This window comes from Clinocottus analis, unplaced genomic scaffold (assembly GCF_023055335.1).
Source record: "Clinocottus analis isolate CAN_PGR_092001 unplaced genomic scaffold, fCliAna1.0.p SCAF_14, whole genome shotgun sequence".
NCBI lineage: Eukaryota > Metazoa > Chordata > Actinopteri > Perciformes > Cottidae > Clinocottus > Clinocottus analis.
This window is the reverse complement of record NW_027175865.1, coordinates 7,370,791-7,608,666: the sequence shown is the minus strand read 5'-3', so window position 1 is coordinate 7,608,666 and position 237,876 is coordinate 7,370,791. Positions and strand designations below refer to the sequence as shown.

Genomic DNA, 237,876 nt, shown 5'->3' with positions numbered 1-237,876 from the left:
TAAATAATAACAGGAACAGGGGGTAACAGATGTATACATAAGTAAGAAATAAGTATAAACATATATATACACATACATGCAAGCAAGCGAAATGGATACATACATATATATATATACACATATCCGCACACATATACATACACACATACATACATATCTACATGTGCATATATACACACATACATACATATACACATACACACACACATACATACACATACATATACATATATACAAACAGAGAAAGTGACTCTCACAGAGACATCGGTTCCATCCAGGTGCGACTGAGCTCGTTGCAGCAGGTAGATGATGGCGTCATCCACTCCCACATGGGGCTGGTAAGCAAATTGCAGAGGGTCCAGCGACGATTTCCCCTGTGGCCTGAGGTGGGCCAAGACCAGCCTCTCCAGCACCTTCATCACGTGGGAAGTGAGGGCAACTGGTCGGTAGTCTTTGAGGCCAGATGGCATCGACTTCTTTGGGACAGGGACCAGGCACGACGTCTTCCACAGCACCGGGACTTCCTCCTGCCTCAGGCTCAGGTTGAAGAGGAGCTGCAGGACACCAGACAGCTGGGTGGCGCAGGTCTTTAGGACCCTGGGGTTGATGCCATCAAGACAGCTGAGTTTCCTCAGCTGTCTTCTCACCTGGTCAGTCCTCACAGAGGGGGGGGGGGGGTGGAGGAGCCCATTGATGTTGAGGGCTTAGTGATTGTGCAGCTCAGCAGGGGGGCAGAGAGGGAGGTGTTGGGGGGGCGGGAGGGGGAGGGTCGAATGGGGGAGACGGAGACGGAGGAGGGCTGTGAACTGAACCAATTGAAGAAACAGTTCAGCTCGTTGGCCCTCTCCAGGGAGCCTCCTGGCTGTCTCCCTCCAACCTTGAAGCCGGTGATTTGCTTCATCCCAGTCCACACCTCCCTCCTGTTGTTATTCTGGAGTTTGGCCTCCAGCTTCCTCCTGTAGGAGTCCTTGCCCTCCCTGAGCTTCACCTTCAGGTTGCGCTGGACTCTTCTGAGCTCATCCCTGTCTCCAGACCTTAAAGCATTCTTGCTTTCATTCAGTGAGAAAGCAAGAAAACAATTACACAAACACACGATTATGAATGTATTTGTGATAAACAATAAAACTAAACTAACTATGTGTATAATTCAATTTAGTTTATTTTGTATAGCCCAAAATCACAAATACAAAATTTGCCTCGGAGGGCTTTACAATCTGTATACATGACATCCCTGTCCCTGAACCTCACATCGGATCAGGAAAAACTCTCCCCAAATAAAGATAGTGAAACCCTTTCACAGGGAAAAGGGGAAGAAACCTGAGGGAGAGCAACAGAGGAGGATCCCTCTCCCAGGATGGACAGAAGCAATAGATGTCATGTGTACAGAATGAGCAACGTAACAGAGTTGCAGCACATTACATGAATATGACAAAAACATTCATATAACGAGCGGTAGGCATGGATAAGCAACTCATACGCGTATAATCAACGTATTTGTGAAACGTCAATCACAGACATAATCAGGGATTCGACATTGGACAGACAACATGGATCCAGACTCAGCCTCATCTGAGCTCTCGGATATGAGCCACCTTTGGCCCCGTTTAAAAAACATGTTTGATTTCAAAGGCCCCAAGAAGGACACGTGGAGGCTTCAATGCCTTCCCGGTCTGTGCTAATGTCCCTGACTTTTTGAAAATTAAAATCTATATTTTATTTGGTTGCTTATAATTATTAGTGACTTATGTAGAGGCATATGTATTACCAGTAGCTATATCTGCATTCTTTAACAAAATGGTACAGCCCTTGACATTGAGAGACAACCCATTGCGTGAGTACTTTTACTTTTAATACTTAAAGTAAATTTAAAAGTAAGTACTTTTTACTTTTACTTAAGTAGGATTGTTGATGTAGCACTTTTACTTTAATTTTCCTGGGTACTTGTACTTTTACTTTAGTACTACACTTCAGTACTTCCTCCACTACTGGAAACACCACACAACTTGGTAGTGTTTTATTGTAATGTAACAAAATAGTTGATTAAAAAAATGATAACTAGAAACATGACTCAGACTGAAGAGCTCATCCAGTTTAATTATTTCATTCAAGCTTCTAGAACTGCAGTAAAATAAAACATATTGACGACTGAGGTTGCAGTTTAACACCAGAGAGATAATTGGCTGGTTCGTTCGAGCTGCTTCTCGCCTGGAATCCAGACGAGAAGCCGCTCTAACAAACCAACCAATTACAAGGGAGCCACAGAAAAAAACCACTGCCTGTTAGTTCCGATCTGTTTCTTATTTCATTACTTTTTATCTCATAATAATGACTTTTTATCTCATTATTTGAACTATTATCTCATAAGCATGACTTTTTATTTGTTTAGGTGCGGATGGAGCTGCGCCCCGGGCACCTCACAGGACAGCCCACTGCTCCTCAACCAAGAATGGGTCAAAATGCAGGGAAAGGATGACTTTCTTATGTCATAATTTCGGCTTTCTTATCTCATACATAATTATAAAAAAACTTTTCTTTCTCATCTGTTTTGAGATAAAAAAGAAACTTACCAGATGCAGTCCCAAAAAAAGCAAGCAAAATGTACAAATTCAAAAAACCAATGTGTACACAAAACCCCAGTGCGGCTCTGTAAAACAGGTTTAACCTCTCCACACACGAACAGCAAGCGCCAGACAACCTGTTGACTAAAAGAGGGAGAACGAACTAAATACACAAAAAATGAATTCTGTGCCAAACTGATCAGGTAAAAAGGGGCGTGGAATAGACAGAGAGGAGGAGTGAAGGAGGGAGACAAAACAGTTCTGGGGTTGGATCGTAGGATGTATTTCAAGATCATAGCAAAATACATTCATAAAATGAAGCAGAAAGAGAAAAATACATTATTGAGAAGAAACGGTTCCCAAGTCCTCACTCACAAGGTTTTCCATAACAAGGCCTACTACTCTCTCATTTTTATTTTTCTGTCATCTCTCTTCTTATTTTATTGGCAACCCCACCTAAATCAGTGAAAAATCCTTCTTTGATTTAAGGGAATTAAGCAGCAGAAGAAGTACATACAGAAGAATATTAAAAGGAGTAAATGAAGTTGAAGTGAATTCAAACTGGTATTCAAACAGTTCTAAATGAAGACCAGTAATGTAAAACATCTTATGGATTCCAGCATTGACCCAATGTGGAAAAGGTTTTAGATAATATATGTGTTTGTTATAAAAGTGTGCAGTACTTTGTGCTCAGCAGAAGATGGGAAGAAATAGACACAAAATATAGCCTCGGTGTGCAGCCTGTTGCTGGATAAGCTTTTGATGAAAAATGTACTTAAAACTTAATTATTTACGCTTAATCAGTTACCGGTTCACTGTTATATTCTCATTAAACTGTCTCTGTTTAATCTTACACACAAACTCAGCATGTCTCCTGATAGCGGTGAGACTGGGGAATCGGTATGTTTCTATCTGAAAGATGGTGCAGTTCCTTTGTTATCATATGACCATTTCTTGCAAACCACTTTATGGGGCGGGAAAAGGTTCACAATTAGGCCGAAGATGTCATGAGGGTTTCTGTTAGTGGGTCATGATGTGTATTTAATAGCTTGTTCTTTGAGAGATCTTTCAGCAGTCTTGAATATGCAATTTGCCTGTCACGTTGTACTTTTGAATCTGCTCCTTCTTCAAAGAATAAATGTTCCTGATTGATAATTTTACCAGCAGGTGTCGAGTAAATCTTTCTAACAGCCTTACTATAAAAAGAATGTAAGAAAGGATTAAGTGTAGTTTATTACTTGAATACAAACTGGCAGTTTACTAACTTAATGCCAAAGTATGTGCAGATAGCATGGATTCAAGCATCAACTTAACATGGAATAGGTATACAATTATGTCAGACTTGTTCATTATGAAAGGTAGGACTAATAACACAAATATATTTTTCCCAATGATGTATGCAAACTGTAACAATGAGAGAAGTTTGAGGTCTGAACTTTGAGGTAACTGTCATTCAAGTTGACAGTTGTAAAACTACAATTACACATTAATATATCATAGGGTTAAGGTTAAGTCAGATTTTAACGAGTAAGAGTTTGTGTATGTACTTGATCTTGCATTCGGAAAATACTTTTGAATACAAACAGATGAGGGATCGTCACTGTAGTCATTTTGGTTTGACTTCATTGGGAATAACTTGACCATTCAGTACAGCCAACGCATTGTCTACCACCTTGAGCACTATCTTCCTTATTGTAGTGGTAGTGTTGGTGCCAATGTGGGGCGTGATCAGCACATTAGGAAGGCCAAGGAGAGGATGATCCCTGCACAGGAGGAAGAAGAATGACTTGTTAGGAGCCAGCAAAGAGTTTAACAGTAAAGGAAGCAGACTGTAACATTTAGAGATGTTATGAATTGTGACTCTGGTTAAAGAGTTTGCCGAGACCTTGGTAAGGGTTCAGGGTGAGTCACGTCTAATGCTGCTGCACGAATTGTTCCAGCCCGCAAAGCGTCGATTAAAGCATCCTGGTCCACCACCAAACCTGAGGAACAAAAAGTCAACAATTTGTTCAAACATTAGTGTTTCAGAATAACTTTACAGTAACTTTTGTCATTCTTTAACCAAGTAAAGTCTAGGAAATACATGATTCTCACCTCTGCTGATGTTCACCAGAGTTGCTGTTGGTTTCATGAGGGACAGCTCTCTGTGACTGATCAGGCCTGTGGTCTCAGGGGTCAGGTTGACCGCCAGCATGACAAAGTCAGACTCTTTCAGCAGGTCGTCCATGTTCTCCCGGTAATTCGCACCAACTGCCTCCTCATCTTCAACACTCCTGAACAGCACAAAGAAAAGATGAAGCTGATGATTGTCTCTTTGATGTGTTGCTTTAACACATCTGGGATAGTAGCGAGAACTGAAGTAGACAAAGCTTTTTTGGTTCATATTTGGATTGACTTGATATCATATCTATTATATGTTGTAATTGTCACTCATCATTTATCAGTATGTATGTCTTTTGGCTATGCAACAGTTATTGGTTCAGGAACTAGGTCTGTATTTGATATGAATTAGTCTGAAAATGCAGCAACTAAGATTTCACTAAGGAATTTCAAAATGAACCAATCTAACCATTACATCATAATTTTACCTCCTGTTCCGGTTGTGATACAGGATTTTCATGTCAAATCCTTTGCCTCTTTGAGCAATTTTGCTGCCAATTTGTCCCATTCCAATAATCCCCAGAGTCGACCCTGTGACTTCAACTCCCATCAGGTTTAATGGTATACAGGTAAGGTTGGGGTCTACAACTATTTGGTGACCTACAGAAAAACAGGACATATCTTCAATTAGATGGTTCATTTCATCAGCAAAGACACATTGAGGCACATTCTGTATCTTGCTCAAAAACACTCCGAGATGCAAACTATGAGACCAGGGAATCGAACCGCTACCCTTGCAGTCGCAGGACAACCAATCTTCCCAAAGTATGTTATAGATTAAAGTTTCTGTAAAACTTCCCTGTAAAGCTATAAGTCTTATGTAATTGTAAAAATTCAGTTAACCTTTGAAAGTTCGAGGATACATGCTGTCACACATATTTGTTTTCAGCCCTTGGAGAAAATGTATGATTTTGGTCTATAAAAGTAAAATTGGCTCACCTTCAACGATTCTGCGTGCCGATGCCAGGAGCAGACCCATCGCGATGTCTGCAGTGGCGTCACTCACTACACCTGGCGTGTTGGTGACCTTCACTCCCAGACTGCTGATGTACGGCAAATCCAGGTGGTCAATGCCCGCACCTCCGTTGGCGACGACCTTCAGCGAGGGAAGCAAACTGAGCAGCGAAGGCTCTGCTTTAGGGAGCGCATCCCAGATCAACATGGCCTGGATCTTTGGCCCGTGCACCAGAGGGTTTTTAAGGAAGTCTTTGTGACAGATGATATGGAAGTGTTGTTCCAGTATGTCAGCGACCTCTTTAATGTAACCTCGTTCGCCCACCTCAGAGATCAGAGCCCATGGTTTGTGGTCTTCCATTACCTGGAGTTAAAACACAGTTTGACAAGCCCTTACACACATCTCACAGACTCTCAGGGGCCAAACGTCTTTAGTATATTTTTAGCATTGTATGCATTAAAACACATTACAGGAAATATGCTTATTTGCCAGTGCAATAATATTCTTCTACGAGCAAGGAGTGTCATAAACGCAATGATATTTTTTCAATGTTTTTTTGTTATTGTACAGTGTTGTCTATCTGTGACACCAAATATAGCTGAAGCTACGTTTGGTTGGAGATCAATATTAAGAGCCTCAGAAAGTGTATTAAAGATCGGAGACCAGTATGATGTCAGAGCAGGGCATGACCAGAACATATGAGTTAAGTTGGCTGGGGTGTGCTGGCATCTGTTGCAACTAGCATCCAAATTGGGGTATATTTTAGCTAATTTTGCTTTTGAAAAGTGAGCTCGATGCAGAACTTTAAATTGGATGATGCCGAGTTAAGAGCTGTCATTCAATCTTTGCAGAGCACAGTTCCACATGTCTTCTTCTATGTTACCCCTAGCTCACCTTACCAGTCCGCCTTTATCTTTGCCACGGTAATATTTTTAAGAGATGATATACAGTCATGTATTCTTGAAATTAGCCGCTTTGAGTCAGATGGAAGTTCAAGCATATCATCTAAACCTGGCACTGAAAAGATGTTTATCCTGTTTATGTACATATCCTTAAATCTGACGATGCCTTTTCTTCGCCAGAGAGAGAATGTAACATCCAATCTAGCTGGATGTTTAAATGTTTAAAACCGACGTTCCGTCCGAATTGAAACCATATTTTGAGGGTCTTAATGACGATTGGGTTGCTTGTGAAATGTGATATAAGGACTGGGAGACTGGAAGTGACCAGGGCTGTAAGAGATGTTAAACTGCAGGAACTAGCTTCATAATGACACCAGCTCGTATCTGGAGCATGCAGCCAATAGGTAATTTTTTGGACATTTGTTGCCCAATAGTAGAAGCAAAGATTAGGAAGAGCAAGCCCTCCCTGTAGTTTAGGCCTCTGTAAGAGCTCCATACGTATTCTAGGGCTCTTGCCATTCCATGTAAATGATGTGAAGGCTTTATCAATACATTTAAAATAAGGTTTAGGAAGGTAGAGTGGAAGACATTGAAACAGGTAAAGAAATTTGGGGAGCACATTCATCTTTATGCAATTTACTTTCCCTGCTAAGGATAGGTGAATCGTTTTCCATTTTTTAAGATCCAATTTAACTTTCTCGAGTAGAGCAGAGCAGTTTTCTTTATAAAGGTTCTGCATGTCTCTTGTGATGTGAATGCCCAGGTAATTAAAACCATTTCTTGACATTTTAAATGGCAATACGTCATCCTGAATTTGAAGCGCCAAGTTGTGAACAGGGTAGCATTCACTTTTACTAAAATTCAGTTTATACCCAGAGAATTTGCCAAATCTTAACAAAGTGTGGGTGATGTGAGGTAAACTTAGAACAGGGTCTGATACGTACAGTAATAAATCATCAGCATATAAAGATAGTTTGTACTCCTCCTCTCCCCTAACAATTCCACTCATTGATGTTAATGCCTTAAGTGTGATAGATAGGGGCTCTAAGCCAAAGCAAATAGCAGCGGGCTGATGGGAAAAAGGTAAACATAAAGACACGTGATAAAACGTCAGTTAGTCCCTGAGGGTTTAGGGTGGAGATTAGGATTAGGTCCCAGTCTCTTTGAGGTGCTATGGTGGCAGAGAGGGAACAATTTTCAAGCCAAATTAAAAGGCAGGACGCAAGAAAGCATTGTGTGTGATTGTTCAGGTGCGTTTATCTATACGATTAGTATTCCAGAAAAATATTTAGTATGTCAAATGCAGTAGGCAAAAAATTCCAGGATGTTCTACATCCAGTCACATTTCGCTGTATGCAAACCAGCATGATTTTTTTGACCCAATATTCTGATCCCCTGTGCTGCACATCCCTTGAGGTCATTTAAAAACACAACTATGCGGAAGTGAGTCCTCTCTAAATATGTGGCTCATGTGATACAGTGTCCGTCCTGTAATCACAATGTTCGATCCCTGTCCTCCTCACGTCGTTTTCATTTTAAAACACATATATTTTGCTACGTTATTTGCTCAGTCTCACGTGTGTTGCTTTGCTCTCCTCTTGAACCAGGAAGCACTTTTATAAGAAGTTGAGGACTTCAAAATAAGAGCTTACCCCCTCAACAGTATTAATGCTCTTACTCTTTCTACTATTTATTCAACTACTATGTAAAATAAGAACAATACTACTCATGATACTTTATAATATGAGTAGTTTTCAGTGTTTTATAAGAATCCAGGCCGTAGATACTTTTTCTCACTATTTAATTCAACAAACTTTGTTATATTTGTTGACATTCTCTTTACATTCCAACATCTGTTGTCTACTGTTGGCTGTTTACGTCTGTAAACTACTATCACACTCATTGTGACATGATGCAAGTGGTACTCACCATGACGGGTAAACCAATCATGTTGTATTTGGTTGCACTTAACTGAGGAAGCTGCCTTAACTAATTAAAATAACCAAGACATTTTGATTTTTTCCATATAAGTAAGCAGTATACTAAGCTATCCCTCCTGTCCCATAACGCTGTAATGTTACATTCCTAATTCCTCTGCGCAATGATTATATGATTATAAGGCCTGTGATCTTAAGCCTTGCACCCAACCTTTTCTTTATACTCTCGCCAAAGTTGCTTTTCTTCATATCCCCCAAAACACTCACACTGTAAATTGCAAATTGGACAATAGGCCTACCTTTTTGCGTTGCAGTTGGTGTAAAGATCTGTGCATGCTTGTCACTTTAAGAAGCCGGTTTGATTGTCTTGGACCCCACAGTCTGCTCACACACTGGATGTAGCAGAGACTTTGCATTTTGATCGTAATGGTCAATATATATGTGACCTGGTGATATTCCAAACACAACACCCAGAGTAAACTGGAGCAGGAGACTACTGTATCAAATATATAGGTTATTGATGGATGGCGTAAACTATAAGTTGAATACATAAATCAAAAGTGCACGAAGAAGAAAGTAAATCATGTGGGTCTGAACTGCAGTGTCGGGGAGGTGATTGTAGCTGTCATAACAATTTTCCAACCACTCAGCTTGGCAGCTGTCTATATTCTTTATTCAACAATTGCACAAGTACAATTTAAAAACGTGTCAATAAGAGACTGCAAACTTACTTCAAACTAACATGCCAGGGTTGCCGAAGGAGTGATGTTCGCTTGCCGCTGTCCTGGCACTTGACTAACTCCTGCCACAGACTTGCCACTGCCAGTGATCACACTTGCTGTCTCTTTAAAATGTACCTGTTCACAGTGACACAATAATAAAAAATGGCTTTTTAGCTTTTATTGTAGTTTTGTTTGTTAGGAGGACCTGTTATCTGTTATATGTGCATATAACATTAAAAATATCTTGAATCTTTCGAAGGCTGCCTGTGACCTGCCTAACCACAGATAATTTGATTATGTTGCACAAAAAAATATGAGCCCAGCAGAGATTATCAGTAAAATTGGATGAAATATATTGAAGAGGTATTCATTAAAATAATCAAGATATTCAGAATAAAACAGAGAGAAGTAAAGTTTTGACTTTGATTATTGACAATTATATGTATGTGTCATATATTTAAAAATGTACATGCAGTTAAAGTCCACAGGTCAAATTGCAATGATTAACTTGTATGTCAACTCAACAATCCAGAATGAGTGCTGGGAAAGAAAATGCATAAAGTTGTCTAAATAAATTTTTTTTTTTACCTGCAAGTGAAATGTTTTAAATCCCAAAACTAATAGAAACATACTTTTTGTTTGTTGAGTACTCACCTTCAATTGGAGCTTGAGGGTTTCTTCCTTAAGCCTATTTGTTCTTGACTCACATTGAGTTCAAGCAGCGCTCGGGAGTTCAGTAGAAGATTAAACAGATACAACTTGAGATTTTTACCCAATAGCAAAGAGCGGTGAGAAGGGAAGGGATAATTAACATAGTGACGGTAAGGCAGAAGCTTATGCAATACAAGACCCCACAGTCCATTCCAAACCACTCATAAAGCTACAGATCCTGATACAGAAGAAAGCATGCTTGTACTTGTCAGTTCTCCTCCTGTGAAGTAACATAATTTATTGATAAATGATTCTGTAATTGAATTAATCAATCCACGGGTTCAATGAAGCAGCTCTGAGTCCACGGTCTATGTACATGCAAATTATAATATGAATGATAATAAATTACAATAACAGATTATAGATGTTCCTGAGTGCGACATTCTGGCCTTTCTTTGGTAAATAGAAAACACACACTTGAAATGGTTAACAGACCTGTTTGTAGTCAGCGGTTGGGGTGGAGCTCACACTTGTTTTTCCGTCAGCTTCCTTTTTATGCTTGCTAGCTGCTGAAGAGCTTGTTCTGGTCCTGGGGCTCGTCTTCATTTGGGAACTAGCTGAGGTCAGAGCATAGACCCCTGATGTCAGAGCATGGACCCCTGAGGTCAGAGCATGGACCCCTGAGGTCAGAGCATGGACCCCTGAGGTCAGAGCATAGCACCTTGGGGTCAGAACATCGAACCCTAAGGTTAGAGCATAGAACCCTGAGATCAGAGAACCCTGAGGTCATAGCATAGCTCATGACGTCTCACCTGCTATAGCACTAGACAGCTAATTACAAACAAACTTGTCAGAAAAATGCACATTAATTTTGTTGTTAATTAAGGATTCATAAGGGCAGGCACTGATGTTTGAGAATAAGCAGCATATTTGTTAAGGTCATTGCAGCTGAGTATCATGAAACATATTTACAGTAAACTTGTTCTAATTTTTATATTTTTTTTCTCATTTATTTTAGAAGGTGATCAGCCGTTTTGTTTTTTCAACAATCAGAAATGGGCCAACAAAAGGTTGAGATTGAGAACCCCTGCTCTAACCTACAACAGACTACAAATGTAAATTGTTCCTGTACCCACCAGATGGCAGTATTACATCAATGTGTGTGTTTGAAAACAACCTGTCTGCTTCTTTTGTGTGGGATGGACGACCCCAAACCACCGTGAGTTTTTCTTTTCTTTTAACAGTAGCATATCAATAGAAAAAGCAGACAACAGCAAGACTGAGTAAGACATTGGTTACTCACCTTTTTGGATCATAATTTATATATTGAGACCATTTAAAGTGATGAAATATGCGCAGGCCATACCTTATGAGTGAGTTCATATAAAGTTTCATCAGAGGGGTTTTTACTGTTCTGAAGAGATAAATACATCTAATCTGACTTATTTCACAGGATCAAAGTTAAGAAAAATAAACATACTTTTGTGCAATAATAAAATCTCTCTCTCTCTCTATGTAGTATCTTTCTCCTGAGACATAACCTAAGCCCAAATTGAAAATATGTGTTTTCTTTAATAAGTGGATAGTAGAAAACTTTCCCTTTCAAGTTGAAATCATCAGAGTTCCTCACCGCCGGCTCGATCACTTACTTGTCTGTCTCCTGTGACATATTTCGCTTCCTCTACGATCCTTCCTTGGGAAACTGGACTTTTATGTCAGAGCAGGTAATAAAAGCAGTGAGTTGCAAGAAGTTGGGCTCCAGGTAAGTCAACTCTTTTTTTCACCCCAATCAAATACTTTGTAAATATAAGCAGATAAGAGACCCTACTCGGTGACTGGGGCCCATATCGAGCTTTTAAAATGCACCTGCACCCTAGATTTGTCAAATGTTGGTAATAAGGAGTTGTGATGATGTAATTAGCTTTCATCAGTGAATGTCATTGAGTGTATACCTGTTTTAACTGTTGTGTAATCTCCCCTTCTGAATTGAAATCTGCTCCTCTTCCCCTCCTCTCGTCCCTGAAACTCCTCCTCCTCCTCCTGACTGCCTCTTCACACCTGCTCCACCCCTGTGTGTCTGTTGCTCTTCCTGTTATCTCCCTCTTCTTGTAATTGTGGTATTGCTGTAATGCTTTCTCCCATCCCCTCTGATGCCTTGTCTTTGTCTCTCCTTCATACATCTTCTTTCTTGGATCTAGACTGGCCAGGAGCCATATGGCCCGTTCAGATCTCCAGACAAGCTGCGGTTTGATCCAACAGCAGGTGGCCTTTCAGCAAAGTGCTGACTCCGGTGGTACACAGCACTTAAATACATGCTTCCTCACACAGCATGTTGAATATTGTTGACAATGCTCTTCTTTCCGTGTCTCATCGGGAGGTCAAAAGGCAGGTTTTTGTATCTCCATGGCAACGATGGTCGTGGCATCATGTTTTGGGGTTATCCCTCTATTCATCTGTCCCTTTTCTTGAATGCCATAACGCCTGGAGGACAATTCTATAAAGCTGTCTTCCAAATTGTATACTTTTTCTTTTCACTTTTAGTACATTTACTGCAACTGCTTTTACGTAGTACGTACTGTTGCATGCGGTATGCATTGAATTGGGACATACTGCTTCCTTATAACATGGCATTTTGTACTGCAACCTTCTTGCTCATATATCTGCTGCGCAGAGGATTGCGGGTCAGAATAGCTTGAAAAGCATGCTGGCTTGCATAATGCAAAATGCCACCGGATAAAGAAGACCATAGTATATGCATCTGACATACTTTGTATTGGGACATACTAAATATATTTCTGGTATACTAAATTGTTTGGTAGTACGGGTATTGGAACACACAGCAAATTTGTTTAGGGAACACAATCATATATTTGGCCATAAGTCAAGAATTCCTAAGCTAATTAGGACAATTTTGCACAAATATCTAGTTTGGTATAATGATGAAGTGATGACATTTTGGACAAACATGCATTTAAATTGCAACATGACCGTATGGTGGACACATACATCCGAGAGGCGGTATGTATTTTAAGCACAATACATCACACAAATGATCAAGTTCAAAGCCTTTTATATTATGACTCAGCAGGAGTGAACTTGTTGTGTTGAGTGTCATGGTCTCATGTTGGGGGACAGGTGAGGATTTATACCTGTGGTGTCACAGCTGCCAGGGTAGAGCACAGAGAAGACCTGCTGACGTGAGTCCAGCCTCATCCTGACTCAGCTTATTGGCGCAGCATCGCTCTTTGAAGTCAAGGTGTAGTTGTTTTTCACTCCGAGTCTTCTGTGTTGATAAAAATAAAACTCCAAAACAATGCACATGACTTTGTTGAATTTATGAAGGATGTTTGTGCTGTTGTGTCATATCTGCTTTCTTGTATCCAGCAAAGGTGAATTGCAATGAAACAAGGCTGAAAAAAATATCTATATATAGCTCTTTTCAACTGTAACTCCAGAGACAAACAAATAGAAGTGATCTGTAAAGAGTCAGAAATTATGTAAATTATGTATATAATATTGACCAGAGAATTAGTTGATGTAATGGTTCATTAAATGGCCTTGGTTTGGGTGTTTGTATTTATCATTTCAGAAATGTGATTTAAATTGAATTTCACCCACTTTGTGAGGCGTCCTTTTGTTCAACAGTCCTGTGTATTTTACAGGGGTCCTGTTTTTTTACTAACATTTTAAAAACTAATTGATTAGTTGATTTAAAGGACTGTTCTGTAGTACAGAGTTTCTTCACAAAGAATCACACAAAAGCACCTCTTAATGTTTTGGTTTACCAGAGATGTGCTCCTAAGTTTCTTGGAAATAAATCAATTCCCATGAAAAACTAAAGAAATAGCCGACTAAAGGAATCGTAGTAGACAAAAAACAATCGATTAGTCAAGTAATCAACTAAGAGGGGGCAGTCCTAGTCATCAATAGCTGACAGCTAATATGTTTTCAGACCCCTCAACACCTCTTCCTCGTGGGAGAGGTGTTGAGATATTTCACTTCAGTAAAAGTAACAATACAAGAATAGATATATAATAATCAGTATTATCAGCAACACAGGGGTTTATCCTCTGGGGATGTTACTGGACAAGTTCAGAGGATTTCCCCTCCTGCAGGTGCTGTTTTCTTGCAGATGTACAACAGAGAATGCAGACCTGTGTCTCTCTGTTCTGAAGAAGCTCAACACGCAGCTCTCATGATGTCCTGGTTGACAACCAATTCACCTGATAGGTAATCCAGTCAGCCTGAGCATAAGTCCGCTGCTCATGACGCACTGGTCGACTAGAGCCGTCCTAGTTTGCTGACTGCTGAGGTTCAGCTGCTCATCTCTGATGTCCAGCCACATATGCTTTGTCTTTTGATATGGGGTACAGTTTCCACTAAACATAACCACTCCTCTCGCAGATCGTAATACCACATATTGCTCAGTAATTTTTCAGAGTAAGAAAAAAATGAAAAATGAAAACTGTAACAGAACCAGTAACAAAGAAATTACGATGCAGTCTTCTTCTTTTTTTGTGGAGGACTTGTGTAAATTGCAGAGATCTTTCTTCAATAAGCTCACTGTCCTCGGTCAAGGCATGGCTGCCATAGAGGTAAGCTTAACTCCACTCCTCAGTGGGTTCAAAGCGGCACAACGTTAGCTCTGTGTGGTTAGATAACAGATAATCACTGAGGAGTTTGGTCCTCTACTGTGCATCTCAGTAACTTCTCCATCCAGCACCAGCTACTTAACCTTGTCTCTAAAGCCACTGTTACCTAATGACAGAGCCTGTGTAGAGCCATGGGCTGGCTGATTTAGAAGGTGGCTCTTGAGTTCAAAGCCTCTTGGGGTTTGAGCTGTAGCAGACCAGGCCTCACTGGTGCATGTGTGCAAGTGTCCATATGCGTGCATGCGCATGCGTGTGTGTGTGTGTGTGTGTGTGTGTGTGTGTGTGTGTGTGTGTGTGTGTGTGTGTGTGTATATATGGATGAGTGCAGAGTTGGGGATAGCTTTCCAGTCAGATCAATGTTATGCAAACCTTTTAGTCAAAGGTTGCAGTGCTAGCTCCACAGTACTCAGGAACTCTCCCTCAGGGTCAAACTCAATCATCATTCCTCACTTCTGTTAAGAGTGAATGACAATGTTGTCTGCTGCTTAAAGTCATTGACAAAGAATCAGTGCATTACAATGTCAAAAGATGATGCATGCTTGTGTCTTGAATGATTTCAGACATGATTACTTCAGTGTTATGTTTCATTGTTTAATTTAGCAAATCATATATCTGTCAGTGAGGTCAGGAGTTTGCTGAGTCAGCAGACAGGAGGACTTCTCAGTGTACTTTATAAGGCCATCTAGAAAATGCTCCCTGGAACACAATGCTGAATAAGCCCTGTGGCTTTGACTTCCACTAATCATCTTAGGCAAAGCGTGGCTCCCAATGTGCATGCAAGGGAACACCTGTTCTGGGCCACAGCAAATGCCTGGTGGTTATCGTCACCATAATCTCTCTCATCATTATCATGCAATATAGTCAGTAATACATAACCTCATTATCTTTTCGCTGCAACAGAATATCAATAAGAGGTAATATAAGGGAATGCAAACAAATGTAAACAAAAAAAAAAGTCTAATAAAGTCAAGTACTTAGCTTCATAATTTGAATCCCTGCAAAGGGTTTTGTTGCAAATCTACCTCATTAGGGAAAAGAAGCAGGACGGAAAAAAATACACATGCAAACAAAGGTTAAAAAACGATTAAAAAAAAAATTAAAAACACGTTGGCAGGTGTACTGCACAAAACAGCAGCACAAACAACCAATAATGTATTGAACTTAACCTCTGTTTTAAGATATTAAAATATGTGTTATGCTGTTTAAGGGTGTTTTTTAAAATTGTTTTTACTTCACAGCATCAAGTACTGCAAAATAAAATTAAATAAAAGATAATTCTTTGTTCATCCTCGACACGAAACGGAGCATATAGAAATGAGGAGATGTACACCAATAAGGAAAATGTAATTAAAACTATAAAGAGATACCAAATAAATACAGAGTAATGTATGTAGAGAAAAAGAAAACTATATACAACAATAAATAGAAATATGGAAGTTAAATACAATTAATTGTGCGGTAATAGTTACTATATGGCCAAATATAAAACGGTTTCACTGAATACAGTTATTTAGGAAATATAATGAAGCATGCCCACTTCAATAAGCTTCCAGTCTTGAATTCTACATAACTAATATTACTTATGTTGTTATTATAACATATATAATACAATATCATAATTTAATAAAACTTAATCGCCGTCCAGGTGCCGGGTTCTCGTTATCACGACAATGCGGCCTCCCATTGGCCGCCGCTGGATCACGTGACGAGCGGTGTTGACGTCACCGCTGGGCGAAGCGCAGTCTGAGCCGCAGAACGAGCCCGCTGTTGCTTTAGACTGAGAGCAGCCCGGAAACTACAGCTCCTGAGCGGCTCCTGCTACTTGTTGCCCCCCGTGTCTCTGAAACTCTGTCCCGTCCGCTCCGGTGACGCGAGGTAATGGACGAATAGAGACTTTTAACAGGCCCTCCTCCACAGGAACTTAAAAGCGAGGTAAATTGTCGCTCGTGTTGTGTCCGTCCCTCCCCTCCCTCCACAGTTTGTTCTCTTCCTGTTACTTTTTGCTCTCCTTTTTATTTGTTTTGCTTGCAGCTCAGTGGAGATGCGTTTCCAGGTCGAAGCTGTTAGTTTGCAGCTCATACTAACACGTGTATTCGTCTGTATTTAATATAACGGGAGTAATAGTTGTTACTTTTACAGCATTACAAGATGCAAGCAGCGGATAAAGCTTTGCCCAGGTTTCTAATCGAATGAGGATGCTTCCTCTCTCCTAAGTGAACACTCAGAGGTGCTTGTTGTCTTCATACACTCTCCATATTTAATTGTGGATTGAGTGAGGAGGGCATGAAGTGAAAAAGGAGTCCTCCTGCAGCTACACAGGGCTGAGTGAGGAAGGGTATCTCATTTCAACGAATACAGAGTCAGTCAGTGGATGAAGTAGGAGAGAGGAGGGAGCATTATTAGACACTTGGTCCAAGGATAAAGTGATGCTTTATCCTTGGCAGATATCTTCTCATTGTATGGCCAGAGTGACGTAGTAGTGAACTGTATGTTTTAATGTGAATGAGCTTACAGTCTTAAGCGCTTCATCATTACATGTCAAAGAAGATCAATGATCCATCCGTCCATTGGTTTTGATAAGCTGTCTATCTATTAAAGTAATGTATTAAGCTAAAATATCAGACATTTGCAGGTTCTAACTTCCTAAATGTGAGGAGTTTTTTTTTGTAGCTAATTTGTATTTTTAGTAAATAAATACAACAACATGTTTTTACAGGGAATCCTTTTTATATATGAAAATAGGGATCAAATAAGGTGTCTTTATTTAGCTTAGCCCAGGGGAGGTATTCAAATGCTTGTACTCCAACCGAACATCAGTTACAAGATGTGTTCTTGTTTTACAATTCAAAAATGTTTTTAGAGGATAGAATAACAATTTGCTATATTATTTTCTGTCATTCTCATGAGCCCAAGAAGAGTTTTCATATTGCTAGCTTGATATTTAACAGTCCCTTGACCAAAGATAACGTCAATATAAAACAAATAGGGCTGAAGCAATTCAGCAACAAATAGGTGTGAAGTCTCGAGACAAATTCTTCTTTGTGTCATATATCAAGTAGAAATGTCAAACATGCATGTGTTCTCTAATGTGAGAATTACATTTTAGGCTGTATAGACTAAATAATGAAACCAAAAAACAATTTACAAATCAATCAATAATTAAAATAGTCATTAGCTACAACCCAACATTGACTTCATTTATCAGTGGATCATATTGGGTTCAGGTTTCCATGAGACAGTCAAGCAGCTAAAGTAAGATTAAGGTCTCAAGTCAAGATTGCTGCCTTTTAAAAATGTCTTGTAGAATTAAAAGGCCCTGTGCGAATTTCCTTTTTTTAATAGCTTATAGTAAATTAATGCCGCTGGTTTGGTTTTGATGTGGGATGTAAACAAGAACCTGTCGTGGCTGAATTTCCTTTTGCGGCCTCTGGGATCCGAGCGGACGATGATGTGAAAAGACACGAGTGGACACAGACGAAGAAAACTGACTCTGAAATGACAACTTGGTTAGTTGTCTCTGAAGTACGATGGCTTCCGAGTGCTGAATGTGTTTTTAGCAGGAAGCAAAGTGAAACACTCCGGTCCAGCTCCTCTTCTCACCTTCACACAGCAAGGAAGTTTAAAGACCTGCGGAGGTGCTGACACGAAGGTGGAGTCGAGATAATAGCCCCCTTAGTGTCAAAAGCAGAACCCTCCAAACATTTCAAGATGCTGAACTCTTACAAACATACACTAAATTGAAACAGATGTTCTATTTTTGCGTGCGTGGGTTTGTTTTTTTGGGCCAGACTGACCACACTGGCAGCTTTCTCTCTAGTTATGCTCGTCTGTGCAGAAGTCAGTGCACATTTGAATATATTTCAACCTTTTCCTTTTTTAAAGCAGATGGGGAGAGTGATTGGGAGAAAGCGAGGATGAGTGGAGGATTAAACTCAAGGAGAAAGAGAGAGCATCAAAATGCTAAAACAAAGAAATTCTGGCCTGTCACACACATAGTGTTTTGGAGAGAAAGCCACATTTCACACATGCTGTGCAGCAGATATCACTGGCAGAGGGGTGGGAGTTGTTTAGTCATTGGACAGATTGACATTTCCATCTCTGTAGCCTTTGTCTTTACAACAGGCGGTTTTAGAGAGAGGCACATTTAGATATTCAGTGCAAAGTAAACAGCACTCTCCTCGTGCAATCAGGGACAATTTGCTGCCTGTGCGCGCGTGTGTCTGTATGTTTATCCAATCCTGAGTCTGTTGCAGCTCTGCCTGCCTTCTCGCAGATTCTGTCAGTGACACTTTTTATTATCTTGTTCTCATTCGCTCCCTCATAATGGCTTCTCTGTCATGATTGTGGTTTTCTGCGGCATCTTGACGCACGAAGCTCTCCGGCTGACATGACAATGGGAGCTCATGTGTGCTGCATTATGATGAAGTCGCTGCCTGGTTTCTCAAAGGATGGATGGGATTCAGAGAAGTTGAGAAATGGTTTCAGGAATCATCAAGCAAATAAAACGGTTTTCGGATTGTGCTTTAATTCACGTGAATCACATTTTAAGTCTTCTGTTGAATAAGAAGTTTAATATGCAGGCAATTAAACTCAATTTGACCAATATTTGAGTCATAGTGACAGTTGTGTTGGAGAATTTACCAAAAAATCACATTCCATCGATGTCCATTGAAAAGACAGATGGAGACCGTTATGACGTATTATCATAAACACAAACATTAAGGAAGTGTAAGAGTAAGTTGTGTCTGTTTTTAAAAAGTTTGTGTTCTAAGCCTGGTTTGACCGTAAGACTCAGTTTGATGTGAAACTGTCTTATGTTTGCATGTAGTGGCTGCAACTAGCCATTATTAAAATTATCTGATGATTATTTCTTTAAATCATTGTTTAGTCTTATTTTGAAGTTGAGCGTATTAAAATGTATTTTGTTCCACTATCGTTTCCAAAACCCAAAGCTATTTAATCTACTATCATTTATGACAAAGAAAAGCAGCAATTGCTCACATTACAGAAGCATGGAGGCAGAGAAATTGGATTGAACAATGATTGACAAGATACATCAAATCTTAAAGTAGTTAATTTGCGTCAGTCAATGAATCCACATAATGTTTCAGCTCTAAACTGGGTGATGTTCATGTCACAAGACGGTTGGCATCAAAATCCTCTTACTTTCACTTTTAGTTGTTGCAGTCGTTTACTCGTATCTGTTTTTCTGAATCTCTTTTACATTAAGTGTTGGTGGCAGCTGCTCTGCTGAAGAGGTTAGTTTCTTCAGACAGACTCTGGCAGAGATTGGACCAGCAGTAGATCAGCCGTGACCTTACACTAAATAACACAGGAGATAGAGTTGCCCGCAGATATTCAAGGAGCCACGAAAGCACGCCACACTGAACAGCGCTCATCACGATACTTGTAACATGAGTGCGGGTGCTCCCAAAGCTATGCTGAGCTGGAGCAGGGTTTGATGGTATGAAATGTTCTGCTGATCAGACATGGGATTGCAAAATGGACTGCAGCAAGACAACAGCCAAAGAGATAGATGTGTGGTTGTATCGAGGTGTTGAGGAGAGCTGCAAAGCAGCGTTTTTAGATCGCATACAACTGTCACAAGTTGGAAACCAAAAAGCCGGTCACTTCGTAGTTTATGGGCCAAACTTCCGAGAGCAATGGCTAAAGCGTACTAAACCTTTTATGTTTTTATTGTACTGTATCATACTGTCCAATCTGTTGTGCTCAACCATAGATTTTAGTTTCATTTGGTTTGTTAGTAACTGCTCTGATGTGACAATCAAGTGCTCAAATGTTAAGTTTGAGGTTAAAAGAGTGCTCTTGAGTTGACCCTTTGATGGGCTGCTTAATCTCAGTAGTGTTGCTAGAAAGATTACAACGATGTCAGTTTTTATCCACCTGCACTCTACATATCTACACTTTATTAAAAACCCATGTTTATCTTTGGCAGAGCATCCAGTCACAGTTGTGACATCAGCCAACTGCACAGAGAAGTTACATAAGTTTACATAAGAATAGTACTCTCTTTTGTGCATCAACTAAAAGGCAAAAACTAAATGACCTAAAGATTTGTTATTTTAATGGTGAATGAGTAATTTCTCATCGAAAAAGTGCTGGACACAGAAATGTGAGTTTGTGATGTTTTCTTTTAATGCTGCCATAAACCAGTTGTTGGACTCCGTTATTCAAACACTCATCGCTGAGCTCTTGCAGAAACAGATGATGCAAAACCGATTCCTCGCTTGAATAGCAGAGAAGAAAGAGAGCTGTTGTAATATTGCCCTCCTCAAAATCATGTGTCTGCGTGTGGTGTTGCCTGAAATCAAAAGTGCACTCGAGTCTGACCGGAGCCCCTTCCTCTCTGGCTTGTTCCAATTTGTTCTCAGTTTTTAAAGATATCATTACAGCTGAGATGAAAATAAATTATTTATTTATTTTTTTTAAATCTCTGGGTGAATATCAGATTGCAGGTCAAATAATTGCTTGCTTGTGAGGAAGAGAATGACTGAGCTCAGCACTGCAGATGGATCGTATTACATTATGAATGTATCATTCATAAACTCATTGTCTGTCATCGGGTCTCTTTCAGTCACTGCGTTGGCCTCCCCCTAGCTTTATTTCTGCTGTCTCTGTTCTGGGATTATCTGTGGGACATTTAGGTTAAGATTTACCTGAAGGATATAAATGGAGACTTCTGCTTGTTACGTAAGAAGGCAACAAGATGTTCTAGGATGAATGTCGTGTCGAGGGCCTTTGACTCGAGCAGCAACAGTTGAGCAGTGGCAAAGCTTTAGCTGCATGTAAATAGTTCATAGATACACATTGATTTACTCGCAACTAACAAAGTCAATTCATTTTGGGGGTATTTTTTATAATAAATAAATAATTCTAGAAGGAATTAATTATAAAAGTTTCTATCAGTTGAGAGATACATATTGACTCAATTTCAGCTCCATTTTAAAATTGAAATCAGAAAACATTTCCAACTAATATATTCTATTTAAGCAAACACTGATTCATTGAGCAATTTAGCCTTTGTTTTTAATTGATAAAATGGTTAAAGCATGTTTATATTCCCCAAACTGAGGTGTCGAACGAATCCTGTATTGGTATCGAGGCTCAGATATCATATTATTGAAAAAAACGAAGAAAATATTACGTATCTCTGACAGTTTGCTTTAATGCTTTTGTCTTCAGTTGCAAACCACTCATATTGAAAACATATTAAAGCTGAATTGAGTAGTTGATTAAAGTTGAAAATGTGCGGTATCATGGTACATTTGATATCTTTGGACTGTTGGTTGTTCAAAACAAGACCTTTTGATACCCAAATCCTATTTCATGGAAATGAAAGCGAAATGTTTTCCTGATGTGTTGCTGAATATGATGCAGCATCGTTGCAGTTGAATGTGTCTCAAAATCCTGCCGGTGGATCTTTTCCTCTGCTAAACGTCTCAAACACTGAACAACATGTTTGTCCTGTCGCTGTTATTAGAAACTGAAAGCGGCAGCCGGTCTTCTGCTGGATTATACCACCTGCCTGATCTCAGGCCTGGTCTCGTCTCAGACGCACTCGCGATGTTAAACAAGGGCCTGGTGCTCACTCCCTCGGCGTTAGCTCAAGAGGTGGTAGAGACTTGGCTCAACCACGTGACTTGTCCACTTGTCAAAGCCTCTCTTATGTAACAATGCCATCAAAGGTCTGCCAGTAGCAGCAGGTAAGAGTCTTAACGGTTAACTGTAGGCAGTGATCTCTGGGTGCCAGAAATAGCTGAGTTCTTAGGGATGACTAGTTGAGATGTTCAGTGAGGGTCTGAGCTCTCGTCACAAGATTTCTTCTTTTTAGAAACAGAACCTTCAGCCCGGCGAAATGAAGAGCGATGGGCTGCAGTGTTGGCACACGACAACTTCTATTTCTACCCTCACTGAACAGATTGAGCAATACCTGCATGGCTGTGTGGACAGTGAGAGGAAATGAAAACCCACGGGGAGTGACATGCAAACTTCACGTAGACGCTACACCCGGCCGTGTAGTCTGAAAAACGAGCCACACATTTTCAAAACGAGTAAAATAGTGTGCTAGTAGTAATCAGAGCACGCAGCGTGAGATCCAAACCAGTTCATAACACACAATAAAGCAGCAACTAATTACAATTGTTATCAATTAATTATATTTTCAGAAAATAGTAAAAAAAAAAGAAAAAAAAAGGAATTATAATGCATTATCGTCAAGCCAGTAAGTCTAACACTAATTAACCTTCCCTCCCTGATGCCGGGTAATGGGGAGAGAAACATTTCTGGTTGTTTGAATAGTGAAATAAGTCTCTATGATTAGAACCGCAGCTAAAAGCAAACAAATAAATGAGCTGTTGGTCTGCACAGAAAGTGTTATTAATTCCTACTGTGAATCAAAAACTAAGGTAATATGTGTTGTTTTTGTTGGACAACCTGCTGATACAAACAAGAGGGAATGTATGCTAATCATGACAATGCTGCCTCAATAATAATAGACGCTCTATAATCCATTAAAAACATTAAAATGCAAATTGCAGAGAATGTGGCAGTCCCCATCATCGCATGAAACAAAGGGTGCGTGTGAGAGAGTGGGTGAGTGTGAGAGTGGGTTTAGGGTGAACTGAACTGGATTTAAGTCACTGCTTTTTAATGCATTTACATTTTTGGTCCAAGACATAAGACCTTAATTTGGTTGTGATTTGGCTTTCTTAAAAACACAACATAACACTGTGAGCTCATAAGCTTTTTGATAAACTATAGTTTGCTGCAGAATTGTTGATTGTTGTCTTCTAAAGGCAAAATATAAATATTCTCTTTATATTGTGTTATTTTCATGTGCAAAGTTTAAGCGTAGTAGTTATTTATTGTTTTTTTAATTGTTTTGTATCGATGTGAAGGACATATTTCTCTTCTACGACAACCAAGTTAAGGTTGAAGTTGAAGACAAACGTAGCTTTCCTTATGTAACCTGGTTTCAAATTGGTATTTTCACTCTTTGCTGCTACATTACAGCTTCTATCATGGTCACATTGGCAGTAATTCAGCTGCTTTTCACATCTTCTTCCCAGGGAAAGACATTTGTCCTGACTTCTGCCCATGTTGAAATAGCCGTCCAGTCATAGTATGCCTGCACCCACACACACCTGTTGGGAATATTTCAATGGTAGATATATTTAGGCTGCAGCTAACGATTGTTTTAGTATAACTTTTACCTGGAAATTATATTTTAATCTTTTGATATATAAAACATGACGATACAGTGAAACATGTAATTAGATATCTTGTTTATTATAATAAAAAATGTAGAAAAAGCAGCGAATTCTCACATTTGAGAAACTGGTACCACCAAATGTTTCGTACATTTGCTTGAAAATGGATGATTAATAGAACAATCGTTAAAATAGTTACTGTATTAGCTGACACTTTTGGGTTTAATTTGATATAGTACACAGTCCCCATGTTGCTCCTCTCCAGTGTGGACTGTTTGCTTCTTTCTCATTTTAAAGGCAGACACATTTACAGTCTAACTATCAGCAGTTCAACCGCCGCTGTGTAGCCGCTGATGTGTTTTGTTCCAGTAGTGATGAGTATGTAAACAGGTGTTAATCTCCTTTTCGCGCTGCTCCAGCATTCATGCTGGCATTGAAGTGAACTCATTAGAGATGGCTGCCACCCAGCTCAAGCCCATTGTTTACTCAGAGTTAATTCAAGGATTATAGCGGGCTGTTTATGAAACATGAAAGTGTGAAACAATCGGAAAAGACGTCCGAGTCCTTGAATTAGCAGTTAACAAAACTACTGCCCTTATCACTGAATTAATTTGTGTGGAACAGTGTTTCCAAGATCCTTTATTTCCTGTTGAGTTTTTCACTGAAGCGGCTCATTTAATTTATGCTCAGTTATTTGTTATTGGCAAGAAGAGCATGTTCCCACTGAGGCAACCATTTTCCAGGAAAGTAAACATAAAGGCAGCTCTTTTTCAATCAGTCTGACTAATTAATGGATCGACTAAGAGAGAGAACTTAAAACAATCGGAACTTAAATCGTCTAACTTTGCATACAGTGATATTAGTAAGCAGCAAAATCTAATGGGTTAGGCCTTATGGCTTTTAGGCTATGAATCGTTAATTTAGCTAATTTATTTCTTTACATTTATGAACTATGCCTTTTTTTATATTTTAGATCTGGAGTCTTTTAACAATGTAAGAAAAACAACGGACATTGACTGGAAACACAGAGGTGACCGATCTATATTTCCTTTCCTGGAACAAACTACCTGTACAGTAATTTGCTTTGGTCTGACCTGACATTGCTGATGTTATCTGTCATTATCCTCAGCTAAGCTTAGAACAGCTTCCCTCTTTTCTTTAGCCTGGAGAGCTCAGCTAGCGGTCTGACCGGGTAAAATGCTAAGCACATTAGCCGCAGGGCTGCGTCTTCTCTTGAGTTTTAAGGCTCTCTGATGAAAACTACACTCCTCTGAATTAGTCGCTGCAGAGAGTGAAGAGACACGTCACCGACTGGGTTGGCTACACAGCTAGTGTGCATGTTTATGATGCACTTAAAAAGCATAAAACAAGTCAAATTGTCCTGAAGGTGAACTAGATATATATTTTCTGCAGGTTATACTTCTTAAGCCACATCAAACTCCAAACTTGTTCAATAAACTATCTCGAGTGTTAATACAGAGGATGTGTGTGTGTGTTGATGCATCAGTATCGTGGTTTCTGCAGGAAATGGAAGGTGCATCTGCAGAGATGCACTCAAACATACACTGACATGAATTGGGGTTGTCACTAGTGACTGTGCAAGCAAGTGTGGGTGTAGTTGTGCATCTGTGGTGGTTGTGCACCATGATAACATTAGGCGGCCTCCTGTTGCAGGTGCATGGGAGCTTGAGCGTGGCTCAGCATGTGCATAAGACCACACACTCAACGTAATCTCCCTGCTTTCCTATTATCTAGTCAAGTATCTATGGCAGGTTTTTTTGTGAACGTTTATTTGCATTTGTTTATGAAATGGCCACAAAAGATAAGTGCAGTGAAGATGATAGACACCAAACTGCCAATAACACTACCGCCTTGAAAAACGACTGAATGAAAGCAAAACGTACAACTTTGTGACGGTGAAGCTAACACAAAGAGACAAGAAGAAAACACACAAATTATAATCTACAGTTTGTATCAAATACTATAGGTGCTCTAACGCATTTTCCATTTATATTTACCCTTTGTCGGGTTAAAAGGAGTCACTTTGACATTCCCAAACCCCCGATATGATTTCCCACAGAAAATGGTTAAGCAGCATCTCATCTTGTAAGAAATTTATTTGGTAGATGATGACCAACCTCGTTTTTAGCATCAAAAGAGGCAGATATTTCCATCAGAAACTGGTAGAGACCAAAACCAAAGCTGCAAAAAGCGAGCAATTATTGATTATAAGTGATCAAATGTCACTGTTACAGCTTGTTCCATTGCCTCCAAGTTGACAAAAAGTCAGTTATTGCAGTTTTTAAACTGTATTTTGGGTGTCTTATGAGTCAATTATTGCATTTTGTATTGGTTCTGCATGTCACTGTCTTGCCTCCCCCTCCTGTTTCAAAAAAGCTCAAGGTCAATTCAGATTATTTCTTACATCATCAATCTCTTTCTTCTTCACTGTCAACAGTCTAAATCACCGCTGCCCTCGCATCACCTACAGCCTCAACAGAAACTGCGACCATGGGCAAACAAAACAGCAAGCTCCGTCCCGACGTCATGCAGGACCTGATGGAGAACACAGACTTTACCGAGCATGAGATCATGGAGTGGTACAAGGGCTTCTTGCGGGACTGCCCCAGCGGTGCGCTCTCCATGGACGAGTTCAAGAAGATCTACGCCAACTTCTTCCCTTACGGAGATGCCTCCAAGTTCGCAGAGCATGTCTTCCGCACCTTCGACGCCAACGGAGATGGGACTATCGACTTCAGGGAGTTCATCATTGCCCTGAGTGTGACCTCTCGTGGTCGGCTGGACCAGAAGCTGAAGTGGGCCTTCAGTATGTACGACCTGGATGGGAATGGATACATTAGCAAGGCGGAGATGCTGGAGATTGTATCGGTGAGTTTACTGTTGTGGTCTAAGCTGATTTTTGTTTTGTTCTGTCTCTCAACTTTGTGCTAAGCTTGATGTAGCCCTCCGTGGTCCTATAACTACTTCTGCAGTGAAGCAACGTTTTGCTCAGCAGCTGCTGCATCATATATCCGTCTGCCTCTGTGTTCTGCGCCATTTGACGGCCTACAGCAGGAAAGCCAGCCGCTGTGTAATTTTAGAAACCAGCAGTTCCTCTCTGGCCCTCAGACGTCTCTAAATAAGACGTGACTGTGGTGTATTTATGGAGGGGAGCGGTCCTCCTGTGATCCTCATATTGACTATGTGCTACATCCAGCAGCTGTGCGGTTCTCGGAAGAGCGGTCCTCCAAATGGGCTTCTCAGCAGGTCCAGTGTTGCTTTACAACAAATAGTCTCACACAAGCTCTTCGTCTTATTGGATAAATGGTTCAGACACACACACACATACACACTCGCAATATTTTATATAGCACTTTTCTGAATACTCAGACGCTTTACATAGGAGTCATTCACCCATTGATGAGAGGAGCTACTATACAAGGTGCCACATCAGGACTATCTAACATTCATACACCGAAGGCGCAATTACAGGAGCAATTTACGGTTAAATTTCTTGCTCAAGGACACATCGACAGGGCCTAGTGGCGACGGGGGTCGAACCGCCTATCCTCTGATTTAAAGAACAATTCAATTTACAAGCTACACGTGATCATATGCAAGAAGCTGTAACGCGGCTTTTTTGCTTTTGTGCAAAAATAACCCCAAATGCAAATGTTTTGCTGATCGTGGAATTTAAGTTTCTGTGACCCTCCTATTGTAGCACTTTAGTGACTTAACTTACCAAACAACCGTTTCTACATTAAGCTTCTTTATTGTGTTTATGATGTCTTCCTCTCTGTTCCCTCTGTATTCAGGCTATTTACAAGATGGTGTCCTCTGTAATGAAGATGCCTGAGGATGAGTCCACACCTGAGAAACGCACAGACAAGATATTCAAACAGATGGACACGAATCGAGATGGTGAGCCTTCCTCAGACCGCCTCTGACTCTGATCAAGTGTTTTGGGCTTTCACAGCAGCTTCTTTAACACCTATAACCGAATCTGATTTAAACATTTTACGTTCAAGGAAAATTTGAAAAGTGATCCATCACAGATTATTCTGTTTGCTATTTTGGTTTCAACAGTTTTCCCTCAGCTGTATTTAGATAATAAAATAGCCCGATCAGAGCCTCGAACCTGCCGAGCATTTATGACGGAGCCCAAATTTCTTCTGGTCTCTGTGGATAAAGTTACATTAATCATCATAACTCTTTTACTTGAGTTTAATCACAGAGCTTTGACTGAATAACAATATGAATGGGAACCCAGTTTTAACCTTGTTGTGTTGAACTTGCATTACATTTTGTTTTGTTGGTCATACGTTATCAGTCCCTGCAGGTCGAGCCTCCTGAATTCATCATCAATTGTGCTGCTCGCAGGAGAAAATGGGCCGACATCATGGAATATAGCTAACGTTTAGTAAAACAATGATCAAATTCTGTAAACACACTCTGGCAGTCCAAATGTAAGCCTTTTAAAGTCAGGAAATTAACTAATAACATTCTATGTTGCTCGAAATATAATTGGAAAAAAAAACTCAAATAATTTTGATAATAACACGGCACATCACCTTGGGGAAGGTATCTGCTCTTTGTTTGCATAACAAATAAACAAGACAATTTCTTACTCTCTCTTTCTCTTTCTCTTTCCTAGGCAAACTGTCCCTTGAGGAGTTTGTTGAGGGAGCGAGGAACGATCCCTCCATCGTCCGGCTGCTTCAGTGTGATCCCAGCGGTGCTGGGCAGTAGAAAACTGGACGTTTTCCTATTTTATCAGTCTTATATTTTTAACACCCAGCTGACCCACCTGCGATCGTTGACATTTGATCACTCGAGCTGTAGAGGCACACACACACACACACACACACACACACACACACACACACACACACACACACACACACATACACGTACACACACAGACACACACCTCTAGTCAACATGCTGCAAATACCAAAGCCTGCTACATGTATAATCTTTGAGCGGCCACATGCACGTACTGTACATGTGCCTCTATGCCGGGTCACAAGCTGCAGACAACAAAGATCTCATACACGGTACAATATATCACTCAATGGACTCAAATCCCATCAAAGACTTGTTAAACACTGAATCAAATGTGTCATCTCTGTCCGAGAAGACAGTCAGCGAGGACAATCCAACAGATTCCTGAGGTACATTGAGCCGAACCCAAGTCTGCCGTTTTGTTCTTTTTTGAGTCTTTTATTTGTTTTTGTTTTTTGAAAGTGTAATTTCTTATTTAAAGGCAATCATGCTAATTTTGTTCTCTTCTAACTGATTTGGGTTGTTGAGTGATGATTCTCACAAAGTATTTTAATCTAACTCCGCGCTAACGCTGAAATAAAATGAAGTATGTGAGTCTGGGACGACAAATGTTCACAGCTCACGGTACGGCTTATGAAGACAGGCGATTCGATAGTTTTTAGCCATAGAAGAATTTTAGAAAAGATGATATTTATATTTTGGAGAAATGTTACATAAAACTAAACCTGAAGAAGGCAAATATTTTGACGAGATAAGAACCATCTGTTCTTTTGAAAGTGACTTTTTATGCCAAGTTCTATGTACACTTCACATACAATAAACACATACTTCACATAAACACACACACACTCCATATCCAGTAAACACACACACAGACACTTCACATACAGTAAACACACACATCTTCACTTACCTGAGGAATACATGAACTTGACATAATCATATGAATCGAGCTGTGCTTGTCTCTCCTCAACTCTGGCTCAACAAGTGTGGGAGCAAAAGAAAAGTTAGATGTATATGAATATATAGTATGTTACTTGCATATTTGTTTACTCTGTGATCACATTGTGGCGATTTTCAGAAATGGATAAAATTCACAAAAATTCTCATTGGAATCATAAACATTTTCTTTTCTTTTACTATATGAAAGAAGATTGTACAGTATATTCATTCATATTTATGATAGAGATGTTATAAAGGATAGGACTACACATGTTGTTATGCATTCATTTTGAATATCCACAGCAGTAGTAATGAAAAACCTCTTATTACTACTACAGTTAATGGAGCTTCTTATTTCTGTTTTGAAAAGACAAACAGCTACAGATCTGAGTTTGATGTCAGCCTCTACTGCAATCATATTTCCCAGAAAGACCGCTAACATTGGCAGTCAATAGGTGTTTCCTGCGTAAACGGTGTGTAAACAGTCTAAATGGTGTACGGGTCGTTAAAGTGCAACAAGTAGCATCTGCAAATGTCAAGTTTTGTGTAATTGTGACTTTACATCTCTTGAATGTGCACCACATTTGAAATACAAATATAATTGTAGACAATTCGAGCACTGTGTCGATGGAGATAACAGATATATTAACTAACCACTAACAGTACACTGTTACACTAGCGACTCACCGCAGCAGCCACCAAATCTTACTGTGTTTTTGTACGATTTACTGATGGCTCTTTACTGCTTCCACTCTGCTTCATGTTCGCATGCCTCTACCTGCCGGCCTGAAAGCAACACGAGGTGCAGTAGTCTCCAGGAGCGGATGAATAATGACTTTGGGTGAAAACAAATAGTTGTGATACATTTCAAGTCGGTGATCAGGTACATCAGTCCCACATTTCACTTCAATAGCATCTTGTAGTCAAGTGCCAAATATAGATTAATTAAATAAAATAAATACAGTATTGTATCCATTTGTACTGTACAGTTGTTGAACAAAGAACATTGTTGTTGTATCATTTTGTAGATTTTGTATTGCATTATGTGTTCTATGTAGTAGAATATCCATTTTGTTATTACAATAAATACAAAATGGTGAAAATGGCTTATTGTCCTTCTCAATTATTTTTAACATGATGTACAGTGTAATAAAGACAATCAGCAATGACAACTGTGTGACTTGATTCGAATGATGGGCATGTTGGTATGGCTTTTGGACCATTTAGGTCGGGACTGCCAGATTTGGATGGATTGATATGATACATATTTGTAACAATAGCTACTATGAAACCAGGCTAAACCTAGCAAAGCTACAGGCTGGACTGATAAAGCAAGAGAGCTCACACTAAAGCTAGCTGGAGAGATAGCCACCCTGCTTAAGCTAAATTAACTTTGCTCTTTTTCTAATTTAAAGTCCAATTCGATGAATCGTAATAATTTAGTTTGACGACCCACATAGCCGATGAGACGTAAGGAAGAAAAGAAACAAGCTAATTTGGCTCAAAAGTAAGTCATTTATGCCAGCATAGCAGAGAACAACAGTAACTCAGTGGAATTCATGTGATTTGGTGAAGTAAACACAAAATGAAAGCATTACAACCTCTATTTGTTAAAGTGTGACTGCCAGCTTGAAAACATCAACTCTCTTTTTTGGCATCTTAAATGTTTCAATATATTTACTTACCATGAGTGACATTACCTCAGGGACAGTTACTTAAGACATGTTTCAATCAAAAATGACAATATATGTGGAAACTTTTATTCATTTTTCGATACAGCCAAGCACATGAGGCCAAGTGCCATATTTTAAAATCATTACCATCTTATGTTAAATCCTACGAAGAAAAACTTTGGCTATTTGTTGACATGTTAGTCGTAGGAACATGCCTGAAAAATATAGAAACCATTTAAAAACGTGCGTGCTCTTAGAGAGATGGGGACTTTAAACAGTCAATGAAATGTAAAGTACTTGAAATCCTGGGATAAATTGCTTAAGAAATGCAAAACATTGTCATTAATAAATATTAACACAACTAACAAAAACAAAGGCTGGCATGCAAAGAAGCTAAGTTAATTAGGACCAACTAATTCCAGCTACATACAGTACATCAGGCATTTTGTGTTATTTGGCAAAAACACACGACAGAAAAGTAGTAACTTTTTATACATGTTAAAAACATTCAGCAAAAGTGTAGGGCACTGATCCGTACACCATCATTTCACATCACAGCATAGGGGATGACTACAACTATAGGAAGTAAATATGACCAGTTCATAAGAATTTCTGTTATGTCTTCTTTTTATTGGGGCCGTCGTCCTCGGGCACAGAAAAAAACGACCTGCTTCATGAAGTCCTTAAGGGCCTGCACAGTGTCAGAGAGGGGCGAGGGCTGTCGACGTTGACCTCAGAGCGTCTGACCAACGCCACCAATGGACTCCAATACTGTCAGTCAGCTTATCAGCCAATCAATAGCAGCCTCGTACATTTCATCTAACCAGCAGTCACAGCGTCTCTTTGGTCTCAACCTGCAGTCCTTAGAGTCGGCTGACGAGCGGTCAGATCTCCGTCAGAATGACCTTGTAGGCGTCCGCGTAGCTCTCGATGTTGAGGACGAAGGTGTCTTCGTTGGAGTAATGTTCGATGATGTTATCGTCCATGTTCACCAGGATCCTAACACAAAGGACACTAAAGGTACATTTCATATCCTCGACATAAGGCTCCAAATAGGCCTCAAATCGGAATTGTTTTGCTCACTCACCCTTTTTTACTTTTCTTGTACACGTTGGCTATCCTCTCTGTGGCCACGCCGTACTTCTCTGATATCTACGATTGACGGATTAAAGCAGTTTGTAAACAGGTGCTGTGCAGCAAATACATTGTGCCTTTGAGCTCACTCGGCGCCACTCACAGCATCCATCAGGCCTCTTAGCGTGGGAGACTTCAGCATCAGAGCGTCAAACACCTCGTCCGTCTCCTTTCTTACGTACAACAGCACTGCAGAGACAAGGAAGAATACACCTTCAACTGTCAGCTACAGTAGGTTATACAATCCATACATCTGTGTTTGAAGCAAATATGAGGCAACAATGTGAATATTAGCCTCTGGTTTCACAGACTGTCAGGCTCTTCAAAGTGGAAATAGACTAATTTATCTTATTATTATGGAATACTTATTGATTGCACAATGTAATGGCTGTAATATAATGACACCATCTGTGTTTAGACCGGCAGCTTTATAAGCTTTGCTTTCACGATGCAATTCTGTCTGCCACCAGATACGATCTGGGGAAATAAAGGTTCAATTTATGGCCCAAAGGAAGTGTGTCAATCATTGCACAACCAGAACAGGGAGATAAAACTCCTTTTCCCGGTAGTCATCAGTAGCTATCTCCAGTAACCAAAGAGTATCTATTTAAGTTCTTTGCAGGTTACGGTGGAAGTGTGTCCCGTGTCGTTGGTAAGTGCTAAAACGTTAAATAGTTGTCTTTTTCCAATTTAAATTGATTAGTCATCTATGGATATATATGGCCAAAATTAATAACAAATACAATCAAATGTTACCAGACTACAAAGTAATGTCTTAACTTTTGAATGATGACAACAACACAATAACCATTCAAAGATACATTCATACATACATACATACATACATACATACATACATACATACATACATACATACATACATACCTACATACCTACATACCTACATACATACATACATACATACATACATACATACATACATACATACATACATACATACATACATACATACCTACATACATACATACATACATACATACATACATACATACATACATTCATACATACATACATACATACATACACACATACATACATTCATACATACCTACATACATACATACATACATACATACATACATACATACATACATACATTCATACATACATACATACATTCATACATACATACATAAATACATACTTGCATTGCTGTATTCGTTTGACATGTATCGGTGGTTAAAAGGAAATAAAAGGAAGACAGAAGAGGAAGCAACCATCTCGTACCTTTCTTGTGTGTCTCCTCTTTGATCTGTTTGTGAGGCGACGGACACAGATCTTCATCTGACCGTCTGAACATCCTCTTCACCAGCACACTCCTAGTGAAAGCACACAAAATGCTTAAGTGTCAGGTGCTATAAACATATGCATTGTGTTTGCATTTGTGGTGACAAACACTTCCTCTGCATGTGTCTGGTCGGTAAGTGTACCTGCTTTCATTTGCGTACTTTATATTTGTGTGATGTAAATTAAAATGCTAATTCAAAATGCACACTTACCCTTCTCTCTCGATCTCCTCTGTGTTGAAGGTAAACACCTGAAAATTAAAAGTGATGCATTTCAGTTTTATGCACAAATAAAAACATAAAGTAGAATATTTAATTATACTGATACATTCTTTTAAGACATTCATTTATGAGAAAAAAAATAAGTCTTTTTGTGATCTGTTACTTCCCTCAATAACTTTTGTTATGGATGCAATTAAAGTCAGAGATAATTTATTGTCATTTCCATTCAGTGTCGAGTTTGATGAGTTATATAATTTAAGTTTAACCTGAAATATTCACCCTAATAAATTAATCCATTGTTCAAGAGAAACCATAATCACAATCTGGGTTATTTTATGATGCCACAAATACAACTTCAAAACATACAGACATACAGATTTACTTAGACAAACGCATTCTGCCGGTAGGAACACAGGGACACAGAACACAATATAAATAACACACACTGTGTATAAATACTCAATGCAGTTTTTTTTTAACATATTTCCTTGTTTCCTCTCTCCTCGCGTGGTTTCCGTGCGCCTCTGCGTGCAGCCCTGGTGGCAGCCACTAAGAAGCAAGGAACGACGCAAGTGAGGGCTGCACCCATGTGGTTTGATGTCAGAAAGCACCAACAGGAGACAGGATTTAACATCACCTGTTGCAAAACAGTTTCTAGTCCATGCTTCAAAGATATTGAGGTAAAGCGCATGCATTACGGTGGTGATTTTGATCTTTTTATTCAGCACATTGTTGTTGAAAAAGAAAGAGCTTTGATAAATGAAGTCTGTGTGTGATGCCAATCATTCAACCTTTTCTCTAATATTTCTGTTAAATATTTGTGAGTTTTACCTTTTCAGGCATCACACAATTATTCAAATAAAACCATCTGGGGAAGTTTCTTATACAAGTTAAATATTCTCTCTGAAATGTAGTCGAGTGGAGGTGGTGATAAAAGTTTTGATCTGAAGCTGAAATGCAGCCATTAGGTCATGCAGAAACTCAGCTGTGACTCCAATTTGACTTTCCAGCAGAAAAACTCAACTGATGGGACACAGGTTCTGTCATTTGTGTGCACAGAGAAGCGGCGGGATTGTCTACCTGTCCGGCCCTCTGCAGGTTTCCAAAGTGGACGTCGGGGATGAAGAGTACGGGCTGAGCCTCCAAGTCACCCATGGTCTTGAAGTAAGTGGTGTCGGTCTTCTTGGGAGAAGTTATCACGCCTACACTTCCATCTTTACCTGAACAAGAAGAAAAGAAGAAAATTGAGAAAAGAGACAATAGATTTGTATTTAATTGCTTTTAACAATGTTCACACACAACATGAGGTCACAATTATTAGGATAAAAGCAGAAGATGGCAACGTATTCACCTTAATTTCATGTTATCAAGAGGGCGTGTCAAACCTTCACTCCTCATTTTTATGAATCTATAATTTTGTGATTTTTCATGCATCTCAAACCTTTTGACTTCTTGCGAAACAGTTTTCTCTCCTCATCCCTTATTTTCCTCTCTGCCCCCTGAGAAAAACAACAGACAACACACATATTGAACATATCAGTTTGAGAAAATGAACCCAGCCTGATTTAAACACACTCTGACATAATGAGCAGTCATATCGTTTCTGCATTACATGGTGTGCGTTTGTGTGTGTGTGTGTGTGTGTGTGTGTGTGTGTGTGTGTGTGTGTGTGTGTGTGTGTGTGTGTGTGTGTGTGTGTCTCTGGAGGCTCACTGTGCAGGTGAGACCACTAGAGGGAGGACTGATGTCATGCTTTCGCACCTCACTCCACCTCATGCAGTCAAACACACTGTCTGACTCTTTTCATAATTTACACTCCAGCAGTCTCACTTGTTGGTAAAGATCCCAACAGCAGTAAGCAGCTAACTTACATTAGAGACACTATGTAATGCTGCATTCAGGTGGAATCAGGTCAATAACATCAGGTGATGCTGGCAGAGAATATTGGCAACAATATAAGTTCAAATACTTAAACTTTTAGCTTTTGTCCGTGATGGATTTTACCACCGGATGTTACCTAGTTCCTTCACACAAGAATACAGTTTAAGTTTGCCTTTAAATATTAACAGAAATCTTAGAACGACTATGTGCACTAGAACATGGTATCATTTATATAATAAAGCTTAATGTGGGAGCAAATCTACAGAAATTTGCTAAATGCAGCTGGAGTTCAACTTCTTATGTAATTTATTTAGTCCTCCTTTCAATTACGTCTTTTATTTGACATGTTAGTACACTGAATATCTTTTAGTTTTTCACTGGTGGTTGAATAAAACAAGTAATTTCAATACACCGCCTTGGGATACTTCATGAAAAATGATCTAGAATTCTTCTTCATTCAGTCGTAACTCTCGCTACACAGGTTGCTTGAACACAAACAGCGCTGACTGAAAGGTAACCAGCCAATTATTGGTGAAATTAAGACATCCTGATAGCTGTTGAAGAGGAAGTGTTTTCTCACCTTGTCACAGAAGACCTTGATCTGTGAGAAAGCCCGGTGCAGCGGCTTGTTGCTGCGGTTGTTGTAGCTGTACGTGTCGATCTGGATCATCAGAGGAAGACCCTTCACCCCCTTCTGAGAGGAAAAGTCTGTACTCAGACAGTTGACTGTGATGAAGATCTGCCAGAGTTCACAAAGGAGGGAGAAGGAAGAGGCTTTTACTTATTTCAATTTAAACTTACAATAAATGAAGAATGAATAATGTGTTTTCATTTACACAATGTAACCCACCAAAACATCCACAACGACACAAAATGTTGACAAGTGGAAATAGGATCTGGCCATTGAACGGCATAGTAGCCCTGAAAACTATGTTTTCTATGTGGATATTTTTTAATTTTTTGTGAGTTGGCGCTCCCATTCAGAGACTCTACAGTCTGTACATCAAAAACTTTTGTTTTTGCCAAAGACACATTTGAAATGTCTACGTTGAGGGCCAGAGTGTTTCAGGAGAGACACGGTGGCTGCTGGGACTTTCAAATGTATTTGTTTTTTGACACAAACAAAATTCCTTTTACCTTGTTTTGCACCAGACGTATCAGATATCTTAAAATCCCTTTAGATAGACATCAAAACTGCATGTAACTGCATGGTTTCATAGCACACCGGTTAGTGAGAAGCTGTGACATAACTGTTGTATTTATGCATTTATTTTGTGGATTATCTGCAATTTTCTAAGTATTTAGATGCCATTATATCCTGTTTACAAACATGTATCCGGATGAAGGCCTTGTGACTGAAAGCCTGACTTTGTCAATACATAAATAAGCAGTTGAGGCATGCGCATTAAACTACCTGGGCATTACACCTGTTCCTGCGCTGCAACAAATATATATATATTCACGCTCAACGAGTCACACGGACTGAGAGACAGAGATGGAGAGAAGCAGAGAGAGAGAGTCAATATTGGCTCAGAGAAGTGTGCTTGGATTTCCACCATAGCAACGTCTTTGTTCACAGACTGCTATTACAATGGACGAGCCACACATACACACACACACACACACACACACACACACACACACACACACACTCACAGAGTCGATCACATTCACACAGAAATGAGGGCAAAACAAACAACAGAGGGTGGGGACCGGGATTCATGTGTATTGGCCCTCGGGGACCTCTGGAGTTAAACAGTGACGGAGCTCCACTTAAGGAGTGGCTTCAAAGGAGCGAGCTTCACAAAGACAAAGAAGGCAAACAGGGAAAAAGTACTGGCCATCAGCTCGGCCGACAGCAGGAAACATACCAACATGCAGGCACAAAGGAACCTCTTGAGGCTTTTAATTCTGCTGTTAAAACCAAATGAGGATGATTTAATTCATCGTTTTTTTAAGTGAGCTCTAAGGCGTGTGTGGTGTCTGAAGTCGGGACGCTTGCATCACAGCAATTTCTCAAGCGAGTGCATTTGTTTGCCAACACCTGAATCAGCACCAAAAAAACCTGTCTCGCTGCTTTTTTCTCTTTCATCGACAACACGCCTCCAGCTAGTGTAAATATAGAAGACCGGTTTCTCTCGAAATTACAGAGACATTTACGTCAAGCAAAACAACTGTAATATTTGGTTTTTTTTTATACCTTGGCCTCTTCATTCACGTCCCAGGTGAAAGAGATGGCGTTGTAGGCGATTTCTTCAATGTTGCCGATTGTGTTGAAGCTCTCCTTGTAATCAGCTGTGAGGACAAACAGAGGGATGCTTTATTTAAAACAACCTTTCAAACAGAACTTCTTCAAATTGAATTTAGCTCATATCTGCTGTTTAAAAAACCTAACCAAACATCATATCTACCCTGAAGAAACCTCCGCACACAGCATTAATTGGTCAATAAATGACAAAAGTATAGGTAGCTATTGTTTTCTAAGATAAGCAATCAAATGGCACGCTTCTATTTTACAAGATAAAACCTTATCTGCTTACGCAAACAAACTCAAATGCTTCAAAGGCCGCGGGAGGACACACAGGAGGCTATCTGGCTGTGAGAGCCTTATTAAAAGCTGGCTATTGTTAACCTGTGAGACCATACTAGAGGTACTACAAATGTGAAGCGTTGAGTACGCTGTTATTCTGTGGAAGAAGTTCATATGAATGAAAAAATGAAGCTAGAATAATTAAGTCTTAAGTAGGAACAAACAAGATTGGATCTGGCAGGAAAGTGGGGAAGCACCTGTGATTGGGTTTAAAAAACAATATAATCTATCTATATGAGAGACGCTGATAGGAGGATTCGGGCAGAAAGTCTTTGGAGAAGCGGCTCATCCTGCAACATTTCTGCTGGTCACCTCGCAGAGCATCCCCCTCTGCTTCAGTGACCCCCGACCTCCTCCATCATCCTAATAACCGTCGTCACAGAGACACACTGGTCATTTAGCAGGTGCACAAAGCAGCCAAGCAGGCGGCAACATGCCTATCTTCCAACATGCCCCGTTAAATAACCTCATTCAAATGATCCCTTCTGTGACGCGGCCCAGGGGCATGATGACCCTCCCCCTTCCCCTGCTCCCCCACCTCCACCGCTATTCAAATCAGCTCTCTGGACAGCTTCAGGTTACAGGCGGGTGGAGCGGTCTGTCATTTGACCTACTGAGCTGTTGTAGACTCCCCACTTTGATGCACAATCATGCACTAAACAATATTAAATTATAATAATTAGACCTGAGATGACTCGTTAATTGAGCGATTTCTATTTTGTAAAAGAAAAGTAATTGGCAGTTTTGATAGTTGATTTAAATATCCCCTCTGTAGGACTTATTAAAATGCCAAATGTTTGTATTGACATTAAACTGATTATCTTTATGGTTTGGACGGAAAGTACATATGTCAAAGATTCATCAATAATGAAAATAATTATTATTTGAAGTGGCTTCTCAGCCTCCTTGTTTGCAATCTGATTTTTGGGGAACTATTTGTACAGTGTGTGCATTTAAATAAGCAGATCGTTATCTGTGTGGACACAGACATGTGTCAGTGTGACAGAGAAGTACTTCAGCCCTGTGGCTCAAGCTTTAGATGCACATTTTTTTATTTATAGCTCATACACACACAGAGAAATACAGACTTATTATGCTGGCAAATGCCAAACAGGATGGCAAAGGGAATCGTGCTGAAAAATAAAAAACACTTCCTCTTAACAGGATCTACTGGTAACTTAAAAATTCTTTTCATCTTTGAATAATGACACCTGAATGCTTTTTAGCTGCAAAACAACTATCAGTAAATGTATTGCATTTATTGGGGAATCAAAATAATGTGGTACAATTTTTAGAACAACGGTTCTCAACCAAGGAATAGTTTGCCAATTTGGGAAATTTGGGATTAGTTGTTTGCTTTTTTGCTGAGTGGTAAATGGGAAATTTGAAACCACTCTCATGTCTGTACGATAATCTTAGATTGGCGTAAATACTGGAAATGAAACAGCTAATTTGACTCCTACGATAGCTGAAATCTGGCTAGCAGCAACTCCAAAGCTCACAAAATAACAAGTTGTATCTAAATTGTACTAAAAACATAATGTAAAAATGGTTATATTAAATACATAAATATTTCTTTGATTGTGTGAGAGAGGGCAAGGCTAGCAGTTTCCCCTTTCCAATCTTTTCCAATCTTTATGCTATGCTAAGCTAACCGGCTGCTGGCTGTAGCGTCATATCTAACGGAGAGATATGAGAGTGGTATCAATCTTCTCATCTCACTCTTGACAAGAAAGTAAATGTTTGTTTTCTGAAATATTCAACTATTCTCTTTTCCACATAGTAATGCCTGAATGATTTTTTTCCTGCTCAGTATTTTTTCCTGCTCAGTATTTATTCAGTAAAAGAAAAATGTCTTCAAAACTTGCTACAGCTACATTTAGTCTTTTCCTTATTCCCTACAATGATAATCATCTCACAACTGCTTAAATCTATCCTGTGGCTCCCATGTTGCTGGTAGATATAAAGATGCGTGTGAATTGTAGGCTGATTACGATTTGCCTTGGTTCACGTAAATACAGGAATTAAGACGAAGATCTAAATTGGGCAAGAATTACCTTCAACAGACCAAAACCTGCAAAGGTAACACTGCGGCGAGCATTCCTCTCCCTGTCCCAACAAGCTGTGTGTGTGTGTGTGTGTGTGTGTGTGTTTGTGTATCTTCCATCCACTCCACACATACCTCTCAGTCTCTGCCTGGTTAGCAGGCCCACGCTTGTCAAAATGCAAAATGCCTACAAGCTTCTCTCACACACACTCATTCAACATGGCATGAACATGCTCGGTTCTAATTCAACTGCAAAAATGTCTGCAGGCAAATGGTCAAAGGTTGTAAGATACAATATGAGGCTTCAGATAACAAACGTACACTTGTGGGAAATGCTGCCAGAGAGAAGAAATGTGTCACGAGTTTTGGATTACCAAGTTTTTCCCAAACTATTGTTTTGCTCAATCTCTCAAGCAATGTCGAGAAGATTAGAAGATTTATGTTGCGAGTCTCAGAGATTCAGGTGTGTGTGTGTGTGTGTGTGTGTGTGTGTGTGTGTGTGTGTGTGTGTGTGTGTGTGTGTGTGTGTGTGTGTGTGTAGGGCAGCCCAGTCTCCTGTCTGATGGAGGATGATGGTGGACAGCTGAACAGCTTGAGGCAGACATTTGGGTGGGGGCTTGTTTGCTCTCGGTTCTGTCATGCCTTGTTTATTAGCTAAGTGCATTCCAGCTTTTGCAATAACATAAATCTGTCATTGTCTTTCAGTTTGTGTGTATTGATTCATTCAAGAAGTTGCTGTTATTCCCGTATAAACACAGAGAAAGAAGTAAGTCTTACCGATGTCTAAGACTCTCTGTTTGGCCGTGTGCTGCCGGGAGTGCCAGTACTTCCAGTACTTCAGCTGCTCGTCTCGATTCTTGTCTTCACTGAACACCACCATGATCACACTCTGAGAGGGAACAATGTTTTAGATGATTCGACTGAAACAGTGCCTGCGTTTGGGGTGTTAACCTCACGTGTATATATTTAAGGAAGTCCAATATTCTCAAGGATAACCTGAAGGATAACCTGACTCTTTAGCTGCTAAATGCTCCACAATGTTCAGCAGATCGTGTTTTGCCTGTCTGCTGTGTGGTGAAAAAAAGCTGCCTACTTACTACAAGCTAAGTTGTAGTCCTTAAATCCCAGACTATGAAAGATGCTCAAATGCTTTGTCGAGCTGAGTTGCCTCTCACATTAGAAGTAAGTATTTAACCCGTTGTTGTGACAAACAAGCACCACGGACATATGTAGATTTGAATTACAAAAGAAAAATGTATCTTTGTGTTTTGCGTGGTGAATATTGATTCAAATAAGAGGGATGACTTGATATTTTTTTTAAAAGCCTCACCCGAACTTTGCTGATAGGGTGACGGAGGCGTTTGTTGGCACTCAGCTCGTTGAGCGTCACCGCGTAGAACTGGCCTTTGTTCAGGTAGGTCATCGGCCCCTCACCCTGCTTCTGGCGCAGAGAGCGAGTGGCGTCCAGCGTGTACTGGAAGCTGTCACTGCAAACACGCACACAGACACACACACACACACACACACGTAAAGTTTAATATGTGATTAAAATACAACAAGGTGGAATGGAGTTTGGGGTTTAATATTTGTATATTCACACAGTTCCAGATAATTTAGTTGTTGTTGTATTCTGAGAGACTTACACTCCCTCCTGGTGAAATAAGAAGTCATCCGTAGCCAGAGAGGAAGGTGTGTTGTACTTCTGTTGAGAACGCTTAAAACATAAAGAAAGAGGAAATTATTTGGGCAGAATGGCAAGTTAATTTACGCTGAGAGGAACTGGTAAACAATGCTGTAAATTTACAAAGAAAACTGTATTGCTGCAATGAAAAATCTGAATTTCAGGCAAACGTAACACATTCAACAACCACTTTTAGTTTATTGTACACTTAAAGATACTTCGGACTCTCAGTGAATCATATTTAAACATCTATATTTCTTCACGTATCATTACACAACAACTCCACCGCTGCATCTTCTCTCTAAGATCTTCAGCACATGACACTTTGTCTTCTGGTGCTGCAATGTTTTTCTGTTTCTTGGGCCTTGCTATATTTTCCAAAGTGTATTTCAACAACACCCTGTGTGTACCTGGTACTTCTTTCAGCTGTAATTAGATATAATACTAATAGAATAAGAGCAAAACAGTGTAAACCTACTACCTATTAAATTATCTTGTTTCTGAGGTCTCTACGGAAGCATCAAAATGGACTTTTGCTAAAATATCTACTTGTGATCTCACATATGAGATTTTCAGTTTGACTGTCATCTGCAGGAATATAAGAAAATACAACAGCAACTGATTCGACAGATATGTCCAACAGTTATACAGCTTCAGAGCAGTTGTACCCAACATTTTAGGCTTTCGCCCCATTAAAATGTACAATTGCCTCCTTGGGACCCCGTGATGTGGGTTACACTTGTCTACGAGTCTTCTGGTCAGCTGCGATAATGAGTGGAATCGTTTTGAAAGGCTCAACCAGTTCAGTCTCAAGTATATAAAAAGAGTTGTAATTAGAGAAAACTCAGAACAATAAACGTTATTTTGTTTTGATGAAATATGTTTGGAATTCTCCATTTCAAACGAATAACCCCACCAGGTGAGAAACCTCCATTCTCGTGGTGAGTTCTCCTTTCCTGCAATAGCAGCGTCTGTCTCTCACCCCGTCTCTCTCCTCTTCATACGGGCTGTCCGGCGGACTCCGCTGGTCTTCTTTCACATACGAGCTGTGACTGACGGTGGTCACCTCGTACGGACTCTGTTCGTAGATCACCCTGGACTGCTCTTCTCCCTCCACCCTGTAGTGGAGCCCCGCCCCCGCCATGAAGACGGGCGCGTACGCCTCGGCCTTCACCGCCGCCGCCGGCGACCCTCCATCCCCTGACCCGTCGGTCAAGCTGCTGAAGTGCTCCCGTTTGTTCTCCTGGTGCTCCGTGTTCAGCGACAGGTTGACAGGAACAGATTTAAGGACTTGAACGCGGTTGTCCACCGTCTCCGCCTCGCTGTGGCTGTTGGGGTTGCTCGCCAATGCCGACCTAAACAAAAACATCGATGAGACACCACGTTGGCCGTATTTCTGCACGTCTCACCTTTTCTGAATGGCTGGACAGTATTTGGAATTGTGCGCTTTGTTAGGCGATGAAAACCGCTGAGCACAGCAATGTGAACAGCTGGGGAAGGAAAACGTTTGGTGAGCTACTTCTTGAGGCAAATAAATGCTGTCAACATGTTTGTTTTTAGGCTTAAAGGATACTCACAGTGCGTTTCAGTGAGTAACACCTTACGTAAACACAACAACAGAAAAGTAACGACGCATCCTCACTCTTCTATCCAGATGTCACACATTACTGGTAACCGTCTGTTAGCAACTACATGTTTAGCATTTTTGCATTTCTGTCTGTACATGTGCAACCTTAAAGAAAGAAGAAAAGAAGAAATGATACTTTATTAATCCCCTTTGGGGAAATTCTTCTCTGCATTCGACCCATCCTTGACTAAGGAGCAGTGGGCTGCCCTGTGAAGCACTGGAAGACCCAAAGTCACTGACCTCTTATGTTGTTCCTCTGGAATTTCAACGACTTTGGGAACTGGCAGAAGCCTCTTTTCTTTAGGCACCTGGATGGAAAAAAAAGAAAGGATGTGTCATCAGAATGTGTTGGATGAGTGACCTGTGTCTCTGCCATTTGTCATGTTGTCTGTTTACTTCAGGCCTCTTCACCAGGTATTGTTATTATCAGTGTTTCTAAAATTGTGGTTTAATAATAATAATCAGTATGCTGGGAATTCCTTTGCTGGACGTCCACTGATCAATATCGCGCTTGGAGCATATTAACTTGTCCTTTCACCTGTCAGTTCCATTTGGAAATGTTTACAAATCTAAAATAATATGCTCTGAAATGATTAAATAATATAAGATAAGCACTTTTTTATTTTCCTTTATCCTGTAGCTTTTTCTCCAAAGGATGAAACATATCATCAGCTGAATAATTTGAGTTGTAAAAACTTGATACAGTCCTCAAGGTTTTCTGTACAATACACTACATGCACATATTTTAAGCATCCAGACTTTCTTATTCAATAAAATCTGAGAAGTAAAAATGAAGCTGTAGAAATGTTGCTTCATTGAATACCCCTTTCCTTCCCTCTGACCACCTGACCACCACTCCAAAACCCCAAATATATTTTTTTTTATCACACAAAACGTAGAAAAGCATCAAACCCTCCCTGCAGACCTTGTAGTAGTCGTAGAGCAGGCCTAGGGCGTTGGCGCTGTCCTCGTCTCCGTTGATGCTCATCATGGCCTTGGTGGCGGCGGTCAGCGGGTTCTCCAGGTACGACCTCCATGCCTCGTCCTCGCTGGTGTAGGCCCGTCGCACTGCAGGGTAGGAGCTCTCGTTGGGGACCACCACGACCAGACGCTTACTGGGAGACATGCATAAACATGCTAATTCCAGTGGATGTGGATTGGATACATTAATCTGCTGGTTTTAGCCTCACATAATAATGCCAACATGTGCTTTTATTTATCTTAACAAAAGGATAATCTGTCCATTTTCAATATCAAATAAATACAAAAAAATGAATAGATTAACTGATAGTGAAAAGTTCACACTACAGCCCTTTTCATGCTTGTCTTGTGTGTTTACGTGGGTATGTCTCTCCACTCTGAAGGCCCACTTAAGTCGAGATCACAGAGCAGTTAAACACGCAGTGTTGTCACAACATCTCTGAACTTTTGAGGGAATGTGTCGACTTGCACTTGTTGCACTATGAACGATATCAGTATGTCACACCTTCTGAAAGAGTCTTGGGAGTAGTCGTTTCTGTTCATTCATCATTCAGTTTGCTCAAATCAAACCAGGAAATATGAATCAGGGAATATTCTTAGCAGTGAAATTAACATACGTGTTGGATGCGCATTTTCAACACGACATAAGTCATTTGTATGATTACTGTATGATTTATCTAATAAAACAAGCCCATGTATCCCACCTCTGATCTGTGACGCTAACTAACCTTTAGGGGCAGGGGGGAATGTAATGGTGGGAAAAAGGCAGTTAGATGTTAGATTTTTTTATATTGACATACAGACTTCTCCAGGGCAACCCACATCTGCAGGTAGAAAGCATATGTAGGTATAAAAAAAAAAAGGCCAAAGACAGAAAGGGATGTTTATGATTTAAACAACTCTACTTTGGTGGATCTGACTAAATATTACCACTGTGGATCATAATAGTGGCTGATGCAGGACGCATGAAACTGTAGTTACACTAAGAGATAGAGACAGTTAGTTGCTTTGAATACATCGTAATCGTAATAATAATAATAATAATAATAATAATAATAATAATAATAATAATAGATCACAAACATCCTGATTTGAACTATTCAAGTGACAATAGTATGATTTATAAACGTAAACTATTAATATTACAGTTATTATCATTCATAACTGTAAATAAAAGTAAAGCTATATTATTGAGGCAAACAAAAGCTATATCAGAACCTCTGCAACTTTTGGAGACCTCTGTCAGCCAAGGCCTCCACTGCTATTTCTGACTTTTAAGAAGATTTTGAGAATGTAGCTGAGTAGAAAATATTCTATTTAAAGTCCCCCGAAAGTTTAAGACTTTTATGGTTATCGTAGAAATAGCTTAAGCACAAAGGTTATCCTTCTTTAATAAAAATTAAAGTCCCATGGTGTTACAAAACAACCTGGTAGGCCCAATCTGTCCTCCCGCAGACCCAGCACCGCGCACTGGAGACGTAACGTGAAAAACGCAACGCAAAGCAGACGCAGCGCTAAAACTCGTATTTTCAGTAAAAGACGTCCAAGTGTTGAGACAATACAGACTTGACACTTTAAGGGGTTTGTCGTCTATCAGTCAAAAATGGCGAATTCAGCTCTAATGAAATCCACAGCGCCAAGTTTATTGGTTTCTTCCAAAGAATATAGCTAAATATTTGACAAAGATACCCAAAAGTAATACAACTACAAAGTGGCAGTCTCTTTCTCCTGAGACATAACCTAAGCCCGAATTTGAAAATATGTGTTTTCGTTAATAAGCGGATAGTAGAAAACTTTCCCCTTCAAGTTGATATCATCAGAGTTCCTCACCGCCGGCTCGATCACTTACTTGTCTGTCTCCTGTGACATATTTCGCTTCCTCTACGATCCTTCCTTGTGAAACTGGACTTTCAAGTCGGAGCAGGTAATAGAATGAGTGAGTTGCCAGAAGTTGGGCTACAGGTAAGTCGACTTTTTTCGCCCCGCTTCTTCACCCCCCTCCCTCCCTTCCCTCACCCTCTCTCTCTCTCTCTCTCTCTCTCTCGCTCTCTCTCTCTCTCTCTCTCCTCACTTCTCACCTCCGCTCCACCTGGCAGGTGAAGCCGCTTTTGTCCCCAAGCAGCCAGTCGCGCTTCTTGTCTCATGTTCAATTTGCACGCAGATTATGACAAAAGTCCACACATCGTGCCATGCATTATGATATTTGCCCTGTCTTGCTTTAATGTCAGCGGGTCAACTTTGGCTGGAATTCTTTCACTGTAAGAAAAATAATTGAAGGCGAGTCGGACGCTGATTGGCTGCTGCAGAATGAACTGGGCTGCGATTGGCCGATGGGTCAGAGAGGCGGGCAGAGACCCACCTCACCTGCAAACAAACAAAAAGACGGCTTTGAAGGCACCATGATGTGAGAGAGCGTATATACTCACAATATTACCAAGGAGTAACACGTTGCATGCACTAGTTTGCCAATAGATGGGATATTTTTTCCGGTTAAACGTTGTTGGCTATTTGGAAGAACGCTAGTATTAGTATCTGACTGTCACTCACACATCACAAGTTTTATTTCAGTCCCAACGTCACTGATTTGACCTTTCATAGCGACGTGTCTGTGTCTCAGGTAATCTCAGAGCAGACAGAAGGCAGGGAGGAGTCATAGCCTGACACAATGCTATTGTCCCTTAATGAAGGCTTTGTATGAGAGGTATCCTATATGTGGGATTAACCTGCCAGAACAAACAATGTGTGCGTGTGTGTGTGTGCGTGTGTGTGCGCGCGCGTGTGTGTGTGTGTGTGTGTGTAGGAGGGGGGGCTACTGACTCATTGACCCTAAATACTCCTCTGCTGTTGATTTAATTATTGTTTTACAACAATACATTATTTTATTTATCCGAGTGAAAATTGTATTGTTACAACAGTTAAATCCCACATAAAACACAAATCAAACTTAATAACGACACTTTTATGAGTGTCGTTATTTAGTTTGATTAATGACATAATGAAAATTGTGAAAATAAAACACACACAAAAATCTCAATTAGAATAAGAACCTAGACTAAACACTTGATCACAAAATATGGAGTGCTTATAAATGCTGTACATTATTAATAGTTCAAGTCTGGTAGATAATGTACAATGTCTCATATTGATATGGAAAGTATTAATTATGCATATGATCTATACTTTTTCATCATTATATTATTTAAATACAGATGCATTTTTAGTGGTGGAAAGTAATAAGTACATTCATTGTGTATTGTGCTTAGTATATATTTGAGGTACTTTTCTTGAATATTTATTTTTTTGTGTTGCTTTCTACTCCACTACACTTTAGAGGCAAATATTTTTTAATTCTACTAGATTTGTTTTACAGCTGCAGATAATTTCCAGATTAAAATTTTGCAGTAACATTTTTAGAGATTAAGATTTGATTGTAAACAGATTCAAGCAGTTTGAAAGCAAGTCTACTACTTGTGATGGAGTGTTTTTTTATGGTAGTACTTGTAAGAAGCCACATGCTCTGGTACTCTGCCTCTGGTCTATTCAGTTACATTTTAGAGGGAAACAATTCCCTGTTTGGTCCACAACATTTCAGTCTGTGTAAGATCTCAGAACTTCTTTCACATAATACAGAACGGATAAACTTTCTCATATAGGTTTTCAGAAATGGTTGGGATGCAACTGACTAACTGGTTTGATCTCCTTTGAAGGCGTTTGCATGACCAAAAGCAACATTTTGCTTATGAATGCCTTCAGGCGATCTCACAGGGAAATCTAATAATTACCTTTCAGATTCAGTTAAACCGTCAGTGGAGTTGTGTGTGTGCATGTGGTGTGTGTGTGTGTGTGTGTGTGTGTGTGTGTGTGTGTGTGTGTGTGTGTGTGTGTGTGTGTGTGTGTGTGTGTGCGTGTGTGTGTTTGCATGTATGTGAAGGGCGAGCTTGTGTTTGCGTGTGCTGTGGATGATCATTGCTTTCCTCCCTTGTCTAATTTGTTTTACAGAGCACCTGGGCCTTTGCTGCGCTCTGTATGTGTTTGAATGGAACGGCTAGATAAATACAGGCTGAGTCCTTTTCTTTAAACAACACAGTGTAGACGGAGATGAACTACAGAATGACAACATAGGAGAGACAAAAAACATTTAAAACAGACGAGAAATATGATGACTAGTTGATGCATCCCACACATATGTATATCTAACTTTATCAACAGCTTTACTTTGGTGGATTACTGAACGGGCTGTGAGCATCGACCCAGTGAGCACTTGGGTGTATACATTATATATTTTATACAAGTCCTGTCCTGTTTACTTTCCTGTACAGGTGTTTTGTTTCAGTCTTTAAATCTTCTGTTTGTTACTTAAAGCCTGATTTGAAACTCAGTGTTCCACTGTTACATGTTATTTGTCAGGAAACCCAATAAATATACAAAACACCAACAACAAAATGACGAATAAGAGACAAAAAATTACCACAAAGAGACACAGAAGGACTACAAAGAAGCGCAAACCACTATAAAAAGAATCACAATGACTATAAATAGTGGCAAAACAATTACAAAGGAGTCCGTTGTCTCAAAATCTGTTCACATGAATCATGAACAGAAATCTAACTAAGAAGTATTGAGAGAAGTTTTGCTTGACTTAATCAAGATAATGGTTGTGCGTTGCGTTTCTCCGATCTGCAGCGTGCCCTTCAGGACTCCCTGCGGCTGGAATGTCTGCCATGTACGACATCTGGAATAGTGTGAAGGCTACTTAATGTACAAGCTGCCACAAGCAGGCATGAGCAAGACAGAAAAGTCATGGGCCAAGAGCCGCAAATACCTTCCTCTCTGCGTGTGTGTGTGTGTCTGTGTGTGTGTGTGTGTGTGTGTGTGTGTGTGTGTGTGTGTGTGTGTGTGTGTGTGTGTGTGATTCCCACTCTGTGAGAGAGGTGAAAGGTGTATCCTACATACCTGGAGTTTTTTTGCAGGGAGAAGCAGCTTGTCTGGACTTGGCCAGGATTAGGCGTCAGAGTCTACCTGTTTGAGCACAGAGACTCACAGCTGAGACAGACGGAGAGCTGTAGGGGGGGGGGGGGGGGTGTCGCCCTTGGACAACAGCGAGGAGAACATGGTGGGATGGAGGAAGAGGAGGATCACATGGCGAGGAAGGTGAGATGCACATTTAGGCACATTTAATCAGGTTCAATTAGTTAATTTCTTTAAATACATTTCAGAGCAGTCATATTGCACTCATCCCAAAGGGTCCCAAACAACATATGAGAGGTAATAAGAGGGGTAATAAAGAAATATATCTTAATTTGACACAAAGTTACTACTTTAGGCCTCTAAGAATTCTTCATCTGCAAAGATCTGAGAAGAAAAAATATCTGTTTTTGGTTTATCTGCTCATAACTCAAGAGGGGAAACAAATGCATCTAATAGAATGATTAATAGTTGAGTTGAATATGACTGACATAAGTATGTGTTTTTCAGCCCATGCTGAAATATGTATGTATGTATGGTTCAAACCTATTCTTCTCAGCACTAGCAACCATGTACTGTCTCATAAATCATAAATGCCAATTTCTACCACCATTAGGTCTGGTTTGAACTTATCCGCTTGTGTACAGCCCGACTGGTCTGGCAACATTGTGGCTTGTCACGGTGGTGCGGCGGCAGCAGCGGACTGTGGCAAAACCTGTTGGTTTGGAAAATAAAGAGAAAGCATGACGGAGGGAGCAGGGAGAGGAAGTTGCCGATGGGGAAGATGAAATCCAATTTCCTCTTCGCTCAACAGCCTCCAGAGATATAAGGAGGTCACACTGCCTCCCTGATAGACCCTGTTTCTCCCTCTTCTTGAAAGCCAGCTGACCCTGGTTATGTATGTGGTTGTGCAGTGAGAAACATAAACCAACGACTGAAGGAGATAACTTACAACAAAAGAATCCTTCAAAAAACAACTTGGCTGAGCCGAAAGACAACCACAAAACCCTTCTGGCGGGAGGAAGGGACCAAAATGGGGGGAAAAATCTCAGGCTGTCTGCGGCAAACCCCTGCTTATTCATACACACAATGGACAGCCATATACAATTCTCCTTCACTATTGAGAAGCTGACACCTGGAAGATTTGCTTTCACACAGGCCCTGAGGCTGGACAACCTCACCCCAAACCTAAGCTAGCAAGTCCCTGCACAACAACATCCAGTGGGGGGAAACTCATTTTCCCCTCCCTTTTTTCTTTTTACTTTTTGCCTCCTTCTGAAAGCATAATCACATCCTTCTCTCGTGAGAGATATCCCCCACCAGTCTTCACAAAAGATTGAAAGGATTGTCTCTCTTCTCTTAGGATGAAGGGGGGTGCAAGGCAAGGCTGCAGACTTTTCTCACAATGATACAATTTCTACAGGAGAGTCTTAACACCTCACTGTCTGGAAGATTTCCACCAGGAATGAGTGATAAAATGACACAAATATTTACTTTTTTAATAAAGAAAAATACATTAAAGCGACTACATTTTTTATTTTCTTTATTGGGCCTGCATGTGAGTCTTTGATTCCATCATGTGAAAGCTGGAGTTACAGTCTATTTACATATTAGCTGCATCCAGTCAAATACAGAGCAAAGGTAAATAGCTCCATTGTTCCTAAAACCAAAGTCACAGATAGAAAAGATTAACTATCTGATGCAGCCCCCATTTTGGTCTGTACACGTTGTGCTACATCTCCTCATACAAATATACATTTATCAATGCTGTTCAATTGTCAAGATTTTACTGGGCAATGCCTGCAGTAACTATTGTATTTGTTTGAGATTTTTAGAATGATAATTAAGCTAATCAAACAATAGACAACATTACTCGACTTGTCAGTATTGGTGTTAAAGCGTGTGTATACAAGTCGTGGATGCTGGTGGCACAGCAACTAATTTATGTCACACAATACACCTTTATACGCTGTTAACATACGGACCTGCCCCCTTGTGTTTCTCTGGGGTAACAGCACTTGCTAATCGCTTATGTTTTGAAATTGCAAAGAGTTTGGGTCCAGTGTACACGATAAACCAATAGATTGGAGGTGTTTAGCTCAGTAATAAAAACTAACAGTATCACGGAATGTGGTGCAGAAGGTTAAACAATTAGCAAATACTATGACAAACAAAGCGATATTGAGATCAAACACTGAACACATACAGATCTGTACTGCACTTTTCTCCATAAAACAACAAAAAAAATGTTTTTTTTCCTCTTTCTCAAATTTTCTTCTCATTGCAAGCCCAAAGAATTAGGTTGGGAATGGGTCTGCTATCTCCAAACTCTTCCAAACAACCAATGTAACATTACCAGGTGTCTGTCGCAAGTGCATTTCATGCAAATTATCATGCAATAATGAGGGCAAAAGTAGTAGCAGTGGATAAACCATAACTTTATCATGACACATTTAATTAAAATCATCTTATATATATTCTCTAAATTTCAGTTTATGTGGATATGTACCAAACAAACTCTGCCACGTGGGGGCAACATTGCCATCTGCGTCCGCACTGCCTACTTTCCCGGTGCATTCATGGGCCCTCTTATAATCGAAGACGTATCCCGAAGGAATTCCGTAGTTACTACTATGGGTTGATTACATTATTTCCTACAGTTGGAAAAAGCTCCATATCACAGCTGTAATACTGATATAATGCTGTTTTGAATTCTGACGCCATGTAAACTGGCTCATAACTCGGAATTTATTTGAATATGCCCTTTTTCATAATAAATGCATAATTTACGAGGGTCCTTAAATGCAACAGTAGTCTTCAGCAGTCTGGGAACTGATCAGCTGTCACACTTTTGTGTGTGTGCACCTATCAACCAACACGTATTGTTATTTTTAAGAGGTAAGAACTGTTGTTCTTTTAAACATTAGAAGCTGTAATATATCACTGATAATTTTCCTGGTTAACATCAACCACAAGCCGAAGGAGCTATTTAGTTTACGCTTAGTCGGCTGGCTAACGATACCGCTCAGGCTAGCATGTCGGCTAACGTTACAGATCGATTAATACAAACTGGCGTCATCTCGACCACACTGAGCCAGGTGCGTTGAGGTTAGCTAACTTTACCGGGTTGTCTCAATATTAGTCATTACATCGTATTCCTCAAGCTCCACGCACCCATTAAAACTGTTTTAAAATCGGCTAGGTAAGCTATGGTGTTGCCAAAATGTCCATACTGAGTGCTTGTCAGATTGTTCCCAAGCTTACCAACACGACGAGTTATCAATGAATGTATTGCTGACTAACAGCACACTATTTATAGGCTTTACTGCTAAGCAAGGGTCGATTACCAACTAACGAACTCGGCAATTACCCCACGTCTTGAGAGTATTTATGGGCCTGGACGTCCCAAATGTCATCCTCTCAATCACTTTGTACTACTAAAGTCAATTTACTGTTGGGGCCCATACCTAATTTTAACTTATTTTGTCCCTTTTGATTTGTGTTCTAGCCCCACAAATAGTATGTTTGTGTTCATAAGGGACATCATTGTCGTTATGGCCCTGCTCACATGCTTTACCTTCATCCACGTGAACATATCAGTCTTTTGGAAAGAGCCGCCCATGGAATCCAGATTTAAAATGCCTGTGAGGACGAGAACTTGTTTCCTTCACTGGTCCCACACTCTCAAAAATGTCAAGTAGCACAATCTGTCAAACCTGTCCTGCTTCAAGAAAAATATGTTGTCTTTCCTGATTAAAACCTGGAACCAGGTTTATATTTCAGTATTATCCAAATGACGTCCTGGTATTTTCCACTGTACGGTTTCCAGTTCCCGTTTATCTAAAGCTTTACCTTGTTCACTTTGTCTGACCCATTTGCTTGCTTTTTACAGTAGCTGCTTAAAAGAAAGGTGTTGGATTGGCCCTGCAAAAGACTGATAATATGGACAATACTGAGAGAATTGCCTGTCTTGCAGACAACAATTTGTGATGGACTCTCACCCATGCTTTATCTTTGCTATCACAGTAAACATGGTTTTATGCCATCCTTCTCTTTGGGCACTGTACACTAAAATAACTATTAATAGTATTTTCCTCACTGACTTGTTTATGGTAGATGTGTACCAACCAACAACAATTAAAAAGAAATGAGTTATTTCCACAACACTGATGTGTATCAGTAAACATTAAGTCAATTGTCCTTCCTTCGTCCCCTTTAGGCTTTGCCAGAATGGCTCGCGGGCATCAAAAGCTTCAGTCTCAGCAGAAAAACGCCAAGAAACAGGCGGAGATGAAAAAGGCCAAGGGTCATGATCAAAAAACGGCAGCCAAGGCAGCGCTAGTGTTTAGCTGCGCTGTGTGCCGGGTAAGTGTGATGTCCCAACTGTGACACCCCAAAAGCCACAACCGATGGGAAAAATAACTTTATTTTCCATTTAAATAGTTCATTCTGCTGGCGTTTGGTCACTTTTTTTAGATTTATATATTATCCTTGGATCACAAGAAGCTATATTTCCCAAAGAATAGGCCTCTACCATTTCCCTAAATTATAACATAATATTTGTTGGATGTATTATCCTTTCCTGCAGTCCCAGATGCCCGACCCAAAAACGTTCAAGCAACACTTCGAGAGCAAGCACCCGAAATCCCCTCTGCCTCCTGAGTTAGAGGGAGTGGAGGCATAAACGGTCACCCTGGATACAAACCGATTTCCTGCCCTGCACCAACTCTGCACTTGTCTCAGTCTGACAGCAATGTATGATTTCATGTAATTAACATGAAGCAGTAATCTTCATTTACATTACATTTAGACTTTAACAGGCCAGGTTGCCTTTGACACAAAGCTTCCTCTTTTCGCTTGTGTTTTAAATACATGCAAAACTAAACTTAAATCCTCGTTTTAATTGCAGGGCCACTGAAGACCTGTATGATTCAGGAACAATCCCAGTGGTGAATGATGATTTCTCTCCATTATGTGTATATCTTGCTGCTAACTCTCGTACCTCTCTAGCTGAACCTTTTGATGGGTAAATAACCATTTATGGAAAACCTGACACATGAGGTAAATGTATACGTCATCCTTAAACAAAGCATGGATTTTGCTTAAGTGGAGAATTTAGATTTTATATTTGTTGCAATCAAGACGATGACTAAAACATGTGTACTTTGACTATTAGATCAAAAAGGATGCTGTGACTTTTTTTTCATATTAGTGTTAAATATGGAATTATTCCACAGTGCTGTCTGCCATAGAATATTGCAATCTTTCATCTGGATAGTAATTTTCTTTTGGGTCACAAAAATGTGAAATGTTTCACCATTTCCATTACATAGGGAGTTATGTAAGTGAATAAACTTTAACAAGAGTGTGTCTGCAACATGTGTACGCTTGGAAAATTAATGCTTCAGTGATGTATTATAGCATTTTATTAAATTCTACTTTGTTGTATATCTTTGTTTCTCTACAAAGTGTTTCTTTTCATAAAATTACAACTTTTCTGCCTGAGGGTTTGTTAGGATGCATTTTTTCACTGCATTAGTGGACTAACATTTGGCTTTTCGCTGCTCTGCTTACATTTAGTTTGTCAACTGTCACTTGTAAAAGTTCAATAATTAATGAATATAGATGAATATTGATTTACACACTATTGTATTAATCAGTCAGAAGACTCAGACAGTAATTAGCAGCTGACTTGGATGTCATCCCAGGTGTCTGTTACTGACCGCTAATCTATGTATTTTTTAAAATCTTCAACTACTTTTTTTTATCTTAAATTGGACCTTGTGGTATGTCCTCGTCAGATTATGAAACAATTATATTTAAACTATTATGTGGACTACGGACACTATCAGATTGCAATACTTCATAGTTTAGTAAATTATGAATGAATGGACAATACTGTATTAACTTATTGAAGCTGATGCACGCTCTGACTCTTTTTAAAGATAAATGTGCACACTCATATATAGTTTAAGTGCATAAAATATCTACGTCCACTGGATTGAAATGGAGGCTCTGCCTTTTATTTACCTGTTTCCATAGTGAATTGTTGAATCATAGCTCAATTGATGGCTTTTATCATTCACTGTGTGCAAGCTTAACCCAGTGGGGAAAATGGAGCCCAGTTTCCTGTCTCAGGTTAGTCAACTCAGAGTTCAGGGTTTGACTCAGAGTTTGTTAAACCTGCTTTCTCATACAGGCCCTGGTATCAGCTGGACAAAGCACAATTTGATATTATCAGAAACAGTTTGGAAAAGGAAAATAAACAGCTCAAACTTAATAAATGGTCAAATCAAAGCGTCTTACATACAGGTGAATGAGAATATTATCGAAAAGTTCATTAATTTGAATAAAGTGAAACATATATTATATGGATTAATTACACAGGGTGATCTATATTTCAAGGGTTTATTTTTAATTTAGATGATTATGGCTTAGAGCGGATGAAAAACCCAAATTCCGTATCATAGAAAATGTGAACATTACATAAGACCAATTAAAACAAGGATTTTTAATACAAAAATGTATCCATGTACTGTATACAGTATTAATACATGGTCGGAGCTCCTTTTGTATCAATTACTGCCTTTGTGCGAGGTTACACATGGGAAACAAGACATTGACATGAACAAGAATACCAATCTAACGTGCATTGTCACAAAACAAATATATCAGATGTACCCGCTCAGCATCAGCCAAACTTCAGACAACAGGAAACGACTCAAACTGTTGCACTGTGTGTCTAATTAACAAAAACAATGAATCCTGTCTGAAACCATAAGTCACTCGACCAGCTGAAAATTATGTTGACTCTTTTTTGTCACAAAAAAAACATTAATTTCCTGAGGTCGCTTTTCTCCAGCTGTGACAGATGCGTCACTTTAGCTTAGTTCAGTGACTGAAGACAACAAAATGACCAAAGCACTGCATTCACTGGTGTTACCAGTTTGCCTTCAGTATCAATAATAAAAAAAAAAATCACAAAAGGGTTTTGTTTTCTGAGTATTCAGTAAACTAGAAAAATTAAGTCAGTGCTATGCTGCCTGTGTGTGTGTGCGTGTGTGTGTGTGTGTGTGTGTTTTTTTAAAATAGTTTGAGCAGCTAGACTTAATGAGTCATAGCCCACATTATTCCTCTGTCTCCCCACACACAACCAAACCTCCTCCTTTTCCATCTGTAAACTTGTGAAATAAAAAAACATGGTCTAAAACAGACAGACACACATACAAACACACATCAGCTAGAGTTCCTTTGTCTGTTTTGGCCCCTCTGTTTGGATTCAAGCAGATGGACTGACAGAAAAATGAAGACTTGATAGACATAAAAGTAATGAATTAGATTCATTAGTTAAAGGAATTAATTGGATTTCCATCGACTATACTGTAGATCATCTATTTCCAGAATTGTAGATCAGCTTGAAGAAATGAAAGCATGCTGCTTACAGATTGCCCTCACTCTGGTAAGCAGTGATAAGGACACACTTTATGTGATAGTATAGGTTCATAATGATCTCATTATGAACAGTGCATTTTTTCTGGAAAAAAACAACAACTCAGGGTTCTGAGACATACACATGTAGTAGAAATCCTTTGCAATATGCTGGCTTTTATCCAAACAACTCAAAACACCCAGACGTTAATTAACCGTTGGTTTAAACCTGATTATCTTTTTATACCTTAGATAGCTAAGCATGTATAGTTATGTGTTTAAATCTTGTCATTTTCTTCATTTTGTTTCTGGGGGTTGACCTTCCAAGCCCACTGTTTTTATTTTTCCTGAGGAGAACATTTCGGTATATGTTGCATCTGCCTCAACTATATAAGCTGTGATGTGTGAAGAAGTTAGAAAATAGTATTTATTTATTTTTATTTCTATGTTTTTTTTTGTATTTTGTAAGCCAATTGCAGGGACATGTCTCATGTGTGATACCAGATAGACTGATTAATGGCCAGTACATCAACTTGAAAAACAGGAATGGTTGGGGCGAGGCAATGCACTTCAGCATAAGATACAGTGTATTCATAGTAAAGCCTGTTTAAGCTCTTTGTCTAATGACAGCTTCCCTCAGTTTCAGCAGACACAATAAACATTCAATGTTTCTTTCTGAGACCCTGGCACAAGATACTGTTATCTGTCCCTGTTTTTAGACAAATATTGATATCTTCTACCAATTGAACTGGAAAAATTCGAACTCTTGTCGTCATTGCCTCGATAGAGTGTATTAACTAATGAGTCTTTACGGGCGTTTTTTTTGTTCTTTTTAACACATTCATACAATAAAACCAGTAAGAAAAAAAAATCATTTCAGATGTAGACAATAACCAAATAACAAGGGATATTGAAACAACTTCATAGAAACATGAAGACTGCGTTCCAAATGTATTGTTTACTTAATGTAATATCAAAAACTATATACTTGAAACGTTAGAGAAAAACACTAAAACTGTCCCGTTACCATGGCTTTAATTTTGCCTCTAAATATTGTTGCCCTAGCAACACAAGTCTGACGTCATCCGTCCCGACTCGACCCTGCTGCTGTTTCTTTGATTGGAGGGAAACCCCGTGGATGAGCGGGAGAGATCATCAGCTGTGCTGCCGGGTATCAGGAGCTACATCGTCCAACGACACTCACAGGTTAGTTCACATTTACAGTGATGATCGATGGTATTTTCGATGGAAAATCGTTACATTTGCTTCTTGTGCTGTGGGGAATCTTTGAATCCGGCTCGTATCGGTGCAACTGGGGCTGTAAGAGGAAACCAGTGATGCACTGCAGCTCAGTCATTGTTCGGCGCTTATCGTACTGAATGGGAAGCGTTACTTCACTTTAGCCCAGCTATTTCTTTTACACCCTGTGTCGAGAAGGCAGCGTTTGGGTGTAATGTCGCTGCATTCGCGTTTGTGAATGAAGCTGCCGAAAATGAACGCTTAATGCTCATAAAACCAACAGCTCTTGGTTGTTTTCCGGCGAGCGAAAAAGGGCGTTCACTTTGGACTGAACTAAGCTAACGCTAGCCTCCTTTAATTTAAACTGAGTCGGCGGTGCCATAATTGGTGCGTATCCATCCTTGTGCAGCGTTGTAAATCATGTATCGCTCTGCACAATGAAAATATTATGAGCAGATCATATAGGTCGGCCTGTGGCCAAGCCGCACACAGTACGAGCTCGGTGGGCAGGTGTGTGTGTGTGTGTGTGTGTGAGTGAGAGAGAGCCCGCGCGTGCGCATTTGTGACGTGAAACTGGGTGGCCGACATTCCTCTGAAGAATGCAGGTGTCTGCTTATTAGCAAATCTGACTCACTCGTCGTGAGTTTTTTTTTGAACCGCTGGTCTCATAGGTTTGGTGGTATTGCGTTTGTCCGAGCACCCAGTAAGTGAAGCAATCGTCGTCACATTAATGTCTAGTTTACGCAATGCAACAATACTGCAGCGATCCTGGCATGAACAAGCAACTTGTAATATTTCTTGGCTAAGAAGTAGCATACTTAGGAAAAAAAAGAAGCTAAAAAAGCTAAAGGTGCACTGGTTTCAGCGTCAGTAATGTGAGTGTCCTGCTTTTGTGTGTCATACAGAATGTTAACAAAATATGTTGGGGTTTTGGCCTCTTGGTCGGAAAACATGTAATTTCAAGAGGTCAGTTAAAATAGCATGTCTAGGAAATTGAATTCATTCTCTAAATTGCGAATTTTATTTTTCAGTATATTCACTTGCCTTGATTTAACATTTCCAGGCATAAACAATTAATCTAGAGAACTTCAAACTAAATAAAGCAACTAAAGAAAGGGATTGATAATGATAAGGATTGTTTGATGCAACCTTAATGGAACTTTTTGTTTTCAATATTGTGGCACTACTATGACCAAACTTCATGTGGAGTGTTGATTTATCATAATATTTGGTCAATTTCTATCGTGTAAAATCTCAGTACAAATAACCTTTTTCTTCTGTGCTGTTTCTAATAACTAAGATGCAAAGTCAATTTAATCACCAGTATGAATCAAGTCTGTGCCAGACTGAGTGCATATGAGCCAAACTGGTTGAAAACTAAAAAGCTGGTGTGCACACACCAAAGGCACAATTACTATTGAACAAAAATCCAAGCGATCATGGAAAATCATTTGATAAATAATGTGACACATGAACTTTTCCCCATGTAATCTAGTTAAATTGTCAAATGATTTGCTTATTGTGGACCGATTGCTGTTTTTTGTATGTTCACATGCATACTAGAAACCTGTTTTTTTCTCAGGAATGGGGTTACACAAGGAAGGACAATGTATGTGCACTGTAGTCCTCTTTTATTCAAGTTAAACTATCCCTCCCCCTTCCCCACCATGTTGCTCCTCTCTTTCTCTCCTTGTTCCTGCCCTCCCCCAACACTCTCTCCTATGTCTTCTTAATCCTTCTCCTGTCCCCTCTTGTTTTGTCCTTCCCGACCCCCCCCTCCCTCCACCTCTTCTACTCTGTCCTTCCTTCCTCAGCCCACACAGGAGCCATGGCAGAAACAACAAAGGAGGAGCAGATACAGAAAGCCAGACTGGCCGAGCAGGCTGAGCGCTATGATGACATGGCCGCAGCTATGAAGGCTGTCACGGAGGGGGACGCGGTACTTTCCAATGAGGAGCGCAACCTCCTCTCTGTTGCCTACAAGAACGTGGTTGGGGCTAGGAGGTCCTCATGGAGGGTGGTGTCCAGCATGCAGCTTAAGTCTGACGACGCCGTGAAGGGTGAAATGGCCAAAGAATACAAGGAGAAGATCGAAAAGGAGCTGAGGTTAATCTGCAAAGAAGTACTGGTAAGAAGTAGACAGTAAATGCTTTTCTCAAAGAAAGAATTCAAGTGCCATAAAGGAGATGGCTGTTTCCTAATGCGAACTGAAAGAATACAACCTGACGTAATCTGGGCAAGCAAGTATTTAAAAGGAGTACTGCATTGGGTTATTAAAATGTCAAGGATTCCTATGTGAGAATAAACAGTGCAAACTATATTGCAGTACAGCAGTGTATACCAATTACGTAGTGAGACTAAGAAGACATTCTAATTTGCAAGTTTGCAACTACCTAAACCACCTAACAATATATTTTTAAAGAGGTGCTGCGCGCACAAACATGTTTTTTAAGCGATTAACTAAATGATATGACGCGCATTAAAAACGTTATGAAAATATTATTTTCATGGGTTTAAAATGGCTCAACACGCCATGTACTGCCTTAAATCAACCCTGCACCTCACATGGCCAATGTTGACAGGTTGGGACTTATCTAGGTCTTTAAATGTTACTTTACCACTCTGACACGTTTATTTAAATGAATGAGCAGCATCTTAAAGTTAAGTACCCAATTATTAGTGTCATTTATGTGAGGTACAGTGTAAACCTTCAGTTAACGGGGAGAGCTACCAGAAACATGGTCGGTAGTGCAGTGTGTTCTGGATATGTCATATTTGGGGAGAAACGTGTGGGAATGTCTGGTACAGTGTTATGTCTTAGCATGCTGAAGCATTCCCAATATGACTGAGACAAGTTTAAACTTCATGTTTTAAATCATCCTACCATGTTGGCCAGAGATGGGAGGCTTCCTGCTCATACAGATGTTTGAATTTCAAACATTAGTATTCACATCATCAGTGTCACTATTGAATTTAAAAGCACAACTCCTGAGTGAGTTCCTGCATTATTTTTCACTTTTTAGAGAATTAACATAGATAAGGTCATAATAGAACATGTCTCAACAGATAATGCGATGAAAGACCAAAAAATTATGATGAAGGAATGTAGAAAATGAGCAGACAAAAACAGTGAGGTGGAGGTCATCCTTTTTTTTTTTTTTTTACAACTTTGCTTAATATTTCTTTTCTTAAAAGGTTCAGCCTGCACATTTTTAACACTTCTTCAAATACTGTTGTAAAGATTATTAGCTGACGTGTTACTGCTTGTGCAGTTGTGTGTTGAGTTTCAGTTGTGTCCGCATTTCCTCACTAACAATGCTCGGCATCATTTGCAGCTTCTGCTCGACAACCATCTCATTAAAAAAGCTGAGACTCCTGACAGCAAAGTATTTTACATGAAGATGAAAGGAGACTACTTCCGCTACCTGGCTGAGGTTGCTTCTGAAGCCACTAAGCAGGGTAAGTAAAGGAGACCTTTTGAGTCTCGTAACAATTAGTCATTTTGGAGTTTTGTTTTTGTCGTCATGCAAAAATATTAGTCTCTCAATTCTGTGTGTGTGTGTGTGATCCAGCATTGTTTCTATGGCAATGGGATTTTGCTGATCGTTGTAGGATGAGAGGATTGTGTTCTGATTAATTGTCCTTAAACTGTTCTTTTAGATGAGGCAATGCTCGCTTCAGGTGTTTGTGGCCAGAATACTGATACCCTCTCCATCCTTGATAAACAACTGTCAGCTGAAATGCAGGGGATCACTGCTGCCGAGTTGTCATGGCAACATTAGCAGCACCAGGGTGTTGGCTGCAACAGGTTGCAGATGGCGTATTTAGAGTTTCTTCATTGTTTTTATTTTCTTCTCCATTTCAGATTGTTTTTATGCGCCATATAGTGGCTGCTTTTCCTTATGCTTGCTTGTCTCCTCTTGTCCTGCCTGTGGGATATGTGAACAGGGAAGGCAATGCGCTTTCAAGAAAAGGAGTAATCTTTACCTTAGACACAAACTCACAGTTGGTTTAGAGGCCTGCTTTTACTTTGTCTATGTTATGAAAACTATCCTGCATTCACACACAGCTTTTGTGTCTTTCAATGTATAAACATGGATGTATGTATGTATTTATACACATATGTATTATAGTTTATTTCCAAAACGAAATTTTACTGAAAAGTGGTTGAACGCATCATAATGTAATTCAATGCTCCCTCTGTAGCATTAGCTGTATGCTCTTGTAAGGCCTAAGTTAGCCACCGGCTGCTCGTGTCTACTACCAAACACCTGCGCACTTCGAGCACTGACTTTCAGTGCTTAGGGCGCCACACTGACAACCAGCAGAATTCAGTGCGCTGAAACTACCCGGATGTCGCACTGCAAACGGTCAAAAAATGCTGTGTATAACGATGGACACTACTCGCACTAAACGGGCGCCATCTTGGCTACGTAGCGGAAGAGGAGGAGCCCTTTCCGATAGCTTTTCATTAATTTATATCCTCCTGCCGCGATTGTGGAGGTGTCGCACTTTCCACATGGGCTAAAGAAAAGGGTGCATAAGGGACAAAAATAGAGCAAGAAGTGCATTTAGTTTGTCAGGTTTAGTTTCGCGGGTATCGCGAGCAGATTTGCGGACGTCACTTCCGGCTTAATTTCGCGGGTGCCGCAAACAGATTTGCGTCAGTCACTTCCGCCAATTGGTTAACGTAAGTGTTCCATTTGATACAGCGCTTATCAGCGACAGAGTGCATGTTAGTGCACTGTGTTGGAGTGCACTGTATTGCAGTGTACTTCGTAAAGTGTTCGGTAGTTGACACGGCCTCTTCTGCGGATTTGTTGTTCACAATGTTGCATCGTCAGTGTTTAACCCCAGGAGTGCAGTACTGGTTTCCACATGTGCAGTAAAGGATTCCTTGTAAAGGATATGATAAATTATATAACGTGATATCAGATTGGTGCATAGTACTCATTGATACCTGATGCAGCATTTTAGACAGAGGGCTTTCCAACACTAGTATTGGGAATCTGATATTCTTTATTTTTGAGGAAAATAATCATATTGTCGCATTTCTTTCTCTATTTTTTTCTCTCAAATGATTAACTATTAAAGTAACTGTTAACTGCAGCCCTACTGCGTTGCCTGTGAGCACAAGCAAGGCTGGGATATAGTGTTTATAAAAGTAAAGCTGTATGCAGGCTGTTTCATTTAGGCTTTTGCTTCCTTTCATGATGTGTAAATATTGTAACTGGTGGTTGTAATTGCCATTAAAAAAAGTCTGAAATGTAAAAACATGTATCATTGTACACACAGTGCACAGAGAAGTGTACTTTTTGCATATGAGGAATCTGCTTCTTTATTGGTCTGTCTTTTTATGTGCAGACATCATCAACAGTTCACAAAGCTCCTACCAGGAGGCCTTGGAAATCAGCAAAGACATGCCAGCCACGCATCCCATCCGCCTAGGCCTCGCTCTTAACTTCTCCGTCTTCTACTACGAGATCGTGAACTCACCTGAAAAGGCCTGTAACCTGGCCAAGACGGTACGAACCGAACCATTTTCGTTTGGTTTACCATTGTGTTTACATGTGTTTTGTCCTAAAAAGATGAGTTCTAGATATGGGAAAAGTACAATATTATAACGTACTATAGATAACATTGGTCAGTAAGTCAATAAAAATTGAGTTTCCTTGAGTGAATATGTTCATTCTGCTGTTGTGACTGAGACTCCTGCTCCAGTCACTGTACCCTCCAGTCAGGGATGGGCATACTTTGAACAGGCCTTAAGATATAGTATTACTTTTACATAGAAATACCACAATCATTTTCAATTCTAGTTACTTAAAACATTAGAGATGGCTCGGTATAAGTGTCCAAGTAATGTAAAGGACTTTGGACGTAAGGGGTTCATTCGGTGAAAAGCCTTTTTTTGACTTTTTTGTCTGACTGTAAACAATGAAGCTACTGAAGTGCTGATTTGGTTATCTTTTGGATTGAGCCAGGCATGCTGTTTCTAGTCAATATGCGAGGCTAATCGACTGTTGTAGGTAGCTTTTATATTTAACATACACCCATTGAAGTCTCGGCAAGATGGCTATTGAGTGTATTTCCTAAAATGTCGAGCTATTTCTTGAATGGATACAACGTACTGTAAATTGGTCCTTCAAATGTTACTACGTTTTCATGTATTGTATAGTCTTTTTAATTGGAGTTCTTGACACTCGTTTGATACCTTGACAATTAAAACCCCTGCTCCAACATTATTATTTATTTTGGAATCTTAATTTTTGCACAGTATTTATTTTTAATCCATCTCATGTCTGTGAATGTACAATCCATGTCAAAGACTCGCACACTAGTTTTTGGAAGCGCTGATATCCGTCTGTCTTTTCCAGGCTTTTGATGATGCCATTACCATGCTGGACACACTCAACCACGAGTCCTACAAAGATAGCACCTTGATCATGCAACTGCTCCGTGACAATCTGACCGTGAGTATCGTGTCATGTCCCCTGTATGTCAGCTATGACTTTCTGCTGTCCCACATTTATGTACTAAACACGGGTAAGTGAACCGCTGTCCCTTCCACTGGGGATTCCCTATTTGTTTCCACTAATCCCAGTATCCCTGACTGTTTCAGCTGTGGATGTCAGACGCTCAGGGTGACTGTGAGGGAGAGGAGACGGAGCAGGAGCCGGAGGCGGAACAAGAAAAGGAGCAGGAGCCGCCGCAGGAGCCGGAGCCGGAAGCTGAGAAGAAATGAACTTCGACGAAAAAAAACAAGAAAAACACACATTTTTTACCTCTCACCAGCCTAAGTTGTGTGTGTGTGTGGTTGTGTGTGCACATACATGCACAGATATGTATGTTTACACTCCACTCACAATGTGTAAAGTACAGTATGTGTGTGTGTATGAATTGTATGAGCACCTCCACAGAGAAAAGAATGGAATAGATCTGTCTTTGTTTCTTTTGAACATTACTCATTGTGTCGACCAGTGGATTTTTTTTGTTTCTTGTCCATGATTTAGTCCAGATGAAATCCCTCCTTTTTAGATCCAAACCAGCCCCATGTTCTTGAACCTTATTCACTGTCGCTAACTGCTGCTGTTGCTGGAAAACTCAAACAAAAAAAAACTCTGTAATTTTGATAATTTATGTTTTTACTTTAACTGGACATCTACAATCTTTGTGACGCTTGAGTCTACAAAATCCTTGTAGCACGTAAACTGTAAAAAATGTAATTTTAAGAAATGGTCACAGTGGTCTAAATTCACTAAACTGTAGGCCTCATCACAACTGGCAGAATCAACCTTGGTAAAGATCTATTACCATATTGCTTGTACCCATCCTGCCCCGTCAATGTCCAGTGGAGCAGGTAGTGTTTTTATGGATGGTACATGTGTCATGGCTCAGTGGGTTCTGTGTGCATTTGGGCAAAGAAAATATTTTATTTTTTTTGTATGAATGGCCACTTTCAGAAACTGGTAGAACTTGGGTTGATCGTTTTGTTGAGAGGATTACATTCCATTTAACTGACATCTTTTCACTCTTGGTGAAATGTTTAGACTATAATTTCCTGCAATTTTCCACAACACATGACAAGGTATAGACGGCCTAAGATAAAGTGAACAACTTGACAAAATGGCTCGAAACTGTAACTTTTGATATTTTATCTTTTCAGCAGTGCAGAGGATACTTTTGCCATGTGCTTTTATGTGGCTTTCTACTCTTTTCTATTCAGGTGTTTTGTATTTTCTTTTTCTGTATTGTATTCCCTTTTGACTCCTGGAATGTATGTGGTTCTCATTAGTATGGTATGAGGGTTAGCCGAGCTTTGAAACTGGCAGGTTTTGCTTAGGATTTAGCTTGAACCAGGTGGTTTACAGTAACATTTACCTTTCATGAAAGTACATTGTGAGAATTCTAACTGAAACAATGCTAAATGTAAACCAATCATCAAAGTAACTTGGTAGAGAGCTATGTTATGACCATTTAGTAGTCACAGAGTAGTGCCAGTTTCTTCTAATTACAGTATCTTGATTTTAAAAGATGGGATGCAGGATTCAGAACACTTGAGTACGTTATTTGGTTATGTGCTTTTCATGTAAGTGGAATTAAAACATTAAACTCAAGTGTGCTGTGCTCAATTTGTTTGCTCGCTGTACATGATATTTTTACAACGTATTAATGCAGATGAGAAGTTGTGTCAGGCATTTGTTGGACACCAGCTCAGTTTGCTATGTTTTTCCAGCTGCTCATATGGAGATGTCCTCACAGTGATCGGAGAATCTACCCATGTTCAACCTAAGAAATGGCTGCTAGTGGCAGTCAAACACACAGCAAGAGCACCTTTCATTGAACAGCTGCCTGTTCATAGCTAAACCTTTGTTACCTCTAAATTTTACAGTTTCAACAGCAAAATACTTGTGGCACTTTGCTTTGCTTTCAGACCGTGACATGATAAAATACTCTTCATGCAAAAATATTTTCATTACCTCCATTATTTATGAAGTAAAAATTAAAATCAGTATATCATCTTTAAAGAGGCTGCCATGTTTCAGTTTAGTTTTGGATAGAAACTAGTGTTTCAACGAGAACACTGCCATCTACAGATCTGAATGGTTTAGGTTTGTGGTGCATTTAGATGTGTCATTTGATTCCAGACACAAACCTAGAAAAGATTAGTCTAACCATACTAAGACTACATCTTAAGAACAAATCAAAATCACATTAGAGGTGACGAGATGCAAAGTCTCTTGATTTGATACTTGCATAGATGTCAAACTAATCTGTCGTTACAGCATATAAGAACACGGATGTGAATATCTATTCATGAACGGTAGTGAGCGATCACATCCTACAACTTCAAGAGACCATTATACCATAGAGTGATATCTGTTTTGCCCTGATCAATGGCCTTTAAAGACAAGCATTAATCTAATGAAGTGTTTCACTCAGCACCTGATAAGGCCCTTAAAATATGCTGTGTGAAGGATGAACAACACAATCCTTTTTTAGAAGAAAAAAAAATACATTTACAGCGTAAAGGGTTTGTATTTAATGCATTCCTGCTTATCACATTCGCTAAATGGCCGTGTCACACGAGGAGCATCGTGCGTTGTGCGCAGTAAAGCCGCATGCCTCCGGCGTGACAAGCCCATGGCATTCCAAGCAGCGGGGATGGCTGTGAGATGAGCCGAAGCACTGCGGAGGAATTCACGTCGACCCCCACGCAGTGTCACCAAACAGTCGACACTTGTGGTCAACCCAATAAGTCGGTTTCCGTCTTTAACTATACGTTTTTACATGATTTCATCATCATGCGTACAGTTGTGGTTAACGCCCCTTTCGACGACCGAAGGATGATTGGTCCGTTGCGGTGACGCGTCCGCTGGTATAAAAACTCAACTTCCCCCCCTTGCGTACCTACCCTCAACCCCGCCTGTTAGTGCTGTGTGAGTGCGTGTGTGCTCCTGAGCTCGCTCGGCACACATTCTATAAAAAATAAAAATACAAAAAAAACTCAAAACATTAAAAAAACAAAAAATCTTTTTTTTTCTTCTTCTTTTTGTAACAACGGTGAAGCTGGAGTAGACATCCGAGGACTGGACGGTAACGTAAAGAAGGATCTGCCTGAAAAAAACGAACGGCATTTTTTTTTTCAGTCGACGTGTTACTGTTTCAAAGCCGAAGCTAAGTAACGCTAATTTGCTTTTATCCGCTTGTGTCAAATTTTAACGACCGTTTTAATCTCATTAGAAGTCGACATTGTGCCATTTTTAATATATCTTATCGTATACGTTTTACTCCGAATCCACCAACTGAAAACGGTTGTTCACGGTGTACCACGAGTATTCTTCCCCGAACTGGCGCCGTGCCGCTCCTAACCGCTAGACCACCAAAGCCTTCGTACTACCGAAAACTTTTTTCCGTTAAGAAAAGAAGGCTTCTTCCGAGATCTTTACTAGCCTCCTTTGACCAGCGATAATGAATCCTAGTGCTCCCAGTTACCCCATGGCTTCCCTGTACGTGGGGGATCTGCATCAAGATGTGACCGAGGCCATGCTGTACGAGAAATTCAGCCCAGCCGGAGCTATCCTATCGATCCGGGTCTGTAGGGACATGATTACCCGGCGTTCCCTTGGGTACGCTTATGTCAACTTCCAACAGCCAGCGGACGGTAAGCCATGTATTTATTCACCGATTAAAATGTTCAAAAAACGTCTGTTTCTAAAAAGACTGTTGAGTGAAAGCTAGCCTCTTTCTACTACACGTGACTGCGGCCGACATGTTGTCGGCAGGGTCTCCTCAGTTGAACCTCCCAGCAGCAGTGGCGTAGCGGAAAAGCTCCACGTCCGCCCTGCCCACCCGGCACTCGGTGCCTCTTTATCTGTGGTCTGTCAGGACAACACCCCAACTGTTCTCCCTGAAGAGCTGACACGGCATTTTGATTGAATCTCTCCAGAATGTTGCCTATTAGCTTTGTTGTAATCTGAACATCCGTCATTATATGCAGTGAACGCAAATAGTATACCTGTTTTACGCAAATAGTATACCTGTTTTACACAAAATGTCAGCCTTGAATACCCAAAATGTCAGGCTTGAATTTTGAAGCCAAATATCAACACAAAACGTGTTCTACATTCCCTTGATGAGAGAGCTCAGGTCAGCATTTCCCTTCTTATTTTCTTATTTATTTATTTTTATATATATATATATATATATATATATATATATATATATATATATATATATATATATTCAAACTGAAAACAAATTGATAAAATGATCATATTGTTAAATGTAGCGCTAAATAATACAGTTAATGTAAGATTTTCCTCCTCTCCCCATTTTTTTATGGGTAGAACTGCCACTATTTAGATAAAACATTTTAAATATATGTTCTACTGGTCTGAGTTGGCCAGCTCCCAGAGATTGGTACTGCAGTTTTGCTGTAGTAAATTACCATTCAGTTATATTACTTTTTCTTTTTCCATGCAAACCGTAAACACTAGAAACACATCTAAGGATTTGCATGTAGTAAATAATCTAACCCCTGCTCCTGTGCTCTTTCCCTCAGCCGAGCGTGCACTGGACACCATGAACTTTGATGTGATCAAGGGGCGGCCTCTGCGCATCATGTGGTCGCAGCGTGATCCATCACTGAGAAAGAGCGGTGTGGGAAACATCTTCATTAAGAATCTTGACAAATCCATCGACAACAAAGCTCTATACGACACCTTCTCTGCATTTGGCAACATCCTGTCTTGCAAGGTAAAAGGGTAGTTTCCCACTAATCCAACCCTAATACGTTTCCTTTTAACGTATTGACGAAAGCGTTCAATGCGCACACAGGCATATCAGAATTGTTTTCTGAAAGATTTCCACCCATACTACTGACTATTCACAAACACTGGGCATGCAGGTGCTTGGTTACAGAAAATAAAAAGGGAGTATTATAGTACACTTTATTAACAAAAGGTTGTGCCCAATATTTAAGATCTTCCTCTATAATCCTCGTCGATAGACACATTTGGTGGGTAAAACTCTGCAGGTCTTGCTTGATCTATCTTAAAATCACATCAAAATTACTTTAAAATGAACACTTACAAATCAAAGTTTATTTGATTATGGGTCGATAAATTTGGTCAACGCGCATCTCTCACTCACTAGACACATTGCACGCCATTTGCTCCAATAACTGCTTGCTTCTTCTCCATATCAGCAGTAGTAACATTCTAAAATACAGAATCGAACTGCATAACATCTGTTAGTATAGGCAACAATATCAGCAGCGGCTGCAATACGTTCAGAATTGACCACGGGTAGTCAATCAATAATCAAAGCTTTTGTTTGATTTCTTTCGGCATCGTAACAAATCAGGGAAGGGCACGTCATAACTGTTAAGATATAATCAAGTAGCAAACATGGATGTCTAGGCCATCGCTTTCAAAGGTCCCAGAGTTTTTCAAACTAAACTCCTTCGTTTTTATGATCTAAAACTCCGGAGTAGTGTGGACCCGAGGTGGAAAAGTAGCGAAAGCGATGTTTCAAAACAGAAATGTAGTCGTGTGAATGTAGCCACAGTTTCCTGTTGTATCTAACCTGAATCGGGGATTGTCAACCATCATTGTTGTAGTGTAGCATTGTGAGTGCAGGCATGTCATTTGCATGTGTGAGCTTCGTTAATGTCCTCTGATATTTTGCACTGGAAACATTCCTGGTGTGAAATTGTCCCCCAACAGTTTGTGTTTGTTGCCCTGTACCCTTAACTCAAACTGTCAGTCTCTTAGTATCAGAAATATTAACTGTCCATCGTTTCTCAGAACAGCTCGGCAGCAAATTATATTCATTGGCAATAAGAGGGTTGTTTTGTGAAACGATAGAAAGTCAGTGTCCGAACGGAGGCAAATAAGACGGTTTTAGCTTTAATGTGCTGCATGAGTGTGGCTTTAAAGCAGCATGTGTTTCTTTCCCTAAGGTGGTTTGTGACGAGAATGGCTCTAAAGGCTACGGCTTTGTGCATTTTGAGACTCAGGAGGCAGCCGAGCGAGCCATTGAAAAAATGAATGGCATGCTGCTCAATGACCGAAAAGTGTAAGTGGTTTAACTTGTTTCAAACTGTGGTTCAAACTAATATGTATGTTTCAAATAATTATGGGAAATGGGAAAATACTTTTTGTTCAATTAATATGGCACGTAGTCCGATTGAAGACTGCACAATGATGTTTGAGCACTTTCAGAATTTTCTGCGAGAAAAAAGAATGTATGATTAGCATGCACATATTATGTGATGTGTGTAATAATAAGATGGATGAACTTACACATTCTGCTTTTCAGTAACGATGAGCAAAAATGTTATTATTCCTAGAATTAACATGGTAAATTTCCATTTCAATGCAGATTCGTGGGTCGCTTCAAATCTCGTAAAGAGCGCGAGGCTGAGCTGGGTGCCCGCGCCAAAGAGTTCACGAATGTCTATGTCAAAAACTTTGGTGAAGACATGGATGAAGAGAAGCTGAGGGAAGTCTTCAGTAAATATGGTCAGTCAGGGTGTCCAATTTATTAAAAACCCCCCAAAAAACAACAATGAAATTACTAATTCTGCTCCTATTCATAGATGTACAATGGTTTGATCATCTGCATTAACAAAATATTGGGCAGAATATAGTTACTAAAGTTAATGTCTCTGTTTAGGAAACTCAATGAGTATCCGTGTGATGTCAGATGACAGTGGAAAGTCTCGAGGCTTCGGGTTTGTCAGCTTTGAAAGGCACGAGGATGCCCAGAAGGTAAGAGTTGTACCAACCATCTGGAGATGTCCACCATTCCTGTCTCAGAGTTGACATAATTTCATGTTTGCTACAGGCAGTCGATGAGCTCAACGGGAAGGAGTTAAACGGCAAGCTCATCTATGTTGGCCGTGCCCAGAAGAAGGTGGAGCGACAGACGGAACTCAAGCGCAAATTTGAGCAAATGAAACAAGACCGCATGACTCGCTACCAGGTCCTCTTTTCAATTTAACGTAACTTCTTGAGCCGAAGTAAAGCATCCTAGTTTGATAGTTGCTTCTAATCAAACCCTTCAGTCATATCGTCGGGTCAAGCAAGTTATAAGACTGCAGCTTTTGTCAAATTCAGTGCTCCCTCCTTAATAGGTTGCACTGGCCAAAATGGCTGCTACAGTAACTCTGTAGTTCATGGGCCCCAAATTTCTTCACCATGATCTCTGGGGATAAATATGTATTACAGACAAATACACTAAATAAATAGTAACTGGTGTTTTTTCAGTACTTAAATATTGGAATCATTTTGACCCAATATGTTTGTTTTTTTCTCAAATAAATCATCAAATTTACCATTAGTTTTATCAAATTTTAGGGTGTCAACTTGTATGTGAAGAACCTTGATGATGGGATTGATGATGAACGTCTGCGAAAGGAGTTCACACCATTCGGCACCATAACCAGTGCCAAGGTAAGACATCAACTGTTTTCTTGGCTTTTGTAATTTAAAGATGGCTTTGAAACTGCTTTCATTAACCAGTGCCCTGATTCACTCATAATTTCCATTTGACTCTCACTTCCAGGTCATGATGGAAGGGGGTCGCAGCAAAGGTTTTGGTTTTGTCTGCTTCTCGTCCCCAGAGGAGGCCACAAAGGCGGTGACGGAAATGAATGGACGCATCGTAGCAACCAAGCCATTGTATGTGGCTCTGGCCCAGCGGAAAGAGGAGCGTCAAGCCCACCTCACCAACCAGTACATGCAGCGCATGGCCACTGTGCGTGCAGTGCCAAACCCAGTCATCAATCCCTACCAACCAGCCCCGCCCTCAGGCTACTTCATGGCAGCCATACCTCAGGCCCAGAACCGTGCTGCTTACTACCAAGCTGCTGGGCAGATGGCCCAGCTTCGCCCGAGCCCACGCTGGGCTACCCAAGGTGTCCGGCCACAACGTGAGTATTAAGCCTTTTTTAAGTTGTCCTTTGAACTTTGTGTACATTTACTGTAAGTTTAAAGCGCAAAAGATGCACTTAAACACAAACTACTCGGTTTTTGTGCATTTATAGACTTCCAGAACATGCCAGGTGCTATGCGTCCCTCAGCACCACGCCCTCAGACCTTCGGCGCCATGCGGCCGGCCTCCCAGGTGCCCCGAATGATGTCCGCCCAGCGTCTCGGTCAGTCGCCTATACTCGATCAATAGTTCAACTCCACATCAAATACAGTTAAATTTTATGTCTGCTATTTTTGTATTTGTGACATGTTTCTGTCCCTTGTTCTTGCAACAGCTCAGCCCATGGGCCCCCGACCAACCTCCGCAGCTGCTGCTGCTCCTGTGCGTGGAGTCCCTCAGTACAAATACGCCACAGGAGTCCGCAATCCCCAGCAGCACATACCTGCTCAGCCACAAGTCCCCATGCAACAGGTAAACATTTATTTTGTTAGGCCAACTACTACTGACCTATTCTGTGCTCCCTGTGCGGACAAACATTACGTTTTAATGTGCAGTTAACATTTTCCGTCTGACTTGTGTCCCTTTCCCACAGCCCGCTGTCCATGTTCAGGGACAGGAGCCTCTGACAGCCTCCATGCTGGCAGCCGCTCAACCACAGGAACAGAAGCAGATGCTGGGTAAGTTTCAGCAACAGCTCTTAATGACCACATACCTCGTTCAATTGATGTAACACTCATCCCCCACCTTTCGCTGGACCCAGTATCTGAAAGTCTTTTTTGTTTCTCCTCAAAATGTGCTACTCTATCCCCAGCTAATAAAACCACACCTTCACTTCACCGCCTGTGCTGTCTACTGTATTGTTGTAGCCCATGTGCTAACATGGTGTTGTATCATTCTGTATTGACTCCTCTGTATCTTTCACTCTCTAGGTGAACGTCTTTTCCCACTGATCCAGAACATGCACCCAAGCCTAACAGGGAAGATCACTGGTATGTTGCTGGAAATTGACAACTCAGAGCTGCTCCACATGCTGGAGTCCCCAGAGTCTCTCCGCTCGAAGGTAACGAATTTTAATTGACAACTTTTTTAGGTTATTTCTTTGAAGAGCTCACCAATACTTAATATAAAAGGACAGGGATGTTCACAGACTACTTTCTGTTAATATAAATATCCCTGGAAATATTTACACCAAAGGATGTGTGATGTTACTAACATTCAACAACTTAATTTTTGCAGGTGGATGAGGCGGTGGCTGTGCTTCAAGCCCACCAGGCAAAGGAGACCTCCCAGAAGACTGTGACAAATTCAGCTGGTGTCCCGAGTGTCTGAACCCAAGGTATGACTACAGTTTCCAGAGCCCCTTTTAATCCGGAATGGACGTGTCGACGGGAGATTATGGCTTCACGTGACACGGCCACATAATTAATCATACTGGTTGTGTATTTAATGATTCTAAATTAGGGATTACCCTGCTCTCAACATGACAGAGCATGATGTTGCAGAGCAGCACCCAGTGGGGCCCACACACTGCGACTAGCATGCCCGTGTGGCTGCCCCGGCTTTGCAAACAAAGCACAAAGGAACTGGGATTACAATACCCTCACATTCTCTGCTCAGTTTGACATCACTTCACTATTTCTTTACTTGGCAACGAGCAATTAGTAGTTTGCTTCTATTTCAATGCTCTGAATTTTGAATATAGTACCTTAACAGTTGGTCGTAAACTGTCAGCACCATGAACATGTACAGTAGTATTTAGTATCACTGATTTGTGTTTTTGTGTTTTCACAGGAGCGGGGAACCTTGATGCTAGCTAGCTTCACCGTTGGAAAAAATGAAAATGCATAAAACAAAGAAAAAGAAGTCAAATGATATATAAAAAAATTACCAATGGAAACAAGTCTCCAGCCAGGCCTCTAATGAACAGAAACACCAGGCCTGGTTTGCTGAGTTAAAAATAGAAAATACACAAAAAAGAGAAAATTTAAATAAAAAAATGACCAGTTCATAAGAGGTTTTAGAGAAGAATTCTGTGGCGAAATAAGATTAAAAGCATTCCTTTTCTGCTATTCTTTTCCCTTTTTAAAATTTTTGGCTGCTGCAGCCTGTTATTGTGAAATGTCCCACGACCTTTGCTTGCTTGAATAAACCTTTTAAAGTCGCCTGTGTGTCTGTTGGCTATTTGAAATTACGAATGGTGGCAATAAGCCTGTTCCGATGACTTGATCGTGGTTAGTGTCTCCAATTGTGTTGGCCAAACCAAACTGATTTAGAAATCCAATGATAATGTGGCCAAAAATGAACACCCATCATACACAAATGAAATTTCCACAGTGAAGTTGTTTCAAATTTTATTTGCGCTTTAGGACAGATGATGATGTCTGCAATCTCTGAAACATCTTTGACTTTAATACTTTGTCCTGCACTTTCAGCCAAGAGTGGTGTAGTGGCACATTTCTATCTTTTGGAAAGACGGTGTTTAGTTTCCAATGGCCATGGTCTTATCTGTCAGCTTCTTCAAGATGGCCTCCATCTGCTGCTGGAAGCTGTCGATCTGGGGCTGGAGCTGAGCCTGCACGTTGGCAGTCAACGGCTTGATCTGCTCCTCGACGTTGGTGGCAACCGTCTTCAGCTGCTCCTGAATCTGAGCGACCAGAGGCTCCAGCTGGGCTTTCTTGTCCTCCACGAAGGCCCTGTAGGGGAGAATACAATTAATTAATATAACAATCTAAAATGCACCTGTTTTTTGTGAATGAAAGTTTATACTTTCACAAACAGGGAAAAAAGAGTTAAGTGCTTATTTTATTTCCTGTGTTTAAATTCTGGTATTGATTTTTAAAACAGTGGTTGAGGAAATATTCAAGTCATTTACCTCAGGTATGATCTTGGATGTGAAGTCATGAGAAAAAATGTGACTGTGTAGAGACAGAGGTGTCCCGGCTTCACTGTACTCACTGAGCCTGGTTTGCCAGGTCCTGGTTGCGGATGATCTCAGTCATGTCCTGAATCAACTTGGTCTTCATTTCCTCAAAATACTGACCGAGCCTTTCAAGATCGGCAGCATCTTGTGCAAAGCTTCCTGTAGGTTTCCAAGGATGAAGATAAAGAAAAGTCAATACTTAAGTATGTTGTTCACTGCTATAATAAACAAAATACTTGCACTCTTCTTATTTGGAGAATATAAAGTGCATGTGATGGTCATACCTTGTGCCAGAGCAAGGAGAACAATGGTTGCAATGAGGGAGAATTTCATGGCTGCTGAGTGGAGGAGACCTACAAAAGCAAACATTTATGATTGACGATGATATAACCTGATACTGACCTATGACCTATACAGGTCCTATGATGCTGACCTGTGCTGCATGTTCCTCTGTCTCATTGCTGCTTGGTTGCAATATAATCATACCTGTGCTGACTGAAAAGCGCCATCCTTTTTTTTTTTTTTACCCTGATATGCTTGAATTTGTGTTCTAAGAGACTGTTGATTGTTGTTTGTCTCGTCTAACGTCTCATGCCTAATGTTGCACCTTCCGCCAAGGTAAATTCCTCGTTTGTGAGAACATTCCTGGTAATAAAAGGTTTCTGATTCTGATTTGACCTTCCTGACAATTTTTCATTGTGAAATCCAAAATGAGCCGTTAGGTTGGTTCATACAGTTGTTTTTCACAAGTTGAGTAGAAAGGTCACTTGTCGTTCGATCAGATGTCTCACTGATGAAAGTTTTCCAGTTTTCTAGGATTGCCAGCCTGACCTTTCCGCCATGAGGTAATAAAATAAATATTTATAGCCACCGTGTGCTTGTCCAAACCTCAACACACATTGACTTGTAAACTTTATCAGGCTTATCAGAGACTGTAGCTCCGGTAAAAAGCTGAAAGGAACTTTGACTTTGAAATCATTTATCACAGTTAAGTTTTCCCAAGTCACAAAATGAACATCTATATTGTATTGTACTTTTAATCAAGAGATAGACCAACCATCATCAACCAGACGATGGCATATTTTCTCATCTTTAGAATTAATTATTATTATTATTTTATGATTTACTAATAGCATAAAATAAGTAACTAATAACTCCCATTATTTTAGTGTTAATCAGATCACCTCAGTGTGTATATTCGTAGGGTCATTTATTTATTCTTTTAAACTTTCATTAAAATTAAGGAAAATCAATTAAAAAAAAAAATTGGTGTGACAAATATCCTTTTTGGACCTTAATATAAATAGATCAATGTATATTGCTGCGTTGGAGCCTCATGTGTATATATGTTGCAGATGATTAAAAGAAATTAGGAAAAAATTATTTTGTGTCTTAAGAAGATTTTTTCTTTTTTTTTATTAAAAAGAAGATCAAAAATGTAAGATCAAAAATATACTGAGAAGGATTGTGCCAGAATTTAACATGAATGTATAACGTTAAAAATGTAAACATGTTAAACATGATTGAGAAACGCCAACACCTTCAACAGCAAATCCTCCCTTTACCAATATCTAACATTAATTCACTAATTAAATCTATAAGCAATAAAGGAGTGCATTTTACCCTCATAAAGTTGCAATTTATTAATTTTAGGAACAATTTGTAGCCTTACGCTCCCTGAGAGTTATTGTCTCATTGTTTCAGAGACATATTTAGACTCACCTGTACGGCAGGAGAAGTTGGCCCGGGTGGTGCTTTCCTGTCGGACTCTCACACTTCTTATAGTCCCGCATGCTGACGCAGCCGTGACATAATATGAATCTGATTAGACATAAATAGAAACAAAACATTCCTGGATGTTTGTACCGGAAAGGGTATCACAGCACTGAAACTCGCGGACTTAATCTGCCACCTGGACAAACTAAACCAAAGTCCAACAGTCCCTCTGCTGACTTCCCAACATGAGTACATCTTATCATCTTGATTAAATAAAAGCTTAAATGACAGTGAAACGAGGCCAGAACTTTGATAATGACACAAGAGCGTCAACAGATATAACAGAGAAGATAATTGACAGAATGTCTTGTCTTATTAAGACTTTTTATTGTACTGCTATGGCTGTTACATACTTCATATGTTTTGCTTTAATTTTAATTTTGGGTATTTTTTCAAAAAGTGCTTTTATGTTGAGTACTTTGTAACTTGTTTAGAAAAGTGTCCTATAACTAAAGTGTATTATGATTATGAATATTGTTAAAATTGTGATCTGTTTGATTGTTTGGTTTATTGATTAATTCATTCAGTGATGTGAGCTCTGTTGTTGTATCGTTGAATTCTGTGTGTTTGAATAAAAGTCAATCTAGATGTAGCAAACTAGGCTAGGATGCAGTGGTCCATGTGGTGTCGCCAACACAGTGAAATCAGACATTAGATACAGATGTAAGTTAATTAATTGTATGTTTTATGTCATGGGAATCTATGATCACTCCCATTAAAACAATAACCAAAAATCTTTTCATCTTTATTACCACCAGCAGGGAGACGTTAGTGTTTTTAGTCAAGTGTTTAAGCAGCTTTTGGATGAATTACCATGGAATTTGTTGAAACATTCAGAACAATCACCTATATCATGAATATTATAATTATTATTATACATTTCAATTATTCTACAATTATGTGTAAAACTAAGGATATTCCCATCAGTTGTGCATTGTGTTAGTTAGCACAGTACAATGCTAAACTAAACTAAGTGAACATGGTTAACATTATACCTGCTAAAACATCATCATGTTAGCATGCTGTTATTAGCATTTAACTCAAGACTTAGAGGATTATTTTTTACACACTTACTATAAACTTGACATCTTGAACTTTATTTGTGAAGATGTATTAATACGTATTTAATTATGGAATTCACTCTTAATCAAGAGTTTTAAAATACATTTAAAACCTTTCCTTTTTTACTTCATGTAATGGACCACAGGACTGAAAAATCTTCTTGAAAACAAAGAATTGCAATGTTACAAACAACAACAAAGTGGTCTTTAAAAATGTTTAAGTCTGCAAGTATGACACTCATACATGTGGATGTAACCCTTCTACCTTTGCTTTACATCCATCAGGGTGTTCCATCGTTATGGCCGTTGTAAAGTCATCAATACTCAGTCAAACTCCTCCTCAGTCATAAACAATTCAAGACCTAGGGAAATGGAAATACAGGGGAAATATGTGAGAGGTGAACATAAACAGCACAAGATGGTTATTAAAACTTGAACGAGAATCCGACGAGTCTCTTTTCATCCGGTGGGAAAGCCCTGCACTGGAGTTTCAAAGTCAGACTGTAAAAGTTTTGATCCAAACCAGATGTGGGAATGTATTCTCACTGTCCTGAGTCTATTCACCACTGGCCTGGACTCTCCTAGTGGAAACAGCTTGTACACGTCTTTCAACACTGAAAAAAAAAGAGGAGCTGTTACGCAAGACATGCAAGGATAACACGGACATGAGTACTACACAATTACATTGCAGCAGGAGAACACAATGAAGTATTGTTTGTAAAAAACATTGTAATGTTTTGACTGGTAGAAATGGAGTTAAATGAACTAGAGTACATACTTCATAGAGTGTTAGTCATTTATTTTGTAACAGCGTATCATACTCATAAACTGATCAAATTATTTTATTCTGTAAAGTAACTACAGCTTTCAGATACAAACCCTGTCACCTAAAAATGACATCCATACAGATTGAAGGTAAGGAGAGGCACAGAGGTAGAAGATATACTCACATTATTTGCTGAGGTATAATACCTGAATGTAACATTCTGTACAGCTTAAAGTCCTTTATTCAAACACCTTCATAGGTAAAAGTCCAGGCGTGTTACAGGCAAAATGTATATTTAAGAAAAAGAAAAGGTACTATTTCTTAAAAACAAAAAGTCTTCAAAGGTTCACAAGATAAATGTCATAATGAGTCATGAGATGATTGAAGAGGCCGGAACATGGAAAGTAAAACATATTATGTAACACAAATGTATTCTTACTTCTTGAAAATTATTGGAGTGTTTGACTTCTTTTGGCTTCAAACTGTTATTTAACTGAAACCATCTGAGAGGTTTAAAGGGGGAAATGTGTTTTGGGTGGAACTGCTCACAACTCACAGACATTTGAAAATGCTTTAACGCGTAAAATCTGAATCTGAATCCCAACTAGAACCTTCAGCTGCCAAATAAATCTAGGGAATTAAAAAGTACTATAAGTGTCCCTCTGAAATGTAGTGGAGTAAAAGTATAAAGCATACAAGGGAAAATATTATGTAAAAAATGCATTGCAGTTTATTACAATGAACACAACATGTTTAGGCTGACTATTTATCAACAGCGAGAGAAGCAAAAGATAACAAGAAGTGGGTAAAGGTAAGTCAAACTGAGCATTAGAAACTGACTGGAGACTAACATTAGTGATCAAATGTCACTGAGCTGCAGAGCTGAGGTTAATAGCTGATGTCATGAAATGAGAGCACGCCCTCCAGTGAGACAAACACTCATTACAACTCTGATAAATGACTGTTGTGCGTGTACTCAAATATTTAAACAGGCCGCATCTCCAATGTTAGATGCTTGTGGGATTTCCACACTCTCTCAGTCCACTGAGAAAATGAGTTAATGTCGATTCATATTTGAAAAAAAAAAAAAATAAGATCCTCCTCCACACTCCTGTGGCCTCAAACCAGACCACAGAAAGAATGAAAATGTACACAAGCCCCAGAAAGTCAGAAAAAAAACATTTCGAAAACTCAAGAGGATGTCCCATTTCCTCTTCGAGTCTGTGGTGGTCCACTAACTCAACGTTTAACCAAGTTACTTTACACTTTTATTTCATTGTTCAAAGAAGGATCCCCATTGTTTTCAACCTCTTATTGAATAAATTGAGTTACTCGGCTTCCCAGTTTTAATCCCATGCTCCGGGCTGCAGAGCTGAAGCCTTCACTAAGTCTCCTCTGCTGGAGAACAGCGAGGCTCAGATTTCTTGGCTTGATATTTCTTTGACTTTCCACTGCTGCATTCAGGTTCGATAGAAAATGTCGTAATTATGATAACAACATGCACACAACTTGAACAAACCATAGAGACACAAAATAAGTCATCAAAATATAATATTTAGGAGTTTGCTTTGTATTAAACCATTACACAGCAGCATCTGTTTTCCTTCTATGCAACGAGACCATTTGGAGGGGAATTGGAGGAGTAAAACTGAGTCAAATATTGACATCCTAGTTTAATGAGATTAACAAGCATCCATCAAAAATTGCTGGTAAGTAGCTGTAAACTGTAATATTCTGCCGTGTAGTGTTCTCTTCCACATCTTCCATCACTTACTGACTTCCTAATATATAATATTATGTCATCCTAATGTTTGTAAATGCTGGTGCATGTTAAAGAAGACACACACTGTGATGTAATTCAAGCCAACACAACCAAGTTGAAGTAACATTTTTCTGTAAGGTGTAAGCCAACCTGATAAAATAGAAAACCAGTGGCAAAGTCAAGGTTACAATTGTCTTTCGTAAGCACATTTATTCATTTTATGTAGTGACACAAAAGCTTCACAATGTTTACAGCACATGAGCCACTAGACACTTAATTTCTGAATGTGGATGAAAAACCAAGCACACATTTGGTATATAATGCAATAATTACATGCAAAAATACATTGATGGTTCATGAACTCAGAGTTTGTGGAGAACGAGTGACCCCTGAAGGCATCAGTTGACTGACAACCCCGCAGTCTAATCCAGAGAGTGAGGATGCACAGCAGCGGTGATATGTGTCGAATGAACATCGGCTAAGTACTTCTTTCGACTGTGATTGACAAAACCCTGCTAACACTTTGTTCATCAAGCCCTTGAAGACCATTTTTTCCACACCGAACCCTTCGGGTTGATCGGCACAAATTAAATCCAGACCAGGACTTCGCAGACGCTACGTCGGGACAATGGAATTCAACGTGATGCCGGACAGCATCCGCCCGCAGCGGCTGCAGCCGGGCATCGGGTTTGGGTCCGGACCGACCGGGACTCTGCGCTCCTCTCTCCGGCCCGGGGTGACGGTCCCCATCGCGCCGCTGTTGCCCTCCCCGGCCTCTCTGGCCGCCTCGTCCGGGCCTCCTCCCCCGCTGCCCCCGCTGCAGCTCCACAGTCTGTACGGCGGCATCGGAGCCGGGCTAGGGCCGGGAGCCAGCGGGCACTGCAACCCGGGGAACCCGGCGGTGCTGAAGGAGGCGGTGGAGGCGGTGGTCCGCAGCTTCGCAAAACACACGCAGGGCTACGGCAGAGGTAACGTCCAGTGGCGACAATGCTCCGTTTAATAACGTCAAGATAACGGAGATACAGGGGATACAAGGGTAACCTGTGACATATTGTTCTGCAAAGAGTTGTGAAGAGCAGAAAGCTACTTTCAGCTGCGCCATTCTTTTGGAAGTGAATTAGCAACATAAAAGAAACATGCTAACGTTCCCTGTACCCTACATGTTTGGCTACACTGTGTGTGTGTGTGTGTGTGTGTATATATATATATATATATATATATATATATATATATATATATATATATATATATATATATATATATATATATATATATATATATACAGACTATGTTGTTTTACCGTAAACTTTTCATCTGGTGCATTGGCACAATAATTCTTTTCCCTTTGATATTTACACATGCATAGTAGCATTAAAGGATTATCTACCACAGACCATGGGGATTACATTTACGAACAATACGCTTTTAGACTATTAACTTGTTTTTACATAGTACTTCTCCGGTCCTGTAGTGTAATTGTATATCACACCACTTAATTTCAGGAGCAAAGATGTAGTTTTTAATCAAAGTGTGTTATATTTGTTCCTATTCTCCTGAATATTCCTCTTTGTAGATATTATCAGATGGATGTCATTTGCACACCTAATGCTAACTTTTTAGAGAAAAAAGGATGAATTACTGATCTATATATTCATGATTAAAGTTTACACATTTGTTTATCATGACAGCACTTTGGACAGAACTATGCATACAACTAGCATTACACCAAATGCTGTTGAGCCAAAACAAGTGTTCTTGTCCGCTAATAGGATTTATTTCTAAAAGATTGTCCCTCTGTGCTCCCGACTAACAGCTTCCCATTTAGGCTACTTAACACCGCAAACATTGGCAGCACCATAAAAGCTGCTTATATTTTTGATCTTAATGTAGCTCCAATTTTGTGATTTGTTCCTGGGTAGAAAATGTGTTTGGCATCTCATCTATACAGAAAAGCATGTGTCATATTTGGGCATTCAGCACTATTATTTTGCCAACATTGTATTGTAATCTCCACATCCCAAGACTATAAATACAAGTAAAGTCATTCTGTCAGTTATGATTCATTTTGTTATAATTTAATGTCATACCATGTTATACATTTAATAATCTTACTTTATTTTTTACTTTTCCCTGTGATACATTTGTAAATCATGTGCTGATTGATTCCAGGCCACGGCCACATTGTGGGTTTGAGTGCAGGCCATTGCCACATGTGTTCTTCCGCTATCTCCTGATATTTCCTGTCTTTCTATTTTATCCCTTTCCTGGACCATTTCAATGCTCAAAAATAACTTGGTCTGAGTGTGGGATGTTGAACCTGCTTTAGGTGGCCCTTGATTTAGGAAAACTACTTTACATAAAGTTAAATGCATTTTCTGGACATGCCATGACATCATGTATGTCACACCAGCAGAAATTCACTGTTGGAAGGATAATTTATGTAAACAACAGAGTACTCAATGGATTCATATATATTTGTGGTGTATTTAATATTGCAGTAAGCAACAATGTAATTTTATTGTTGTATTCAATAGCACACAAGATATGTCTTTTCTTGGCTTAAAACAAAAGAACTTTATAGAGTTTATAGTGAACAATTTTAACAATTAGAGCAATAACATTGCAGTTTAGGAACTTACATATCTGATGTCACATGAAAGAAAGAATAACTAACTTTCTGGCATGAGCATGTAAAGTGTAGTGTTGAGGGAGTGTTTCTTTAAGCAGCTCCTATGAGGTGCGGCAGTTTGTCTTCTGAGCAGCCATCTAAATATTTTCAGGAAAAACCTCTGACATCCTTGAGATGACCTTCATCCCACCCTTTTCTATCTTTGTGTTCAGAGGAAGTTTCCGAGCACAATCGGGGACTAATGCAACGTTAGAGTTCGTTGATATACCACACTGTGACCAGCCTTCTTTTTGTTGTCTGTGTGCCCTCCAGTAAATGTGGTGGAAGCCTTACAGGAGTTTTGGCAGATGAAGCTGACCAGAGGGGCCGACCTGCGTAATGGAGCTCTGGTTGTTTATGAAATGGTCCCATCCAGCAGCCCTCCATATGTTTGCTATGTCAGTCTTCCGGGGGGCAGCTGCTTTGGTAGTTTCCAGGTACCTCCTCTGCATCTTTTTAGCATGATTGTGATAAGATCAAACACAGAGATGGAGTTTTGTTTAAATTATTATTGTGTGTTGGAGAGACCCTTGAAAAACTAGAGCCATGATTAGACATTCCAAAATAGTTTTAACTGCAACATAACAAATATGGGTGCACAACCTAAAAACAGCAAGTCACGGTCTATGGACACTGTCGCTAACGCAATACCTCCACATAAACAAATGGCTTTATCTTTTCTGATTCTATCTGACCACTAATGCATGTTTTCTTCACTGTTTGACAGTTCTGTCCCACCAAGGCAGAGGCAAGACGCAGCGCCGCTAAGATTGCTCTGATGAACTCAGTTTTTAATGAACATCCCTCTCGACGAATCACCGACGACTTCATTGAGAAGAGCGTCAGTGAGGCCTTGGCGTCCTTCAATGTAAGTTACATAGGGGTTGTGTGTTTGGGGTTGTTTGTTGTGGGTCATTTGCAGAATAGAAGATACCTGATACCAATAATTGATGCTTTGAAGGTTACTTTAGTATCAATTGCTTCCTAAAATATTTTGCAAAGGTGGCTTCTCATTATTTTATTCAACAACTAGCCCCTACCAAAATGTTTTATCCTGTATACAACACACATTTTAGAGATCTTCTCTTCATTATTCATTATTTTATCTTGATTATATTTACCCCAAGAATCTTGTCAACTGACATTAACTAGCATTTCTTTCCAGGGAAACAGAGAAGAGGCTGATAATCCCAACACAGGAATTGGGGCTTTTCGCTTCATGCTTGAGTCCAACAAAGGAAAATCCATGCTGGAGTTTCAGGTGCGTGAAATTCTGTGTCGTGTGAAGTATCATTTCATGCTCCTGAGACGCACTCGAGTCGAGTGAAAATGTGTTCATAGAAAGATGAACACAAAGATAGAGACCAGATAATGTTTTAGAGAGTTTTCTAGTTTGTATGCCTTGAGCACACCAAGAGCTAGCTACTCCACTGGGGTAATGGAGTAGTTTCAGCCAACATGTGACATGTTTCTCTTTCACTAAAAGCATGGAGCTTGAAGCCAGAACATGTTAACCCTATGTATAAATGGAAATATGGAAACCGAAAGAAGCATGCTTGGTTTGTAAAATGGAGCTGTTACGTATTGAGTGTCCTGAAGCGAGCATAGTTCTAATTCCTGCTGGCTTGGCTGTGTTTGTTTCAGGAGTTGATGACTGTGTTCCAGCTGCTGCACTGGAACGGGAGTCTCAAAGCCATGAGAGAACGACAGTGTTCCCGACAGGTACTGTCAGTCACTTCACTGATGGGTTCATTTATCCATGTGCAGTCGTAGCTTTCATTGCTCTTCATTAAGTTTCCTAAACAAACAAACTCTGTGGCAAATCTTTCCCTACAGGGCTTGACTTGTGCACACAGATTAAAGTTTTTTTTTGGGGGCATTGCTAGAGAGCAGAGAGGAGCTGGCAAAAAGATTGATTAAAGAAAAAAAATCTCTACGTGCGTTGAAGCTTATACTCTTGTTGCACAGGTGACAGCAAGTTCAAATTGTTATACCTCCAGGCTATCTGCCGATATCGAGTAGAGATCCAATACCAGGGCTCTCTTTCCATCACTTTATCACTGTGTGACATTCAGTGGGATCAATTTGATGTAAGGTAACATGAGGCCAAGGATTGCTGTGCTGCTAAAAACTGAGTTGGCAGCTGGAACACTTAACTTTTGAATGAGTTGACAACACCACTTAGCGTTCGCTCTCTTATTTAAATTGCAGGAAGTGCTCGCTCACTATTCTCACCGGGCTCTGGATGATGACATGCGCACTCAGATGGCCGCCGACTGGGTGAACCGAGAACAGAGTGTAGCCAGCACTGTTGCGCTGGAGGTGGCGTCGACGGAGCGAGAACTGGAGGATGCCAGGCTGGCGGGCAGAGAGCTGCGTTTTTACAAAGAGAAGAAAGACATCCTGATGTTAGCTGTGGGCCAACTCAATGCCGCCAACACTGCCACGCTGCCCTCACACTAAACCTGCTGTCCATTATGGAAAAACGCCTTCACACTCCGTAGGATTCCTGGTAACAGTATCGATCCCTTCATAGATATAAAGGCGCTTCGACTGAATCTTGTGTTTTTTATCTGAGGACCAGGTAATCAGGCCTCGACTTACAGTATGCACATCCGTCCATAAGACCAACACATGCTGCTGTAGGCGTTACCTCTATGTGCCTAGTGATTACAGGATAACAGTGCTTTTTTGTATAACCTGTAAACTTGGTTTATATGTTTTTCCATATTTCATACTGCTTATTTACTCAAAGTAGACCTACAGAAACACGTGGCCGGCCTTTCATCGGTGAATGTACGGGACATAAGTTAATATGACCCGTCAAATACAAAAACACTTTTGATTGATGTTAAGCGTCGAAGGTTGTTCCTTTCGTGTTTTGGGTTTGTTTACTTGTGTATCGTATTTTGGACTCTGGCAAGTAAAGGAGGTAGAATGTATGGGTCTAAAAACCTCAATGACAAGTACTTGGGGTCTATTAATAATCCAAATATTTCTAAAATGTCACCACGAAAACAGTAACATGTACAACGGGATATAGGATCCCCCCCTTATAGCCCTTTCTTCATGGGAACACAAACTCTGCGTGTTGTAATGAGAATACAGTGTAAATATGTAGAAATTGCATTCTCAAATAACACCAGAAATTCAAGTAAGCATTGAAAACATTGTTATTTGCTTATTTAATAATTTGTGGGTACTTTGCTTAAATGTCAGCAGGTGACTGACAGCAGCTCAGGTTTTTTGAAAGATCAGATATTGAACCATCACTATGATTTCTTCTTTTTGAAGGCATTTGACTATTGGCATTGTACGCTCGGTGACCATGACACAAGCTGGATGTATATTTTCAGTGTGCTTTCAACTAAAGGATTTGCAAAGTCATGCTGTGGAACATTTAGAGTTAGACGATAGTCTTGTGATACAAGTTGTGTTGGTCATGTGCTTCATTTAGAAGAGTTCAAAAAGTTGTTGCTTCGGAGACTAAAATGGAGGTCGGGATCTCAGCAGATACAAAGAACAGAGAGGGATTGGGGGTAAAATGTGCAGGCCAAAAAAAGAAGTTGAGGAATCTTTTGTTTTAAACAAGCTGACTCTTCACGTGTGAGTCATTGTGGTTGATACAAAACACTACCAGCACTTGTGGTTTACGTTTTATTTTTTTTTACTTATGGAAAGGAGAATCAGTTTGTTAGCAGGGCTGGTGTATATCCACAGGCTAAACACAATGTATGTAACTCGCACTTATCACCTTTTAAAATGTTTTTATGTTGAAGGACCTGATTTCGTTTATACTATAAATGTGATATCTTTATATTTCTCTATACATCTAAAATGTTTTGAATACATTATACGGATGAAGGCATTTCAGTAAGTAGCCTTTTGAGGACCCCATGGAAGTGGGAGTATAATTGGCTGAGTGGAAATGTGGGCTCTGAGTTATGCAAGTTAAACAGCAGGAGGGCTCACGCTCACCGCTGAATGCTGGCTTGTCGACAGAAGAATCTAATTTAGTTCAATTTGGGGAGACAGCAAATAAATAACAAGGCAGCAGAAATGGAGAATGATTAAAGCCAGATCCAATTTTATTATTGTATTGCTGGGTCATTGTGCCTTCATGAAATGTGTTGCATTGCAACAGTTAAGACTCAAAACTTAAAAGAATAATTCATTAAATGAGGTCTTTACAAGATGTTCTACTCTGCATTACAATGTTTTTTTGCAATTTCATGTAAAGTTAAAATGATGGATTACACATTATATTACTGTTACATCAAAGTTACTTTGAAAGAATAGTTGGACATTTGGGGAAATTTACTTATTACATTTTTGGCAGAGAGATTGATGCCGTTCTCATAGCCGTGCTTTACATATAACGCGCCGGCCAGCGCGCTTATCTTAGCATAAAGGTAGGATGTTTTCACCTAACGCTCGACCATAAAGTTAGGAAGCATTTTTTCCCCAAAATGTGAAATTATTCCTTAAATATGTTATATGACGTTAGATTATGAAGGATTTATTCAACCTTACAACCTTTTGGTATACATTTGTAATCATATATATTGTTTGTTTGGTACTCAGCTTGCAAAAAAATGTCTGCAGCACAAAATGTTTTTGTAACTTTGTCTTCTTGGAAAAGAACATGCAGCTCTAAGTAAATATTGAGGGATTAAAATAGACTTTAAATTGATAATTGAACAATTTGACCTCACAATTCTGCATCTTCAACCCTTTTATGTCAATTTTTCACTTTGATCTACATCTTCTATAAAAATGTAATCTGCAGATACGTTTTCTAACCACATCAGGGATTTTATCGTCCCACAAACCAATTTAGTTAGATTTGAAAAGTTCAAGTACAATTATGGGGCTGGAGATCTTGAATTGTGTGGTGTTTTTTTTTTGTTAATGTTTTTTTCTGCATTTTGCTCCTATGTTAGATGTTTATTATGTGTGATTTTATTTTTTAATTGTTTTACCACAGGCCAATAATCTCTGAGTTATCTTCCTACAAATGCCTTTGACCTTTTTTTGTGATCATTATAAATGAAGGCAATTCTATGCTATCCCTTTTATTAAAAAGACCTTGGGCTTTTCATCTTTTGGCTTTCCTGCATGTTATTTGATTTGTGTTTTTATAAGTTTCATATACAGTATTGTTTTATAACAGTGTTTCTGAAGGACCTTATTGTATGTATTTTATATGAACATTTTGTATTCCATGTTTATACTTTTGTTAGATTTATATAATGTAATAAAATGGTTCATACAAATGTTTATCAATTGGTCATATCACTTATTTTACTGCGTAGTGCACACCTACCACCAAGTAACTCCAGATAATTGTTTGTCTTGGTTCATTCGTATAAGTGTAATTTACACTCATGAAAAATATATTTTACACAAACATTAAAATTACACATGTTACATATTGTACACAAACTGAAATTGTGCTGCAAAACATATTTCAATTTGAGCTGTGTTGTAAAAGACAATGCAAGCTTTATGAATAATATTAAAGTTCATGAGTTCCTGGTTCCTTTTTTAAGTATTCTGTCTCGTGTGTGATGTTAATAGAGTCCATGTGTGTGGGTACTGTTAGCCTTTGTTGTGGATATTCAATTAAAAATAACAAAGAATATTTGGTTTGATGTAAAAGTTGCTCACTTCTTTAACCAAAGAGAGCACAGCCAATATCACATTATATCACAACCAAACACTTGAATTGTGTTGTCACTTTCTTTTTTAGGTTATTCAGTTAATAATAAGATTCCTAAAACGATTTCAGAAATATGTTAAAATTATTTATTTAAAATGTATTATTTCCGCATCCGGCACGCGCACCGGAAGAGGCGGGGCCCCAGTAAAGGACGCTCGTCTGGCGTTGTTCATTCAACATGGCAGCGGGACCAATTTCAGAGAGAAACCAAGGTAAAGACGTCATTGTTAACGCGTTTTCACCCTTTCTTTAAAGTAATTAATGAATCTGCTTGTGCACTGCACGTCAAAGTGTTCACATGGTTTTGCAGACCGGTTTAACTTATAGTTTGTGGTAAACAAACGGTCGATCACATGGAGATGTGCTCACTTGTTAGCTTGGTTTGCCGCTAATTGCACCATTCATTTAAGTTTTACTTAACTTAACTTTGGTATGCTATATTCTACTCCCTTGCTGCATTAGAGCCAATGTGCAGCCTTGGCTTCTGATTAATTAAAAGTATGGTCGCTGAGCTGTGAGCATATTAAAAGTTACCTCCTGTTGGCTAACAGCTAAAGTTAGCTTAGCAACCTTGCGTTAACCATGAGCAGCTAAAGAAATGATTACACTTTGTTTTCCTTGGGAAGTCGGTAAAGGTGCTTTGACACAGTGTTTGATCAGCAAGACATATGGTCTATTGAAGTTATTATTATTAGTGCTATAATAGTAATAATAGGTAGCGTGGGTTTGATCATTCATTATTGTTTACATCAGTTAAAACTCTCAATAAAAGATAAGACAGCGTTATTATTTAGCTTTAAAAACTATGAAAATTAAGTAATACGGTTACTAATTCTACATCATTATCTTGGTATTTCATAAGATTCATGTCCCCGTGCTGCATTCTCAAAGGGGTTTTCAACTACACTGAATGATTGACTGAAAATCCACAAAATGTCCTTTTAACGATTGCTCTTACAGGCTGAATGAGTTTCTTTGTGGAAAATGTCTTTCCTTTCATTTGTAATATTGTACAATAAAGTTGAATAGTGTGTGTATTGAAGGAGTTCACTTCCTCATTAACTCAAATGTGAGCAAGAAGGACATATCTTCATCACCCGTTACCACTACAAATCACCATTTTATGTTACATTTAGTTTAATCTGGGCATATAAAATAGTTTCTATATCAAGTTTAATTCAAATTTATATTTATTTTTTTCAGATGCCACTGTGTATGTTGGCGGTTTAGATGAGAAAGTGTCGGAGCCTTTACTATGGGAGCTTTTCCTGCAGGCTGGTCCTGTGGTCAACACGCACATGCCCAAAGACAGAGTCACTGGTCAACACCAAGGTCAGTATCATGGCTAATATTCTGTAAAACTGGGATTGTCAAGATAGTCATTGTCAGTCAAGAAAAACAACCCAAAACCTTTTGGCCTCCGATCCATTTTAATTTGCAATTTTTCCTTTCCCTTTCAGGTTATGGCTTTGTCGAGTTCCTTAGTGAAGAAGATGCCGACTATGCCATCAAAATCATGAATATGATAAAGCTCTATGGCAAACCCATTCGAGTTAATAAGGCCTCTGCGCACAACAAAAACCTGGATGTGGGTGCAAACATCTTCATTGGTAATCTGGATCCAGAGATTGATGAGAAACTGCTATATGACACATTCAGTGCCTTTGGCGTGATCCTCCAGACGCCAAAGATCATGCGAGACCCAGACACCGGCAACTCCAAGGGTTATGCTTTTATCAATTTTGCCAGTTTTGACGCATCAGATGCGGCAATTGAGGCCATGAATGGTCAATACCTCTGTAACAGGCCGATCACAGTGTCCTACGCCTTCAAGAAAGACTCCAAAGGAGAGCGACATGGCTCTGCTGCAGAGCGCCTCCTGGCTGCACAGAACCCTCTTTCACAGGCTGACAGGCCACATCAGCTCTTTGCAGATGCTCCACCACCTCAGAGCGCGCCGACGCCGGTTCTAACTGCAATGGGGAGTGGGATGCCCATGCCAGGTATGACCAAAAATCTGTGGCTAAACATATCGTGTGTTCTCTTTTCAATAGTTCATCATTTAACACTTTTGCAGTGCAATGCAGAACATTTTCAACCAATTTTCATCCGCCGATGAGGAAGTATCCCATTAGTTATAATGCAAAAGATGATAAGTTCATGTCATAACATAATGTCGTATGGTGCATAACTGTAATGCTTGATATACGAGAATTAGCGATTGTATGATTGGTTTTGCGCCTGAATTATTTCTTGAATGTGCAGATTTGTCTATTATACTTCTGTACATTTTTTGACATTGCTTTTTCTTGGGTGTTAGCCTGTCATACTTCATATACAACAGATGCCTCTAATTAATTGTGATGAATTGAGTAGTTGATAGTAGTAGGTCTCATTACGGGCGACAATATGGAAGTAAAACTTTGCAGTTGTGTTTCACCGACTGATGCTTCTTCTATGAGTAGGTGATAAGGAAATCAATTAGATTTAATCTTGTGTGATGTCTGTAACTAAAAGTGAACATAACAGCTGACAAGTGAGCTCCTTTCATGAGATACTAATGACATTGAAAAACATGGCCAAATTGACTATAGTATTTCACCAATTAATTGTGTATGAGAAGAATAGGAAATGAATTGGAAATTAAACCTTTTTTTCCTGTGCAGGCATGCCACCTCCAGGTTTCCCTAATATTCCTCCTCCTGGATCAATGCCTCCATCAATGCCCCCATCAATGTCCATGTCTAATGCGGGCGTACAACAGGGAGGCGGCGGTGGGCCTCCACCCGGACATCCACCATTTCCTGGCAACATGCATCCAGGTAATAGTGGTTAAAGATTCAAATGTTTCCACGGTGGCTGCAGGTGGAACGTTATGCAAAAATATACTGACATGTAATAGATCCATGTGTCCTGAAATACTGTAATGTAACACCCAAAACTCTTCAAAAACTAGGAAAGAAGTTTTTTGCTGGAGCATGCCTGTAGACTTTATTGTTTCTGTTACACAGGTATGCCTCAGATGCCCATGCCCCCTCCTGGTCCTCCTGGCATGGTGCCTCCACCGCCTGCTCCCCCAGGATCAAATCAATCACGGGCACCACTTCCACCTGGCATGCCCCCGCCCCCGCCTATGGGCATGCCGCCCAGAGCACCGTACGGACCTCCCATGGGTAAGCACCCTGGCGTCTCCTTGAATATTTGTTGTGAAATAAAAGTGTCTTCATCTTAAAAACATCAACTCTGTAATTTGTTGAGAAATGAAACGCTGATAACCATACTTTTACATATTTGCTATGCAGCAAAATAGACGTTTTGTAGTATTGACACATATCCATGTTGCCAGGCGTACAAAAAAAATTCACTGGACCCCTCGGAGTAAAATCATTAAAACGGGAACATTTATTCGTTGCAAGGAAGGAGCAGAGTCAGAAGTACAACATGATAGACAAATTGCATATCCAAGACGGCTCCAAGATCTCTCAAAGAACCACCTCTTAAATACACAACATGACACACTAACAGAAACCCTCATGACGTCTTCGGCCTAATCGTGAACCTTTCCCCTTGTCCCATAGAGCGGTTTGCAAGAAATGGTCATATGATAACAAAGGAACTGCACGTTCTTTCAGACAGAAACATACAGATTCCCCAGTCTCACCGCTATCAGGAGACATGTTGAGTTTGTGTGTAAGATTAAACAGACAGTTTATTGAGAAGTCTGGATATAACAGTGAAACAGTAACTGATTAAGCTTAAATAAATTTTGTTTCCAACAGTTGTCCTTGAACAAAAGATGTGTAAAGAATACTGTTGCCATATATCTACTTCAAATACTTAAAAGATGTAATGGTTAACTATCATGAGAGAAACATTTGAAGATTGGGCGAGACAGAATATTCACTGCATCATATGTCATTCCCCAAAATGGACTTTTTCCAGTTTGACACAGATTAGATTCAGTAATTTATTAAATACATCTCACACTGACGTCAAGTTAACTTATAAGATAATTTATTAGCACCCTTTTAATTTTGAGTTTCAGCATGATCTGGAGGTGGGTCGCCAAATTGAATTGAGGACTTTCACAAGCTACACTAGTGGATGGAAATATTTCAGGATAGGAATGAGAATATCATATGAAACGAGTATGTGATGCCACACAAAACCGTGTATTTTTCAGATAGAGGCAAAAGGGCGGAATATAGAATATATTAATATTGAATATTATTAGATTATATTCAACGTTATTGTCTTTACACATGTACAAGTACTGAGCAACGAAATGCAGTTTAGCATCTAACCAGGAGTGAAATAGTATAAAGACCGAATATTATGTTATTATTATTAACTGTTTTTTGGTATAATTTCCTCCTCTTTTTTTGTCAGTTTGACTGCTGCATGCCTGCAAGTGCAAAGTGGTTAAAAAAACGAAATTCAGCCAGCGTTGGCAGATCAGTTTAAAGGTCAAGATGTATCATGTCCTGACCCTCTTGCTTCCTCTGTTTCTCAGGTCACCCTGGGCCTCCGGGTATGAGAGGACCTCCTCCCATGCCTCCACCTGGCTACGGTGGTGGTCTTCCTCCTCGTCCTCCTTTTGGCTTTCAGAGAGGACCTCCGATGCCTCCAAGGCCCCCTGGTGTCCCACCACGCGTTCCTATGAGAGCACCAATGCCACCATAATCCGTCTCGAGCTGCGGAAACGGGCTGTCATTTCTTTTTTTTTAAAACATCATATGATCTACTCAAGTTTTGTAATAGTGACAATAATTTAACCCCATTTGTATTTTTTTCTGGTCATTGTACAGATGAAGACCTTCGCCGAATAAAGTTTTTAGTACAAGTTTCTCACCCGCTAATATTACTTCTTCTGATTTGCGTGTTTCTTATGAATCCCATGATTATAGATCCTTTTCACCACAGATATTTTGACATGTCACAAAAGGGAAAGTAAAGGTGTGATTAACATTGTTAAAAGATGCCAATACATTCCAACATTTTTTGTCTAGCAAACGGGAGTTTGGTCTGATTGTGACAAATTGAATGGGAAGAAGTTGTCCTTTTTATATTTTGAGTACCAAATGATATGTAAAGTAGTTATGTACTCAATTAGATACTACATAAAAAAAAATGTTGCTTTTACGTTATTTCATGTTACATATTCAATATATGTACAGTATAACACTGACATGAGCCATGCTGCATAATGTGTACTTTCTTACTGTACCCTGTTCATTTATATGAATGCAGGATTGTTTGAGTGTTTTTAAATTGTGCATATTACTTTTCATACTGGCTTTTTGCACAAAGGCGACAGGCCCGTCCAATATAATATATCTAGGAATCTGTGCTACCCAAAACAAAATCAAGGATTTTCTCACTCACATGGTCTAACAAAGCCTGTTGTTAGTGACAGTGAGTATACAAAGTATACAAAGTATACACAGTATACAAAGTATGTAGTTCAGTTTCAGAATACTTCAGATGTTCAACTAGTCTCTATTAGGTAGCTATTTGAGACTTTTCATTTGCCAGTATTTAAACAGAAGTTCTCCTTCGGAGTGCACTTCTACACACCGGATGTGTGTGGCAGATACAAACAACTAGACTACTATGTCTTACAACCACAGAGACGTTTTATTTGAATGGCACATGTGACTACAACACACTGTCTGTGCTGAGAGCCCGTTTATTCTCAGCCGGGCTTGATGCAGTATAATAAGGGCTGAGAAAAATGGCAAGTGGTTGGCATGGCAACAGGAGTCAGGTGCGCTTGCACGTGTGTGTTGTCTGTGCACACAATTTGATATTCATGTATACAGACAATCATCTGTTTGAAAAAAAAAAAAACAGGTGTAAGAAAATAAGGCGCATGCGTGCTACGGTTGCCTATAACATGTAGAGCGAGCATTAACGATGCTCAGTGTTTCCTGACACGGTATGCACAAACAATACATACGACGAGGAAAAGGGCTCATTTGAACGGGCTTCAATGGGGAAATGAGAAAATGTGCGCAGAGTGTGTGCAGTTATGCGCCAAAATGCCTCAAGATACAAATGCGTTAATGTGCTCGTGCGCTCGTGAGGGTTTGCATGGGGGGAGGGGACCCCTGCACATCACCGTGTGCGTGTGTGCGTGTGCGTGTGTGTGAATGGAGTGGGCTTCTCTCCTCCTAACCGCACAGCATCATCACTCGGTTCACACCAACAGCCTCGTACGCATCATCATCATCTTCTTCCTCCTCCTCCTCCTCCTCACCATCTCCGGGTTGAAGAGGCACCACATCGCTGGAATTAAGGTGAGTTTGAATACAACGTTCTTCGTTTTCCAGCTTCGTGTACATATGTGTATCTTTGCGTGGAGACATCTTGAGTGAGACGGGCGTGTTTTCCAACCGTTCGCTCCTCGGCAATTAAGATGGATTTTGTGAATCGAGTCGATGGCCTATAATCTAATCCAAATCGTGACAAGCTTCTGGCAGTGCGATTTCTGAGAATTAGCACAGATGTCGGGATGCCAGCGAGCGGACAATCGGCTGCTAGTTGTGACAGATGTATGTTTTAATCCGGCCGTATTTGTGGGCTGTGTAAATTGGCCTGTTAGCGACATGGCCTTTTTTCTTCTTCTTCCTTAACATCAATGCTTTTAATGCTTTTGACTGAACACATAATTAATCACTGTTGAATTCACATTCTTACTCCCCCTTTCAGACAATTATGCTCCAAAAAAAAAAATTAAACTAAATCAGCCTCAATATGATAACCCTTTTAAAAATCAGCCCGCATGAGATATATTAGGAGAATGGTCGGTGTTATTTCTGTGGCGTTAGATGTTATCTTCAGGTGTCCAGATAAATCCAAACGCCACTTGATATTCAGATGTAAATCCCCCAGTGCTAATAAGCTTGCTTGGTCTTGCAAAAGAAATAGTAAACTGATGCAGATTGATTTTTGAATGAAGTAAAATTTTTTGAAGGAAATAAAGACAGAAAAAAATGAAAGGGTTGCTCACACCAGAGAGCAGTGTAATATCCATCTTCCTCATCCTCATCCTCATCCTAGTCTTCACTGACAGGACTGTGTGTTGTAGGCTGCAGGGGCCTAGATGCTGTCAACTTGACAACATAGACGAAAGGAGAAAAGTGGGTTTAAAGCCTTTGTTTGAGTTTGACATAGGACCTTCTTTACATTAGTTTCTGTATGAAAAGACATCAAAATGGAAATTATTTAGTGCATGTGTATTACTTGTTGCACTAAGGATTCAGTAGTGTGTGTAGCTGTCTGTCTGTCTGTCTGTCTGTCTGCTTTATCCTATACCCTTCCATCCATCCATCCATCCATCCATCCATCCATCCATCCATCCATCCATCTAATAGTCGTTAAGCACATTATTGAGTTTGTTGAGGTTAATTTAAATTACACTTCTACAGAGATTGATTATTTTACAATCATTTAATCCTTTGAAACGCTATGAACGTGCCTTGCTTTCTATATTGTGCAACTACTCTCCTGACTACGGGCCTGTAAGTGCTTGCATCCGGGGCCTTATTAGGTTAGTGTCCGACGGTTTAGCCTGGCTGACCAGGCCTGTGGGGTCCCTTTGATCTCTGCCAGTAAATCTGCTCATCATGCTGACAGTGAAGGATCTGTGATGATGTTTGAATCCAATTTAACATAAACAAATCAATATTAATCATCAATATATTGTGCATTGGCCAGGATAGGGATGCCGGTAAAGGTATAGTGTATATCATTATGAATATAAAACCACAACAACGAGGTGAACCATATCTTCTCTCATGTTTTTTTTTACAGCACTTTTTGTCTTTGTACCACAAAACAAACAATAATTTAATTTCACGTTGTGATAAACAAAGGCATTTGATGAACATCTAGCCTGCAAAACTCCCAGCTGCAGCTGTCACTGCGGACATGGATTTCATGTACTCCATATTTGTTTATGTTAATTTGGACCTTTCATCAACCTGCAGAGCAGTTTGTCCTTCTCTAATTGCATGTGGTGTGTTTTAAAGGCTCATGCTCATATTTCTAGGCGGAAAGTTATTTTAGTTTCCACTGTTTTTACTCCAAAAACATTTCAAATATATATCAATATAATAGGATTTAATATTTCATAATGTTTTGCTGCTAGGGAGTGGAGGAGGCGTTGAAGTAGCATTCATACTGTGAAGATACAATTTACAGAACATTAAAAATGAAAGAAATGAGAAACAAATTTAATACCAGAAAATTTCACAGGTTCCTTTTAGTGGCTGACCCCTGAACTCAGCATTTAGGAAACCCTGCCTCTGGCCCTGTTATACCTGGCAGATGTTTAAAGCCCTGTCAGCCCATTATTACCTGTCAGCCCTTGTTTCTGAAACAGGGGTCAAAGGGAGCGTAGCAGTGATGTCTCTCATTCTGCCTGTTGTTTCACTGCACTGCTAAATCAAAGGGACATTTTGTTTTTTCGCAAGGCGACGACCCAGCATCCTAATAAAACAGCATATGTGGGAATCACGAGTGAACGACACGAGTCAGTGCCTTTTTCTAAAGGAGATGTGGTGCTGCAGCAAACTGTTACAGTGGACATCAGTTTTCCGGCTTCTTTTTCTCAATTTCAAGCCTCATTTATTTTGGCACACAGCTCCTCTGCAGTCTTTTTGAATTAAGAAACGTGTGCGACGTACTTCTTCAATATTGTTCATGCATTTGTTTTCATTTAAATTATTTGAAAACATTGCATTTTAGTGCAGGATTTTGTGATCAGTCTTTAAAGGAATTAATGACGTGGTGATGATATGTATTATGGGAGGGCCTCATAAACAGTGATCTGTAAGGCCTTCTCTGATCCTTTGGAGTATTATATCAGTCACATTACAGTTGAGTCATGGTCACGTATACTATGGCTCTGCACCATGAAATTCTGCACCAAGAAACATCCATTCAAAATGCCATTCCAGGTCTTGATGTCTCGCCCTGTAATTACTTCTCAGGCTTGTCTGTGACTCAGCAGTGCACACATGCTGGGCAGATATGGAAATGCAACAGGTAAATTCTGGAAAGACGGCATTAAAGGCTTGGTTAAGGTGGTCTATGAAAAAAGTAGAATGATTGATTTAAAAAAAAAAAAAGGCGCATCTCCAACATAGAAACAGTACACCCGAAAGAGACACAAAACGACTACAAGCAAGAGATTTGGCCAATGCCTCATTTTTGTAGTATTGTCTTTGTGGTAGCCTTGTGTCTCCCTTTGGGTTTCTTTGTAGTCATTTTGTGTCTCTTAGCTCAAAATGGCTCCTCGTGGTTGCTGTTTTGCCTCTATTTGTTGTCACTTCAATTTAATTTTGTGTCACTTTGGGGTCATTTTGCGCACCCTTGCAGTAATTCTGTGTCTCTGTTTATTGACTTTTGTAAGAAAGAAATTGAATTTCATCAGTCAGACAGAAGCACAGGTCTGGAGGCCTAAGGGCTCAGGGTCCATTCAGGAATCCATCCAATGTAATGAGTCACCAGAAATGGGCACTGGTGCTTTTGAAGCCCATCTATTAAATGCCACTCTCCACTCCATGCAGAAATTAAAGTTATATAAGCTTGACCATTTCTCCATTTTCTCCACAGACATAAGACGAGCCTGTTGTCAGTCGAGTGACCACTCTTCAGCTCGTGAGGTGTACCCCTGAACATACTAAGGCTTCAGGTGGCCGCTCCATCTTTGAACACAACTGCATCTTCTGAACCTCTTTAAAATGGAGGACGGCTACCAAAACCGGACTGCCTTCATAAAAGGCGCCAAAGACATTGCCAAAGAAGTCAAACGGCAAGCATCTAAGAAGGTCGGCCGTTCAGTGGATCGGGTGACCGATGAGTACAGCAAGCGCTCCTACAACCGGTTTGAAGAGGATGATGATGATTACGCCCCTCAGGGGAGCCAGGACGGAGGCTATTACCGTGGAGACAGCCAGGCGGCCAACGACGATGAGGGCGGCCACAGTGACTCCACAGAGGGCCACGATGAAGATGATGAGATCTACGAGGGCGAGTACCAAGGAATTCCCCGGGCTGAGTCAGGCAAGGGCAGCCTAGCTGGAGGTCCGGGCTCGGTGACGGCCGGCGCTCAGCAGTTCACGGATGTCGGAGCGTCCGAGGCTGAGAGGAGGAAGGACCAGGAAGAGCTGGCTCAACAGTACGAGACCATTTTACAAGAGTGTGGCCATGGAAGGTTCCAGTGGGGCCTGTACTTTGTGCTGGGGCTGGCTCTCATGGCAGACGGCGTTGAGATCTTCGTGGTCGGGTTTGTCCTGCCAAGCGCTGAGAAGGACATGTGCCTGTCTGAACCGAACAAAAGCATGCTAGGTAAGATGCTTTTACAGTTTCTCCTTCTGTTGCGAGGTTCTGGTTTGGCTGTCACAATGTGTTTTCTGTTGCTGAAAGGATGAGGCTTTCTATTGACGTTTTTCTCACAGTCAACAAATCTCCAAAACCAATCTACAAACACGTATTGGCTGTGCTCTGGCTGTATATTTGCGACTGGTTTTCAAAGGTTTATGTCTTCTGGGGCTGAGAGACAAACTAACATATTGTTGGTTTTGGTGTTTTCATGAGATTTGTTGACCATAGAAAAGTAGTTTTCTGCTTGAGAGTCCAGCTGTCAGAGCAGAGTAAACATGAAGCTGAAAAGCCAATAATCTAACAGTAGGAGTTAAAAAAAAAAGGCCGGCAAGAGTTACTTTTGTTGCTGCAATAGTTTAACTTCCCTTGCTCTCTCCACAGGTCTCATTGTGTATTTTGGGATGATGGTTGGGGCTTTCCTCTGGGGGGCTTTGGCTGACCGGATAGGCCGTCGACAGTCTCTTCTCATCTCTCTCTCCATCAATAGTATCTTCTCCTTCTTCTCCTCCTTCGTTCAGGGCTACAGCACTTTTCTGTTTTGCCGACTCCTCTCAGGTGTTGGGTAAGTTGAAAACGGTGGTAATTTTTTTTCTCCCTTTTTAAAAAAAAATTCTGATCTGATTTGCTTCACTGTAGCATATGTTTCACTTTACAGGAAGTAAATGTCTACAGTTACAATGCAATTCCTCTATAGAGGAATGATTTAAGTATAGTCTATTCTTTCTACAGTTTAAAAGCTCATTTCTAACCAACAGAGGGACATTATGATTAGAAAACTTGTAATACATCAGAATATCAAATAGTACATGAGTACATTTAGCTCTTGGATTTTAGTACAAAATGCTTTTAATCTGTCAACCTCAGCTCTGTGTGCTCAAACTCTTAAACACAAGGACTCATTAGGTTTGTGATCTTTACAGGATTGGTGGCTCGATCCCCATCGTGTTTTCCTACTATTCTGAATTTCTGTCCCAAGAGAAGCGTGGCGAGCACCTCAGTTGGCTTTGCATGTTCTGGATGATTGGGGGAATATATGCATCTGCCATGGCGTGGGCTATAATCCCACATTATGGTAAGTAAAGTTTAGTAATTCTGCACTGTCCAAGCTAACTGATCGTCTTCATTTTGACACTTTAGTTCAACATTTCGGGGGAATAATAATACAGTCTTCCGACATGAGAATGTATCAATATTCTAATTCAACTCTCCCCCGGGAAGAGAATTGCACATTTCCCAAAATGAAGATGATTTCTGTATATTAAATATTTTTGCAGCAAAGCCAGTGTTCAGCGCTGAAGAAAAGTGCCCTGTGACCTCTGACTCCCCCTGAGGGAGGAAAAATATGAACATGGTCCATACAGTGTCACATCAAATTAAATACATTCCAGCCTGTGCGCTCTAAAGATTGATTGTCTGACCTTATCCGATACAGTTGTGACTCACATTTTTAAGGAAAAGCGAAAGCATATAAGGTGTGAGCTCATTTCTTTGTTTTGGTTGTTTTCGTCTTCTCAGGATGGAGTTTCCAGATGGGCTCGGCGTATCAGTTCCATAGCTGGCGTGTGTTTGTGCTGGTGTGCGCTTTTCCCTCTGTTGCCGCCATCGCTGCCCTCAGCGCCATGCCAGAGAGCCCACGCTTCTACTTAGAGGTTAGCAGATGTGCTCGTTGACAACAGTCTGACTGTGCCTCTCGTGTATGAGTCATTACAAATATGGAATATGTTGAGTGAAGAGTTTGAGTGAAGGAGAATGAATATTTACCAATATCATAGAGCGGTATGACGTTGACTTTTCTTTCAAACAGAATGGAAAACATGACGAAGGCTGGATGATTCTCAAGCAAGTTCACGACACTAACATGCGAGCAAAGGGACACCCCGAGAAGGTGTTTTCTGTGAGTATCTGTGACAAAATATTGTTTTTTTAAATCAGAGAGAGAGAGATATTTGGAATTACATGCAAAAATGGTCACTGCCTTTTTTTTGGAGTTGTCAAACTTCTGCAGTCAATGCAGCTTGAACTATTTTGACCTGGATAACAGGTGTAAGACTTCTTCAAACTAACAATTAGCTGAAAGGTGAGGCAAAGAAATCATGAAGAATTAGATTTTCATCCAAAATCTAAACAGGTCAGGTGTCAGGTGCATAGAAATAGTTTCCTTTTTACTCTGAAATTGTCACCGGTTTTATAAATAAGGTCTTCCTCTGTGATTTTCAGGAAGTCTTTTCAGAAATGCCAAATACAACCAAAACGTATTTCTTGAAATCCAGCTGAAGGGCTTGCTTGCATCTCTTTTATCCAAGGTCACCACAATTAAGACGGTGAAGCAGATGGATGAGTTGGTGGACATTGGCACCGATACTCCAGTCTGGCAACGCTACAGGATGAAGATTATCAGCCTCTCCCAACAGGTGAGTGAAGGAGATTTGATGTGATGCAGGCAGCTGTGGACCAAAACTGTGACTGAGTTTTAAAAGCATGAAATAAAACATCATTGCGATCTAATCTGAGATCACTGCTTATTTAAATACATATTCTTACAGTTATTGGACCACAGTATGAGGCTGTGGTCTTGTACAACGTGGGGCTTGCTGTAAATCGAATTTAGAGAAACAAAGTAAAACATTATTAAAACACATTTTATGTTTGTATTTCACAATTTAAGCTTGTGTTTTTTGTTTTTCATCATGTTGCGCGTTGTTGTAGCACCACGGCTCCAGGCAGAAACTTAATTTAAATTTGCATTCAGCCTACGTTCTGCCGCTCGCCTACACCCTCCATCTTCTTCTGACTCTGCTTCTGCACAACTAGCTGCTATGATAGTCCTCTCTTTTGATGTGGAAGATGTAATTTTAAGTGGAATTCAAGGACGATCCATGCAAAGATTGGTGGAAGGAGGAAATATTTGGGGAAACCAGCCATGTTGCATTCAAGTTTAACCTCCTGTTCATAAACTGAATTGCATTTTACTGCCCAGAATGACCGCTGGAGTCGTTAAATTGCAACTTGTGTCAAAATAACATAATTTCATCAGACAACTTAACTGAGAATAATCTTATGAGAAGTTTAAATCTGGTGTCAATCACTGTTTTCTTGTTCACACGTTGCAGATACGGAATAACATTGTTGCCTGCTTCAGCCCAGAATATAAACGGACGACTTTCATGCTCATGGCCGTTTGGTTCACCATGTCTTTCAGGTAAACTAGAGACTCATAAACCCTTTGCTATGTGGGGAATCTCGTTCACGTTTGGGGCATATTTCATCTTCCCTGACTCTCAAAACGTTGCAGCTACTACGGTCTGACGGTGTGGTTCCCAGACATGATCAAGTACATCCAGAAGCAGGAATATGAATCACGCACAAAGACCTTCACCAAGGAGCGAGTGGAGCACGTCACTTTTAACTTCACGCTGGAAAACCAAGTGCATCTCCAAGGACACTACTTCAATGACAAGTAAGTGTTTTGGGAGGTGAGGTAGTTTTACATTTCACCTCGACAGAGCAACGCTGAAAACCTGTGACCTGTTTCCCAGGTTCCTGAACCTGAAGATGAAGTCCATGGTGTTTGAGGACTCAGTGTTTGAGGAGTGCTACTTTGAGGACATCACCTCCATACACACCATCTTTAGAAACTGCACCTTCATTGCAAGTTTGTTCTACAACACAGGTAAATATGACCAGAAATCCTTTTGGTGTGTTCAGTATTGACATGCACAGTGGCCTATTGGTTTCTTGTTTCGTAATAGAGTCATTTGACACATTCTAAGTGTAAAGATATTGATAATTGCTGCTTAAAAGTGATGTAAAACACTTTCAGTAAAATGTTCTGAAGGATCTTTATAGACCACTTTTATTACACAGTTGCTTCAGGAAAAAACACTTATCATTTTAGAATAAATGTGGATTTTAAGTAGTTTTATTGCAGCCTGACGTAAAAACATAGAAAAGATAAAACACAGATGTTCGGCAGGACTGCAACCATGGTCATTTTCGGCTGCTAGTATCCCTGGGTTACGCTGCAGAGGACTGTTGCCCTAGCAACATAAACAAATCCAGACAGCAGAGTGATGCAATCAGCTGTGAAACAGCTGCATGATTACGAACACACAGATGTGAGGATGCGTTTGGTGGATAATCGGAACCGACGCTTCACATGCCAACTTGCTTTTCTTTCTTTCTTTGGCCTCTCTTTTTCAATGTGTCTCTCAGTCATGATAGCTCACTATATGTGGAGGGTTTTGTATATCAGTGTGTTACTGTACACAACAATGAACACGCGAGTGAAGGTTTGCTTTGGATCAATGTGTCAGTTTCTGCATGAGAAAACAGAGAAGCTCTGGAAACCCAACATAAACCGCGGCAGCAGCTTCTCCAGCAGCAGCGTCTCCTCATCCCCGAAGCCAACGATACTTTCTTTAATGGATGCTGTTGTCAAAAACATGAATTACATTTAGAAAACAGAGACATACACATTAAACTGTAAAAGCGAGGAGAACAAAAGTAGGATTAAAAAAAAATCTATCACCAGTGGTTACCATACAGTTTCATTCATGTAATTTAATTTCTTATGTATTCATACATTGAAGAGCACTAACACCTCTCTCTCTCTCTCTCTCTCTCTCTCTCTCTCTCTCTCTCTCTCTCTCTCTCTCTCTCTCTCTCTCTCATCAGATTTGTTCAAATACAGGTTTGTCAACTGTAAATTGCTCAACAGCACGTTCCTCCACAACAAGGAGGGCTGCATGCTGGACTTCAGCGACGACTTCAACAATGCCTACATGATATACTTTGTCAACTTCCTCGGCACGTTGGCGGTGTTGCCTGGCAACATCGTGTCGGCTCTATTAATGGACAAAATTGGGCGTTTGAGGATGCTGGGTAAGTGAAACCAATCACTGCAGATAATCCACTTATGGCCATTAAGGCTATGTAAGTCTGATTCCTCTGTCTCTCTGATCAGCGGGATCCAGCGTCATCTCTTGTGTCAGCTGTTTTTTCCTGATGTTCGGCAACAGTGAGTCAGGGATGATCGCCCTGTTGTGCCTGTTTGGTGGCATCAGCATCGCCTCGTGGAACGCCCTGGATGTGTTAACAGTGGAGCTTTACCCCTCGGATAAAAGGTAACGTGAGTTGCACCGACTCATTGCGGTTTGTCAGATGTTGATTCTCTCTTGAATTGATGAACTTGCGTGGTGTGAGAGGTGCAACTGTTGCTGTTGACGTGATGTGTCCTTTAAAAAGTTTCATGCCGGAACATGTCACCAGATTTGTAAGCATTTTGCAACTAAATGTACCAAAAGGATCAGCATAGACGCCATTCTTTTGTTATTGTTTGCTTTTTTTTTTTACTCAGGAGGGTACTTTTTTTATGCTGACTTTGACTTTGATTAGCTTTGGAAGCGCTGTAGGTGGATTTTATTACATTTGGACACAACCAGGCAAGTTGTTTCCCTCTGTAACCAGGCTTTGTGCTAAGCTAAGCTAACTGGCTCCAGCTACACATTTAACCAGACATCAAGTGGCATCAGTCTTATCATTTTAAATTACGACAAACAAGAGTGTTTGGCCAAAAGGTTGAACAAAAGTGTCAAAGGAAGAAATATATTGTAATAAAATTTAATTGGAACCAAGTCCATTTCATGTTTTATTGATCTCTGATTTATTTATGTAAAGCTAGAAACAAACCATTCATGACTCTGGTTGGATTATTATTTTCAAAAACATGTGTTTTAGTAAGGGCAGAACCAACATAATACATTAGGTTGGATGCCATTAGATTCTGCTTCACAGGAACACCTCTCATCTGAAGGCAAGTGCTGCGGATAGGAAGTCAGCCAGACGAGCTTCACGTTTACTGCTTGGAGAAGAATTCTTTGCTCTTTACGACAGCGATGGATGATGGTGTTGCTAGCGGGTTTCCGGCCAGAAGGGCCGAACGTGTTGTGGAGTCTGAAAGCGGAAATTACTTTACATTAAATGTTTTCAGGGAAAAAGAAAATGTACTGTTCAAATACAGTTGTCTAGCATACTGAGGCTGTGAACTTATGATCAGTACATTTAAAACTCCTCTTTGTGTCACTTGCTGAAACTTTTTTCCCCCTCTTGTTTTCAGGACCACAGCGTTTGGCTTCCTGAATGCCCTCTGTAAGCTAGCGGCCGTCCTGGGCATCAGCATTTTCCAGTCATTTGTCGGCATCACCAAGGCTGTGCCCATCATATTTGCTGCTGGCGCTCTGGCTGCAGGTAGCTTCCTTGCGACCAAGTTGCCTGAAACACGAGGCCAAGTGTTGCAGTAAATAAAATGAACAGAGAGGGGCAGCAGAGCGCAGCTGGAGTGTGTGTGTGTTTGACAACTAAGAGTCCGAACATCCCTGAGCTTCAGCGTTGCCCGTTACACACCAACAGAGCAGACTGCCATCCCCATTGTAAGCACAGAATCCTTTGAAATGTGGATTGCATCATTCAGAGTCCATACAGTGATTTAAGAAAAGAGCACACAGGCGTAGAAATAAATACTTGTGTCGCGATAACACAACTACGTCTGAACTTTCAGCTGCCCTGTCAGGTCCTAAAAACATATTTGTGTAGGTGTAACATGCACAAGGTGGTAAAGTAAAACGTGTGGGGTGCATATTTCTGGGGAGTTTTCTCTAACCGGCCCACACATCTACAACAATTGAGAAGACAGATATTGCAAATGAAGAGATGAGACTGCAGAATAAGCCATTTATGGGGGACGGTGAGAATATTTAGTCAATGTGGTTGGTTTTCAAATGTGAATGCAGTGGTTTTCTTTCTCGTCTGGCCTCAGTAAGTAACTCAGTAACTGGCTTCATTAACTGTCTTTCAGTGCTGCTTTTTCATCTGCTGCTTGTACAGTTACCTTTGCATTTCCACTCAGGCGGATGTCTCAGCGTTGGCAAAAAGCTTTTCTTTGAGAAAGATCTCCCAATGAATTTCAGGGTTAATACATATTTTCTCTAAGATTGGCCGTGAACCCTTGACCACCGGCTACTACTGAAGCCAGACCTGTTTCTACCAAATAATACGACAACATTCCAGTGAAGCTTGATTTACCCAGAAACAGATAATGCAATACATCCTTGGTCCTGCATGACTCCAGTCTACTCCTCAAAACACAAATCGGTGACGATGCATTTCACAGGATTCTCTCTTGTAAATAGGAATAGTTTGATCCAGCTCCTCCGTGTTCAGTGTTAAACTAATGTTTCCTCTCGCAGTTGTCGATCCATAAAGCTGCGGCAGTGTGATGTCTGCAACACAGGGACAGATTTTGGTCAAGTGCGTAATGTGAGGGCATATACTGTTGTGTAATATTTGCCTAACTAGTTGTGTGAGTGTGCATGTGTGTCTTTGTTACGTGAGACAAGAGAAAGTGTCAATTTCATGCAGAATCAGCGTAGCCACCTCGACCACATCTTACTGATCCAACAGCAGAATGTACGGAACAACGATCACACATTCATTTTAAAATAGTTCTCCAGCTCAGGTCTGTTGAAATGTTTCGGCCACGTTTCCAGATGGTATTATGTTTTAGCCCCACGCTACCAAATTATTGTCCATGCAGGATGGTTTTCTGATATTTCTGATTAATCCATCTTTTATGCACAGCTGTGTTAATTAGTCTTAATTTAAAAACAAGTCATTTGATTCAGTGTGAAAAGTTAATTTTTGATATTATAAACAGGAGTTTTGCAAAATAAGTTATTTTTGAACAGCTTGCAACCACATCTCTTTCTCAGCAGTTGGCTTTGTGTTCATAGAGAGTGAAAGCCCAGGAAAAAGGCAATTAAGTTGACCATGACAATATTTTTTATGTTATTTGTTTATCAATGTCACTTGGTTAAGTTTTTTTTTTTTCCTGTTTGGTCTAAAAACATACACCCAATGCGGCGTCCTTTCTTAAAATGGGGTAAATGCCCCTTAAAAGTCATGATGTAACTTCATTATACTCATAAGCACAAATTTAATGACACTAAAAGAATAATCATTAAAAAATAAAAAATAGTCCTAATGATCAGGCAGTGCTGCACAGAGGGAAAACAGATTGAAATCACTTGACTAATTTCATTTTAAGGGCTCCTGTTCCTGTCATTCTTTTGTGCATCTGTTTGTGTCAGACAAAGTGAAACGTTATCTCTCACCGTGTACCTGTGCGATCCTGCTTAAACTAAAAGTACACAAGACAACTGCCGATTTTGACTTTGATCTAAAATTGGATGCAATCACTTTAACAGAAAGCTACCATTATTTTTTACATATCACTACTTTGGTATAATTTCTCCAAAGGTGTGTGCATCAATATGTGTGCTGACAATCAGTGAGTGGGTGCTGCTGCTGCCCAGTAGAGTTTGTCGTTTGACCAAACGACATCCTTCGGATTACGTGCATGTGTCCATGTGTGAGATTGAGACTTTAGAAGAATATTTTGACATTTTGATAAGTACGCTTATTTACTTTTTTGCAACGAGTCAAATGAGAAGATTGATACCACTCTCATGTCGGTGCGTTAAGTATGTTGAAACCAGGAGGTGGTTAGATTAGCTTAGCATAAAGACTGGAAATGAAGGGATCGCTAGCCTGGCTCTCTTCAAAAGGCAACACCATTGTTGTTTTGTACAGATTAAATACAAATGTATATTAGTGACCTTTGTTGTTTTTAGTAGGGGAATGTGTTACCTTTGGATTAAGCCAGGCAAACAGTTTCCTTGTTTCCAGTCTGTATGCTAAGCTAACCTTCCTGTTTAGCACACCGGCATGAACGCAGTATGAATTTGATCTTGATAAAGGCCACAAGCCAAAACGTATTGGTCTAAACAATAAAGTTGTTCTATATTACAAGTGCTGCTGGAGTTTTGACCTCTTCAGTTTAACTTTCACAAAAAAAGCAAATGAGAACATTTCTCAAAATGTTGAACTTTTCCTTTAATGATGTCCAATCTCGATTGCATTCTGAGGATCAAATCTTTCTTTTGCGTATTTAATGACAAATGTGTTCTGTTTTGTTCATGTTGGAGAGACTGTGTGTGTGTGTGTGTGTGTGTGTGTGTGTGTGTGTGTGTGTGTGTTGACTAAATATTCTGTCACATATTTTTCTACTTTTTTCTGTTGCGATGTTTTCATCCCTGTGATGAATACAGCTCAGTTGGGGACCACGGAAAATATATTTACACTAAGAGAAGAAAATATATGCAGTGTATAATACAATGTGCTGTTCTTCATAATAGACTCGGGTGCTCTTTTGCTGATACAATTCAGTCTTTAAAACAAAATCCCATCCAAGATGGCCAGTCTCAGATTGTTCCATTTAGAAATACGGAAAAAAAGGATCACATCTTAATTTTGCAAAGACAACTTTGCACTCTAATCCTTCTGTATTCAACCAATCGTGACGCATGTTTGTATTGTGTTGTCTGACTACTTGGACGTCCTGTTTGCCAGCTGTTTTTGTCTAAAGCAAGAACTAGTGTTTTCATTGTTGTATGATGACAGATGTGTTGCTTGCAATGATTGTTCTTGATCAAAGTGGGGTTAAAATTGGTGACACTTGAGTTTGTTTTCTGAAAGTAAGCTAGTGGTGACTGTGTTCCTTGTTTACCCTGGACCAGGTAAATATAAATATAAGAGGTGGTAATTGTGCAATTATCTTGTCAGTGGTACAAGAAATGGCCGGAAAATGGCAATATAGGGAGGAATGTGCATAAATGAAGTACAAAAAGTACAATTTAACAAACTTGTATGTCCATGTTAGTCTGTTTTAAAAGAGGGAAGAGAGTTTCCCCAATTCTAAGGAAACAGGAAGTTAGTGTTCAAACCAAAGGGACCACAGTTTGTTATATCATCAAAAGAGCCCCCTCTTATCAAATTGAAGCTCCTGTCCAAAATGTAAGTTTACTATTCAATGTCCCTGTGTAGAAATTTGCATTCTATATCTATAAACTATCTGAAGGGTCACTGGTTTGAGTTTTATCCATAATGATGGCAGTGATACAGGATGTTAGCAAACACCAGCCTGAAGACTTCCCTTACGGTGGCAGTCTGACTGAGGACTTCATGGCATTATTTCTGTCTCAACTCTAAGAGCACATGGATCAGTTCTGAATAGTGAAAACAAATCTGCAAAGAACTGCAAGAAACCTTTCCCTACAGTTTTGACTGAAGGAATTTATGTTTGCCTTTTTCTTTTGTTTGACTCTGACCTGTTTAAAGAAAAGTACTCTAAATGTGAGTTAAATCTAAAAAGAAAAAAAAACAAATCTATGTACTTTGTGTAGAAACTAGTTGTTTGTACGTGCAAGTTTGGAATTTGTGGAACAAAAGAAGGAAAGCAATTCCCAAAAAAGTTAAATATGACAAAAAAAATCTATTGTGTGTTGTGTGTTTTGTAATTGAGGACTGAAAATCTTAGTAAATTCAGTATTTATTACTTCTGGTTATTGAGAGAGTCTGAAAAGGTGCTGTATTTATTTTATGTGAGAGTTGTTCATTATGCTGGGATTTGCACTTGTGCCAGTTATATGAAGCAAATGATAAATTATGGAAATAAAACTTAAGAAAACTAATGTCATGGTTTGCATTACACAGCATGAAGTCAACTTGCCTTCGATTTAGTTTCTTCAAAGCCAAGTGTCAAGAGAACTAACTTTGCAACAGTATACAAGCGTATAGAATAGATTATGCTTTGAATCAAGGGGTTATTGCAACTATTAGGTTTACGGCTTCAAATTAGTTGCACGGAAATTCCTTTGAGCAGGCTAAAGTTGAATATTTGTTTAGGTACAAATAAAGTCAAACATGCAGCTGGACATGCTTGCAGTTTCCCCTTTGTGAGGCATGTCACTCACAGGTTTATGATACACCAACAAAAAAAAGGTTATAAAAAAAAAAAGTAGCTAGTTGCAGTCAAATTGTACAAAAAGCCACCAGTAGCAAAGTTTAATATATATAGTCCCAACTACTGGTGAGAAATGTAGATCACATGATGGGGAAACAAGCATAGAGAGCGATGCCACACTGGTTGAATCTGTTGCGAGCCATCTTGACGTAGCCTTGGTCCCCGTATTTTACACCCCAACTACAGTGAAAGAAAATGAAAGTCATTAAACTTATCAATTAATAAGTTACTTGAGAAACCTTGACAGACAATCACTCGTAATCCAAAATTGACAATTTAAAAAAAAAAAAAAAAAAAAAAAAAAAAAAAAAAAAAATCCAGCACCTGTTTTTGATCAGCCAGTAGTCGTGCTGTCTCTCAGTGCCGTAGCCCACAGCCAGCACGCCATGGTTCACATTGTGGGTGCAGGTGTGGTCCCTGTACACACCTGTAGAACCACATACACACTTTGTAAAAACATTAAACTTGTGCATCATTAAAAAAAAAAAAAAAAAAACAACTATAAAATAAAGAGAAGAAAAGTATGAAGAAACCGCTCACCATGACGGTAGAAGACAAACTTCGGCCTGGACGCATCAATAGCTAAAGCAATGGGGCCCACGCTCGCCAGAGCTTCCCTCAATGCAATCTCGTCCCCCTCCGGTAAGAAGACGTAGCCCGAGCAGTTAGCAGCCCGGTGGCGCAAGTTATATTTGCATTGACCAGGCTGAGACAATAGGGATTTGCAGGGAGAGTTAAGTCAAGGTTTAACCACAGTAAACCGGAAATGTTAACACGCGCCTTTTTTTTTTTAGCTCACCAAGCCAATGTAGGGGTAGTCTGCATCAGAATCTATGCCTTGGTTTTTCATGACATACTGAAAGGCGTTTGACATGAAGCCACCGTTGCACCCGCTGTTGCCACATTTCACAGAACAATCCACCAGGTTTTGAGGACTGAGGGATAACAGGACACCTGTAGACTTCTTGAGTTGCCCTTCCAGAGCACCAACTGCACTGAAGGCCCAACAAGAGCCACAAGAACCCTAGAAGATGGAAGAGGTGCACATATGGACAGCATCGTCAGAGACAAGGCCTAATGTTCCATGTTAATGTACTCTTACTTTGGAGTTTAACTCACCTGCATTTTGACCTTAGTTACCAGGCCTTCATCCCTCCAGTCCAGTGACGTTGGTAGCGAAGTGTTGAGCCTGACAAAGTCTGAAGGACCCCTCTCCAGGGAAGGAGGAACAATGGTGCCCATCAGCTTGCCAGTTATCTCTTCAGTTGTCTACATAAGGAAGTTTGCTCTAAATTCCACATAAGTGTCAATTTGTCTGGGTAGGACAAATGTTTGTTGAAATACAAAACACTGTAGCCTATAACATTTTTTTAGAAAAAGGCTAATTCCACATGCATCATTTGATGGCTTTGAGGAGACAGTGGGATCACGTGAAACCACTGTATATGGGCGTAGTCCACTAACCAGATCTCCCAGGTGGTTCATTGCCAGCTCATAGCTGTGCAAGCCCAGAGAAGCTTCAAGGTTATGGCCAGCAATCATTTCCAAGTTCTCTTCCCATATCCGCCTGCGACCCAACTCCTCAATCTGAAACGCAGCATTAATATTAAACATGCAAGGGCCAAGTTATGATATGCACAATGCCTTCATGTAAAAGGAGAATAGTTTATTTGCAAAAAGACAAAAGAAAGTGACAAGAGGTACCACATTATAGTCAGATTACATTCTGAAGCCAGTTTGCTTGGAGCTACAAACTTTACCTGGTGAGGATATACTTTATCATGCAGCTTCTTCCATAGCAGCCAGTGTTGATCCCGTTCTGAATGAATGGCGGCTGCTGCAAAGCCACAAGCAACAGTGAGCAGCAGGCTCCAAAACATCTCTGAATTCTGGAAAACAAGAACTTGTCATTGAAACAGTGATAAATAAATGTTTATATTGTGTCCTACATCAGCCTTATGGCCTGGCTCAGACTTTGATTGGACAGCAGCCGCTGCTTGAAACACAGCAAGCTGATACCAATTAACATTTAGAAACAGTGGAAATAAAACCCGCCTAAAGTTATGCTATCACAAAGTGATATGTGTATATTTGTACATGCATGGAAATCGGCAAGGGCTTATTGCGAGTGTTTTTTTTTGTTCAGGCAAAAGTTGATTAAAATTATATACTGGCTATTTCCAATCAATAGATGTAGATTCAGTTTGACAAATTTACAGGTAGAGGATGCTATACAGACCCACTTCTTATTTGACTGTATACTATGCCATTATTGGAAGGAAAAACATCCTCAGTTACCAAAGTGAGTTATCCTCATTTAATGACAGAGACTCTAAAATATGACCAACCTGAGGAGACAACTAGGGGGAAATCCACCCCGAAGTTCCAAATATGTATGCATCATCATGCTCACTGCATGCTTACAAAAAATAAACTACCAAACACTTATATTGCCACTTGGGGGCATCAGAGACAAGTTGTAAAGACAACATCGACAATATCGCTCTCAAATTGATAGTCGAATTCATAGTAAAAAAGTTGCTTATATTTACACACTTACGGAGCAACATTGTTGTTCATCTGGAGCCTTATTTATGACAAATGTAAATCCAATAGTCACTCTCCTTTAGCTCTGAATTTGTTCTGAATTTGATCTGAATCCAGCTGGTAAATGCTTCAGCAATGGCCACTACATTCATGGCAAAAAAACACCATTTGCCATAACACTGAAAGTTTTTATCACTCGACCGTACATCATCTAATCTTCACCATATTTAATAACATCCAGACCTTGAAGACATCTATATGACCATTTGGAATCATAGTTATAGCGCCACCTTGTGGCAATAGGAAGTTACATCCTTTGCCTCACAGTATAATGAGATCCCTTTAATGTTTTGTCAGAAAAGCCTTAAGACGTTGATAAAGCTTAATTGTGAGAATTGTAAGAATTTGTTGAAGAGCAGCAATATGGCAGCTCTGCGAATTTTGATCATTAACCCTCCTTATGATTCCAATAGATTTGTTTATTTTTCTACTAAAGTCAATATGTTTACTCCAACTTAAACTTTCATCAATATTAATTCCTAGAAATGTCGTAGATGACACTTGAGGCATCTCAAGAGATTCAATTTTAATTTTAGTTAAATTCTTGCCACTGAAAATAATAAAATTAGATTTTTTAATATATAAAGATTATTTAATTTGAACTATATAGCATAGGCAGTTAAACCAGCATTAGCTTCCATAATCAGAGAATTGAAATTGGAATGAGAGAGAACTAGGGTTATATCATCTGCAAACATAATCGGAAAAACACTTTTTGACATGTTGGACAAATCATTAATATATATTAGGAATAATAATGGACCAAGAATGGACCCCTGTTGATGTGTAAAATAATCAATGTCATCATGTCAACAAACGAGAAACGGAAGTAATTCCGCCTGTTCCGTAAACTGCTGGCTACCCAGCACGATTTGACATAAAAAGAGACCACTTAACGTCACATAAAAACAGCTTACGTCTCGCGTTAGTTCTATCTTGTCTGGACTGCGGCCAGTTGAATCTTTCACCACCACGACTTTCTCCCGGTGGATGTTCATTCCTACACACACAGCTGGCAATGTCCTGGATTTTAATGTTGGTCAGGAGTGGTGTGTGGTGTGTGGGAGCGTCTTCTCCTCGGTATGGTACATTGGGAGGCCCTTGCGGGCTCAGCCTGTCTATCTTCACTATGCCCCCCCGTTGCTCTCTCCCCTCTTTTTCAGTTATCTCTCCACTATACTAATACAAAAGAGATAATTACCCTGAGACATCACAGCAGTCACTACTACAAACACTATATACAGGAGGATATACTGCAATTAGGAGCTTTAATTTGGCTGAGGCTGTAATTGGCGTTCTTCACTGATTTTCTCTTCCGGGGTTGGGCAGAGATTCGCTGATGACCGCAGGTTCCCTGAGGTACCAGATGGTGAGTTCCTGACTCAGCAGTAGCTCTTCTTCTGTGGTGATCAAGCACCTTTTGTGTCCACACACATCTCATAGTCCTGCACCTGAGCGGAGACGCAGCCAGATAAGAAATTTCAATAATAAACAATACCATGTTGCCCAGATTAATTTACTCCAAATGTTTGATAGACCTGAGATCATATCTGATATATTTAAATGTTTAAATGTTACTGCACATCTTAGGTCAGCAGATACAGTACGTTACAAAACACATGTCATAATATTATAAGAGAATAGGATCACAACAAATGGGTGAAAATGGGTACTATATATATTTGTATACTTACATGGATTGCACTCGATTACAGTGAATATTTGGAAATTAGTTAGTGAGTAAAATCTACAATATCTCACCCTGCAATTTGCTATAAAATGACTTTGATACTTCGTCTAGCAACCAGCATTTTCTGTGACTGCACAGTTGAATCAGATTTAAGGTTTTAGATTTCAGTTGATGATTATAGTTTCTAGTTTTCAGATTTCATGTCAGACCTGCAGACACACATTCACAGACTTAATGTACGTCCTCACGTCATAGCTCTTTGCATCCACCTGCAGACACACATTCACAGACTTAATGTACGTCCTCACATCATAGCTCTTTGCATCTACTTTTCTCTGCCTGGTCCCCAATTTCAGCCTGTGCATTAGACACATGACATGTAACTAAGTGAGACTACTGAAACCTGGAGCTTATCTCCCTCTTTAGGATGCTAAAACACGTTTGCATATTTTTAGCTTCAAGTTTATATAAACCTTTTGAAATCCTATTTTTGTATTCTTTTCACAGGACATTTTCAGTTTCAGAGTGAACAAGCAGAGCTCAGAGTCTGATGTGAACGCTGAACGTTGATAGTTGGGAGTTAATTCATCATGTTGAGCCGTGGTCAGCGTTAAGATGAGTTTTTAAAATGTTTACAATGAGGTAATATGTGGAAATTCCACTTGGTCCCAATGGCACATTGGATTCAGGACATATTCAGTCACTTAAGATGTGACTGAATATTGTTTGAGCTTTGTTATGAATAATTGTTGCAGCGTAATATTACATTTTAAAAATCTGAATACTGACAAGATCTTAACAGTTGGTCACATTGTCACCCAACATCCCCCTCTAGGTCAGTTGAAGTGTCTTTACCATACTTTGAAATGGCTCTGACAGACCAGAGCTGAGAAGACATTCTTTTATTACTTCGTGGCAAAGATGAAATTCATTCCCATCTGGTGTTTGTGCCTAAATCTGTGCATTTGGCTGACCTGTGTGCTTGCCTCCTGTTATCCAGTGCAGTGTGTTGGATGCGTTCCAGGAGCTAGTGTATATAATCCCCCAGCATGCACCAAGCACCCACGCCTCCAGAAGCAGGTTGTTGTTGCCATGAGGACAGCGAAGCAACAGGGAAACCGATTCCGCAGCAACGCACTTCTTCAGGAGTTGAATGTTTCAGAATGGGAGGATGAAGCTTTCTTGTTATGATATGTCTGTCTATTTCTCTCACATTGCAGGTTTCATCTGGATTTATTTCTGAGTAACAAAAGCTTTGGAAGATGTACTCTGCTCTTTTAAATCCTCTGTCTTTATGCCAATCGTTTATCCAGGGAGAATTTCAGAAAAACCCACTTGCAAATACGTTCTTGTTTTATTTTGGAATTTTTTACAACCTAACTGTGAAAATGGAGCCATCACGATGAGAAGCCCTCCAGACTGAAGACTCGGTGAGTTACAATACTTGATTTTCTTCTGCTTTTTTCCCCCCCACACAATCACTGGTATTGTTAGCCATTTATAATACCATCCACTGTATTTGAGCCCTTGAAGCTCTGGCATATAACTGTGATTTCAACTCTGCACACTGTTTTCACTCGTGAGCGTGTGCACTCCCAGAGGAGTTCAGAGGAGATGGAGGAGTCACCATCACTCGGTGCTCTGGGAGACGCTGCCATCACCAGCAGTCAGACTATACAGTATTCCCCAGCTCCCAACTCATTACTGTGTGTCGAGAGAAAATTACCACCTTAAAAATAGGATGTCAAACACAGTAAGAGATAGTTTTGTCGCTAATGTGTATGTATATATACACACACACACACACACACACACACACACACACACACACACACACACACACACACACACACACACACACACACACACACACACACACACACACACACACACACACACATATAACATATAAGCACAACATTTTTCAAAGTTGACCAGCAATCAATCTAAATTCCCTTTTCTTGAGTAAACATGCTTCTTACATATTTTACATTAAGAAACACACCTTTCTGCAAACTTCATTGATTAGATACATCGGTCTGCAGTTTTTCGCTCTTCTCACGTGTTCTATCGTGTTGCGTCGTTCAGCACAACAACATGTGCAGAGATCTGAGGGCGGTATCACACCTTGTTTTCCCCAGCACGCTGTTGGCAATCTAGACGTGTTTCAGCAAGTCACACTTTTTTTGATGAGCTGATTCCTTCTACATGCATGTAGTCGGTTTGCTACCGTGTATTCTTGTTTCCTAGTTAAAAGTAATGATGCCTGTTTAAATGTTCGAATAACATGTCAATATAAAATGTTGCCTTTTGGAGTTATTATGTGATTAATGACAGCTCGGCAATTTGTCTCCAGTTAAAATGTCTCCAGTTAAAATGAATCTTCAAGTAGTGTTATAAAACCATTGACTCTGGACAACGTGTCCATAAATTCTTTGCTTTTTCTGCACCCTAGTGGTGAGTTTTGCAATGGTCACATAAAAAGAGATCCTTGGATGATCTGTGGTAACCTCAATTATTTGGGGAAACAATAAGAAAATACCTTATAAATTCATGTAAACTTTACAATTTTGTTTTGCTTTTTGCTGCAGCCAAACATTGTTGTGTGGTGCTTAGAAGAGACACAATCTGTTCTAATTTTGGTTATATGAGGTTAGGATTTTAGGACAATTAATTGTGAATTAAGACTTTTATAAGTTGTAGATCTACCAATTGTGATCATATTTGTATTACTCGGGTATACACTACCAATATGCAAAAGGTAAAAAAAAAAAATAGAAAAGAGGGAAGCAATATTATCTCTTGAGCTTAAAAAATCCTTTTTAGGATGTATTTTTTTGCTCATGTAAAACCAAATCTATATGCTACATTATCGTACATTACATATACACCTATTAAATAGATTCTCCATGTCCTAAAATGTTAACATAAATGGTCTTTTCATCTTGCAGTCTACTTTCACACTTACCACAGTATCAAAAATAGACTAAATATTAAATGTTAAATGTAATAAATGCCAAGGAGTATGTGTTTCTCTGGCATTAATTTGTCTGGAGAGAGAGCATTATCATAGTTGAGAACAGATAATTGAGCGGTCATGCCTCATCTAGTGCAGGTTTACTCTTTCTCCCTATTAATGCTTTCAAACGCTGTTAATAAAACAAAAACAGTGAGCAGCCTTTAGACAACCTGTTCTTGTTTGCATATGTTTTGTTTTTTTTAAATTGACTGAAGATGTGTGGGCCTCTGGGGTGCCAACACCTTCTTTCAAGTGTATCTTATCACTGCAGAGAATATCAACCTCAGCATGGGGGTTCATCCTTGACATTTGGAAACAGAATGTGTACTTAATAATCTAAACTCTCACTAGCTGTGGAAAGCTTTCAACTGTCTTTGATGGTGGCCAGTGACTAACTGAGCAAGAAAGAAAGCAAGAAAACTTTATTCACATGATACTTTGAAAATAGAAGTTGCAAAATTCTTCACAGAAGGAAGAAAAGGTAAGAGAGGGAGATAAAAGAGATAGAGAGAAGAAGCAGCCACACCTTCACACTACCAGTTGTCTTGTATTTATGTGTTGCAGAAAGTCATATACCCCCCATTTCTACTGATTTAATGTCCATAATTCTCACTCCTTTCTCAGCCGTGTCTCTCACATGCAGGAAGCCAACCAGATGTTTGAGGGGATTGGCGTCCACCAGTGGCTGTGCTGTGGAGCTATCTACCTGTTGGCAGCAAGGGTGGCATTGTCGTCCGAAACTCGTCGGCCGTGTCCACAGTCATGCCGCTGCAACGCCGCGCTGCAGGAGCTGAACTGCTCCAATGGCCAACTTACCACAGTGCCCGACAATCTCCCGCAAAACACAAAACTACTAAACCTAACGCATAATAAGATCAGGACTCTGGTGCAGCAGCAGTTCCAGAGATTGCCACAACTTTTAGACTTGGATTTGAGTGACAATATAATGTCAATAATTGAAGTGGAAGCATTTCTCGGCTTGGAAAGCCTGATTACTCTGCGTCTTGCTCGTAACCACCTGAAGATTATTCCTGTCGGAGTGTTTTCTGGTTTGCCAAAACTAAAGTTACTGGACATAAGCAGCAATGAGATCCTTGTTTTTCTCGATTTTACTTTCCGTGATCTAACTTCCCTGCAGTTTATTAAAGCTGCAGATAATGACTTAGTTTTTATTTCTCATCAAGCTTTCACTGGCTTAATTAGTCTGCAAGAGTTGCGCCTTGATGGCTGCAACCTCACTGCTGTGCCGACAGAGGCGCTCACACAGCTCAGTGGGTTAAGAAGTCTGTATTTTCACCAGCTGGGCATCGGCACGCTGCAAAACTACTCGTTCCGTCGACTAGAGCGTCTCAAGGAACTTGTCATTACTCGTTGGCGTTGGCTGGAGACCCTGTCAGGAAACAGTCTCTTTGGCCTAAATCTTACATCACTAACCATTAAACACTGCAACCTCAAAGCGGTCCCCTACATCCCTTTACATCATCTTGTATATCTTGTGTACCTTGACCTTTCTTTTAACCCAATCACCGACATTGATGGGAACCTGTTTGGAGACTTGCTCCGGCTCCAAGAGCTCCATCTGGTAGGCGGCTCATTGGCACGAATCGAAATCGGAGCCTTTAAGGGTTTGGCTCATTTCAAATTGCTTAATGTATCTAGAAATCTTCTCACCACACTTGAGGTGGGAGCTTTCCATTCAGTGAACACTCTAAAAACTCTTGGACTTGATAACAACCCACTAACATGTGACTGCCGTCTGCTGTGGGTGGTGCCGAGGCGACTATATCTGGACTTTGGTGGAAATCCACCGACTTGCACTACCTCAGTTCAGTCGCAGGAACGGTATTTTCTAGATTTTACTGAATCTGAGCTACCAGGCCTGCTCACATGTCGGCACCCTCGTATTCTAAACCGCAAACCTAGAGAAGTGAAAGTAGATCAAGGACACACAGTGGTTGTTTATTGCATTGCAGAAGGTGACCCTTTGCCATCTCTCACCTGGATAAGCCCACAGCTTAAACCTCTATCTCCCTTTGGTAGAATACGAGCTCTCTCTAATGGCTCTCTGGAGGTTCGCTATGCTCAAGCTCAAGACAGTGGGGCTTATCTCTGTGTGGCATCTAATGCGGCAGGAAATGACAGCCTGCCCATCAGCCTTCATGTCCGAGCCTTTCCCTCATCCGCTAAAAAACACTTTCGTCTTAAAGGTTGGTTTTCCTTTCCGTCTGCTTCTCCAGGTGTGAACGAAAATCAGAGTGTTCCATTTGATGTCAAGACATTACTGATAGCTGCAACCATTGGATTTCTTTCATTTTTCAGCTCTGTCAGTGTTTGTTTCATCTTCATGTTCTTCTGGAGTAAGAGTAAAGGCCAATTAAAGCACACAGCCACGATAGCATACGTCCCGCGACGCACCGCGCCATCTAACGGAGGGAAAGGCAACTATATGGAGACAAGCAGGTTTACCATGAAACTAATATAATTCAGTAAAACCTTTATTTTATTTGGTATGACTTGGTCCATTCAAATGTAAAACGTTTAATTAAATTTCCATCGACAGAATTAACGTAATTTTCGAGCATGTAAACTTCTTTCCAGCAGATACTGACTTTTGATTAATTCCTATACATAAGCATGTAAGCTAGAACCCATATTGTGCAAAAGTTAAGACAAGACATACACTAAATTGTGCTCGTATTAGCCTTTTAAGGACATACATAGAATTTAAGTTACAGTTCAGGAACATCTAAACTAGCAGGGAGCATCATTAATAAGTTATTTTTTTCATTTCTGTCAACCTCCACTATAACAAACCCTAAATGTAAAGCAACTACAGTATGCCATATTTAATTAGCATAATGCATGTAACATGAAGAGATGTAAATTATTCAGTTATTGCGTATTGCTTCTGCCTTTGTTCATGTGTATATGGAAACAATTTAATAATGTGTTTGTTTTGTACATTTAGTTTTAAATAGTTGATTTTTAAATATAAATAATTACCTCAGATAGTAACCTTATATTAAGGTTAATGTACACAATATTTGCATATAGCATGCCATTTATATTTAATTTGATTAGATGTTGTTTGCTAAAACACTAATATTGCCACTTACTGCTGTACTTATTATTTAATGGATGTGGAGAATGTGTGTTTTTATTAAATTCCCCAATAAAGCTCTCTGTTGGTTTTCTTTCTATAAGTAACATCAAATAAAATTGTGCTTTTAAAAACTTTGTTTGTTGTGCTTTTTCAGTGGTTCTGGGTCCAACATGTACATAGAAGCATTAGTTTCAGTAAGCATCATTTGTTTTGTAAATTCTTAAATAAATTATTTTAACACTAACTTAATAATATCAATAGTATACGTTAAAGACAAGCACATACACAGTTTATATCTTTTTTTTTTAACATGAATTCCTGTTGAATTGAGCGGATGACCAACAGATGAAGAAATCCATCCAAATGATGTTATTGCAAAGACAATTTATTAACTCTCCACTGGTTTCTATGACAACAGTATCAAACTTAATAATTTAAGGATTTATATTTCCTCTATGCAACACAGGGTTGTGCGACAAATATCATCTTGCATGTATATTATATTTATATCAAACAGATACACATATTTTAGCATCTATATTTTGAACACAACTTCGTATTCTTCGACCCGGAAGTACATAACTTGCACCGGATGTAAGACATGAAGCCAGCGGCCAGTCTTAGCTTAGTGGCTAGCTTTGTGCCTAGCATGTGTTACTGCAGTTAGCTATTTGAAACAGTTTTGTTGCATATCAGAGTGGATTTTAGTAGTATTCATAACTTAAATTAATATGGATACGAACAGATAATATAGTTCGTGAAGAAAGAGGTAACAGAGGTGCCCCAAAACAACCTGTATCTGGTACGCTAGCACCACACTAGCTGGCTAGCTAGCTAGATAACATTGATACCCACATATTTGTTCGCATTGTTTGGAAATCACAGCCATGACTCTGGTGGTGGACCGGGAACCCAGGACGACTGCGGGTAACCGCATGTCAAAGTTACTGGATGCTGAAGAAGAGGACGACTTCTACAAGACTACGTATGGAGGCTTCAACGAGGCGAGTAGCTGACAGAGAGAGAGAGACGGAGAGCTAGCATAGCTAATAGGACACCACTGCTCCCTGCTCGCGTGTGTTGGTCTCAAGCTGATTTATTCTTGGTTAACGAGTTGGTTAACAACCTTGTCGCATGGCATCATCGTAGATTTTAACTGACTATAATGTATATCATCATTTATGTTATTGACATTAAACATTCATACAAAATGACAGGTGTGATGTTGACTTAAATACAGCCACATAAAGGCGCCGCAGGACAATTCGTTATCTTGCACAATATTTGTGTACTATACCACAAACTGACTTAATTATTCCTTAGGGACGTTGCCTGAGTGTAAAAGGGCGTCGTGAGGTCCAAATGAAATAGTACATTATTTAAATTGGAAACAATTCTGTATCACTCGCAATAACAACATGAACTCTAATATATTAAACGTATGAGCAGTAATTAAGTCAAGTAGGTAAAGTAGATCATTTGATTGTGTTTACAAAGCCATTTTTAAGACAATTCTTCATATTTAGTCTTTTCTCATCGATATAAATACAACAACAATAAAAGTTGTAACGACCAATCCCTGACAGAAATACTAGGGAGGATTTTATTGCTGTTTTTTTTTACCCCATTTATATCGATGAGAAAAGACTAATATAACAGTAGTAAACACAAAAATGCTGCTGATTGATCCATCAAGTTGAGTCAATGCTTCTCTCAAACATTTTAAAGAACGCATATTCATAATGGAAGGATTTTTTTTTGCAGTGTTGTACTATTTTGAGGGGTTTACCCATTTACACCTCAAAGTCTCTGCAGGGTTATAAGTGAGACCATCTCAACTGTGCTCAGGCCATTGTCCCTTCAGTTAATACCACAGCAATTATTTAAGGTGGTCATGGGCTTTTAAAAACATAGTTCAGACTGCAAATTATTAATATTCATTGGCATGTATTTTTCATGTATGTGAGTAGGACTTGTCAAGTGTGCTCAAAGCCAATAGTAAAAGGAATAAATTAAATATAAGCTCAAAGATGCAATAGATATTTACTAACATTGAAGATGCATAACCAAAGCATGCATCGACAAAATGTGTCTTCAATTAAGGCCTGCAGCAGCTCTAAACCTCCATGCCAATGTGATTCATCTGAAACTGTGACCACGACTCAAGCATTTCCTGTCCCAGTCTATCTTAACAGCTGACAAATTGTGAAGGCTGAATGAGAGTGCCAGCCTTTTTATGCGTCATCATTTAAAGAGAGAAAAGACGTATATAAAGACCTATGTTGTGTGTCAGAACACTATGCACTGTTTTTTGATATTGCAGTTACTTGAATTAGGATGCTGAGTTGTATCCTCAATTTTCAAGCAGCTGCTAGTTCGAGAGGCCAAGGTATTTCTGGCAGGGGTTCCTCTGACTTTAGTCACATCTGAGGTTGATGAAAAAAGCTAAATAAAGAATAATTCTCCCTCACTAAATCTTACAGACCTAACCTTGCTTAGGACACAAGCACATCAATGAACTTAATTTGGTTACACTATGATACACTAGCCTATTTTAGCTTTATAAAGCTAAATAAGTAATCCATTATAAACTACCAATAATTGTATTGCATTTTGACACTGAATGTTGTTGCTCGTTGTTAATTAATGCCCTTTTTTTCTTTTTAGGAATCGGGAGATGATGAGTATCATGGAGAACATTCAGACACAGAGGATGAGGTGGACAGCGACTTTGACATCGATGAGGGCGATGAGCCAGACAGCGACAAGGAGGATGATGCACCTCGAAGGAAAAGTCGAGTGGTCACTAAAGCATATAAGGTAGTGAATGAAGTTACTGCATTAAAAGTACATCACATTATATTCATCAATGTACCTTTATCGTTGAGGTTTTTTATAAAAAATGGCAATGCAGCAAAAAAGGAATTTATTTTGTGACATACAAGTGTTATTGATGACAGACTCACTACATAATCAAGATGATTCATACTTTTTTTTGTCTTTGTTTAATCCAAGGAACCAATAAAGGTGGCAAAACCCAAACCCAAAAGACCTTCGGAAGAACAGAAGAAGACTGAGAAAGTTAAAGTGGAGCTCAAAAGGAGGATTCCACAAGAATTCCAAGATTTTGCTGAGAGTAAGTTTGCTACATGTCTCCCAAAAATCTCTGCCCTCTGTTTTCAGACACCTCCCCATAAATTATCCAAAAACGCTTAATTTGAACAGTTTAAAACATAAATATATAAATATCAAAACCATCACATGATGATTACTTCCCGACTACATCAAAGGGTCAGTTTTTTAACATGAATAAGTACTTTTTTTAAACAAGATTCTTTCTCTTAAGGTTTTTTTGAGCTAAATGTTTTCATCACTTTTTAGCTCGGAAGTCTGTGCGACAATCCACCAGTGAACATACGCGAAAGACCAATCTGCGCTTGCAAGAGCGCCAGGATGCCCCTCGGCGACGGAGAGGTGCTCATCGGGACCGGCCCCTTACTCAAGATGAACTACTAGCTGAAGCCAAAATAACAGCCGAGCTAAACATTCGATCTTTAGGTAAGAACATGTTCGTCATGTAACCTCAAGTGTTTGGAGTGATGATTCAAAATGTTCTGTTGTTACTCGCACTTCAGCTAAAGCTACAGGAGATACACTAGTAGTATGTTGTAATGATGCCTAACATGAACAGTTTGTCTAAACTTATCAGTGTAATTTGTGTTTTTACATTGTTCCAAAAAAATAGAACTTAACTATTTTATAGGGTTTTTACAGCCACACAAATGTATTTACATCGACATAAGATACATGCCAATAGAAATATTATGAATACTGCATACCAGTTGCATTAAGGCTAATGATCCTAAAACATACAATTGGCTGATTAATATTTACTTCAAACAAACATTACACCTGATGAAGTCAGATGCCATGTCAAGTTTATAACCTCCCCAACATGGCGGTCTGGGATAAAATGGTGGATTTGTTGATCGTTACAGTATCAATGGAAACTCGGGGAATTTCTGTTTGAGCAGAAAACTGCAGCTGTATTCAGAATATATTTGAATTTATGGAGAAAAATTACAGTAAATACTGTATATTGATTAATTTAACTGTGAATGAACCAATATTAATTAGTCTCAAATATATATTAACGGCACTTGAAATATGGATGCCCTTTTTAGTTATTATTTCTTTGTGTAGAGAACTATGAACGTCTGGAGGCGGACAAGAAGAAACAAGTCCACAAGAAGCGTCGTTTTGAGGGACCGACCATTCGTTACCATTCCGTCCTGATGCCACTAGTCTCTCACTCAGTCTTAAAAGAAGAAAACGTGGATGTTGAAGGGTATGTGGGATTTATTGCTCGGCTTCAGAATTATAATTTTTTAACCATATGTTTACAGTTTTGTCAGCTACAATAGTCTGCTTCAACTGAATTGACTCGGTAGAAAAATGTGAAATGAACAGCATGTAGAATATTTGTGTAAAATGATTTCCCTTTCTCCAAAGGTTGGATCAGGATGTCCCTCAGACTGCACCACAAAATCCAACGACACCTTCTCAGCAGCCTGCTGGAGGCCTGTGCTCTCGTACCTATGTAACATTCAGTGACGACGAGGCTTTCGAGGCATCCTTTCCACACAGCGCCCAATCGAGTCCTCCGCTGCCCGTCCAGGAGGTTTGTCCTGTCACCCACAAGGCTGCACTGTACAGAGACCCTGTCACTGATATTCCTTACGCCAACACGCGGGCCTTCCGCATCATCCGTGAAGCGTACCGTAAATACGTGGCTGCTCATGGATTTCCAAACACTTCGGGTGGGGTGACGGGACTTGAATCCTCAGCAACGAAGGCTTCCCGCCAGAAAATGGTTGTCAAGCAGAGTTCTATGGCAACATAGACGAGTTAAACAAATTATTCATAAAAGATGTCAGTGCTTCTGGTTTGAATTCATTATATTAGGTGGAGTGACATGAGGAAAAATAAACACAACCAGTCTCTGTACACCACCATTGTGTAAAACCTGTTTTTCATCTTCATTCATACAAAATACCCATGGCACCAGAGATATACTACAAACGTTTTTGGGATGTAATAGTCTCTTTTTTCATTGCTACTGTTGACTTGACAGTATGTAATTACAAGAAATACAATAAATCAGGTAGCACATTTTCTTCAACTGCCCAAAAAAAACACCTTACTTATGTCTGTGTTTAAATAAATGTATGTTGTGCATAAACACCCTGACACGTCCTGGTTGAATCTAACTAAGAAGCAAGGAATCTCTGTCTGGGTCTATCTGGGTATGTCCTTCCCATATCTCGACAACCGTTCATCCAATCTACTTCACACTTGTCACACTGCGGGTGTATTGCCAAGGGACTGGCATGTGCAGCAGTAGGGGCGACTTTTCAGGCCTTCGGAGTCCAGCATGTTGTCTGCACGACTCACATTCACTGTACTTTTTTGCTGCTGCATGGTGGACAAAGCCTGCTGATGTCACACTGGTGCCATGAATATTACGAATAGCGGATAAAATATGACAACCAAGCTGGTTTTCACTTCCCTGGAGTCGAAACGAGCAGATAATCAACTGGAAGCAGAACAGAATCGAATCAGATTGTATTTCACCCGTGTGAGCGGGAGTAAGCCCCGTTCACATGGCTGAGTAAATCTGTATTTCCCTCGTGTATGACTTGATACTAATTTAGAACACTAATACTGTTACTGCCAGCAAAATACCTTATTAAATCCAGGAACTACTTTATAACTGCGGTGGTTACGTCAAAACAAGTGACTAATACTCCAATTTGGAAATGACCTCGCTGTATTTCATTGGTTCTGACCGTGAGTGACCTCGACTCGGGTGTGTGTTTCAAGGCAGACAAACACTGCCTTGCTTTAGTTTTTTTTCTTCCTTTCTCTAATGTCGGCATCGGCAGTGTTGGAAGAAGTAGGCTACTCAAAACTGCATTTGACATTTTTTCTTCAAGTGGAGATGCATTATCAGCACCATGCACACAATGCATTAGATTGCAAATTGTTCTGTTATGTGAATCAAATCTGAATCTGCAACTTTACCAGTAACATCACTTTTAAATATAGTTCTACAATTTAACATAGTACACATTAAGTAGTATACATTGAAAGTTATTTTAGGGTTGACTTAAGAATAGTAACATTAGTCAATATTTTTCCCACCTAAACATCGTAACAAAAATATAACTGTCGTTAGGGAGCCCAGGCAGTGGCCTACATTGCCTAACAGTAAAGTCGGCACCTGGTGTGTGTTTTTTTTTTTAAATTTTACCTCAATCAGAATGTATTTAATTTGTGTTTCTAACGATGAGTAGCCACGACTTGGGCTGTGCTGTAACTCATCGCAGGTGTATTGCTCAAGACCCAAGGAAGTGCAGTGTCGAGTGTGATGTTGTTTGTATGAGCTGCAAGCATCAACATCACAGGCCAACCCGCTCTGAACAGACATGTTCTCAATAGAAACTGCACCAATAGATGGAAAACTGCAGCTTGGCTTTGGAAACAAAGTTCATTTTCGCTCTTTTTTTTTTTTACTGTCAATTTGATCGTTTTCTACAATTGTTCATATTTCTCAACAAAAATAAAAATGTAAGCTGATTTAATGTTTTTAATTCTGTCGTCGTGTATTACGGCCTGTAACTACCAGTCCATCGTCATAGATAAATCTGTAATGCCCTTCACAACTTCAAATCCATCTGGAGTCGACCTACATAGTGAGAGGTTTGTGTCATTAAAACTAGTTAAACCTTTCCCCGAAGACAAGAGACATCTCATATTTGTTTTTAAAACCTTCATTTATCATTCAGTTGAATGTTATTACTATAATCACATGAGAAATTTTGAAAAACTGGGACCAGGAGTCAGATTTTCTACCTGAATCTGGCAAATCATTGCGACAGTCTTCAAACGATCAAAGCTGTAATTCTGCTTTGCTGTTTATTGCTAAATCTGAACAGAACAACAAGCATTACAATATAACATCCCTTTTATGGTTTGTTATTGTCAGCCAACCTCCATTTCATCAAAGTTCAATGCTTTATCCCGGGTACATAAATCACATTACAGTATCTAAATGAGAAATGACAGTTGACTTACAACCATTTTCATCATGTTCGAGTCGGCCGTGAAGCTAATGGAAAAGGTGTTATTTCTGTTCCTTTTGTTCGACTTCCAGTCTTGAATGTCACAGCCAACAACACTGCTCTGTTAAACCCTCGAGGACTTTAAATGATGTTTTCTATATTTCTTCTCTCGGGGCACTACCGCAGAGCAACAGGGTTTCTCTGAACACTGAGTGTTTGTCCAGCGTGGTCGTCTTTGACCGCTCTCGCATGGAGAAGAATCTCTCCCCTGCACGGCATCCTGGAGCTTTCGACCATCTCGACCACTCTGTTCCATAGAAGTCCACCTGAGAACAAAAATAATTCACATTTTTAGTCACCTTTTCAAGGCTAAAAACCGCTCTCCTGAACTGTAATGAGTAGCTTTCACATTATTACATTCATCAAGGTTTTTTTTCAGCAGCAAAGTCTGGCAGTTTTAACTTTCACACTGATGAGGCTGACCGACGGCTGAAGCTGACCTTGACTTCTTTGGCAGTACAGGTACAAATCTTGGCGAGTCTGCGTTCATTTCGTTTCAGCCAGAAGGCAGAGATTTAACCTTTGGAAGGAACGCTCCCAAATTTCAGATTTGACGTTGCTGCCAAAAGGATCATGTTGCATTCAAGCGGATTTCCTCCTGCTGTTCCTCTGATGTCCTGGTGGTGTTGAGCGGAGCATCTCACGCAGCACCTAAGCAAGTCTTTGTGTCTGACGCACAAAAAGCACAGGCTTCATTTGATGATCTTTATCAGTCAGATGGTCTTTGATTCAGGGGGAAAAAATAATTTAGAAGATCTCATGTAAGACTCACTCATGTTGTTTATTATTTGATTTGATAGACCCAAAAATAATCTGATTGAAAAATGAATTTAAAGTAGATTCATCATAACCAGAATGAACTGACCAAGACGGTTATATTTGAAGCCATAACACAATTGAATAAGTGACATGATATTGGTTGAAATTGAACAAGCAACTATTTAAATAATTTGACATTCAAAGACTTGTTTCATCTTCGTGAATATTGATATTCATTTTAAATGTATGTTTGCTGCTTTTCTTTCTTGTAATACGTGGCTTAGTCTGGTTTTTAATTGCTGGTAGAGAAAAATAAGCAATTTGAAGACTTTAATTTGCATTCTGGTATAATTGGCACGTTTCCACTGTTCTCTGTTTTTATAAACCTAACAATCACCGGAAAATAATATTCAACATGTCAATTAGAAATATTTGCTGTTTTTCTTTAGTTTATTCAATTGTTAAGACAATATCTTTAGTTTTTGAACTGTTGGTCGTACAAAACCAGATTTCTGAGGTTGGCATGCATTTTAGACCAATCGATTCATCGAGAAAACAATTTGCAGATTTGGTTGAATGCCCGTAAACGGTCTGTGTGGAGACTATGGACTGGACGAACCGTGCACTGTGCACTATGCACTGGACAAAATGCAATCTCTGAACCCACCAGCTTATTGTCTTGATGAAGATTTTGTTTTTTATTCGTTTAGAATTAGCTTGTAAACTGCTACTTGTTAAACAATCCGGTCATCAACTTTTTCTTTCGACTCCAATATCAGAGTCGCAATAAAAGTTGCTAATCGGACGGTAAACAATGAGCAGTGCACGGCTGACTACACCGGAGCCCCAGAAGCTTTTCTGTCATCAGACAGAATGGGTTCTGAGATTGTTCCTGATGAAATCCTCTCTCAAATTGCTTCAGCTTTTGGAGGAGGTAATGCATAAGCAACACTCTGTCAATGAGAACCTCTTTTAGAATAATGTCACTTTGCACAGGTGAAGGTGAACAATAAGTGCTATTAATTACAACAATGATCGACTAAAAGGAATAAGTTAATTATCCGTTATACAACAGGAATTCACACACAAATGAGCATTGATTTTCATGTCATCATGAATGCAATATTCATTGCAATGATGACCCTCCAGGTCATCGTTGTAAATGAAAAACGGTTCTCAACTGATTTTATCTGGTTAAATAAAGGTCAAATAAAAATAAAATAAGAGGTGAGGTGAACACTCCTTTCATAAACCAGGCTGCTCAAATGACTCCACGGATAAAGAACAAATCTGCTTCACTTGTCAGGCAGTCAGACGGTCGCTGCCATGACACAAATGATGGGGTGAAGTGAGGAGTAGAGGCGGATCGGCCATCTGGATGTCTTCCTGGTTTGACCACCGACCCTACTTGCTCTGTATTTTTCATATGCCGAGTTGATAGTGACAGACTGTTCACACTTTGTCTTAATCGTGACAGCCTGCCAAACAAATTAACATCGACTTGACAGAAGACCAGACGAAGAAAATCCCCCTTAGACTTAGGTGACCAAACACCCCAAATTGATTCTTTTTTTGGTAAAGTAGTCGGTTTGCTAACTGCAGCATACGCTGCTGCTTTGGCAGTTAAACGAGCAGTTTTGAGACAACTAAATGAATCCAAAACGGGATAAAAGGTTCTGTGAAAAGATTGCTTTAAACAAAAAAACAAAAAAAAGGGTGGTGGGTGTAGCAAAGACACATTGTCTTGAATGATCTCACCAGCTGTTTTAGGGTCAAGCTATGTAATTTAGCACACATTGTGTGCACATCTTGTCGTCGCATTTATTTCCCACAGTAACGCCCCAGGTCACACTGTATTCAGCAGAGTGTATCTTTACTTTTCAAGGATGCCGATTAGAAAAGAACATGTCGCACAAGACCATGTCGCAAGGTTTTGAATTGTCATGGTGTCGCTTTACACCAGCAGCAACAGCAGGAGCGAGATTGGAGGAAAGGCATTTATTTCATTATGCCTTTTCAATTCTATCAACCTCAATACTTGTTCTTTGAAGGCAACTGCTGCCCACACACTGTGCCACTTGCCTTGGCGAGAAGGAGAAAAAAAAAGCCAACACATTTAATTAAAAAATAACAAGTTATCCCTTAAAGCGATGATGATGAATTCGGTGTCGGGCTAAAGTCAGAGTCTCTGGTGGCTAGACGGATGAAACAGGATGTAGAATACAATTCAAATATATTTAGTAGTTTCTTTCAGGAGCAATACATCGATAACATTCCTCATATTGTCTGCAACATCAGAATACTGAACGCGTTGTCTCCCACATACTGCACAGTGCATATGGTACCAATTGAACAGTTTTCAGAATCGGAAGAGAGGGAACTGCATTATCACTCGTTCTAGTGTGGTAGTTACCATGGAGACGAGTGTAGGTGGTGTTCTGTGCAGTACTCCTTCCCTTGTCCTCTCTTCTGTTGCCCACCCTCTCTCTCTTCTGCTATCCGCAACATCCGCGCAACTTTCATTCCTTCATATTTTACTCAAATAACTCTGCTTGCTTTTGGATTCTGCAGGATTTGGAGTGAGGACATTTTTCAGTTTGTACCACACTTGCATCAAAGAACCCCAGTGTGCAGTAAACACAATGGGGTTGAGAGCATTTTCGGTTCCATGAGTGTCATATTGTTCAGGTTCTTTGACATTAGAGTTTCATTTATCCTGTGTTTCATGTTCTATGACGGCCTTTGTTGATCCCTCACTTCATTCCAAGATTTCTTCTTTCCCCCCATGGATTAGTTTATTGCTTTCCTTCCAAGTTCTCGTGTATTCTTCGTCAATCGCTTCTTTTCGCAGCTACTCTTTTATCAGTTGCCATGGAGATGTATGTGTTTCTGTGTGTGTGAGTGAGAATTGAGGGTGAGTGAAAGAGTGGGATGTTTCATTTCCAGTTCATGTTTTCTGTGTATTTTTGAAGACTGCGTGTGCTGTGCAGTGTCCCAACTAAGTCTTTGACATCAGCTGATGTTTGCTTCTCCCCATCAAATCTTTTCTCGCAGCCTAAGCTTTGCTTTTGTTGGCTGCAGTTGGATCACCCATAATAATATATGGTAATAGTGAGTACGTAAGTACGTTTAATGCATGTTGTCTGTGCATTTTGAACAGATCCAACTGTAAATGATTCATTAAGAGGTTTATTACCATTTAGGAAAACGGTTATCTTTACTCACATCTTCGTTTTCTAACCATTTCATATCCACCAGCGTCATGTATGTGATAGAGACAGACACAGAAATAACCGGGTTAAATCTTCTTTAACAGGGATTTATGCAACACAGTCTTTATATATATATATATATATATATATATATATATATATATATATATATATATATATATATATATATATATATGCCCACGAAAGGATCGATGACACATTCAGGATTTAACAATTAGCAACACACATTTATGTAACATGTTTACGTAGCAAACATCCAAATGCAAATTGCTGGTGCCTCCACACTTTTGCACCTATATGGACAGAATACTGACAATCAAAGGGATTACAGAATATCAAAATACAAATGAGTCATCCACTGACTGACTTTTCCTGGCCTAAAAAAACCCATCACTAAAGGATATTTATTCAAAGTCTGTCACATGCCCATATGTATTATATGAGGTATTGGTTTTGGCTTCTATTTCTCCTCCACACATATTTAAACATATGTGAAGCAAATCCACGATCCACAATCCTGCAAAAAAAAAAAAAAACGCATTCAAAAATCAAGCCCAAGCTAAAAAGACAGACACTCCACTGCTTTTGTACATCTGGATCTGTTTACTTGTCCTTGAGAGTTCTTCAGTTGTCACATTTCCTCCTGTTCTCAAATGCTTTGGTGCAACTTGAGCTTTCCAAAGTTTGTGAAACTAAACCTTAGACGTCTGTTTTGTAACAGAAAGCCTACGTTACAAACGGACATTTGAAAGCTGCTCTTTTACCAGTCAGGGGAAGTTTAAGGATAGATGCTATTGAGTTGACCTATGGGAAACGTAGCATCCGGTGCTTTTGGACCTAGATGCATACTCTGGACCAAACTGGTCTGTTACTCCAACTGGACTTGATCTCGCTGTACCTGAAGCAACGCAACCTCTTGTTTTGTTTTAAGACCGGACTGATATCAGTCTGAACGCCCACTACAAGTCTGGATATCTCTGCTGCTTCAATTTTAATTATTCTTTATGAGTATGTACTCGAGAAACGGTTAGAGCGATAACTAATTATCTCAATGTTACACATAGGTATTGTATTAATATAGCTGTGAAGAAATCTGAATTGGTCCTTCAATTGGCCTCTGTGGCTGATTTGAATGAACTTTAATGGCCCGCGTGCAACAGTTAGTGAGTTAGGGGCATTATTCCTATGATGAAATATTACATAGTAATTTTGGAATAATGTAAGCAACTTGATGTTGACGGTATAGGGCAGTAGTTCTCAACCTTTTTGCAGCCAAGTACACCCTAACCAGCGCAAAGCATTTTTGGTTGAAAAAAACAACTTAACAAATAACACAGAGCTGCATTGTTTTTTAAGTTATCTTCTATATTCTATTTAATATAGAATATATAAAATGCAGTTTATGAAATTACACTTATATTTTATTCAATATATTTGAAAATAATCTTAATCTCCTGTAACCCTAGGGGTGCATGTACCCCCATTGTAGATCCACTGGTATAGGATCTCAATAACGGGCATACTGGTTGTGCTTTAGTAGTGCATATCATATTGAAAAACTATTTCTAAACTCTGAACTTGTTTTTTGGGGGGGTCCTCTGATTTACATATACACCTTTCAGCTTCAGACACCGCTGTCTTCATAAAACATTAAATAAATACAATATTATGTGTGCGTCTTGACGGGTCCTAACGCTACACAAAGCATTCATAAATAAGTTTATGGAAGTGTTGCAGGTGTGCTAGCATGAACCTCAATAGAAGTGCAACCTGCGTTCAGACTGCGAGAGACAACAATCCCACTACACATATTCAGGAAGGAACTTGGTTGAACTTTGTGATACTCCAGTCGTAATTATTCAGCGCAGTGTGTCATATTGTTATATTTTCGGGTGTAACAAACTCAGAGACAGCGCAGCAGCGGGCGCGAGCTGCATTTGGAGGCGTTGGTTTCTGTTTCTGTCTGTCTCACGCGCTATCTCCGCCCTCGAGGGACTGACTTCAACGTTTACCGAGCACCTTTTTCACACATTGCCGGTAGATCAAAATCAGGTGTGACGAACTGCAAAGGACAACGGCGTCAATTTCTCACCGGATCACCCCCCGCCCGCCTCCTCCTTCTCCTCCTCCTTATGAATTTCTGGATTATGGGTACGTCGGTATGCCACGCAGCGTGAACTACAGCCGCTTTCCAAGATACAATCACCACCGCTAAGAAGCTAAGGAGCACGTCAAAAAAAAAAAAAAAAAAGGTGCATGAATCAGATGCTGCTGCATATCGCCGGGATACCGCTTGTAAATACCGCTGGGATGTTTATTTTTGTGCTTTTGTGATTAAGTGCGCTCAGTTTGCAGGAGGCTGCGCGCCGCTCTGAGTTGGCGTAGCCCTCAGCATCCTTGGTCGATATCCTCATTTTGATATCGCTACTCGAGTGGATTCATGTGCAGCGTGCAGGAGTTGGAACCATGCAGAACCTGCGCAGGCTCGCCAATCTCTGCAGTGCCGTGCATGTAAACGCAGGTTAAGTGATGCATGGTGAACTAATTGGCTCCGCGGATCTCTAGACCAGACGCGCTGATAGGACTTCTTATCATCCCCGTATCCTAAAGCGACGCAGGGGGCTGTTTGAATTCACATGTGCCCAAAACAAGCAACTAAGATGACAAACACCGTCTTCAGAGGAGATTCTCTTTATTGCCGAGGAAACTGCATTGAGATCACATCTCGGTTCCTGGATTGCGATAGAGTTGGAGGACAGGGAGCAGAGGAAGGAGAGAGGGAGGAGGAGCAGAGGAGAGCTGCTGAGCTGCACAACAGAGCCACTGCTGACAGGCGAGCTTTGGCTTCAGTGATGGACTGAGCGAAAGGTGACGGGACCCCTGTGACAGCCAGCTGCACGTTTTCCTCAACAGCATTCACACTTCTCAAAGGCATGTATGGACACACTGCAGCATAGGTGAGAACAGGAGGAGCTGCCTGCATTGAACATATGAAATTGGCCTAATGATTGAAATACAGCTGTCTCTCAAAGTGGACAACACTGGCCTTTTATTTGGAAACAGCCTCTCAGGTCTGCACAAACTGATTCTACCTTTGTCCCAACAAAAAAAAGCAAGTAAACCTGGAACCTCAGCTCCTTCCCAAGTGCCCTGGAAACCCACCGGATTTTGTCTGCAACCACAGATGTAACTAAGCTCTCAAGATTTCATCGCCAGGAAGTCCTGTGTTTCTGGGTAAGTGTTGTACGCATGTGTGGGTGGAAATTAAAGTGGTATACTCCACATATCTACCCCATATCGCAGTGAAGTGTTCACCAAATGTTGGTGGCAGCTGGCCCGGAGAGACTCGCTAATCGAGGTGTTGGAGCTGGTCGTCCACCTTCCAGTCTGAAGATTATTCTGCAACGCAGGCAGGAGGCTTTGTACCGGCTGTTAGTGCTCACAGGCGTTGCTCAAGTGGTCAGGTGTGCGGGGGCCTGCTCCTGTTGAACCCGTTTTTAAGGTGATGCATTGTAGGCCAGATGACCGTCGACGTGAATTCAGCCAAATGGGGACATCAGTGGAAAGGTAGAACATCTAAGATTTGTCATATGGTTCCTTTTGAAACTTGTCTTTCATGTGTTTCATGGTGCTTTTTTTTTATTTATTTTTTTTAGGTATCATTTGACCAGTTTATGTTGGTGACATTTTCCTACAAATGTGTCGGTTGTTTAGAGAATTTGGCACAAAAGCAAAAAGGGCCACTGTTGTGATTTGAGTGCTGTACAGCTTGGCTTTCCTCCACTAGCTTTGTCCAGATAAATGTTTGATAAGACAATCTATGGAGGGTTTCCACAAGTAAATCTTATGATTATGCACCATATTCTTTGCAGGATATGAGTCCTGGAGAACCACATGTTAAGTGCATAACATGTTTAGTACATAACATGTGTTTTGTGCAACAAAATGTGTTTTAGTACATTTTATGACTGCAATGTTCTGGCATATGAAGCCACACAATTTCCATGAATTAGCATTTAAAAGTTGCATTTCTAACTGCTTAGTGTCTGCAAATTGTCACAAAGCTTTTCATGAAGTGTCACTGCCCCAAGAGGCATTTAGGACACATTACCTATAACATGGTGGCACAAAATACAACATGTGACACTTTGTGCCTAAAATGTGATTTATTGATGTAATCTATTTTTAAGAGAATTGTAAATCAGGTCCCTGCAAATCCCCGCTCCAAAGTTTAAGGACCTGATGATCGACCTCTGGGTGTTTTACATTGAACACCTGCATAGTCTGAAGGTCCTGAAAGCTTTTTTTCATTTGACTTAAAGTGGACATGCATCAATCAGCCAAGTTAAGCTGATTTAGTAGATGGATTTCCAATAATTATATAACTCATCTGACTAAGTCTAAGTGACTTTAGTGGCAGGAGCGCCGCTATGTTGTAGAGCTCCTGTTGCGACACAAGGTTGGTTGGCTTGCCTGAGCTCAACATATACAACAGTAGAGATGGTGAAAGACAGACGCTGAGGAGCAACAGGACAGAAGAAGACAAAATGGAGGCTGCTATTGTACAGCTCCTAGAAGGAAAACAAATTGGTATACAGGACTGCTGCGCAAAAGCCCTCCGATGGGAACTGACTCCAGGTGCAGCTGACTTGGTCTCCCCATCTTACTAGCTAGCTGCCAGCTCAACATTAGCGTAGCTACCAAAACCCCAGCCTCAAAGTAACTTTTCTTTTGGCTGATGTCCCCAAAACAACCACGATGGACCTTATTGGCCTCATGTCACCATTGTGCTCTCCTCTGTCTCTCGCTCCTAAAGTCTCCGTTATTCTCCAAACCCCTTTTCATCCCACATACTGTGCTTTCCAATCTACTGTTTATTCCCCAAAACAGAGGCGACTGCCCGCCGTATATCCTCAGCAGCATTTCTCTAGTGTCTTTTAGCTTTTTTGTTGCCCTCCTCCTGTTTTAGGATTTAATCTTTTAAACATTTCTTGCTGTGTCTTGTTTATTGGTTTTATTGCGGTAGCAATCATTGTTTTCTGTCACTGCACCTTTTCCGTATCAACTGCCAATAATTCATCACACATGTTAAGTGGCAATTTAAAAAAAAACGCAGCTGTTACGAACTAATGTAAAGCATAAATATTACTTTTTGAACAATATCTTATTTTTCCAACCCAAATTGTTTCCGACTGTCCACCGCTGGAGGCGAACCAACCCTGTTACGAAAGCAACAATGTCACTCCAACATGGCGGCTTGCTAGCTAGATAGCTTGGTAAAAAACACAAAAAGTAATGTATCATATCTTATGAATCAGATGGTGTTTTTTCTGATATATCTGAGCACTACCAGTACCATAATATGAATGTTTCATATCCTCTTTAAGTAGGAACAAAGTTGAAATTACCAATTGAGATTTTGCAGGGTTATTTGACCTTCTTAAATTAGTTTACTCTGACATATGCCGAAAAGAGTCCCACTTCCCCAGGACATTGCATTGGGGTTTCTGTGTGTGATGAATACATGAAAAGCAAATATTTCTGCTATGACAATTTTCCTCCATCGCAGCTGGCAAACAATTTAATTTGATGTTTGGACACTGTAAAGTATGATTGTAGGGCACTATCTTTACAGTCTATTGCGTTGCAGGCTTCTACATATAGAGCTAAAAAAACATAATGCAGTGGAGAGAGAGAGAGTGAGAGAGAAAGAGAGAGCGAGAAGAGCTTCAGTTAATGAAATGTCTGAGGCTGCACACTTGATGGAACGAGATAAGTCCGGCTCACTCTGACTCATTGTCCCTCGTAGGATTTCCTCATTCTCCTCCGTATGAAATGCCTTTTAAATATTACCTAGCCCATACATCTCTTTATGGAATTATTTTCTTCGTTTAGCTGAAATAGAGAGGCAAGAGTCATGGACATCTATTAATCTTTCTCTGTTCCTCGTGAACTGTTGAGAATCTGGACTCCTTGCCTCTCTGCCACAGTTGTCAGTCGGGAGCCTGACAGCCGGCAAAGATCTGAATCTACTCCAACACCAAGTTTCCATCATAATTCTGCTGCTCTTCAGCCATCTTCAATGCAACGCATGGAGGGGGCTTTCTCTCGCTGCCAAGGACAGAAAGGCTTTGTCAGTCTGTTTGTCAGAATGTTCTCTAAAAAAAAGTAGGTACTCCTGTCAGCGAGCTCCTGTCCTGCAATCGTCTCAAATTGTTTTCTTTTGCCTCAGGCCATGAATTTCTTTGTCGTCCTCATTTTTTGAGCAACCCAACAGAGAAAACACAATATATTTTACCCCTGTGGTAATTCTTCTCCACCCTGAGCCTCTGTCGTCACTCAACACAGTCAATGGCACATTTATACTCTTGTTTTCTCTTCCAGAACTGGCTCACAAACCGCTCCTCCTATTCACATCCTCTTAATGTCTTCCTACATTGCCACTAGTTACCTCAGATTTTCTAAATGCCCCGTTGACAAGCGGAAGACAACAATATCTATTGGTAGTTTTTATTTTAGTTCCAATCAGAGAACCAGGCACATGAAACACAGATGTGTCGGTAGGAGTGCTTATCAATTAATCATAGTAACAGCTTGTGGGTACGCAGCATCATGACATTTAGTCTTCACTGCTATAAAGGTCAGCTGTGATAAGTTGAACCTCGCTTGTCATAAACACAAGTATATAACTTACATTTGAACTAAAAATGATCAAGTTTTGTTTTCTTCATATTTGTCTATATTAATGTTACTTTCCTTTATTTATTTTTTTAATTTCCATGCACAATAACGTTAATCCTCCTGCCATTGTTGTTCTCAGTGACGGTCTATGAATCTCAAAATCTAAAGAAAAACCTTGTGTCTGTGCGATATAGCTGCATGGACACACCTTCAAAGACGTGGCTGCCGCATCAGAGTCAGTTTGGGTTGGTTGGTCAAGCGGAGGTCTGCAGTGGCGGACCTGGAGTTTTAACCCCAAGTGAGTGCGTTCAACTTCTCCCTACTGTCAACTGTACCTCACTTTCACAGCCTCTTCTCCTGTCTGTCGTGGTCCAATGAGATTTGTCTCTGTTATATATCCTTTTATATGTTCCCCTTTCCCCTGACATCCATCGACACCACTGTTGCTGATGGGAGGTTAAACATGCACTCCAGCCTCAGCTGTGACACTGCTCCTTTTCCTCTGCCATTGCTTTTCAGTCCTATAAAGCATTACGAAAGTACCTCAATATATTGAGAATTTTTTACCGCTCAGTCCTCCACCGGAGCATCGCTCACCCTCTGAGCTCTGCTTTGTCACACTCCCAGAGTTTTATTTTCGACATTCTCTAGGTTTGATAGCGCCATTTGCCTTTTACTCTGGCTTTGATACACTCCTCCCTATGCTCTCTGTACTTCCCCAGATGAAAGCAGCCATTTCTGCTCCCTCCAGGGACAGGAAGGGAAATCATTTTATGTTAGTTAGCACAGCGTGTAAAGCTGTTGTTTCATTTCAAACATTAAGACCTACGCAGCAATGTTTTGAAGTGTAGGGAAGAAACAAACAAGAGGCCGTTGGTTTTGTAGAGGAATTCTTAGTTGAGAATCACCTTGTTTTAAACGTGATGAGATGACAGAAGTATCTCAGTATAGTAAAGAGCTGCAAATTGCTGCTTGATCTCTAATTTCGTATTCACAATATTCAGCTGTTTGATTTGGCTCTGCTCATTTACAAGCGCAGCAATAACGCTTCTAAATACAGTAGTAAAAATGAAGGTGGTTTGATGGAGAGCTGTGCACAAGCTGCGAACATGTTCCTATGGTAACTAGGCCACACTCCCCTTGGCCAGCTCTCACACACAGGCAGAGGGACAGGCAGGAGAGAGACGGGAATGCTGAAAGCACACGTGATGGACAGCAACTTGATATTGTTTTTGTACCCGACGTTACTGCTCTTATGTCTTCCTGCGCTTCAAGGGTATTTACTTTTTAAAATGTCTGACTCTCAGCCTTGAGAAGTTGTGGTTACATTGCAGGATGCTGGAAGTCACTTTCTTTCTGTTCCTCCAAAAATATCAAGCCGGTCTAAAGGCTCCTTCTCGTGGCTCCCTCACGCCCACACAGCCGCTGCTTCCTCAACCCCTCCACCCACCTCTGCCTTGAGATCCTGCAGCTCTACCTCTTCTGAGCGTTTTACATTTACTTGATTACGGTGCTGTTTGTACTGCACAGCTCCGGAGTGGTTCTGGAGGATCTCTTGTACCTTTTTTTTTGCGCAACTGTTCTTAGCATAAGCCCAACAACCCTTTTTAAAACACTTAATTATTTTTTTTGTGTTGTATTTTAAATCTACATTTAGGTTTAGCTCTGGCTGAAACAATATATATATATTTTATCCCACTTAGGCACATGAGTACAAAGACAATTTGCAGATGACGTTTTTCAAGCAGCTCTTGCTGCCAGCAGTGTGCGTCTCTGTGTGCTCGGAATCTCCAATGTCGTCCTGTGTTTTGTAAATCACTGCTCACACTTGAACTGTGTCGAAACCTCCTGGGTCGATGCCTCCAGCCTGTCAAAGAGCCACAAGGTTGATCCAGAAAAGTCTTGCTTCTGTCAGTCATGCCGGCTGATTGTTTGGACAGCTCGCTATTAATGAAAGGCCTTTTACTTTCTGCACACATTTGCACTGTCTGTCATCTGTGATGCTGTGATGAATTTATGATGGCTGATAATACTTTTGACAAGATGTATTTTGGCAAATAGCGTTATTTTTTTTAACATGCACTTCAAGAGTTGGCTTGAAGAGTAAGTTCACCCAATTCAAAAATGTGAAAAAAAACAAATATTTTTCCCCTTGTGCTATCTTTCCCAGTTTTGATGATTTAAAGTGTGACACAACATCCTGTTTTGGCTTGAATGCTTAAAAAAAAAGATTCAAATCCGGCAGGCAATGATTGCAATGGACTTATATTTGTGTTGTACTTTGTGGGCATGAAGCGCAAGACGTCACAGACCTTCTATGTGTTTAGTTCAGAGGGTTTACATTGTTGATACGGGTAACTGAAATGACGTTTTAAAAAGTTGGGACTTGCAGTATATTACAGATTTGTTTTTTACATCTAAAATCACTTTCCAAAAATCTAGTCATAGTTTCAGTTGTGTAAAAAATACATAAACAATTGAAATTAAACTGCTGTGTATACATACAGCTTTAAGTTTCATCGATTTGAATAGATAAATAACCTAAACTAGTATCTTTGAACTTGAAATGGCTGAACTGCTGTGATATATGAATGCCAATTATTTGTCCAAATGTAGTAGACTTGCATGAATTTCACATTTTAACAAGTAACAGCATTGAAATTGGACTTAGTCAGGATACTTTGGCATATGAAACTTATGTTATGGACATATTGGAGCCGTAAGAAAAATATTAAATTCAGAGCGGTAATTACTATGTTGTTAGTGACATAAACAGTATTTACTAGTCTGAATATGGCAATTAAGGAGGCTTCCATATGACATGAAGGTGACATCTGCCCCAGCAGGCCCGCCTGTGAGTCACCAGAGGCTCCTCGTTGTCAGATGCTCCAGACCAGACATAACAAGATTGTGTCCGTGTGTGTGTGTGTGTGTGTGTGTGTGTGTGTGTGTGTGAGAGAGAGAGATCTGCAACCGGAAACATTCTCACTGCAAGACAAAGTTAACTGATGCACCATCAACACTGTGGACAGTCTCTATGAAATTAAGATCATTCAATTTCTTCCGAAGGCTCGGCTTCCTCAAGGCAGTGAATTAGTAAGACGTAAATCATAAAAGAATCTTCACACAGGACACAAAACAAACACAACACCTGTCTGAGAGCACGCCGCCTCATTTGGTAGCATAAATAATGCAGGCGCTGATCTTTTATCTCTCAGTGTAAATGTGTTTTGAGATGTTGAGTGGCCTCAGCAATCCCATAATATATGTCCAAACCAAAAATTTTGTGATTTTTTTTACTCATGTAGTGACTTTATTTTAGGTGTTTAAATACATATTACAAGTATTTATATCCAGCTCCATTTAATAACATCGCTTATCTGTATAAAACAAGTTATCACCATAACAGCTACAGTATTCACAGCCCCAGCAGTATTCCCTGTGGCTTAATTCCCTTTTCTTTTTCCGTCAGATGTCCTCCAGATGACACAGGCCTCATACGATCATAACAAAATGAATTGCCTTCCTTTGTGATTCCTAACTTTTCCTCTAGTGTCACCATAAGGTTGATATTTTTATATTCTGAAGGAATATATTATTTGCGATCATTTTAGTGATCCCCGATAGTTTCCTGTTTTAGCAGCTACAGTTTACCATCACAAACAAAAAGGGTCTTTTCGATTGATATTTCATTTGTTAGTTTACGAACATTTTCTGGAGCTCTTTCACCACTGTGCAAAAAGTGTACAACATGTTTCCTAGCTGCTAGCAGCAGCCCCGTTTCCTTTGTGCATTGCATTATGGGAGTAGTTTCCATCAAGAATGTACCTTATTTAGTCACCACTTTGTCCAGTGATTTTACTTCATTTTGTGAACGGGAACTCTCAACAGAAAATCTGCTTAGAACTAGTTTGGTTTTGTTAGCATTCTGGGACTAGCATTCAGCCTGAACCAGAACTCCTGTGCCTAACGACAGGCTAACAGAGCTGCTAAAAGGCCTGTGGACATTCGTTGTCCACTCACAGTCCTAAGGTGAACTGTTTTTGTGTTGTCTTCTTGCGTAAGCTAACGGGATTCCAGGGATAGTTGAGGTTGCAGCCAGCTTGGACTGAATCACTGCGACTGATGGCAGGAACACGCAATTGTTTAATGAAATTATCAAAGAAAATGTATTTAGTGTGAATTGGTGTCGTCATAGCGGGTTACTGTCTGGTTAATGAGCTTGTCGGGATTGGTGCTGATATGGATCTGGCGGATATCATTAAATAAATCTTTTGGTAAATGGATGTAGCTCCTCTGATATTACATGGTTATTTAAATACAACTGTACTACATACAGTGTGTCCTGGGTAGGGCTGCTTCTGCTGCGATCGCTTGGCTTGAGGGGTGGCAAGAAATGAAACGTGCAAAAAAGGTAATGATTTTATTCAATTTATTAAAATAATAAAGTGTCCAAATGTGTATTAATATAGAGATACTAAAGGTTGAATATGTTTCTCCAACACCCACTCAGTCTTCTTCTACTGTCTTTTTCTCCCTCTGTATCACAGTTAGCTAGAGGCTGTTTCCACCCACACACTCTGTCCTGACAGCAATTTACATTCAGAATAGCCCATGAGAACACATCCATGTGTTATAATATGTTACATTTTCGTGAAGCACCACATGTAGCAGGTGACCGTTTTAGTGGCTGTGGTGTTGGACATCGTGGAAATGCTAAATATCCCTCCGCACGGGACGTTCTGTGAGAAGTGTCAGGATTCAGCCCCACGAGAGACACGGACATTTCCTTCAGTTGAGATCAGTTCGCTCTCTCCTCTGTTACCAGGAACACAGTGTTGTGCAGCGTGCTACTTTGTTTCTCTCGTCATCTTTATTGTGCCGTTTTGAGCCGATCTCTTCCCCGGTTCAAGTAGGAGCCCTTGGAGTTGTTTCCATGGATACCAAACAATTAGCTTAGATTCAGAATAGAACCTGGAGAGCCGCCTGTTCGGAGGAAACCATCGGATGACAGAGATCCTCTGTTGCAATATATATATATATTGCTCCAACGGATCAATCACTGATAAAAATAGCAGAATGACGATGACGATTCCAGCTTCAACACCCACCTATAGATGAATCTGTAACATTTTATGTCATACTTGCAAAGGATCAATTATAGGACGAATGATTTTGATTACACAACCAGCTTAGAAAATGCACCTAACAGTATATGTATATAATATGATGTAGCGTTGTACACCTACGGCAGAGATAAGATAATTTAACTTAACTGATAAAAGAAATATGGCAATTTAAAAGTTGTTATTCCTGTAGCTCTACAGCGGCATCAGTCTCATGCATCACTATTTCTCAATGGAAGATAACGTCCCTATTTTTTATTTTGCCTACTAAACTGCAATTGGTTGATTGTTTTATCGAACCGCCATCACTGGGTATAAAACCAGACCATTTTGAATTGCTGAACAAATTGCATACGCGGGTGGCGATTCAGATGCCTAGAAGCAGGATAGGAAACAGGACAATTTTCAAGAGGAAGGAGAATTTTGCATAACATATACATAAACATAGAAAGCTATGTTAATGAAACCCTGTATGCATTTCTGTTGTTCATCTGGAGAAAAGAGGATTTTGGAGTACCAAGGATGCTCCTGCTGTTGTGCATGGGCCTCATCTTTCTTAGCAGACACACAGCAATGTAGAGAAAGCATCAGTTTGTATTCCCTACAGTCAGCTGTCTATACTTTGCACAGGCAAGTCAGACGAAGACCGTAACGTTCAAGATGACTCATTGTTACTTTTCCCTGCTAGATAAGGGTCCAATATTGTTCTCAGGGTTTTCGTCTTTTTGCACTGGCTAGAGATACAGGAATTTTCACAATGGAGGGTCGATGAAAAAGCCTCTACAACTGTCACAGTGTTGTTCTTTGTGTGTTTGTGGAGGCTGTAGCTGTCTGTCCTTGTTGATAAGCTTCAATCACATCCTATTCTGCATTTTTGTTGTGATGACGGCCTATTTGTGTCTATTCTGCGTTTGTCAGTCTTTCATGCTATTTCTCTTTCTGTATGAGACCAAAGCAGCTGCAAGGTATGAGATAATGTGATAACTTTTCAACTTGTAATAAAATGTCCCTTTTTAAATGATTGGAAATTGAGTTACGTGGGATAAGACGTCTTAAAGGGTGCAAACATATTGTACATTTTAGTGTTCAAGTAACTATTCCATCAATAAATACCAGATAATAATACAACAATTCAAGTTCATGATTCATTATTATAATTACATTATGTGTCAGGCTGTTAAGCTGCAATATTATTCTAATTTGTTCCAAGTGTAATTTTGTTATAACAACAACACACTTTTCTTACATAATTTATACTTTTCGTAACTAAATTTGGTAAAACATTATATTTGGATGAGCTCAAAAAGTTGTGTTTTCTGATTTCAAACCATTTCCCTGTTATTGGCTGCCAAAGTAGGCGTGACACATTTGACATTAATTGTCATCATTGTTGAACGTGTTGTGTAATTGCTTTTTAATTTAGATGACACAAGCACGGAGCACAATTTAATGGAAATTTACTCAGAAACAGCCCGACAGCAACATGAGACATTGAAATGGCCTCAACTCAGCGCTCAGTAGTCTGACTCATGACAATCTTTGCACTTAGTTTGCACAGTTCATCATCAAAATCCTAATATACCAGCAATTTTGTATACTCTAAAAAATACCCTTCAATTACACGTAATGTATTTCGATGTTGGGCCTGGATTCAGATGCAGGAGAATAATATTCTACATTTAGGAACGTGTGCTTTTATGTTGAACATCTGTTGACTAAGTATACATATTTCATGCGTATGTTCTTATTTATTCATCTCTCTCTTTGTCTTTTCTCAAAGACCAATCACGCAGGGCAAGTTTTGCCTCTGTAAGACAGTCAAGCATGGAGACCCCTCCCAATGCCACCCCACAGCCCTTCAGACAGCCGGTGAGTACAGCAATGTCGGTCACACTCTCCCAATGCATATTTTAGCTTTCTGTTCACATAGAAAACATGCACACGGGAGCTTTTTTGGACCCAGTTTGGTTTGGATTTGAATTCCCACTGGTGAAGCAAAGTGAATGGGATGCTCGAGGAAGAGTCTACACTTTTAGAGATGTTTTTCATACATTGTGTTTCTAGCTCATTCTGCTATTAATATATACATATCTCTATTGCATTATGCAGTTTGTTCCAACAGTTGGGGCGGTGTTTTTACACTATATTATGTTCTATTCTACCTTATTGAAACTTCAGAGTTTTCTCAATCGAAGGCTGAAGGGCTCCATCAAGAGGGCCAAAAGTCAACCCAAACTGGACCGGACCAGCAGCTTCAGACAAATGATTTTGCCTCGGTTTCGAAGTGCCGACCAAGAGAGGTAAGACTGTATGGAGCGTGGTATAATTCAAGGTAATCTAATCCATGGGGGTTGTAGCCTGTCCCAGCAATTGGCCGAATGTCAGGAAAATGCAGTGTTCGGGTCACACAGGCCTGAGAAATATATTCCTATGTATGAGTAATTCAGTTGATATACATGTCCTTTGCTGTTAGAGCACCATAAAGTGTTTCCTTAATGCATGACCATTACATGTGTGTTACCTTTTGTGTTGAGTCAAGATCATGCCACTTTGATGTGATCATGCGAAAAAGAAACATACTATTAATTGCAGCATGGATACTGTGTTCCTCTGGATCATATTCTTGGACTGTGGGAGGAAGCTGGAGCACCCAGCGAACACCCGCACGAAACCAGGGAGCGTACGCTTAACTCCATGCAGAGAGAAGCAGAGACATTTTCCTATTTTTGCCTTTAGTTGATAGTGTAGAGCCTCAGATGAAACGTGAGGAGGAAAAGTAGGGTATGGCACAGAGGAACACCGTGGTATAACCACTAGAATGCCCTTTTTTACCGTGAGACTGTTGACGTGCTGCTTCGTGTACTGAGTGTTACTTTAATGGGCTAGCTGTGACTACCTACTATACTAATTGCTTCTGTCTGGAAACTTCTCACTTTAGCTGCTGAAGACAGATTTATTTTTGAGCGGCAGCTACAACATTGCTAACCTCAATACTAAGCTTTAGAGTTGCCTCTTATTACATGCTGATTATGTAATATAATTATAGTCTATATTATAGTGCGTGTAATTGATTCTTGTGCACTGAATTTAAGCGAAATGGGGCTGTTACTAAAGGAACTGTTTCTCAAAATACTTTTTTCGCCATTTATTTTACAGAGCAGCTTCTTGCTTGGGGGGGGTGCATGCATATATATATATATATATATATAAATGGTGACCATATTTAAAGACCTGACTGGCGTTGAGACCTTGTTTTATTTAAATTAGTTTGTGTTTTTCGCAGATACTTACTCAGTTACTCAGTTACTCAGTTTTCATCAGTGCATAAAAGGGAAAAACATAAAGGCTGTCACGACTGTTACTTGGAAAAATATCTGATTCTTAGAGATCTGTTAGACAACCATGTAAACATGTAAGAACTACTTTAGGGCTGCATTGATCAGTTTGATTTCTGTTTTCCATTCATCAGGATGTGGTGGCTTGCAACTCATGACAGCTCTGTCTTGACTTCTGACTCGAGGTCACACCCCGCGGGGTTCGTGCCTGCACAGTGACCAAAACGTTATGCAGTTTAAACAATCCAGTCATGACGCACATATGGGAAATGTAAAGATGGCGAGCGGTAGAGGCAGAAAGTAAAAATGTATTGCTGACGGTACACTTTCCTCCTGCCACAGGAGATGCATAATAGACATTTTCAGGGCAGGTGTGGATGTCCATACTCAGAGATGTAAAATGAGCACAGGATGGAAAAAACCTTTTTTAGTAAAATCCAGAAGCCAAATGTTAAAATGAATCCCATTATTAGAAATGTATTTTGTGAAGGCTGCGTTGAAGAAGGCGGAGAAGATATCCTCATGGTGTCGGGGATAAAGGGACTTTCCCCCTTTAACCACGACCATTAACCAGCTCCGACCACTGCCTCAGACAGCTGCCTTCACAGCCCGGTTTGAGTTCTGCCCACACTCTTAATCCACTCATAGTGTTCAGTAGACTTTGCTATATACCATCGGCATCCAACTTCACACACAAGCTTTCCAACGCAGCTGCTCTACCTCTGCTGCCAAGTTGGTTTAAGAAAGCCTTTCTCATATACGGCATTCTGCGATGGCACTGCTCCTCAAGACGACTCACTGCACCTCTGACCAACGTTAAATCTGGGCTAAATTAGTGCTCCTTTTTTGCTGCATAATTATCAGGTGTTTCTTCAAAGCTTCTGCTTTTTCTTTTGGCTCAGTTTCCCCACCATGTTCAAAGCCAATGTTAATAATGCAGCGTCCTAGCTCCAGCTTCTCAGTACAGATAAACTCTACATTGGAGTATGGGAGACACTGCTAGCCTCTGTGCAGGGAAAAGGACACTTCATGCACACTTCATCACTGTTTTGCTAAGATAAGAAGTTAGAGTTTGATGAGACGATTGATACCACTTTCATGGATGCATGTATGAAAAAACAGCATGCAGTCAATTAGCTTAGCTTAGTACAAAGACTTGAAACAGGGAGAAACGTGAACCGCTAGCCTGGTTCTGTTCAAAGGGAATACAATCTTATTTACAATCAATTGTCATTTAAAGCTAGTTCCAGAACATAAAGGAATAGTTTTTGACAAACCCGGTTAGCTCCTCCTGTTTCCAGCCTTTATGCACAACCAAGCCAGTCGGCTGCCGGCTCCAGCTTCACATCTGACATTAGCAAAATAATCCGAATCAATCTTTTGATCTTACTCTCAGAATAAAGTGCTTTCCTCACTTAATTGTTTTCAATTGGCCCCACTGACCCTTCCTACGCCTGAGAGACACAGTTCGCTCGCCTTTTTGATCCACTGCCGCTTTTCTTTTTCCTGATAGAGCTGCGCTCTTCTAAAGGTTAGCCAACGATCAGGTCTAATTTGTATAACTGCATTACAGTATTTCTGCACACCTCCCCCCACAGAAGAGCTTGCATTCAATCCCCATTTTCACAGTCGTCAATACCAACATTACATTTTAATTTGCATTTTTTTCTTACATTTTTGTGCCATTGTAGATCATTTAGGAGTTGTATTTCCACAAACTGATTTACCAAACATGCGGTATGAGTCACTTGAGTTGAGTCAATAGAAAACACACACCAGAACTAAAAACCTGGTAGTCTTAGCTTTTCCATAAACTAATTTCAAAGGGATCAGATCTCAAATATCATATTGAATTTGTAGGAAAGAGGATTTCTGAGCTGTAGTGACTCATTTATTGTTATATAAAACACTTTCTTGATCGTTAATCTAAAGATCATAAAATAAAATATAATTATGATATATAATAAAATCTGAATTCTTCTCTCACCAGGACGCGCTTGATGCAGAGCTTCAAAGAATCCCACTCCCATGAATCCCTACTTTCTCCTAGCAGTGCTGCGGAGGCTTTGGACCTAGTTTTAGATGAAGATGCCGTAATCAAACCGGTCCACTCGAGCATTTTAGGACAAGAGTACTGCTTTGAGGTATGTTGTATATCCATGTTCTCCTTCCTGGCTTTACCTGCTTTCTAATGGACTTAAAAAAAGAATTCTGGACTTATTTAGCCAACGAACCAATTTAAGTGAATATAAAAATTAAAATTCTTAATATGTCAAATCGGGTTAAACTAAAAAGCCTCTGCTCAGCTCTCTCCAAAATGTGATGAATAGTGTTTTATTGACTGTAAATTAATGATCTTCGTCTTATGGACAGTTTCAAGACGGTAGCTAGTCTATATCACATTTTATAAACCAACTGATTTATTGGGGCAAACCAATCACTAGATTAATCAATAGTGAAAATGATTGTCAGTTGAAGCCATGTTGCCATGACTTTATGTATTTCCTTTGAAGGTGACCACCAATTCAGGGACAAAATGTTTTGCCTGCCGTTCTGCTTCTGAGAGAGACAAGTGGATTGAAAATCTGCAACGAGCTGTCAAACCTAACAAGGTAAAAAACTGATTTTTCATTTTAAACAGCGGTAAAATGACAAGATTCAAGGTGTAATTCAAAGGACAGATGTTAATAAGGACTGTTATAATGCAGTAACAGGACTCCTCGTTTCCCTCCCAGGACAACAGCAGACGGGTGGACAATGTGCTCAAGTTGTGGATTATTGAAGCTCGAGACCTTCCGGCTAAGAAACGCTACTATTGTGAACTGTGTCTGGATGACATGCTGTACGCACGCACCACCAGCAAACCCCGGACCGACACCGTGTTCTGGGGCGAGCATTTCGAATTTAACAATCTGCCTACCATTCGTAGCCTTCGTTTGCACCTCTACAAGGAAACTGACAAAAAAAGACGAAAGGTAATGTAAAAAAAAAAAAAAAAAGAAATCAAGTAAAAACACATTTGATTTTGCTCCAACTATTTAGAATAACTGTTGTTGTTCTTGGTAACCTAGGAGAAAAGCACATATCTTGGCCTTGTTAGCATCCCCATCTCCAGCATCACGGGCCGGCAATTTGTGGAGCAGTGGTACCCGGTGATACAGTCCAGTGTCTTGGCCAAAAGCGGCGGTGTTGGAAGTACCAAAGTGATCAACGCATCGCTGCGCATCAAGTCTCGTTACCAGACAATGAACATCCTTCCTATGGAGCTGTACAAGGAGTTTGCGGAGTACATAACTAACAACTACAGAACACTGTGTGCCGTTCTGGAGCCGCTGTTGAGTGTTAAAAGCAAGGAGGAGGTGGCGTTCGCTCTGGTGCACATCCTGCAAAGCACAGGGAAGACAAAGGTAAACAAGGGGTCAAATGAAACCGGATTCCACCTGCACTTGTTTTTTTTTTTTACATACTCCATTGCTGTTATCTGTATGATCTGCTGATTCCTTTTCTTCTGAACTTGAATGTGCTGTCGTCTCAGGAGTTCCTGTCTGACATGGCGATGTGTGAAGTGGATCGGTTCATGGACCGTGAGCACTTGATCTTTCGTGAGAACACGCTAGCTACGAAGGCCGTGGAAGAGTACCTCAAACTGATAGGTCACAGATACCTCAAGGATGCTATAGGTGAGGCTGCTGCCGATCAACCCGACTCCATGTGACTGTGTATGTAATCAGATGAAAGGAGTGTCAGACAAGCCTTTATTCCATTATAAACATCTGTCACTTAGAAGAAAAGGACCATGACATTGTTTAATGTTGAGCTTATTGGATTTACATTTGGTAAATAATTTGTGACATTTTCCAAATGACTGTTTTGTGGTAGCATCATTTTAGAAATACTACTCTTATGAAGACCTGTCTAAATGTCACATCAAAAAATAGGAATTATAACATTTCAGTGGCACAACATTAATTATTCTCTTACTCTCTGGAATAAGTAAGAACAGTTGGATTCACTGTTAAAGGTTTTTCTTGACACAATCCAGTATACTGAAGGCATGTTGTATCCCATTCATTACAAATGTATGTTTTACCATTAAGTTTGAATATTAACTTCCTCCAAACAGCCTTGCATTTGTTGCATTGTGTCTTTCTGATCCATCCGTCGTAGTAGTTTATGGCAATACATTTTCTGGTACAAAATGCCTGCCTTTTGGGAAACATAATGGCAGTGGACTCTACAACCAACAGGTGACTTCATTCGAGCCTTATACGAGTCTGAGGAGAACTGTGAGGTGGATCCCATGCGTGTCCCGCCGTCAGTCCTCGCTGACCATCAAGCCAACCTTCGAATGTGTTGTGAGCTGTTACTCTGCAAGATCATTAACTCTCTCTGGTTGGTAAAACTATATACACATGTCTGTTCTGTATCTGTATTGAATCTGAACTGACACTGAAATTCATTTGTATGGAGAAAAAAAACAAAAACAGAAGGCTGTACAGTCTGTACATCATCGTCCTCATCGCATCAGAAAAGGACCCCCCCCCCCTTCCAAAAAACTAAACAATAATACAATAATCTATATATAATAGGTTAATATGAGGTATGCTGTATATACATTTCCATACATAGATAATGATTTAATCATTCCATAGATGAAATGTTTCTAGAATAGATCTAGCTTTCAAGTTTTTTTCTTTACATTTAAGAGTCTTGCTTTCCAATTTCCATGACCTTTGACCTTCATAGTCCATAGTAACAACAATATGAAAACTTTCTACGTGCATATGAACATGATTATTTACAATTTTTAAATGTGATATAAGTGATGTATAAGTGATCAGTGATACTGTCAATGTCTTGTTTATAAACACATTCTCCATCCGGAACAGAGTATGTTCAAAAGATTTTCCAAATGTTTTAGTCTCCTGACCTTGCTGAACGCATCAAAGGCTTTGGATACGCTTTAAAATGACCTTGCTGTTCACCTTGACAATGGAGAAATACAATGATCTTCTTCTTTCAGCATATTTCCCCGAGAACTGAAGGAAGTTTTTGCCTCTTGGAGAGCCCGATGTGCTGAGCGTGGAAGAGAGGATCTTGCCGACAGCCTCATCAGCTCCTCCCTATTCCTTCGCTTCATGTGCCCAGCCATCATGTCCCCCTCCCTGTTCAACCTCATGCAGGAGTACCCCGCGGAGCGCACATCCCGCACACTCACGCTTATTGCCAAGGTGATGCAGAACCTGGCCAGCTTCAGCAAGTGAGTGCCCGTCATTGCCTGTGCTCTTACAACAACGTTAACTTGATTCAGTTCACTTTTAGATTTCTGGACGCTGACGCGGGGGCGAGATGGGATGCGCGTCACAGCCACAGAGTCCCTTCACGGAAATACAGGCTTGCAGTTTTAACTGCGAGGGTACAAGCTGTTACTCACCCACAGCGAGCTCCGAGGCTTTTAGCTGCGACACATTTGTTCCTATCTTCCTCCCTTCAGTTCTTTGAATATTAAAATAACTCTTCTGGCTTAAATATGCAGGTACACTTACTTTACAATTAAGACGTCAAAGGTTTAGTGGTAATTTAACAGACATTTGGGGAACGTTGCATATGAATGATCAGACATCCTAAAATAATATAACTTATGTAGTTGTTAGTTAGTCATTTGTTTCCTCGTTGATTTAGGCCTTCTTAACAATTCCCCAAAAGGAGCGCACATAAGAAAGAATAAATACCAAAAAGGTATCAAATGAAATGAAAAATAAAGTTAAATGAAAAGCTTAAGCTTATACTTCCCTTTTACTTTTACTCATTTACTCAGTGTAAATATTAGATCCTTCCACAGTGCAACTTGGAGTATTTTTCCATCTTCATCTTCATGCTTCCTGTCATTATTATCTCTGCAGATTTGGACCCAAGGAGGAATACATGTATTTCATGAATGAGTTTCTGGAAATGGAGTGGGGCTCCATGCAGCAGTTTCTCTATGAGATCTCCAACATGGAGGCCGGAGGAAACGCTGGAGGGTTTGAGGGCTACATCGACCTCGGAAGAGAGTTGTCCATGCTCCACAGCTTACTGTGGGAAGTCATGGGCCAGCTTAGCAAGGTGGGTGGAATAACACGCTGGAACTTTAAATGAAACATTTTAATATGATTTCTTTCTCTCACTGAAGAATGGAGAGAGAGATGGAAAAGGAGGTTCTGTAGACAGGATTAATATTATTTGAACTCCATTAAGTCTGAGATAGAATTAGCACTTTAATATTTAACCACAGTGCTTGCAATGTTAATTTATTGAAATTGTACTATAATTGTAACTTAATGAAAGGAATATCTATTTTATGCTCACCCCTTAATTGTCTTCAAAGTATATGCTTTGTAATTAATTATAAAATGTTTTCTGAATGACATTTACATTTTATGAATGAACAAGGGAGTCATATTGCATATAGCAGTGATTTACAACCCCTGAGGCGAGTTAAACTGGGCTGCATGAAATGCTGAATAATCTGAGCTCTCTCTTCAAATACCTACTCAGATACCTAAAATGAGTGTATCTGCCGTTAATGAGTACCAAGCTTTCTTTATCCCCAAATTAAATAGTTATAACGCTTGTTAAAATGATAATGCCTTTAAGCTAAAGTTGGTTATGATTGAGTACACACTTCTGTTCCCCCTTAACTTATTCCTAGTTGTCTGGACAGCTACATAATAATAAAAACAGGCATGTGAGCATTGTTTTTTTCCTTGATCTTAAAAACCTTTCCATGTTGAAGGATGCCATTCTCAAACTCGGACCCCTGCCAAGGCTGCTGAATGACATCAGCGTGGCCCTGAGGAACCCACAGCTCCACATGCCTACAAATCACCAGCCGGACAGACCGAAGGACAGACTCTTCTCGCGCCCATCTTTCAATCGTCTCATGTCCTCTGACTTCCAAAGCCTTATGATGCGTGACTTAAACAGGTATCCTCGCATGGTTTCCTTTCTCATGTGTTTTTGGTGTCATCACTTCTGCACACGACCATGGAGTTGCATGTCGTCAAAGACGACTGAGCCAAGACGGGTAATGCTGATGATTTTAAATTTAAACAGATGATTTTATCAAGACAGTGTGAATGGTCATATCGGCCAATATGCACCTACTGCACATAAACAGAGTAATTACAGTTTGTGTGTGTAATTAACAGTAGCACATAAATAGGACACGAAAACATAATTAATAAGGATTCAGTTGCTCAAAAACAACAACACTGGGATATTTCTAAAAGCCCATAATGCTAATGCACCTCTTCAGGCTTTTAAAGTAGTTTATCAATCAGCAGTTGCCAGCACCATCTGTTCTAGACTCTCTTACCCAAACCTGTCTCCTCTGTGTTTTCAATTCATGTCGGTGCTCTGCTATTGTCAAGAGACAGTTGCTCTCATTACAGCATAACTGTTTAAGTAGGAACTCTTAAAGTAAGAGAACAACTCTGGTAATATCAGAGGACTCCACTGCAGCTATTTGTGTGTCTGTTTTACCAAACACCAGTGCTGTTGGAGCAAAAATCTTGAGCCATAAATTGAATGAGAAAGAATTTAATCATCTGCTGTTCGGTGTGAGAGGAGAAAGAACAAACGTCTGGAAATTCAAAGCAACGCATGGAACGACTGCTACGAGTGACTGGCAGGATGCACCTCATACCTTCTCCTCACTGGGTTTCCACACTGTTCACAACGCAAGAATTACATAATAAAACTTGTTTACTTCTTGCACAACAGGAAATCTTAAAGACAGGTGCATAGGATCAAATATTGTGTGAGTCGACTGTGATTATATTGAATTGGTTTCTTCACACCTTTCATTATGAAATGAGAATAGCAAAGGAATAAAGCTACCGTTGCTTTTTTAATTATTCATTTATCTATATATTTTCCCTGTTCATTGTTTGTTATGTAGAGCAGGCCGATGGTCAGACCCTTACAAGGTGGAGCGAGATTCATCTCGTGGATTGTATGATAACTTATGAATGAGTAAAAAACTGACAACTCATCTATATCTTATGAAATATTGCTTCATCCTTTCAAGGTCTCTGAAGATTATTCTACCAAAATCACTCTTTGATTAAACTTGCAATGTCATGCATGCAACGAGGAGCAAGGAGATATTGCCTCATACTTAGGGAGCAGCGAAAAAAAAATATGGGACCATCTGTCCTCTGCTTGCACTTCTTTCCACAGGCAACGATTTAATGGGACAATGCAAAAATAGAATCAGGTATAAAATGTCTATATGAGATGGTGTTAATAATCACAGCCATTTGTAACGTGTCTCTGTTGTGTACCCGCAGCTCAATAGACATCTCACGCCTGCCATCCCCTACGACGGGAGTCTCAGCTGTAGAATCCCTCTCATCCAATCTGAATATGAGGCGTCATGCAGAACGAGACCTCCGCTCGTCGAGGGAAGTGTTCTACGTGACGCGCCCGCCGCTGGCTCGATCCAGCCCCGCGTACTGCACAAGCAGCTCGGACATCACTGAACCGGATCCAAAGGTACAATGTCAAGGTCAGGTATCACACTGTTATGACACTGAGGTGAGCACTTCGGCTTGATTGTTTTGTTTCTGAGTTAGGTGGAGAAACAAATGCTATTGGTTATAATTTTTAAAAAAAATCCAATACTAAGATTTCTTTTCAGAGTGGATTATAATTAAACTTCAGATCATAATAACAGGTTTTTAGTGTTGTATTATGTATTCATCAAAGCTATTTTCAAATGTCAAGGCTTTTGATTTGATAATGTAGCATTTGGTTGCAATGTAAGATTTTCAGAAATAATAACATTTAAAGGCCAAACAGTGTCACCTCATTTTGTCCACTGATTTTACAAAAGTAAAAAAAACATATTTGGAAAGGCAAGTTATTGGCAAAGACATTTTCACCATCACAACAAAACATAAAAAAACAATTTACATTTGTTTCTAAAAAACATGGAAAAAAAACTAAGAACAGGAGAGTACAACCTTTGTGTCGCATACAGATACAAACACTATTATCTGTCTAAAAGCATCAATATACGTATATACGACCCCTAAATCTGTTTTAAAATAAATTTAAAACTGAAAATCTGCACATTTACTATACATTGAGAAATTGAATAATGCAGTTTCCTTGTTGTGAGTCCTTGTATGTACTAAACTCCAGTCCAAAGTAAGGCTACAATAATCGTTTTTACTGTTTTTCTCAGGTCCATAGTGTGAATAAAAGTGTGTCCATGATGGACCTTCAGGACTCTCGCATGAACAGCATTTCCAACCTCAACTCTGTGGGAGACATGCTCACCTCCTCTCAAGCCTCCATTGCCGGCTTGGGCCACAGCTTCGGAAACCTCTGTGGTCCTCTCCGTATGGGAGGGCATATGCCAGCGGGCTCTTCGGGCTCTGGTTTGAGGCTCAGCCAGATGGGCCACATAGGGGGGCCCACCGAATCCATCTCCCAACAGCAGCAGCAGGCAGCAGCCGCCATGCACTTCCCCCTGTCTTTCCAGAACCCGCTATTCCATCTGGCCGCCCAGAACTCCCCGGCTCAGTCTCAGCCTCCTCCCCCTCCTCTCCTCCTCGCCCCGGAGCAAGAGAACGGCCACCACGACTATGCACCGGCTTTTGGCAACAGTGCTTTCTCCCGCAGTGAGGACTTGTCCGCCCTGCGGTCACAAAGCAGTCTGGTGCAGCCCAGCATTGTCCACTCGCACAGTTACAGTGATGATTTCACCCGGCAGAATCAGAGCAATGACTTCGCCTGGCACCAACTGTCACTGCAGGTGCAGGTAGGAATCTCTAGTTTGACAGAAAGACAGTTTGTAATGATGGGCAATTTTACTTTTGCTTAAACAGGGTTAACTTCTGATTTTTCAAATGTTTGCAAATCTTACGCAATAAATACAAAAAATAATAATATATTTTCATATAATTTCCTAATTGTTTTGATGCAGGTGACATCAACTCTTTGGTGTCTACAATTATATTTATGGATCTAATCTGTAACAATCTACAATGAAGGTTTTTTTTATATTGTGCAGTGTATTATAATTTAGCAACAACATATGGCATAACTACTTCTTTTATAGGCAAAGAGGTGACTGAAACAGTCGTCATAGATTGTAAAGTGAAATGTGTAACAACAGAACGTCTCTCGCCTATTAATGAGTGTACGACCTGTAAAAGACAACTTCCATCAGGAGAGAAATTGGTCTCCATATTTATTCTGAAGTGCAGCTGAATATCCAGAATGATGTTGCGTTTTAACGCGTGTTTTTAGCTTTCACTGATATTCATTCATGTTCACTTGTATCTGTTTAAGTGTGATCTCCAACTAACTCTCTATCTGTGATGTTAAATAATTCAGGTCACATTTTAAATCTTCAAACTGTTGGGTATTGATTGCTTGACAGTGGATGCCATGGTGGTTGGTTGCCGGCCTGTCAGACCTGGCACAGTATACACTCACTTGCCACTTAATTGGAGAGTATTATACCAACAGGTTCAGTTATATTGTTCTCCCACATTTATATCAATGGGCTAAATAATAGAAACACCATATTTGAGCCACTTGAAACTCCTGGCTATCTACTACAAATTTGAGTGGACAAATAAGGTTAAACAATGGCGCGCTTGATTTCATTCAGCTTTATTTCCCTCATATAAGAGTAGAATCAAGTTTCAAGGTGTCTGGGTTGTACTTTAACCATCAGGCACTTTTATTGAGCAACATCTTAACACTAATTGATGAAACTTTTAAAGTTTAAACTGCAAATATGTTTAATTGATGGGACTACCGCTAGTCTCATACATCAGAGGATTTTTGGGTTTTTGCCTTTTAGCAATCACTCAATTTCTCAAATTGACATGCAGTATTATCATTATTACTATTGGATTATGAGGACAGTCGCAGCGAGGAATGTTCTCAATTTTCCAAAAAAACATTGCCCAACATACTTCGTGTTATTCTAACACCTTGAATCCAAAGCTTGAATCCAAAAAGAATAGTAATGGCAGCAGAGACGGATACAAATCTAACAGGCATATGAAGGGCCCTTTTGAGGGGCCCTTCATCCAGACAACACTCTGAAGCAGGATCACTGGTCTGCTCGCTGAACTGTGGGCTGGTCATTACTGGTGATACTTCTCATAATAGGTTCTATTATTCATATTCTAACCCTCTGTGTATGTAGATCAGACTCAGAGGCTATATTGGAGTTTGAGCATTTCCAGTAAAGCTGATTCACTTTTGAGGGAAAAATATTTCATACACATGCAATAATTATACTTATAATTAGTTTCCAACTTGTTTTTAAACACATGGGATCCCAAATTATAATCTTCAATTAAAATGTCACTTGCTTGATATACTTCAGTAAGATGCTTGTGTGTTTGGGAACAGCTTTGAATGAATGTAACCTGACCTTTTTGGCTGAGACTTGATGTGTGCAGAAGTCTGTACAAAATGATAGTGTTTAGGGACGTGGTCATGTAGTCTTGAGCTATTTCTGTCTCACTGCGTGGGCCTTCATGGAACACACATCACAGGCCTCCTGTTTATTAATGCAGATGGTGTGTCGGAACAAGGATCTATCTGTCCATCCATCCAGCCATCCATCCACCTACTTACCTTACTAGACATCTCTGACCCTCCAGACCTCTCAGGTCAGCTGTGACAGCTGTCCACAGCGTCAGCACGAAATATCAGTATTCAGTTTCGGTGCACAACATTTCTGAAACAAATCTTGAAAACCTTTATTTGTCACTGCCTTTCATGTAATCCAATAATGTGTGACTGCTTCCTTCATATCTTGCACTTCACTCTAACTAAACTGTATTTTTACTCTTTAGTAATTGCACTCTTTTTAAATCATACTTCTATCTGTTTTTTTTTTTAACGTTGATGCCTTATGTTTGGTACTTTGAATAATCTTTCTGTTCTTGGGTGGCCATGTTGGCTTTGTGTCTTATTGGACCACTGAGGGGCATCAAACAGTTGCTTAAGTTCCCTGACACTTTTTTTTTCCCCGTCTGTCACCCTCTCGTCACTTCTCAGGAGTCTCTTCAGCAACAGCACCTGATGGGAGTTGTATCCCAGTCAGCCACTGGGACGGGCACCCCTGCCTCCTTGGCCACACCACCTACTACAGTTCACCATGTACGCCAGTCGTCCATGGCTGCGCCACAACACCTCAAGTCCCAGCGGTCTATTAACACTTCAGCCACCGCCACACCTCCAAAAGTTCGCCCGCAGAGCAGGAACCTCCTCCTCGACTCTTCTGATACAAACTTCAGCGGCAGTCAGCCGAAGGTGCGGCATTCTCAACATCAACATCAACACCATCATCAACAGCAGCAGCAGCAGCAACAACAGCAGCAGCAGCAGCAGCAGCAGCAGCAGCAGCAGCAGCAACAACAACAGCAACACCAACTGCATCAACAGCAACATCAGCAGCATCAACAGCAACATCTGCAGCATCAACAGCAACATCCGCAGCATCAACAGCAACATCCGCAGCATCAACAGCAACATCCGCAGCATCAACAGCAACATCCGCAGCATCAACAGCAACATCCGCAGCAACAACAAGAAGTGCAGCTGTCGGTGACAGACAGTCCAGCTCCCGGACTCCCATACCAGACGAGCTCCGCCAAAGAGAACCAGGGCACTCAAGCAGCTGCAGAGGAGTCAACAGACACGCCCACAAAAAGCACCAAGAAGTCTCAACAGACACAACTGCAGACGCCACAGCAGCATCTGCTCAAACCAGGCAATAAACAGGTCAATCAAACTAAAGTCTCTCCATTTAATAACTGTCCAGCCGAAATGTGCCATTATGCTGTTTTCAAGGCATTTCTCTTATGAGGACGTGCGTTTAAAGCATGACTGACGGGTGTCGATGTTGTTTCAGGGTTCTCAGTCGACCTTGAACACCCCGGCCCTCAATGAGCGGACAGTCGCGTGGGTGTCCAACATGCCACATCTCTCCGCTGACATCGAGAGCCTGCGGCCAGACCGCGAGGGTCAGCTGAAGGAGTACTCCAAGAGCATGGATGAGTCGCGACTAGAGAGGGTCAGCAATTTTTGGTTTACTCCCTTTTTTAATGAGGTTAACTCACTTGCTTCCCATGAATACTTAATGTTAGTTTAGTATATGTTTAGTTTTAGTTCCAGTAGATAGACCTTCATCAGGTTACTTTACAAAACAGTGGGAGAGAATATCTTATAGGTTGGTCGACCCACGTCGACCAATCAGGTCACACTACACACAATGACATCACTGAATCATCAAGAATCATGAACATTGCATCATGCCGCCAAAGGCCTAGAATATCAGCATGAAAACATATACATAATTTCATATGGAAATACTGTCGTGACAAATGGTGTTGTGACAAATATGTCTTCTAGAATATATATTTATTTATTTTCTGCCGTCTTGCAAGTATAAATCAAGGCTATAACAGAATCATACATGAGCTGCATAATGATGGCTGTTGTGCATTTTCTCTGATGAACAACCCACATTCTTGCCTTGATAAGAAATGCATGTCTATGCAGTGCTCATTGTACAGAATCAAAATGTGTGAATTCACATATTCAAGCCCACCACAGGTCCGCTGCAGGTTTGTCTGGTCTTTCCCATTTGCAGCTGAACATAAAGAGAGGCGCACCACAGCGCCGCGTCATTCAGGAAGATGATTGAATACGAGTGTCGGCACAGGTGAAGTGACTGCATTTTTATTTCAGGCAAAAGAGTACGAAGAAGAGATCTATTCCTTGAAGGAGCGGCTGAAGATGTCTCACCGCAAACTTGAAGAATATGAGCACAGACTTGTGTCGCAGGAACAGCAGACAAGCAAGATATTGATGCAGTATCAGAACCGCCTGGACGACAGCGAGCGCCGGCTAAAACAGCAGCAAGTGGAGAAGGACTCTCAAATCAAAGGCATCATCAACAGGTGATTAGTGTTCAGGTTGAACTCGAGATGGCAGAAATGAGGTCGTGCCAATTACCGCTGGGCTTTCTCTATTGACACAACTTTCTACCGAGTTCATAAATCCAGTAAAATATAAGTGAAAATATCGAAGTGTAGCAAGTTATGGATTGCAGCTGGAAACGCAAATGTTAGAGTGCTACAACAAAACACATCTGCAAGGTAAAATGTATGAAAGGTGGTTAAACGTGGTGACGGGCGTCACGAAGGATTTATTTGCCTCCATTTAAAGAAATGTTTGGTCTGCTGTATAAATACTCAGACAAACATGGTGCTTAGTGAAGGAAGATGTAGCAAATGGCAATTTCTTCCTAACTATAAGAGCTTCAACAAATATTATTGATGGCAGAATGAGTAGGATTGTTTGTTGCAGTATATGAAACACAACATTTAAAGGTAGCCCATCCCCCGCCCTCCCTCTCCCCGCTCAATGTCACCAGAAGCGCACTCTCCCCTGACCGCTGTTGCCAGAACACACAGTGCATCACATGCAGTAGCAATTCAAGAGCGGTGTACCTGACTTTGAGCGTTGTCTGCTTGGTGTGTTTTCGACTCGCTATATTTGCATTTTCTTTGGCGCCGTGTCCATCATTTTTGTAGCTGATGGGTGATTATAATCTGACAGCTGGTCGCTGTGCTCTTGTGGAATCCAGCCCTCATACCCTGCGCCGTGGGGCTGGAGGCGACACAGCCAGTTACCAAAACCTGGTGCCAAGAAACGGCCGGGACAAAGCAAACCTAAAAGAAAAGAGAGAACGCAGGCAGAGGGGCGTGGTCTCTGCACGCAGACTGACACACACCTCTCGTGGGTCATACGTGGTGATTACAAGGCATTCCTGATGTAGTAGCCCTGTTGTAGTAGAAAATCCTACTCATTTTGCCTTAACAATTTTCCAGTCAAATGTGACTTGCGTGATACCATATGTATACATTTTTAAAGAAGTGGTTTAACATTTTGGGCAGTACGCTTATTTGACAAACTTGCTGCAAGTTTAATGAGAAGATACCGCTCTCATTTGGTGCTGGAACCAAGAGGAATTAAGTTTAGCTTGGCATAAAGACTGGAAGCAAGAGGCCAACAGCCGTCCTGGCTCCTCCTGACTTCAGCCTCCGACTTAAAGATACTCCCTGGAGTTTGCGTTTTTCAACAAAGTATATATTCACATAACAACATGCATTTTGGCCGTTTTTGACGCGCCTCTTTGGACGACGCAATTCTTTTGGGAAGAATTGTAAATGCTGCACAAAAAAAACGTTGTTACACTTTTCTTTTATTGATACGCCAAACATAGTACAATGGAAACCGACTACGCACATGAAGCATGTGAATGTAAGTGTTCGTTGGAGCTTCCGCTCCACTAAAGAGATGAAAAATGCCGCCAGACTAAAACATCTGTGTGGAGCTATGAGAAGAAGGTAACCTTCCTCAAATGAATACATGAAACAAACATAAATTCCACATTTTTTACATTGTTTTCTATCATTTGATGTTTGACTGGCGCCCGCATCACAGTAGTAGCTGTAGAGCTCAAAATGGAGACACACACAGGACTCACTCGTCAACACATTTCCCCCTCACACTAGTGCTGGTGAAAAACTCCACAGGGTACCTTTAATGCACAGACATAGAGTGGTATCGATCTTCTCATCCAGCTCTCTGACAAAAAGCAAACACGTGTATTTCCCAAAATGTAGAACTATTCCTTTAAATCTAGCTCATTTAAATATCACAACTGATACAAAAAATCATACCCATCAGGCTCATACTTTTATATGAAACACGTCACGAGGTTGGTTTTCAATTTATTTCAATAATTTGACAGAAGAGAGAAGCAGGCTAATTCTGACTGTAGCTCCATGTACTTAAAGGAAATGTTTCATGGATGAAAGTAGGATTCCTCTCCAATGAAATGCTTGGTGCATCACATTACATTTATTTCTGAAAGCCACGTTTTATTTGTATAATTTGAGTACACAGCACTCCCGTCTCATTTCATTTTGTAGAAAACCTTGAGTTAAATTAAACATGTTCCTCTGAGTACGGATACAGCAGACGGGTGCACACTGAACTATCCTGCATGCACTCATTTCACAAGTTGTGTATCTGAACAGTTGAATTTGAACTGCCGGAATTATTCAGATTATTCTGACAGTTTCAATTCAGCTTCAGGAAGCTCTGAGGATAGCTGATTGCACCCAGAATAATGTCCAGACCTTAATATCATCATATGGCTACATAATCCTACGATAAATTTAAAGAACACCGGCTTCATAATCTTTTTTTTTTTTTTTTTTTTGTCAACCGGTATGTTTGTTTCTATTTCCCTGTTGTCAGACTCATGGCTGTGGAAGATGAGCTGAGAGTGGGTGCCATTCCTGATATTAAGCCTCGAATCCTCACAGACCAGGTTTGTGCCTGTGTCTACATCTTTTATCATCCCTATTTGCTAAACCGGTCATGTCCTAAAACAGCTTGCATCATTCTTACATCACATTCAGTGCATTTGCCAAAGCCAGAGCAAGGGAAAAGTTTGCAGCTGTCAAACACTTCACCTATACCCATCTTTCAAAAGTACATTTGTCACATCTGGAGAAAAACATCACCATTATACCGCCGCAGAGGGGGAAAATACGGTGCGCATAAAGATCAAGGGTTTGGAGCTTAAATTCATGTGCAGAGGTTAATCTAGTGCTGTGAAGGAATAGCAAGTCTTTAGCGCTAAAACTGGATATTATTTACCACGAATAGATTATTACTAGTATGACACGGAACGCATCCATCGTCAGAAAACCTTGACTGTGACTCACCAGCGCGTCATAGTAATTCTGCTGGGCTCAGTGTCGTGTCGTGTCGTGTGGGCTGGATGTGACGCAGGTAAAGAAGCTGTGCGTGTGTGTGTGTGTGTGTGTGTGTGTGTGTGTGTGTGTGTGTGTGTGTGTGTGTGTGTGTGTGTGTGTGTGTGTGTGTGTGTGTTGCTTTTACGCCAAATTAACTCGGAAGAAACAACATTTGCTGTCGTTGAAATACACTGTTAGTCTTCCAGTGCTCAATATCAAGAGCAAATAGACGAAGTTGCCCGGTTGAAAAATTCCAGGAACAAAATACCATTTTCTCCACTTGGCTTGCTGTGAGATTGTTATTGTTTTTTCAGCAGACTTCCTAAACAAATAGGAATGCGTGATGAGAATAGAAGTCCAAACTCTGCAGCCCAATTTAGAGTGTAGCAGAGCAGGATTAGTTTGCAAGCCGTCCTTTTTGGCTCAAAATATAGTCACAGCTGTAAAAGCGTCATTCACGGTTTCAGTTAATGGATTCACAGTCAAAATAAGTGTCGAGAAATGCTTGTCTTTAGGATTAGGAGTGTTTTGTTCATTACTCTTTGTGAGTGGGAAAAAAATGTTTTCGCATGGCCAGAAAACTGAATTAAGATTTGAAGGAGCAATTTAGCATTTTAAGAAACTTGTCTAATTTGCTTTCTTGCCAAGCGTTGAATAAGAAGATCAATACAAGTCTTGTATCCGGATGTTAAATATGGAGCTGGAACGTGCAGCCTGTTAGCTTAGCTTAGCACAGCACAAACACTGGACACAGGAGCAGTCATTTCCTGAGATCCCGCTGATTGCCTGCCAATACGCAAGCACATGATCCCTCGAAGAAAAATGTCAAAACGACATTTCTTTCTCTTAGGTTTTTGTACGGCTTAATCAAACAAGATATAATGTGTGTGCTGTGAGTGCTGGTAGGCAAATGTAGTTGCCTTTGGACAAAGTGAGGCTTGCTGTTTTTGAGGCTACGCCCAGACCATCCGGGGCCGAGGTCCCTGCTGCTCTGCCTGAGCACGGCTGCTTAAAATGACAAAATGACATCTGCAGCTCAGCTGGGAATTCTCAAATTTATGGCACTAGTGTTTAATTGGTACTCAACTTAACATTTCTATTTAACTGCTGTAATATCAATGATTATTATGAATCGGTGTATTATCATTGTTACTTTGCAGTTGATTTGATGTGCTTGGGGTGCATTCAGTAACAACAATACACGTTTTCTCGCCCAGAGTGAAAGTACCAGACTCCTTTAAAATGAGTTTTGTGATTTGTTGAGTTAGGGGAAACTTTATAGACGTTGTGAAACGCTGTTGACGACAAATGTAATGCATTATTACAGTTATTCAGAATCAGAATCAGCTTTTTGGACATTTGACTCTGATTTCACATTGCTCTGGTCATATGTACATAATATATACAGTAAACAAGGTAAATATAAAACAGAGACAATAAAGACAACATAGTAGTCACAACAGTGCAAGTAGAGCAGATGGAGGTGTCTGATTCACTGTTCCTCAGAGTGACGATGTCTTAATATTAAAAACAGGAGTCAAAGGTCAGTCAGTCCCGGTGGTTTGCAGCGTCGCCTTGTCGGCTAACATCTCCCTGTGTCCCGTAGTGAGCTGTAACTTAACTCATAACTCATGCTCTGCTTATATGTTCACGTAACTTGGAATTTGTACTTGAACATTACACACTTTGTCGTCCTGGCTCAGCATGATTTTGCGCCACCGCTTCCCTTCTTTTCCCAGTAAACAAGTATTTCCACATATGTTCCTGTCAACCATCTCTGAATTGTTTCGTCTTGCCTTCATTTTATTCCACATTTAAAGTGTTGAATTTTTCGGGACTAAATGAGTAGAATGCCAGGTGGCACCACTTTGCCCGGTTTCCAGTCGTTATGCAAAGCTGTTACAGACATGAGTAGCATTTTGGAGAGTGATCCTCTTGCCTGACTCTCTTAAAGAAAGATTCCTTCCAACTGAATGAAGCTGTGAACGGAGTAAGTAGTTATTTCATCTGTTTTCTCTCCCTCCTGTCTGTCCGGTCTGTCAACCAGGGCTATGGCCATCCAGGATCCTGACTGCCAATACCAAAGTGACCAGAGTTCATGAAGGTCACTCAAGAGTAAGAAGATTCAGCTCCTACAAAACCCCTGAAGCGAAGCTCTGCAGTGGATCCAGCAGGACCACTGGAGGCTTCGTCTTAAAAAAAAAACTTTGCACATATTCAAACTTTGCCTGTACCAGAACTTGACAATCAGTTTAGCGTGAGGACCAACGTGTGCAGGGAATTGTCTGCACATAATGACTGAAATATAAGCCAGTGCCACAACGATGGCAATACTGTACCTAATGAGTTTATTTATTTAATAGGAAAACTGAGAAGAGATGCGTAAAGCACTGGGGATGAAGATGGATTCATGATTTCCCCCCGCTACAAGCAGCACACTTGCTTCACACTTCAGTGGCTGCAGACACAATTTAGAAAAGGCTTTAATAAGCACAATATCCCCTCATGGTGACCAGTGACAAGCAACACGCATGTTAAATCAGTTCATCTGTTGCCATCTGTAATCCTCAGAAGAAGGGCCCAAGCAAAGACCTATATTACTATTTGATTCTGATTAAATCATATAGTAACATATTCTCACTGCAAAACTCTTTTTCACTGACAAAAAGTGGTTACGATTATGATTTTGCATCCTTTCTAGTACAGCCATCGATCTGAATAGATGCCAAATGTAACTTACAATCAACTAACTGCTTTAAAAACAATCTAAATCTTCTCGTTGATGACATTGTCCTTCGGCACACAGTGTAAAGCCAGAACTAGTCTGTCTTTCAGTGTATAGAAGAAGTATTTCTTAAAGCTATTGAACCTTTTTAAAAATGGAAATACTTTATAAATAATCTGACATTATAATGTGTTTTGTTCACTTTGTAATAATAATATTAATCATGACAAAGACTATATATGACATTTCAAAACACTGATACAAAGTGCTTCATGAAAAATCAACTGAAAATGTAAGAAAACATCGATTGTAATGTCTTCTGTGGCTTTGGAGGAGCCGTGTCAAGTCCGAGACAATAATATTTCAGCTTTGGCTTAGAGACTCCAAATGTATAACACAACAGTCAAGTGCATTAACCAATCAATGAAAAGATGCTATTGGTTGCATTATGGGAAATCAGGGTCCTTTAACTTAATGGAAGTGCAATACTACTTCACTGGAGTTGCCCCTACCCCTTTTTGGGAAAACAAACTATACTATATCTATTTAACATTGTCTTTAGAGAAAAGTTACAGTATGTCTAAAAGATGATAGTGATAGCTGCAGTTTCTCCAGCATCTTTTTAAAAGCCTCAAAAGTAAAGTATCAATCAGAAGAAAAAAAATCATGGTTTTCACTATTAATCTTTTTGCCTTTTTAGGTTTTGTTGTACAGCACTTTGTAACATTGGCTTGAAAAGTGCTGTTTGAATAATTTTTTGATAACTAAGATTATAAACATTATGTGCAACTGGAAACAAATCATATTATAGCAAGTAGTGAATTACTCATCTGTTGTGTTGAATGTTTCTGAAGCATAGATGTGCAACAGTTCTGCATGTGCTTTTTAAATGCGAGGAAGAGTAAGTCGATTTGTAGTCAGATATTATTCTAATGTACAAAAAAAGAAAACCTTTGACGTGGCTTTCTTATTGGAAGGCATCTTTTTATATCCAACCTGCTGACTCTTCCATTTTTTTTTCCAAAAGAGAGTGGCGTTCAGGCTTTTGCATTATACAACATCAAAGTACTGAGAGAAAGGACCAGAAAACAAAAACGGGAGCGACGGGGAAAACAAAAAAACAATAAAGAGTTTCCAAGCAGGGATATGTAGTATATGTGCATACAATTTGACTGCCTTACAGTCTGTGCCGCAGGGCCCAAAATAACAATGCCAATACAAAAAAAAAAAATTGTAAACTTTGTATATTAAATGTCCTATTTTGTAGTCGGGTGATGAATTAATAAGCAGTGTGTTGGTTAACTCTGTATGTTAGTCAGAATCATTTATATTACAAATTTCATGGTTGATATAATTTATCTTAACCTCTTGCCTTTAAAAAGATACAAAGGTTTATGTTTATGTTACCAGAAATGTATAAAATAGCTTAATGTATATCTATTCTTATATGTACAATGTATTAAAATCAAGGGTAGGCCTTCAGGCATGTTTAACTTGTGGTAAAAACTGATTCTTATAGTATTAACTCTTAATGCTGCAATCCAGAGCTATAGTGCTATGGTGAGTCGGAGTTCATGGGATAAGAGCTGAATAAATTCCCAGCATAGCACATTTCTCTCCTGTGGAAAAATGAGAGACGTTCTGGAAGTATCTCACTTAGTTTGTGTAACCAAAATAGCAGTGGTGCTTTCAACAATACTGGATTGCAGTTTTAAGTTCTCTTTTGAAATGTGCGTTTTATTTATTTGGCCTGCATTGCAATACAGTATTTTGAAATGTTATACTGCACATCTGTTTTAATTCTATGAGAAGCTGCAATCCATAAACTGGCAGATGTTTATAAAGACATACAAATCTATGATATTCCCATGTATTCTTGACATGTTCCTTGTGTTAGCTGCAGTGGTACAGTCTGCTACCTCTGACATCTTTATACCACAACCTGAGAGGAGACTTCTTTTCATGTGACCAGAAAGCCTCCATTTATTTCAGAGACAATGCTATCAAAAACGTTATGATTTTATTATAATTTGTCCTGGTTGCTGGTTCATTACTATTTTCGGATTTTCTCTGTGTAACTTTTGCCATCACAGGGCCATTTCTGAAGTTCGTCCTGTTTACTATTGTATTAAGTTCCATTAGCATAATATTCATGCACATCTCCTTTACAGGATGAGATTGATTGTGTTCCAGGTATTCGTCAGACTCTCAGGAACACAGAGGTATTGCTCGCAAGAACTTTTGATATCTTCGATGCCAAATGCACAAAAGGATTGAAACACAATATTTGGCAAATGGCCGGTAAAGCTAAATACAATTTAAAACAAAGAACATGGCATGAGGCGTCTGTGCTAAGGCAACTACACTGATTTTATATTTGGTTGGTTCCAGGCCCACATCGCATCCATATACATAGTTTAATTAAACACCTTCTCTTGTATTATTTGTGACATAAAAGGGAAGCTGAGTTTGGATTCTTCGCCCAAATGAAAAAAATGACAAAGGATCCAATGTAAAGCTTCGATAAAGCTCGGTGAGGAATATTATTGAAGCTACTGGTGAATAAGTGCTTTATGTTTACAGAATAAAGAGATTTTAGAATATGTATGAAACTTTGGGAAGGGGTGGGGGGGGGAGAGTAACCTCCGCTTTGCTGCAGCTAAAGCAGGACCTAATAAATGAGATATCTTGTATATTTTGAATAAGGGTATTTAACACTCATCAGCATATTTAGTTTCTAAAATGGATGTATATCATAATAGAAAGAAACAAGTATTTTTCTTGGCAGCTATTATTCTGCACAATTAATCTACCGTGTCACAAATGTATAGTTAGTGGGATTTCTGACTTGAATTGGGCCTACTGGATGTAATACCTTAATTTACTTGACATTTCTTTGAAATAAGCCATGCCCCATGGATAAGCCATACCCTCCAGTCCCCTGATGTTGTATGGTGGATGTTTAATGTTGGTAGTTTTATTTACAATGGTAGTTATGTAGGTATGATTGCGCTTGTAATTATTATTATTATTATTAGTGTAAGTACACTTGATTGATATGATTTGTTTTGTTTGAACTAAGGGAATGTATTCATTTTTCAGGTGATTTTTCCGAGTGATTTAAATAAACTAATAAATCCCGAAATGAAGATCTTTTATTTGAAGTATCCAAGGGAGCAACTTAACCATTTTTAGAAAATTGACTGAAAAAATGTTATGTATGGTATTGTTGTCATACTATAATAAAAAAATCCACATAATATACTTAAAAAATAATAAAAAGTTCAACATACTAAACTGACTTTTTACAACATATTTCATGATGACTTTTTGTCAGCGTACTAGACAATGACTTGTTCGAAATACTATTGTGACGACCCTCCAGCTCTCATACACTAGGTGTCCCTGTTGCTGTGCATGTGGTTGTCTGTTGCAGGTGCTGAATGGAGCATCATCAGCTGTGTGTCTGCGCAGCATTTAAATGCTCCTTCAATCGGCTGCCTTGGTCTCTCTGGGGGAAAACGCTTTGTGTCACCAGCATGACACAGTTGCTCAGGTTTATGTTCCAGTTGTGTTCTTTTCTACCAATTGCCACACATCCATCATCCACTTTCCTACTGCAATACTGTATGGTATTTCGATCGCATCATAAAATAACCCTTTTTTTAAATAATATTCTATAAAATGATATTATTAATGACATACTTTTTTATGAACCTTTTAGTGAGGCATAGTATACAGACATTTGTATTTACAAAAAAATTGATGGATACACAAAAGCTACACCTATGTGCAAGAATTTCTGCTCTTCTCTTCAACAATTTAGCTGTACAAAATAGCAACAGACAGCTTTTGAAAAGCTTAAAAATAAATGTAAACACTCACATGCATACTCACACACACGCAGAGAGATACACAGATAGACTTGTGAAAGCTTTATTGCACATGGAGGAGGGGCAAACTTGTTGTGGGTCTGTGTGACATGCAAAAGCACAGTAGTGTACAATGTGCAGGTGAGAACAATTCTATTTATTAATTTCTATTCAAATAAATGACACAAACGTTATACATGGACAAGACACTGCAGTAGACATTTGTACATTTTCTTTCAAGAAGATAACAATAAGAAGAATTGAGGAAGAAAGGGAATAGGAGGGACATCTTGAACAACAAATTTGTAGTGAATTTGTGCGTACATTTTCCAAAGTTGAACGTTTTATTCAAGTTATGCCGCCCGTTCAGAAAGGTGCAGCTATAGAACACAAGACCGACAAGAGCTTAAGTGTTTAAGAACCAGCTTATTCACAAAAATATATGAATTACACATACTTTAAATCCTAACACAATCAAAGCACACTGTTAAAACTCTTGAAATAAACACAGTATCCTTGTTACATAAAAACAAAGTATAGGTGTAAAGAATGGGATCATTGCGTTCTGGCTCTACAGGGTTGGAAGTGTTGTCAACGGTTCATATCTCCTTGAGTCCGTTTGGATTGTCTCGCTGTAGATGTTATTGAGTGGAATGGCCATCTGCCCAGTTTGTCCCGACCCCTCCTCAGAATTAATGCCGTAGGGCATCTTGGACATGATAGCCAGGCTCAACTTGAAGAGCACGTTATGGAGAGCCACGCGGTATTCTTTCCTCACCAGACAGTAGATGACAGGGTTGAAGCAGCTGCTGGTGAAAGCTAAGCAGTTGGCCACAGGGAAAAAGTACGTTTGAGCCAAGTAGAATGAGGGGCTGATATCAACGATGTCCAGTTGGATCAGGACACCCCAAAGTGTGAGGATATTGTAGGGGAACCAGCAGGCGCAGAATGAAACCACCACCACCGCCACAGACTTTGAAATGCCGGCCTTTCGCAGAGAGCTGCTGCCCTTCAAATTATGTTGACAGAGAAAGCGCATCAGGAGCAGGTAGGAGAGGATGATAATGGCGTATGGCAGCAGAAATGCCACAACCACTCGCAGAAGCTGGTTTATTCCAAGCCAGGCTGTACCATCTGGGAAACGGAGGAGGCATGCTGTGTCGTTGCCACTGCCCACATGTTTCAGGTCTGCAAACACAGCTCGGGGGGCTGCCGCTATGAGTGCTAAAGCCCAGATAAAAGCTGTGGCCACTGGAGAAGTGCAAGATCTACTACACAGGGAGGCTCTGGGTTGGAGAGCAGTGGCCACATAGCAGTACCGGGTCAAACTCATAGCTGTCAGGAAAAAGCAGCTGGCAAAGACATTGAGCCCAGTGAGTAAGGACACAGCCTTGCATGTGGCCAGGCCAAAAGGCCAGCTGTAGTCCATTGCAATGTCTACGGCCCAAAAAGGCAAGACAAGGGAGAACAGCAAGTGAGCCAAAGCTAAGTTGAACACAAAGAAGTTGATGGTGCCGATGGTGATGGTGTGAGTCGAATACAGCAGGAACATCACGAGCAGGTTGCCCAACACCCCTGCTGTGGCCACAACAAAGTACACCACAGAGATGATTATTCTTAGCCAGGGGGCTCCATCGTCATCAAGAAGCTCCAGCCCATTGTCGAAGCTTGTGTTGTGGAAAAGCAGATGGGAGTTATTACAGAATGGACTACCACTGCAACCATTCAGGATACTGTTGAAGAGCTCAAGCCTCTTGAAGTCAGTGTTTGACATTTTTCAAAGCTGAGGGCAATCCTGTTGATGGTTCAGGTTGTCCAGCTGTTATTGGCAGTGTTGTTCTTCTTGTGCCAGTACCAAACACAAAATGTTAAGTTCTGGTCTGTCTCTTAGCTGACAGACATCTATCCCTGCAGGGAAAGAGGAAATGATTATGACATAATAGACGCTGCAGTTTATGAGTAAATGAGTACATTAGCCTTGTCAGATAAACAAATTACACTTGGGTGTTACCCACATAGTTAGATAATCCAGTTTGGATCTCAAAATGTTTTCACTTTCAGAGTAAACATTGAATACCAATATGAAGTCATTCAATTAATTTCACCATATGAAGTGAAAAATCACGTCATGAGCTCTCCAGTGTTTTGATCCTGCAATAGTATACATAATAAAATATATAATAATGAATTTGTCATGTAATATATATGTTTTTAATTATTTGACAGTGTGCAAAGGTTTTCAACTCAAAATATTTATGGCAAGCAAAATGATTAGTAAAAGTAAAGTGTTTGGAACTGGGTTTAAAATCCCTTTAAGTAACATGAATTACTTCACTCATATTAATGTCAGTATGTTTTCATCATCAAAGATCTGAAGCTGGTAACTCTGAGGCTGAGATCTGAGACGGTTAATTCATTTTGAAGCAAGATGTGCTCGAGGCAGTATGTACCTCAGGGGTATTTTTCTCTTTTGGACTATAATAATTCAAGTCTCCATTTATTACTTAATGTGTGATTGATAAAAGTGTAATAAACAAACAAATCTAAACTATAAAGTTACAGAGCGATAACAGACTGTGATGTGCTTTGCCACAACAGTTCTCTTTTGGAATAACTAACTGTTAAATAAACAACTATCAGTTGTAAAACTGTAAAATAAATATATGGAAAATGTGCCTGATTAACTAAAATCCAATTCCACCTTTGTTATATATTTCTATCTCTACATAGTCAAAGAAATTCAAAAAATATTCAAAAAAAATGTAATCTTACCTGGTTATCATAAAGAAGGGGAATCGTCAGGGTGTAACAGTTTGTTTTCTTGAAGTCACTAGCTCTACTGCACAACATGGGAAGACAACAACAACATTGTGCATGTCACACACCCTGAATTCATGCTCCACCCCATCAGCATGTCCTCTTTGCATATTCAGACTGGAAGTCACCTGCAATGGCACCACTAAAAAAGAAAAAAGTAACCAACATTGAGCAAAATACCCCAAAAGAGAAATAACTGCTGTGTTGGTCTTGATTCCAGACAAATAGATACTTTTTTGGGATTCCTTGATTTGTTTGTTTTTTTCATTCCTCCACATTTCAATAAATTGTCATCAAACATGTTGAATTAACAAAAAACAACAACAGATAAACAAAAATACGTAATTCATTATTGTTGTAAAGCTTTATATTACAGGAATCCTATAACTCATGATGCTTAAATGCATCACATACTTTAACCATTAATGCAATATTGAAATTCTGACCTTTATTTGATTCTACGCAACAGCATGAAATAAAATTGCTCACATTACAGTGATCTGATCTGAACCATGATCTGGTTTGCCTGTAAAAATGCATGGGTCCATTTTTTATTTTGTTATGTTTTCCAATATAAAATTACAGTTTCTTCTTGTTCTTATTCAACCAGCACATTTTGTAAGGCGTCTCATTAATATATTGTTTAGCCTTAACTAAAACATGAAATCCAATTTAGGATCTGTCAGGAAAAGTTAATGAAAGGATGACTACAGTTTCAACATTCTCACGTACTGCTTACTATTCTTTGCTTTTGCATTAATTGAAAAGAGCACATACAATTATTTATCCAGAGTGACCACTTCACATTAACGGGTTGAGTTAGGCTTCCTAGGTCTTTGCACAGAGGCTGCAGGTAACAATGTAGTCAACATGTTGATGGTAATGTTAAAGGCACTATCAATGTGAAAAAATGAAGTGCATCAAAGCCAATTATTTTTTTTCTATTTATATCTGGGGCGTTGCTTCAAGATTAGATTGAGCAGCAGAGATGACTCTTAATTATAATTTGTTGATAGTGGAAAGAACATCAGCAGTAAATTACTAAATGAAATTAGCTTGGAATAGGCGGAAGAGTGGGGAAGTTGATTAATGCTGGTCTGTCAAAACTGAGCCATTTTCATAATCTAGCTGAACAAACCATGCAGCTCCACAAGTGTTCATGTTTCCATTGGCAACAATGTGCTAAACAACCCGTTCATTCCAACCTGAATGTTTTCCTCTGTTGTTCAGCTACGAACTGGACAATTCATTATTGCATCAAATAAGAGAGGCACAGATATTGTTACTTATTTTTTACATTGTGCTTTTTAAGAGTAACAGTTTGGCTTTTTACTCTTATTCACCCTGTTTATAAATTACTGGATAGTCCACGTCAAGAGACAGCTAGCTTATTTTAGCAGAAAGAGTGGAAACAGGGAGAAACAGACCTTCCAACCAGCATCTCTACAACTCATGAGCATGTCATATATTGTGGGTTTATTTCTTACAAAGAATGAAGAGTTAAAATGATAACTTTTGGTTAAAAAGGGAGTTATACTGTATATGGAACTGTTTATTAGCCAGGGGAAATAACTTCCTGGAGTCTTATCGTCATTGTGAGGTTGTTAGGTTGAGACTGACATTATTTTTTAATGCACTCATCTGCTTTCTTGCTTGCTCTAGTTCAGCATGAAGATCGATACCATGCTTAGCTCCATATGTATGTTCACTTAGAGCCAGGACACCATTAGCTTATTATTACATAACTCTAAAAAAAAAAAAAGAGCATCAGCACCTTTCAACAAAATGACTCTGAAAGAAAATAATGCAATCCCACAAATATATATATATATATATATATATATATATATATATATATATATATATATATATATATATATATATATATATATATAGAGAGAGAGAGAGAGAGAGAGAGAGAGAGAGAGAGAGAGAGAGAGAGAGAGAGAGAGAGAGAGAGAGAGAGAAATTTATATTGAATTTAGTATACATACTGAATCAGGTCTTATAAATTAATCTGCAAAATTGATGCTGCAAAAAGACAAAGAGGTTTTACAGATTCATATAAAATAATAAGAACTGATGGAGGTTATTTGTTTATGGTTAAAGTAAGTCCATGTTCAAAAATCTTCATGAAGGTTTTTTTATTTATGCTTTAAAAATTGACAAAAGTGTAACATCAAATTAGTGAGGCAAAGGCTAAATGTTGAAATGTAAAATAAAGACAAATATAATATAATTAAATATGTTAATTGGAACCCACAATTGGGTCAGCAGTGTCATAAATATAGGATTTTGTCTACAACAATAGAGCTGGTCAGATATCTCTCTGGATCCACTATTAAATGGATCATATACTTGGATTCATGCGGCATTACTGAGCATGCCAGCTGAGTTGTGCCACGGGAATTAGAGAGATCTGTGAGTATTGGGTAAATGTGTAGAGATGAGGCTTTGTCGCCACCCATTGTAAAATTGAGAAAACAACATTTCACTGTCAGGAGAAGGTCTGCAGCTTTCTTTAGAAGTGTGCCCTCTGGTGACAAATGTCTGACTTTACAACGAGTAGCCTGAGCTCATTTGAGGTGGGACAAGCTGCACAGTGAGATAATATATCAGACAATAAAAGAACAAACACAAAGGCTTTATTTTGTAGAATCCAACTACACATGTAAATTACATATGAAATCAAAAGCAGAATCTAATACCAGCTATACCTGATGTACAACAGATTTTCAATATCAAGAATTTGTTTGTTTGTTGTTGTTGTTGTTGTTGTTGTTGTTGTTGTTGTTGTTGTTGATGATCATCATCATTTTTGGTTGTGATGGTTTTGTTACTGTTGCCATTCGCTATTGCCATACATCTTGTTGTTGGGGGTTGTAAAATGAAAACAAATAATCTTAATCCTGATAACATAAATTATAACTGATCTGCACAACAATACATGAGTACATTCAATTATGCACACTCACTGTAGCAATAAGTCCTTCATGAAGGTTATTTATCTAATGTTCAGTTAGTTTGTATTGACACAGTTTCAGAGACGTTGAGATGTTGATTCGACCAGCAAAGTCGATCAACACCATTTTTCCAATACAGACATTTTTGTGTTAATGTTCTATTAGACTGAATAAATTATCCCAAAATGTAATCGGTAACTCGGTTAACTAGTTTAATGAAAAGTTGGCTTTTAAGAGAATGAGTTTTCATTGTTTGATTAATTTTAGCATTAATCTTAAGTAAGTATATTAGTGTAAAAATCTTACTTAAACTATAGTAATGTAATCACAATATACTAAATATACTAATTACATTAGTATATGCAGCTTAATCCATCAAAATAAATCATAATGTATTTGTTGATTCATCTTTTTTTTGTATAACTAATGTTGTCAAATAAAGTTTTTTAAAAAGCACAATATTAGCATCCAACATGTCGTAAAGTAGAAGTTTAATAGCCAATCTCAAAATTGCACAATAAGGAGCCCTACCTAATCACATTCCACCTGTGCTCATTTTTAGCATTGTTTTGTACCGCCATGATAGGTCACGCGCCATTGACACATCGGTGAAATGTGGTCTAAAACCTTGAACCAATTATTTTACTTCGGCTACTCTTTTTTTTTTTTAGCTTAATAACACACCGAGTTCTCCGGAAACTTTGTTTCCTTAATCGGTGGGAGTGAAGAGCGACTGGAGACCACCGTGAGAGCTCGTGCACCTTCTTTTATATTTAGAGCACGACGTAAAACTACCGTTAATCTAAGATAAGTGTTGCACGCGCGGGTGCGCGCGCTCAATGGTCACCTCTCAACTCAACAGTTGCAGTTGGACGGGGCTGAGCCGCGCGCACGCAAAGATCACTCGTTATTAACGTTAATAACGTTATCTCTCGCGTCACTCATGTCCCCGACAACCACTGCTGCCGCTGCGCAAGAGGAGGAGGACCACACTGCGGGCCAGGTGCACCGCTGTGATTGAAACACACGGAAGTTGGGAAAGAGATGAACCCGCAGCGGACGGTCGGACATCCTGATCTGGTGAAGTGTTAATCCGGCGAACGAAGCTCGCCATCGTTGTTGTTTTTTTTAAATCGGTGATGGGATTCCTTCAGGAGCGACCTGCCGCCCAACGTTAACCCCCCAAGGTAAGAAGCGAGACGACGGGTAACTAACAAAAGATAGTGTGGCGACCAGGAGCGGGGTGCCGTTTGTTCAAAGTGTGGGTGCTGTGCTCGGTGGGAGTTTGTGTGAGCAAAGTTAACTAGGCGACAACAACCGCGTCGCTATTATGGATGTCAGTTATAGTAACACACTCGGCCAAGTGTCCTCTGGATCTCGTGCTGGAGCAGCATGCTACTGCTCCGCTGCCCACACTATCGTCACCATCATCGGGCTATTATTCTCACTAATAATATTAGTATCATCTTTACTGCTGTTCGGCACAGCTGGGAACCGGCTACCAGCGGACATTGTCAACGCACGCAAACTTGTGGTAAGTGAGTGCAAATGGGACAGACAACAAGGCTGCCATTGTACCAGATCAGCGGCGGATTAACGGAATTCCTTTTCTCTGCACTGTCTCAATGGCCTCCAGTCTCTCTCTCTCTCTCTCTCTCTCTCTCTCTCTCTCTCTCTCCTCTCTCTCTCTCTCTCTCTCTCTCTGCCTGCCTGCCTGTGTGGGTATAACATCTTGATTTCTAGCTTTCTTCCCCCTCTGGTACTTGTTATAGTCGGTAAACTAAAACACCTCACAGCCAGCAGCCACAGAGCCAGAGATGTCCAACTGAGCCATTGTGAAACATGTGGATGGGATAGAGCTGACCAGTGGATGTTGTAGTTATTGTTATTAGGGCTTGTTGCTGAAAACAAAAAAGGTGATTAATAAACAGCAATGTTGCAGCTGATAGTTATTTCCATTGCTGATAAACTGTTTTAGTTTGTAGCAATTAACACATTTTAGTTAAACAAAATAAATGATCAGATAAATACCTGCTGCATATCCCACTGTGACGTCTCGAAATTGCTTACTTTGTCCGACCAACAGTATACAATCAGAAGGCATTTCATTTCCAATGGCACACCAGAGATAAGATGATGATTGACAAACTATTTGCCAATTATCACAATTTCTGTGTCTGTCAATCGTTTAATCCATTTATTATTTCACCTAAAGTACTCAGCATTGCAAACAAGGTGTTGACACTGGCCTTTAAAACCAGTGCATGGGAGGAGAAATGTGTCAAATACGTCTTTCGGGTGTTTTTGGTCTGTCCTGTGTTGTGTCATAACTGATCATTAGTGTTCCCATTGAAGGATTCATTATGCAGGTTGTAAAAAAAAACAACTAATTACATTCCACAGGCAATCAGACATGATGGAGGTTATATCCTTGTTCTGTTCTAGTACAAGAGAATAAACAAACTCAGATTTTCTATTTCTTACTCGTCCAGCCCTCCTTCCATGCACTTGCACATCATGCACAACATGCACCATCCCTTGCTCCCCCCCCTCCCCCTTGTGTATGTGGCCAACCAACATGTGGGGAGGTAATCCCAGCTATTAGGGTAATCTCCTCAGCATGACGATCAATAGGGGAGGGTGTGTGACGACTACTAGACAAGAGTAGCGGGGGAACAAAATTTGTGGTAAAGAAAAATGATTTAATCATCTAGATTAGGTCAGGGGGCCGGGGTCTGGACAGGGGCTTGTTGCTGAACGGGGGGAGGGGTGCAGACAGGAAGATGCGAGGGGTCAGGCTATCTCCACTTTGGGCAGCTCCCTTGTGTGACAATGGACTGAGACATTTTGTTTTCCTTAATCTGGACTGAATGGAAACAACAAAAACACGGCTTTAGATGGACAGTGCCAAACGCATTACGGGACGGCTAGAGTGTCTGTAATGAGGAAGCACATTCTACGACAAAGCAGCAAAAACATTTTTTTTGCAAGGTAATATTAAGGCTGCACAAACCTAAAGTCCTAAACCAAAACAACATTTAATGAAATGAAAAATTCTTAGAAATAGCCACGATGTAGAGATTACCGATTCCAACAAATTCCATGTTGAGTCTTTGAGAGGAAATCGTTAAGGGAGAAAACACCAGAAGAACTGGGTGTTGAAAGCAGGTCAAAGTCATTATGCTGTTGTTCCTGTGAATGCTTTGTTGTTAAAACACTGCGTGTGTCGATGGCTTGTATCCATATTATCTGGTATACAAACTGCTATTTCTCGTGCACATTAGAATATGCTAACAACTTGAAAAAGTCACAGGCATGCCAGTAAATTACAGCAATTATATAAACAAAGTGAATATCCCTTCAAAAGCTACAGGATGTCATCACTTGACTTGCTGTCGTTATCTCAGAAACGTAATTAATTTTTACTGCAGTTCTAAAGTATTTATTGTTGTTGTTATTGACTCACGGTATGTTTTCCCCTGTCTCATTGTGCAATTTGTGTGATTAGAACACAAGTTACAAGTAAGAACATGATCCGGTTTAATAGTTACACATGCTAATATATATGAAATATAATATATATCAGACGGACCACATACTGGATGTAGAGCAGTGTTAACATATGCTGCCTGTCTCCCCATGTTGTCGTTGTCTGTATGGGGTGTGTTGTTCAAGCTACCTGGACCTTGAGTAGTTCAACAATATTAAACAACTTAAAGCGACCACACATACACAGAGTGGAAAGGAAACACAAACATTGTATTTACCTAGTTGCTGAACTATGCCATAGAAATACATTTGATTTAATTCGATCCGAAACACACTTCAGTTGTTTCAGCTTTTAAAAAATAGATATCTGAATTTCTCTGTTTGAATATATAAACATGGGCATCAGGAAATCGCGATGGACATTATTCTGGCATTTCATTGTTATTATTAATGAATTAATCTACATTTAATTGACTAATTTTGCAAATCAATTTGTAATATAAATAACAGCTTATGTTAAGATCTGCCAATACGTTGTGTAAAACATGAAACTAATTGTTGTATATATCAAACATTTGCATCTCTGTTCTGTGGAAATGTTTCGCTGTAGGTTCACATACTCTTTGTTATGAAGATTGTTTTTGTTAAAAAATCAGGTACTGGTCTGATGCAGTGTAACATTCTTCGTCGGTCAATAAGCTACTTTGCTTTGTTAACATCTCACCCTCCAAAACCAAATATTAGTGCAAGTAAGGGTGGAAAGAGTTTTGTGATGAATCAGACAAAAATAACCTGCCCAGTAAGCCTGCAGTGGAGGAACTGGAGTGCAAACACTGGCAAAATGTCCAGATGGAAGATGGGATGAGTAAGGCGTTCACAGATCCCTTCTGTTTGGCCCCATCGAGGCAGAGGGAGACGAGATTGGATGGTCTGAGGGAGTCGGGTTACTTATCTACCCATTCTACTCCGAAGGAGCGGTGGTGTAAAAGATGCAATACTCCCCATGGGAAACCTAATCCAGACCCTGCTGCCAGCTGTCATTCTTTTGCTCTGCGGTAAAATCGCAGGTATCACCTTACCCTTCAATCCTTACCTTAATCATAGCAGGAAATAGGAAATTACACACTTTGTTCTGTACGACAACTCAACATCTTCTTTGTAATTTGAGATTTTAGATCGTATATGTGAAGATCACGAAAGAGCAACCTCATCGGCAAAGTCAATTTCAAAAGCATTGATTGTACTCGTTTAATTTTGATTTTTTAAAATAAATTATTAACTTTGGCTAAAATTGATACCAGATTTTTATCCAAATCATGCCATGTTCAATGTCTTTAATCTGGCAAAAAGAGCTATTTAATTGTGTCAAATTGGGCTCTGGTGAATTGTGATGACCCTCTTACTATTTTTTAATGATTTGTAGAACAAAAGATAAAATGACTAATTGAAAAAAATGATCTGCATATTAATTTGGTAATGAAATTAATCATTAGCTGCAGGTCTATTACCACACAACGCTAATTGCTAAGAATTTGTATTAAAGTGTCTTACAACGTCAGACTGAAGGTGTCCTCTGGGTTTTCAATTCTGAAATCGCTCCACTGAGAATAAATCAAGTCCGACTGTAACAGTCTCCTTTTCCAGGTCAAGCCATATGAGCAAGATTGTTTCTTACTGTAATCTAATCTCATTTTAATCAACAAACATGGTGTGGGTATTTAACGTTTTAGTTTTTCCGTGGCATCAAGCTTTGGAGGAGGACACTGTTCCACAACGTCCTGTATATTTAATCTGTGTTAATCCGCTATGTTTTCTTTTGCATTGGCAGCATGCTCTTTACGTATACGACTGCAGCGGATGGCTGTGCGGACATTTACACCTGACTGAGGTTGTGGCACAAAGGATGACAGAAAAACTGATCAAGTGAAAGACAGGAGACAGAGTGATGGATAGAGAGACATAAAGGGAGACAGTCATAGCGAGTCTGAGCTGACCTTGCCATGATAATCTAATCCCTGTCGAGAGTGCTTTTTTTAGAGAGCAAGTTAATGCCAGCAGATTATACTCCAGTGTCTCCTACACTAGCCAATCCACACTGAAAAGAGAGTAGGTCCACAGTGGATTCTCAGACCACAGCAGATGCATTAACGTCAACAATAGTCACTCCAGAATGTCTCAGAGATCACATCTCTTCGTTTTTGCAGACATTTCGTGCATTTTTTTGGTTTGTTAAGAAATTGTTTCCACAACAGGTAAAAGCTCTGCCAAGATTCCCTCTCCCCTTCGTGAGTGTCCGTTCTCTGTGTGCGCGTTATAGCACTAAAGGCCATCCATAATAAAAGGCCACTCATCGAGCAGCTCATCTCATGCTATGAAGAGTAATCCCTGTGTATGTTGTGTAACCGAGTGCAGAGTTGGACAAGGAGGGGGATGGGCTTGATTGTGCACAAGTTTGTCCGTGCTCGTGGCTGTTGAGCTCATGGCTTTCTAATCTCGTAGGTACATTAGGCTGTTTGCCCACATCACTGTGCTGTCTCACTGTTCATCATACAATTAAGTCATTCTAGGAAGAGTGTTTGTCTCGATGCCGGGGTTATACATGTTGAGTATGCGTTAAATCACACTGAGCTCATGATACTGTCAACCTGCTCAACACAGAACAGTGTGTCTTATGCTAGGGAAATAGAGCAAAGTGCAACAACAACAAAAAAAGAAGACAGATCAATAATCAATAATCCTGCACTAACATGTTTGTCCTGTGGTCACAATGATGCTGTTAGGGACTATAGCCTTGACAGTGTGGTCTGAAATGAGACCTCTGGAGCTATTTGAGTAATTGTCCTTCTTGTGAACTTGAAACGGAAGCTGGTTTTGCTCACAGACCTGCATGTTGAGGATGGTAACTAGTGCTGGAGAGTCATTACACATGTCGTCTTATGCAAGCACCTGGGAGTGTGTGTTGACTCCCCTACATCTGGAAGGAGTCATCTTCAACTACATCAGCAGTGAATCAGCAGAGATTACATGTTCTGCATACTTGCTCCAAAACAGATGTAAACACATAAGAAACCTGTTTTTTTCTCTCCTTTGCTGGAGCATCGCTCTGCACAGGTGTTCAATATGGCTCACTGTCGGGTCTTTGGCTGTTATTTCATGAAGAGAACGACTTGTTCAAGCATGACCTAGTAAAGGAGTTCTGCACATTTCAGGATGCTTAGTTGTCATTGGTGCTGCTGGTACAATGCATTTTAGACATTACATATAAAACATTAACATTTGCTTTGCAATTTACATTTAAATGGAATGTAAGAGACAGCTGCCTCACTCAACTGATTCTGACAGGAAATATACTGACACTAATATCCACCACATGTTGGAGGGAGTGCAGGATAGTAAACCTTGTTGACACAAATCCTCCAGGAAGTTGATATTTACATTTTTTATGATTGAATTGATTATGTGCATGATCATAATAACAGTGTTAATAACATAATTAAGCTCACAGCACTTGAAGATACAACTAAAGAAATCTGTGAAATCATCCTCCCTTTTGTATTTAAAACTACATTTAGAGCAAATAAAAACATTCTCTCCCTGTGTATAGATTTAGTTGTATGCCTCAGTTGTGTTTGCAGTTGGTGGAAACAGACAGGATTATTGGACACAAAACGGTAGATGCGAGCTGAGGCTTAGCGAGTGACTATGGCTTTGAACACTAGCATAAGGACGATCACATGCTATCTCCAGTCAGGGGTATGCTGGCACAGGCTTGTTGCTGGTTGTTGAGAATATTTGGATGACTACAGCACATACAGCACACATTCAGGCAGGCACATACACATGCACAGCAATGGGATTTATACGTACTGGCTTCTAAAGTTGCTGACTTTGGCAGATATTAATAATACAAGTGGACATTTCTGAAGGTGTTAGTGGTATTTTGGTGTGTCGGATGCTGGAGTATCTTGCAAAGTAAAATCAGGGGAAATGCTATTTCCAGATCCTGGCAAGGAAATTACACCCACGGTTTCAGTGCAGCAACCGGGCACACAGGCAGTGCACACACAGGACACACCAACGGTGGAGATTGTCTCACACACACACTCACACACACACACACACACACACACACACACACACACACACACACACACACACATCACAGCACACAGACCCTCTCAGCATCAGTGCCCTGACCATAGGGAGTTTGTGCTGAGCTGGTTGGGACGTCAGGATGAATCAATGCGAGGACAGCTGACTGGACATGCCTATTCATCTGCCAAAGAAAAGAGAGAGAAAAAGGGAGCGAGGGATTCTAAAAGAAATGAGTTAAGCCCCTGGAGCAACATGTTTGGATATCTGCATTACTTAACAGATCCTCCAAAAGGGCTTTCAGTAGTTATAGGATGAAGCCAGAAAAGGTGGAAAACAGAGAGGAGAGGAAAAAAGAGACAACTGGAGCGTTGAAAAGATTTTGTGAGAAATGAATACACAAATTCCTTGTCCAACACAATTGCATTTTTGTGTGTGTGTCTGATGTAGCAAAAGTAGAATACTGCAGATGCAAATATAGCACAAACTAAGTAAGCACATAGGCTTTGACAAAGGCATAAGCTCATACTGTAGAGTTGGCTAACTCCACACCGATGGCCCGTTTATTCCCATCTGTTGCCCTCAGCTCTCTGACTTTATCCCCATTGTGGTAACTCATTACATTCGCCTTAACCTTAACCCCTTAATTGCCACCCTCCAGTTTTCCTTGCACAGCCCTCCCCCTCTTGGAGACAGTGTGCCACATTGCCCATACACTAATCTGATGGCGTCTGCCTACCAAACACCTGCCATATGCGGAAAAACCTCCCAAACTCCTCCCATATTCCAGATACAACACCCATTGCTGCGTGAGCGGATCAGCACACATGACTGCAGACAGGCATGCAGACAGATGCGACTGTGGATGCAGATACAGATAATTAGACTACCTCACCCCTTGAAAATCACGACCAGAGTTACGGTCTCTCGTTCTGGCCTTTACGCGTTCTGTCCACCCAAAGACTGACAAGACAAACAAGAGGCTTCCTTTGTCCTGCCTCTTAGCTCAGACATGTGTTTGAAGACAGTGACGTGTCGGCCCAGGCCTCTTTGCTTTAACAATAACTCTCTCGACCCCCCAATGAGGGGTGGAGGGCCAGACATGAGGCAATGTGACAGTTCTGGTGCGGCCAACACAATAGCAGGTTTTTCTTTTGAATGCCTGGCTGGATGTGCACCACTCCAACAAATAGTCATGTTTGCCCGAGGAACATGCTTCCCCACATCAGACCCTGTATGTACCATGTATTGTTTTTCAATGTAGAGGACTGAACAAATGGCTGTTCTGTTCATTGATCATCTTCTTCTGGTCTCAGACATCAAGTTTTCCGCCTGGCTGTGGAGGGCTTCCTGACATATAATAGAACGGTTAACACACACATCACCATGTGCACGACATGCTTAGTGACTCCTATTATTTAAACATTAACATTTTGATATGAGAATGTATTTACCTTGTTACTGATATCCCACAATTTCATGTCAGCACTTACCCCAGAATCAGGTTTGTGTCTGTATGTGAGCTTTTTAAATGAAGTTTGTTGATAATGGATTATTGATCGTGAATTAGAGTGGACTGCCCCCTCAGGGCTCATCCTTGTTGGCCAGGAATGAATACATCTCTTCATGCTTCGCCTCACACACTCAATTTAGGCATAGGAAACCAAAGACCGACACACACGCATGTTGAGACACTGACCCGCACTCTAATACGCACAGACAGGCGTCGCTCATCCGCTGAGGGACAAAGGTTATTCTAAAATCGGTGAGATGCAAATTGCCTCAGTGGGCTATCTCGCCGGTTTGTTGTTTTGGCACACACAAGGGAAACTGCTTTATACGTAAGCAACTTCAGTACGTTCCTACATTCTGTACGTTCCTACGTAAAAGCAAAAGGAAGCAACATAAATTATTTTGATTGACAGAAATGGTCATATGTTAGTTCTTTGATTTGGGTTTTTTGTATTTTAGGCCAAATTATCACAAATTTATGAGTTAAATATAATCCACAGTCTACAGCTTTTATCTAGAAAGAACTATTAACACTTCAATAAATATTTAATATCCTTGATTCTTAAAGTGTGTGTAGCATTCAGGGTTTATAAGGCAACACACTGATTATCACTTACATGTTTAATTTTAAGCCCCAGTATTTTTTTTTCTGAATTCAAAAGTTTTCCTTAAAACCTTGAAGGCATGGCATCCTGTAGTTTGCTGAAAGCACCACATACTCTTTATATATATATATATATATATATATATATATATATATATATATATATATATATATATATATAGTCTCTATTAAAGTATCTCAAACTATATGTTTACGTTTTATAGGTTGTACGTATTTTGCTGTGTTTAGTTTTTTGGGCTTATTGTTTTTTTTTTACTGTTGAATGTGAAAATTGCCAATATTAATCGATTGTATTTTGTTCTTGGTTTATGTATTCAATGTACAACATTTATACTATAAGCAGTAATACTAAGCACAAACACATTTGCACACAAGAACGTAAATACATGAGTATGTGTTATTTTTTTATTATCATTGAAAAGCAATGTGGCTTAGTCATATTATTATCAACTCCTCTTAGGACCTCTTATTTTTTGCCTGACCTTTTTCAAATGTTATTTGTGAATTTGGATCATAAGTTTAAATATAACAAGCCTAATTTCAATTCTTTTGATATTTTCAACAGGATGCCAGGTGAAAAAGAACATCTCTTCAAATATCAGGATGGACGGCTGTGACGTTTTGCAAGTTTTTTATGCCTATTCTGAGGACTCACTAACTTTTGGAAGATAAACTTTGCATTCTTAAAGGATTTATTACTCAGCTGTAATGGAGACGGAAGAGAGGGAGGATGAATCACAAAAAGTCACGGCCAATATAAAGGCAGAGCCAGTCGATGAGACCTCTGGCCACACCTGTGGGGTGTGTGGTCGCAGCTTTCCTCTTCTCAGCTCCCTGTCGCAGCACATGAGAAGACACACGCGGGAGAAGCCGTACAAGTGTCCCTACTGTGAGCACCGGACAGCTCAGAAGGGCAGTCTGAAGGCCCACATTCGAAGCCATAAACTAGGCCTATTCAGCCATAACCTCATTGACAAGAGTGGAGATCAAGAGCTGATAGATAACTCCGAGACACCTGGTGACCCTCAGGAAATTGTCAGCACATCTGACAAAGCTCATACGGTCAACAGAAAAGTGAAGAAGAAAGCAACAAAGAAAAAAGTGAAGGGCAAAGATACGGCTGAGGTCAGTGATGGGCCTGAGGACTGTACTTGCACCATTTGTGGCCAGGCTTTCCCTCAGATACTACTCCTTAAATCCCACATGAAAAGGCACCGCAACGCACAGGATCACGGCTGTCGGATTTGCGGACGCCGTTTCCGCCAGGCGTGGTTCCTCCAAAGTCATATGCGCATTCACCGGGTCAAAGCCCAGCTACAAGGTGGCAAAAGCAATGAGCTGCCTGCCACCATCAATGGAGTTCCTCAGGACTCAACGTCGCTGACAAATGAAGAGTGCCTCTTTGAGCTGTGTGCTGGCTGCGGTAACTTCTTCTGTGACCGCAAGACTTTACGAATACACGAAAAGCTACACAAACCGATCCACAGCCGCACTCAGACACAAAGTCTGCCACAGGAAGACGTTGACACCTCTGAGCTGCACCTCGATAAAAGGCATTTCTTGGAAAGCCTGAACCTCACTCGTGCTGGACCAAGAGAAACGTCTGAGGACAAGAGCCTGGGCAGGCGGATTCCAGAGCTCGATCCAATTTGTAGTTACCAAGCGTGGCAGCTGGCCACGAGGGGACGCCTAGTGGAGGCCACGGAGAAGTGTCTGGGGTGGGAGGAGAGGCTAGCGGATGCTGAGGTGGCATACGACACCGAAAAGGGCGAGTACGTACCGCTGAAGCAGGAGAAGAAGAGGAAGCAGATAGACACCTCCAGCGCCAACATAAAGAAGATTAAGGGTGAGATGGTCCTTGATCACTCATCAAACAGCTTGGCTCACACTAAAAGTGGTGACAAGAGGATTTCTCAGAAAGATCGTATCTTGTTAAACGGACTCGGTCATGCGTTTTATGAGGCACTGCAGACTAAGAAAGTCAAAGATGTTCACGCCCCACCAAGACACACCAACAGCAGCAGGAGTCACGACCAGGAGGGTAAGTCTTGTGCACCACACCACAACATCTGTGCTACTGTTCGGATGAGACAAGAATAATAAATCCTTGATAATGGAAATCAATTACCAGGCCATAGTTGCTTTCAATTAAATATTGCACCGTTTTTGTTTAAATTAAAGTTATCAAAGGTTATGTTTGTGGACATGCAGATGCGACTTCAATATACTATGAAATGGGACTTCAATATAGAAAGATGAATATCAGACTTGCTGATATTGCTGAAAGGAAAGTCATCAATGTGGAAATTCAACATTTAACATTGTACTGTGGAAAAGGGAGACATCTAGTGAATTTATAACTGAATTACAGCCACTGTAAATGCAAGAGATTTTACGAACTTACTAAGTTCCATTGTAAAATGTTTTTTATTTACTAAATAAACATGAGTTATACTTCATGGATACACAACAATATGGAGTAACTGGTTTGTTAGTTCTGGTGTTTTTCAACACATGCAACAGCTAAAATAAGAGGCAAAAATAAAAGAGAATAGCTTTTATTTTGGCAATTAGAAATTAGTATTTTTCATGCTGATCAACGATTAAGACAACAATCACTTAGTGTTTTAGTAAAATGCACTTTTTTAAATTGAGAATCTTGAAGCAACTAAAAAAATCATTATAAGACTACGATGAATATGTTTCTCAAAGGTTCTTTCAAATCTCTCAAAACCTGTCACTTCAGTGTCATCAATGAAAGATGATTTATTCATATAGAGCAGATGTTTTTTCTATTATGAAAGTTTGGTTTCTATGGTCTGTCCTTAAGCCGATGTAACTTCAGACTGCTAGTGTTTATGTTGCATACACACAACATTTAAACATCAGCTACACACTTTACATTACTTCTTCTGCTCTCCCCTACAGATAAAAAAGCATACTTCTGCGAGCACTGTGACTTCCACACTGCCGACGCCTCACTACTCAGGTCTCACCTGCACAGGCAGCACCATGACCTCCTGGGTCGCCACAGCAAACACAGCACCAGTCTGGACACCAGCAGCCAGAGCGGTTCTAAAGCCTCTCGATACATGGACTACCTCAGAAACAGGAGCATGTTGCTCAGTCAGCCATACTGGAATCCTTACACATGTCCTCCTGGCCCGGGTTTAGCAGAATCCAACATTAAAACAGAGAAGTCAAATGGTACGGAGGTCAAAGAGCAGGGACCTACTAGTAATGATGCTGGAAGTCTTCTTAATCTGTCTTCACTACCCGTCAGTGAAGAAGATGGCCCTGTGAATGATCAAATAAAGACCGAGGGTCTGGTGAGACATCAGTGCCCATACTGCTCCCACACTAGCAACTACCCAGAGGTACTGTGGATCCATCAGCGAGTTGCACACAGGGTGGACGGCAGCAGCAACGTGGCACCAAAGTGGGCACCCTGCATTAACAGCCACAAGAGTCTGAAGGCCGGCGCTAACCAGTGGAGACGCACAGGGCCTCCACCATTCCTCGAAGGCAAGGACTGCCCTGCTTTACCTGCTCCAAGAACTCAGCGCACACAGCCTCCGGGTTTGACATCCACCAGCAGCAGCAGCAGCAGCAGTAGCTACAGCAGCAGCGGCAGCAGCAAGCGCTCAGCTCCTAAGGCCCAACCAGGCGTCCCAAAGTCCAAGCATCAGTCGAAGGACTCGCGCTCTTCAGATGGGACTCAGTCTCGTGGGATGACGGGACTCCTACCTCAAAAGAAGTCTGCTGAACTTAACCGGGCAGAGAAGGGGGGAAGTAAAAGCTGCAGCAGCCGAGCTACTTCATCAAGCAGCATCGTGCACAGCAAGAGCTCCCCTAGTGTGAAGCCTACAAACAGCCCCAAACACAGGAGCCACAGAGCTGCAGTGGAGGGAAACTTCCCACAGGAGGGTTTGGGTTTCATGTTAGCCAGAAATCACGGCGGGACTTCATCTAGCGTTTCTGCAGACAGACCCCATCCCCGAAGGCAGTCGTGTGACTCCTCCTCAGGTCCTAAAGGTCCTGATGTGTGGGCTGCCATGAACATGTGGGGCCACAAATCATATTTAGAGCCGGTCCGTTTCGCTCAGGTAAAGAATGAATCAACAGGAGAAATGCCAATGGACATTGATATTTTGAGTCTCCTGAAAAACTACAGTCCCCATGATCTGGCAGCTCTTTACCAGCACTGGGGGTTTGTTGATCCCAGGATTGATCCACAAGGTGAGGAGGAGCTTTGATTTTGTGTTTCATTGATTGTATTGATTCATGTTATGATGTTACAGTGAAGGAGTGATGGTCAGCAGTAAGCCTTTTTTTTTTAAAAACTTGATCATGATATTTGATTACATGCTCTTTTTATACTCCTGTTGTTACAGCAATGCTGCAGTTAAATGGAAATTTTGGCAAAGAAGTCCACTCCACCTCTGAAGCTGCCAAACAAGTATGTGTCTTTCACACTGATTTTGTACTTTAGATATAAATGATCTTTTCATCTTTAGCCTCTTGAAACCGACTTTATTTCTTATAAATGTAAAGGTCCAATAATGCCATTTTTACTTTTTATATTGTGCATCTATATTTATATTTATAATTTAAGAGTTTTACAGAATACACAAATAAAAGCCTGTTGTACTGCTGTTAGGGTTGTACAGTGAAGTGAGTAAATAAATGAATACCTTCAGCAGAAAAAGAGTTGAGATGCAATTTCACACATAGCCATACATGGGAGGAGTGTGGCAACATTTAATAACTCAAGTGATTGAACGAAACACAGTTTTGTAACATTATTAATGCAAACAAACCTTTAGATATATAAGAAAGCTGTATATCTTACATTTCATCCTTTAGTATACGTTCACTTAGTACAGAAAATGCCAGTTACTTGATGGTGAAAAAATGCTTTTTAAAATGTTCTCTCCAAAGATTCAGCAATTAATTTTTCGAAAATTAAGAATGGCATGAAAGTCCTTTTCTCGCTCACATGTCTGCGCCACACAGCTTCACCGACTGTGTGTGAGCTTGTTCTTGTGTGTGTCTGTACCTCGCCTGCGTCGTCCGGATACAGTCTGTCACTTCCGTGCACAGGTGCGTCTGCGGATTTTCAGTTTATTTGCGTGCGTAGTTGTCAACTTGCGCAACCTGGCTGTCGTTTCCTCCTCGTTTCCGTAAAAGAGGCTGACAGAGATGAGGCAGACAAATAATAAAAAACATTGCTGCAAACTCAACCAGCATCTCCATACAGCGTGTCATCAGCCTGTCAGTCGGGCCTACCGTGATGCTACCTACAACTACTCTCCTCTTTCCCCTTAGAGTAATATGTGAGCAACTTTTTAACACTTAAAGATGGGCAAGTGCAATGTCTATAGGGGTGAGGAATTACAGATGAAACTAATATGGATAACAGTGTGGGGGTATAGAACATATGTTGTCCTATAATAGCTTGACAATGTGTAAAAGATTCATGTATTTCTTCTTTGAGCCTTTCTTTATCTTTTGGTCATTCAACACTTATTTTAAAGAAGGAGCCAGATTTACTCTGTTCATGCTGACGGCCAACATAAAGCCCTTTTATTTGCAGCTTCACTGTACATTACTGATGCTTTTATGTCAACGAATACAGAAGCTACAACCTAAAATATGATAGCATAGTGTGATACGGCCGGCTCTAGACCTCATCATATCATCAGACGTTGGATTATCATCAAAGTAAGTCTAACTGGTGTGCCTCTTTTGTCTCCTCCAGGTCAGCAGCCGCTCTACTTCCTCCTCAGGGTCTCTTCATAAAGGAACGTGAAGTTACAGCGTGTTCCTGTTTGCTTCCAGCCTGATAGTGCAGAACAAAGAGACCCGCTGTTCTCTAAAAGGAACCAGCCATAACTTCTAAAAGGACTGAGGCACTGGATAATACCGAATATATGCAATGCAATGAGGTGGACTCTTATTTTGTAATATGGTTGTTTAATTTGAAGTGTTTTGCATGTTTTTTTTTTGTTTGTTAAGAGTGTAGATATGTTAGTTACCAAAACACACATTAAGATATGTTCTCTGGAAATTGTTCGGGGGAAGTGGGTCAGGCAATGTGGAAATGAAATGTTACATTTGCTGAAGGATAAAGAGGACTTTCTGTATTGGCTAAAGGAGCACTGATATCTGCTGGTTTTGAGTGAAAACAATAAATAAAAAAATTACAAATCTTAAAAACCAGGAAGCCTGTAGAAACAGTGAGAAGCTGTGACCTGAACATTTTACATCACAATTGCCTCTCTATATACTGTTCATTTATTATGCTGCTCATATGGTTGTGAAATGGCATTTTTTTAGTTGTATTGTCTCAACATTCATCTTATTGTCACTTTCAATTTCAAGCCCACATTTACATAATTATCCAAATCTCTTGCTCTGAGAGAGGGCAGTTGTCATTCATTACTGTGTTATTACAAGTATAGTGCTGCACTTGTCCTAGCATAGTTATGGATCAGGTGGTTCAGCAAAAGATTGCTTCCACAGTTTTCAAGTCATGATCAGGCCGTAAAGCCTCTGCGGTGGTTTATTAATTAGAAATATGACCAGAATCCAAACTCTAGCACTGTGAGCCCATTGCCACACACACACACACACACACACACACACACACACACACACACACACACACACACACACATTAAGGGTGCACTTCACTATAATATTATTATTATTCTTACACTGAATGTGTCTAAAATCTCTTCCGCCCACAATCACAAGCAGTGTACTGACGTCAGTTCAAACAACTGGAAACATATTTATCTTTAACACTAAAGTTGCTACACATAATACCTTTTATGTGCTTTTGGGAAAATACTGCAAAACAGGATGATCATATTCAAGGTATTTGGATTTTCTTTATTCAAATTCAGTCTTGATCAGTATTTACTCACCAATATACATCATCAGCTATCTGCTGTCTTTTGCTCCAATCTGTTTGTGCCAAGTTAACTGACTGCTCACTTCCAGTTCACAGGTACAGGTTAAACCACTTATTATAAATCTACAACTCATCTCACATTTAGATATTGCTTTTTTTGACCAGTTTTGAATCCATGTCAAACAGAGAAAGCAGCACCGTGGTCGCTTTCAGTCGACATACTACATCTATGGCGAATTCAGAGCTGCAGCCAAACTTAAGATCCAGAATAGACAATCATTTAATGTGTGAAAACCAGAGAAAATACTTAAATTGGCGGACATCGTCGAAGCCAGTCTGTCAATCACAGTAATGTGTCAAACTGACACAAACAATGGAAAGTGGTGTCCTGCTTTATTTGAAATTGAAATGCTGTAATTTGTCTTCTTTTTTTTCTCTCCTGTCAGAAAGCTAGTGTTAACATCTGCACTGATTTCACATTGTGCTGGTGGTGTAGCAATTTAATGCTGTGATTTTTTAGAAGTAGAACAATTTAGCAATAACAGTTTCTACTGACGGTCGGTCCTGACTTCAGTTCGGCGACTAAAGAGCGTTCAACATATTTTGTTTGACTTTTTGAAGTTCACCTCATTCTAACGTTTGTTTTTGTGTGTTGTATGTTTGCAGATTTGTTAAGTAAGTTTATATTTTAGTTTACATTCAGTGTATTCATCTCCCATAAAGAAATAGTCTATGCATTTGACAAAAAGCCATCAACTCATGGATTGAGACTACGCAATTCATTGTTGAAGTATTGACTTTGGTGTGTGTGGAAACCTTTTGATAAATATTGTAAATGTTCATTTTATTTTATTTAAGGTTATTTTTTCGTTAAGAGTGTGCTTTTAACACTCCAAAGTACTTGATATTTGTAGTAACAGAAAAAAAAGAAGAAAAAAAAAAGTCAGTGGCCTGCTGGAGGCCAGAGTGCAGGTGTGTGTGGCGCGATCCTCCTGCAGTTGGTATTATTGAACCTGTGATCCAACAGCTGTCAGCGAAGGACAGGGAACTGTGAGACAGGGATCTTCATGCGAGCCGGGAGCTTTATGCAAACCGAAAGCATAAATGTGAGATCCCACTGGGTTAATGTTCGTGACTATGTAAAGATAGTTAATAATCATGTTGGTATCAGAATCTCTATTTTCACCAGTTTCACATTTTGTCTGACTGTTAAAAAATACAAATAAAGTTGGTCAATGTAGATTTATATTATGATAGTGCTGTGGTTGTTATCACACACACACACACACAACCCCCCACCCCCCTTTTTAATCACCATATTAGGCATCGCACACACATTGCTTGGTCAAAAGGTCCAAACAAAGCTATTTGTGGATTATATTTAGGAATCATACGTTACTTGATTTCAGAAGAATCAAGACGGTTGAATCTTTTTGTATAGAGAATACATGAGGATCATTTGGCAACATTTCAATTTAGCAAAGAACTCCAGTTTGTATTTTTAGGGCACTTTTTCCTGACAAAGGGTACATTAAAGCTTAACATGCTCATTCCACCTTAAAACAACCTTCGTACCCTGTGTTTGATTACAAGAGATGAATTTGTACTTACCGCTCTTCATGAAAAACAACAATACAAACTGCACCCTATTACTTTGGTTGATCATTGATGGTTCAGTTTATCATATCCCTTCTCACAATTAAAACCTAAATCAGGGTTGAGCCAAAGGGCTATTTCACAAAAGCACAAAGAAAAAGTGAGACTTGACTTGTTATATTTGGGGCATTCTGGATGAGGAGGTGCGACAAGGTAAAGCAAGGTGTAAGTAATCCAAATATATGCCGTTCACAGCTTTTTGCAGCAGACCACAAGGTCAATCACAGATTCACCGCGAGAATAATAGAGAAGAGGCGTTCCGCATACTTAACACCCAGAGAGCAACAGCTCCTAATGAAAGTTTCTAAGGCTATATAAATTAAATTTAAAAAAGGAAACACGGCCAATGTGTTAATACTGCGAGAACGAAAGGTGTGGCAGACAAAAGCACACTCACTGAATGCAAAAGTGGCCTAAATATATACATTTACTAACCACAGCTTTTAATTAACTGTACTTTATCATTTGCACTAATTAACAGCTGAACACTTTGCCTTAAAAGTGAGTAGCGGAAGTTAACATGTTGCTCACGAAATACACCATACAGATTCCAACCAAGCATCCATATATTTGCTTCAAACAGGACCAGACGTGATCATAATAAATACATGATTAACTACATGTTGTTTTTGTACGTTTTGCATGTTCAAATATAGCATGCACAACAATGTAGGCTGGTACAGTCACTGAAATACGGCCAAAAAGGCATTTTTGGTAGGATCATATTAAGCTGATTTTCAAAAATTTCCCCGCACACAAATCCTGAGGACTTTTTCTCTCTCCTTCAGAACAAGACACAGAGTCCATTTGTGTGAGGTTGACCCACCTTTTGTGGTGAAATGCCTGGTAAAGAATGAACAGTACACTGTATCGTAATGAGTGCAGCGAACAGGGCTTTTTGCATATTAGCCAGTTTTAATCATAAGCTCAACAAGTGCAATAGTATATTCAATCATATAATCAGAAGTCTTCATAAAAAACATTTAACAGTAACAATGACTATAACATGAATAATTGAAGATGACCACAATGTTACAATAACAACAGTACTTAACTGAATGGTATTCAAATAAATAAAAAAAGACAAAGTACATACATAAGATCATAGAATAACTGTAAGAAAAACAAAGATAAAGCACCAGGATTGTTCAAGCCGGCTGCAGCAAGCGAGCTGCATAGACTAAATATCAACGGTAACTTTTGTGCCACTGCTTTTGCGAAACCCAGTCAACACTAAATTTAACCAGGATGACTAGAGAATCACGGCTAAATCAACTCTCTGTCTTCTGAAATAGCACCCAGGATTAACTTACTAAATCAATGCGTGAATACTGATTTACTGAATACTTTTAAAGACCATTTTCCAGCAATGTACACAATATAAATGGATTAAATGGACTAAAGACTTATGTCATTGGATTAATAAAAAACTTTTATTTTGGGAATTTTGCAGATCTGCGTGATTGTTTGTGTTTTTTATTCCTGCCGTCCTTATTTCAGGTGAGATTTATGAATAAATAGACGGATAGATATAAAAATAATAATAAAACGAGGCCTCGTGCTTGCTGCAGTTTGCAGCTTCTACCAGTAGATGGTAGGCAATGTCAAGACATAGAGGATCTAAATAGCGGAGCCGCTTTCTTACAAATTCCCCCTTCCTGTTTGTTTGTTGTTGTTGTTGTTGTTGTTGGGAGGGATTGCTGGCTAAATGACTTCATCACGTGACATTATACCGTATTCCTTTTAATCTTTGTGACCATAAAGTGTTTGAACTAAGACCTCCTTGATAAGTTGACACTGTATACAGCTTGACATTGTACAAACTTCAGATTATCGATGAGGCCTTTTCCCCTTATCAGCATGATTCGGATTTTATCACAAAGGAAAAGCTTAAACCTGGCGAAAAAATTCTCAAACCCAGTCCACGGGTAACTTTTTGCATTTAACATTTGAAGCACATTACAGAAATGTTTTTGAACCATGTCTTCTTTGTGTGACTATAAACATAAGTAGTGCTGACCACATCTGGTTGCTTATATCCAGAGGACAACAACATACATTGGGAGTAGAGGTGGTACTTGGAGCAACTGTTGTCTCGCACATGGAGGAGTACTTGTTCCACTGAGCGTATGCGTGTCTGCATGTCCTTGTCACAATGTGTTTGTCATGGGCCGTGTTGTATCTTGGTGCAGTGACAGCATCAGTTAGCTGCCTGAGAGACATCAGAGATCATGTTCGCAGTGCCACCAGCAAGAGGGCTGAGAGTCGGAGCTGGCCACAGGGTTGGGGAGTAGATACTGTCAGGCGGCTGGGAGCCGGAGAAAGGCAGTGGCATATGTTGTCTGACAGGGAAATGCCCGACCGTTGTCGAGCAGAGAGGAGAGACGGACTGGTGGCCGATTGGAGTGACAGCTGTCCTCAGTATGACGTGTGTGGTGTGTGTGTGTGTGTGTGTGTGTGTGTGTGTGTGTGTGTGTGTGTTGTTGTACTGCTGTCCTTACGAGAATCAGTCAGAGATCTAAACCTCGATGGTGAAGACGGTTTTCTAAAGTGACTTTATTTTGGGAGGTGGTTTTTACTTTTTTATCAGGATGGTTTTAGGTTAGAATCCAAGGTTAGCAGAATCAGGATTTGGTTTAGGGTGAGGATAAATGTCAAAGTCAAAAGATTGTTTGAGGCTTGGACTGAAATTAGTCTTGAACAGAGTCATGCCCCTGTTAATGTAATCATAAATACATCATTAAGATTTGATGAAAATGAAAGGAATGTATTCTCCAACAGAGTTATACATCATATTATAATAGGAAGGTGGTAGGCGAGTACTGTAGTGGTGAACATTAAGATTTAAAAGGACATTAATGTGGTCATTGTAAACTGAGACTTTAGGTAGGGACACCATCAGGGTCATGAGATGAAAACTAAGAAAAACTCAATTCTGTTCAAATCAGATACATTTTATTTGAAGAGGACACATTTAGAAATGTGCCTGTAAGGGCTTTACCATCTTTACAACCCTGAATTTGGGTAAGAACAAAACAACAACATACCCTTTCATAGGAAACTTCAGCTACACACTTGTTTAATTCTCTTTCTTTCCATTCTTGTGAAATTTGACCTCTTCAGGCATCTAAAGTATTAAATTAAACAAACAATCTAAGAAGTTAAAAATCACTCTCAACTCTCTGTCACGAGGGGTAAGCTGCTGTGGATCTTCTGAGCAAAATGACAGACATGCTGCATTTCTAATGAATTTATAACATTACTTTTCGTCCATCATATACCAGCAACATATATATGTATTTTTCTTAAAAATCTGTCTTGGTTTTCTTTAGATATGCATGTTGTATTTACACATACAAGTTCATTTGAATTTGTCCACTCCTTAACATGTATTGCAGTCTCAGTTTTTGATACTGAGGCCCCACTGTGACAGTAATGACTAGACAGCAGGCTGAAATACCGAGCTCCGCCTCAGACAGGTGGATACTGGCGATAAGAAGATTTCCCAGCAGTCACAGCAGGCGACTGGAAATGTTGTTCTGTATCGCTCAATTGTTCGAGCATGGCATCAAAATTGCCAGGGTCAAAGATGTGATTCCTACCTGAGCCGGTGTACTGTATACTACTATAAGATGCTTTACCGCAAGCAACAATACATGCAATACAATATTCTTCATTTATTGCAAGAAATATTTGGAAAATACCAAGTTAAGAATAATTCCGGCATAAAAAGTGATGGTTTTCTCTCTGCAAATATTTTCTTCCATCCACCTTTGTTTACCCTTTTTCAAACAACTGCAATTCATAATTAAATAGCTTTCATCAACATCTACAAGTGCATACTAAAATGAACAACCAAAACTTAGAAGATAATAGCCAAAGACATTTGTGAGAGCATCATTATGAAGCAGCTTTCAACACAGTAAAGATGAAGTGTGACACTCCAGGTAGAGAGAGACATGCAGGAAGAAGAAGGCATATCCATCAGATTAACACACAGTAATGTCCTCCTGGTCTGGCTCCCAGCACCAGTGATTTATCAATGCAAAGCTAATAGCATCAATATGAATCTAACTAAAAATCAATATTTCATTACCTAATTGTTAGTGGGAATGAAGAAGGATGATTGTATGAGACAGCGTTCGAGAGCATCTGGAGTTCACAGAGACATCTGGAGGACAAACTCAAACTGTAACTGCACTCTCGGTTACAACAGACTTTTAAAGTAGAGGGGGAAAAAAAAAATCAATGGACAGGACTTTAAGATGGTAAAACACGAACAACAAACCGACAAAAGCCTGTGATTTGTTGCATAAAGCTATTGTGGGGTTAAAACCATGTTACAACCTTCATGTTATCAACTCGATCGGTGCCACAATACCACATACACACAGACACACACAATCCATTAAAAATAGAACAAAAGAGGCTCACACACAAGGATGTCAACGCCAGACAGTCATCCTCGACATCCATCACTTACATGTCGTTAAAAAGAGTTGGTTGGCAAAAGTTAATATCATGCAATTTGGTGACAATGTCACATAATATACATTTAAGTTGAATGCCCTCCGATACTTTGAAAGTCATATTGATAATCACACTTACTTCCTGGAACCCTCCCCAAAAATGAATAATGTTTTCAATTGTGTAAAAGAATACATCTAGTTTTATAATATACAGCTCTTGTGTCTTGGATTATAACCATTTGTACAACCCACAGTACTGTACGGTTTCCTCTACTGGTTTTAGGCAGCATTTCCACTCAGGATACAAGGTGAACACTGATGGACAGATACCCAGCAACATTGTATGGATCCCTAAAAGGAGAAGCCTTGTATTATGTTCTTTTTAAAATCTACATATATCATATTTTCAACAAATCTCTTTCTTCCCCGACCCCGTCTGTGCTTTCAGCCTCAGACCTCCCAGTAAGAACCTACATCTTAAAGAATATCATCAATATGTAGTTAAAAAAAGGCTAAATAATTTCTAAACACAGCTGGGCAATGTAGAATTAAAAAAGAGTAAATGGCTCATTTAATGGGGACTATATTCAGACGCAGATTAATGCATTTTGGGACTAAAGTGCATATTTATTGCAGCAGGTTTGTGTATGTGGGAGTCACTCAAAATAAACTACAGTGTCTGTGTTCATGGCAACGAAAGAGCATGTCAGCTTTCGCATCCTGTGGATTAATTGTGTTATGTATACATAGGATTTAATGACAATAAAACAGATATCGTCAGACATATCCTTGACAGCCTGAAAGGTTTTATTGTATCTTTTATACCGTGAGGCAAAAACATTTTTCCAATACACTGATATAGTGGCACAAAAACTCTTTACTAATTTCTGATTTTTCAAACAGGAGCAATTGGAGTATTTTGTCTGTATTTTATAGTTGAAGATACTGTTGAAAAAAACAGTGAAACACAACACAGGGCATGTTTTAGATTGGATGTAGTAGGAGAATCCCCGAGATACATTATGCAGATATTATGTTATATTGTACATCGTTTGGTAATTTCCTTGGATGAATCTTGTTCTTTCTGCCCTCAAGCTCTTCTTTACATTTTATTTTCCAGTGTCAACAGCTGGAAATTAAATAAAATATATATTCTTGACCTGAGGTAATACTGCTGCTATAATTATCATTTACTCTTTAAGTTAGAAGAACACACCACTGTATTTGATCAGTTTACACACAATGCATCCTACGCAGGAAAAATATCTTAAACGTTAATTTATGTAAAACCTTATGAATGAAAAAAAAACAAATGAAGGTTAATATGATTACTGAAGTTAGATGTAGCACCTCAGTGTGTTTTTATCAAGGTATAAAGATCCATATCTATATGTTTTGGTAAGGCCATCTGTATGAATGCAGTATGATTTAAGTGTGTGGTTACACTCGTGACGTAAACCTGTCTGAGTCTGAGCAACCTGAGGTCAGCATAAACTGGTTTGGAAATTCATTTAATCTTGCTCTTGAACTGTGATGTTGTGTAATTCACCATCTTCCTTCCACATTACCTTTTGTGCTCTCTTCAGCAGTTCTTGCAAAGGTAAAACAATAGACCGGTTGTAATAAGTTCTTAAAGTCAGGGACAATAGAAAATTGAACAAGCGTGACATTGAGGAAAGCAGAATATCAGCTTTTGTGCCACAGTTCCAAACACATATGCCAAAGCTGTAAATGAAGTCAAAGTTAAAGGAGTTCGACAATATCTGTGCAAGAAGAACATATTTTAAACTGTGCACACATATAAAGTCAGACGGGACATTTAAAATCGCTAAGTCCTACATCTTTTCTCCATACATGCAAGTAAAATATCTATGTGACTATTTTGTGATGTTGGAAGTGAATTGCATCTTTTAAAGTTTCACTAATGGGTAAATCAAGCAGCGCAGAATTGTGTTACTTTGCTGGTAAACCAAGGTTTCCATTTAAAGTGTACATCTGAAGCACTCCTCACTCATTTTGGACAATATTAACAACAATGTGAAGCCCTCTAAATGCTCGTTACTCTACTCCACTCCACAACGCTGCACAATTTCACCTCATGCAAACTCTGAACAGAGATGCATTGGTTAGACATAATTTGGCCGTTAAAGGAACAAACGGTGGAGAAATAGCATCTGTGCAGAATAAAGAGTAACTTGACGATGGGTATGAATATGTGAGTCTATCCACATTATCCAAGACCTTGAAGGTATCACAGTCATATACTGTCGTTGTTAAAAAGACAGAGGATATTACCTCGATGGTGCCAAAATAAATCTCTCAGCTAAAGGTATTATTTGTTATGTCAAAGATCTCATTGCTCGGCGACACTTGTTAATGCTTTTGTAATTTATGAAACGGTCATTTACTGGCTTAGAATCTGCAGCACAGAGCGGAGAGAGGGGTTTTTGGTTTAATTGCTGGGGAGCAAAGTACACGACAAGGCCCAGGGACTGGAAACAAGCCAGATCCCTCCACTGTCGGGCACTAATAACACATCACAGTGACAGAGATGCGCCTCCTCTCTACCTTGCTGTATCGATCTTCCATCTTGCTGTTAATAGTGCTGTTAAACACCAGCTCTTGGCTCTTTACTGTGTCCAAGCCCACTTTACAATAAAACTCCCCCTCCGCTCACCTTTTAAAATGTCTGAGAGATAGCGAGACAGCCGTGGGCCAAACTGTTGGCGGTGGTGTTGCGGATATACTTGCCTTCAGGATAATAGGTTTCCATTTGTAATCCCTAAAATGTTTCAGAATTACAATAGAGCAAAACTGTGTTGCACATATTGACTAGCTTGTGGTTGATGTTTACACTGTGATCTGGAGGCTTTTGCTACAAGCTAATCTTTTCAATCCCTTTTTGCTGCTAAATCAGTTTGACATGCTGGAAATATTTTTTAAGCGCATGCTCGTTTCGGAAATCCCTTTTTTGTTCATCCAAAAGTTGGATAATATGTCTTCAGGGAGTGGAGTTAGTGACTAGCATTATTGTAAGCATGCTAACACGCTAGGTTAAGATGGTAAACATGGTGTTCCTGTTCAAAGATCTGCCGAGCTAACGTTGCTATTGTAAGCATGTTAGCATGCTGGCATTCGCATGTAGCTCAAAGCACAGCTAACGCTAAATATGACACCAGAAAGCTGAGTCTTGTTCAAGTAGAACTGGCGATGTACGTTTTTTACCTTAAAATAATCAATGTCTTTCAATGTCTTTGTTTTGTCCCCCTGACGTCGTTACAGCAGCAGAGACTCAACAGCAAGTGTTAGCAGTCTGTTGAAATAGTCTTCAGTGAGTTGGTTTTTTAGATCTTCCTGAGCGGATATTCTACCATACGACAGATTCATATGTCCTGTATGAAAACAACTAGCTAAAACAAGACAGATACTGAGTAAATACAATGTTCAAGGAAGAAATGGTATCATTCACATGAGCATCAAGTATTCTAACTACTGCTAAATGAACATGTTTCGTGCATTAAGTAGGCTAGGTGCAGATGTGGGAAGAGATGGAGGGGTGCGTTTAAGGCAAACAATTGCTGCCAATGTAGAGCAGACGTCCAGAGGGAGTCCAAGTCTTTAGTCAAGGACTTGTGTTTTATTAGTTGAACGATATAAAACATGACAAAATGCCTACTCAAAGAGAATCAAAGATTCTCAACCCTTCCCTCGGGGACTTCTATATAGGGCAAGAGCTCCTTGCATCTCTCTCCGTCTCTCTCTCTCCTGGGTGGTGTGTCGGCATCGTCTGAAACTGGCTCTAAAAAGCTCCGCTATCGACAAACAACCACCATGAGCATTAAAAACATGGTTTCAACAATTCCCCTCATCACTAAAACCAACTCCACATTGTTCCATGAGAAAATGTAACTGTGAATCATTTTTATGTTATCTATTTATTGGTGGGGGTGTATTTGTACTACACATTTGCCTCCACATGTTTGGCATAAAAGTATTTATTTATTTCTGGCTGAGCTTCAAGTATTTCATTCCTTATTTAAAATCATTTCTTTCCAGTGCAACCCAACAAAAACAAGTGAAATTCACGGTGAAGCAATTTGTCAGAATTTGACAACCTTTTGTCACAAATTCACGTTGCAGTAAAACAAACTCTACATGCGTCTGCCTTGAGCACGCCGAGATTAGAAAGCCTAAAACTGATACATTCATACGGCGGGGGGTGTATACGCGATTTGTGCTTTGAAACTTTTTTGATAGTGTCTGAGCATAGCTCCTTTTAAGCAGTAAAAAAACAACAACATTTGAGTTACTAAACAGGAGCATAAGTGTGATGTTTGTTGTTTTTGATTTCACTGATGCCTCAGGAAGGAAATTCTAGCTTTGGCGGTGAAGCTTTGAAGAGAGTTTTCTTAAAGGTGTGCAATGTTGTTCTTGTTTGAAAACATTTGATTTTTATTTATTTTTTTTAGTCATTTATCAGGCAAACATACAAAATGTACACACACACACACACACACAGGCACACATGCACGCACGCACGCACGCACACACATACACGCACACACACAAGTATTTACTTAGATACAAATACATAAACAGTATATAAATGCTTACTGTTCAATCACTAAGCATTTATATACAACAATCACTACAAAATACTGTTCACTCTGTACATGGTGTCAGGATGCATATGGGATTTACAGAACAGGTGTGGTTGTTTGATTAGTAAATAAACAATCAAATTATAATTAACGATTGTATTTTCAATTCTCCTTCGGCCATTGTTTTATCATCATCGAAATAGAAAACAAATCCGGGGAAGTTTTGAAATTAAAGGGAGGGAGTTACATTTTTTCGGCTTTAATGGAAAAGGCAGACCAGCAGTTTTGTGGATGTTGAGGGGATAACACAATAGCTGGTAAGTGAGCTGTGAGTGGTAATCTTACATCAGAGATAAAAATGAAATTTCCGAGGCTCAAGAGATTGGATGTGATCAGTAAAATGCTTCCGGTCAAAATATGACATCCTAAAAATGGACACGCTGCTCTGGTGCCCGACGGTTAAGGTGGTGATTATGGACCACAACAGCCCTGGTTTAAGTTCTTTGTTAAATGTAATTTCCTATCATCTCTTGATTGTCGGCTACAGAATAAAGGCCTTTAATGCCCATTGATTGCCCACTGAGACAGAAGAATTTGTTTCGACCAGCTAGTTTATGATTGAACATTCATCATGTTGACAATCAAAATACTTGTAAGGAATTAAACTAACCGACCAGCCCACTGACTTTAAGATAAAGGTGTTCAGTACACGTTTGAAGGAATTGTCCCATGAACCTGACTACTTCCTGGTTACTGAAAGTCAGCCACACCCAAAGCAACACTCTTATAATATGACATCTTTGTTTGAACCAGCAACAGACTGAACTGAAGACAGACAGAATTAGTGATTTGTCTTTTTTTTTCAATTTGAGAAAGACAGCAATTCTATCAAGCAGTTAAGTTAATCAATGTTTCATGCTGTAAAGATCCTGCTGGTGTCACATGCTACATCCAAGCATAAAATCTACATTCACCCAACTACTCAAAAATGACAAACTGTGTACTTGATGTACATTTGCTGCGAAGACGTCCCTACTAAACATACTTTTTATTTGTCTTGCACTAAAAAGAGACATTTTCCCCTTATATGTGCTATTCATCACATCACTGAGTTCTGGTTGTAAAACACAGGTGCACTGATTGCAGTGTGTTCGAGTAGTGTTACCAAATGATTCATAAACTCTGCTGAATCTGCACTTTCCCTGAATGTGGACATTTTTCTGCAGAAATGTTCACCATAATAGCTCCATTCGGAATTATAGCGTTGCTGAAAGTGGCAATCATGTTGCCAAATTAGTCATCCTAATTTGATAAAACAGGAGAAAGTACAGAGAGCAACAACGCAGGTCTCTCGAACAGAAAAGAGCTTCAGCTGTCCCTGCACTGCTTTATACATTTAGTTGGACTCTAACAAAAAGAAACCCTGCAGATTTCTCTCTCTCAGTGCAAATGCAGATCAATACAACTGTTTTTTTAAAACTGTATCACATCAATACTGAAGCTTTGTTTCTTCATTGAGCTATTTGAAATGACTCAACTGAGAGATGAAAGTGAAAGAAATTCTCTGCTCTTGGATCCCTCAACACTACACAGGACTCGTCATGCTCGTCATTTCGATGTTCCTGGAGGTCGCTCCCTATAAAAGACCGCGAGGGAAAGAGTTTAGAAATATTCACTGATGTCAGAGCGTAAAATAAATCACTTCACAATGTACGATAGAGCCATTCACATATCATTACCATTATGTCCCTGTAAACAGACATTTGTTTTGATTTACTCGCAGTATCTTCCAAAAAAAATTACTGAGAGAAGGGCCTAACGTGAAAATAACAATACGCCTACGAGCACTCAAGTCGACAGCTGTTAGGAAAGAGACAGTTCAAAGGCACACCGAGTGGGATTTCCAATAAAATCAATGGAAAGACTCCTACTAAAATTATCCCTCTCAGTCATCACAGTGTGTGCCCTTTGCCTGTATATTATTCTTTCTTGTCATTTTGCTGTTTTCGGGGGAGAGAAACCTCCATGAAAACGTAGCGGCCAGGAGCCGGCGTCAAGCATCATGAAATGAGATCAGACCAGATGAAATAAACACTGAAAGCTAAGTAGTAGTTCCTCGTATTTTATTGATATACGGTCAAGCATGTAAAATAAAACGAGGCGGTTTTGGTAATTAAACTGTTTTTGTTGCCTACTGATACATTTCCCACAGGAGTACAACAACACATGTATCTATCCTCCTAATAAAGACAATAGTGTTGCTTATCCTCATGATTATACGGCCTGTGTCCCATGTTGCACATGAAAACAGCTTTGGACTATTCTTCCTCAACAGATGGCACTCTGTGAAGTTACTCAAAATAAAGACGTGACGATACGAAACCTAATAAACTTGTTGTCATTGCTTGCCCCGTTTAGATTTGTGTTTTGGGAAAACAAGTTCGAAAAAGTTAAACACAGCCCACTTTGTTCATTTCCAACAACTATCTAAAGCAGTAAAATATAAATGTCATCTGAGTCATGCAGCTGATACGAAGAGAGAGCGGTGTTAACAAGTCAAGGACTGATGCTAAATAGTCAAAGACTATTATTGTTCTTGAGTGTGTGTGTGTGTGTGTGTGTGTGTGTGTGTGTGTGTGTGCGTGTGTGTGTGTGTGTACTGTTGCAGTCCTGGATGGCTCATTATTCAAAGCCTGCTGTATCCACTCCAGCCTCAGATTCCTTTTCCTTAACCAACACTGATTTTATCCATATACTAGTCCTCAGCTCAGTGTAGAAGAGATATTTTAGGGTATGTTGTTTTAGTATTTTCCTTTTCCCCGCAGCAAGAACCTATTGCGTGACATGCCTCTTAAATATTGATGTAAAAATGAGGAAGACTTTTGTTTTTTTTTAAGCAAGTATTTTGCAAAGTGCAAAGATGTCGGGCTTTGAATGCATCCATCGGAAATTTCAGTCACTTAGGGGTAAATATATAGAAGAACATGATGGCAATGCTGCACATTCTGTGTTTTCTGTTTCAAATGTTGCAGCCGTTTATTTATTTTCGTTTTAGGGCTAATTTGCTGATTTGGTTCTAGTAAATCCATAATTTCTTTAGCTTTATGACTGAAAAACCACTGTAACGTTCTTTCTTTGGAACTAATCAGTGGAATTTTAGCCTCCACTTCCATCAGTTTCCCACCTAACAGCATTCAGCATCATGGTTTACATTAAATTTGCTGAACTCTTTGTGTGATCTGCAATCATTTTGCATTTTCTCAAAGCAATGAAACTCGATTTACTTGTTCTCCTTTGTTGTTGCCGAAGGGAAATCACAGATAAAATAGCTGTAACTGTTACAATTTACATCATTCTATAATGTAATTATGTGTGATAAGTTATTTCATGAATGTACAACATTCATTCAGTGTACTATCACTTCCTGTGGGTCCATTAATCCATTGGAAGGAAGGACACATAGACTAACAATGTCTTTCAAATGAATTCAATCGGGAATGTTTGCACAAAAGGAATGTCAGTTTTACGAACAAGACTCCTCATCTTCTAACATCCATAAAAAGATGCAACGTGTCCTTCTGGTCTCATTTCAGAGTTTCTCTGAAGGCGGTTGTAGTTCCTGTTGGTCACCAACAGAGGTTGATAAAGGTCATGGATGACTTCATGTCCTGTGGAGCACATTGTGATACAGTGGTGAGCATATTAAGGTAATGTGATATTTACAATCTGTTGTGCGTCCTGCACTGGCTCAAATCTCTCTCCGGCTTTCCTTCAATTGACTCCAGTTTAATTGCTTTACTGCCTCCTGAATACCCTCTCTCTCTCGCTTTGTCTTTCTCTCACACACACACACACACACACACACACACACACACACACACACACACACACACACACACACACACACACACACACACACACACACACACTTCCTCTGGCCCCGAGTCAGGCAGGGCAGCTGCAAAAGGCCTCACCAATGCGGGCTGACGAGAAGTGACAGCTCTCTGTATCACTCCCTGGCACTGACAACTGACAGATGGATACCACTCACACACACTGCAGGGGGAGCGAGCGAGAGGACAAGAGAGAGAATCAGAGGTCGAGGAAGGGGAAAGCGCCAAGGAGGATGATTCTCCGGCATTATTTTCTTTTCATGGGGATGTTGTGTGATTGAGTGCTGGGTAGAATAACAAGCTTTTGTCAGGGCAAACTGAAGATCTTTTCTCTTTCCACACACAAACACAAAGTCTTTGCTTGACACTCTACGTGAGAGAGAAAAATAAAGAAATAAAATAGACACAATACAGACATACATGGGCGAGCGAAGGGGTCTTATGTAAGGATCCATTTGTGATGCATTGTTCTACAGAAAGGTATGAAATGTAAAGTGACATGCCCGCTCTTCAGTATTTATTCTTTTTGGTGTGTATATTCAGAAACACCGTTGTTTGCTTGATCACAAACATGCCAGATGCTTTCAAGTGTTGTCACTGATGTGAATACGTTGCTTGATTGATTCCAACACATTCAACTTGTGAATGCGAAGATATTTACAGTTCTCTGTTCTGACAGATTGAGGATTCATCAAGAGAATAATGTCTGTTCCCTTAAATGATCAATATCATTTAGGAAGTAAAATAGGCTGGAGCATGAATGCAAACATGTTCATTTGAGCATTCATTTTCATGCGGTAATGCTGCTTACGTAATCAATGAATTGTTCAAATATCCACTGGTATGATGCAGTGAAACAGACACATTTACAGTTGGCTGGAGAAGATCTTTCTGCTCTGCCGTTGACAAATGCTGATTGGCTTGTTGGCTTGCACCTGTTTTTCTGACATTGCCAATAATCTGAATTCAAAATCGAGTCTGGATAATGGAAGCAAAGTATGTATCATCATGCATCAACAGTTTAGGTCCGGTGGTGTCAAACTTTAGCTGGCATATTTTGCAGTAGTTGATGGAAAGAAAGAGCAGCCGTCTCCACAATGTCCCAAACGACTCCATCTGAGCTGCAGATCTCTCACCACTGCAGAGGGCAATAACATGCTGGAAATATTAGATTACATTATGTTTCTTTGGCAGATACTTTTGTATGGACTTCGGGGACAATTTGGGATTTGGGCTTTTTCTTAAAAACTCTTGGATACAAAGGGACACAATGGACACAGGAAGAGCCTTTCTAAATGAGCTACAACCACCACAGGTTTACATTTAACGTTTAAAAGTAAGAGCCCAAACCAAACTCAAGGATGAACTGTAGATTATAATGTAAAATAACTTACTAAAGTCAAATTCTCTCTTATTAAAGAGGTTTTTGTTGCAATCACACCCATGTGTGCTACGTTGTTAGTTTGGTGTAGAGCTGAAAACAATTGTTATAAACATAGAAATGTATTTATTGATGTTGTAAGTAATTTTTGATGATTTAGAGTTTGGGACTGTTGGTTAGATCACATCATACATTTGACTCTAAGAAACTGAGATGAACCACTTTGTCTATTTCCTGACATTTTAGAGATTATGAATTGAGGAAATACACTACAGATTAGAAGACAATGAAAATGATTGTTAGTTGCAGCCTTCGTTTGGTGTGCTTTCATTTTACCGAGAGTCGTAGAGGTGGAACACACTTTGCGCTGAAGCATATTCAATCTTCCTTCTATAACTGGCATATCATATTTGACCTGGTAAGATGTCAGGCTGCTCTTCAAGGAGAACAGAGAGGCCTCCAGTTTCCTGAACAATGAGGTTAGCAAAAGTTTTTAAATTACATAAAGTCTATAAATAACATTGCTTTTTTGGCATGCGTCTATGAAAACCCAAACACAGACTCTAAAAAGTCATTATGTTTTGAGCTACTTTATGTTCCAGTTATTACATACATTTAAATGTTTAAAGTAAATGGAGCGTGACATAAACATTGCAGCAGGTATTCTGTTGGAATGTCGAGGAAAACGTAATACGACACGGACATCCTTGTGAGAAAATAAAATCAAGCTGCTTTCACTGTTTGTAGAAGAAGAAAAACACATCATGTGCCTTCAGGTTGCAGCTCATTGCCTGAGCCACAAAACTAATCTATTTTCACCTCCGTTGTTTGGCTTGGTCGTATTCACATGAGAATCAAAAGCCAGGTGGCGATTGTGGCGGCGACTGACTCGACTGTGCAGAAAAGTGGAGAGTGAGAAAAGGGGGAAGATGAAAGAAAGTATTGTGGCAGTAAAGGAAATCTCTGGGGAATAACGCTAAGCAGACACAAATCAAAATGGACACTGAGACTGTGCATGACAACAGCAGACACTCGGGCCTCAGTAATATAAATATTACCTCAAAACTCCTGCTCGCTGCAATGTAAAATCAACCTAAAAATACAACACTTTCCCCCCCGAACAACATTAAATTAAAAGTCCCCTCTCAAATCCGTCACTGCGACTGCTGTAAACCTTCTACTCTAAGAAATCAAATTCTACAGTTAACTGTGAGAGCCACACGGAGAGAAGTTGGCATTCAAGTGCAACATGCTCAGATGTGATTTTAAGTTGGCACACACTAAGCAGACGCACTGAGTCTGATTGAACTAATAAGCTCATGCCTGAAACCTTAAGTGACACTCTAAAATAGCAACAGTGTCAAGTCTCAAATGGGCGATGCCACACCAAGGCGATGATGACACGAGTATTGTATATAGGAGGTGAAAAGTATGGTAATGTTGTCAGTGCACCCCGAGGCCTTGGAGCCATCATACAGCAAAACAAGAAGCTCTGCAGTTCGCTGTCTCGTTACCGGCTGGCACATATTCTGTCAGTCTTCCTAATGCCAGACTGTTGCTCTGATTACTTCCTCTCCACTTCCTGCATCCCTCACAGACTACTCGACCTTTTGTAATTACGTAAAATCATATTTATTTTTTTTGCTCTTTCTGGAGGGTAGATCTCAGAAACAAGGGAACTTGTGATCATGATAGGAGTCTCATGTGATCACCAGAGCTACGGTCTCTCATGAGTATGTTTGATAGTGTGTTGATAGCTAAAGGCAGCTTGTTTTCTTGGAGATAACGGAGTCGGAGGAGTTGGAGTCTCAGCCAGGCGGAGTGGACTCAAAGAGACAGGGGGCTCTGCTGCTGTCTGCAAACCCCAAGAAAATGTAAGATGGAGTCACATTACATCTTTTGTTTTGAGCTTTTGAATCAATGACAAAATTAGGTTCTTTGGCAGATTATTTATTTCGACGACAAAAATAAATACATGATTTGTAATCACCCTCCAAAAGGACACATTTTTGTGATCGAATACCTCCATTGGCAGGACGAAATCTTGTGTACGTTCCTGAGAACATTTTTACAAATCATCTGGAAAACATGAAATGTGTGACCGTACACAGACAAGGTGCTTTGTTTAGCTTTGGGAAAGAAAAAAAAACTCAATATGGATGGGGAGAAAAATAACTATTTTATTTAGGATTGGGGATCTTTTTCATCGTAAATCATTTGTCTAGATTTAGATCTCACACATTATGGATGAAGGCATATTTTTTAAATACAAAGTAAAATTAATCTCAGAAATATTAAGCAATTTAAACACATGTAAAAATAGTTTTTAAAAACACGTGAAAATCCGAATGAATATTAATATGTTAAAGACAGATTTTTTACATAAACTTAACAGATCTGATCATTTTCACCTTCAAAAAGCTTTCTGTGGGCAGACATGTCTATGCATGTCTTCTCTTTAAAGCGGTGAAGAGCTATTCTCTCTCCTCTGGTCCTGGATCTGTCGGGAGCTGGAGACTGAGAACGCTTGCGCATCAGGCGATCCATGCACACAAGTTTAGAGATCTGTAACTATAAAAAATGGAATGAATGAAGTTTAAAATCTGCATGTAAAATATTTGTTCATGTTGTAATGTAACAGCAGTGAGTTCAAATGGCTTGATATCTGTATGTAATGGAACATGCATTTGTAAATATCGAAAAATACGCACTAATCGTTTGTAAATCTTATTTTTCATTTGTAGTTCATGTAATACACATCGGTGACCATTTTGAGATCAATTCCCTTCATGTATTTTTTCCTTTCTTCCCGTAGTTTTGGTAACATTTGCAAACCGAGAATGGCATCGTTACTTCTAGTTTCACAGTGAAGACCTAACGCTGCTCTGTCTTTGCTGCTTTAATGAGACAGTATCCGCAGTAGCTTTCACTCATTACTAGTCAGTGACCTACCATGACAGAACAAATATAACTTATGGTGGAAACACATGGCTGCCTTTTACAACACTGACGCAAAAACATCCCTGCATTCAATGTGTGTCCTTTATTTCAGCCAATAGCTGACCTGCTTAATAAGGTCAGAATCTGCACAGATACCGATCCCAAACTCATGCTAATCCACTATTTGATGAATGTACGCTCAGTGGAGGAGATAATATTCAACGTACAGGAAAACTCAGCTACTTCATCTCTCAGTCTCCCTCGCACTCACAAAAGCTGTATTTTCATTTTTAACTATGTGCTGTAATAAAGTAACATCTGTACATTTTCTGTCTCTAAAATAAATCCCTCCCACACACACACACACACGCAGGAACACAGAAGAAATCTGCCATGAAACTTAATCACAAAAGGTCATGTTGGCGAGTGAAGAACAGATTAAATTAGCATAGTATTAGATATGGAAAATGATTTCTGTCAAATCAAACTGTAGCACAATTATAATATGTTAATTACTTATTTCATTATGGAAGTTGATTGCAGTTCACAGATGAAATCATGCGGGCAGAGACACCTGGAAAGAGGTGATGAAGCTTGAAACCCGTCCCTCGTTTCCTCCCAGTGTCCTCGTCATCGTGTCTCATCTATTCTCGCTTTGGCTTTTCACGTATACGCATTAATTGCCTGAGCGTGCCGCACAAAAATGCTTCAAAGGGCGCGGGACTTTTCATTTGTTCATCAAAGGGAGGATGATGAGTAGTGAGAGATCATATGACCTAACTGTAATATGCTCCTCAGGGGAGCCGAGGAGCAGGATCGAGTCTGTGAGGCAGCCAGTAAAAACATGGGAATTTGTTTTTGTTCTAGCAGAAAATAAGATCTGTGTTTGTGTGTTTATCTCATACTGAGAAGGAAGTTGAAAGCCTGCACTGCACATTTGTCTTTTGGGATGTCTAATCTCGGAATATGACCTGCCAACAATTCCTCACTTTTGTGACAACATTTAAACAGTTAACTGGCAGCTGCCAACTGCTTTTGTGTTCAAAAGATTGATGAAACATGTGAGGATTGTTGACGACTTCATTGTTTCGTTTGTCTTTTGAGGCAACATTCTGCACATTTAGTTCTCTGTGGTTAGAGTGGATGAGATTTATTGAACTGGCCATTCGCTAAATGAATATACTGCAAAAAAATAAAGGAAGCAATACATGAGTGAAACACATACAGCTTCAGTTTTTGAGGCCGTCTTTCAACTCACATGGGACACATATTAAGGTCCAAAGTTCATGTTTGTATTTGTTGTCGGTCTAAACCTGCTCACAGGCTTCACAACATTAAAACAAATTCAAAATTTCCATGCATGCATGTGCAGGTTGTGTATCTCCGGATGATGTAGAGATATGTTAAGATGTTTAACGAGATTTGTTTCACAATGTGCTTCCTGTTATGCGGATGTCTAGGTGTGCCGTTGGATGAGCAGATCAAGGATTGTCCATTTAGCTCTTCTGGTGCTTTCATACCAAATCACGTGGTCTTCATCAGCAAAACGTCCAAGTGGGCTTAAAAGTTGAGTTTCCATTTCGACTTTAAAACAAGAGATGACATATTTGTGATGCACATTGTTTTTTTTTTTACAGTATCGCCCGGTGAGGACACAGGATGCTCAGTTTTATGGCTGTGTTTGCCTTGTAGTATGTATGCTGCTTAATATATTTGTGTGGAGAAGTTTGTCGGTACTTGAGGATGTGTAAACTATATATCCACAAGTCTTGAGCTATAAATCATTTTACAAAGCCTTCGTATTTTGCCAAATTGGATACATTTGTGGCATAATTTATTATCTAATCAATGGCCAGAAAAGTTTAAGCTGATCTGAAACCTCTTTGCCTGATTGAAAGACTGACTCGTCTTCTATGAGTTACTGAAAGGCTGAAATACTGTGAGATGATGGCAATGCTAAATGACACTTGCCTCTGACAAGTGGCAAATGGAGAGGATTAACATGAGCCAATGAGCTACAGAATGAATATATGTTCAAACCTCATTTGAAGTGGCATCTGTGACATTGCCATGCCAATTTAGAGAGAATTCAATCTGCCGGCATCAACTCTCTAAAACTGTGATTGGACTTGTGAAGAGACCAATTTGTTTCTAAATGTGTGCAGCCAGGCCTCTTTGTGATTATGATACGATATCTGTATTTATTCTTGAGCTTCAGCTGTATTCTCAACTCCATCAGCACTCAAATTAGCCTTTCTTATCAAGTATTTGAGGGGAGATTAGAACATAATACAGCCTATCATTTTGAGAGGCAGGGTTAATGTTTGCTCGGATGTTTGAGAGGTTATCAGCTGTCAGTACAAATTGCTAGAAAGTTGATGAAGCCTGTGTTTCATTTGTGACCAGCAGTTAATCCAATGTACCAGATTTGTATTCTGGGATGAATTTTTTTTGATGGGCCGGCCATCCCTTTTCTTGTCATTTTCATGCATGTTTATACGGTCCATAAATGTAACTGTCACGGTCAGGGTTTCTTTCTTTTTTTTTTTTCAAAGTTGTCTATACCATCAAGTTTTGCTCTAAAAATATACAGTTTATATAGAATGGTACTTTTTTTTTTTTTTACAGAAAGCTTCTATATTTCATAGTAGTTTTATTACAAATACACAGAGATGCAACCCTAAGAGTGGCTAATTCGGAAATACTCTGACTAGCTTTCCTAAGATGCCAAACTCATGTTTGTACGTAATTATGAAGCTTCAGCTAGCAGCTGCAGTTTAGCATAAAGTCTTTTAGTTTAGCATAAAGACTGGAAACATGGGCAAACAGTTAGCCTGGCTCGGGTCAAATGTAAGAAAATCCGCCATCCAGCGCCTTTGGATGAACACATTGCATCTTGTTTATGTGATCTAAACAAAAAAACAAAGTGAAAGTGTGAATGGTAACTAAAAGACTTAACAAACACACATATAATCATAAATAAAAGTATGAGGAACATATATATATATATATATATATATATATATATATATATATATATATATATATATATATATATATATATATATATGTGTGTGTGTGTGTGTGTCTGTGTGTGTGAATGGGTGAATGGTAGCGAACGGGCAATGCAAAGGCCTTAAGAGACAGAAGGACAGAGAAGGTTACAAACAACAATATGTAGCATTTGTTTGAAATTCTTCCACAAGCAAAACACAGCTTTCTGTTACGCACATTCTTAACCTAAAAGTACCAATTTTATTTGAAGTCAGATGTTGCAGGAAGCTGCATGAAATCTGGAGTGTGTCCCATGGTTTGATTATTGTGATGAATGATTATCATCTTTCTTGCTCTCACAGAGCAGCAGAGTATAGGAATGACCAGTTTCTTAGACTATTATCTTTCATCTGTGTGTGCAAACGGCACTTTAATGCTTCAGAGGAGATGTGTCTGAATACAATTAGAATAACTGGATGTGAAAGAGGAGGCTCACTGTGGTGGGGCCTGGTGTTAAAACAAATTGTGTGTGTTGGAGTGTTTGCCTACGTGTAGCAAGAGACAGGAGTCCTGTGTGTGTGTGTGTGTGTGTGTGTGTGTGTGTGTGTGTGTGTGTGTGTATGTGTGCAGGAGAGCTTGTGTATGCCTTGTCATATGATAAATGTTCTCTCTCTTATAATCTATGTGCTTCAAAATATGATGTATGTGAGGATGAACTTTGAATTATAACCTAAAGAGTGACTCATTAATCTTCTGACTTTGGTGGGGAGTGGACCGGTGGAATCCATTTTGCGTGTTTATGTTTTATGAATAATGCAATATTGCGACCGGCCAGCTGGATCTGGACGTTCAGACGTACAGAAGTCAACGTACAAGCAAAGAGCTCTGTTTGCTGGAAAGAAAAGGAAGTGAAAACACGTTAGCATTCACCAGGAAGGTCTCCAGACCTTTAGAGTTGTATATGTGTCATACCTAAGTTGAGCGTTCTGAGACCAGTGAGGCTTTACTTCCGGGTCTATTTTATCACTTCAGTGTATTCTGAACTGATAAATCGACTCACTTAGAAAGCAGAACAAGAGAAAGGTGAGAGTAACTGTAGTTTCCTTATCTCCCCGAAATCACTGCAGCCAACAAAAGCAACATTCAAGAGCCTATAATGTTGTTTACAGGCTTTCACACGGAAGCTGCAAATCTGTTAGGTCTCAATCACTGAAGGAGGTAACACAATGGTGATTGAGCCTATGACCCAGTAATGAAAGTATTGCCTTAGGTATGTTTTCAGGCTCGCTATCTGGGTATCTGTGACGTCTTTCCAGGGAAAATAAATCTGCAGTATAGTTTTTCTCCATTTTATACTCACAGAAAATTGGAACTGTAAGCTTGAAGCGCATGTATCAACAAAATGACTGCTGAAGACTGCTAACTGAAATGAAACTGCAATTCTAAACAAGCTTCTACTGTTTTCAGTCAAATACAAATTTAAAATCAACCAGAATTTAAGTCTTAAGGATTGTCGCTCCATTGACTTTGGTGATCCTCTGACATTTCCTGTAATTATAGTTGGTCCAAAAACTAATGGCATTCCCATCGGCTTCAGTTCTACGTTGTGTTTTTCGCTCATTAGCAAACGTTTGCATGCTGACAAGCTAAAGCTGCTTTGCCGTCACCAAAGGCTCATCACCTGTAACCTAATCCGCCAGAAAGAGGCATCTGAAGAAAACATTAAAGATGTGTATGTAAAATATAATGTTTGCCCTAACGCCATATGCATCTAAAACACTGCCACTCGTATCTTATTGGAGATATATGTATATGTGGAGATATATGTTCTCATTAATTTATCTGCCAATTCATACATTTATCTACATTGTGTGAGGACATAGTGAAATAGATGTATTTACATAACTTTATACTATTACCATTACTATTAGCATTTATAGCAATGTGTTTTGTATTCTTATTCTAATCGTTTTTTTCCTTAAGTTTATTGTAATTCTGTATGTAAGGAGGACTTAGCAAAATAATATTTGCATTGTACGAAGTAACTGTCTGTTATATGTGCATATGACAATAAAAATATCTTGAGTCTTGAATAGAAGAACTTCTCAGAGGCTAATGGGCCGCCCAGCGAGAAGTCCAAAACCCCAAAAGACTACGACAAGAAACCGGCAAAGTTTGCAGAAATGTGACGATTCCTTTTCTTTTGATCTCCTGATGGATTAAAAAAATAAATATTTCAGCTTTGCCTCTTACAATAAGACACAAGATTTAAAGATGTGGTTTATTTTGACACAGTGAGTAAAATACATTTATAAATATGTTTAGATCATTAAAAAAAAAACATGCCTTGTAACAATCTTACAGTCATTTATGCATCCTCTGGCTCAAATACTGTTTTCCAAAGCAAAAAAAAAGATGCACAATTGTCTGCGCTGCATTTTTAAATAGTCATTATGGGTCCCGAGGACCCAGTGGTGTCCTCAACCTGAGTGACAAAATCCTTTTCAAAGGGAAATGTAGAAACCTACCAAGTTATCAGGTGAGCGCAGACACAATGTAAGAGGTGATTTACTCTGAGCGGGCTACATGTCACCAGGGCTTTCTTTGTTTCCCTCAGGTCTGATTTGAACCTAAATTGCTTCCGTGAAGACTCGGCTTGGCTTCTCATTATTTTGCCCCTCCTTCTGCTCAAACATTAAGGAGCCTGATGCACTGTGCTGTACTGTATCCTCACATGGTAATGCCCTCATTCGCTACCACCAGGCAACCATCTGTCAAACTGTTGAGGAAATCGTACATGTCTCATATCCCAGGTCCTCTCAAAGAGACAGGGACGCAACGTTTGTAATTTGATAAAAAATGGCTACATTTTGGGTGAAATACATTTTAAACATCAACCACATGCAGATGACATGATAATAAAATGCTGTCAGTCTCATTTAATGAACAAATAAACCTGCTGAAGATGTAAATATTGAATGTCTGGTAAACTCTATGAACTTGCAGATGTTATAATCTTTGCAGTAAGTGTCTGCAATGTCCCTCCTTATGTCATATGTCACTCCTTGTTCAGCCTTTCATTACGACTACTCCCTGTATAAAAGGCACTTAGTGAGCATGAAATATGTGTTAACTCGTGAGATTTGGGAGACGCTGGCAAAAAACTGTTGTTGCCTTACAGAGCCAGGCAAGCTGCATATGCATACTGTATGTGCACATATATGTCACTCATTGTTTTACCATTAATTATGTATTGGAATTATTGAATAAAACACAAATAAATGCAACAACCGGAACCTTCTTTACAAGTTTAATTTCTATGCATTTTTTAAATTTCATTCATCATCATCCAGTACCTTGTCTACCCTGTCAAAAGGACAAAAGTGCTTATTAGACAGCTTCCATATGTATCATTATTATATTCCCAATATACAGTTATTGGAGAAGACCCACACACACACACACATCTGTACACTCCCACTATCACAACCGTGCAGCTGGCCGACCCACCACAATCATCTCAAACAAGATAGAGAAGGATCTAGTAGGCAGGAAAGTATACATTAACAAAGTTGTAACTGCTAGCGGAGTGCCTCTCACCCTTCCGGTGTGCAGCCAGGCAGCCATAACCAGATGCATCAAGCACATATTACAGCCCTATACCCTGAGTATTTACTCTGCCATCCAGCCAGAGAGATTAGTTTAGCTGGAGAGTTGATTTATGGACGACAGAAAGTAATCCCTTCTTGTCCTGCGTGCTGTAGTCGTGCCTCCTCCTTTGCCACCGCGGCGAGCTTACACAGCCTGAAAGCCCTTGATACCGTGTTCGCCCTAAGGTGTAATGTTTGATAATATAACTACTGCTTCTGTCACCAGGACCCCCCACCCCATCTGCACCCACCGCCAAGCCACCAGCCCCCACAAATACATTACAGCCCCACAATGCTTTGAGATTTATGAGGGAGTAGTGGCATAGGAAAGAGAGAGAGAGGGAGAATATGCATTGATTGAAAGCCCCAGATAGTCCCATCCAATCCCGCCCCGAAGAACATCAGTTATTTTGCATCCTGACACAGCGATTGATAACTCGTAAATGTGTGCGGGGATGACAAATGCAGATGGAAACTGACTCTGACAAAAAATGATAACGGCATCGGTCTCGAGGGGGTGACGGAGGTGGAGGCGGTGGATGCTGCTTAAAATATTTAATAATTGATACGGAGGCAGTGAGATGTTGTTTGACCCTGGAGGAGTGTGAATGTCATCAGAAAATTGCCAAGACTTTGAAGTGAAATACATTAATGATGCGTGTTTGAGTGTGTGTGTGTGTGTGTGTGTGTGTGTGTGTGTGTGTGTGTGTGTGTGTGTGTGCATATGAGCATTTGTGTGTATTTGCAGATGAGGCCAAGAGGTTATGGCCTCGGCTAATGGCTTCTGAATTATATCTGCACTACAGTCAGTAATCGTCTTCAGGATTTAACATATAATGTTAAACTTCTCAGGACAGGGAAAGTTGTAAAAATGTTGTACCGAGCAGTATGGAAAGCCTCAAATCAGTTGAGTTTTGAGGCTGAGGGGGAGATAGATCCCGTTCTTGGTTTATTACAGAAAAAGTACGCAGTATATTGAGCCACAATATGTTTGTAACATCAAACTGAAACCACACTCTTTCCCCAACCTTCACAAAAGTACTTTTGTTGCTAAACACATTAAAAGATGTTGCCTCGGAAAAAAATACATGCAGCGATGATATCTTTCATCGCAACGCAATTGGGAAAACAATTTTGGACTATATCAACATAATTCCTAAGTGACAGGTTTGCAGAATGTCCTGGGTAGTTTCCTGGAAAGATTTGGCACTAATAACTACTAAAATAGCAATGCATTTGAAAGAAAAGCTCCACTTACGCCCAAGTAAATATTAATTAATTCAAATTTAAGTCAAAAATAAGACTTGGAAAATAATAATAAAGTATTCTGAAATTCCTGTCCTATAAATGAAAGTGTTAGTGAGACTTACAAGAGGATAAGTTCAGTAATGGGGCTTTAATGACGTTTCTTATAGTACAAAGTAAAAGGTTATCCTTGCAGCTATACTCTTAATACACTCTGTATATCTCGATGATACTGTGATGCACTTTGGATTAAAGCAGCATCCAAATGTCTCATGTTAAAACATCCCAATACCTCCCCATATGGTACGTTGTGCACCCCTGTGGTGGACACAGTCGGCTGCTGACAGTTCTAACCCCATAACCCCTCAAACCTTCAGCTAGACAGCCCTCAAATCTTTCAGCTGTCTAGTGTGGTTTTAAGACAAATCAGTTTCAAAAGTACAGTATGTGAAGCCTTTCAATCCTCTTACACAAGTCTGATGTCTGAACAGAAACAGACAACTAAGAAGCTCCAATTAACAAAGTGCATGAGATTAAGGTTCACTGTTTAATAAGTCTACTATGTCGGAAAGAGAGAGAAACAGAGACAAGTAAATAATGTTATAGTTCTATTTTATAGCTTCATTAATATTAGAGATTTTTTTTGCTCAACGTTTCATCATAGAGCGATCTAATCCTCCTCAAAGCTTCTTACTGCACTGAGTATTAATAGTTCCTAGTTTATGTTGTCTATATGTTATTCTTTTTTTTAATTTTTAAACTGTTTTTTGCACTTTATTATTATTACTATTGCACAATTCACTATATGTTGGACAGAAGAGAAACGTACTTTCGATCTTCTGTAAGTTTCCACATTGCACAAAATTGATAATAAAAATGACTTTGACTTTGATTTCATGGAAATTGTGATTCATCTTTGGCTGCATTGATAACCCTACACCTAGAAATGAGGTCGTGTGTCACAAGCAACAGGCCCATGGATGGATTACTGAACCCACCAGATACAAGCCGACGGGACCCAACGTCTCAGGCTTCCTGGCCTTTACCTGCAAAATGTCACTCACAAGTACAAACCAGGAAGATCAGCAAAATGACCACAAAACAAAAAAAGATATACATAAAAAAGACTTCAACTGAGAGACACAAAACTACAAAGCAACACTAAATGACCACGTTGAGAAACAAAAAGACACTAAATGATCAAAAACACAATGATGTGTGATGCAAAGTAACATACAAAAAAGAGGCAAAGCATCACAAAGTCTGTGTCTTGCCTCTACAGTATGGAGGAGGGATGATGAGCCTTTTGCCTGTCTGTGCCCAGAGGCCCATTGTCTCATATTCAGCCCCATGGCTAAATGGATGTTAGTAGGATGATACAACACTGTACGTGCCTGCTTCTTACGGATGAGGACTGGGAATGATTGGGTTTGTCCTCCCTTGGGAATGCAAAAACAGGTGCAGAGCAGGATGTTACAAATGCCATCACTTTAATAAATGAACTTCGCTTCAAAAAAGCTGCGCTAAAATTGTGATTAAAGCTCGACTGATGTTCCTCAGAAGTTAGTTCAAACTTACTTCTTTTTTTAATTTTTTATTTGTTTGATAACTCCTACCTCCAGAAAGAGGGATGAGGAGCCTGAAGAAGCAAAGTCGAGGGAGACGACAGGAGCCGAACGTGAAGAGACATTAAAACATTTCAAATGAAAGGTGCGTCAGAAGAGCTTGTCAGTGCATTACCGCCAAGATTAAAGGGGTCTCGGTGTCTTCTGTCGGGTTCAAGGGAGACTGCATGAGGATTTGGCTCAGACTCTTAAATACCTCTGTCGACTAAGATTCAAACAAACACTTCCACAATAATTACAAGTTGACTTTTCTTCATTGCTGGAGAAGAAGGTGAAGCATTTTCAAATGAAACCCCTACAATGTCAGCATAAGTACCCAGAGCTGTTTATTCAAGTTGATATATTTTTGTTGAGACTATTGTTCACTGATTAGGACACATGGCATGGAAAACATAATGCTAGCACATTTACAAGCCTTTGGAGTTCGAGAGAAATGAGGTACTTAGTTCAGGTATTAGTTTAGAAGCGAATGTGCCATTGGTTGTCAAAGTTATTTCTTCAAGGTATCCTGCTTATAACGTTGACATTTTGTGCTCAATTTGCAGTTTTTAGCTCTTTTCGTGAGCTTAACACACACACACACACACACACACACACCCACACACCCACACACACACACACACACACACACACACACACACAAATGCACTAAACGTCACTTTTGACTGTACCATATTAGAAGCAGCTGGTGTGTTTCTTTCTTCTTCTTTTTCTGGCTGTTGCGTCTTTCAGCAAACAAAATTCCTCATCCAGCCATGACCTTTAACCTCGCCGCAGATAGGCAATTATTATTAAATTACTTCTGCACTCAAGTTTCATGTTTAAGACTTTAAAGCTGGGAGTTTAGAAGGAAAACATACGCACAAAGTGTGTTCTTTAAACCAGTCAGTAGCTCAGTGGGAAGCCGCAGACTGCTGGCGTCCTTAATAGCAGAAGCTGTCAACACTGTCAGGGTGGCTGAACTCTAGATGGGCCTGTCAGACGTCCAAGCAGCTGTGACCGGTGCTGCTGAATGCAAACATGAGTGGCCATTTGTATGAACTTGGCAGGCTGAGAGGTGACTGTCAAAACCTGGTTTGAGGAGAGAGAGACGCACATACGGTGGAGAAAAGTTCTTCAGGGGGGAAAAGCGGACAAATAGTGACATCAATTTACAATGTTTTGACATTATCTTGACTTCTGAAACAACGGTCTGACAAAACAATCTCAAAAGGTCCATTTCAGCCACAGCACAAGATCTGAGCAAACTCCATCTGCTGATGAAAGCTCTGGAGATCGTTACAGGGCCTTGAGACTGTCTGTAAAATAGCACAGATGACTACTTCCTGCACCTTCACAAAGAATTAGCATTGAATGTAAATTGCGAGATGTAATTCCAATACTGGGCCGGTATATTAGACAGTACAGAACAAGAAATAGTGTTGATCAGGTTGCTTGCATTCAATATTTGCACATTTTCACCGCTAAGATAGATAAAAGCATCCAAACCATTTGTGCGTAACGTTTCTACTGTGTATGTAGAAATCAACGGTTGTTGGAACTGGATACTGTATTTTTCTTCAAACAGATCAAAATAATTAAGGCGTTCCTCCAGTATTACCACATCAAAGCCTTCTTGTCGACACTGGTTTCCCAATCATTTCTTCAGACATTTATCATAAAGACTTGTGTAATTTGTTACTAATTATGGGTCAAATATGGACACTGTTCAATTAGGTCAACCAAACACACACAAATTTGATGATAGGAATAACAGTTTCATAAAGAATTCCCTTGAATTCATTGGACTTGAACACATTTAAGAATTCTTTCAAAGTAATTGAAAATATGTAACATTTTAGATTTTTACTTTCTTACTTACTTAATCATTTAATTGCTGGCACCAAAATGTATAAGGAATACAAAAACAACAACATGCATTATGATTTTGAAGACAAATGTCCTCATGGACGCGTTGACAGTTTTGACCGGATCAACAATAAATCTTTTCGTCTGATATCTACAGTTTGCATATTCATACCTTTCACACACTACATTTAAATAATTTACACATTTACTAAAATGTTATGCCTCAAACACATTTTTCGACAACACAATTCAATGGTTTAAGTAGATAATTTACCGTCCGTACAGTTTCACAAATGTAAATTATTACTCCACTACTAATAACAGATGGCATATTTCGGCCTCTAATGTATAGAGATGAGAGGCAATTGAATTATATCTGGTTTGACTTTCTTGTCAGCCACAAGTACACAACACATCCTGTTATGTTTGAGGTTAATAAAGCAGAGTGCTTCATGTATACTCACCACAACATTTCACTGAAGAGGCATTAATTCAAATGCTTTAATAAGAAAGACAACTGAATATTCCACACGTCAATGTTTGGAAAGCCATCCAAAACAAATGGACGTATCAGTAATGAAAAATGGCAGCATTTATTAACCCTGGGTGATGCTAAGCTACTTAATGTAAATTCTGCCCTGGAGAAGACAACTGTGCTCTCTTTAGTTGACCGGTACAAGTACGTACACACACCACAACAATGAAGACAAAAAGAAGCAGGAATAAGCTGAAAAACTGTGCAGACTTAAACAGAAGTGGCTGAAAATTGATTTCAAGTTCTGTCAGTGATGGTGAACAAAACAACTGCACACACACACACACACACACAAAAACAACATATCTCACAGACTGCCTGGAGAAAACAAATCTGTGCCATTAAAAATATAATAGGATTATCGTTTCTGTTTGTTTGTCACGGTGGATCAAGAAAATTACAGTTAAGAGAAGAGCTTAGAGCCACATTGTTATCACCACTTCAGAAAACGAGGTGCAGACACAGGTCATTTGCATATTCATTTACTGCTTTTGAAATGCACCTTTTTAATTAGTCTGCATGTAACAATCACTTAATATCTGCAAACACCTTGACACCGAGCGCTGCCACAAACACGTCCTCAGCCGCCGCGCACTTAACACGGGTTCATCAAGCAGCGGGGAAGTTACACAACACTGCTGTGTGCGGGAGTGACATCTGAGGAGGAGAAGTAGGACGACAAAAAGAAACATGATGGAGGCCAACAGTCACTCACAGGGTTGTGGGAGCCGTGTTTGTTTGTTTGTTGATTTGTTAGAGTAAGGGACAACAAAAAATAACAAGACAAAAGCTACACAACAGGACGCTGCTGCAAAAAGGCCTGATTCAGATCATCCCAATGTTTTGTTTGTTGCTTTTTGTTTATTTTCTGTAGCTTCAGGTAGTGACAAGGAAGACTATCGGCCCCCTCCTGCCACTGCACTGGACCGTCCCTTTCCCCGTGTTGTTCCTGTCATGATCATCCGGGAGGGATGGGGATGGGGGGTCTGCGGATCAAACATGTGATCCAGGGCAAGGCTGCGTGGAGCCGCGGGCCCAGGCAGGCTCGTGGCGCTCTGGAGAAGATGTTTCTAATTATGTGAAGTTGGCAGGAAGAATTCACGTTTCTTCCGACACCTTGATTTCAAGTGAACAGTACATGTTTCCACCATATAGCTGCAGCAGCTTGAAGAAACACATAGAAAAACACATATTGTGCTATCTTCCCGTCACACTTCACATACACTTACAGTACACTTGTTTAAAGTTAGACTATCTGTTTGTTTCTGCACTTTATCTTCTATTCTATTGTTGATTTTGTATGTTTCTCTTTCTTGCACAGTCAACTGTTGCTTATTGTCTAAACGGTTTGTGATATGTATCTATGTGTGTGTGTGTGTGTGTGTGTGTGTGTGTGTGTGTGTGTGTGTGTGTGTGTGTGTGTGTGTGTGTGTGTGTGTGTGTGTGAATACTGTTTACATTTAGAATTTAATATGAGTGTATTTGGCATAATGTTTCCTAAATAAAAGGTCTTGCAGTAACACTGATGAAACCATCTGCACTAAACCACCAGCAGAACCATGATGAGAGCTGTGATATTGTCTTTCCTCTCTGGAAAACGTCCCAACTTGTCTGCTCCTTGGATGTGACTCCCTCTGACAAATCTGCACCTGTTTGTTCTGCAAAGTGCGTCTCAGCTCAAACCAACAGCAGTCCCGTGCGGTGCAGTTAGAAAAGTATAATGAAATAGTTGCTTTCATTTTCTATGTTAACCTCTATTGGGAAATATGCTTTCTATTTAATCTCCATTAACTACTCCACATTTCATTGGACAAAGACTTTCAGAGTTTATTTCAAATGTTGAACAAGGTGCAGAGGACAATATCAGTGGGGTAATAATATAATGGCACAAAATAATAAGGTGACAGCAGAAGTTGTGCCAGAAGGGCTGAATGAAAACGGTGTGATATTAAAGGTTAAAGGAAATAAGAAAACAACAGTGTGTTCAAATGTTGTAAATAATGCGCTGTGTGTTTGTGATTGAGCACCATTTCTGTTTGAATCTCATTCATGTTACACAAGGCTTAAAGCTTTGAAAAATAAGATGTGGTGTGCAAAATAAAGAAAGCGAGGGAAATAAAGGATGGCTTACAGGTTTACTTCTGCCATGTAGATGTGGTCGTTTTTATTCAAAGGATTTTGATGTAGAAATGACCGTTTGATTAACTGGTGTTGACAGACAACAAACTATAGGAAGTGAAAACTGACAATCTTGCATCTGCTATCACGTTTTATTACTTTTGAACTTCATTTTGTTGCATACATATTTGGTATGCAATATTATTTTACATTTTAATGATTCATTTAATTAGTAAATCTTAAAAGTTCAAATTCAATTGAATTTTCATTTCATCCCTGAAACAAACAAATGCTGAGATGACAGATTGAGGAAACAGTGTTGATCCAATCATGAGATACTTCTGTTCTTTTATTCATTGACTGAACCGCTTTACGATGATGTGACTCGTGTGTTACGGCCAGTCAGTGTTATTCACACTTCAGGTGTCGTTTTAGGTTGACAGCTGTCACTCAGGCCTCTCTGATGTCGAGCTGAGCTCCACAGTTATTTTCCAGCTCTGGTGGCAGTTCCTGTTATAATGATGATCAGCAGTGACAGATGTGCAGCTAATGAACAGCAGCAGCTCACAAATACATATACAGCATGGAGCACGCTGGAGTATCTTTTGATGTCATCATTGGTTTCAATAAAGCGCCGCAGTGTGACGGTGGACACTTCACATGTTGATACCCACACGCACACACACACACACGCACGCACACACACACACACACACACACACACACACACACACACACACACACACACGCACACACACACACAAGGACGGCACATTATGTGAAGCTAGACACAATGTTTTACAGCTGGTTGATGCTTCCTGTTGCTACCAGGACGTGAACACAGCAAAACCCCACAAATCTAACGAAAGCTTTTCAGCACAACTTGCAGGACGAAATACGTTAGTCTCATTAGTTAATATTTTGTTTGTATTATAAGTTTGAACGTCTGTATTTTCTAACATATTGAGTGAGTTTTTTGCACACACAAAAATATTACATTTGTCAATTGGAAAAGAAAATGTAGGTCACTTAAGGGGCTGCAGCTGTGTAACATTAGACAAAACAAACTCATGTTAGAGCTTATCAACAATAATATTACATATTATACAAAAGATATTTCTTTAAACATATTTGTATTACTGTAAGTTAGACATTGTCCTCCCACCACTGTTAATATATACATATATATATATATATATATATATATATATATATATATATATATATATATATATATATATGTATATATATATGTATATATATATATATGTATATATATACGTATATATATATATATATATATATATATATATATATATATATATATATATATATATATATATATATATGTAATATACAAGACTGTCTGTTAGACATAACAGATGTTGTTTAATTTCTGTTTCTCGTTTTTGAAGTGAACTTCGTTAGGCTTTCCTGTCAGTGTTCACTCCATGTTGTCATCAAACTGCTGCAGCTTTTTTAGTTACTATTTGAATTGTTGGATTCCACACTTTGTCTTAAACAGGGCACACATACACGTGTTTTAGTGTGACTTACTCTCAATACAACAATGTTTCCAGAAAGAAACTTGAACTAAACTTCACGATAGTTGATTGCTGGTCATAGTGGCACATAAATAATGCTCAACACCAAAATTATTTTTCAATTGCATCAAAAGTACTTTCCTTCAGTCTGCCTCTGGGCTTTTCTCGGGGGTATCCCTGCAGTGTTGGCAGGATGCGCAGCCAATCCACTGTGCAACCAAACTTGTTTTATTCTTGGGGTTTGGTACGTAGCACCTTCTGACATGTTTGATGTGTTTGCGCGTCTCGGTTTGATTTGGTGTACATAAATAACACACCTCTGAATATCTGTGTGCGTGTGTGTACAGTAGGCTAAGGAGGGAGACATGCGAATGTTCTTTCTGCAGCGCTGTCTTGTTGCCGCATTTCTCGCTGACAGGTCTGATCAGAAAGTGATGACAGCCTATGATTGTCAAAATGCCTGTCGTTGAGTGGCAGCTCGGCTTTGGCGCTTCCTTATTTTCCACTTCCCTTCCCCCGGGTTTTGTCACATCTCTTTCCCAGCGGTGGGGTTGGCTTAGCTGGGAGTGAAGGTAAGAGGAGACGCGCAGAGGCAGAATGAGGAACTCAATCTCGGCGTGTTGTGTTAAGGCCATTGTAGATGTCACACGTTAATATTCTCTCGGCGGTGGAGAAGCGAACCAGATAGTGACAGTGTGGGAGTTAAACCAGGAGTTGGAGAGCCGAGTTTGGCGAGTGTCTTGACAAACAAAGCAGAGCTTCTCCTTGCATTCTGTACTGGACAGGTATGACAAGAGCAATATGTATAGTTCCACTAGAAGGATGCTCAAACCGAAAGCCCCCAATGGTGCACCAACAGATACATTTCACAATAAAGTTCCTTTTGATTTCAAGGATCGAGTGGTTTTAAGACTATTGAAGGATTCAAACAAAGCTTACAGGTGAGCTCAAGAGAAGCCATGCATTGGTTGCCGCAATTAGCATGTTGAGTACTTTGTCTTCTGAATAAAGCATCTTCTATCCTTTCATCCAACATAGTTTTAGAAGTATAATGTTTTTCATTTTTTAATGAACGTCCTGCCAAATTCATCAGTTTTTGAGGAGATACATTAGGAATTTCAGAGTGTGGCTCACTGATGGAACAAACATTTATTTTGTTAGAATAGCCAGTTTTCCATCTAAATGTAACAGGAACAGTTTGTGGCACTAGATCTGCCCGCTGCATCTTTTGTCTCTCCAGTGAAGCATAAACGGTTGATGTTTCAGTCACATTCATTATGTATGTCATGATTTAACCGCTTAGTCTGTTTTCAATTTGTTTTCATCAATACCTCAACTCGACCTCAGTTACGCATACAAACGTATTTGTGATGTTTTACGCTTTATAAAAACAGGTAAATGGAAATTAAATCATTGCAGCTATGCCCAAGTGCACAGCTACGCAGTGAGATAAACACACGTCCACTACAGCCCCAAGACAGGAGCTGTCCTTTGAAGAGTCTTCAATGGAAGCATTTATGCAACACATTCACTGATATTGATTACATATCATAAAAAGACGAGATACCATGAACATGAGGTGCTTTACAATGAGCGCTGTCAAATTAGTAGCATTGTCTCTCATGCGAAGGAGAAAGAAATCACCAGTGAAAGATTAAGATGAATTTCCCAAAGAAAGTCAACGCCGCCATTAATCCGGTCCACATATAGCCTCAGTTATCACTTCTCCTTCTGTAATAACGCAGAGTTATTCTTTCAAGTCACAAGATAAACATCTCAAATTCATCTCTTCGCTAAATTGTAATGGACTGAGATTAGATCTAACCAGATGCAAATGAAAATGAGATGAAAACATCTGTTTGGGTGTGTTTAGCTCATCAAACTAACTCATCATATTAATACAGTTTAGTACAAAGTGCACACTTGTCACCGTGCTGCCGCTCCTCCACCGCCCTCCTGTCATTGCTCTGTCACGCTATTCCGACTGTCATCGTGATTGTTGGATAACTGTTAATTAAAGAGATGACTAACTCCCTGCTAATGATAGTGACTTAATTTGGGGCTATAAAATAGTGCCTTTACGAGTCTGGTTTGACTTTGCGGGAAGTTGGTTGTGCTGTGGATCCAGTACACAACTTACCCTCAGTGGAGATGTTAGGCAAGGCACAAGTGACAGGCCAACATCCATCCGCCTCCTCAACTTGTCTATTTATATGTATATTCATATTCATGAGCTATTGGACCATGCGCCGTTGGCGATGCATATTGGAAAAACTGAATCTCAGTCCTTCCCCTTGGCAACTGACAGAGAAAGATTGCTGTGCCCAAGTGACAAAGGACTGGCAGGGCCTGGTACTAAATCATTGTACTGACGTGGGCAATGAAAGAAGAATCTCATCTCTGGACTTGCAAAAATGACTCTACCCTTCACTTAGGGCATTAAGTGGAGTGTTGGTTCGTCTATTAACACATCTTTAAAGACGCTTTGGGCGTCAGTTTGCAGTCAGGCGAAAGAGGAGCAGAGATGACGTGATAATTTGCGACTCATTTGCTTCATAACTCTATGAAACTTTTTCCTACGTAAGCATTTGAGTGAGCGTCAGATGACCTTAAAGTAAAACAACAAAGGTAAAGAGTCTTTGTAATTCTGAGCGTGTACTGCAACAAAGGCAGCCTCACGTCTGTGTCACTGAGCACTTATACAACGCTCTTTTACAAATGTGCTCATTGGTCGGATGAAATTTCAGAAAGTAATGATCTTTGTGAGTACACAGAACAGTAGGAAAATATCCAAATATGCACAATACTGTACATTGAATTAGAAAAGAGCGTTTAAGGGACAGTGTTTGTACATTGTGCCGTGACATTTTAAAACTACAAAAGATAAAAGTGTATTTATTCCTCTGTATATATGTGGATGAGTTGGACATGGTGCATTTTGCAGTCTACAGTTCAAGGCACTCAAGGTGCAGCACAGGGCACACTTTAATCAAAATACCTTTTATTGAATTGGACTTCTGCTTCTCTGATCATAGGAAATCAATAGTTGGCCGTAGTAGTGGTTTAAGAAGTATTCCGATCTTTTACTTAATTAAAAGTAAAAACACCAAAGTGTGAAAAATACACTCTCATAAGTCTTGCATTCAAAATCTCACTCAAGAGCAAAAGTATTTGCATCAAAACATACTCAAATTATAACAAGTAAAAGTACTAATTATGCAGATTGGCCCATTGCAGAATAATTTATATCTTTTATAACTGGTTTATAATTATTGTTGCATGTATGTGTTCATCACTTTAATGTTGCAGCTGGTGAATAGGATGCCCATTTTATTCATTTTGCTGGGGAAACTATACCTAACACAATATATCATAATTTACATGTTGATTTATATTTTGTTTTAATTTTGTATTTATAATACGAATCTGAACATTGGAACTTGATCTGTGAATAAAATATAGTGGAGTAGACGTCTTAAATGGAAATACTCAACTAAAGTACCAGTAATGTAAGTCCACAACTTTCATATGCAATGATAGAAGAAACTATTCAAAGGAAATCCTAAATATTTAAATGACGGTACATGTTTAAGTCACAGCCACATATGTTTAGATTTCCAGTAAGAAAGGTAATATTTTCCAGCTGAAGAGGTAGATACGTATGAAAGATAGAAGACAGTGTGTACTGGAAGCAGTTCATTCCATTGCTTCATGCATTTCTCTGTATCAAACACTAACACCAGGAAAGACTAAATCCACACAACACCGAGCACTTTGGTGAGAGCATCAGGCGCCTTGTAGTCCGAGGCTAATGTTGCTGCTGCACTGCAGCACTAGATCATCACTGACACGTGTCCTACTGTGCCTCTAACTTGAACACAGTCCAATTCAGAGTGAGTCATCAAAATGCCAGTAGGCACAGGTGGGAAAAAAAACACAACCTATTGTCATGATAAAAATGCCACAAACGCCTCTCACTGAAACATCATAAAAACCTCAGACTAATATCCAGTTGAAACATTGTGTTCTCTAAAACAAGCTCAGTCCATGTGCAGATTAAATAAATATAATCCCAGTGAATTCAATAATATATATTTAATGTATATATATATATATATATATAAACAAGCGCAATGATCTCATCCAATTTTTCATTTAATAAAAGAAATATGACTTTGCGGTGCCTAATTATTACCTAAAACAGATTCCTCCACTTCTCTCATTGATTTCCAGCTTCCCTCTCTCCATGTCTGTTCCTCCCTCTCCCCCCAGGCCCCTGCACTTCCTTCCTCAGTTCTTCCTTCAAGCCTCTGACAGTAGTGCTGCACATAAAGACACTGCTACCTTTGCATAATGCGGATGCACCTTCTGTAGGTCGAATGAAGCTCCTTCGACATGTGTCAGAAGCTTGCCGTGTAGGCTTGGACTAATGATGGCACAACGGCCAGCCCACTGCCCCTCAGCATATGCCCACTCTCACAGATGAGTGTGAGTGTGAGAGTCTGTGTGTGTGTGTGTGTGTGTGTGTGCGCGCAGGGGGTGGCAGGGTTCGTCATGCTGATTAAAAGCAACCCCCCCCCCTCACAAAGCCCCTCAGAAAAAGACAGCAGGGAACATGAACCACTGTCAGGTTGGCCCAGATGAGGACACAGGATCCGTGTCACCTGAATTTACCGGCCTAATATGACAGCCAAGTTGTGATCCCTTGTCTGGGACGTGTCACGTTTGCAGAGTTTGGGCTTATTCTCATGCAAATGATGTCAGGTTTGGACAGAATGTGAATGAGACTCGTCACATTGTCCAAGGGTCTAAACCCAACCACATGACAGTGGTTTCTCCCACAGCTCAAGATGAAATAAATGCGACATTTGACATTCAAACCTGGCAACCAATACCAGGAATAGTTCAAAATAATGAGGGATTTGTGAGAGGAAGCACAGCACCACGAACGTAACCTATTTACCGTTTCTTAGGTACTAAATAGCACATATCCAAAGTTTAAAACGAACATGCAGAGTCTGCATTTAAATACCAGCGCATATAGATACACACACACACACACACACACACACACACACACTCTCTTTGCTATTGGCGGCAAAATATTTGTTTTCCAGTTTTAAGAGAGTGAGCACTATATTAAGTATAAAAATGTTGTATAGTATGATCCAATTGTATGGCTATGCGTAATACAACACTCACATAATATTTACTTTGAAACTTTAAGTACATTGTGTTGCTAATATTCTGGACATTAACATTAAAATGGAGTAATGCTCCTTCAGTAAACTTGAATACTCTTTTCTCAAGCACTTTCTTATTGTGTCCTAATTTTTTGCAGCAGGCCCACTCCCCATCGATTGAATAAATTAAATAATATAATGGTGAACTCATTGTTTATATTTACATCTACTTATTTATATATGAATGTCTTCATACATATGCCAGATACCTGACGGCTCCTCACATCACACCTGTGGGCTTTCCAGCCATGGAGAAGGGCTTTGATAGATCCTGAAAGACTCTCCATCCATTCAGCAGGCTGGCAGCCGTCATTATTCTCGAAAGAATCGACTTTGTCACTTCTCCATTCTTCAAGAGCCTCTCCCTCGGCCTGATGAATTATGTCGTCTGTATCTTCCAAAACAAGGCTCATTCCTGACAGGTACACAACACTTAACAAGATGGTTTTGACTGCCTGCAGATCTCAACGGGGGAAAACGTGGCAGCAAACAATCGGATTGAACTCTCTGTCCATGATGAGATGTCTCGGGTGATTTTAAACCTTCAGCTTCTCTTCAAATCCTGCGTTGAGGCCTAATGTTTTTACAAACATTTAAGGTGCTATATTGTTTCGCTGTCAGAACGGCTGCAGCAGAAAGAAATGAGTCTGCCACTTCACTTTCACTTTATTTCTTCTGTGGAACAAGTGAGTTCACGTCTGATTGATGTCTTACAACTTCAGACACCATCAAGGTGGAGTGATCATCTGGGATGAGGTGCTTCATACTCATAATAAAGGACTATTTTTAGCAACCCACACAAGTAAGAACAATGAACACAAACAAATGTTGGATAAAAAATGATTCAGAATGAAGTTTGGAAATAATTGTTGTGGCTGAAAGGAGTTGAGTCATGTTTCAGACTGTTGTCATTCACTCTTCAATCTTCTACCAAGAAGAGTCTATGTGGGAGAAGCTAGGAGTAGATGAATATATTAATAAGGTCATATAGGTGGCTTTTCATTATTCCCTTACACTTTTAGCAATACGCCTTAAGACAGTGTTGACTTTGGAGCCTCGTCAGGGCCGGCAGCTTGCATCTTCTCTGCATGTTTTTGACATTATATATAATATATATATTCATGCATATTTTCCTCAGAATACAGTAATTTACATCCAAATTCTGTTTTCTGTCCCCCTGCTTTAGAAATCAAACCAACCAAAAAAGAACAACAGAAAAGTGGTTCCAGTAACTGTTCTCCATCCAAAACTGCTTTCATGGATGCGTGTTATTCAGCAGCATGTTCTCCACACAGATATAGAGGAGTGTCTTGTTTCTACATATTCTTCTCTCCAGAGGGAAACCGTGTTTTGAAAGTGAGGTCTTGTCGTACAGAGCTGAGATCAACAGAAGGTTGCCCAGAAAGCAGCGAGGGGAGACAAGAGAGCACAAGGTTAATTCACCAAATCCTTGCTGTCGGCATGAGTATGTATGATACGCATGTCACAAGGATTCACTGCTCGCACCATCGTGTGCATGCCGCTGACGCGTAATACTTCATGCATGTACAGATGTTAGCACTCAGTTGCAGAGCAGCTTACTTGTGACTCAAAGCTCTCCATTGTAATTATTATAAATGGATAACAGGCTGCACCACGACACCGCTTGTCATAAACACCCTTTTGTTTAACATCAGATTTGTGCTGCTGTCTCGTGAGCTCTCTGCTCACCTGGTAATGGCGATGACACGGAGACAATATATTTTGTGTTTGCTTGAAAACAAACGAGAGTCACGAGAGAACAAACAATGCATCGACTGCCTGACAAAGTCATACGTGGAGCTTTTGTATTTGCTGTGACAAGACAAAGACGGCTCGTTTTAGAGACCATGTATGAGGCATCGACAACATCTTAACAAATGCAATGATCTTGAATGTGGATACTCTCTTTTTTTCTCTTATTATAAAGGGAAACTAGACTTACCGCTTCATGGTTGTAGGCCTTCACCAACCAGTCAAGTTTACGCACATGTCCACCAACATCTGATCAGTTCATCCTTGAGTCCAGTTGGATGTCTGAACTAAATTTGAAGACATTTCCTCCAGACACTCCTGAGAATGGGACTGACCAACAACGCACCACCCAAAAACATAACACCTGCGACCATGGCTGACGGCCACGTGGAGACATTATGAAGAGGTGCCAACTCTTGGTTCTTTTAAAAAAGGATTAATCAATGATACAATCAATTGATACAGTAAGTTCCTTAGTTTAAAAATCTGTATAGAAATTGTGACAACATCCCATCAGAGACAATGTCAAAATATTCATGAGTCAAAACAAAGAAACAGAAAAACCTATTGAATGTTTATTTTTAACTAAGTACAGCCATTTGGTAAGTAAAATGAAACAAATATGTGTAAATGTATACTCTCTGCCAAATAGACTGTCTTCACTAGACAATTCAAGCCCAGCAGCTCATTTAGAATAAAATGTCCTGCACAGAAAGTGAACTTGAAAATCTTCAAAGTGTATAGTCTATCATGCTCTTTCCTGACTGTATGAAGTTTTCCTAAACTTAAAAGATTCTTATTACAGACACATATTGTTCTTTCTAATCAATCATGATGTTAGTCAGTCTTCCTTGTTGCTCATATAATGTAACTTTCTGTACATTAGCTCCAGCATGCTGCCATCTATTCTATTGTATGTCACTCTCTCAGTATTTCTCACTCCTGCTTCTTATGTTTCCACACAGAGCATGCAGCGAGGAACTGGAACTCTATTGTTTCTTGGGGAAAATGCCTCAGGCTAGTGTTCAAGAGCTGCGTGGGGTGGGAGCATGTCGACTTAAATACCTTCAGTGGAGACATGCCATGGCCTCTTTTATCAGGTGTCTCACTAGCTGAACTATAAAGCTTAGCTCAATGTTAAACCACAAAGTCAAATCCTGTTTTTTATGACTGTTTTATTCACTTTCTCCCCTAAAAGGGATTATGTCTCTATTTGAAATTGCTCATACACATTCCCTGATTTGGGCTCATCGAGGCGCCTGAATTGAAAAACCTCACATTCATTCAACACAAAATGAAACGTTTCATACTAACAAGCTGCCATGTAGCAAAAGAAATATGCAAAAGACGCTTAAAGTTGTGCTCACAAGCCACCAGACTTCATTGGAAAATGTGTGCTTAATTTTAGCTCAGGAGGGGTATACTGTATGCAACAGGGATTTTTTTTTTACCATCATTCTACCAACCAGTTGAGCCTGACCTTTTGCTCTATCCTCAAATATAAAAGCCAAAATAGAAACATTTTGCTTATTTATTAATGCAAGAAGCAATATCTGCTTCATAAACTTGCAACATTGGCTTTCGTCTCCTACCACCTGCTGTACATTATTGTAACTAGACCCCGTTAACAAAAAGCAGCTACCAAAAACATTTTGAAAAATATATTCATCTTTCTTTCTGACGATTAGATAAGAACATGGATGCCACTCATGTTTACACGGTAAGTATGAAGCTGAAGCTTCTAGTTAGCTTTGCTTTGTATAAAGAGGAATACCTGGCTACGTCTGATGATAACAAAACCTCCAAAGCTTCCAAATTAATACAAGCCTTGTTTGTTTAATCTGCACAAAAACTTTGGTGTAAACACAAAGTTGTGGTTTTACGAGGTGTTACGTGACGGACTACTTCTTAGCTGTCCCGATATCCACACTGTAACAACAGGACTCTGTTACTGCGTCTCGACAAGTAAAAGGTCAGCACACAACTTTCAATAAAACTGCTTCTTTTCCCTTTATTTTAAGTTTAAGTTACGTTTGAAGTGTTAAAGTTAAATTACCCAGCATACCAACCCGTTCTGAATCCCAACTCATCACATACAGACACATGGTTAAGACACCGGGTGTCAATTAGTTTAGGCAACTAAAACTAATTGGTTAGATTTAGTAAATCAGCGTGAGTTGGGTTCAAATAAATATCATTTTTACGTAGTCTACATTACATAGCTAACTTTAGTTAAGTACATACTTTACTTACACAGCTTTAAGTAACTTGACATTTACTTTTTGTTTCAGACACAGAGGAGTCTCATGCATAAAAGTGCTGTTTTTTTGACCCATCCAAACATCCCAACCTCTGCCCAACACGACTTTGTCGCTCTAACGCGCCACTTTACTTCAGGAGTACTATCTCTTTGCATTATGCTAAAATGTTCCATGACTGTCGGTAGCAGACACAGAGGTCTTGTAAATTACTTGGAAAGTTAGCTGGAAGATAGTTCCTATAAGCTTCATCAAAAATCAAGGCCTAAAATAAATGGATCTATGTTCAATTTTAGTGAAGATTTAAACTACATAATTATGGATAAAGTCTATACTATTTTGGTAATGTTATTAATTGTATCTGTTAGCCAAAGAACGAGGAACATTCTTTGGAGCTCTGAGCTGGCTCACCTCTCCCTCCTCAGCTTTGAGTTAACGACACAGCAGTGGACTTAAACCCTGCACACTGCTTCCCCTGTTCAGCCTCCTGCTATTCCTTAAAAAGTAATGAGGGAGTGCAGTCTGGAAGGATCTGCTATCATCCTCACCCAAGGGACTCAAGCTCTGTCTGGCACCTGAGGAGACTGAGCTTGAAGCCATGTCAGTCAGGGAGCACGACTCTGCAGGGCGATCTTTGAAACTTGTTGCAGGGCACACACTTTCAAACACACTTCAGTTCTTATGGAAGATCCTCAGATTATAAGAGCTGTGGCTCACAGTGGGAAAGCTGCTGCTCCCTCAGTGTGACCTGGAGATGGTCCAGAGAGTGCTGCAGCAAACCCCCTTTGTAGGACAAA

General features: G+C 39.8%; 16 protein-coding genes and 1 non-coding gene across 25 annotated transcripts; 12 read left to right on the top strand and 5 right to left on the bottom strand.

Moving 5' to 3' along the window:
- Positions 1–2,838: 2,838 nt before the first annotated feature.
- On the bottom strand, positions 2,839–8,168 carry LOC137784871 (probable 2-ketogluconate reductase). The gene is made up of 6 exons (XM_068575829.1): positions 8,153–8,168; positions 5,658–6,036; positions 5,147–5,318; positions 4,653–4,831; positions 4,444–4,540; positions 2,839–4,321 (listed from the first exon to the last, which is right to left on the bottom strand). The coding sequence occupies exons 2-6, from the start codon at positions 6,031–6,033 to the stop codon at positions 4,165–4,167; spliced, it is 981 nt and encodes a 326-aa protein (XP_068431930.1). The 5' UTR covers positions 6,034–6,036; positions 8,153–8,168; the 3' UTR covers positions 2,839–4,164.
- Positions 8,169–16,300: 8,132 nt separating this feature from the next.
- Positions 16,301–30,600, top strand: LOC137784863 (neurocalcin-delta B). Its single transcript, XM_068575819.1, has 4 exons — positions 16,301–16,469; positions 26,226–26,656; positions 27,583–27,688; positions 28,422–30,600. The coding sequence occupies exons 2-4, from the start codon at positions 26,279–26,281 to the stop codon at positions 28,514–28,516; spliced, it is 579 nt and encodes a 192-aa protein (XP_068431920.1). The 5' UTR covers positions 16,301–16,469; positions 26,226–26,278; the 3' UTR covers positions 28,517–30,600.
- Positions 30,601–31,936: 1,336 nt separating this feature from the next.
- Positions 31,937–46,578, bottom strand: grhl2b (grainyhead-like transcription factor 2b). The gene is made up of 16 exons (XM_068575667.1): positions 46,487–46,578; positions 44,582–44,771; positions 43,897–43,964; positions 43,023–43,384; positions 41,992–42,070; positions 41,679–41,835; positions 41,126–41,237; positions 37,912–38,006; positions 36,292–36,450; positions 35,257–35,329; positions 34,911–35,062; positions 33,822–33,859; positions 33,550–33,641; positions 32,405–32,490; positions 32,255–32,319; positions 31,937–32,166 (listed from the first exon to the last, which is right to left on the bottom strand). Exons 1-16 carry the CDS (start codon positions 46,504–46,506, stop codon positions 32,052–32,054), a joined length of 1,863 nt encoding a protein of 620 aa, XP_068431768.1. The 5' UTR covers positions 46,507–46,578; the 3' UTR covers positions 31,937–32,051.
- A 5,840-nt stretch (positions 46,579–52,418) lies between these two features.
- znf706 (zinc finger protein 706) lies at positions 52,419–55,107 on the top strand. 2 transcript variants are annotated; one of them, XR_011077426.1, is made up of 4 exons: positions 52,419–52,500; positions 53,822–53,967; positions 54,191–54,357; positions 54,512–55,107. XR_011077426.1 is itself a non-coding variant. In XM_068575607.1 (3 exons), the coding sequence occupies exons 2-3, from the start codon at positions 53,833–53,835 to the stop codon at positions 54,284–54,286; spliced, it is 231 nt and encodes a 76-aa protein (XP_068431708.1). In that variant the 5' UTR covers positions 52,419–52,500; positions 53,822–53,832; the 3' UTR covers positions 54,287–55,107. The 2 variants fall into 2 exon arrangements, 1 of the variants encoding a protein (XP_068431708.1); XM_068575607.1 differs by having other exon boundaries at positions 54,191–55,107.
- Positions 55,108–58,115: 3,008 nt separating this feature from the next.
- On the top strand, positions 58,116–66,386 carry ywhaz (tyrosine 3-monooxygenase/tryptophan 5-monooxygenase activation protein, zeta polypeptide). Its single transcript, XM_068575215.1, has 6 exons — positions 58,116–58,236; positions 60,084–60,397; positions 61,605–61,728; positions 63,634–63,794; positions 64,647–64,742; positions 64,892–66,386. Exons 2-6 carry the CDS (start codon positions 60,098–60,100, stop codon positions 65,012–65,014), a joined length of 804 nt encoding a protein of 267 aa, XP_068431316.1. The 5' UTR covers positions 58,116–58,236; positions 60,084–60,097; the 3' UTR covers positions 65,015–66,386.
- A 1,295-nt stretch (positions 66,387–67,681) lies between these two features.
- pabpc1b (poly A binding protein, cytoplasmic 1 b) lies at positions 67,682–74,873 on the top strand. Its single transcript, XM_068575216.1, has 14 exons — positions 67,682–68,434; positions 69,335–69,528; positions 70,736–70,851; positions 71,158–71,297; positions 71,452–71,546; positions 71,623–71,760; positions 72,135–72,230; positions 72,343–72,709; positions 72,824–72,934; positions 73,046–73,182; positions 73,304–73,388; positions 73,641–73,771; positions 73,948–74,047; positions 74,503–74,873. The coding sequence occupies exons 1-13, from the start codon at positions 68,242–68,244 to the stop codon at positions 74,038–74,040; spliced, it is 1,896 nt and encodes a 631-aa protein (XP_068431317.1). The 5' UTR covers positions 67,682–68,241; the 3' UTR covers positions 74,041–74,047; positions 74,503–74,873.
- On the top strand, positions 71,874–72,011 carry LOC137785277 (small nucleolar RNA SNORA5). Its single transcript, XR_011077474.1, has one exon. It is a non-coding gene; the product is annotated as a small nucleolar RNA SNORA5 (small nucleolar RNA).
- A 174-nt stretch (positions 74,874–75,047) lies between the features above and the next one.
- LOC137785113 (type-4 ice-structuring protein LS-12) lies at positions 75,048–75,978 on the bottom strand. The gene is made up of 3 exons (XM_068576155.1): positions 75,916–75,978; positions 75,667–75,790; positions 75,048–75,404 (listed from the first exon to the last, which is right to left on the bottom strand). Exons 1-3 carry the CDS (start codon positions 75,962–75,964, stop codon positions 75,191–75,193), a joined length of 387 nt encoding a protein of 128 aa, XP_068432256.1. The 5' UTR covers positions 75,965–75,978; the 3' UTR covers positions 75,048–75,190.
- Positions 75,979–81,415: 5,437 nt separating this feature from the next.
- Positions 81,416–88,908, top strand: lix1l (limb and CNS expressed 1 like). The gene is made up of 6 exons (XM_068576397.1): positions 81,416–81,964; positions 83,938–84,101; positions 84,392–84,532; positions 84,830–84,925; positions 85,309–85,386; positions 85,876–88,908. Exons 1-6 carry the CDS (start codon positions 81,625–81,627, stop codon positions 86,125–86,127), a joined length of 1,071 nt encoding a protein of 356 aa, XP_068432498.1. The 5' UTR covers positions 81,416–81,624; the 3' UTR covers positions 86,128–88,908.
- Positions 88,909–89,506: 598 nt separating this feature from the next.
- Positions 89,507–94,328, top strand: sf3b4 (splicing factor 3b, subunit 4). Its single transcript, XM_068575824.1, has 6 exons — positions 89,507–89,598; positions 90,590–90,718; positions 90,847–91,389; positions 92,053–92,208; positions 92,398–92,559; positions 93,900–94,328. Exons 1-6 carry the CDS (start codon positions 89,565–89,567, stop codon positions 94,067–94,069), a joined length of 1,194 nt encoding a protein of 397 aa, XP_068431925.1. The 5' UTR covers positions 89,507–89,564; the 3' UTR covers positions 94,070–94,328.
- A 1,191-nt stretch (positions 94,329–95,519) lies between these two features.
- Positions 95,520–106,105, top strand: LOC137784600 (synaptic vesicle glycoprotein 2A-like). Its single transcript, XM_068575396.1, has 13 exons — positions 95,520–95,685; positions 99,008–99,742; positions 100,160–100,340; positions 100,699–100,850; positions 101,294–101,427; positions 101,583–101,672; positions 102,082–102,189; positions 102,889–102,977; positions 103,071–103,235; positions 103,315–103,448; positions 104,453–104,659; positions 104,742–104,901; positions 105,894–106,105. Exons 2-13 carry the CDS (start codon positions 99,136–99,138, stop codon positions 106,075–106,077), a joined length of 2,211 nt encoding a protein of 736 aa, XP_068431497.1. The 5' UTR covers positions 95,520–95,685; positions 99,008–99,135; the 3' UTR covers positions 106,078–106,105.
- Positions 106,106–110,776: 4,671 nt separating this feature from the next.
- LOC137784429 (cathepsin S-like) lies at positions 110,777–114,293 on the bottom strand. Its single transcript, XM_068575057.1, has 8 exons — positions 114,221–114,293; positions 112,457–112,585; positions 112,161–112,283; positions 111,816–111,965; positions 111,496–111,720; positions 111,237–111,402; positions 111,021–111,123; positions 110,777–110,876 (listed from the first exon to the last, which is right to left on the bottom strand). Exons 2-8 carry the CDS (start codon positions 112,574–112,576, stop codon positions 110,777–110,779), a joined length of 987 nt encoding a protein of 328 aa, XP_068431158.1. The 5' UTR covers positions 112,577–112,585; positions 114,221–114,293.
- A 1,778-nt stretch (positions 114,294–116,071) lies between these two features.
- Positions 116,072–121,228, top strand: LOC137784969 (leucine-rich repeat and immunoglobulin-like domain-containing nogo receptor-interacting protein 1). 2 transcript variants are annotated; one of them, XM_068575971.1, is made up of 2 exons: positions 116,072–116,423; positions 118,656–121,228. In XM_068575971.1, the coding sequence occupies exon 2, from the start codon at positions 118,668–118,670 to the stop codon at positions 120,492–120,494; it is 1,827 nt and encodes a 608-aa protein (XP_068432072.1). In that variant the 5' UTR covers positions 116,072–116,423; positions 118,656–118,667; the 3' UTR covers positions 120,495–121,228. The 2 variants fall into 2 exon arrangements, with proteins under 2 accessions (XP_068432072.1, XP_068432071.1); XM_068575970.1 differs by having other exon boundaries at positions 118,637–121,227.
- Positions 121,229–121,693: 465 nt separating this feature from the next.
- On the top strand, positions 121,694–127,725 carry vps72a (vacuolar protein sorting 72 homolog a). Its single transcript, XM_068574933.1, has 6 exons — positions 121,694–122,119; positions 123,783–123,935; positions 124,131–124,251; positions 124,497–124,673; positions 125,319–125,463; positions 125,628–127,725. Exons 1-6 carry the CDS (start codon positions 122,003–122,005, stop codon positions 126,016–126,018), a joined length of 1,104 nt encoding a protein of 367 aa, XP_068431034.1. The 5' UTR covers positions 121,694–122,002; the 3' UTR covers positions 126,019–127,725.
- Positions 127,726–134,249: 6,524 nt separating this feature from the next.
- Positions 134,250–166,481, top strand: LOC137784425 (ras/Rap GTPase-activating protein SynGAP-like). 7 transcript variants are annotated; one of them, XM_068575044.1, is made up of 20 exons: positions 134,250–135,248; positions 135,405–135,525; positions 139,167–139,270; positions 145,879–145,967; positions 146,277–146,398; positions 149,424–149,577; positions 149,947–150,045; positions 150,148–150,408; positions 150,505–150,840; positions 150,969–151,113; positions 151,681–151,825; positions 152,457–152,693; positions 153,337–153,538; positions 154,209–154,399; positions 155,767–155,971; positions 156,666–157,244; positions 159,512–160,237; positions 160,368–160,529; positions 161,207–161,418; positions 163,790–164,410. In XM_068575044.1, the coding sequence occupies exons 3-20, from the start codon at positions 139,171–139,173 to the stop codon at positions 164,118–164,120; spliced, it is 4,296 nt and encodes a 1,431-aa protein (XP_068431145.1). In that variant the 5' UTR covers positions 134,250–135,248; positions 135,405–135,525; positions 139,167–139,170; the 3' UTR covers positions 164,121–164,410. The 7 variants fall into 7 exon arrangements, with proteins under 7 accessions (XP_068431145.1, XP_068431147.1, XP_068431143.1 ...); XM_068575045.1 differs by lacking the exons at positions 134,250–135,248; positions 135,405–135,525 and adding exons at positions 136,200–138,459; positions 166,340–166,481 and having other exon boundaries at positions 163,790–163,862; XM_068575042.1 differs by lacking the exons at positions 134,250–135,248; positions 135,405–135,525 and adding an exon at positions 135,536–135,858.
- Positions 166,482–171,460: 4,979 nt separating this feature from the next.
- On the bottom strand, positions 171,461–172,663 carry LOC137784411 (relaxin-3 receptor 1-like). The gene has a single exon (XM_068575023.1). It carries the CDS (start codon positions 172,661–172,663, stop codon positions 171,461–171,463), a length of 1,203 nt encoding a protein of 400 aa, XP_068431124.1.
- A 4,849-nt stretch (positions 172,664–177,512) lies between these two features.
- On the top strand, positions 177,513–194,552 carry LOC137785047 (zinc finger protein 516-like). The gene is made up of 5 exons (XM_068576069.1): positions 177,513–177,856; positions 186,953–188,428; positions 189,316–190,626; positions 190,782–190,846; positions 192,149–194,552. The coding sequence occupies exons 2-5, from the start codon at positions 187,096–187,098 to the stop codon at positions 192,197–192,199; spliced, it is 2,760 nt and encodes a 919-aa protein (XP_068432170.1). The 5' UTR covers positions 177,513–177,856; positions 186,953–187,095; the 3' UTR covers positions 192,200–194,552.
- The last annotated feature ends 43,324 nt before the right edge of the window (positions 194,553–237,876 follow it).

What these genes read in the sequence shown, in the direction of transcription:
- LOC137784600 (XM_068575396.1), top strand. Translation starts at nt 99,136, where the DNA reads ATGGAGGACGGCTACCAAAACCGGACTGCCTTCATAAAAGGCGCCAAA. An exon ending in GGCTATAATCCCACATTATG is followed by an intron (nt 100,851 to 101,293) that starts GTAAGTAAAGTT and finishes TCGTCTTCTCAG; the next exon opens with GATGGAGTTTCCAGATGGGC. An exon ending in GGACACTACTTCAATGACAA is followed by an intron (nt 103,236 to 103,314) that starts GTAAGTGTTTTG and finishes CCTGTTTCCCAG; the next exon opens with GTTCCTGAACCTGAAGATGA.
- LOC137784871 (XM_068575829.1), bottom strand. Translation starts at nt 6,033, where the DNA reads ATGGAAGACCACAAACCATGGGCTCTGATCTCTGAGGTGGGCGAACGA. An exon ending in GGCACGCAGAATCGTTGAAG is followed by an intron (nt 5,319 to 5,657) that starts GTGAGCCAATTT and finishes GTTTTTCTGTAG; the next exon opens with GTCACCAAATAGTTGTAGAC. An exon ending in TCTGGTGAACATCAGCAGAG is followed by an intron (nt 4,541 to 4,652) that starts GTGAGAATCATG and finishes TTTGTTCCTCAG; the next exon opens with GTTTGGTGGTGGACCAGGAT.
- znf706 (XM_068575607.1), top strand. Translation starts at nt 53,833, where the DNA reads ATGGCTCGCGGGCATCAAAAGCTTCAGTCTCAGCAGAAAAACGCCAAG. An exon ending in TTAGCTGCGCTGTGTGCCGG is followed by an intron (nt 53,968 to 54,190) that starts GTAAGTGTGATG and finishes CCTTTCCTGCAG; the next exon opens with TCCCAGATGCCCGACCCAAA.
- sf3b4 (XM_068575824.1), top strand. Translation starts at nt 89,565, where the DNA reads ATGGCAGCGGGACCAATTTCAGAGAGAAACCAAG. An exon ending in GAGTGGGATGCCCATGCCAG is followed by an intron (nt 91,390 to 92,052) that starts GTATGACCAAAA and finishes TTTCCTGTGCAG; the next exon opens with GCATGCCACCTCCAGGTTTC. An exon ending in TCCTGGCAACATGCATCCAG is followed by an intron (nt 92,209 to 92,397) that starts GTAATAGTGGTT and finishes TCTGTTACACAG; the next exon opens with GTATGCCTCAGATGCCCATG.
- LOC137784411 (XM_068575023.1), bottom strand. Translation starts at nt 172,663, where the DNA reads ATGTCAAACACTGACTTCAAGAGGCTTGAGCTCTTCAACAGTATCCTG.
- LOC137785113 (XM_068576155.1), bottom strand. Translation starts at nt 75,964, where the DNA reads ATGAAATTCTCCCTCATTGCAACCATTGTTCTCCTTGCTCTGGCACAA. An exon ending in TCTCCTTGCTCTGGCACAAG is followed by an intron (nt 75,791 to 75,915) that starts GTATGACCATCA and finishes GGAAACCTACAG; the next exon opens with GAAGCTTTGCACAAGATGCT. An exon ending in GACCTGGCAAACCAGGCTCA is followed by an intron (nt 75,405 to 75,666) that starts GTGAGTACAGTG and finishes TCTCCCCTACAG; the next exon opens with GGCCTTCGTGGAGGACAAGA.
- LOC137784863 (XM_068575819.1), top strand. Translation starts at nt 26,279, where the DNA reads ATGGGCAAACAAAACAGCAAGCTCCGTCCCGACGTCATGCAGGACCTG. An exon ending in AGATGCTGGAGATTGTATCG is followed by an intron (nt 26,657 to 27,582) that starts GTGAGTTTACTG and finishes CTCTGTATTCAG; the next exon opens with GCTATTTACAAGATGGTGTC. An exon ending in GATGGACACGAATCGAGATG is followed by an intron (nt 27,689 to 28,421) that starts GTGAGCCTTCCT and finishes TCTCTTTCCTAG; the next exon opens with GCAAACTGTCCCTTGAGGAG.
- ywhaz (XM_068575215.1), top strand. Translation starts at nt 60,098, where the DNA reads ATGGCAGAAACAACAAAGGAGGAGCAGATACAGAAAGCCAGACTGGCC. An exon ending in TAATCTGCAAAGAAGTACTG is followed by an intron (nt 60,398 to 61,604) that starts GTAAGAAGTAGA and finishes CATCATTTGCAG; the next exon opens with CTTCTGCTCGACAACCATCT. An exon ending in CCTGTAACCTGGCCAAGACG is followed by an intron (nt 63,795 to 64,646) that starts GTACGAACCGAA and finishes TGTCTTTTCCAG; the next exon opens with GCTTTTGATGATGCCATTAC.
- LOC137785047 (XM_068576069.1), top strand. Translation starts at nt 187,096, where the DNA reads ATGGAGACGGAAGAGAGGGAGGATGAATCACAAAAAGTCACGGCCAAT. An exon ending in CAGGAGTCACGACCAGGAGG is followed by an intron (nt 188,429 to 189,315) that starts GTAAGTCTTGTG and finishes TCTCCCCTACAG; the next exon opens with ATAAAAAAGCATACTTCTGC. An exon ending in CCTCTGAAGCTGCCAAACAA is followed by an intron (nt 190,847 to 192,148) that starts GTATGTGTCTTT and finishes TGTCTCCTCCAG; the next exon opens with GTCAGCAGCCGCTCTACTTC.
- lix1l (XM_068576397.1), top strand. Translation starts at nt 81,625, where the DNA reads ATGGAATTCAACGTGATGCCGGACAGCATCCGCCCGCAGCGGCTGCAG. An exon ending in CACGCAGGGCTACGGCAGAG is followed by an intron (nt 81,965 to 83,937) that starts GTAACGTCCAGT and finishes TGTGCCCTCCAG; the next exon opens with TAAATGTGGTGGAAGCCTTA. An exon ending in AATCCATGCTGGAGTTTCAG is followed by an intron (nt 84,926 to 85,308) that starts GTGCGTGAAATT and finishes TGTTTGTTTCAG; the next exon opens with GAGTTGATGACTGTGTTCCA.
- LOC137784425 (XM_068575040.1), top strand. Translation starts at nt 138,374, where the DNA reads ATGCAACGCATGGAGGGGGCTTTCTCTCGCTGCCAAGGACAGAAAGGC. An exon ending in ATACCTCAAGGATGCTATAG is followed by an intron (nt 151,114 to 151,680) that starts GTGAGGCTGCTG and finishes TACAACCAACAG; the next exon opens with GTGACTTCATTCGAGCCTTA. An exon ending in TCACTGAACCGGATCCAAAG is followed by an intron (nt 155,972 to 156,665) that starts GTACAATGTCAA and finishes TGTTTTTCTCAG; the next exon opens with GTCCATAGTGTGAATAAAAG.
- LOC137784969 (XM_068575970.1), top strand. Translation starts at nt 118,650, where the DNA reads ATGCAGGAAGCCAACCAGATGTTTGAGGGGATTGGCGTCCACCAGTGG.
- vps72a (XM_068574933.1), top strand. Translation starts at nt 122,003, where the DNA reads ATGACTCTGGTGGTGGACCGGGAACCCAGGACGACTGCGGGTAACCGC. An exon ending in CGTATGGAGGCTTCAACGAG is followed by an intron (nt 122,120 to 123,782) that starts GCGAGTAGCTGA and finishes TTTTCTTTTTAG; the next exon opens with GAATCGGGAGATGATGAGTA. An exon ending in ATTCCAAGATTTTGCTGAGA is followed by an intron (nt 124,252 to 124,496) that starts GTAAGTTTGCTA and finishes ATCACTTTTTAG; the next exon opens with CTCGGAAGTCTGTGCGACAA.
- LOC137784429 (XM_068575057.1), bottom strand. Translation starts at nt 112,576, where the DNA reads ATGTTTTGGAGCCTGCTGCTCACTGTTGCTTGTGGCTTTGCAGCAGCC. An exon ending in ATAAAGTATATCCTCACCAG is followed by an intron (nt 112,284 to 112,456) that starts GTAAAGTTTGTA and finishes GCTGCGTTTCAG; the next exon opens with ATTGAGGAGTTGGGTCGCAG. An exon ending in TGAACCACCTGGGAGATCTG is followed by an intron (nt 111,966 to 112,160) that starts GTTAGTGGACTA and finishes TTCCTTATGTAG; the next exon opens with ACAACTGAAGAGATAACTGG.
- pabpc1b (XM_068575216.1), top strand. Translation starts at nt 68,242, where the DNA reads ATGAATCCTAGTGCTCCCAGTTACCCCATGGCTTCCCTGTACGTGGGG. An exon ending in GCAACATCCTGTCTTGCAAG is followed by an intron (nt 69,529 to 70,735) that starts GTAAAAGGGTAG and finishes TCTTTCCCTAAG; the next exon opens with GTGGTTTGTGACGAGAATGG. An exon ending in GATGTCCGCCCAGCGTCTCG is followed by an intron (nt 72,935 to 73,045) that starts GTCAGTCGCCTA and finishes TTCTTGCAACAG; the next exon opens with CTCAGCCCATGGGCCCCCGA.
- grhl2b (XM_068575667.1), bottom strand. Translation starts at nt 46,506, where the DNA reads ATGTCACAGGAGACAGACAA. An exon ending in CCAGAGGAACAACATAAGAG is followed by an intron (nt 43,385 to 43,896) that starts GTCAGTGACTTT and finishes GTTTTTGTTTAG; the next exon opens with GTCGGCATTGGCGAGCAACC. An exon ending in ACCCTATCAGCAAAGTTCGG is followed by an intron (nt 41,238 to 41,678) that starts GTGAGGCTTTTA and finishes GTTCCCTCTCAG; the next exon opens with AGTGTGATCATGGTGGTGTT.